This window comes from Macaca fascicularis, chromosome 19 (assembly GCF_037993035.2).
Source record: "Macaca fascicularis isolate 582-1 chromosome 19, T2T-MFA8v1.1".
NCBI classification, from domain to species: Eukaryota; Metazoa; Chordata; class Mammalia; order Primates; family Cercopithecidae; genus Macaca; species Macaca fascicularis.
In genome coordinates this window covers 12928635-13202034 of record NC_088393.1, presented here as the reverse complement: position 1 = coordinate 13202034, position 273400 = coordinate 12928635, and the positions used below count along the sequence as shown (strand labels likewise).

Sequence of the window (273400 nt, the reverse complement as noted above, 5' to 3'; positions counted from 1 at the left end):
CAGGTGTGAGCCACCACGCCCGGCTAACATTTTTTTTTTTTGACATAAGCTCTCACCTTGTCACCCAGGCTGGAGTGCAGTGACATAATCATAGCTCACTGCAGCCTCAAACTCCTGGGCTCAAGCAACCCACCCACCTTAGCCTGCGTAGCTGGGACTGCAGGTGGGCCCCACTATAACTGGCTAATTTTTTAAATTTTTTATAGAGATGGGGATCTCGCTATGTTGCCCAGGTTGGTCTTGAACTCAAGGATTCAAGCGGTTTTCCTACCTCAGTTTCCCAAAGTGCTGTGGTTACAGGCATGAGCCACCACGCCTGGTCCCCTTCCCCTTAACAAAGGGGCAGATGCCCACCGTGGGTCTCAGTTCATCACTGGGGCTCCAGAGAGACAGTAAAGTGGGAAGTGGGGAAGACAGCAGCAATCCTATGGCCTGGAACCCAGCTCCGTCACTCACTGGCTGTGTGGCCATGAACAAATGGCACCACTGTCTAACACTTGGCCTCTTTCGCTGTGGAGTAGGGTGACCAGAACAATTTAGAAAACCTCCAGCCAGGCATAGTAGTTCACACCTGTAATCCTAGCTGTTTGGAAATCCAAGGCAGGAGGATCACTTAAGCCCAGGAGTTCAAGACCAGGCTGGGCAACATAGGGAGATCCCATCTCTTTAAAAAAATAAGGAAAAAAGGGCCAGGGGTGGTGGCTTATGGCTGTAATCCCAGCACTTTGACAGACCAAGGTGGGAGGACTGCCTGACTCCAGGAGTTTGATACCAGCCTGGGCAACATGACAAGACCCCTTTTTTTTTTTTTTTTTTTTTGAGACAGAGTCTCGCTTAGTCGCCCAGGCTGGAGTGCAATGGCGCGATCTCGGCTCACTGCAAGCTCCGCCTCCCGGGTTCACGCCATTCTCCTGCCTCAGCCTCCCGAGTAGCTGGGACTACAGGCGCCCGCCGCCTCGCCCGGCTAATTTTTTGCATTTTTTTTTTAGTAGAGACGGGGTTTCACCATGTTAGCCAGGATGGTTTCGATCTCCTGACCTCGTGATCTGCCCGCCTCGGCCTCCCAAAGTGCTGGGATTACAGGCGTGAGCCACCGTGCCCGGCCAAGACCCCATTTTTATAAAAACAAAAATAGGCTGGGCGCGGTGGCTCACGCCTGTAATCCCAGCACTTTGGGAGGCTGAGTCGGGCAGATCACCTGAGGTCGGGAGTTCAAGACCAGCCTGACCAACCTGGAGAAACCTCGTCTCTACTAAAAATACAAAATTAGCCGGGCGTGGTGGCGCGTGCCTGTAATCCCAGCTACTCGCGAGGCTGACGCAGGAGAATCATTTGAAGCCAGGAGGTGGAGGTTGCGGTGAGATCGCACCATTGCACTCCAGCCTGGGCAGCAAGAGCAAAACTCTGTCTCAAAAAATAAATAAAAATATGGCCGGGCGCGGTGGCTCAAGCCTGTAATCCCAGCACTTTGGGAGGCCGAGGCGGGCGGATCACAAGGTCAGGAGATCGAGACCATCCTGGCTAACATGGTGAAACCCCGTCTCTACTAAAAACACAAAAAACTAGCCGGGCGAGGTGGCGGGCGCCTGTAGTCCCAGCTACTTGGGAGGCTGAGGCAAGAGAATGGCGTAAACCCAGGAGGTGGAGCTTGCAGTGAGCCGAGATCGCGCCACTGCACTCCAGCCTGGGCGACAGAGCAAGACTCCATCTCAAAAAAAAAAAATAAATAAATAAATAAATAAATAAATAAATAAATAAAAATAAAAAATAGAAACAAAAAATAAGCAAAATAAAATGATAAACGACAGAAAGGAAGAAAAGAAAACCTCAGAAGTGTGCTCAGCTCTGGCCATTTCAACATTAGTACCATGGTCACTGTCTGCTCACCATTGGGGTAGCCTGAGCCATAATCAGTATCCGAGTCCTGCAGTTTCTCCACGAACTTCCATTTCTTCACGGCCTGGTCCCGGGCCACCTGTGGGCAAGACAGCCACCTGGAATCTCCCTCCTCCCCCGTGGTGGCCATGCCTGGCCCTTATATAGTGGGATGCTGGAAGCCGGCGATGGCTAGTAGGGTACTGACCTTGGCACAGATGCTGGCAGCACTAACCACTGGGTAGAGGGCATCTGCTTTGGCCTTGACCGTCACCTCAATCCCGGGAAAACTTTGCTGCAGCCGCGCCTGGTATGTCTCTGGCATCCCTACAGTGTCCACAAACACCTGCCACGGCAACAAACACATATTAATTGAACAAACAATGTACCAATGCTCTAGCCTCACAGCCCTGGCACGTTCTTCCTGCTACCCAGAATCCTCTTCTCACAGCCCGTCCCCAGGCTCAATCAATCAGGGATTTCAACTCAAACATCTCCTCCCAGGCCAGGCAACGTTGTTCACGCCTGTGATCCCAGCACTTTGGGAGGTTGAGGCGGGAGGATCGCCCTGGGAGTTTGAGACCAGGCTTGGCAACACAGTGAGACCCCATCTTTACAAAAACATAAAATAAATACAATAAAATAAAACAAAGAAAAAAAAATCACCTCCTGAAGAGGCTTCCTCTGATCATGCTGCATCTGCTCTACACTTATTTAGCACCTACTGCATGCCAGATACTGTTCTAGGAACTGAGGTGGCAGAAAACACTAGAAAAAAAAGTGGTAGAGTGCGTTGGCACACGCCTGTAATCCCAACTTTAGGAAGCCAAAGCGGGAGGATCACTTGAGGGTAGGTGTTCGAGACCAACCTAGACAACATATGGAGACCATGTTTCTACAAAAAATAAAAAATTAGCTAGGTGTAGTGGTGAATAAAGGCTTGAAGGAGGTGAGGAACTAAACCGTGCAGAGATCTGGGGAAGAGGGCTCTAGGTGTAAGAACAGCCAGTACAAAGGCCCTGAGCTGGGACCAGGTCCATGATGCTGGGCCCTTGCACGGGGGTCTATGGCTACAGCACCGAAGAGAGGGGTCAAGAGCTGCTGGGGGAAAGTGGTATCTCCACAGCAGTACTGTTTTCAGAAACCACCTTTATTTTTTGTTTACCAGCTAAACATTTTTCTGCCCAGGCTAGGCCCTGAACCCCCACGGGCAGGTCCCTTGTCTATCTATGCCAGTTACTGCATCGCCAGCTCTGCATTTGGACCTGATCCTCAGGTCCCTCCTCAGCAAGGCCTACCTTGCTATAATTCCTTTCTTTCTTCATCTTGTAGAGATGGGGTCTTGCTATGTTGCCCAGGCTAGTCTGGAACTCCTGGCCTCAACCAATTTGCTCACCTCAGCTTCCCAAAGTGCTGGGATTACAGGCATAAGCCACCACACCCAGCATACAATTCCTACATCGAGGTTATTTTGCCTTGTTATTCTCTCAAAATGGTCCGTTCTTTCACTGAGAGCATTCGAGGCAATGCTGATTTATGTTTTTCTCTGGTAATTTAATGTAATTCTCCCCCACTCGACTGTAAATTTTTCTGATTTAATTTCCACTGTGATCGGAAAACTAAATGTTGAGATGTGCATTTTTTTTTTTTTTTTTTTTGAGACGGAGTCTCGCTCTGTTGCCTAGGCTGGAGTGCAGTGGCGCGATCTCGGCTCACTACAAACTCCACCTCCCAGGTTCACGCCATTCTCCTGCCTCAGCCTCCCGAATAGCTGGGACTACAGGCACCTGCCACCACGCCCAGCTAATTTTTTGTATTTTTAGTAGAGACGGGGTTTCACAGTGTTAGCCAGGATGGTCTCCATCTCCTGACCTCGTGATCCGCCCGTCTGGGCCTCCCAAAGTGCTGAGATTACAGGTGTGAGCCACAGGAGATGTGCATTTCAAAAAGACTACCTTCTGTTGCTGCATGGGGAACAGATTGGAGGGAACAGGAGGGTGGGGGATGAGAGACGATGCTTAGCAGGTGTCCAGGGTGTGGGGGGTGTCCTGGGCTAGGACAGAGGTAGCAGGGAGACACATGTGGGATTTGTTCTGCAGACTGAGCCTTTAGGATGAGGGAGAGATTAGATGGAGATGGGACTAGGGGCTACACTGTGGTCCTCAGTGTGGCACACATTTAGGGCAGAAACAGGAGCACGAAATCAGCAGTAGCAAGGAATATGCCTGAGGCACTCCAGACGTATCTGATGCTGAATCTGCCCACTGCATGTTTTTGCCCACATTTACTTCTTTTATTTTTATTTTTTGCTGTGTCCCCCAGGCTGGAGTGCAATGGCACGATCTCAGCTCACTACAACCTCCGCCTCCTGGGTTCAAGCGATTTCGGTAGAGACAGGGTTTCATCATGTTGGCCAGGATGGTCTTCAACTCCTGACCTTAGGTGATTTGCCTGCCTCAGCCTCCCAAAGCACTGGGATTACAGCCTTGAGCCACCGTGCCTAGCCTCCTATTTTTAGTTTATTTTTATTTATTATTATTTTTTGAGACAGAGTCTCACTCTGTTGCCCAGGTTGGAGTGCAATGGCACAATCTTGGCTCACTGCAACTTCTGCCTCCTGTGTTCAAGCGATTCTCCTGCTTCAGCCTCCTGAGTAGCTAGGATTACAGGCGCCCACCACCACGTCCAGCTAATTTTTGTATTTTTAGTAGAGACGGGGTTTCACCATGTTGGTCAGGCTGGTCTCGAACTCTTGACCTCTAGTGATCTACCCGCTGCGGCCTCCCAAAGTGCTGCGATTATAGGCGTGAGCCACTGGGCCTGGCCTCCATTTTTATTTTTGGGTTGGGGGGGTCTTTCTTTGTCACCCAAGATGGAGTGCTGTGGCATGATCATGGCTCACTGCAGTCTAGAACTCCTGTTTTGTCGCCAGTTTATCCTGCGATGACCAAATGGGGACAACTCAACACTTAACTCACCTGGGTGACGTTCACGCCCTGGTCCAATGCATACTGTATAAGCCCAGTGGCTGTATCATGTGACAGGGAGTTCAGGTTGTACTTGACTCTGTGGTGGGGAACAGAGCCCAGTTAACCTCATTCTAGGAAGAAAGCCCAGTCAGCCCATGCTGGCTGCCCCTCTCCCACAGCCCCCCCCGGGTACCCCTCACCGCCCAAGCATGCTGATAGAGATGAGGTTTGGAGATAGCACGTCCAGCGCCCAGCCGACAAAGTCCCTGTTCTCCTCCATTTTCGCAAAGAGCCTTTCCCGCTCGCTCTCCAATAGGGTCTTTGAGTCTGGAAGGAGGTTTGGAAGAGAAGTGGAACAGCTGCTTCTCCCAGTTCCTGTCCTCCCCTTTCAGTTCTCACCTGCCCCTGCACATACTCGGGAATCCCTTCCCCAGACGCACACCTCGGGCTCACCTGCCACTTTCAGGGCCTCCAGATCTGCCAGGTGGGACAGGGGACAATAACAGATGGCGTAGACCATGGGGCCTGGGGAGAAGGGGTGTCAGTTTTCTCGCAGCCGGGGTCCAATCACTGAGCCCGTGAAAGTTGCCATCCATCCCTGTTCTACCATCACTGCTTCTTTGGGTGCCATCACCACGACCACATCCCCTCCCCTGGTGCGGTGCAATCCCGACTCCCGTTTCCCTCATCCCCCGTACCACGCCCCTCCCCTCCCTGGCCCTAGGTGCGCACCCAGGACGGGGCCCCTGCCCGCCTCATCGACGCCCAGGACGCAAGGCTCCTTGCGGCACGCCGCGGGCACAGGCGAACTCAGGCGACAGCGGCCCGTGTTGTCTCTCTCCAGCTCGCTGAGATCCATGCCGCCTCGGCCGCCGCCACCAGCTGCAAGAACTAACACCGCGGGAGCGGGTCTCGGCGCGCGTTTTCCGCGGGCCTTGCAGTGGCGCCTGTTTCCGGCCAATCCGCGGGCAGAACACGCCCCTGTCGCTCCCACGGCCGTGGGCGCTTACGCAGCCGACGCCGACGCCGCTGCCGTGCGCCCTTCTGGGAATTGTAGTCCCGAAGGACTGTGGCCGAACACTCAGCGTGGGGAATTCGGTGGACCGGGTCACTTTGCAAGCTCTGCTTCACGGTCTCTGGGGCCCCGCCTGCGTTGGCCGGTGGGAAAAAGGGGAAATAAAAGGGAAACTGAGACGCAGCTTCGAAGACCCAACCTAATGGGGAACTAAGGGTCAAATATCACCCCTGTCCCAGGACACGGGTCCCCGCATCACTGCGTCCCCGACTTCCACCTGGATTCAGGCCCTGTACTCGCAGTCCCTTCTTCTTTTTTTTTTTTTTTTTTTGAGACGGAGTCTGGCTGTGTCTCCCAGGCTGGAGTGCAGTGGCGTGATCTCGGCTCACTGCAAGCTCCGCCTCCCGGGTTCACGCCATTCTCCCGCCTCAGCCTCCCAAGTAGCTGAGACTACAGGCGCCCGCCACCACGCCCGGCTAGTTTTTTGTATTTTTAGTAGAGACGGGGTTTCACCATGTTAGCCAGGATAGTCTCGATCTCCTGACCTCGTGATCCACCCGCCTCGGCCTCCCAAAGTGCTGGGATTACAGGCTTGAGCCACCGCGCCCGGCCTGCAGTCCCTTCTTCTGTACACATTCTAAGTCCCCTGAACCAGGTAGCCCCGCTTCCACTAAACTCAGGCTTTTGGATTTGGAGTCCCCAAACTCCCTCTCTTGGTTGCTGCCTTCAGCCCACCCCCACTCCCTGCAGGATCTGTGCTTCCTACCCTCTCTCTCATTCAGGCCAAGCCTTCCCCACCCCCATTGGAGATCACAGACCTCAGTGGACTCCTGCTCAGGGTCTGTGCCCACTATATAGAAGCTCATTCCTCCTAACTTAGAATAAACGTCCCCACCCCCACCCCGACACCCCCCCCTTTTTTTTTTTAGACAGGGTCTCTCTCTGTTGCCCAGGCTGGAGTGCAGTGGTGTGATATTGGCTCACTGCAACCTCCACCTCCTGGGCTGACGCGACCCTCCCACCTCCGTCTCCCAAGCAGCTGGACTACAGGTGCACACCACACCACCATGCCCAACTATTTTTGGTATTTTTTGTAGAGACGGGGTCTCACTATGTTGCCCAGACTGGCTTCAAACTCCTGGGCTCAAGTGATCTGGCCGCCTCCGCCTCCCAAAGTGTTGGGATTACAAGCCTGAGCCACAGTGCCTGGCCTCCACACTTCTTCTATTCCCTGGACTCACTGGGGCTTATGTCCTCTGCCTGTGGGTTCCCGCCCCTTACCAGGCTCATGCCCCTTCCTCAGGGTCCTAGTTCATTGTCTTTTTATCTCCTTTTATTCCTCTGCGCCTCCCCCTCCACTTTTTTTTTTTTTTTTTTTTTTTTAAGACAGGGTGTTACTCTGTTTCCCAGGCTGGATAGCAGTGTAGCGATCTCGGCTCACTGTAACCTTTGCCTCCCAGGCTCAAGCGATCCTCCCTCCCCATCCTACCGAGTAGCTGGGACCACAGGCATGTGCCGCCACGCTCGTCTAATTTTAAAAATTTTCATGGAGAGATGATCTCAACTATATTGCCCAGACTGGTCTTGAACTCCTGGACTCAAGAGATGCGCCTGTCTTGGCCTCCCAAAATGCTGGAATTACAGGGGTGAGTCCTAGCGCCCAGCGCCCCCTCCATATTTCTGCCTTTCTCCCTAGATATCAGCGGGGCTCTCGGCTCCTGACTCAGCTTCCGCCTAACCATATCAGTCTCAAGTCACTCAAGACTTGGAGCCCCAGTTCTCCCTTCCCCAAATTCACTTCATACCCGCCACGCACCGCACGTCCTCCCTCCGCGCCCACCCTGGGCCCCGCGGCTTGCCCCGGCCCGGCGTCCTCTGGGCCCCTCTCTCACTCGGGCTCAGAGCCTCCAGTCGCAGTCGAAGGGCTTGCAGGATGGACAATCCCGTTGCCGGCAGGGTCCTAACTGGATCAGGTTCTCCGGGTCCATGAAAACTGGGCCTGGCGCTGTGCCGACTACCTCGCGGCTGCGCTCCTGCTTGCCCAGGTCGCAGAGACACCGCCACTTTCCCCACGGGCCAAGGATTGAGTCCTCGACTTCTAGAGAAGGAGGGCAGAGGTGAAGACCTACGTGGAGGCGGCCTACTCCCAATCTCCTCCCCCAGAGAGGAAGAAAGATAAAGATACTAACAAATAAGAGAAGCGCATATTCGCTAGACTCTGCCTCTATGCCAGACACTCCCCCGTAGACTATTTCATTTAATTTTTTTTTTTTTTTTTTTTTTTTTGGAGACAGGGTCTCGCTCTGTCGCCCAGGCTGGAGTGCAGTGGCACAGTCACAGCTCACTGCAGCCTCAACTTCCTGGGCTCAAGCAATCCTCCTACCTTAGCCTCCCAAGTAGCTAGGACTACAGGCACATGCCACCATGCCTGGCTAATTTTTTGCAGAGACGGTGCTTCACCATGTTGCCCAGGCTGGTCTGGAACTCCTGGGCTCAAGTGATACTCCCATCTCAGCCTCCCAAAGTGCTGGGATTACAGGTGTGAGCCGGCCACCATGTCTGGCCTCATTTAATCTTTCCATGAGTCTCAGGTGGGAAAACCAAGAGACAGCAAGCCAACCTTCCAAGCTCATACACAGGGTAAGTGGCTCAGAGGAACTACAACCTGACACTTTCAGGCTGTGCCAGCCTGCACAGTTGTGAGTGTCCTATAACATCCTTGGTGCCTGCCATCTGATGCTGACTTCTGTCTTCAGGGGTGTGACCATGGCCCTGAAGCAGGCACAATGCCAATTGACCAGCAGGGCTATCAAGTGATAAATGGCATAATTGACAGAATGAAGGTAAGTAAATCTCCTGGTGCTGCGCTAGCATATACAAACCAAATTTTTATGATCAGGTTTATTTTTTATTTTTTATTTTTATTTTTATTTTTTGAGACAGGATCTCGCTCTGTTACCCAGGTTGGAATGTAAGGGCGTAATCATGGCTCACTGCAGCCTCAAATTCCTTGGCACAAATGGTCCTCCTGTATCAGCCTCTTGAGTAGCTGGGACAGGCTCATGCCACCATGGCAGGCTAATTTATTTTTTGTTTTTATTTATTTATTTATTTTTGTAGAGAAGGGGGTCTCTCCATGTTGCCTAGGCTGGTCTTGAACTCCTGGGCTCAAGCAGTCCTTCGGCCTGGGCCTCCCAAAGTGCTAGGCCATCAGGTCAGGCTAATTTTAAAATCTTTTTTGTAGAGATGGAGTCTTGCTATGTGGGCCAGGCTAGACTGGTCTCTGAGACCAAGGGATCCTCCCACCTCAGCCTCCCAAAGTGCTTGGGTTACAGGTGTGAGCTACCTCGCCGGCCACTATGATCACTTCAAACGGCTCTTTACTGAATCTGCCCCTTTCCCCTATGAGACAGATCTTATCCCAACTCCGATCTTTTTTTTTTTCTTTTTCTTTTTTTTTTTTGAGACGGAGTCTCGCTCTGTCGCCCAGGCTGGAGTGCAGTGGCCAGATCTCAGCTCACTGCAAGCTCCGCCTCCTGGGTTTACGCCATTCTCCCGCCTCAGCCTCCCAAGTAGCTGGGACTACAGGCGCCCGCCACCTCGCCCGGCTAGTTTTTTTGTGTTTTTCAGTAGAGACGGGGTTTCACCATGTTAGCCAGGATGGTCTCGATCTCCTGACCTCGTGATCCGCCCGTCTCGGCCTCCCAAAGTGCTGGGATTACAGGCTTGAGCCATCGCGCCAGGCCTCCAAGTCCGATCTTATCCCAACTCGCGGCTCACCAAGATCTGACACCTGCTACCCTCCCACACCCACTCTGCCACATCTCACCGACCTCTTCCCATTTCTCCTTTAGGCCTTTTCACCTTGGCACTTGCTATTCCCTCTTTCTTGGACATTCTTTCCCCAAATCTTTCCATTTGGGGTTTTCGCTTGTCGTTCTCGCTGCACTGGTCACGGGTCTTCTGCAACCGGACCCTCTCTGACTTCCCAAGCTTGCCCGCCCCCTTCTTGCTCTGCTTCTGCCCTTCCTGGCACCTATCCCCGAGTGACAGCTTCAATGTCCTACCCACACCCTCTTCCCCTGGGAGCTGCTTTAAAGCAGTATCTATTTCAACGTATCCAAGAGTAAACCGAGCCTCAGAGAACAGTAACCAGCCCAAGGGGACGCCTCCAGTGCAGAGCTGGGTGGAGATTTGCAGCCCGCGGAGGAAGGTCCCTTTGCAGCCAGCAGGAGAAGTAGGGCAACGGGGAGCCTATGGACATCGTCACCCCCGCCGCCTGAGGTTACCCTTTAGATGCTGCAGCCTCAGCTGCTCCCAGGTGTCACCTTCGCCCTGCTGGCCGAAGTACTGATAGTCCTGGTAGACCTGGGCAGGGGTCGCCAGCGGCAGGAGTAGCAGAGGCGCCAGCAGCAGCGCCGCCGGGGTCCGGGCCATGCCCGACTCCAACGGCACCCAGCGCGCTCGCAGGGAGAGTTGTGCGCGGAGTCTGCGGCGGCCGCATTACCCCCGCGAGCCGGTGCAGTGGTCCCGGCCGAAGGCAACACGTCTCCCCCCGGCTCCCGCAGGCGCATGGACTCGGCCGCACGCTCCCCCGCACCTGAGGGTGCAGTGGACCCGACCGCTCGGCTCGTTTGCTCCCTCCCCTGCGCAGCGCACATCTTGGTTCGGGCCGGGCATAAAAGGCTTCGCGGCCCAGGGCTCACTTGGCGCTGAGAACGCGGGTCCACACGTGTGATCGTCCGTGCGTCTAGCCCTTGCCCACGCAGGTATAGACACACAGAGTGCACCTGGCGGGAGGACCCCCTTCAAGCTGCTTTGGCCGGATCCTGACCTCAGTGCTGGCCGCCTTTGTTTTCCATCCGCTGTAGTGGCCTCCTTTGTCCTTGCGGGGGAAACCGAGGCCACAGCCTTGCAGTGCAGGCCCGATCGCCCTGTTCCCCGCCCCCTGCTCGAGGGGGCCTCACTGTCTCCTTCTGGACTTGGGGCTTGCGACACCGCGCTCCGGCCCACTCGCTCGTGGGGTGCTAGTGGCAGTGGCTGGGTCACTCGTGCTCTGGTCAGGAGGGCGGGTCTCCGGCAGCCTCTGGGCTTCGCAGACCCGGTACCCGGGAGGGTGAGGGTTGGTGCTGTCGCCTCCGCCGTGCTGACTCAGTCACAGGGCCCAGCACGCAGCGCGACCTTGGGGTGGGAGGACAAAGGGTCTTCCCGGGCGCACTGACCGGACAGGGGTCTCAGCTTTCAGTCATGGCCTCCGGTAACGCGCGCATCGGAAAGCCAGCCCCTGACTTCAAGGCCACAGCAGTGGTTGACGGCGCCTTCAAAGAGGTGAAGCTGTCGGACTACAAAGGTGAGCGCAGCCCGGAGCGGACCCAGGTAGAAGCAGAAGCGGGGCCGTGCATGAGAGAGGCTGGGCCCTAACTCCTCTTGGTCCCTCCTCCCCAGGGAAGTACGTGGTCCTCTTTTTCTACCCTCTGGACTTCACTTTTGTGTGCCCCACGGAGATCATCGCGTTCAGCAACCGTGCCGAGGACTTCCGCAAGCTGGGCTGCGAAGTGCTGGGCGTCTCGGTGGACTCTCAGTTCACCCACCTGGCTTGGTATGAGCAGGGGCCAGAGAAGGAGGTTGCAGCTAAGCTCACACCCTCGGGTCCGAGCTGTGTGGCTTCATGACCATTGCTTAATCTCTGGAACCTGCGTTTCCCCATCTTGAAAATAATGGAAATATTGCCGCCCAAGTTTTTAAGGATGGCAGTAATTAGCATTTGGCAGCTAGTTGAGCTAGTTGTTTGGCACATAGAATTGCAGATGCAACTCAGATGCAACTTTATCTGCTCTATCTACTAGTTCCCAGGAGGGAGGCTGTGCTGCCCTATTTCATAAAGATGGAAACTCGGGTTCACCTAAGTGAAGAGCTGTACCCCATGACACAGCTAGAGGAGGACGGGGACTCTTAACACGGGCTCTCTCCTGGGTGATGCTGCAAGTTACAAGCACATGTGAAGCCACTTAGCTGGAGCGTGGCCTCTCAAGCTTAGTCTTCCCAGCTGTGGGAAGTCCTTGTACCCAACCCAGGGTGGGGTGGGTGAGGCTCCCAGCAGCCTACTTTAAAGCCCCTTATCTTTGGCCTCCAGTGCTTATCACATTGGGCCCACAGGGTGAGGACCCGGCTGTACCAGGCATCCTGAGGCCCCAACTCTATCTCCTCTACTCCCAGGATCAACACCCCCCGGAAGGAAGGAGGCTTGGGCCCCCTGAACATCCCCCTGCTTGCTGACGTGACCAGACGCTTGTCTGAGGATTATGGCGTGCTGAAAACAGATGAAGGCATTGCCTACAGGTACTGTGGGACCCTCAGCCCGGCTCATGGAGACCCCCCATTCCTGTGGAGCTGGAACCACTCCTGTACAATGTCTTCTCTGCCCCCAGCCCTGTGGCTAGCAGCGGGTGGTTGGTAGTCCCTTCCTTGTCTCTGGCAGTGGGAGCTCCCAGCTCCTTACTGGGAACCCTGATGTCTTCAGGGGCCTATTTATCATCGATGGCAAGGGTGTCCTTCGCCAGATCACTGTTAATGATTTGCCTGTGGGACGCTCCGTGGATGAGGCTCTGCGGCTGGTCCAGGCCTTCCAGTACACAGACGAGCATGGAGAAGGTGAGCAGAAACACACATGACACATGGGTACATACTCAGTGCCTCTGTCACTCATGCAAACATTCACTGCCTGTCCTCTGACCTGTCCAGATGGGTGTTAGGGCCCCAAAGAAGATTCAGCTCAGGGGTTTGTCTGCAGGAAGTTTCTAGTGTGGTAGGAGACAAATACTCCTGACATTCAACCAAGGTGGACAAAGGAGCTGGGCTCAGTGGCTCACGCCTGTAATGCCAGCACTTTGGGAGGCTGTGACGGGTGGATCACCTGAGGTCAGGAGTTTGAGACCAGCCTGACCAACATGGTGAAACCCCGTCTCTACTAAAAACACAAAAAAATTGGCCGGGCGCGGTGGCTCAAGCCTGTAATCCCAGCACTTTGGGAGGCCGAGGCGAGTGGATCACGAGGTCAGGAGATCGAGACTATCCTGGCTAACATGGTGAAACCCCGTCTCTACTAAAAATACAAAAAACTAGCCGGGCGTGGTGGCGGGCGCCTGTAGTCTCAGCTACTTGGGAGGCTGAGGCGGGAGAATGGCGTGAACCCGGGAGGCGGAGCTTGCAGTGAGCCGAGATCACGCCACTGCACTCCAGCCTGGGAGACACAGTGAGACTCCGTCTCAAAAAAAAAAAAAAAAAAAAAATTAGCTGGGCATGGTGGCATGTGCGTGTAATCCCAGCTACTTGAGAGACTGAGGCAGGAGTTCTCTTGAATCTGGGAGGCGGAGGTTACAGTGAGCCGAGATCGTACCATTGTACTCCAGCTTGGGCAACAATTAGCCTGGCTTGTGAAGCATACCTATAGTCCCAGCTACTCAGGAGGCTGAGGCCGGAGGATCGCTTGAGCCTGGGAGGTCGAGACTGCAGTGAGCTATGATCGCACCACTGCACTCCAGCCTGGGTGACACAGCAAAACCTTGTCTCAAAAAACAAACAGGCCGGGCACAGTGGCTCACGCCTGTAATCCCAGCAGCATTTTGGGAGGCCAAGGCGGGTGGATCACAGGTCAGGAGTTTGAGACCAGCCTGGTCAACATAGTGAAACCCTGTCTTTACTAAAAATACAAAAAAATTAACTGGGCATGGTGGTGGGTGCCTGTAATCCCAGCTACTTGGGAGGCTGATGCAGGAGGATTGCTTGAACCCGGGAGGGGGTTGCAGTGAGCCGAGATCGCACCACTGCACTCCAGCCCAGGCCCAGTGTGAGACTCCATCTCAAAAAAAAACAAAAAACAAAAAAAACAATAACAAAACCTGTAGGGGTGGGGCAGAGGGACAAAGATGGGGTTAAAGGGGCCGAAAAGACAGGAAGATGCTGTCTCATGCCTGTAGTTCCACCTACTCTGGAGAGTGAGGCAGAAGATTGCTTAAGCCTAGGAGTTTGAGTCCAGCCTAGGCAACATAGGAATAACCCATCTCTTAAAAAAGAAAAGAAAAAGAAAAAAGAGGCCAGATGTCATGGCTCACACCTGTAATCCCAGACTTTGGGAGGCCTAGGAGGGTGCATCACCTGAGGTTGGGAGTTCGAGACCAGCTTGACCAACATGGAGAAACCCCGTCTCTACTAAAAATACAAAATTAGCCGGGCGTGGTGGTACATGCCTGTAATCCCAGCTACTTGGCAGGCTGAGGCAGGAGAATCACTTGAAGCTGAGAGGCTGAAGTTGCAGTGAGCCGAGATCGTGCCATTGTACACCAGCCTGGGCAAGAAGAGTGAAGTGAAAGTCCGTCTCAAAAAAAAAAAAAAAAGAAAAAGGAGAGGTGGGTGGCAAAAAGAAATTTAAGAATTAAGGGTAGGAAACACACCAACTAAAAAATGCTGAACTTGGCTAGGCGCAGTGGCCCACGCCTGTAATCCTAGCACTTTGGGAGGCCAAGGGGGGTGGATCACCTGAGGTCAGGAGTTTGAGATCAGCCTGACCAATATGGTGAAACCCTGTCTCTACTAAAAGTACCAAAAAATTAGCAGGGCGTGGTGGCGGGCACTTGTAGTCCCAGCTACTTAGGAGGCTGAGGCAGAAGAATCGCTTGAACCCAGGAGACAGAGGTTGCAGTGAGCCGAAATCACACCACTGCACTCCAGCCTGGGCGACAGAACAGGACTCTGTCTCAAAAGAAAAAGAAAAGAAAAAGAGAAAATACTGAACTTGGCTGGGCATGGTGGCTCACACCTGTAATCCTAGCACTTTGGGAGGCCAAGATGGGCAGATGACTTGAGGTCAGGAGTTCAAGATAAGCGTGGCTAACGTGGTCTCCACCAAAAATACAAAAATTAGCCAGGCATGGTGGTGCACCCCTGTAATTCCAGCTACTTGGGAGTCTGGGGCACGAGAATCGCTTGAACCCAGGAGGCAGAGGTTGCATGAGCTGAGATCATGCCACTGTACTTCAGCCTGGGCAACAGAGCAAGACTCTGTCTCAAAAAAAAAAAAAAAAAGAGAAAAATACTGAACTGGGCTTGGAGGGCTTCTCTTTTTTTTTTTTTTTTTTTTTGAGACAGAGTCTTGCTCTGTTGCCCAGGCTGGAGTGCAGTGACACCACCTCGGTTCACTGCAAGCTCCGTCTCCCGGGTTCACGCCATTCTCCTGCCTCAGCCTCCTGAGTAGCTGGGACTACAGGCACCCGCCGCCACGCCCGGCTAGTTTTTTTTTTTTGTATTTTTAGTAGAGACAGGGTTTCACTGTGTTAGCCAGGATGGTCTTGGTCTCCTGACCTCGTGATCTGCCCACCAAAGTGCTGGGATTACAGGCGTGAGCCACAGCGCCCGGCTGGAGGGCTTCTCTTAATATCCACATTCCTGGGCCTGAACCACTTACAGCATTTTCTTCTGCAACACAGGCCCTTGTTTGCTTCACCTTGAACCTGGGGCTGTAGCTTTCATGCGCATCCTTGTGTCTTCCCACAGTTTGTCCCGCTGGCTGGAAGCCTGGCAGTGACACGATTAAGCCCAACGTGGATGACAGCAAGGAATATTTCTCCAAACACAATTAGGCTAGCCAACGGATAGTAAGCTTGTGCCCCTACCTAGGTGCCTGTGCTGGGTGTCCACCTGTGCCCCCACCTGGGTGCCCTGTGCTGACCCAAGAAAGGCCAGACCTGCCCCTCCAAACCCTACAGTCTGGGACCCTGGAGGGCTAGGCCAAGGCCTTCTCATGCCTCCACCTAGGAGCTGAATAGTGACGCCCTCCCCCTAGCCCACCTAGCCGCACACAGGCCTAGAGGTGACCAATAAAGTATTAGGGACAGGTGTAAATCTGTGTTGATGTGCTCTCTCCTTTCGTCCTCCCCTGCAACACCCTCCCTTCTCCAGGCTCAGGCTTGGGAAACTGACCCTGTGGTTGCTCATCTTCGCCACACGGTGGCGGTCTTATCACATGCTCAGTGCCTGCTCTTTTCTTCCTTGCGCTCAAGGCGGTTTCCGAGGAGTAGGGCATGCCTCTGTCCCTTGCAAATCCCAGGATGCCCTACATCCAGAAATCTGGCCATACAAGGCAGCGCCCACATTTTGTCACCAGCCAGCCCGGGTTCAAATACCATTTAAGAGCTGTGATCATCTCTGGGTCTCTTAACAGTAAAATAGGACTGCAAACCCAGATCACTATGCACGTGGTAAAAGTTGTAGGTGATGAGTTATGTGAAGCTGGGGGCCGAGACCCCTGTGTGGGGCCCAGTTCCTAGTTCCTAAGATGGCTTCCTCGAGCTGGAAGGAACCCAGCCCAGTCTAGTCTTATGGGGAAGAGGGTGGGGACCCAGTCTTAAGAGCAGAACCAAGAATGAGAGCCTGAGCTACGTGCAGAGTGCAGAGTCCCTGCTGTGAGCTCTGCCCCACCCCAGGCTGGAAAGATTGCCTGTCTGCCCCTGGGGTGGGAGGGTGGCAGTTAGGCTAGGAGGCAGGTATTAGCAGCAAGGCAGGGTTCCCAGGGGTGCAGTTTAATATTGTGTGCGTTCAGGCAAGTAGTTTTGTTACTCTATGCCCCAATTTCCTCCTACAGAACAGGGCTAATATGCTCATTTAATCCATGGATCCACTATTAATGCTGGTACCCACCTAATACCCTCTAATGGTCACTCATCGCCCTTGGAATTTAATCTACACTCCTCCCCAAGGCCCCTGCTCAGTCTCCCTAAATATCTGCCCTGTTGTGGTTCACTCAAATTACAGACACGCTGGCTTCCTGCTGTTCTTTCACAGGCTCACCTGGCTACAAAAATTTTGCCATTTCAGAGCTGCTCTCAGCTGAGCGGGATGGCTCACACTGGTAATCCCAGCACTTTGGGAGACCAAGGCAGGCGGATCACCTGAGGTCAGGGGTTTGAGACCAGCCTGGCCAACATGATTAAACCCTCTCCACTAAAAATATAAAAATAAAAATTAGCCTGGCATGATGATGCACGCCTGTAGACCCAGCTACTTGGGAGGCTGAGGCAGGAGAATTGCTTGAATCCTGTGGGTGGAGGTTGCAGTAAACTGAAATCGAGCCACTGCACTCCAGCCTGGGTGACAGAGGGAGACTCCATCTCAAAAACAAACAAAACCTGTTACCTCTGATGCTGTTATTACCCAGGATTTTCTCAGGACCCCACTTCTTCAAATCTGTTGAAAAGTCACAGCCACGCACGATGGCTCACACCTGTAATCCTAGCACTTTGGAGGCCGAGGCTGGCAGATGACCTCAGGTCAAGAGTTCAAGACCAGCCTGGCAAACGTGCCAAAACCCCGTCTCTACTAAAGATACAAAATTAGCCGGGCATGGTGGCAGGCACCTATAATCCCAGCTACTTGGGAGGCTAAGGTAGGAGAATTGCTTGAACCCAAAAGGCAGAGGTTGCAGTGAGCCAAGAGCACACCACTGCACTCCAGTCTGGGTGACAGAGCAAGAATCTGTCTCAAAAAAAAAAAAAAAAAAAAAAAAAGAAAAGAAAAAGTCACTGAGAGACAAGCCCAGTGGCTCACGCCTGGAATCCCAGTGCTTTGAAAGGCCAAGGCAGGAGGACTGCTTGACCCAGGAGTTCCAGACCAGCCAGGGCAACATAGCAGACCCCATCTCTACAAAAGTAAACAAAATTAGCCAGGCACAGTGGTGTGTGCCTGTACTAGCTAGTTGGGAAGCTGAAGTGGGAGGAACTGCTTGAGCACAGAAGGTCTAGGCTGCAGTTAGCTATGATTGCACCACTGCACTCCAACCTGGGCAACAGGGCAAGACCGGTCTCTAAAACATAAAAAAGAAAAAGTCGCCCCGTTAAAGGTCCATGTTCCCACTCCATTTTACAAAGCAACTTTCCTCTCTGCCCCATCACTGCCACCTTGACCTGTGTGTGTGTGTGTGTGTGTGTGTGGTTTTTTTTTTCCCTCTTACTAGCACTTACCACCACCTCTGAAGAACCATGCTTGCTTGTTTATTTATTGTCTTGTCTGGAGGGGTCCAGGCTGTGTCTCCAGGGTCTAGTTGTTCTAGGTATTGCACAAATGAATTGATGAAGTGTCTGTTCCACTCACCTTACTGCCTGTCTAGTTTCTCTACCTGTTTTTCTCCACTGCTCTGGGGGCTTACAGCCCCGAAGCCGGCCAGACTCCCTCCAGGCGTGCCAGCAGCACCCGCACCGGCACCCCCACCCCCAAGTGTCCCAGCTGCGCGGGAGGGAGCCCAGCGCGAGGGCGGTGGCGGCGCCCAGCGGCCCGAGCAGCCGCCCCGGCAGGACCAGACCTGGCAGTCGCCCCGCTCCTGGCCTGGCACCCGGGAGGGGAAGCTGGCAGGCGGGCGCCGCCCTTCCTGGCGGGGGTGGGGGTAGAGGGGAGGGTGTCGGCAAAGCCGCCGAAGCAGCAGCAACCCTCTGCCCCGGTCAGGTCAGACGGAGGGGGCGTGGGCGCGGCGGGGCCCAGGCGCCAGTGTCTTGAAGGTAGCACAGAGGTGGCTCCCGGGGCCCAGGAGCGCTGCCCGCCCACCGCGGGCCCTCTGGACCCAGGCCTGGGGCTTTCCGTGCCCGGGCAGCCGCCTGCCCGGGAAAATCCCGGCCCCCTTCCCGGCGCTGCGGCCCTGCCCGGCAGAGCGGGGGAGGGGATTCCCGGAATCTGCCCAGAGACCGCGGTCGCGTCACTGGGCAGAATCGGTCCTTGTATGGGCAGCGCTTCCGCTGCGTCAGCGGGGAAAGCCCCGGCGCGCACTGCTGGGCGGGGCCGCGCCTGCGCGCTCCGCGTCTCGCCCCCAGCGCCCTGCCTTCAGCTACTGTGTCCCTGGACTGCGTCCCGCGCCCCAACCATCCAACCCTGGAGATCCGGGGACGCGGGAAGGGTGGGACTCCCGGGTTGGGACCACAAGATGCCTGCGCAGAGCCGACGAGGGGGACACATACAGGACCGAGCCACCAACAGCACTGAGCTGGGGGCACACCAGTGCTTTTTTTTCCCTCCGCCCTCCCAGCTTGGAAAAAAAGACAACAGAAATTAATAAAGAACAAATTTTTTTTTTTTTTACTTAAATAGATTCAATAAAAAGAACAAACACACACACAAACACAAACACGTCTTAAAATAAACTCTTTAGAGACTAAGTGCGTGTTTCTTTTCCACAGTACGTTGCAGAGAGGGGAGGGCAGGGGGCGGGGGTCCCCTTCCCAATGTCCCCGCGGGCTTGAGTACCGGGCGGCGGGGCCAGCTCCGCCGCGATCGCCCCCTCCTCCCCTCCCTGTTAAATACACAAATATATTATATTCAATATGAATCGAGTCTGTTTCCAGCAGAAAAAAAACATACAAAAAAATGTGGAAGGGGGGGCTTGTAAACGTCGAGGTGGAAGGACTGGGCGCAGGGCGGGAGTTCAGTGTGGTTTGCGGCGCCCCCAGGTCCCAGGGTGGGTGCCCACCGCCTGCTCCCTGGACCCCAGTGGGAGACGTGCGCCCAGCCGTCCAAGCGAGGGGGTGTCCGTAAGGGGACAGGGGGCGCTCAGAAGGCGTGTCCCTTGACCCCAAGCAGCAGCTGACAGCCGTTGCTGACGTGGGTCATGACCTTCTGTTTGAGCTGGGCCACCTGCTCCCGGAGGAGGCCGGCGGTACTCGACAGCCCCGCGTTCTCGGCCTTGAGCGTCTTCACCTTGTCCTCCAGGCGCGCGATGCGCTCCAGCTTCCGCTTCCGGCACTTGGTGGCCGCCAGCCGGTTCCGCAGCCGCTTGCGCTCCACTTTGATGCGCTCTTGGTCTTCCATGTTGATGGGGGACACCGGCGGCGTGGCGTCCCGGCTGCGCGCCTCCGGCACGGTCTGCGGTTCCTCCTTAAAGGTGGAGGCGCTGCGGCCCAAGCCCAGCTGCGCCGGGTGGCCACCGGCGAAGGGTGGCGCGTGTGGGAGGTAGCTGATGGTGGCCGTCGGGTATGAGCTCCCGGTCCCGACGGCAGCCCCGGCGCCTCCCGAGGACGCAGAGGCTGGGGAGTAGCTGCTGAGGTTGGTGTAAACGGGAGGTGGCTCCGGGCCGGCGTAGACGCCCCCGGGCCCAGCCGGGGGCCCCCCGCTAGCGCCCAGGGACACGTTGGGGGGTGTCACGTGGTTCATCTTGTGCAGATCGTCCAGGGCTTTGACAAAGCCGTCGGCGAAGCCCTCCTGCTCCTCGGTGACGCCACCCCCTGCGCCCCCCGCACCTCCACCGCTGCCACCCCCGCGGGGGTAAAAGTACTGTCCCGGGGGTGTAGGCGTCGTCGTGATCACGCCGTTGCTGTTGGGGACGATCAGGCGTTCCAGCTCCGAAGAGGCGAGCTTGAGAGACGCGCCGGTGTCCGAGCCCTGACCAGAAAAGTAGCTGCCGCCACCGCCGCCCTCTGGGCCGGGTCCCCGAGCCCCAGGCGCTTTGAGACTCCGGTAGGGGTCGGCCAGGTTGACCGCCAGGCTCGGTTTCAGGAGTTTGTAGTCGTGTAGAGAGAGGCCACCAGGGGCCCGGCCGTATCCCGTAGCTGTGTATGAGTCGTCGTGGTAGAAGGGCTGTTCCATTTTAGTGCACATCCGGGCGGCCCAGGCGGTCTGGGGAGGGTCCCTGCGGGGCCGCCCCGGGCCTCGCTGCAGCGAGCGGCGAGCTCTCCGCTGCGGTGGCCGGACTGGGTGCCTGGTCGCGCGTTCTCGGGGGCTGGCGCGGGCGGGGAGCAGCCAGCCGGCAGCTGTGCGCAAAAGATCTGTCAGGCTTCCCGAGCCCCCGTCGCCCTCTCCGGCGCGATAGCTTTCCTGGCGTCGTTTCCCCCAGCTCCCAGCTCCCTGCTGGCTCCGAAGCTGGCCTGGCCGCTCTCAAGGTCCCAGCCGCTCAGCCTGAGCCACACGCCTTTATACCGCGCTAGTCAGCCACGGAAGTGCGCTCCGATTGGCCGTCGCCGAAGCCGGGCCCCCGCGCCCCCCTCTTCGAGCGTGGGGAAGGGGAGGAGGCGGCTCGCGTCACTGTCAGGAAGCGCGTGTCCTTGTAAACAGCGGCCACGGGCCGGGTGGCTCGGCGGGCCTGCAGGGGGAGGGGCTCAAAGGACCCCGGGGTACGCATGGAAGGAGGCCTGGGGGCCCAGGCACATGAGTGAGGGGTTTCAGGGAGGAGGATGATTTCATTGAAGTCCACTGGGACAAATACCAGGACCTGGTACGCAGCAAGTAGGGTGAGGATCTCAGGGTGTGCGAAGAAACCCCTGAGGTACCCAGAATACGAGAGGGGTAGGACAATTCATTGGGAGACCCCAAAAAGCAGGAATGAGGGTTAAGCACGGTAAATCGGGAGGGGTAAGGAGACATCTGACCCAGGAATTGACTGGGGGTCCCGAGCATAGAAGGATGCGGGGCTGGAATTTTCACAGGATGGAGGAGGGGAGAGATCAAAAGGGGTGAGTGGGCGGAGCTGCACGACCCATTAAATTGAAAGAAATGAGTAGGGTCCAGGAGCCCATGGGAAGGTCTGAGGGCTCTCCCGTAATTGGGAAGGAGGAATTAGGGGAAATCTAGGTATGCAGAAAGCGAGTAAGCGTCCTGCGGTACACTGAGGCAGGTAAAATATGCAGGGTAGAAGATGGAGACAAGTCTGCCAGAAGCTGGTGACCACTGGGGTCATCTGCGAAGCCCGGATGAAGGAGAGAGTCAGAAGGGTCCGGACACATCTTCGGAGCAGAGAAGACAATAAGAGGGTACTCAGTTGACATGCGAGGAGGGGGCTTTGAGGGTCCTGCGCACCAGGACTGCTGGATCTTCCACGACTGGTGCTCCCCCTCGTGGGTAACCTCCTAGGCATCTGTATTCTCTGTCCCCCATCCTAAAACTCTCCCCTATTGACCCTGGGCTTTGCCCGACACCGTGTCGGCTCCTGGAGCCTGGACCCAGCCCGACGGCTGGGGCGCGGTCGCCCAACCCCACTCCCTTCCTTAGAAACAGGCTGGGGAAAGAGCGCCGAGGCAGGAAGTGTGGCAACAGCCCCGGGGGAAGGAGCCCGGCCCTGTCTCCGTCACTTGGATCCTACGGGACCGTGCGCCCCGCCCTGGGTCCCGCCGCATCCTGCGCCTCGGAAGAGGAACCTGGGCGTGCGAGCCCCCGCGGAGGCCCGGGTGCGTGGAGCCTGCCCAGCCGCGGAAGCCTCCAGCCACCATCCTCTCCCCTCAAGCAATGGTTCCGCCCGCGGCGCCTGCAGGGGACCGCGGAGGCAGGCAACATGGGACTGTTCCATTGGCCCGACGGCGGGGGACGCAGTCGAGGAGCGGGGCCTGGTCGCCATGGCAACAGGCGGGAGTCCGCAGGCAGGACTGAGGGCGGGGCGGCCCCCGGAGTGTCTCCCCGCCGCCCATATTAGGGCACAGGAAGAGGTGGGACCAGCGCTGTCCTGGGGCCCAGAGCCAGAAGTGGGGAGCCCGAGTATCTGCCAGGACCCAGGGCGCGCCTGGGCCCCCGGACTGCTAGTCCCGACCAGCCCCGACCGCCGCCCCCGGGGCCCCCACGGCCGCCTGGCCCAGCCCCGCCCCGCCCCGCCGCTCTGGGGCTGCGTCCTGCCAGGCCGGGCCTGGCCCAACCCAGCCCGGCAGGTCCCCGCCTGCCCGCGGGCCTGGGTCGGACTTCGCCCCCGGCCCGACGGGGCGCGGAGAGGGCGGGCCGATGCCTCGAGGCGCCCCCGGCGCCTGGGCGGGCTGGAACGGCGGCTGCCTCCTCCCTCGGGTGGGGTGCCCTTCCCTTCTGCCAGGAGGTCTGGGGCTCCTTCCCCAACACCCCGCACTCACTCATGTGGGTCAGGGGCCCCACTCTCGTTTGAGTCTGCTGGTCCCATCCATCCATCATCCAGAATACCTAGAGGGAGCCCCCACTCCTTCCCTAGAGTGGCTCCTTCATCTGAGGGCTTCCCTCCCCCAGTCAGAGAAGACCTGAAAATCTAAGGGGATAATATAAGGGAACCCAGAGCCCCTTCCCGGGGAAGGGCTGCGGCGAGGTGCAGATGGTGAGGCTTCCAGTTAGACTTAAGGTGGGACTTCCGAGCAGTTTGTGTGTGAACCCACTAGACCAAGAGGTGAGAAGCCTAGTCTCTCTCTCTCTCAGCTTCCCAGGCCTCTGTCTTCTGGAGGATGACGAGAGCCTGTCTCTTCTTTAGGGTAGAAAGAGGCTAAGGGATAGGGGTTAAACAGCCTTTCTGGGGCAGCCTAGATCTCACCAAGTGTGGGAAAGAGAAGGAAAACGAAAGAGGCGAAAAAGAAACTGAGCTATGTGGGGGCAGGGGGAAGTCCAGCAGTGCAGTGGCCTTGCTGGAGGAAGGTCCCAGCAGAAGCTGGGGGCGTCCCGTCCTTGGAGGGTCCCTGTGACCCCTAAATGCCCCCTCCCTTCTTCCCCTTGCTTGAATGGCTCCCCTCCCCCGCCCTAGGCTCAAGGGAGATTCCGGAGGCCTGTGAGTCTGGCAGGCACGCTGCCAGGCCTGTGTCTCCCGCCCAGGCTAATAACTGCAGCTGACATCTGGCTGGGCCTGTGGGGGCACAGTGGGCAGCGTTGGGGGGTTGGGTAGGGCAGGCCAGAGGGCAGCACCTTGGGAAGCTAACCTGCAGGTCCCACAAGACAGGAGGCCACGGTAATTCAGCCCCGGCCAGGGCTGAGGCTGGCCATGCCAGAGGGGAGTTCTAGAGAGAGGTGAGACCATCCCAGAGAGTCCATCCCAGGAGGAGGGCAAGGAAGAGTGGGTGTATGGGGGCAGGGGGTCAGGGCAGGGAGAGATGCCCAGAGAGACAAATGGGTTCAAGGTTAGCGTCATGCAGACAGACAGTAAGACTCAGAGACACTTAAGACAGACAGGCTGAAAATAATAATAATTATTTTAATAGCCAACACTTATAAGGCTCTTACTGTGGGCTAGGCACCCTTCTAAGTGGTTAACATAAAATAAGTCATCGACTGCTTCCAACAATCCAGCAAAATGCATGTTATTTGTATCCCCATTTAACAGATGAGAAACTGAAGCACAGGAGATTAAGGAACTTGTCTGGTGTCCAACAGCTATAAGCACTAGAGTTGAGATGCAATCCAAGCTGTCTAGCTTCAGAGCATTAGCCACTATATTGTGGATAATGACAACCAGAGACGCATGTATGCAGTACCAGCTGCAGGCCATCTCATGAAAGGTCTCTTTTTTTTGGTGTTTTGTTTGTTTTTTGAGACAGAGTCTTGCTCTGTCACCCAGGCTGGAGTGCAATGGCGTGATCTTGGCTCACTGCAACCTCCGCCTCCTGGGTTCAAGCGATTCTCCTGCCTCAGCCTCCTGAGTAGCCGGGATTACAGGCGCATGTCACCATGCCCAGCTAATTTTTGTATCTTTAGTACAGAAGGGGTTTCACCATATTGGTCAGGCTGGTCTCCAACTCCTGATCTTGTGATCTGCCAGCCTGAGCCTCCCAAAGTGCTAAGATTATAGGCGTGAGCCACCACGCCCGGCCCTTTTTTTGTTTTTTTTTTTAAAGAGAACATCACTTTGGCCAAGTGCGGTGGCTCATGTCTATAATCTCAGCACTTTGGGAGGCCAAGGCTGGAGGATCACTTGAGCCCAGGAGTTTTTGTTTGTTTGTTTGTTTTCTTTTGTTTTTTTGAGATGGAATATCACTCTGTCGCCCAGGGTGGAGTGCAGTGGCACAATATCAGCTCACTGCAACCTCCACTTCCCAGGTTCAAGCGATTCTTCCGCCTCAGCCTCCCGAGTAGAGTAGCTGGGATTACAGGCACATGCCACCACGCTCAGCTAATTTTTTGTATTTCTAGTAGAGATGGAGTTTCACCATGTTGGCCAAGCCGGTCTCGAACTCCTGACCTGAAGTTATCTGCCCGCCTCAGCCTCCCAAAGTGCTGGGATTACAGGCATGATCCACCTCGCCCAGCCTTAGCCCAGAAATTTTTAAGGGCAGCCTGGGGAACACAGCAAGACCCCCATCTCTACAAAAAAATGTAAAAATTAGCTGGGGTCAGTGGGGTGTGCCTGTAGTCCTAGCTACTCTGAAGGCTGAGGCAGGAGGATCCCATGAGCCATGATCTTGACACTGGACTCCAACCTGGGCAACAAAGCAAGACCATCTCACTCTGTTGCTCAGGCTAGAGTTCAGCTACATAATCATAACTCACTGCAGCCTTGAACTCCTGGGCAAAAGCGATCCTCCTGCCTCAGCCTCCAGAGTAACTGGGACTACAAGCACAACACACCTGGCTAAGGTTTTTTTTAAAATATATTTTATCGAGACAGGGTCTCATTCTGTTGCCTAGGCTGGTCTGGAACTCCTGGCCTCAAGGGATCCTCCCACCTGGGCCTCCCAAAGTGCTGGGATTACAGGTGTGAGCCACCGCACCCCGCTGAGGGTCTCCTTTTATTGGGGGAGAAATGTGGTCGGGCACAGAGAGAGGGGCACGGGTCTCTGTGGACAGGCCAGCATGTGGGAGTAGGGTCCCTCCAAGCACTCTGCATGGGTGTTTGAGCAGGGGGTGGAGATTGGACCAGACAGGGAGGGCGGGAGCCCAGCCAAGCTGGTACAGCCGGTTCCAGGCCTCTGCCAGTGTCACCCTTGTGGCCTGGGCACCACCCCCTCAAGCCGCCCCACTGGCGCCAGGCCGGCCCCATGAGGAGGGTGGGAGGACAGCCCCCTCCCCCGCCTGGCCTGAGCGCCCAGACTGGCAGCTGGGTACTGCCCAGGCCCTGGGCTCCAGACCAGCACCTGGCTAAGAAGCCCGTGCACAGGCTTCCCCAATGCCCCAGGGCCTGGGGCCTAGGGCACAGGATAAGGAGGAAGTTCACCCACCCCCACCCACAAGTGTCTTCGGGGCTTTTGGTCTTGGCACAAGGGACTTCTCCTTCTTATAAATAGCCTGGTGACCCCCCTCCCTGCTGGCCCCACTGACCGGTGGGGCCCTCACTAGGAAACTGGGCCGGGGGCTGCCTGTGAGTCAGCCAGTGGGCAGGCCAGGGCGAGAACCCACAAGTCGCAGCACACAGCACCCAGCCTCCCTCCCGTGTCCCTGCCCCTGGGTGTGGATCTGAGGCCCAGCAGGAACCCTCCCCGAGGAACTCCTGGCCTACCAGCAGCCTCCCTCTCCCACCTCTGTGGTTTGGGGGGTCCCTCAACCCCTCTCCTGGAGAGGAAGCTGCTGGATTTTCTTGGAAGCAGGAAGAAGAGTCTCTCTCTTTCTCCCAGGCTGACATGGTTGGGCATGAGGGGAGTTTCCTAGGAAGCTGCTTCCGTCCCTGCCACTGCTGGTGAAGCCTTGGGGGACCTGGGCATCACCAAGACCCTGGGTGACCTCTTTATAGCAGGCCCCCACCCCAGCAGAAGCAGAGGCTGCTGCGCTAGGCCTCCTAGGGGAAGTGGCAAAAGCAAAGAGGGAGGGAAGTGGGGGTGATGTTTGGAGAGAGGAAGTGCCAGGATCTCTGTGGGGCAGAGACAGACTGGGGTGTCCAGTGCCCCCACAGAACCTTGGCAAGGTCCAGGGGGCAAGCATGTGGCTGGCCTATAGGATGCGTGTGAGAGTGTGTGCTGGTCCAACCCTGACACCCCGGCCTGAGAGACAGGAGGAGCCCTCTGCCTGCTTCTGTGCCCAGCCCTGGATGCAAACGTCTATGTGGGACCTAGCTGTGTAGAGGTCTATTCTGCTCTGTGTGTGTGTGAACTCTATGGGATGGGTTGCACGTAGCCTAGATGTATGTAAGTGTAGATTGCTTCAGAGTTCCTATGGCTAACCTGTGTCTGTGTGTATGTGTGTGTGTGTGGTCTGTGGCTGGTCTGTATGTGTGTACACAATCTGTAGTGTGTGTGTGTGAGTGAGTGTGTAAAAGAGGTCTGTGGCTGGTCTGTATATATGTGTGTATATGACCTGTAACTGGTGTGTATGTGTGTGTGTGTCTGTGAAAAAGACGTCTATGGCTGGTATGTGTGTATACGATCTGTAATGTGCGTGTGTGTGTGTGTGTATGTGTGAAAAAGAGGTCTGTGGTTGGTTTGTGTTTGGTTGGTGCGTGTGTGGTCTCTGTGTGTGAGGTCTGTGGCTTGTTTCCATGTGTGTGTTCCATGGCTGATCTGTATCTTGTCTGTTACTGATCTCCATGTGTATGCGTGCGCATGTGTGTGTGCAAGCAGGTTTTGTCAGGGTCTCTCTGTGCCGATGTGTTTATGAATGTCCCACTGTGGCCTGTCTGTGCCTCTCTGCACTGGGTGTGACTGTCTGGCCAGACCATGTCTGTGAATGTGTCAGTCTGTCTGCCCAAATCTGCCCAATCTGTTGCCAGGTTCCACATGTGTGTGTTCCTGGTGAGATGGTGTGTACCTCTAAGGCTTCGGCTTTGTGTCCCTAGGAGCATCTCTGATGTGTGTGCAACAGTAGTGGGCCAGGGTGCCAGGGACTCTCTGCCATACTATGAACACATCTTCTCTGTCCCTAGGTTTGTTTGTCTCTCGTCTTGTCTCTGTCTTCTGAGTTGGGGATCTGGGGTGTGTGTGTGTGTGTTGCCTTCTCTTGCGTGTCAGAATCTGACAGTGCATGCCTGTGTCTGTATTCTTCTCTCGTGTGGCTCTCGGGGTGCTGCTGCCAAAGGTAATTGTCTCTCCTATCAGCATGCACATGTTGCCTGCTTATCTCACATATACTTCACTCTGTGTCTGTCTTGCTCCTGTGTTTCTAGCCTGTCGTGTTTGTTTGCATGTGTGTCACACACCATTGTGTCTGCCTTGCTGTGTGCCTCTCACCTGAATGTCAGTCTGTGTGTGTGTCAATCATGCTTATGTGCTGGATTGATTTATCCCCACCACATATGGCCTGCCTGCATATTTTTGACCTGTGGATGCGTTCACGTGTTTGACGGTGTGCATCTCTTGCTTGAGGGTCTTGTCTGTCACTGTGTCCGTGTGTGACAGTCATTGCTGGATCATCTTGCCCAGCTGTATGTCTGACCCTGTCTGTGTGTCCCTGGCTGGCAGTCTCTCTGTGGCCAAGGTGACAGGGGTTTGTGTGTCTGGACTGGCTCTCCTGGGGTGACTGTGTCTGTGTACATTCCTACAGCCCCCCACCCGCCCCCTGTCTGGTAACCCTGGGCCATGTTTACTCTGCCCCCAGTCGATGTCTGCCCTGCCCCGGGAGGGGCTGACCCTCCTCCGTCTGTCCAGCCAGCAGTCCACAGGATGTTCCCGAGACACAGTCTCCATCCGACGTCCCCTCCCTCGGGCCACCCGCGGGTCAGGACCCAGGCGTCCAGGGCGGCGGGGGTGGGGCTGCAGCGTGGGGGGGCCCTGTCAGGGCACTGGAATGAGGGTGGGGGGTGGGGAGGTGACGGGCCCAACAGGTTGTGCCTCATTCCTGCCCCGCCTCTCACTTCCTGGGTGCCTGCCTCGGGCAGGGGGTGGACAAGATGAACCCCATGGCCTTAGAGTGCCTGGGTGGGGCATGGCCTGCCTGGCAAGGGCTCGCTTCTGCTGGGCACCCTGACACCCAGACCTGAGAAACAGGAGGAGCCCTCTCCTGGCTCCTGTGCCCAACCCTGGATGCAGAGTGTCCCATCTATTATTCACCTAATCCCCACAACAACCCAATAAGCTGGACATAATGATCCCTCATTTTCAGATGGGGAAACTGAGGTCCAGGCAGCAATGAGAGCAGAGACAGGATTTGAACCCAGCTCTATATGCTACCCAAGACCCCCAGCCAGCTCACCAAGCGCCTTCCTCCCCTTTCTAAAATGGTACATGTGGGGTAGAGTATGCACCCAGGCCCCCAGGAGGCCAGGCTCGAGGGGGGCGCCGCTTGCTCTGAGTCAAAATGGGCCCCTGGATGAAATGAATAAGAAAACGGCTTTAACCGTTTCATCGCCGCGACGGGCTCTGCCAAAACTTCCTGTGGGCTGGGAGGAGGGGTTGGGGGCTGGGTTCCCGGAGGTTTGCAGGGGTGGGGGTGGGGGGTCTACCTATTCAGAGGCGGGGTGAGGGGGGAGCGCCTCTGGCCTGCTAAGGGGAGTAGCTGTCACTTGGATGCTCGCTGGTGGGGGAGGCCTTCCCCGCGGAGAGTGAAGTCCCCAGAACTTGGTTCTTGGCCCCCCTGTCTGGAGGGGTACCAGACTCCGCAGCCCCCTCCCCAGGGGCCTGAGTCACACACGGGGAAAGCCAGGAGGGGTGAGTCACGGGGGCGGAGAAGCCGGAGCGAGGCCAGCTGCGGCCAGGGGACCCCCGGGCTGGCCTGAGTCACGCACGCCCGGGCCACGCTGACCCCAGCCCCCTTCTCCCGGGATCACGAGCGGGAAACGAATTGTCGGTAGACTAGGCAGCTGGAGGAAAAGCAGGATGGCTGGGCGGGGAGAGGAAACACGCGCCTGGCTGCGCGGGAAGCTCTGGTTCCCATGGCAACTGGAGGGGTCTCAGCTCCATGGGAAGGGTCCCTCCCCCAACAGGGACTGCCCTCCCGTCGGGCGCTGGGGAAGCCCCCGCGCCCTTGGTCGAGGGGCCAGAAGTTTCGGATCGGGCAGGAAGGGGTTAACGGCGGCCCCCTCCCGAGTTTCACCGGCGCCCCACAGTCCCTGCCGGGGCGGGGCTGGTACTGCCCCGCGCGCCTCCGCTCGCCCAGCCCACGCCACCGCCCACGCACGCGCGCACGCAGCCAGTGCAGAGCTCCCGCCCTCCCCCCTCCCCGTGCTCGCACGCACGACCGCGTCGGGTTCCACGCACGCAGCGACCCCCGTCGTGTCTCACGTCACGCACGACGCACGCGCCCCCGCAACGCGGGGAGGGCGCCCTCCCGGAGGAGAACGGCGCGGGCGGGAGGCCCCCTGCGCACATCACTGCGTCCGCGCAGCCTGCTGTCCTTTGTGACTTTGACTCCCACTTCCCGCCCCCTACACACAAGGTCACAAACAAACTCCCCGACCCACAGTGTCACACGGACGCAGGATACACCTGCCACATCTTGGCACCAACCCTCTCTAGTCCAGCCAGCCTCACAGCGAACACGGACACACGTGGATGGAGACGCAGACAATCACGCAGGCACGTCAGTCACATAGCGTTTGTGATAGGGACGCAAAACAGAGCCATATTCATACACAGGCAGGTGGCAGATACATCCTGATAAAGCAACTCCATCCAGCAAAGTAGGACGGGCGCAGTGCCTCAGGCCTGTAATCTCAGCATTTTGGAAGGCCAAGGCCAGAGGATTGCTTGAGGCCAGGAGTTCAAGAACAGCCTGGGCAACATAGCAAGACCCCTGTCTCCACAAAAAGATTTTTTCTTAATTAACTGGGCATGGTGGTGCATGCCTATAGTCGTGTCTATAGTCCCAAGTATGTGGGGGTTGAGGTAAGAGGATCACTTGAGGCCAGGAATTCAACTCTGCACTGAGCCATGATGGTGCCACTGCACTCCAGCCTGGGCAACAGAGGAGACCCTGTCTCAAAAACAAAGAAAGAAAAACAGGAACAGGGAGGGACATAGTCTTGGACACCAGGGCTTAGTTTGTCACACAGCCACACCTCTTCCATGGAGATTGTGGTGGCACAGAGATACATATAGACACATAGGGTGGTCATGCCATCACGTGACCCTTGTTATCACAAGTAGGGGGCACCAAATGGGATACAGTCACAGAGACAAGGCCACGTACAGGGACACTCAGAATATCAAGTGGACATGGACAAACCAAGGACACTCATGACAGGGTCACACAATCTCAGACTACGAAGACAAAAGTAGGACATGGTCACAGACACACAAGGTAAAGCTATATTGAGGCACTGATTGTCTTACTTTGATGTCTTATTTTCATGACCTCACTTCTCACACAAAGAATGACACAGATATAGACCCAAAGTGAGGTCCCATATAGACGTATATAGTAGACACAGACACACAACACATGAAGATGCAATTGGAGTGAGAGAGCCCTACCCAAACTGCCTGGACCATACAGAGATACACAGGGGCACACACTAGAGGTTCCCTAGTCACCCTAAAATCTGGATGGGTTTTTCTGGTTGTTGTTGTTGTTTTTGAGACGGAGTCTTGCTTTGTCACCCAGGCTAGAGTGTAATGGTGCGATCTCAGCTAACTGCAACCTCCACCTCCCAGGTTCAAGCGATTCTCTTGCCTCAGCCTCCCGAGTAGCTAGGATTACAGGCACTCACCACCATGCCTGGCTGATTATTGTATTATTAGTAGAGACAGGGTTTCACTATGCTGGCCAAGCTGGTTTTGAACTCCTGATCTCAAGTGATCTGCCTGCCTTGGCCTCCCAAAGTGCTGGGATTACTGCCGTGAGCCAACAAGCCGGGCCCCAACCTGGATGTTACAGACAAGGATGTTACAAATTTCCCCTCCCCCAGTCCCTGAAAGCAAATCCCCGCCCCTCCACATCAAATCAGGCACAGCCTGTTGCACAAACTCCAAGGCCTTATGACACAATGGATGCAGGATACATGCCCGTGTACACACAGTCACAGATCCTCCATCTCACACCTACAAAGACCAGCACATCTGGCCGGGCGCGGTGGCTCACACCTGAAATCCCAACACTTTAGGAGGCAGAGGCAGAGGGATTATTTGAAGTCAGGAGGTCGAGACCATCCTGGGCAACATAGCAAAACCCTTTCTCTCCAAAACAACAAACAAACAAACAAACAAAAAACCCAGCACATTTCACATGGACTCAGGCGCAGACAGACACAGGGAGGGGGGACTAGCTAGGAGTTCCTGGCAGGATGTCAATATCTGGGCTGTAGGGGTCCTGCCAGAGTCCTCCATGGTAATGATGCATGGAGTCCACCCAGTGGCTGTGGTCAGCCAGGGGAGTGCCAGAGGGGCACTGTTCTCCAGTTGTGGGACTGAGGGTCCCCTTCTCAGCCCTGATGAAGACTGGGTCCCTGCCCAGATGTGAAAGCTGGAGGGGGCAGGCCGGGGTCCAGCTGTGGCCACAGGGAGGGGTTGAGTCAGCCACTTCCCAGCAGTACAACCCAGGCTGGGCCCAGCTGTTCCTGGAAACCAGTAGGAGGGGGTGGGCTTCCCAATCCAGCTGGGGGCTGCTGGCCCAGACCTGCACACCAGGGTTCTGTGTCCCTACAAATGGCGGCCTTCAGACCATCCCCTAAAACGTTGGGGGCTCTCTTTACCTAAAACGGGTTTGGATCCTTCTTCCAAAATACGGAAGGTTTTCAGCCCCTCTTGCTGAACTAAAGGTGCCTGGATCTCTGCACAGCAGGGTCCCTGTGTTTCAAAACAGAGATTGCTGCTCTCTTCCCTGCTGACATAGAAGCTCACTGCTTTTCCCCAAATGTGGGACTCCCTGCCGCCCCAAAATGGAGGGTTGTGCTCCTCCCCCAAATTGAGCACACCCAGACTTTTCCGTAAGTCTGGGGACTCCTGGCTCCCGGAACATCTGGGACGCCCACAACATCACGCCAACATTAGGACAATTTAAGTCAATTTCCCTAAATATTTGGATTTCCAGATTTCTCCTGAACATCAAAATCCCTGCGACCCCCGCCCTAATGTGGTGATCTCAGCATGTCCAGTCACCCATGCTTGTAACAGCTGTGGTTCCTGGCTCACCTCCAGCTGCTACCTGGGAACGGGGTGGCCCTGTTTCCCTGTATTGGCAGCACCCTCGCCTCTGGTGAATGCGAGGTGGGGGAGCCAACAGCAGCTGTTCCCACGACCGCCGGAAGACAGCCCAGTCCGGAAGCCAGCGCTGCCGGCCCTTGTCCCCATCCCCCACTATCCTCTCCACCCGCTCCCAGGGGCTGGAGTCTGGAAAACCACGCGGGAGGAGGTTGTGGGGACGTGGACGAGCATCCAAGGTCCCCGGCTGCGCATGAGTAGGCTGTAATCGGGTGTCTGGGGGTGAGTGACTGCGTTCGTGCGATGCGCGCGGGGAGCAGCTGTCACTTTGCCCACCCTGCTCCGGGGCAAGGTAGCTGGCGCCAGGATCTTCTGGGTGGATGGGAGCAGCGCCCCTCCCCTCCCATCTGGGCCCGCCCCCAATGCAGAGCCCGCCCCTCCCTCCGGGTACAGCTAATAACCTCTAATTAGCGCACATTACGCCTCTCGCCTATGGGGGAGGGGTTGCCCAGGGACCCTGGGGTCATAGGGCGCGAGCCTGGGCTTCACCCTTCCCCTCAAAACCGGGTCCACTCGGAACCTCTGTTTTCTCGCCGGCAAAACAAGGATTTAAAACAGCACTTGCCATCTAGTAGTCTACGTATTTAAATCGCTTAGCGCAGGGACTGCATACAGTAAGCACTCCATACATGGTGACTGCAATTTTATTGTTAACTATAATTGCCATCACTTTCCATTGAGCCCCCTCCACCGCCCCAGCGGGGGTCTCACGGCGGGCACAGTCTTCCCCCTAGGCCTAGTTCTGCGGTCTCCGCGCCCCCTGGTGGGCGCGGGCGTCGCGGCAGCTTCAGCCAAATCCTGGGTTCTGAGGTGCGGGGGGATGCCGAGCGCGCATCTGGGGAGGGGAAGGCGTGGGGGGAATATCGTGGAAGACGGATCCAGGCTGGGCAAGGGTGCCTGTCCATCAGCCAGGATATGTGTCTAGCTGACCTTTCCTCGACCTAGGACCATACCCGTGTCCCCTTATCTACTCCTGGCGTCAATAATGCGGGGAGGATCCCTTCATTTATTTATTTATTGAGACAGAGTCTCCCCTCCTGACGTCCAGGCTGGAGTGCAGTGGCGCGACCACGGCTCACTGCAGCGTTGACCTCCCGGGCTCAAGCGATCCTCCCACCCCAGCCTCTGGAGTAGCTGGGAATAGGCGCATGCCACCACGCCCAGCTACATTTATTTTTTATTTTATTTTTGTAGAGACGGAGTCTCGCTGTGTTGCCAGGGCTATTCTCAAACTCCTAGATTCAAGCAGTCCTCCCTCCTCGACCTCCCAAAGTGCTGGGATTACAGATGTGAACCATCGCGCCAGGCCTTTTTTTTTTTTTTTTTTTTTTGAGACGAAGTCTCGCTCTGTCACCCAGGCTGGAGTGCAGTGGCGCGATCTCGGCTCACTGCAAGCTCCGCCCCCCGGGTTCAAGCTCTTCTCCTGCCTCAGCCTCCCGAGTAGCTGGGACTACAGGTGTCACCACGCCTGGCTAATTTTTTGTATTTTTAATAGAGACGGGGTTTCACCGTGTTAGCCAGGATGGTCTGGATCTCCTGACCTCGTGATCTGCCCGCCTCAGCCTCCTAAAGTGCTGGGATTACAGGCGTGAGCCACCGCGCCTGGTCCTATTTTTAAACTTTTATCTTTTTTTATTTTTATTTTTTTTTGAGACAGGGTCTTGCTCTGTCACCCAGACTGGAGTGCAGTGGCTCTATCACGGCTCACAGCAGTCTCGACCTCCTGGGCTCAAGCCATCCTCCCACCTCAACCTTTGTAGAGCTAGGACGACAGAAACACGCCAACATGCCTGGGTTTTTTTTTTTTTTTTTTTTTTTTTTTTTTTTTTGAGAAGGAGTCTTGCACTGTTGCCCCACTGGAGTGCAGTGGCACGATCTTGGCTGACTGCAACATCCGCCTCCTGGGTTCAAGCGATTCTCCTGCCTCAGCCTCCGGAGTAGCTGAGATTACAGGCGTGCGCCACCACGCCCAGTCAATTTTTGGTTTTTTTTTTTTTTTTTTTTTTTGAGACGGAGTCTTGCTCTGTCACCCAGGCTGGAGTGCTGTGGCCGGATCTCAGCTCACTGCAAGCTCCGCCTCCCGGGTTCCCACCATTCTCCTGCCTCAGCCTCCCGAGTAGCTGGGACTACAGGCGCCCGCCACCTCGCCCGGCTAGTTTTTTTTTTGTATTTTTTAGTAGAGACGGAGTTTCACCGTGTTAGCCAGGATGGTCTCGATCTCCTGACCTTGTGATCCGCCCGTCTCGGCCTCCCAAAGTGCTGGGATTACAGGCTTGAGCCACCGCGCCCGGCCAATTTTTGGTATTTTTAATAGAGACGGGTGTTTCACCACGTTGGCCAGGCTGGTCTCGAACTCCTGACCTCGTGATCCGCCCGCCTCTGCCTCCCAAAGTGCTGGGATTACGGGCGTGAACCACCGCTACCTGGCTAATTTTTAAATGTTTTGAAGAGAGGCTGGTCTCGAACTTCTGGCCAAACTAATTATCTCTCCTAGGCCTCCCAAAGTACTGGGATTACAGTCGAGAGCCACGGCGTCCGGCCGGAAAACCCCTTTAGCATCCCCTCTCCGAGTCCATAGAAAATGCCAGGGCTCGCCCCGCCCAGCACAAAGGCTCCGATCATAAAGTGGTTAGACGCATTAATTTATTTAAGTTGCAGAGAAAATATGTGAATGCGCTTGCGTAACAGGGTGGAGCACCTCGTCTCAACAGGATCTTGAGGACCTCCCACCCCAAAAAGGACCAGGGGGAGGAGGGAAGGTGGGACCACCCTCGGATGCACAAGGCTGTGCCAGGCTGACCCCTAGCGGCAGGGTGGGCGCCCGAACGCTGCCCGGATCCAAGATGGCGGGGCTGGAGGCAAGAGCGGGCGTGGGGAGGAGATTACGTTACCGAGGTGGAGCCTGGGCTTGGGGGCGGGGCGGGGCCTGCGCCTAGGGGGCGGGGCGGGGCGGCGCTCTAGGCCGAGCGGGAGGTCGGGGCTGCGGGCGCTCGCTGGTGGCGGACCCGGAGGCGGCCGCGGCGCTGGGGCTCCGTGGCTTGGATTGAATCCTATCAGGAGCCATGAGCGTGGACAAGGCCGAGCTATGCGGGTCTCTGCTCACCTGGGTAGGTCGTGGGGCGGGGCTAGGGGAAGGTGAGCGCCCACTCCTCTTGCCCGGGATCCCTGGTCCTGGTGCGGTCAGTCCCTTGGTACTGGGGCGGGGAGGTGCAGGGGTCGTCGGCTTGCTGGACCGTTGGACTCTGGCCCGAGCACCCGCCCCCGTCACGTGGCAAGTCTGAGTAGAAAGGACAGGTGAGGCCCCGCCCCTCTGTGGCTGGTTCACGTGGGGCGAGGGCGCAGGTGAATTGGCCTGGTCACGTGGTGCCTGTGGGGCCCAGGTGACTCGTGATACCGCCCTGGCCTGGACGCGCAGGGTTTGTTGGGCAGAGGTGAAGTGAGGCCACGCCCCCTCTGGGCTCAGGTGAGCAGAAGCCACTCCCTTGCAGAGCTGCTGTGGCGGAGCAGCGCCCGCCCCACCATATGAGGTTCCCTGACTGGCAAAGTCTGCAAAAGGGGAGTGGTCCCGCTCTCCCAGGCCCTAACTCTCTCCATTGTCTTTTCCTTGACCCCTCAGTTACAGACGTTCCATGTTCCGTCTTCCTGTGCCAGCCCTCAGGACCTGAGCAGCGGCCTTGCCATAGCCTATGTGCTGAACCAGATGTGAGTGGAGCTGAGGGGGAGGATCCCAAAAGTGTCCCCCAGTCTTCTCATCCCACCTTCTCGCCCCCAGAGACCCCTCCTGGTTCAACGAGGCATGGCTCCAGGGCATCTCAGAAGATCCAGGTCCCAATTGGAAGCTGAAGGTGACAATTGGACTCCTGATTAGAGGACAGACTGGTGAAGAGATGACCAGGGACGGACCAGCTAGGCACATGTCCTGGGTGATGGGCAGAAAGAGGGACAGATGTCTGATGATCAACCATTTGTTCATCCATTCATCTATTGAGTACTCACCCTGTGCCAGGCCTGGGCATTCAGCAAGGAATAACACAGACAAAAACCTGTCCCACACAGCCATCATTCTAGTGACAAGCAACACATAAAACACAACCATAAAAATTAACTTCCAGGCTGGGCACAGTGGCTCATGCCTGTAATCCCAACACTTTGAGAGGCTAAAGTGGGTGGATCACTTGGGGCCAAGAGTTTGAGATCAGCCTGCCCAGCATGGTGAAACCCTGTCTCTACTAAAAATACAAAAGTTAGCTGGCTGTGGTGATGCGCACCTGTTATCCCAGTTACTTGGGAGGCTGAGACATGAGAATCACTTGAACCTGGGAGGTAGAGGTTGCAGTGAGCCAAGATCGAGCCATTGCACTCCAGCCTGGGCAACAGAGCGAGACTCTGTCTCAAGAAGAAATAAAAAAGAAAGAAAGAAAAAACTTTTGATGCCAATAGTTCTATGAAGACAAGAAAAAAGCAGCGCTTTGAGAAAGAGCAATGAGGGCATGGGTGGGTGATTACATCAGATGGGTTAATCTCCAAGTGAGACTTGAGGGAATGGTGTTCCAGGCACAGCGAATAGCAGATGCAAAGGCCCTGAGTTGGGGATAAACTTGGTGTGATGGAGGAATGGCAAAGAGGGCAGAACAGAGCAAGAGGGCAAGATTTGTAGGAGATGAGGTCATCAGGGGCCTGGCAGGCCATGATGAGGGTGTGAATTCTATTTTTAAGTGCTGTGGAAACTCAAGGCAGGGTTTTAGTAGAGCAAAGATGCACCCTGGCTTAGGCTTTATAAAGCTCCCCCGGGCTGCATGGAAAGAAATAAAATGTAGGCAGCAAAAGCGGAAGAGGAGAGGCAGCTGGTGCATTAATCCAGGTGAGAGGTGAGGATGGATGGGCAGGGCTAAAGGATGGTGGGGCAGGTGGTGAGAAGTGACTGGGTTCTGGAGACATATGAAGAAAGACGGTCAGGCAGGCCGGGCACTGTGGCTCATGTCTGTATTCCCAGCACTTTTGGAGGCTGAGATGGGAGGATTGCTTGAGCTCAGGAGCTTCAGAGCAGCCTGGGCTACATAGCAAAACCTCCTCTCTACAAATAAAAAGTAGTCAGGTGTGGTGGCATATGCCTGTAGTCCCAGCTACTAGGGAGGCAGAGATAGGAGGATTGCTTGACCCCAGGAGGTCGAGGCTGCAGTGAGCCAAGATTGCACTACTACACTCCAGCCTGGGTGACAGCGAGACCCTGTCTCAAAAAACTAAAGCAAAAAATAAATAAAAACGAAACAAAGATGGTCAGGTAGACAAAAGGGGCAGACAGCCAAAGAGGTCACCCCTAGAGGAAGGCACATGCAGACAGAATAGGATGAGATGAGCAGGAAAGGAGAAGTGAGGTGGAGAAAGGATGGGATGTACAGATTTAGAGTCGGGGACCTCTGAACTTGTCCACAGCTCCTTGTTTCTCCCTAGGTCAGCAATCTGAAGATGGTCTTACGGAGCCTGGTAGAGTACTCCCAGGATGTGAGTAACTGTAAAGGGATTCAGGGGGTTGAGTTGGGAGAAGGGTGGACCCATGAGCCCCTGACACCCCCTTCTCCCCAGGTCCTGGCGCATCCTGTGTCAGAAGAGCACCTCCCAGATGTGAGCCTCATTGGAGAGTTCTCAGACCCAGCGGAGCTCGGCAAGCTGCTTCAGCTGGTGCTGGGCTGTGCCATCAGTTGCGAGAAAAAGCAGGGTATGGGGAGCTTAGGAGGTCCCCAGGGGCTGGCCTGAGGAAATCCTCCTTCCTCCCCACCTCACCCCTGGGTCTCAGCCTCCCCCACCTTGATCCCCAGAGCACATCCAGAGAATCATGACGCTGGAAGAATCGGTTCAGCATGTGGTGATGGAAGCCATCCAGGAGGTGGGTAGGGGCACTCAGGGTGCAATTGAAAAATGTCAGCAGAGGGGACATCGCTAGGGCAGAGGCAACTGGGCACAGGCCCTGCCCTGGTAAGCTCTGGACTCTGCCTGGAACTCAGCTGGCCAGACATCTCCGTCTCATGTGTCTGCCAGCTCCTCCCAGCTCTAAGTCGCAATATAGCAGGCTCAAGGGATCTGGCTTCCCTCTATGCTGGAGGCAGGAGGGCAACCTCTGGGCTGGGGTTATTGGGCAGAACTGGCCTTGACGATGGGAAGATGGAGAGGTTCTCAGTTGGGATAGTAGATGCTTTGAAGTCTGCCCTCAGATATCCAGTTCATTACAATGCCCCTTCCCACTCCCCAGCTCATGACCAAAGACAGTCCTGACTCCCTGTCACCAGAGACATATGGCAACTTTGATAGCCAGGTAAGAGATTTGGGGGAAAGGTGTTCTGGGCACAGGGATCAGCAAATCCAAAGGCCCGGGGTTGGGAATAGGTTTGCTGTGATTAACCTTGGGACTGAACCTTGTTAAAGTTCCAGACCCCATTACAGATGCTCAGGGCTCCCTAAGGGGGAGGGGCTTGTCCTTAAGCCTGTAAGCCACGCCCATCTCCCAGGGTGCTAGTCACTTCCTGTGCCAGGTCTCCAGTGTTCTGGAGTCGCTCTTCCTTCAGTCTCCAACCCCAGCCCTGTTTTCTTTTCTTTTTCTTTTTCTTTTTTTTTTGAGATGGAGTCTCACTCTGTCACCCAGGCTGGAGTGTAGTGGCGCAATCTCGGCTCACTGCAACCCCCGCCTCCAGGGTTCAAGCGATTCTCCTGCCTCAGCCTCCCAAGCAGCCAGCACTACTGGTGCGCACCACCACACCCGGCTAATTTTTGTATTTTTAGTAGAGACGGGGTTCACCACGTTGGCCAGGCTGGTCTGGAACTCCTGATCTCAGGTGACCCACCTGCCTCAGCCTCCCAAAGTGCTGGGATTACAGGCGTGAGCCACCGCACCCGGCACCAGCCCTCTTTTCAATCCTGAGGGTTTCTTGTTCCCCTCCACTGGCCTCTAGAGATCTCAGCCTCCCTCCCCTCGTCCTTCTCCTGAATTCCTGAGTTCCTCTTCCCCCTCATCTCCGCAGTCCCGCAGGTACTATTTCCTAAGTGAGGAGGCTGAGGAGGGGGATGAGTTACAGCAGCGCTGTCTGGACCTGGAGCGGCAGGTAGGGCCCGAGGTGGGGCAGGGACATTTGAATAGCCCCTCTCCAAGCCCCAGCTCATCTTCCTACCCTGCCCGCAGCTGATGCTCCTGTCAGAGGAGAAGCAGAGCCTGGCACAAGAGAATGCAGCGCTGCGGGAGCGGGTGGGCCGGCCTGAAGGCGAGGGTACCCCAGGTCTCACTGCCAAGAAGCTGCTGCTGCTGCAATCCCAGCTGGAGCAGTTGCAGGAGGAGAACTTCAGGTGCGGTCATCTGGGGACTGGGCCAGGCAAGCCAGGGGACGGGGGGAGGGCAGCTCCCTCATGTGCCCTTTCCCCACCACCACCCCCAGGTTGGAGAGTGGCAGAGAGGATGAGCGCCTGCGCTGTGCTGAGCTGGAGCGGGAGGTTGCGGAGCTGCAGCACCGGAACCAGGCGCTGACCAGCCTGGCCCAGGAGGCACAGGCCCTGAAGGATGAGATGGATGAGCTGCGGTGAGTGTTGGGTTCCTGGGTCCCCATCACAGGGGGCTGGGGGTAAACTTGTTGCCAGAGTTCCCCTCTGATGCCATGCAACTCTGTAATTTCTATATGCCCAGTGAACCCCCAATATGCCCCCTGGACTCCACAGTGCCACCCTGAGCCCTACAGAACGCCCAAGGCCACATTGCGCTATCCTGAACTCCACCATAACCCCTGGACCCCACACTGCCCCCTCTTATTCCACAGTATGCTTCCAAGACCCCATAGCATCCCTTTGGCCCCACAAAACACAAGAACCTCCCCCACAATGGTCTGCAGATCCCACTGCACATTTTGGACTTCATAATGCTCCTGGATCCCATGGTACCTTCTAGGACTTTGCAACCCCTTTTGACTCTACTGTGCCTTCTGTAACCACAAAGGGCTCTACTGGGCCCCTATAGCACCTCTGTAATGCAAAAGTACTAGTGCACCCCCCCATTGCACTTCTTTTTTTATTTTTTATTTTTTATTTTTTGAGACGGAGTCTCGCTGTGTCGCCCAGGCTGGAGTGCAGTGGCGCCATCTCGGCTCACTGCAAGCTCCGCCTTCCGGGTTCACGCCATTCTCCTGCCTCAGCCTCCCGAGTAGCTAGGACCACAGGCACACGCCACCATGCCTGGCTTTTTTGTATTTTTAGTAGAGACAGGGTTTCGCCCTGTTAGCCAGGATGGCCTCGATCTCCTGACCTTGTGATCCGCCCGCCTCGGCCTCCCAGAGTGCTGGGATTACAGGCGTGAGCCACCGCGCCCGGCCCCCATTGCACTTCTAAGGACCCCACAGTGCTCTTGTCCCATAGCTCCCCCAATGACCCCAAGGTGTCCTTGGCAGATGCTCAGACCTCTCTAGGCCCCCCATCACTCCCCCTATAACCCCACAACCCTCTGTGTCCCCACAATTCCACCCCAGAGGATCCCTGATTATAACCCTGGGCTAACTATTGCTGTAATGACTCTCAACAGCACCAGGCCCGGGTTGACCCTGACCCTCGACTTTCATGACCCCTTCACCTTGAACCCAAAAGCCTCAGGCTGAACAACACCCTCCTCTGCTCCAAGGGCCACTCCGCATCCCAGCTGAACCCTGATCAGAGCTCTCAGTCCTCCCCCCTCCCTCTCCACTCCCCTAGGCAGTCCTCGGAGCGTGCTGGGCAGCTGGAGGCCACGCTGAACAGTTGCCAGCGCCGCTTGGGAGAGCTGAGAGAGCTGCGGCGGCAGGTGCGGCAGCTGGAGGAACGCAATGCTGGCCACGCCGAGCGCACGCGGCAGCTGGAGGATGAGCTGCGCCGAGCTGGCTCCCTGCGCGCCCAGCTGGAGGCGCAGCGGCGGCAGGTGCGGCGGGGTCGGGGTTAGGGCCGGGGCCCCGCCCCTGGCAGCGTGTCCCTTACTGTTGGCCCGCCCTCCCCTGAGTCCCTGCCTCACTTGCCCTTAGGCCACGCCTTCCAGGCCTCTTCCCTCCACCCAGGCTGTTCCTCTGTCTGGGTTAGTAAGCCCAGCCCTTCCCTTAAGTACCGCTCCTCTAAATTCTTTGATGCCCGCCCCTTCACCTTGCTGCTTGATTTACTTGGGGCTACCTACCCATGTAACAAAACTCGTGGTAAATTGAAAATATCCTAAAATGCGTTTAAAGGCCAGGCCTAGTATCCCAGCGCTTTCGGAGACTGAACCGGATCACTTGAGGCTGGGATTTTGAGGTTGTAGTGAGCTGTGGCTGCATCACTGCATTCCAGCCTGAGTGACAAGGCGAGATCCTGCCTCAAACAAAAGAAAAAGACTGGGTGCGGTGACTCGCGCCTGTAATCCCAGTGCTTTGGGAGGCCAAGGCGGGCACCCCATAACGCCTTCTGTAACCCCACATCACTTGAGGCAGGAGTTTGAGACCATCCTGGCCAACATAGCGAAACCCTAAAATACTAAAAATACAAAAATTAGCTGGGCATGGTGGCATGCGCCTGTAATTCCAGCTACCCAGGAAGCTGAGGCACCAGAATCGCTTGAACCTGGGAGGTGAAGTTGCAGTAGGCCAAGATCGCATCACTGCACTCCAGCCTGGTTGAGAGAGGGAGACTCTGTCTCAAAAGAAAAAAAGAAAAATATATTTAAAAAGAAAAAAAAAGAAAAAGAGGGCTGGGCGTGGTGACTCATGCCTATAATCCCAGCACTTTGGGAGGCTGAGATAGGAGATCGCTTGAGGCCAGCATTTCAAGAACAGTCTGGTCAACATAGTGAGATCCCATCTGTTTTTAAAAAATAATTTTTAAAAAATTTTTTAAGAAATAAGAAAGAAAATCCATTGAACATACCTTACCTATCGAACATCACAGCTTAGTCTAGCCTACCTTAATCATGCTTTCCTTAGCCTAGTTTGGCAAAATCATCTACCATAAAGCCTATTTTATAATAAAGCATTGACTATATCATGCAATTTATTGAAGACTACTTCACTGAAATTGAAAAACAGAATGGTTATATGGCTTCTTACTATTAACATTCACAGTTGGCTGGGTGCAATGGCTCACACCTGTAATCCCAGTGCTTTGGGAGGCTGAAGTGGGAGGATCGCTTGAGGCCAGGAGTTTGAGACCAGCCAGGGCAACAGAGCGAGACCCTGTCTCTTAAAAAGCCAAGCAAAAGGCTGGGCGCGGTGGCTCACACCTGTAATCCCAGCACTTTGGGAGGCCGAGGCGGGCGGATCACAAGATCAGGAGATCGAGACCAAGGTGAAACCCCGTCTCTACTAAAAATACAAAAAATTAGCCGGGCGCGGTGGCGGGCGCCTGTAGTCCCAGCTACTCAGGAGGCTGAGGCAGGAGAATGGCGTAAACCCAGGAGGCGGAGCTTGCAGTGAGCCGAGATCGCGCCACTGCACTCCAGCCTGGGTGACAGAGCGAGACTCCGTCTCAAAAAACAAAAAACAAAAACAAAACAAAAAAAAGCCAAGCAAAAAACATACACAGCTGAAAGCACCATAGTAAAGTCAAAAAAATCATAAGTCAAACCATCCTGGATTGGGAACCATCTGTACTCAGCCCCTGCCCCTGCTTCCACCCCTGCAGTCCTTATTCTTCCCCTCTCTGTGTTCAGGTGCAGGAACTGCAGGGCCAGCGGCAGGAGGAGGCCATGAAGGCCGAGAAATGGCTATTTGAATACCGCAACCTGGAGGAAAAGTATGAGTCGGTGACAAAGGAGAAGGAGGTGAGGCTGAGGTCCCACAGCCCAAGCCCCACCCTGCCAATTCTGGGGTAGCCTATTTCCCGGGGAGCCGAGCCTGACCCGTGTGGTATCTTGTACCCTGTCCCTGCAGCGGCTGTTGGCGGAGCGGGACTCCTTGCGGGAGGCCAATGAGGAGCTGCGCTGCGCCCAGCTGCAGCCGCGGGGATTGACCCAGGCCGGTGAGATGAAGCCCCATGCTGGGGCCTTACCTGTCCTGGTGTACTGTTTGGGCAGAACAGGTTGTGTCCCAGTGCATGTCTAGGCTGGGGAGAGAGCTAGGCCAGGCTGGAGGTGACCAGAAAGATGTGACATGGTCATATTGAAGAGAGAGGCTCAGGGTTTCAGGGTGGAGCAAAGGCTAAAAAGCCAGGCCAACCCTCCTGGTTCTCTATCAAGCTGGGGATGGAGCTTGTGTCAAGCCAGGCTGTTGGCTGAACTTGAGCCCCAAAAGATGATCTTTGGGAAGAAGACCCTAGGGGTGGGGACAGGGAATTCGAAGAGACCTGAAGACTTTTCTTGCATTCTTCAGACCCCTCATTGGATCCCACCTCCCCACCCATGGATAACTTAGCCGCGGAGATCCTGCCTGCGGAGCTCAGGTATCCTGGGGTCACTCAAAACTCTGGCTCCACCCAGGCCTGCCAAGGCCCGCCCTCAGCCCCACCCCCGCCCTCCCACCTACTAGCACGGGTTGCTTGGTCTCAGCTCCAGGTCCTAGCCGGGCTCCTAGGCCCACTTACTGCTGATTTGGCTCCTTTCAGCCCTACCAGATGACTTTGCCTCTCCAGGGTCTATCCTTAGTACACACATTATGTCCAACACCTGGCTCCACTTCCCGCACAAAAATCCTATGCCCTAGCCCCGCCGACTTTGATCCTTTCCCCCAGGGTCCACCCCTGTCAGTGTAGCCTCTGTGAGTTTCAGTCCCCTGTGCCCTGCTGGCATTAACTCTCCCAGGCCAGGCATGGTGGATCACACCTCTAAATCCCAGCACTTTGGAAGGCCGGAGCTGCAGGATCACTTGAGCCCAGGAGTTTGAGAGCAGCTTGGGCAACACAGTGGCCCTCTATACAAAATAAAAATGATTTTAAAACCCCCAAAACGGCCGGGCTCAGTGGCTCACGCCTGTAATCCCAGCACTTTGGGAGGCCAAGGCAGGCGGATCACAAGGTCAGGAGATCGAGACTATCCTGGCTAACACGGTGAAACCTCGTCTCTACTAAAAATACAAAAAATTATAGCCGGGCGTGCTGGCGTGCGCCTGTAGTCCCAGCTACTCGGGAGGTTGAGGCAGGAGAATCGCTTGAACCTGGGAGGCGGAGGTTGCAGTGAGTCGAGATCGCGCCACTGTATTCCAGCCTAGGCGACAGAGCGAAACTCCATCTCAAACAAACAAAAAAAACAAAACTAACCAAACAAAAAAACCCCAAAAAACTCTCCCATCCTAATTCTTCCCATTTCTGCTTCCGGCTTTCCAGCAGCCGCATCCCAGCTGTTCGAATCCACTCTTGTAGCTCCGCCCCTGCCTAGCTCCACCCCCTACCCCAGCTTAGGGCTCCGTCCACTTTAACCCTAGTTAGGTCTTCGGTGTTCCAACCCCATGGTCTGGCTGAGCTCTTCCCCAGGGCTCTGTCCCGCCCCTAGCTCCACCCGCCCTGAGCCCCAGCGAGCCTGCGGGGTGACCCGACCCTGGCCCTGCTTTCTCCAACCGGGTCTGCAGGGAGACGCTCCTGCGGCTTCAGCTGGAGAACAAGCGGCTGTGCCGGCAGGAGGCGGCCGACCGCGAGCGGCAGGAGGAGCTGCAGCGCCACCTGGAGGAGGCGAACCGCGCTCGCCACGGGTTGGAGACGCAGCACCGGTGAGCGCCTGGGGACCTACCTGCGCAGAGCAGGGACAGAGGGGGCCGAAAGTGGGCGAAGGCACTAAGCGGCCCCCCACCCTTGCAGGCTGAACCAGCAGCAGCTATCTGAGCTGTGGGCCCAGGTGGAGGACCTTCAGAAAGCCCTGCAGGAGCAGGGGGGCAAGACTGAAGACGTGAGTGTCACCCACCACCTCCCTGCCTGGCCCTCCCTCATGCCCCGAAGTAACCCTCCTCTCTCTCCCATGCTGCCCGATGCCCCATACAGGCCATTGTAAGTACCATGGGCCCAGGGTGGCACCCCCTACCCTCACCCTGGGAAGGAGGAATTAGGTCCTCTCTGGACCCCCCACTCACCTTGCCTCTTCTCTCCCCCAGTCCGTCTTGCTGAAAAGAAAGCTGGAGGAACATTTGTAAGTCGCAGAAAGAGGGCACTCTTGGTGGGGGCATGGATTTGACAGTAGTGGGGAGTTTCTTAGGCGTGTGCCACCATGCCTGATTAATTTTTTATATTTTTAGTAGAGACGGGGTTTCACCATGTTGGCCAGGCTGGTCTTGGACTCCTGACCCCAGATGATTCACCCGCTTTGGCCTCCCAAAGTACTGGGATTACAGGCATGAGCCACTGCGCCTGGCCTTCTTTCTTTTCTTTTACCTGTCTGCTATTGAAGAGATTCGTATTCTAGAAAGATCCCTGGTTGCTAGATGGAGTGGTTGAGAGTAGAAGAAGCTAGCAAGGGACGATGGTGTCTGGACCAACTTGGGAGCTTTGGGATGGGCGAAGTGGACAGCAGGGGGCTGTTCCACAGGATACCTGCTAAGGGTGCGAAGGGTTGTGACTGATGGCTGAGGAGATGGTGGGACCAGGGCACACAGCCCCCAGGCATGAGGGGCAGGCAGAGAGGGCTCTGTGGCCATGTAGGGGCATTTCTGGCTGGCGGGGAGGTCTGTGGCTACCGCTGGGACGAAACAGAAGCCAGCTCGGAGGTCAGCCCACTGCTGCTCATCCCTGCCCACAGGCAGAAGCTTCATGAGGCAGATCTGGAGTTGCAGAGGAAGCGGGAGTACATTGAGGAGCTGGAGCCACCCACTGACAGCAGCAGTAAGTGGGACCTGGTGACCAGGGGTTGGGGAGATCGCAAAGCCCAGCAGCGTGAAGCTGATGGGCCACCTCTTCCACCAGCAACCCGACGGATCGAGGAGCTGCAGCATAACCTGCAGAAGAAGGACGCGGACTTGCGGGCCATGGAGGAGCGATACCGCCGCTACGTGGACAAGGCCCGCATGGTGAGGACACTGGGTGTTCCCACAAGTTGCCTGCCCTGGCTCCCGCCTTTTTGTGCCTCCTATTGAGCCAAACCTCCTGCTTGCACATCTGTGCCCCAGTTCACACCTGTCATACCCCACCATGTGACAGACTTCTGCAATGATTCCCCACTGCTACTGATTGTCACATTAAAGTACTGCACAGCCGGCCGGGCGCCGTGGCTCACACCTGTAATTCCAACACTTTGGGAGGCCAAGGCAGGCAGAACACAAGGTCAGGAGTTCGAAACCAGCCTGGTCAACGTGGTGAAACCCCGTCTTCACTAAAAATACAAAAATTGGGCCGGGCGCGGTGGCTCAAGCCTGTAATCCCAGCACTTTGGGAGACCGAGACGGGTGGATCACGAGGTCAGGAGATCGAGACCATCCTGGCTAACACGGTGAAACCCCGTCTCTACTAAAAAATACAAAAAACTAGCCGGGCGAGGTGGCGGGCGCCTGTAGTCCCAGCTACTCGAGAGGCTGAGGCAGGAGAATGGCGGGAACCCGGGAGGCGGAGCTTGCAGTGAGCCGAGATCTGGTCACTGCGCTCCAGCCTGGGCGACAGAGCAAGACTCCGTCTCAAAAAAAAAAAAAAAAAAAAAAAAAATTAGCTGGGCATGGTGGTGGGCACCTGTAATCCCAGCTACTCAGGAGGCTGAGGCAGGAGAATCGTTTGAACCTGGGAGGTGGAGGTTGCAGTTAGCTAAGATTGTGCCATTGTACTCCTGCCTAGGCAACAGGGTGAGAGTCCATCTGAAAAAAAAAAAGTACTGCACAGCCAGGCGCAGTGGCTCACGCCTGTAATCCCAGCACTTTGGGAGGCTGAGGCAGCTGATCCCTTGAGGTCAGGAGTTCGAGATCAGCCTGGCCAACATGGCGAAACCCCATCTCTACTAAAAATAGAAAAATTAGCTGGGAGTGGTAGCACACGCCTGTAATCCCAGCTATTTGGGAGGCTGAGGCAGGAGAATAACTTGAACCTGGGAGGCAAAGGTTGAAGTGAGCTGAGATTGTGCCACTTCACTCCATCCTGGGCAATAGAGCCAGACTCCATCACAAAAATAAAAATAAAGTACTGCATGGATGGGCACAATGGCTCATGCCTGTAATCTCAATACTTTGGGAGGCTAAGGCAGGAGAATTGCTTGATGCCAGGAGTTCAAGACCATCCTGGGCAACATTCTATAATGAATGAATGAATACACACACCCCAGTATGTCCCATTGGGTTTCAAGGCCAAAGTCACCTGGCTGTGACTTCCTCAACCTGTAGGTCATGCAGACCATGGAACCCAAGCAGCGGCCGGCTGCAGGGGGACCTCCAGAACTCCGTTCCCTAAGGACACAGCTCCGAGAACGCGATGTCCGCATCCGGCACCTGGAGGTGGGTATCCTCATGCCTTTACGCGGCCTCCAGCGTATCTAGGCCCCTGACACTTGCCTTCTTGACAGATGGACTTTGAGAAAAGCCGAAGTCAGAGGGAGCAGGAAGAAAAGCTGCTCATCAGTGCCTGGTATAATATGGTAAGTGTGGGGTCTGGGCTCTAAGATCTCATGGGTAGAGTATTGGTGGAGGGGGTCCTGTGAGCTCACCTGACCCCAACCACACCTCCTTCTGAAGGGCATGGCCTTGCAGCAGCGAGCTGGGGAAGAGCGGGCGCCTGCCCATGCCCAGTCATTCCTGGCACAGCAGCGGCTGGCAACCAATGCTCGCCGTGGACCCCTGGGACGCCTGGCATCTCTAAACCTTCGCCCCACTGACAAGCACTGACCTCAGGATCCAGCCAGCCTGGGCTCCACCCACCCTGGCTTCCTCCAACTCACATGGCGCCCAGCATTGGGCTTCAGCCAGCTGCTCAAGAACTTTGAGGCCAAGATCTCTGCCCTACCCTCTCCCAGATTGGTGGGGAGGGAGAGTGGGAGGTAGGTATAGGCCTGTTCTTTTTAGCAATGTGATTCTTATCGTTGATTCTCTCTCTGGAGTTCATGTGCTGCCTGGGGAGACTCTGATTTTATATTTGAGAAAAATAAAGACTTTCAATCTGCCCTGGCTATGCTCTGGGCACCAAGGTGAGGGAGAGAAAATGGGCCAGAGGCTTAGCCCATTGCTTTTAAGAAAAGCTTAGCGGCCAGGTATGGTGGCTGATGCCTGTAATCCTAGCACTTTGGGAGGTTTAGATGGGTGGATCACCTGAGGTCAGGAGTTCGAGACCAGCCTGGCCAACATGGCAAAACCCCTCCTCTACTAAAAATAGAAAAATTAGCAGGGCATGGTAGTACATGCCTGTAATCCCAGCTACTCGGGAGGCTGAGGTGGGAGGATTGCTTGGATCCGGGAAACAGAGGTTGCAGTGAGCTGAGGTCATGCCATTGCACTCCAGCCTGGGTGACAAAGCGAGACTCCGTCTCAAACAAAAAAAGAAAGCAGAAGGCTGGGAGCGATGGCTCCCACCCAACACTTTGGGAGGCCGAGGCAGGCAGATCATGAGGTCAGCAGATCGAGACCATCCTGGCTAAAACGGTGAAACCCTGTGACTACTAAAAATACAAAAAAATGCGGCCGGGCGCGGTGGCTCACGCCTGTAATCCCAGCACTTTGGGAAGCTGAGACGGGAGGATCACCTGAGGTCAGAAGTTTGAGACCAGCCTTACCAACATGGAGAAACCCCGTCTCTACTAAAAAAAAAAACACAGAAAATTAGCCGGATGTGGTGGCACACACCTGTAATCCCAGCTACTCAGGAGGCTGAGGCATGAGAATCGCTTGAACCCGGCAGGCGGATGTTGTGGTGAGCCGAGATCACGCCATTGCACTCCAGCCTGGGCAACAAGAGCAAAACTACGTCTCAAAAAAATAATAATAATAAATAAAAATACAAAAAAATTAGCCGGGCATGGTGGCAGGTGCCTGTAGTCCCAGCCACTCGGGAGGCTGAGGCAGGAGAATGGCGTGAACCTGCGAGGCGGAGCTTGCTTGCCACGGTGAGCCAAGATGGCGCCACTGGCACTCCAGCCTGGGAGACAAAGCAAGACTCCGTCTCAAAAAAATATAAAAGTAAAAATGAAAGAAAGCAGACGAGGGTGGGGAGATTATTCAGGTTCTTGTGGGCTGCAGAGAATACTTTAACTTTTATTCTAAGTGAGGTGGGAGCCATGGAAGAGTCTAAGCAAAGGAGGGATGTGACCTGGCCCTGGTGTTCATAGGCGCCCTCTGGTGGCCACTCTGGGAGAAACAGGCTTAGGAGGCCAGGGCCAGAGCTGGAAGACCAGGTTGGTAGTCCGGGTGGGTGGGTGATAGTGAGGCTCTGGCCAGGCTGGGGGCCCTGGAGGAGTGAGAAATGGTTGGATTCTAGATACGATTTACAGGCAAAGCTGGCAGGGCACGGTGACTCACGCCTGTGATCTCAGCACTTTGGCTGGCCAACATGATGAAACCCTGTCTCTAAAAATACAAAAATTAATTGGGTGTACTGGGCGCCTGTAATTCAAGCTACTTGGGAGGCTGAGGCAGGAGAATCACTTGAACCCGGGAGGTGAAGGTTTCAGTGAGCAAAAATCGTGCCATTGCAATACAGCCTGGTGACAAGAGCGAAATTATGTCTCAAAAATAAAAAATAAAAATAAAAATAAAGGCAAAGCTGGTAAGATTTGCTGCTGGGTTGGTGTGGCCGCTGGGTTGATGTGATGGCCTGTGGTGGGAAGAGGAATCCACATGACTTCTTTTGGCCTCAGTACCTGGAAGGACAAAGCTAACACACAGGGTGGGGCAGATTGGGGGGCTGATTAGGAGCTGGATTTCAGGTGTGTTATGTTTGAAGCGTCTGTGAGATCTCTGCAAGGAGACATCTAAGAGGCAGTTGGCTTTCTGGGTCTACAGTTAGAGAAGGGATCCTGGCTGAATTTCTGTTTTCTTTCTTCCTTCTTCTTTTTCTTTCCTTTTCTTTCTTTTCTATTTTAGATGGGGTTTCACTCTGTAGCCGCCCAGGCTTGAGTGCAGTGGCACAATCTCACTGCAACCTCTGTCTCTCAGGTTCAAGCGATTCTCCTGCCTCAGCCTCTGAGTGGCTGAGATTACTGGTGCCCACCACCTCGCCTGGCTAATTTTTGTTTTTAGTAGAGACGGGCTTTTAACATGTTGGCCAGGCCTGTCTTGAGCTCCTGACCTCAAATGATCCACCTACCTCTGCCTCCCAGCTGAGATTACAGGCATGAGCCCCGCCATGTCAGGCCTTTTTTTTTTTTTTTTTTTTTTTTGAGACAGGGTCTGACTGTGTTGCCCAGGCTGGAGTGCAGTGGTGTGATCATAGCTCACGGCCTTGGCTGGACTTTTATATTCAGGACTCATCAGGAGTCTGTGTGATTAAATTAGTAAAACCTGAAGCCCAGAGGGCCTGAGAATGCTGTGACTTGAGGGAAGAAGAACCCATGATCCTGGGACAGTGGCTGCCTCATTAATAAGTAATGCCAGGGCACTGATGTGGGTATTTCAGAGAGCAGAGTTTGGGAAGAAGTAAGCAGGGCACCATCATAAAACCTGGAAGAGGTGAAACCCTGTCTCTGCTAAAAATACAAAAAATTAGCCAAGTGTGGTGGTGTGCACCTGTAATCCCAGTTACTTGGGAGGCTGAGGCACGAGACTCCCTTGAACCAGGGAGGTGGAGGTTGCACTGATCCAAGATGGTGCCACTGCACTCCAGCCTGGGTAATGAAGTGAGACTCTGTCTCAAAGAAAAAAACAACCAAACCTGGAATAAGCTGGGCATGGTGGTTGTGGTGGAGGAGGAGGAGGAAGAGGAGAAGGAGGAGAAGGAAGAAGAAGAAATCTGTGGCCGGGCTTGATGGCTCACACCTGTAATCCCAGCACTTTGGGAGGCAGAAGCAGGTGGATCAGCTGACGTCAAGAGTTCAAGACCAGCCTGGCCAACATGGTGAAACCCCCTCGCTACTAAAAATACAAAAAAATAGCTGGGCGTGGTGGTGCATGCCTGTAATCCCAGATACTTGGGAGGCCGAGGCAGGAGAATTGCTTGGGCCCTGGAGGCAGAGGTTGCAGTGAGCAGAGATCACACCATTGTACTCCAGGCTGGGTGACAGAGGGAGACTCCATCTCAAAAATAAATAAATAAATAAATAAATAAATAAATAAATAAATAAGAAACCTGCAAGAACTCCCACATTTTACTTAGGATAATGGATAATGCCTGGCAGGAGAAATCAGACTAGCAACGTTTGAATAAAAACCACTAGCAATTTATTGAGCACCTACTGTATACCAAATGCTTTAATGCCATTCTTTCATCCTCATGACAACTCGATGAGATAGTCAGTCACATCTTCACTTGAAGGAAAGAATTCAGGCAGGACATTGATGACCTCTCAGGCAGTGGGGGTTGGGAAGTAGAGATGGTGGTACAGGCGGGCTGGTCCAAGAGTCTGGAAGAACTCTTGCCCCTAGCACAGCGCCAAACCCAGGCAGGCAGCGAGAGCTGGTCAAAAGTGTAGGTGGACTTTACAAAGGCACACGAGGCTTATGCAGACCGGGACACCTGCCTGTGTGCCGTGCAGGGACCTGGTTCCCTGTCCTTAGGCGGCTGGGCTCTAAGATCTTAGGCCAGATTCTCCTCCTCCTCGCCAATAGGGCTGGGCAGCCAGGGTGGCGCCGGACCCCGGGATCCGGGCATGGTCACGATGCTGAAGGGCTCGACAGGCCCAGGGATGAGGGCAACCGGTTCAGGACCTGCAGGGGGCGGAGGCTCGGGCTCCGGCAGGCCAGGATCGAGCAGCGGGTCCCCGCAGCTGCACTCCGGGGCCGCGCCTTCGGGGACAACCGCGCATGAGCAGCTGGCCCCGGTAGACGCCTCCGACACCCAGCTGTTCTTGCGGAGTAGAAAGGACAGGCGCCGGCCCAGGGGACCTCCCGCGGCCATGCCCGCGCCCGCCGGCAGGAGGCGCTGCAGGAAGTCGCCGGGCGCCTCGCCCATCGGCCCATCCAAGCCGTCCAGCCGCTGGAACTGCATGTCTTCTTTGGCCAGCCTGCGGGACCAACATTGGGCCAGCGCTGCGGCCTCGCTTCTTGTTGACAGAGCGGGGTCCCAGGCATTTCCCTGACTCCACCCATTCTTTTGTCCCACTTATCCCCAAAGAACTTTTCCCCAAAGACCTTAGCTCCTAAACCCAGAGCCTGGCCTCACCCTCTGTTGCCACTTCAACTTGGATCTCAAACCTCAGCTGTGGCTCAGCCCCATTTCCTTTTTAATTTTAATTTAATTTAATTTAATTATTTTTTTAGATGGAGTCTCGCTCTGTTGCCCAGGCTAGAGTGCAGTGGCGTGATCTCGGCTCACCACAACCTTCGCCTCCTGGGTTCCTGCCTCAGCCTCCCGAGTACCTGAGACCACAGGCACGTGCCACCACACTGGCTAATTTTTGTATTTTTAGTAGAGACGGGGTTTCACTATGTCGGCCAGGCTAGTCTTGAACTCCTGACTTCGTGATCTGCCCACCTTGGCCTCCCAAAATGCTAGGATTACAGGCGTGAGCTACTGCACCCGGCCTATTTTTATTTTTTGAAATGGCGTTTTACTCTTTTTGCCCAGGCTAGAGAGCAATGGTATAATCTCGGCTCACTGCAACCTCTGCCTCCTGGGTTTAAGTGATTTTCCTGCCTCAGCCTCCCGAGTAGCTGGGATTACAGGCGTGAGTCACCAAGCCCGGCCAGTTTTGTATTTTTAGTAAAAACAGGGTTTCACTATGTTGGCCAGGCTGGTCTGAAACTCCTGACCTCAAGTGATCCACCTGCCTTGGCCTCCCAAAGTGCTGGGATTGAAGGCATTAGCCACCACGCCTGGCCTTTATTTTTATTTTTTTAGAGACAGGCTCTTGCTCTGTTGCCCGGGCTGGAGTGCAGTGGTGTCATTATGGCTCACTGTAGCCTTGAACTCCAGGACTCAAGCGATCCTCCCACCTCAGCCTCCTGAATAACTGGGACTACAGACATGCACCACCATGCTTGGCTAATTTTTTATTTTTAGTAGAGACAGGGGTCTCACTATGTTGCCCAGGCTGGGCTGGACTCCTAGGCTTGCTCAAAGGATCCTCCCGCCTCAGCCTCCCAAAGTACTGGGATTATAGGCGTGAGCCACTGCTCCTGGCCTCAGCCCTCATCGCCTTTGGAATCACCTCTGACCTGTCTGATCCTCACTGACCTCAGCCCTTAGCTCCGTCCCCAGTCAGTGGCCTGGTCTCAGACCTTGACCTTGCCCCCTGACTCCTATCTTAGCTTCTTCCCTTATCACAGTCCTGAGACTTTCAATCTTATCCCCATCTCTAGAATTGAGTCCCCTTAACCTTTTCAAGCCATAAGCCCTGCCCACCCAACTGGCTCACGTGATGTCGAAGGTGGAGCCCTGGAAGGAAGGTTGCCGCAGCTGGAAGACAGTAGCTGCTGTGTAAGGGGCGCGAGCCTCCGCCGCATCCCAGTACAAGTCCTTCTCCAGCACAGCCAGGTCATCATACATCTCGTCCACTGCCAGCATGGACACCTACAGGTGCAAACACACAGGGTAAAGTGGGGGCAGGGCAATCCGCCAGGACCACAGAGGGAAGTATGGTTTGGGTCGAGACCCGGCAAGACTTGGCAGGGGTGGGACCAGAACCCTGTTGGGCACCCCGGAATGGTCGCTACCTGGAAGTCTCACCTGGAATCTGAGTCTTACCTGGAAGTTTCGATCGATCAGAAAGTTGGTCTCAAAGTCATCGTCGTCCTCTCCGAAGGGGTTGATGAGCTGCTCAGCTACCTGAGAGGAGAGGGAGGAGTTAGGTGGAAACTTGGGAACCCCATGTCCGCCCCACCCACGAAATTCCAGGCTGGATCACCCACCTACCTTGAGCCAGCCAGCGTAGAAGAAGAACTGCAAGAGGGTGAAGATGGGCACACACAGGTCTAGGTCATGGTCTTTGTAACCCTGAGCCGGGTCCAGGAACTGGCGACCAATGAGGCAAGCCAGGAAGTAGCTGTACAGTGCGATGGTCACCACCTGGGCAGGGCGGGGCAGGGCTCAAGGGGGTCATTGAGGGCCAAGGCTAGGATTGGGCATCATTATGATGGGGGTCTTAGCTAGTTCTCAGTTTCCCCTTGGAAACCATGCATCAGGGCCACTGACACCGAATATAAACAGAGGCACGATGAGGTTACCTGCGTGTAGACAAGGGGTACACTAATCCAGTCATAGTGAAAGAGCATTCCACATTTGCCCCGAAACGCATTCAGCTCCTGGGGGTGGATACAGGTCATGAGGAGGCCTGAACCGTGAGCTCACACAGGGATATTAAGTGTGGGTACCTGGGATGGAGGTGGGTGGGAATTGGGAGTGTGCTTTGGGGGTTTCAGGGAGGGCATTTGGTGGTGAGTGTGCACCTGGATGTGGGACCATGCACCCAGGGGTTGTACATCAAGGGCGTTGGAATCTGCCCCATGGAGGTAAGTGTGCACGTGGTTAGGGTGTTTGAAATCGGTCTCGTGGGGGATGCATGGCGGGCCGCCGTTGACACAGCTCCAGGGGTACAATTTCCCTGGTATTCTATATGAATGACCTCCTGGTGGGCCCACCTCGAGCAGCAGCTTAAGGGCGCTGTTGTCGCGGATGCGGCCCTCGCGCCGTGCCTGCGCCGCCAGGTTGGAGAACCAGACGCAGGGGACCCAGTACTTGTTGTAGGACGAGTTCAGGTTTTCGAACTTCTTGCGCTCCTCGCGGGTCATAAACCCTGGAGGAAAGAGGTCAGAGATAGCTAGCCCCTTGCCCCCCTCCACCGGGTCCTTGCCCGGTCTCTGCCCTGCCTCTGGCTGAGTACTCACCAGCCTCCACCACGTGGTCTATGGTGGGAAAGCGCTTGAACACCGCGGTGCTGACAGAGCGCAGGATGAGCACGGCCGAGAGCCCTGCGTAGCGCATGAGTGTACGCCGGTAGAGGCGGCCGCGGTCGTCGCGTCCGTGCACGGTGCCCGCCACCACGCACATGAGCGCGTCGGGCAGCGGCATGCATAGGTACTGGCTCCACCAGCGGTTCACCACCAGCGTCACATAGAAGCCTGCGGGAGAGCGGAATGGGGGCTCAGTGGGGACACCAGGGCCAGGGGTTTGGGGGCCCAGGTTGTGGGAGAAGGGACAACATAAGGTCTGCATCAGGGAAACCCAAGCATGCTGGCCAACCTCACTACGCTTGGGCTGGGAAGTTGGGGGTCCAGCCCTGAGGTCAGAAAGGCCAGTTGCCGGGCGCGGTGGCTCACGCCTGTAATCCCAGCTCCTTGGGAGGCCGAGGAGGGCGTATCACGAGGTCAGGAGTTCGAGACCAGCCTGGCCAGCATGGTGAAACTCCGTCTCTACTAAAAATACAAAAATTAGCCGGGTATGGTGGTGCACCTGTAGTCTCAGCTATTCGGGAGGCTGAGGCAGGAGAATCACTTGAACCCGGGAGGTAGAGGTTGCAGTGAGCTGAGATCGCACCATTGCACTCCAGCCTGGGCAACAGAGCGAGACTCCGTCTCAAAAAAAAAAAAAAAAAAAAAGAAGGCAGAAAGGCAGAGCAGCCCTTTAGGTCACTGGCTACTTGGGAGTCACCTCAGATGTGACACTGGGATCCCAGTATGGGGACAGAGGCACAGAGCCGATGTTAGGGGCATGTGGGCAGACTGTCGCTTGTTGTGAATGCATAGGGAGCTAAAACAAGGGGAGAGGGGTCTGGTTTGTGGGGGTGTACATCAGGGACACCTGGTCAAGCTTGTTGCAATAGCCATACCCAGCTCCTGAACCAGGAACTTCTGAAGGGGTTGGGGACAGGGTCTACATCAGGGAGCCTTGGGTAGGCTTGGGTCACATGTGGTTCCTGGGGGGCCAGGACTTGTCAGAGAAATGCCCCCAGGCTGGAATCGAGAGGATGAAGTCCTATAGGGTCCCTGGAGGGTTAGGGGTTTGTCCCCACTAGTAACACAACAGACACTGGTGAGAATCCCCAGGGTGACCAGGAATAAGCCCTGTGGGCGAGATGGAGCTCTCTTGGGGGCACCTCAGGAGGCACTGTGACCCCAGGTGACACCCCAGGTCTCAGAGTGTAGGGTCACATCTGGCATCTTCATCATATGGATCCAAAAATGGGGGGGGGTACTGTGGGGGTTGGATTTGAGGCAGGAGTCTCAGAGGGGCAGGAATAGGGGCTCCTCAAAAGGCATGAAGGGATATGGGTTTCTCAGGGACATGGGAACAGGGGATTTGGGGGCTGGACCGCACCAAGCACGAAGGAGACAGGGATGAGGCTGGCATACTGGTCACAGTAAATGACAAGCTTCTCGAAGTAGCGCTTCTGCCCTTCGGTCAGCACAAAGCTGCGGGATAGAGATGAGGGGTCACAGGTCACAGGGGTGACTCCATCCCCAGCTTCAGATCTCTCTTGCTGTGCCCCTCACCCTGGCTTCTTTTATAATAGCTGCCCCCGGCTGGGTGCTGTGGGTCACGCCTGTAATTCCAGCACTTTGGGAGGCCGAGGCAGGAGGATCACTTGAGGTCAGAAGTTTGAGACCAGCCTGGCCAACATGGTGAAACCCCGTCTCTACCAAAAGTACAAAAAAATTAGTCAGGCGTGGTGGCTGGCACCCGTAATCCTAGCTACTGGGGAGGCTGAGGCAGGAGAATCTCTTGAACCTGGGAGGTGGAGGTGGCAGTGAGACGAGATTATGCCACTGCACTCCAGCCTGGGTGACAGAGCGAGACTCCATCTCAATTAAAAAAAATTTATATGTATATATATAGTATATAAAAATTATATATTATATTATATTGTATATTATATATAGTATATATTATACATATAGATATATACCAGCCGGGCGCGGTGGCTCACGCCTGTAATCCCAGCACTTTGGGAGGCCGAGGTGGGCGGATCACAAGGTCAGGAGATCGAGACCACGGTGAAACCCCGTCTCTACTAAAAATACAAAAAATTAGCCGGGCGTGGTGGCGGGCGCCTGTAGTCCCAGCTACTCAGGAGGCTGAGGCAGGAGAATGGCGTGAACCTGGGAGGCGGAGCTTGCAGTGAGCCGAGGTCGCGCCACTGCACTCCAGCCTGGGCGACAGAGCGAGACTCCGTCTCAAAAAAAACAACAAAAAAACCCAATATAGATATATACCTATATATGTATATATTATATATGTGTATATATATGTGTGTGTATATATGTGTGTATATATCTATATTATATATATAAAATAGCTGCCCCCCTCCCCTAGCACATGAGCACCCCGGGGCAGCCTCACCGGTAGGCAGCACTCAGCGCCATGTAGAACCCGAGGAAGCAGAGCAGCTCTCGCCACAGGAGTTTGTAGATGCTCCCACGCCACAGCAGCAGCAGCTGGGAGAAGCCACCGAAGCGGGCATTCGCCACTCGGGCTGTGTAGGTGACGGTCATTGTGGCACCCGGCAGGTGTGGCCAAGGGAGAGGGGGTGGCCCGGGTGGGGGCTGCGGGTGGGGGTGAAGAGGTGCGGGGATAACTGAGCACAGGGATTCCACCCATGTTCCGGCCGGCCACCCCTTCAGTCCTGACCCTTGCCTGAGTTGCCTTCTCCTCCCAGCTTTACTCAGTCTAGTCCAGCCCCCAGTGCCACTCCCTGAGTGGCAGAGAGTGTGTGTCTCAGGCTGTCCCCTTCCCTAGACTCCTGGCCCCAGGCGCTGGTACCTGCCGTCCCCCACCACCAAGACCCTTGAGTCCCTGCAGTCAGCTCCTGAGTCACCCTTTCCCCGATCCCTTTCACTTAGAGGCCACCTGTAGCATCCCCCACTCCGCGAGTCCCCAGCGCCTGAGTTTCTAGGTTCTCAAGGCTCCACCTCCCCCAAATTCTCTCCCTCAGCCCCTATTTCTGTCTCCCCCTTTTCCACTTCCCCAGCTCCAAGTCTTGACCCATTCCACTCCCTGCACTCCCTCTGAAGCCCTGTCCCTAAGCCTCCGGGTCCCCTAGCCCCCCTGCCCCAGCCTGTCCACCTTCCGCTTAATGGCCCTGGCTCCCCCTACTCCCTTTTCCTCCCGGATCCTCCTTGACCTTTCCTCTCTCCATTCCCCTCCAGCCTTCCAAGCCCTCCACTCCCCACCCCGGGAGGACTCCGGATGCATTCCTGCCCGCAGGTTCCCTATTCCCTCAGGGCCCCCTATTTCCCCAAGCCTGGGCTCATCTCACCTGTGTTGAAGGTGGCCGGTGCAGGGACCCACAGGGACAGGGATGGAATGGGCGGGTGGCTTTGGCGTTGGGTGGGGCTGGGGAGTGGGTGTGCCCCCCTTTCCTGGTTCTCCTCCCTCGGCTGGGCTGCAGCTTCAGAACTTTGTTTGGAGTCCCACAAGTTTGTTACCTGGCACTGGGGGAGAAATCCGCCTTGTCCTCCTTTGCCCCTCCCTATTCCCCTCCCAGTCACTCAGTGGCAGGTCGTAAGGATCTGGAACCCAGAGGCTGGGGGAGGAAGCAGGGATGGTGGACACACACACACTGCTCAGTGAGGCTGGGTCACTCCACAGTCACCTGTAATCACAGTGTCACAGAGATGCATGCAGAAACACACATCATAATTCCAGACACAAATCCAGCTGCTCTTAAGACAGCCTCAGCCAGGCACAATGGCTCACGCTTGTAATTTTAGCACTTTGGGAGGCTTAGGTGGGAGGATCACTTGAGCCACGAGTTCAAGACCAGCCTGGGCAACATAGTGAGATCCCCATCTCTATTGAAAAAATGAAAAGACAGTCTCACATAACTATGGTGACTCAGAGGGGCAGTACACACTGTCACAGAACCTTCCAGAGTCACACAAGGTACACCTACCTCAACCCCCCTGCCCCCATCATGCATATATAAGGCAGGTGGACCCTGACATACTAGGCTCTCCCCTCTCACACACACAGTGCTACCAACGGTCTGGATTCCCTCATGATCATACCGTGTAACAAAGACACTCACACAACCAGCCAAGCACAGACCCCACCCAGCCCTCAGAATGCCTTCACACACACAGTTATACACCACTGCAAGGAGGTTTTATTCCTGATCTCCTCTGTGCAAAGATACACTCATGATCACACACCAAATGAAAAACCCTTTCCTCAGTGTGGTGGCACACAACCCCAGGCTCAGAGAGGGGCCTGAGGTTCACCAATCTTGCAAAGACACACACAACAGCCACCCCTGTCTCAAGGGTACCCTAGCTATCACCGCTGTTGAAACTCACCACCATTTGCACACCAATATGTGAAGGCAACCCCCTTTCCAACGCTCCCTCCCGGCGGCATGCCCATACCCACACACACAGGTCTCAGATACTCTCAGCATTGCCACGGACACACAAGCTTAGGGACACAAAACTTTGTCCTGCATTTGGCATGGATTCTGGGCAGATGTTCATTCTTCACAGACACACCTGTAAAGGGGACACTCCCAGGCTGTTACAGAGAGTACCCACTCCCCCTCCATTGTCCAGCTTGGAGGACATTAACACACAGATTGGTGTGGGAGGGGCAGACGCTTGGGGGTAAAACCCTGGGACGGGCATCCTAGAGTGCTCAGGAGCCCCTCGTGCATTCTGCATAGCCCCGCCCGAGGTTCCAAGCCTGGCAGGCTGGGACACCGTGTTCCCAGACTGGCAGATGTTCACCCTGCCCGGGGTAATTAGGAACCCGCCTGGGCTGGCCACCCTGTGACCCATGCCTTCGCTGTCCAGCTGCCGGACAGCCCATAAATGGGGGCGAGGGGGCAGCTGGGGCGGTGTCGTCAGCTGCGGAACCTGGCAAGGCGGTGGCAGGCTCGGTGCTGACGAGCTCAGTTCTCGACCAGCAGCCCCCACTCCCTAGGAAGTGTCCTTGCACTCACTGAAGCCGGCTCCTCCTTTTCATCCTCCCTCCCCCAGCTCACCCGCATCCCCACACACTTCCGACTGCTGAATTCCCGCAGGGGCTGGGCGCAGGCTTCCTGGGCTAGTTGATATGCTTACTAATTGTGACAACGAAAAATAACAAACATTTCTTGGGATTTCCTGTCTGGTGCTGGTATAAATGCCTTGTGCGTTTCATCTCATGGAATCCTTACAGGCATGCTAAGTTGGTCAGCTTACTATCCAAGTAGGGAAACTGAGGCTCCGATGTCACATCTCATCTTGTTCGTAGCACAGCTGGGATTTGGAACCTGGAAGTTTGGCGCGGAACCGGCTGTACCATCGTGTTTGTTTACACATGCCATCCCAACAGGCCCACACCTGTTTGTGCACACCCCAGGGAGTTGGAGTGACAAGTCTAGGCTCCTGGTGGGGTTCCCCTTATACACACACCCTGGCACACCCAGGCTCTGGGTGTGCACGGTCTGAACACTTTTTTTTTTGAGACAGAGTCTCACTCTGTTGCCCAGGCCAGAGTGCAATGGCGCAATCTTGGCTCAGTGCAACTTCCGCCTCCCAGGTTCAAGTGATTCTCTTGCCTCAGCCTCCCAAGTAGCAGGGATTATAGGCGGGCACCACCAAGCCTGGCTAATTTTTGTGTTTTTAGTACAAAGTAGTTGGAGGCTGGCCTCCAACTCCTGACCTCGTGATCCGCCTGCCTCGGCCTCCCAAAGTGCTGGGATTACACGCGTGAGCCATCACGCCCAGACCTGAACACCACTTTCTTTTTTTTTTTTTTTGAGACAGTATCTTACTCTGTCTTGGCTCACTGCAACCTCTGCCTCCGGGGTTCAAGCGATTCTCCCACCTCAGCCTCCAGAGCAGCTGGGACTACAGGCACCCCAACATCATGCCCGACTAATTTTTGTATTTTAAGTAGAGATGAGGTTTCGCCATGTTGGCCAGGCTGGTGTTGAACTTCTGGCGTCAAGTGATGCACCCACTTCAGCCTCCCAAAGTGCTGGGATTACAGGTGTAAGGCACTGTGCCCGGCCTGAACACCACTTTGACTCGTGTGTGTCCTCAGGAACCCCTTTTCTGTCCCCCCTTGCCAGCTCTGGCTTGGAACTTGCAAACTCTCAAGGTCATGCCCCATTCTGAGTCTCCCAAGTGGGGACAATAGCAGTGCAGGCAGCGGCAGAGGGAGAAGTGAAGGGCAGGGGATAAGGGGGTCCACTAGGTGCCTTCCAGGCTTGTGTGCCCACAGCCTGAGACCACTCTGGAGTCAGGATGAGACTTCAGGAGCCCCTCCAGCCCAAGTCCTCTGTCACCCTGCCCAGTAACCAGCCCCCTTGCTGCAGCCCTTTGCTGGGAGGGGCTGATGCCATCCCATGGGGGCAGGAATTGGGGGGTGGAGACTGTTAATCCCCAGTCTGGCAGGCCTGGCCTCTCCCCAGGACGCCCACTAATTCCCAAACCAAACAGCAGGCAGCGCTGGGCCCACTGCCGGCCTAATCCGCTCCCCACCAGCCTGGGGCTGGCCAAGGGGCCTCCCAGTTCCCACACTCTGAGCCTCCAAGGAAGTGGGCAAATGCCTCTGCGTTCCATTCCAGGCCTCACAGCCCCAGCAGGGACACCTAGGGATACCTTAACCCATACAGAACGAGACAAAGGTATCTCTCACCCAAGACACCCTCCTTCCAAAGTTGCCACAATGAACATGCATCTCTATTAGGTCTCTGTTGTGAATGGGCCCCTGTAGATGTGACACTTCTTTGCAGCGCACAATCTGTGCAACTGTACATAAAGGTGCTTACCTTCACCTCCCAATGTCAACAAATATAGCAGTTTAAGATCATTTTATTGAAGAGCAAGAGGTGGGAGAGGTAGGAGGCAACTACAGCTCCCCACCAGCCCCACCAGGGGGAATGGACCCCTCCCTGCCTCCTGCCCAAGTGGCTCCCCCTGTATTATAGGGGGGACTTTGTGCAAACTCTGCCCCGAGGGGGTGGGGAGGGTAGAGGGTGAGTGTGAAATGGCAGCGGTTGGGGCTGGCAGCTGTGCTACTGGGCACTGGGGGGCTTATAGGGCTCCAGGAGGAGGGCTGAGAAGGTGTTGACCTTGTCTGCCCCCCGCACCTCATGGGGTAACAGCGGCAGCTTCACGATGTGGAAGTCTTCATACAGGTCCTCCATCTGCAGCCAGGGCAGAGGGTAGAAGGCAGTGGTCAGGGGGCAGGAAGGCAGAGACAGTGTGGATCAACAGAAGGGGTTAAGCTAGGAAGCTTCCAGGGTCAGGGAGAGAATATAGGGCAGGAGCTTAAGGTGTCATAAGTGGGAGTTGGGTTAGTATAGCCAGAGATCACTGGGCTAGACCACCTGCTCTCCAGGGTCACAGGGATCTAGGCCAGGCCAGCCACAGTCCTCTATGGCCAGAATAAGGGTGAAGGATCTGAAATGTGGGGGCAAAGGGCAGGAGGCTAGGCCAGAGGGCCAGAAGGTGGAGCAAAAGGTCAGAGAATAAAGGGGCAGAGGTGCCTCTGCTGAGCCAGTGCTGGGTGGGTGGGCACACCTGGTCCAGATACTTGGCCTGGATCTTGTGGCGGGCCTCACACATCTTGCAGGGCTTCTCGGGGTCAGGGAAGACGAGCTGGTTGACAATGATATTGTGCGTGTCGATCTTGCACTTGGCCAGCTCCTGGATCAGCCTCTCTGTCTCATACAGGGACAGGAACTCGGCAATGCATACGCAGATGAAAGTTGTCTGCTCCTACAGGGCACAAGAGAGGACAGTGAGGGGCGGGTTCTGCCACGGTCCTCAGCCCCCGGGCCTCTCACTGCCAGCCAGACCACCACTCACAGGGTCCTTGAACTGCTCGCTGACTGAGCGGATGACGGGCAGAGTCTCCTCTAGCTTGGAGGCCAGCTGGTCTGCGTTCATGTCCCCCAGGCCCAGCATGTTGCACATCTGCAGGGGGGATGTGGGAGGACTCATAGCTTACCTGGGGCTCATTAAACCTCCTGGGTTGGGGGTTCACTAAACACCAGAGGGATGACTCCTGATACCTCCCAGCGGTTAAAGGCTCAGGCCCGTGAGCAGATTCCTGGGGTTGGTCAAATACCAGCTTTGCCATTTCTTTCTTCTTTTCTTGGAATGGAGTCTCGCTCTGTTGCCCAGGCTGGAGTGCAGTGGCGTGATCTTGGCTCTCTGCAACCTCCGCCTCCCGGGTTCAAGCGATTCTCCTGCCTCAGCCTCCCAAGTAGCTGGGATTACAGGCACGGGCCACCATGCCCGGCTAATTTTTGTATTTTTAGTACAGGTGGGGTTTCACCATTTTTGGCCAGGCTGGTCTTGAACTCCTGACCTCAGGCGATCCACCCGCCTTGGCCTTGCGAAGTGTTAGGATTACAGGCGTGAGCCAACGCCACCGGCCTCAGCCTTGCCATTTCTAGGGAACTATGGCTAAGGGGCTTGACCTTCTGGGGCCTCAGTTTCCCCATCTCTAAACTTTACATCCCAGACCTGTTGTACCAGATGAGCTGATGCATATAATGTGTTCAGAACAGTGTCTGGCACACAGTAAGTGCCCAGTGTTACCACCTGAGGCACAGGTCCTCACAGGGTACACACATGCACATATACCATGGTGGCTGGTGCTGGTGGTGTGAAGCACTGTGGGGGCTTTGGGGTTGTCATCGTAATAATAAGCCACGGGGGTTGGGCACAGTGGCTCATGCCTGTAATCCCAGCACTTTGGGAGGTCGAGGTGGGTGTACTGCTTGAGGCTAGGAGTTCAAGACCAGCTTGGGCAACATGGCAAAACCCTGTCTCTACAAAAAATACAAAAATTAGCTGGGCATGGTGGTACACATCTGCTAAGTACACGTCTGCTAAGTACCCCCAGCTACTTGGGAGGCTGTGGCACGAGAATCACTTGAACCCAGGAGGTGGAGGTTGCAATGAGCCGAGATTGCACCACTGCACTCCAGCCTGGGTGACAGAGCAAGACTCTGTCTCAAAAAAAAAAAAAAAAAAAGTAATAATAATAATAATAATAACAACCCATGGGGCACTCTCATGATCTCCATTTGCAAGACAAGGAAGTTGAGGCCCAGAGAGGTGAAGTGATTTGCTTGAGGTCACACAGCAGTTGGGTCACATGGTGAGTGCAGAGGGTTTGAAGGCAGGTTGCCTGGTTCTGAAATGTGCTTTCTGGCTCTGTCTAGGGTATTTAGTGGGCAGGGGCAGGGACACTGAGTCCTGCCTGCGGGGGAGGAAAGACAGCTCCCTCCCATGCCCTCCAGGGAGAATTCCAGAGAGAGAAGGGGTGGGAAGGAAAGGGAATTGTTAGTAGGTGTCTGAGGGTCTAGGGGCCTGGGCCTACTCCCACTCCCGGCTGCCTGGATGGTGCAGGTGGGGGCCCCCGCCGCCTGCCTGTGAGATGAAAGGGCTGATCTGGTTCTTGATCTGCATAAGTCGGCCCAGGCCCCGCTCCACGATGGTGGGGAAGTTGAGCAGCCTCAGTGTGTGGCCCGTGGGTGCCGTGTCAAACACCACCACCGAGAAGTTCATGCCCTTCACCAGCCTGAGGGGAGACAGGGGTCAGGCCCTCTGTGTCCACTCTTCCCCTTCCCCAGGCAGCCCCCACCCCTGCTGGCTGGGCCTGACCTCATGACCTCGGCATAGCTCATGGCCTCATCGATGCCGGGAAATGCGCTCATGGCCTCCTGCATCATCTTCTTGCCCATGCTCAGCATGTTGTCTTCCTCGAAGAACTCGTCAGGCAGCTCCGCCACGCCCAGGCTGGGGTCAATCTCCTGGGGGCCAAAGGGATGAGACAGAGGTTGCTGCTACTGCTGGGGGAGCCTTCCTACCTGGGCACAGGGCCAGGGGAAGCCTTCTTACCTGGGCACAGGGCCAGAGGGAGCCTGTGGCGGGCTCTGACCACAGGCGTTTCATTAGGTCACAGCTGGGGGGACCCTGAGGTAGCACTTAGGGTTTTGTATGGTTGCATAAAGGGTGAAAAACAACGGGAAAATTGCAAGCTGTGGCCAGGGCCCTCGAAGGGAAGCCAAAACCCACTGCGGGCCATTTACATTGCTACTCCCCACTTGTAACCGGCCACTTGCGACCCCAGATACTCCCGTGAATGGGCCATGACCTCTTCCAGATCATCCATCCCTCCACTGAGAGATTCCTTGACCACCCTAAATAACAGCACAGATCCACTGACATCCCCTGCCCTGCCTTCCTTTCTCCTTAAGGTTTAGTCCTTAGGAGCTGGGCAGGATAGCTCACGCCTATAGTCCCAGGCACTCAGGATAATGAGATGGGAGGATCGCTTGAACCCAGGAGTTGGACACCAGCCTGGGCAATATAACAAGACACATCTGAAAAAAGAAAAATTAGCCCTTCCTCACATCCCTCATGATTCCCTTATCATGTTTATCATCTGTCTCCAGAGCAGATGGAGGGGCATCCCCTCAAGGGCAAGGGTTTTACCATCTAGCTCACTGCTGTGTCCTCAGCACTTAGCATGAACAGTGCCTGGCACAGAGGTCGTCAATATGTATGCAGAATCCGGCCAGGCACAGTAGCTCACGCCTGTAATTCCAGTCCTTTGGGAGGTGGAGACGGACAGATCACCTGAGGTCGGGAGTTGGAGACCAGCTTGGTCAACATGGTGAAACCCTGTCTCTACTAAAAATACAAAAATTAGCCAGGCATAGTGGCGGACGCCTATAATCTTAGCTACTCTGGAGATTGAGGCAAGGGAATCGCTTGAACCCGGCAGACGGAGGTTACAGTGGGCCGAGGTCACACCATTGCACTCCAGCCTGGGTGACAGAGTGAGACTCTGTGTCAAAAAACAAACAACAAAACAAAACACAAACATGTATGTAGAATCTATAAAGGGATAACCACGGCTGGGGTCTCTGGCCAGTCTCAGACTCAATGCCTCCCTCTTTTTTTTTTTTTCTGAGATGGAGTTTTGTTCTGGTTGCCTAGGCTGGAGTGTAGTGGCATGATCTTGGCTCACCGCAACCTCCGCCTTGTGGATTCAAGTGATTCTCCTGCCTCAGCCTCCCAAGTAGCTCAGACTACAGGCATGCCCCACCATGCCGGGCTAATTTTTTGTATATATATATATTTTTTGAGATGGAGTTTCACTCTTGTTGTCCAGGCTGGACAATGGTAAAATCTCAGCTCACGGCGACCTCCGCCTTCTGGGTTCAAGCGATTCTCCTGCCTCAGCCTCCTAAGTAGCTGGGATTACAGGCATGCGCCACCACCCCAGCTAATTTTGTATTTTTAGTAGAGACGGGGTTTCTCCATGTTGGTCAGGCTGGTCTTGAACACCCAGCCTCAGGTGATCCGCCCACCTCAGCCTCCTAAAGTGCTGGGATTACAGGTGGGGCCACCATGGCCGGCCAATGCCTCCCTCTTTTTTTTTTTTTTTTTTTGAGACGGAGTCTCGCTTTGTCGCCCAGGCTGGAGTGCAGTGGCCGGATCTCAGCTCACTGCAAGCTCCGCCTCCCGGGTTTACGCCATTCTCCTGCCTCAGCCTCCCGAGTAGCTGGGACCACAGGCGCCGCCACCTCGCCCGGCTAGTTTTTTTTTTGTATTTTTAGTAGAGACGGGGTTTCACCATATTAGCCAGGATGGTCTCGATCTCCTGACCTCGTGATCCGCCCGTCTCGGCCTCCCAAAGTGCTGGGATTACAGGCGTGAGCCACCGCGCCCGGCCAATGCCTCCCTCTTCATCCTCCTCCTTTGTCACCTCTTCTTGGTGACTTCATGGGTCCCATGGGGAAGGACCCAACTCGCTGGCCTTAGGGGTCATTCCCTCTTGGGGAGCTTGCCCACTCATCACTACACCCTAGTACCACTCTCTGACCGCAACCTCCTCTTATGCCTCACGTATTCTAAGCCTCTTTGGGCCACTTTATCCCCTCACCTGGCCCCTGTAAATTGTCAGTGTTCCTCTTGGCTGGCACCCTTATCCAGCCCAGCTTCCATAGGTTCCCTCTGCAAACACTCCCTTTCCCCCTGCTGTTGGCAAAATCCCCCCACTCTGGTTACTTGCAGCGTTTTTTTTTCTTTCTTTTAGAGATAGCGTCTTGGCTGGGCGTGGTAGCTCACATGTGTAATCCCAGCATATTAGGAGGCCAAGCTGGGCAGATCATTTGAGGTCAGGAAATTGAAAACAGCACGGCCAACATCGTGAAACCCCATCTCTACTAAAAAGAAATACAGGCCAGGTGCGGTGGTTCACGCCTGTAATCCCAACACTTTGGGAGGCCGAGGTGGGCGGATCACGAGGTCAGGAGATCGAGACCATCCTGGCTGACACAGTGAAACATGAACAGTGTCTGGCACAGAAGTCGTCAACATGTATGCAGAATCCGGCCAGGCACGGTAGCTCACGCCTGTAATTCCAGTCCTTTGGGAGGTGGAGACGGACAGATCACCTGAGGTTGGGAGTTCAAGACCAGCTTGGCCAACATGGTGAAACCCTGTCTCTACTAAAAATACAAAAAATTAGCCGGGCGTGGTGGCGGGCACCTGTAGTCCCAGCTACTTAGGAGGCTGAGGCAGGAGAATCACTTGAAATCGGGAGGGAGAGGTTGCAGTGAACCGAGATTGCGCCACTGCACTGCAGCCTGGGCAACAGAGTAAGACTGTCTCAAAAAACAAAAAACAAAGCAAAAAAAAAAAAAAACCCCCCCAAAAAAACACAAAACAACAACAATAAAAAAATTAGCTGGATGTGGTGGCGGGCACCTGTAATCACAGCTACTTGGGAGGCTGAGGCAGAAGAATCGCTTAAACTCAGGAGGCAGGGGTTGCAGTGAGCTGAGATCACACCACTGCATTCCAGCGTGGGTGACAGAGTGAAACTCAGTCTCAAAAAAAAAAAAAAAAAGAGATAGCATCTCACACATATCTCATTGCAGCCTCAAACTCCTAGGCTCAAACGATCCTCCTGCCTCAACCTACTGACTTACTGGGACTATAGGCACACGCCACCATGCCCAGCTAATTTTGTTTAACTCCTGGCCTCCCTCAAGTGATCCTCCTGTCTCAGTCTCTGCAAGCACTGAAATTATAAGTGTGGCTTTCTAGCTCTTTAGTATCACTGCACTTGAGGGTCTGAACACTCCTGAAGAGTATTTCCATCTTGCTCCCTACCCTTTTTTCTTTTTTTGGAAATGGAATCTCACTCTGTCGCCCAGGCTGGAGTGCAGTGGTGCAATCTCGACTCACTGCAACCTCTGCCTCCCGGGTTCAAGCAATTCTTTGCCTCAGCCTCCCAAGTTTCTGGGATTATAAGCGTCTGACACCAGGCCTGGCTAATTTTTGTATTTTTAGTACAGACGGAGTTTCACCACCTTGGCCAGGCTGGTCTTTTAACTCCTGACCTCGTGATCCACCCTCCTCAGCCTCCCAAAGTGCTGGGATTACAGGCGTGAGCCACCGCGCCCGGCCCTTGCTCCTCTCTTCTGAACACAAATCTCCAATGGACACTTGGTGATCCAGACAATTCTGGTTCCCTCTGCTACCTTAAGAAGCGTTTATGTGGCATTTTCTCCCTCCTCAAACTTCTATCCCATTCACTGCTGAGGCCCTTGCCCGTTCCTTGGTGAGAAAGAGAAGCCATTGGCTGCCAACACCCTCATCTCTGCTGAGGAAGTGCCCCAATTCCTCCTGTTTCCCTCCCAGTCCTTGACCCTGGCAGCACCCAAGTCCTGGGTCTGTATACTGGATGGAGCTCATCCCACCTGAGGACTGTCCTCTGCCAGCATCCTCACTCTGCAGCAGCTCTTTATTTTATTTTTTATTTCTTTATTTTTTTTGAGATGGAGTCTTGCTCTGTCGTTCAGGCTGTAATGCAGTGGTGCCATCTCAGCTCACTGCAAGCTCTATGTCCCGGGTTCACGCCATTCTCCTGCCTCAGCCTCCCAAGTAGCCGGGACTACAGGTGCCTGCCACCATGCCTGGCTAGTTTATTTATTTATTTATTTTTGAGATGGAATCTCACTGTCGCCCAGGCTGGAATGCAGTGGCACGATCTCGGCTCATTGCAACCTCTGCCCCTCCGAGTTCAAGCGATTCTTCTGCCTCAGCCTCCCAAGTAGCTGGGATTACAGGCGCCTGCCACTGTGCCCGGCTAACACCTGGCTAATTTTTGTACTTTTTTTTCTTTTTTTGTGAGACTGAGTCTTGCTCTGCTGCCCAGGCTGGAGCGCAGTGGTGCGATCTCGGCTCACTGCAAGCTCTGCCTCCCAGGTTCACGCCATTCTCCTGCCTCAGCCTCCTGAGTAGCTGGGACTACAGGTGCCCGCCACCGCACCCGGCTATTTTTTTGTATTTTCACTAGAGATGGGGTTTCACTGCGTTAGCCAAGATGGTCTCGATCTCCTGACCTCGTGATCCACCTGTCTCGGCCTCCCAAAGTGCTGGGATTACAGGCATGAGCCACCGCGTCCGGCCTTTATTTTGTTTTTTGAGACAGATTCTCCCTCTGTCACCCAGGCTGGAGTACAGTGGCGCGATTTCAGCTCTCTGCAAGCTCCGCCTCCCAGGTTCATGTCGTTCTCCTGACTCAGCCTCCGGAGCAGCTGGGACTATAGATGCCTGCCACCATGCCCAGGCAATTTTTTTTGTATTTTTAGTAAAGATGGGGTTTCACCGTGTTAGCCAGGATGGTCTGGATGTCCTGACCTTGTGATCCACCCGCCTGGGACTCCCAAAGTGCTGGGATGACAGGAGTGAGCCACCGTGCCCAGCATTTTTTTTTTTTTTTTGAGACGTGGTAAAACCTCGTCTCTACTAAAAATACAGAAATACAAAAATTAGCCGGGCATGGTGGTAGGCACCTATAATCCCAGTTACTCTGGAGGCTGACGCAGGAGAATCTCTGTCTCCTGGGTTCAAGTGATTTTCCTGCCTTAGCCTCATGAGTAGTTGGTATTACAGGCACCTGCCATCGTGCCCAGCTAACTGTTTTATTTTTTTATTTTTTTGAGACAGAGTCTCGCCCTGTAGCCCAGGCTGGAGTGCAGTGGCCGGATCTCAGCTCACTGCAAGCTCCGCCTCCCAGGTTTACGCCATTCTCCTGCCTCAGCCTCCCGAGTAGCTGGGACTACAGGCGCCCGCCACCTTGCCCGGCTAGTTTTTTGTATTTTTTAGTAGAGACGGGGTTTCATGGTGTTCGCCAGGATGGTCTCGATCTCCCGACCTCGTCATCCACCCGTCTCGGCCTCCCAAAGTGCTGGGATTACAGGCTTGAGCCACCGCGCCCGGCCCTGTTTTATATTTTTAGTAGAGACAGGGTTTCACCATATTGGCCAGGCTGGTCTCGAACTCCTAACCTCAAGTGATCCGCCCACCTTGGCTTCTCAAAGTGCTAGGATTACAGGCGTGAGCCACGATGCCCAGCCCTCACACAGCTTTAAATGCCAACCTTGGGACAGTGACTTCCAAATGAATGCCAACCTCCTCTGGGCTCCAGACTCACATAAACAAGCTATTGTCATGATGTTTCCACTTGGATTTCCAGTGGGCACCTCAGATTCACTGCGGAGAAAATGAAATTCTTGATTTGTCCATTCTACACCTACTCCTTTCCTAGTTTTCCCCATCCTAGCTGCTTAGAGAGACAAGAAAGACATGTAATCAATTCATTTCTTTCTCTCACCCATTACAACCAAGTAATCTCACTGGCTTACTTCCAAAATACATCCCTAGTGCGATGTGGTGGCTCATGCCTGTAATCTCAGCACTGTGGGAGGCCGAGGCGGTCAGATCATTTGAGGTCAGGACTTCAAGCCCAGCCTGGCCAACATGGTGAAAATCTGTCTCTACTAAAAATACAAAATTAACAGGCAGTGGTGGGGCATGCCTGTAATGCCAGCTACTCAATAGGTTGAGGCATGAGAATTGCTTGAACCTGGGAGGTGGAGGTTGCAGTGAGCCTAGATCGGGTCACTGCACTCCAGCCTGGGAGACACAGGATTCCTGAGTGTTTAAAAAAAAAGAAAAAAATCTCAAATCTGACTATTTCTCCCCCAGCATTCTGCCTCCACCAGAGTCCAGGATGTTGTCATCTCTCAACTGGTTACATCCCCAATCTCCTTGTTAGTTTCCCTGCTTCTACACTGACTGACAATTAAATCTCCACCTGGCCATCAGAGGGTACTTTTCAAACATGAATTTGGCCACGACACTGCCCTGCTTAAAACAAACAGCTTTCCATTGAACCTGGAGTCAATGCCAAACTTCTTACCGTGGCCCATAAGGTACCACACTTTGTGGCTCTGATTGGTCTCTCCAACTTCTTCTTCCCCTACCCTGGCTCAATAAGCTTTAGGCACTCTGGTGTGCTTCCCGCTCTGCAATTCCTCATTGGTTCTCTTGTGAGTATGTTGAGGAAGGGGTGAAACAGGAGAGACACAGGATAAAGAGTGGATAGGACATGGTGGCTGCTGGTGTGTGCACACAGGAAAGGCTGGAAGAGGCCTTTCCCAGAAGTGGGGGCTAAGCCCTGCTCCACTCACCATAGCAAAGAGGTTGTCATAGCCTTTGACCTTAGTAGGCACCTTTGAGAACTTCTGGTCAAAAGCATCTGAGATGTTGTGAGCTGGGTCTGTGGAGATGATCAGCACACTCTCACGCCCCTTGGAGAGCTGGACTGCCAGACTGCAGCTGGGTAAAGGAAAAGTAAAAAGACAGGGGATGAGGGGTTGGGCTCTGTTCCCTGGGTCTGCAAGGATAGTGGTAGTTTCCCTGGAGCAGGTGACCCGGATCAGCAGGGGCCTTGAGAGGAGAGTATGGGTTACGGTGGGATTGAGCCTCAATCCCTACAAAGGAACCCTCTCTGATTTATCTACTGACCCTTCTATGTGGACTAGAGAGATAAGGTTCAAATGACTGAGTATGTCTGGCCTAGTGCCCGATGCTTCTTTGCTGGGCACACAGTGGCATGGCCCAGCTGTCCAGCCAGCATAGCTTGACTCCGTGCTCCCTTCTTTAATAAGCTAAGGGATCCCTTGCACTCCCTGGTAAGCACAGGATGGTTCGGTCCACTTGTCCAGGATAATCTGCCGCATGGACACCTCCTGCCTGTAGCTGCCTGGGACAGTCTGATCATGTGCCCTCTCCCTCGCTTTCCACCCTCACTCTCGCCTTGGACATAAAACACCAAGGTTTACCAAACTACGATTGCTTGTTCTGGTGCCGCCCCTACCCACAACTCTGGATTCACTCAGGTACGGTCCAGCTGATGGGGACATCTAAGTGCTTCCCCGTCCCCCGGGCGCTGCACTTGAGCCCCAACATGGATGGTCCAATTCAGAGGGTGCTAGGGCTGCATTGAAGAGGTCTTTCTCATGTGCTCCAGGTAACTTCCAGAGAGTGAAACCCAAAGACCCCCGCCAGCCCCCTTGCCCGGGTCGTGGTGGAAAAGCCGGTCCTTGGCCTCCCCTTCGCCCAGTAGTATATCCTACACGCCTCCTGGCCCCCGCCGCAGCCTCCTTACCTGCAGGTGGTCTTGCCCACTCCACCCTTGCCCCCGACGAAGATCCACTTCAGGCTGCGCTGCTCGATGATGTTGCTAAGCGTAGGCTCCAGCGGCTCCACATCAGGCGCATCTTCGAACTCCTCTGCCTCAACCCCCCACCCGGCCACCCCTGCCGCCATCTTGGAACTGGCTCACGTGATCCAGCGGAGCGCACCATACGAAGCACCTACAGGGGAAATTCTCTATCACATTCCTATCGAGGCTAGAAGCATAAGTTAATTTCCTCATTACTTCCATTTTAGGAGAAATATAAATTACATTTTCACTATTCTTTGCTTCCAGGGTTCACCTTGTCAACCTCTGGTCTATAATTTTCCAAGGGCTCCCCCTACCTAATGAACACATCGGTACGGTCCAGGCTACTCCCCTTCACTGATTGGGCCCTAAGTCTCGCAGCTCTCCTTTCATTGGCTACATCTTTTCTTACGTCCACCAATCACTCTCATGCTCCGGTAGCGCCAACCTCTCCTTAGCAACCAGCCAAACACCCAGTCCATGCCCTTTCGGTGAAGTTAGATTCCCGGTCCGCCTTGGCCTCCATAGGCTCAACTTTATGTCCATCATTTTCCCTCTATTATTCACGTTAGGTCCCAACCTCGCCTCAGGTCCGCCTCCTCTATTATTCAATAGGCTGTGAGCCACTTGGCTCTTGCCGCAAACCAATCATAGACAAATTGACTCAGTTGGCTGGCTATAGGTCCCCGGGCTGACAGTGGGTTAGAGTGGGCGAGTCCAGAGTTTTGTCCTGGACGCCCTGATCTCCCATGCCTAGCAGGCACCATGCCTGTAATTGCGCTCCGTTTGGTAGAAGGGACCCTAATTCCTAAAAGCCGCCTTGTATTTCAAGAGAAGACTCCAGTATACCATATTTCATGTTTGAACCTCTGTCCTGGAGCAGGAACACAAGCTGGGTTCCAGGCCCTTGATGGAGACCCCAGCCCATGACACTCTTAACTTTAGAGGGAGATTAGAGCCTAGAAATAACCCCAACTTCATCTGAATACTACAGCTCATAAACTAATCTGATTCTCTGGCCGGGCGCGGTGGCTCACGCCTGTAATCCTACCACTTTGGGAGGCCGAGGCGGGTGGATCACCTGAGGTCAAGAGTTCAGGACCAGCCTGGCTAAGATGGTGAAATCCCGTCTCTACTGAAAATACAAAAATTAGCCGGGCGTGGTGGCACGCACCTGTAATCCCAGCTACTCAGGAGGCTGAGGCAGGAGAATCGCTTGAATCCGGAGGGCAGAGGTTGCAGCGAGCCGAGATTGCGCCACTTCACTCCAGCCTCGGTGAAAGAGTGAAATTCTGTCTCAAAAAAAATATTTAATTAATTAAAAATAAATAAATAAATAAAATAGGCCGGGCGCGTTGGCTCACGCCTGTAATCCCAGCACTTTGGGAGGCCGAGGCAGGCAGATCACGAGGTCAGGAATTCAAGACCAGGCCGAGGCAGAAGAATTGCTTGAACTCGGGAGGCGGAAGCTGCAGTGAGCTGAGATGACACCACTGCACTCCAGCCTGGGCGACAGAGCGAGACTCAGTCTCAAAAAATAAAATAAAATAATAATAACAATAACAAAATTAAAAAAAAAAAGCTGATTCTCAGACGGGGACCTCAGCTCCACAGAGCCCCTATGTCCCCCAAAAATGTGAGCTTTATCCAGAGATGAGTACCCAACCCAAAGATACCCCTATTTTTACTTGGGGGGCCCAGGCTACACATGCTCTCTATTCCCTAGTTAGGGACTCAAGTTCCCAGGTGTCAGCTGAGTACACAACCCCAAATGAGGTCCTTCCCCTCACAGAGATTATTATTGGTGTCAGACGGGGATTCTAGCCCTGGAAAACGAATCTGTTCCCAGCCCCAAGTGAAACCAACTCCAGAGAGCAAGCTACAGCCCCAGTCTCAGACGACAGTCTCATTCCCCGGGAGCCCCAGTCTGGGAAACACCAGCCCGAGTACCGCTGAATTTTGAGCACCCGAGAGGCAGGGCTCGGTGGCTCATGTCTGGAATCCCAGCACTTTGGGAGGCTGAGGTGAGAGGATTGCTGGAGCCTAGGAGTTTGAGAACAGCTTGGGCAACATGACAAAACCCTGTCTCCACAAAAATAAATAAGTAAATAAATAAATAAACCAGGCATAGTGGCGCATGCCTGTTTTCCCAGCTACTCGGGAGGCTTTGGTGGGAGGCTCACCTCAGCCGTGAGAGGTCGAGGCTGAAGTGAGCCGTGATCAGGCCTTTGCACTACAGCCTCGGAAACGGAGTGTGACTCTGTCTCCAAAATAAAACAAAACAAAGCAAAAAACCAAAAAACCAAAACAAAAAAAACAGCAAGACTTATCCCGATGGCTCACACCTGTAATCCCAACACTTTGGGAGGGGAGGCCAAGGCAGGAGGATCGCTTGAGGCCAGGAGTTCGAGACCAGCCTGGGTAATATAGCCAGGCGCCCGTCTCTAATTTTTAAAAAACAAGGCCGGGCGCGGTGGCTCATGTCTGTATTCCCAGCACTTTGGGAGGCCGAGGCGGGCGGATCACCTGAGGTCGGGAGTTCGAGACCAGCCTGACCAACATGGAGAAATCCCGTCTCTACTAAAAATACAAAATTAGCTGGGCGTGGTGGTGCATGTCTGTAATCCCAGCTACTCGGGAGGCTGAGACAGGAGAATCGCTTGAACCTGGGAGGTGGAGGTTGCGGTTAGCCGAGATCGCGCCATTGCACTCCAGCCTGGGCACCAAGAGCGAAACTCCGTCTCAAAAAAAAAAGAAAAAAACAAACAAAAAAAAACCCGCGAGACGGGGGCCCCTCCCCCTAGCCCCGCCCCTTTGGGTTGATTCCCTCATTCACCCCGCCCCGCTGCAGACGCTAAAGGGCCGGACCGCTCTTCCCGGCATGCATTGCTCCGGACGAGGCGAGTCGGGCGCCAAGCGCGGGGCCGGAGCGGCCTTCCCGGAGTCCTTTGCGCGGCACCTGGCGACAAAATGGCTGCCCGAGGGAGACGGGCGGAGCCTCCGGGCCGGGAGGCGCCGGGCCCCGCGGGTGGTGGCGGTGGCGGGAGCCGTTGGGCTGAGTCGGGACCGGGGACGTCGCCCGAGAGCGGGGACGAGGAGGTGTCGGGCGCGGGTTCGAGCCCCGTATCGGGCGGCGTGAACTTGTTCGCCAACGACGGCAGCTTCCTGGAGCTGTTCAAGCGGAAGATGGAGGAGGAGCAGCGGCAGCGGCAGGAGGAGCCGCCCCCGGGTCCGCAGCGACCCGACCAGTCGGCCGCCGCCGCTGGCCCCGGGGATCCGAAGAGGAAGGGCGGTCCGGGCTCCACACTTAGCTTCGTAAGGAGCCGTGGGGGTGGGGGCGGGCGCCACGGCCTGTCCTGGCAGCGGGAGTAGGGGCCCGTGAAGGGGGATCGGGACCGAGGTCCACTTTCCTTTCTGAATGAGGGGCCCGTCCGGGTCACCCACTGAGGATGAGGAACTTGGGGTCTGGGGGCGGGAGTGGGGACTCCAGGAGCCTGCCCGTGGGAACTGGAAGCTGAGGAATTCCCTTGGAATCAGCACTGTGGAGAGTGAGGAAACGTGGATATCGGGATTCCTGTTTGAATGGTACCCGGACCTTGGGTCATGGGACCACCACTAATTGTGAGGAAAGGGGGTAAATTAAGTCTGGACTCTGAGCTATATGCATTAGACTCAGACCAGTTACTGTGTAAGGACAATTACTTACCTAGGACAATTACTTGACTTCCTTGTATCTTATTCGACCAACCTCCATTTATTGAGCACTTTACCTCGTGCTAGGCATTGTGCTAGATGCTGGTATGCAGTGGTGAGCTTACAGACAAGATCGCTGCTTTCCTGGAGCCTCTGGGCTGGCCTACCCTCATTTTCCCTAGTTGCAAAAATAGACATCATCGCATCTCTTGATGTGGTGAGGGTTTTATGAGGTGATCCTGGAAAAGTGGTTAGCATAGAGCCTGTCTTCCAGGAAGGGCTAAACTGGTGGTTGTCAATTGGGGCAGTTCCCTCCACCCCCACATTTGGCAAAGTCTGGAGACATTTTTGGTTGTCAGAACTGCGGGAGGGGGTGCTAGTGACATCTATGGGTAGAGGCCAGGGATGCTGCTCAACTTCTTACCATGCGTTTGGCAGCGCCCTCCCACCCCCAAACAAAGAATAATCCAGCTCAAAATGTTATTAGTGCCAGGTTGAGAAACTCTGGGCTAAGTAAATAGGGCGTATATTGATTTTTGGCTCTGAGCTTGCCATGTCTGTAGTGTTAAGATCAAGTCCCTGCAGTGTGGAGGAAAAAGTGTTGACTTGAGACTAACAGATTGGGGGCTCTAGTTCTGGATGCTGCATGTGATTTTGGGCGAGTGATGTAACTCCTCCAAGCCTCAGTTTCTTCATTTGTTAAAAATGAGTGTGGATTGGGTGCAGTGGCTCACACCTGTAATTCCAACATTTTGGGAGGTTGAGGTGGGTGGATTGCTTAAGCCCAGGAGTTGGAGAGCAGCCTGGACAATATGGCAAAAACCCATCTCTACGAAAAAAATTTAAAAATTAGCTGGGCATGGTGCCACACATGCCTGGAGCTCCAGCTCCCCAGGAGGCTGAGACAGGAGGATCGCTTGAGCGCAGGAGATTCAGGCTGCAGTGAGCCATGATTGCACCACTGCACTCTAGCCTGGATGACAGAACAAGAGACTATCTTAAAAAAAAAAAAAAAAATCAGTGTGAAATAGTCCCAGCAGGACGGGCGCTGTGGCTCATGCCCGTAATCCCAGCACTTTGGGGGCCGAGGCGGGCAGATCACCTGAGGTCAGGGATTCGAGACCAGCCTGGCCAACATGGTGAAACCCCCGACTCTACTAAAAAAAAATACAAAAGTTAGCCAGGCATGGTGGTGCATACCTGTAATCCCAGCTACTCGGGAGGCTGAGGCAGGAGAATCACTTGAACCTGGGAGGTGGAGGTTGCAGTGAGCTGAGATCGTGCCACTGCACTCCAGCCTGGACAGTGAGACTCTGTCTCCAAACAAAACAAAACAAACAAACAAAAAGAAAATAGTCCCAGGTTACTGAATGCCTGGTTGTCTGTGAAGCCTGTTGGAGCCCCCGGAGCGCAGGAGCCCTCAATCAATGGGAGAAGGTGGGATACAGGATGAAAGGCTAGAGGAAGACAATCTTTGAGGAAAGGGTAAGGAAGGAAAAACGTCAGGACCAGGGTTGGCGTGAACCTGCGAGTGGAGGCTGAGTATCCCTTCATGAATGGGTGTAGCAGTTGTTGCATCTGTTTCATTTGTTCATTGAGGGTCTATTTTGGCTGCACCCTCAAAGAGGCCATGCCAGGCTAGGCACAGAGAAGGCAATGTTGCTTGATGTCTAAGGATGCTGTCCAGAGGCTTTGACCCACCTGACCCTGAATCAGCTCCATTGTTTGTTGTTAGCATGACTTCTCCTTCTGAAAGACTTTCCTCATCTAGGAAAAGGGGGTGGTTCCTTTTTTTTTTTTTTTTTTTTTTTTTTGAGACAGAGTCTCGCTCTTGCCCAGGCTGGAGTGCAGTGGTGGAGCCTTGGCTCACTGCAACCTCCTCCTCCCAGGTTCAAGCAATTCTGCCTCAGCCTCCCGAGTAGCTGGGATTACTAATTTTTTGTGTTTTTAGTAGAGATAGGGTTTCACCATGTTGGCCAGGCTGGTCTTAAACTCCTGACCTCAGGTGATCCCCCCTTTTCCACCTCCAAAAGTGCTGGGATTACAGGCCTGAGCCACCGCGCCTGGTCAAAAAGGGGGTGGTTCTAACTTTCATCTTAGGGTAGCTGTGAAAATGGAAGGAGATGATACATCTGCAGCACTTGGCACAGGGCTTGGCATACAGTACATGCTCAATAAAGGGAGCTATTGCCACCTCTTGTGGTCCCTGCTAGAGAGGGTGAGGCTTTGGCATGGAAAGTGAGGACAAAGCTGGTCCCTACTGAGGTGGGCACTCTTCTTGCTCCCTGGGAGGGCACCGCGGGCCCAGGGCAGGCGCTGAGTCGCGTGTGCTCCTCTCTGATTGCTGCGCAGGTCGGCCGGCTGGCGGAGCTGGGCGCGGCGTCAGGACGGGCCACCAGGCCGGGCTAGGAAGGTGTAGTGGGCCTCAGCGCCGCCAAGGGCGGTCCCGGCTCCTGTAACCGTTGCAGTCTTCTGTCCCTTCACCCAGGTGGGCAAACGCAGAGGCGGGAACAAACTAGCCCTCAAGACGGGAATAGTAGCCAAGAAGCAGAAGACGGAGGATGAGGTGAGCCGGCTGGGTGCAGGAGGGCCACCCACATTGCCTTTTCCTTCCAGCTTTTGTGCCCAGCCTTCTCCCTCCCTGTCTGGTATCCAGGCCTTTGCTGAGTGTACCTGGCAGGATAGGAGGGTCCCCAGATAACTTGACTTTACAATCTTTAGCTCAAACCCAGAGTCTTCCGCTGGGTGACACTGGGAATGGGTCACCTGTCTCAGGGCAGTCCTGACCCTGGTTCCTGGCACCCCCCCCTCCAAACCCATATCCCCCTTCCACAGGTATTAACAAGTAAAGGTGATGCGTGGGCCAAGTACATGGCAGAAGTGAAAAAGTACAAAGCCCACCAGTGCGGTGACGATGATAAAACTCGGCCCCTGGTGAAATGACGCCCCTCCCCCGCCTGCCCATGGCCTGGGACTCTCTGCGATGTACATAACTATTTAATGCAGTGGCAGCGGTGGCAGCCTTCCCCGAGAGGACTTAAAAGCAGAAGCAAACCGAGATGCTTCCCGCAGCCGTGGACGATTCTCCAGGACTCTTTTTTTACCTTGAGCACTTGCCTCGTGAGACTTCATAGAACAGTGGTTTACTGTCCCCCCTTCTCACCTCCTCATTCTCTCTGGCTCTTTCTCTCTTCCTCTTCTCACCCTCCTCCCTTCCCTTAGCCATCACTTCTGGGAAGTAAAGAACTTGACTTAGTGCCGGAGCTGTGTGCTTGGTTTGTCTTCTTTGCGCTGTCGGACCTAAGCCTTCCCCTGGTAGCCGGCATTGTACCTGTCAAAGCCTGGGTCTGGCCTGGTAAGGAGCAGGATATGGAGGGGGTAGGAAGGACAGGGGCACATCCCCTCATGTAGGCCTGGACTTTCCCCAAGACCCATCTCCCCTCACTGCTGCATCCCCACCATGCCACCTTAGGCTCACTTTCTCTTCACAGTTCCATTTTGGCTGGGCCAAAGCTGTTGCATTGTGCATTCAGCAGACACTTAGGAGCATCTGTTATGTGCCAGGGTTCTGCAAGGCTCCAGGGCGACAGCTGGGAACACAGCAGACCACACCCTCCCTGCCCTTACAGAAGGAGACAGACACAAACAAAAAGGGGAAGCCCTTTTGCAGCTAGGGAGGAAGGGGGTATGTCTTTTAGGTGACATTTGATTAGAGTCCTGAGGGGATGAGACAGAGCCCCAGGCAGAGGAATAGCCAGGTCGGAGAGGGCTTGGGCCTGATGAAGTGAGGAGGAGGACGGAGGGATTATAAGGGGAGAATTCAGGATTTTGTTCTTTTTTTTTTTTTTTTGGAGATGGTCTTGCTCTGTCGCTCAGGCTAGAGTGCAGTGCTACAATCACAGCTCACTGCCTCACTGCAACCTCGACTTCCCGGCCTCCTCCCACCTCAGTCCCGCGAGTAGCAGGGACCACAGGTTCACACCACCACGCTCTGCTAGTTGTTTTTTTTTCTAGAGATGGGGCCTCCCTATGTTGCTCAGGCTGGTCTCCAACTCCTGGGCTTAAGCAGCCTTCTCACCTCAGCCTCCTAAAGTGCAAGGATTACCAGTATGAGCCATTCTCGGCCCAGGATTTTATTCTTTTTTTTTTTTTTTTTGAGACGGAGTCTTGTCTCTGTCACCCAGGCTGGAGTGCAGTGACGTGATCTCGGCTCACTGCAACGTCCGCCTCCTGTGTTCAAGCAATTCTCCTGCCTCAGCCTCCCGAGTAGCTGGAATTACAGGCGCTGGCCACCATGCCTGGCTAATTTTTGTATTGTTAGTAGAGACAGGGTTTCACCATGTTGGCCAGGCTGGTCTCGAACTTCCGACCTCAGGTGATCCACCTCAGCCAAAGTGCTGGGATTACAGGCTTGAGCCACCATGTCATGCCCGGGATTTTAAGTGAGGAGAAGGCTTTGGAGGGTATTTGAGGTAGCAACATCGTACGTTTTATATCTTCAGGGGATCCCTCTGGCTCCTGTGGGGAGTAGACTGAAGGGGGCTGAGGGTAGAACCTGGGAGACTGGGGAGGGGAGTGGAGGGGACTGTATCTTGGTAGCAGAGGAGGTGAGGAATGCTGAGAGCTGGATTCCGTGGGGCTGTGTGCTCTGCTGGGGGAAAGGCCACTCAGTCCTCCAGCTACTTGAAGCCCTTCCAGGGAGGCTGGAGTCTGTCCCTTCCATATGCATACACCCTCAAGAGAAGGAGGGCGCGGGGGTTCTCTGTCCAACCTTGCAGAACATGATCATTGACACAGACCTCCCAGCCCTTCCATGCCCTCCTCCTGGCTCCATTGTGCATCCTGTTGGAGCCAGAAGCTGCCTGGCTCCACCTGTTCTCCAAACCCACACGAGTTTTAAGATGCCCTTGCTTCCCATCTCAAACCTGCTGAACCTGGAGCAATGTTGGGGGCCCCCTAGCTATAGGCTCACCCCAGTCTTCCCAGGCAGGAATGGCAGCAGCTAAGCAGCCTTGGCACTCCTACCCAGCTTAGGGCTGGGCCCTCTTCCACTTTCTTTTTTTTTCTTTTTTGAGATAAGGTCTCCCTCTGTCACCTAGGCTGGAGTGCAGTGGTGAAATTACAGCTCGCTGCAGCCTCAACCTCCTGGGCCGAAGTGATCCTCCCACCTCAGCCTCCTGGGTGAGGTCTACAGGCATGTGCCATCAGACACGGCTCATTTTTTTGTTTTTTTTTTGTAGAGACGAAGTCTTGCCACGTTGCTCAGGCTGGTTGGGAACTCCTGGGCTCAAACCATCTTCCCGCCTTGGCCTCCCGAAGTGCTGGGATTACAGGTGTGAGCCACTGCACCCAGCCCCCTCCTTCCACTTTTTTATTTTTATTTTTTGAGATAGGCTCACTCTGCGCCCAGGCTGGAGTGCAATGGCATGATTTCGGCTCACTGCAACCTCCGCCTCCCAGGTTCAAGCAATCATCCTGCCTCAGCTTCCCAAGTAGCTGGGACTACATGAGTGTGCCACCACACCAAGCTAATTTTTATCTTTTTGGTAGAGCCGGGGTTTCCTGACTTCAAGTGATCTGCCGCCTTAAGGATTACTGGTATGAGCCACCGTGCCTGGCCCCTCCTTCCACTTTCAATCAAAAGAGGACCAAGACTCAGAGAAACACGGCCTCAGCAAGTAGAGGGCTGTGGTCCTGGAAGTGGGCTGAGGTGGGCCCATCCCGGTACACCACAGGCTCTCAGATTTTGCCAGATGCAGTCTGTGGAGGTTGGGGTGGGGCATTTACTCTTGTAACACATGATGAGCATCTGTTATGTGAAGTCATTTAACCAAACAGACAAAAATCCGCCTAGCCCAGAATGGTGGCTTACATCTGTAATCCCAGTGACCGGGGAGGCTGAGACACAGGTGGATCACTTGAGCCTAGGAGTTCAAGACCAGTCTGGATAATATAGCAAGACCTTTCTTGCTAGAAAAAATAAAAGCTGGCTGGGTGCGGTGGCTCACGCCTGTAATCGCAGCACTTTGGGAGGCCACGGTGGGCAGATCACTTGAGGCCAGGAGTTTGAAACCAGCCTGGCCAACGTGGTACAACCCCGTCTCTACTAAAATTACAAAACATTAGCCGGGCGTGGTGGCACACACCTGTAATAGCAGCTATTCGCTATTCGGGAACCTGAGGCAGGAGAATCTCTTGAATCTGGGAAGGCAAAGGTTGCAGTTAGCTGAGATCATGCCACTGTACTTCAGCCTGGGCAACAGAGTGATTCCATCTCAAAAAAGTTAAAAAAAAAAAAAAAAAAGGCCGGGTGCAGCGGCTCACGCCTGTAATCCCAGCACTTTGGGAGGCCGAAGCGGGCGAATCACGAGGTCAGGAGATCCAGACCATCCCGGCTAACACAGTGAAACCCCGTCTCTACTAAAAATACAAAAAAAAATTAGCCAGGCGTGGTGGCGGGCGCCTGTAGTCCCAGCTACTGGGGAGGCTGAGGCAGGAGAATGGCGGGAACCCAGGAGGCGGAGCTTGCAGTGAGCCGGGATCGTGCCAATGTACTTCAGCCTGGGCAACAAAGTGAGATTCTGTCAAAAAAAAAAAAAAAAAAAAAACCTAGCTGTCATGGTGGCACCTAAAATCCCAGCACTTTGGGAGGCTGAGGTGGGTAGGTGGGCGGATCACAAGGTCAGGAGTTTAAGACCAACCTGACCAACATGATGAAACCCCATCTCTACTAAAAATACAAAAATTAGCTGGGGGTGGTGGCGCACGCCTGTAATCCCAGCTACTTGGGAGGCTGAGGCAGGAGAATCACTTGAACCGGAGAGGTGGAGGTTACGGTGACTATACTCCAGCCTGGGCAACAGACTGAGACTCTGTCTCAAAAAAAAAAAAAAAAAAAAAAAAAAAAAGAATAGGATACCTTTCCTGTTTCACTTCCTGCTAACATACAATAAGGTTTTTCTACTTTAGTTTGCACATGGGCTGAAAGGTCTCTCCCATGGCCGGGCGCTGTGGCTCACGCCTGTAATCCCAGCACTTTTGGAGGCCAAGGCGGGCGGATCACGAGGTCAGGAGATCCGAGACCATCCTGGCTAACACGGTGAAACCCCGTCTCTATAAAAATACAAAAAATTAGCCAGGTGTGGCGGCGGGCGCTTGTAGTCCCAGCTACTTGGGAGGCTGAGGCAGGAGACTGGCGTGACCCCGGGAAGCTGAGCTTGCAGTGAGCTGAGATGGCGCTACTGCACTCCAGCCTGGGTGACTAGAGAGATTCTGTCTCAAAAAAAAAAAAGGTCTCTCCCTCCTACTTTGGGGAGCTAGCTCAGGTGTGACTTTGGCCTTGGGGATGGACTATGGGGGGAAGGAACACAGGAAGGTAATGGAGCCATCCCTGCCTCCTCCTCCCCCAAAGCCACCAGCAGAGACTGGATCTTTAAAAAGCAACAGAAGCCTGGGAAGTAGGTCGCCCTGCAGCATCTCAGCCTCTATTCTAGTGTCAAGAGGCAGGAGAGGCTGAAAGCCCAGGCACATCCCTTTACAGTACTTACCCGCTTTGACCTTAGAAAAGTCTGAAGAGGGAGGAGAATGAAATCCAGGTTTTGGTGAGTCACACAGCCCTGGCTTCAAACTATTCTAGAGCCTGTTGACTGTGTGATCTTGGGTAAGTCACTTAGACTTTCTGTACTTCAGGTTCTTCATCTATCAAATAGGGATAAAATACAGAAGCATCTCTAGAGTCAAGTTCTAAAGTAAGGGCAATATTCATGGAATCTAACCCTGCTATTGTTGAAAACAGCTAGTGCTTCCCAGGGTGAAGAAGTTGGCTTGCGTTTGGGAACTGTGTTAAGTCAGTTAAGTGCTGACCTTTGAACTCGGGGGACAGTGTGATGAGAGGCTCGAGCAGGGAGGCTATTGTAAATTGAGAACGTGTTTGTCTCGCATTTCAGATTCGTGGTTGGACACCAATTCTTCTTCTTCTTTTTTTTTTTGAGACGGAGTCTTGCTCTGTCGCCCAGGCTGGAGTGCAGTGGCGCGATCTCGGCTCACTGCAAGCTCCGCCTCCCGGGTTCACGCCATTCTCCTGCCTCAGCCTCCCGAGTAGCTGGGACTACAGGCGCCCACAACCGCGCCCGGCTAATTTTTTGTATTTTTAGTAGAGACGGGGTTTCACCGTGGTCTCGATCTCCTGACCTTGTGATCCGCCCGCCTCGGCCTCCCAAAGTGCTGGGATTACAGGCGTGAGCCACCGCGCCCGGCTCTTTTTTTTTTTTTGAGATGGAGTCTCGCTCTGTCGCCCAGGCTGGAGTGCAGTGGCGCGATCTCAGCTCACTGCAAGCTCTGCCGCCTCCCGGGTTCACACCATTCTCCTGCCTCAGCCTCCCGAGAAGCTGGGACTACAGGCACCCACCACCACACCCGGCTAATTTTTTTGTATTTTTAGTAGAGACGGGGGTTTCACCGTGTTAGCCAGGATGGTCTCGATCTCCTGACCTCCTGATCCGCCCGCTTCAGCCTCCCAAAGTGCTGGGATTACAGGCGTGAGCCACCATGCCCGGCCCCAATTCTTTTCTTTTTGAGACGGAGTCTCACTGTATCACCTAGGCTGGAGTGCAGTGGCATGATCTCGGCTCACTGCAAGCTGCGCCTCCCGGGTTCACGCCATTCTCCTGCCTCAGCCTCCCAAGTAGCTGGGATTACAGGCGCCTGCCACCATGCCTGGCTATTTTTTTTTGTATTTTTAGTAGAGACGGGGTTTCACCGTGTTAGCCAGGATGGTCTGGATCTCCTGACCTGGTGATCTGCCCACCTCGGCCTCCCAAAGTGCTAGGATAACAGGTGTAAGCCACCGCGCCCGGCCGGTTGGACACCAATTCTGTGAGTTTCTTTTGGCATGGAGTGCTTCTAATTGAGCTGAGGTAAGTTTGCCAGGCATAGGGCTCTTGTGAGATTTGCATGAGATAACATTTGGCCTTTTTTCTTTTTTTTTTTTTTTGAGACAGAGTCTCACTCTGTCACCTAGGCTGGAGTGAAGTGGCATGATCTTGGCTCACTGCAACCTCCGCCACCCATGTTCAAGCAATTCTCCTGCCTCAGCCTCCTGAGTAGCTGGGATTGTAAGCGCAGGCCACCACTCCTGGCTAATTTTTTTTGTATTTTTAATAGAGACAGAGTTTCACCATGTTAGCCAGGATGGTCTCAATCTCCTGACCTCGTGATCTGCCCTCGGCCTCTCGAAGTGCTGGGATTACAGGTGTGAGCCACTGCACCTGGTGTTAATGAGATAACATTTGGAAACTGCTTGATATGCAGTAGGTGCTTAAGAAATAGGAAAAAAGGGCCGGGCGCGGTGGCTCAAGTCTAATCCCAGCACTTCGGGAGGCCGAGACGGGCGGATCACAAGGTCAGGTGATCGAGACCATCCTGGCTAACACAGTGAAACCCCGTCTCTACTAAAAAACATACAAAAAACTAGCCAGATGAGGTGGCAGGCGCCTGTAGTCCCAGCTACTCGGGAGGCTGAGGCAGGAGAATGGCATAAACCCAGGAGGCGGAGCTTGCAGTGAGTTGGGATCAGGCCACTGCACTCCAGCCTGGGCAACAGAGGGAGACTCTGTCTCAAAAAAAAAAAAAGAAAAAGAAAGAAATAGGAAAAAAGGCCGGGCGTGGTAGTTCACGCCTGTAATACCAGCACTTCGGGAGGCCAAGGCGGGTGGATCACCTGAGGTCGGGAGTTCGAGACAGCCTGACCAACATGGAGAAACCCTATCTCTACTAAAAATACAAAAATTAGCCGGGCGTGGTTGTGGGCGCCTGTAGTCCCAGGTACTCGGGAGGCTGAGACAGGAGAATAGCTTGAACCCTGGAAGCACAGGTTGCAGTGAGCTGAGATCCCACCATTGCACTCCAGCCTGGGCAACAGAGCACAACTCCGTCTCAGAAATAAAGAAATAGGAAAACACTGGGCCGGGCACAGTGGCTCACACCTGTAATCCCAGCACTTTGCGAGGTCGAGACCGGTGGACCACCAGAGGTCAGGAGTTCAAGACCAGCCTGGCCAATATAGTAAAACCCCATCTCTTCTAAATATACAAAAAATTAGCCTGGCGTGGTGGCAGACGCCTGTAATTCCAGCTACTCGGAAGGCTGAGGCAGGAGAATCGCTTGAACCCGGAGGCGGAGGTTGCAGTGAGCCATTGCACTCCAGCCGGGACAATGAGGGCGAGACACTGTCTCAAAGAAAAACCGCCAGGTGCGGTGGCTCCCGCCTGTAATCCTAACACTTTGGGAGGCCGAGGCGGGCGGATCATGAGGTCAAGAAATCAAGACCATCCTGGTCAACATTGTGAAACCCCATTTCTACTAAAAAAAAAAAAAAAAAAAAAAAAAAAAGCCGGGCGTGGCTAATTAGCAGAGCGTGGTGGCACATGCCTGTAATCCCAGCTACTCGGGAGGCTGAGGCAGGAGAATCGCTTGAACCCGGGAGGCGGAGTTTACAATAAGCTGAGATCGCGCCATTGCACTTCAGCCTGGCAACAGAGCGAGACTCCGTCTCAAAAACAAAACAAAACAAACAAAAAGAGACAGAAAAACAAAAACAACAAAAACAACAAAACCCCACAACCTTGTCCTGATTCAGCACTCAAATTCATCAGCTGGAGAGGAAGAAAAAATTCCGTGACCTCACGAGGGCCAACAATGTGGACTATACATGCAGCAGCGGCTACTTTCTTCTGCCCCAAGGCTTGCGCAGGGCCGCTGGAAATTTGCCATATTATATGAAGGGGGTGAACCTTAACAAATTGTCTCCTGCATCCCAAACTCGCTCCCCATCTGATCGTTATCTGGGGCAGCCCCCAGATTTGACCAGAAAGCTCTTATCATTCACACCCGCCCCAGGAACCCCCAATCCAGCCGCAGCTCCCCAGTCTCACTCTTCTGTTCCCCATGCACCTCGGTTGGTCTAGAGACCCTCCTCCCAATTTGATTCTCAGCTAAAACCCCAATGCGCGGCGACCCTGGCGCATGGCAGGACGGGATTTGTAGTTCCAGGGTTTATCGGAGGGTGGGGGAAGGGAGGCCTTTACGCATGCGTTTGTGGCGGCTTTCTGCACGTGTTTCTCAGCCCAGGTTTCAGTCCAGCGCAACTGGCTACCTCGGAATCCCAACTGCTCCTTTAGGGTGTCTTCCTCGATTCTTCGAGTGGAGTTAGGCGCCTGCCGACACTTCCCTAACCTTGGAGGCCCAGTACTTGCTTTTCATGAATGAACGGAGCCGGGACTGACTTTGCCTACGGCGAGTGGGTTGAGATAGCGGTTCCCCTCCTTCAGGCAGGGGCAGAAATTGACCTGTGCCTCTCGAGGGTCAAAAAGTTCCTCAGATCAGGGCTGGGTTGTTCTTTGGGATTAGCGCCGGTGAATTCATTAAATATCGGCTTAGGGAGGGGCTGAATACAGTAAAAGAACAGCCTTGAACCTTGGAGGGTAAAGCTACGTTTTTAAGGAACAAGTTAGAGCTGGCCAGGTCATGCTTAACTTGGATGATCTCTAATCGCGCGAACTGCTCTTTAACCCATTTGACAAGTGGGGAAACTGAGGCTTCAAGTGGCAGGAGGTCTCCCACTTTGTTATCGGCAGGGCAGGGAGGGGAAACCAGGACGTTCCAGGGTCTCCAGCTCTTTACCATCTGCTCCTCTCTCGAGAAGGAAAAACGGTGTCCTACTGTCTTCAGACGTCGCAAGGATCGCGAAGATTTCTTTCTTCATGACCCTGCTCTTGCCAGAATTTCCTGCGCTGTTCCACCTCATTCAACTTCAGGTAGGGAAAGGGATGAGGCCTGGTTCAAAGTTTATTAGTTCATTTCGTTTTATTCAAAAATGTATATCCTTGTGGCTTTTTTATCTCCTTGTAAAAACTGCCCAACAGTACGGGAAAATAATGCAAAAATTGGTGGAGGCTTCTGTAGGAACCCGGCTTGTCTCAGGCACTTACTTTGTCCTGCTTTCTTTCCTTTGTCTCTGGGCTGTAAAGACCATGCTCAACTCTTTCCTTACGCGCACACAGCGTACTCCTCCCAAGTACCTCTGGATGGGGGAAGGGAGGCATATTTCAATTTTTAGTGGAGGAAGGTGACAAGGAGGTCGCTGGCTCTGGCCGAGGGGTTCCTGGATCCATCACACACAGAAAGTCCCCACGCGCTACCAAACTCCTGGTTGCAACTAAAGAGCTTGCGGTCAGGTCAGTGTAAAATGCTGGGAAAACGAGACACTGGGAGGACCGGCCGGCTAGAGAGGCCAAAGAAACGGCAACTCTTTCGTCACGTGACCGGGCCTCGTCTCAGCCCGGGTTTCCCAAGTGCCAGGGCACGTGTGAAGGTTGAACCTTCCGATTGGCTCGGCGGGACCAGTTTGAACAGAGTACGGGAGCCGCGGCGGCTCACCTACGGCCGCGTTTTTCTTTTTTTTCTTTCTTTTTTTTTTTTTTTTTTTTTTTAATTCTCTCTCTTTGGCTCCCTCCTTCCGCGCGAGTCTCTGGAGAAGCCGCAGCGCGAGTTGCCGCCGCTGCTGCCCGGGGCCGGGTAAGTGGGCCTCACTCAGCCCGACCCTCTTGGCCCCGGCTTGCGTCGACCCCCGCCGGGCACCGGGCCTGCGCCGCGCGCGGCCGGGGCGTCGGGGCCGCGCCCGACCGGGAAAGGCCGGGAACCCGGTTGGGCCAGATCCTCCTGGCTGCTAGAACGGGTCGGGCGGGGGAGGGGGGGAACTGAGCAGAGCTTAGGGGGTGGGGCCTCGAAGCCAGGCCATGTCGGGGCTCAGCAAGAAGAGGGCCAGTGGGACTGCTGGGGTCGGGCTGGAGGGGATCTGATTGGGGGAAGCGTCTGGGGACTGCTTGGGGCCTGATTGGGGGACGTCGCGAGGATCGGGTGTGTGTAGGGGCCTGTTTCGGTGGGGCTTGGTTGGGTCTGATTGGGGGAGGCCGCACTGAAAAGTTGAGCGGGGAGGGGGGAGGGGAGCTTGTTGGGCCCTGACAGGGAGGGGCGTCAGACTTCGGCCTAGAGGGTTTTCCTGGATCTGACTTCGAGGCGTCCCTGGGATCCGTTGAGGGGAATGCCCCGGGGGGTGTTCACCCAGGCCGAACTGGGGGAGGCTGCAAGGATCGGGCCAGGGGGTTACCGACACGAGGTGGTGGGGGACTCGGCCGAACTTGACTGGGAGAGGCAACAGAGATCCGTCAGCAGGGGTTACTGCTGACTGGGTTGGAGGGGATTTCAGGGAGAGCCTTGGCCAGACCTGATTGGGAAAGGCGACTGGGATCTGTCCAGGGGGCTCCTATAGTGGGTTGGTCGGGCTTGGCTGGCTCTCATTCGAAGAGGCAACAGAGACCTATCTGGGGACTGCTTTGGGCCTGATTAAGGGGAATTCTTAGAATTTGGCTAGGCCACAGAGAGGGATATCTGGCATCTGCTGAGCTTGAAGGGCAGGAACAGGGGACAGGAGAGATCAGGACGATCGTCTTGGGACGGTGCATCTGGGGAAGCTCAGAAATTGGACTAGGGCAGGAGGCCTCTGGGATTTGGCAGAGGTTAAGGGCCGAGTGTCGGGGGAAGGGGACTCTTCAGGGACTGTGCCTGCACGGAAGAGACCACGGGGGCCGGGGCGCTATCACGGTCTGGGGCGGGGCCCCTGGATGTGGAGGCGGCTGGGCCCTCGCCCAGCCGCTGCGAGGGAGGTAGAAGCCTTCGGGCTCGGAGCCGGGGTCGGCGGCATGGGCCACCCTGGGACGAGGGCTCTTCGCTGGGTCCCGTGAGGATCCGCCGGGCCCCGCCGCCGCCGCCTGTGGCCCGCTTCCACATCCCCCCTCCCGCGCTCCCGAGCCCGCGACTGCGCGGCCGAGGATGGCGCAGCTGGCGGGGACCCCGCACTTGGGCGGGCGTGGATCGGAGGCCTCCGCCTGTCCGCCGAGGGCGTTCCCGTCGTCATGCGGCCACCGCGGCCTCAGGGGCTCCACCTGGGTCTCACACGGAGCCCCAGAGACCCAGCGCTGACCCCGGCCCCTACCCCCGCAGCTTGCCTTGCGCCATGGACTGGCAGCCAGACGAGCAGGGCCTGCAGCAGGTCCTGCAGCTGCTCAAAGACTCACAGTCGCCCAACACAGCCACTCAGCGCATCGTGCAGGATGTATCCTTCCTTCCTTCTGGGGCTGGGGGAACCGGGTAGATGTATGCAGTTTCCAAAGGCCAGGGAGAGAAAGAAAGGGACTGACTCCCCCAGTCCCCAGATTTTTTCTGCTGTGAGGAGGATCTGCCCTGGACAGAGAAGGATTAGAATTCCTGGGTCCCATTTCCAGAGCTGTGGGGATTGTTATGGAAAATGATGAAAATTCCTAATGTTCATTGAACGCCAGCATCTACTCCATTAGCTGTTAAAGTAGGCCCTGGCCCTCACAGGGTGGCTCATGCCTGTAATCAGAGCACTTTGGTAGGCCGAGGCAGGTAGATTGCTTGAGCCCAGGAGTTTGAGACCAGCCTGGGCAATATAGGGAGACTCCCCCATCTCTACAAAAAATAGAAAAAATAGCTGGGTGTGGTGGCATGCACATGTAGTCCCAGCTACTTGGGAGGATGAAGTGAGAGGATGGCTAGAGCCCAGGAGGTAGAGGTTGAGGTGAGTTGAGATTGTGCTACTGTACTCCAGCCATCCTGGGCGACAGAGCCAGACCACGTCTCAAAAAAAAGATATAGGCCAGGCGCGGTGGCTCATGCCTGTAATCCCAGCACTTTGGGAGGCCGAGGTGGATGGATCGCCTGAGGTCAGGAGTTTTGAGACCAGCCTGGCCAACATGGAGAAACCCTGTCTCTACTAAAAATACAAAAATCAAGCCAGATGTGGTGGCAGAAGCCTGTAATCTCAGCTAGTCAGGAGGCTGAGGCAGGAGAATCACTTGAACCTGGGAGGTGGAGGTTGTAGTGAGCCAAGATCGCGCCACTGCACTCCAGCCTAAGTGACAAGAGTGAGAGTCTGTCTCAAAATAAATAAATACATAAATGTTTAAACCATGAGCATGACTCATTCCAAAATCTGGATTCCCTCTTTTTTTTTTTTTTTTTTTTTGAGATGGAGTCTCACGCTGTTGCCCAGGCTGGAGTGCACTGACGCGATCTCGGCTCACTGCAAGCTCTGCCTCCCGGGTTCCCGCCATTCTCCTGCCTCAGCCTCCTGAGTAGCTGGGACTACAGGCGCCCGCCACCGCGCCCGGCTAATTTTTTGTATTTTTAGTAGAGACGGGGTTTCACTGTGGTCTCGATCTCCTGACCTTGTGATCCGCCCGCCTCGGCCTCCCAAAGTGCTGGGATTACAGGCTTGAGCCACCGCGCCCCGCCTTTTTTTTTTTTTTTTTTTTTTTTAAAAAAAAGGTACCATGGCCTGTTACTGGGGAGAGCTGACTAGTAGCTGTCACTTTTTTTTTTTTTTTTTTTGAGACGGAGTCTTGCTCTGTCGCCCAGGCTGGAGTGCAGTGGCCGGATCTCAGCTCACTGCAAGCTCCGCCTCCCGGGTTCACGCCATCCTCCTGCCTCAGCCTCCCGAGTAGCTGGGACTACAGGCGTACGCCACCTCGCCCGGCTAGTTTTTTGTATTTTTTAGTAGAGACGGGGTTTCACCGGGTTAGCCAGGATGGTCTCGATCTCCTGACCTTGTGATCCGCCCATCTCAGCCTCCCAAAGTGCTGGGATTACAGGCTTGAGCCACCGCGCCCGGCGTAGCTGCCACTTTAAGAGGAGTGGGATTCTCCTTCCCTCTTCTGCTCTGGCTGGGTCTTCAGGAATAGATGGGAAACTCAGACATTTCTACCCAACTCCTTGTATGATTTTTTTTTTTTGAGATGGAGTCTTGTTCTGTCGCCCAGACTGGATTGCAGTGGCGTGATCTTGGCTCATTGCAACCTTCACCTGCTGGGTTCAAGCAATTCTTCTGCCTCAGCCTCCCAAGTATGTGGGAATAGAGGCACGCACACATCATGCCCGGCTAATTTTTTTGTATGTTTAGTAGAGATGCGTTTCACCATGCTGGCCAGGGCTAGTCTTGACCTTGTGATCCGCCCACCTCAGCCTCCCAAAAAGTGCTGGGATTACAGATGTGAGCCACCGCGCCCAGCCCCTTGTATGAATTTGACGTGTCTGAGATGCTCTGTGTCATTGTGGGCTTATTACGGAGTGGTGTCATTGTGGGCTTATTAGGGAGTGGGATCCCCCAGGAGCTAGCAGCCGGGTCCCAGTGGTCAGAGATAGTGTCAGGTACATAGTGAGGGGGCCTGGCCGGGGGAAGGCCTCTGTCTTCCAAGTCCCTTAACAGCCTGGCAGAAACTCAAACAACTCAATCAGTTTCCTGACTTCAACAACTACCTGATTTTCGTCCTGACCAGACTCAAGTCAGAAGGTACGCCCTCTGCTCCCTTCCATGCGATCGGGACCCTGCTTTCTCCCCCGTGGGCCCCTGAACCTCAGCCTTCCTCCTCCCAGATGAGCCAACGCGCTCTCTTAGCGGCCTCATCCTCAAGAACAATGTGAAGGCGCACTATCAGAGCTTCCCACCCCCTGTGGCAGACTTCATCAAACAGGAGTGTCTCAACAACATTGGCGACGCCTCCTCGCTCATCCGAGCCACGATTGGTGAGAGGGGCAGCGGGGGTTGGCCTCTGAGAACACACTGAACTCTCACTCTCAGACAAGAGGCTTCTCAGCATGTTAAGTGTAGTGCTTCATGGAATGCTCCAGCACCTTCTGTGGTAGTACTATTACTATTGCCATTTGATAGATGAGGAAGCTGAGGCACTGAGCTATTAAGAGACCTGTCTGAGTAAGCAGCAGAAGTCAGAAACAGCTGAGGCAGCACAGGGCCACGCTCTGGAACCACTCCCTCCTGAAACAGTCCTTCTTGCCTCTGAGACAGTCATGCAACATCTAGAACTTTGTATTAGGCCTTGGGCTGAGTGCTAAGGGTATAGCAGTTAAAATACGCAGGTATTCATGTTTCAGGTGCAACGTGAATTAGGTTTTCAGCAGACCCTTTTCTGACTCTTGGAAGGTGGCCTGAGGAAGTTACAGAAAGATGACTAAGAATTGGCCGGGCGCGGTGGCTCACACCTGTAATCCCAGCACCTTTGGGAGGCTGGGGTAGGCAAAACACCTGAGGTTGAGTTCAAGACCAGCCTAGCCAACATGGTGAAACCCTGTCTCTACTTAAAAATACAAAAAACTGGCCGGGCGCGGTGGCTCAAGCTTGTAATCCCAGCACTTTGGGAGGCCGAGACGGGCGGATCACGAGGTCAGGAGATCGAGACCATCCTGGCTAACACGGTGAAACCCCGTCTCTACTAAAAAAATACAAAAAACTAGCCGGGCACGGTGGCGGGCGCCTGTAGTCCCAACTACTTGGGAGGCTGAGGCAGGAGAATGGCGTGAACCCGGGAGGCGGAGCTTGCAGTGAGCTGAGATCCGGCCACTGCACTCCAGCCTGGGCGGCAGAGTGAGACTCCGTCTCAAAACGAAAAAAACAAAAAAAACCAAAAAAACCAAAAAAACTTAGCTGGCCAGGCACAGTGGCTCACGCCTGTAATTCCAGCACTTTGGGAGGCCGAGGTGGGCAGATCATGAGGTCAGGAAATCGAGACCATCCTGGCCAAGATGGTGAAACCCTGTCTCTACTAAAAATACAAAAAATTAGCTGGGCATGGTGGTGGGCGCCTGTAGTCCCAGCTACTCGGGAGGCTGAGGCAGGAGAATTGCTTGAACCCAGGAGTTGGAGGTTACAGTGAGACGAGATGGTGCCACCGCACTCCTGCCTGGCAATAGAGCAAGACTCCATCTCAAAAAAAAAAAACAACAAATTAGCTGGGCATGGTGGTGAACATCTATAATCCCAGCTACTCAGGAGGCTGAGGCAGAAGAATCGCTTGAACCCAGGAGGCAGAGGTTGTAGTGAGCCGAGGTTGCGGCACTACACTCCAGCCTGGGCGACGGAGCAAGACTCCGTCTCAAAAAAAAAAAAAAAAGACTTTTGGCTGGGCGTGGTAATTCACGCCTATAGTCCTAGCACTTTGGGAGGCCGAGGCAGGTGGATCACTTGAGGTCAGGAGTTGGAGACCAGCCTGGCCTACATGGTGAAACTCCATTTCTACTAAAAATACAAAAAATTAGCTGGGAATTGTAGCTTGGTGGGGTACCTGTAATCCCAGCTACTTGGGGGGCTGAGGCAGGAGAATGGCGTGAGCCCGGGAGGCGGAGGTTGCAGTGAGCCTAGATCACACCACTGTACTCTATCCTGGGCAATGGAGTGAGATTCCATCTGAAAAATAAAAAGTGACTTTTAGTCCCGCAAAAACCCCCAGACCAGTAGTATAGGATCTGGACTTCCTGAGCTCATTCTATGTGCCAGGCTCTTCTCTAAGTCATTGAAACTTACTGATAACCAGGCTGAGCGCGGTGCCTCACGCCTCTAATCCCAGCACTTCAGGTGGATCACCTGAGGTCAGGAGTTTGAGACCAGCCTGGCCAACATGGCGAAACTCTATCTCTACTAAAAATATGAAAATTTGCTGGGTGTGGCAATGGGCACCTGTAATCCCAACTGCTTCAGAGGCTGAGGCAGGAGAATTACATGAACCTGGGAGGTGGAGGCTGCAGTGAGCTAAGATTGCGCCACTGCACTCCAGCCTGGACTACAGAGTGAGACTCCATCTCAAAAAAAAAAAGAGAAAAATAAACCTACTGATAACCTTAGTTAGGAGGCTGGTTTTCTTTTTTTTTTTTTTGAGATGGAGTCTCGCTCTGTTGCCCAGGCTGGAGTGCAGTGGCGCGATCTCGGCTCACTGCAAGCTCCGCCTCTGGGGTTCATGCCATTCTCCTGCCTCGACCTCCCGAGTAGCTGGGACTACAGGCGCCCGCCACCGCATCCGGCTAGTTTTTTGTATTTTTAGTAGAGACAGGGTTTCACCGTGTTAGCCAGGGTGGTCTCGATCTCCTGACCTCGTGATCCGCCCGTCTCGGCCTCCCAAAGTGCTGGGATTACAGGCGTGAGCCACCGCGCGTGTCCGAGGCTGGTTTTCTTTATCTCTTCTGAGGGCTGGAAGCGCTGAGGTGCAGAGAGTGAGGAGATGTGGCTAAGGTTCCACGGTCCTCACTATACCTACCCACTGCAGGGAGCACCTTTCTGTCATGGACAGTTTCCACCCTTGGGAAACAGTGCCATCTTGTGGCAGTAAATAACCATCTCTGCACTTAACAGAACCCATATCCAGCTCTGTCACCAGATACGTGCACTGTCCTGGCACCTCAGATGCCTGCTGTATGTGACTCCTGGATGTCTAATAGGCAGTACAAGCATCCCTGCCACCTTCCTGCCTTACCTCCTTTCCCTCTCTCCCCTCCCACTCTCTGCCCAGCCCCAGTGGCTCCTTACCTATCTGTTAGCACATCATGCCTGTCCTTACGCCAGGCCTTCGCACCATAGAGTCCTCTGCCTGAGATGCCCTTTTCCCAGAGACCTGGATGATTCCTCCCTTGCCTGCTTCACCTCCTTCAGGTCTTGCCTCGATATCAAGATGTCACCTCAATGAGGCCTGCTCTGGCCACCCAATTTAAAGTTGCTAGCTTCACCTACAGCCCTTTCTCACCATCTTTTCTGCTATATTTCTCCCCTTTAGTCCTTGGCATGTGGCCCCTCCCAGTTGTTTGTTTTTGTTTTTGGTTTTTGAAATGGAGTCTTGCTCCGTCCCGGGCTGGAGTGCCGTGGCGCGATCTCCGCTCACTGCAACCTCCGCCTCCCAAGTTCAAGCAGTTCTCCTGCCTCAGCCTCCCGAGTAGCTGGGATTACTGGTGCCCCCCACCACAGCCAGCTAATTTTTGTATTTTTAGTAGAGACGGGGTTTTGCCATGTTGGCCAGGCTGGTGTCGAACTCCTGACCTCAAGTGATCCACCCACCTAGATCCCCTAAAATGCTGGGATTACAGGCATGAGCCAGCTATGCACGGCCCGTCCCAGTTTTTTTGCTAATTTATCTTTACTTCGTAGCTTACTTCCAGCTCCCAAGGGTGACGATTTTGTGTTTTGCTCTGTGCTGTGCTTTAGGGCCTGGAACAGAGTTGACTCACAGTAAGGTTCAGGGTGCTTACTGAGTCAAGGAGTACCCTTCTACCTATGTCAAGGCCAGGAGCGGTGGCTCACGCCTGTAATCTCAGTGCTTTTGGAGGCCGAGGCAGGAGGATTGCTTGAGGCCACGAGTTTCAGGCCAGCCTGGGCAACATAGTGAGATCCCATCTCTACAAAAAATGTTAAAAATTAGTTGGGCATGGTGGCATGTGCCTGCAGTCCCAGCGACTCAGGAGGCTGAGGCGGGAAGATGGCTTGAGGCCAGGAGTTCGAGGCTGCTGGGAACTATGATTGTGCCACAGCAGTCCAGCCTGGGCAGCAGAGCAAACTCTATCTCTTAAAAAAAAAAAAAAAAAAACAGGCCGGGCGCGGTGGCTCAAGCCTGTAATTCCAGCACTTTGGGAGGCCGAGACGGGCGGATCACGAGGTCAGGAGATCGAGACCATCCTGGCTAACATGGTGAAACCCCGTCTCTACTAAAAAATACAAAAAACTAGCTGGGCGAGGTGGCGGGCGCCTGTAGTCCCAGCTACTCGGGAGGCTGAGGCAGGAGAATGGCATGAACCCAGGAGGCGGAGCTTGCAGTGAGCTGAGATCCGGCCGCTGCACTCCAACCTGGGCGACAGAGTGAGACTCCGTCTCAAAAAAAAAAAAAAAAGGGGGGGGATGTGGAGGGCATACATGGGCTAGGGGACAGAAAGGCAGCACTGGGGGTGCCCAGTGGGAGGGGAGGTGCTGGGCAGCCCCCGCCCGGCCTCAGGCAGCGTCCTTTCCTGGCCGCCCCAGGCATTCTCATCACCACCATCGCTTCCAAGGGTGAGCTGCAGATGTGGCCCGAGCTGCTGCCCCAGCTCTGCAACCTGCTCAACTCGGAGGATTACAACACTTGTGAGGTAGGCGAGAAGCCATAGATGGCCGGAGCGGGTATGGGGGGCTGGGACCACCACCCACCACCCACCTTTGTCTCTCTGCCCCTCTGCACTCAGGGAGCCTTTGGAGCCCTGCAGAAGATCTGCGAAGACTCATCAGAGCTTCTGGACAGTGACGCGCTCAACAGGCCCCTCAACATCATGATCCCCAAGTTCCTGCAGTTCTTCAAGCACTGCAGTCCCAAGATCCGGTGGGTGCAGCTCTCTGGGGGCTTCAGGGAGCCTGGAGTGGGCAGGTTCAGGGTGACCCGTGTGTCTGCTCCCCGCCAGGTCCCACGCCATCGCCTGCGTGAACCAGTTCATCATGGACCGGGCTCAGGCGCTGATGGACAATATTGACACCTTCATTGAGGTGGGACGCTGGGCTGGGGGTGGACAGGGTGAGGACCAAGGGCCCCTACAGCTGACCCTTTTCCTCCCTGCAGCACCTATTTGCCCTGGCCGTGGATGATGACCCCGAGGTGCGGAAGAATGTGTGCCGCGCCCTGGTGATGCTTCTGGAAGTGCGGATCGACAGGCTCATCCCCCACATGCACAGCATCATCCAGGTGTGCATGGTCGAGGCCAGCCCAGGAAGGCAGGCAAGGGGCCGGTGGCAAGGGTCAGGGAGCCACCCCTACCCAGGCCAGGCCTCAGCTTCTCCCCGCTATCACAGTACATGCTGCAGAGGACCCAGGACCATGACGAGAACGTTGCCCTTGAGGCCTGTGAGTTCTGGCTGACGCTGGCCGAGCAGCCCATCTGCAAGGAAGTCCTGGCCTCCCATCTGGTCCAGTGAGTACTGCTGCTGTCTACTGTCCCACCCCAGCTTCGACCCCTTTCTATGCCTCTGCCTTCCCTTCTGGTCACCTGCTATGCTTCTCTCAGTCCACATCCTTGTCAGTTTATATTCAGTGTATATTTATGTGTAAGTGGCAAGAATGCCACTTTTTAAAGACTTCAAAATTAGGTAACTGTTAGGTGGAAAGAAACGAAAAATCAATGGCCGTGCACGGTGGCCGACGCATGTAATCCCAGCATTTTGGGAGGCTGAGGCATGGCGGTCACGAGGTCGGGAGATCGAGACCAGCCTGGCTAACATGGTGAAACCCCATTTCTACTAAAAATACGAAAAATTAGCTGGGTGTGGTGGCCCACGCCTGTAGTCCCAGCCACTCAGGAGGGTGAGGCAGGAGAATCGCTTGAACCCGGGAGGCTGAGGTTGCAGTGAGCCAAGGTCACACCACTGCACTCCAGCCTGGGCGATAGAGCAAGACTCCGTCTCAAAAAAAAAAAAAAAAAAATCAACAAAGGCTTCAGGTGTGGCTGTATCCAGGAGCTCAAAGGATATGAAAGGCATCTATGTGGTCTCAGATCTGCTTCCCTTGTGTTGTCTTCATTCTTAGGCACATAGGTACAACCTTTCCTCTGGGTAGTGCTGTAGCCTTCTGTGCCCTTGCAGCTTAGGAACTTCCGAGTAAAGCAATTTTTGACCAGTGCTTCCAACAAAAGTCCTAAAACTAACCCTCCTTGACAAACTTGGATTGCTTGCCTCTCTCCAAATAATTTTTTTTCCTTTTTATTTCGAGACAAAGTTTTGCTCTGTCATCCAGGCTGGAGTGGAGTGGCATACTTATGGCTCACTGCAGCCTTGACCTCCCAGCTGAAGCAATCCTCCTACCTCAGCCTCCCAAGTAGCTGGGATTACAGGCACATCCCACCACACCCAGCTAATCTTTTCTAAGTTTTAGTAGAGATGAGGTCTTGCTAAGTTGCCCAGGCTGGTCTCGAACCCCTGGCCTCAAGCAATCCTGTCTTGGTCTCCTAAAGTGTTGAGATTACAGGCGCGAGTCACTGCACCCAGCCCCCAAGTCATTGTTATTACTATTTTTTAATTTTTGTTTTTGAGGTGAAGTCTCGCTCTGCTGCCCAGGCTGGAGTGCAGTGGCACGATCTCGGCTCACTGCAACCTCTGCCTCCCAGTTTCAAGAGATTCTTCTGCCTCAGCCTCCTGAGTAGCTGGGATTACAGGTGCCTGCTACCATGGTCAGCTAATTTTTGTATTTTTAGTAGAGATGGGGTTTCACCATATTGGTCAGGCTGGTCTCGAACTCCTGAGCTCGTGATCCGCCCCCCTCGGCCTCCCAAAGTGCTGGGATTACAGTCGTGAACCACTGCGCCTGGCCTTATTTATTTATTTATTTATTTGTTTGTTTGTTTAAAACACAGAGTCTCACTCTGTCTCCCAGGCTGGGGTGTAGTGGCATGATCTTGGCTCACTGTGACCTTCATCTCCCCGGATTCTCCTGCCTCCTGAGTAGCTGAGACTACAGGCGTGTGCCACCAAGCCCGGCTGATTTTATGTATTTTTAGTAGAGACAGGGTTTCACCGTGTTAGCCAGGATGGTTCAAGCGATTCTCTTGCCTCAGCCTCCTTAGTAGCTTGGATTACAGGTGCTTGCCACCATGCTCAGATAATTTTTGTATTTTTAGTAGAGACGGGGTTTCACCATGTTGTTCAGGCTGGTTTCAAACTCCTGAGCTTGTGATCTGCCTGCCTTAGCCTCCCAAAGTGCTGGGATTACAGGCATGAGCCACCGTGCCAGGCCAATTTTTTATTTTTAGTAAAGACTGGTTTTCACCATGTTGGCCAGGCTAGTCTCGAACTCCTGACCTTGCGTTCTGCCCACTTCGGCCTCCCAAAGTGCTAGGATTACAGGCGTGAGTCACTGCTCCCAGCATATTTTTGTATTTTTATTTATTTATTTATTTATCATTCATTAAAGGTGAGGTCTCACTATATTGCCCAGACTGGTCTCAAACTAATGGTCTCAGGCAATCCTCCTGCATTGGTCTCACAAAGTGCTAAAATGACAGGTGTGAGCTCCCATGCCCGGCCCCAAATTATTACTGATAACACTCTAGGGCTGGGTGGACGGCTCCTGGGGAGTGATGAGACCTAGATCAGCAGGTGATGAAGGCTCTGTCACTTCCAACTCTGGGCTGCAACTGAGGGGCTGGCTGCCTAGTCTGTTTGCTCCCCTACCCTGGCTCGTCTCTGCCCTGTCTCAGGAAAGTGGCCAGGAATAGGAGTGCACGTCCCTGCCTTAATGTTGTGCTAGGGACTGGGCACCACACCAAGATTTTCAGTGTATTCAGGGGTCTGTAATTCACTGAGTGGCCAGGCCTGGGTCAAGAGCTTTCCTGCAGGCTGAGTGCCATGGCTCACGCTCTAATCCTAGCACTTTAGGAGGCTGAGGCAGGAGGATTGCATGAACCCAGGAGTGTGAGGCTGTGGTGAGCTGTGATTGCACCAGTGTACTCCAGCCTGGGTGATACGATTAGACCCTGCTTCTTAAAAAAAAAAAAAAAAAAAGCCTTTCTTTGGAGGCAGGAGCGGCATCATTTATATCTTTTTTTTTTTTTTTTTTTTTTTTTGAGACGGAGTCTTGCTCTGTAGCCCGGGCTGGAGTGCAGTGGCCGGATCTCAGCTCGCTGCAAGCTCCGCCTCCCGGGTTTACGCCATTCTCCTGCCTCAGCCTCCGGAGTAGCTGGGACTACAGGCGCCCGCCACCTCGCCTGGCTAGTTTTTTGTATTTTTAGTAGAGACGGGATTTCACGGTGTTAGCCAGGATGGTCTCGATCTCCTGACCTCGTGATCCGCCCGTCTCGGCCTCCCAAAGTGCTGGGATTACAGGCTTGAGCCACCGCGCCCGGCCCTATATCTTAATCATAGAGACAGAGACCAGGTTCTGATAATTCCCCAGAGGGAAATGGATCGATGTGCACCTAGCAGTATCATCATGCTCTGCAGGGTCTGCTCTGTGGCTGATTGGTGGGCTGGTCACCCTGTTGGCACCTGTTTGCCTCCCCCCAACTTTTGCCATGGCCCCTGCATCCCCATAAACAGCCCCTCTCTGTGCAGGTTGATCCCCATCTTGGTGAATGGGATGAAGTACTCGGAAATTGACATCATCCTGCTCAAGGTCAGGCAGGGCCCACCCAGCAAGGGTGGGCGTGGTCATGGGTGTCATGGCTGTGGTCCCCAAAGTACTTAACAGTCTGCCTGTCCCCCAGGGGGATGTGGAGGAGGACGAGGCTGTCCCTGACAGTGAGCAGGACATCAAGCCACGCTTCCACAAATCACGCACGGTGACACTGCCCCACGAGGCTGAGCGGCCTGATGGCTCCGAGGACGCGGAGGATGACGACGATGATGATGCTCTCTCCGACTGGAATTTGAGTGTGTGCCCCTACCTGGGGGTGGGGGTGGGGTGGCAAGCCCAGGACTCCCTCTTGGGAGGTGACTGGAAGCTGAGGCAGAAGCTGATTAGAAGCTGATCGTGAAGATTCTGATCATGATCTCTGATCCTGGGAGTACAGTCAAGGAGGTCGACCACCTGCCTGAGGGGCCGCCCTGAGCCTTCCCGTTGTCTGCCCTTCCCCAGGGAAGTGCTCAGCGGCCGCACTGGACGTCCTCGCCAATGTCTTTCGGGAGGAACTGCTGCCCCACCTACTCCCGCTACTCAAAGGCCTCCTCTTCCACCCCGAGTGGGTGGTCAAGGAATCGGGCATCCTGGTGCTGGGAGCCATTGCCGAGGGTGAGTGCACCTAATCTCTGAGCCCCATGCTGGCATGAGACTGTAGGGCTGGCCCACATTACTAGCCACACCAAAGGCTCAGTTCTTTCTGGAGGCCTACTCACCCCACTCCAGACAGCTCTGAGATCTCTATTCTCCCCTTGGTTTTGGGCCTGAAAGGATCCCCTGGAATCCCACAATGCAAGGCCTCTTGTTCATTCTCAGAGGCAGGCAGTTCTTTCATGTTGTAAGCATAATTACAGCAACAACGATAATAACAGCAGGCACAGCTGCATGCTTGCCCCGTGCACTTATATAGACAAACATCCTTGGCCCTCACCAGCACCTGATGAGGTGGTTGCCGGATCCCAGTTTCAAAGATGGGGAAACTGAGGTACAGAAAGATTGATGCCAGTTCCTTACAGTCACCCAGGGTGCATCTGGGCCTTAAACCTGTTCCTGGCTGCCAGGCTGGCCTGCCAGAATCAGTAGTAAACCGTGGTAGGTGGTGTTTCATCAAATTCAACCCGGTGTCCTGTAATCGGTGGGGTTTTCAGGCTCCCATGGTCCCGATGGGACATAAAACTTGTTACAGGAGGGCTTTGTGAGTCCGTTGGAGGCATGATATGCCATTGCCTTAGCATCCAAACCTGTGCCAAAAATTTCAGGCATGGCAGCAAAAACCCTCAACCTTGTAAGCTTTCAACATTTGTTTAAAATTTGTCTAGTTACTGTGGTGCACGCCTGTAATCCCAGCTACTCAGGAGGCTGAAGCAGGCTAATTGCTTTAGCCCAGGAGTCTGAGACCAGCCTGGGCAACGTAGGGAGACCCTCTTTCTACAAAAATTGTTTTAAAAAGGCCAGGTGTGGTGGCTCATGTCTGTAATCCTTGAACTTTGGAAGGCTGAGGCAGGCAGATCGTTTGAGCCCAGGTGTTCAAGACCAGCCTAGGCAATATAGTGAGACCTCATATCTACCAAAAAAAACCCTTAAAAACCTGATAAAATTAGCCAGCATGGTGGTAAGTTCCTGTAGTCGCAACTAATTGGGAGGCTGAGGTGAGAGGTCAAGGCTGCAGTAAGCCATGATTGCGCCACTGTATTCCAGCATGGGGAACAGAGTGAGACCCTGTCTCCAAAAAAAATTTGTCTAAGGAAATGTTTCGACATGTATTATGTGTTTAATGTATCTGATATCTCATGTTAATAGGGTATATATCACGCAATACGCTTGTATATGTTAATAGATTACATAAGCTGTGTTATCTATTTTTTTGAGACCGAGTCTTGCTCTCTCGCCAGGCTGGAGTTCAGTGGCATGATCTCAGCTTACTGCAACCTCTGCCTCCCAGGTTCAAGTGATTCTCCTGCCTCAGCTTCCCGAGTAGCTGAGACTACAGGTGCATGCCACCATGCCCAGCTAATTTTTTCGTATTTTTAGTAGAGACAGGGTTTCACCACCTTGGCCAGGATGGTCTCGATCTCCTGACCTCATGTTCTACCTGCCTTGGCCTCCCAAAGTGCTGGGATTACAGGTGTGAACCACGTTGCCCAGCCAGCCACTGCGCCTGGCCTCTTTTTTTTCTTTTTTTGAGACAGTGTCTCACTCTTGATCGCCCAGGCTGGAGTGCAATGGCATGATCTCGGCTCACTGCAACAATACTCCTGACCTTGTGTCGCATGAGCTCCTGGGTTTAAGCAGTTCTCCTGCCACAGCCTCCAGAGTAGCTTGGGATTACAGGAATCCTCTACCAAGCCTGGCTAATTTCTTTTTTTTTTTTTTTTTTTTGAGACAGAGTTTCACTCTTACTGTCCAGGCTGGAGTGCAATGGCGCAGTCTTGGCTCACTGCAGCCTCCACCTCCCGGGTTCAAGAGTTTCTCCTGCCTCAGCCTCCCGAGTAGTTGGAATTATAGGCGTCCACCACCATGCCTGGCTGATTTTTTTGTAGTTTTAGCAGAGACAGGGTTTCTTTCACCATGTTGACCAAGCTGGTTTCGAACTCCTGATCTCAGGTGATCCATCCACCTCAGCTTCCCAGAGTGCTGGGATTACAGGTGTGAGCCACCGCACCCAGCCTGTATTACATGTTTATGGTAAAAATATCTATAGGAGTTGAGCTCAAACTGGTAAACATAGATCCTGTGTCTTGGATTGTTGGGGGATGTGCTATTATCTTCATTCTCTTTACATAAAAGAGCAGTGTTCGTGATCTTTTAAAAAAAAAAAAAAAGGCTGGGTGTGGTGGCTCAAGCCTGTAATCTCAGCACTCTGGGAGGCCAAGGTGGGTGGATCACCTGATGTCAGGGTTTCAAGACCAGCATGGCCAACATGGTAACACCCCACCTCTACTAAAAATACAAAAATTAGCCAGGCGTGGTGGCACATACCTGTAGTCCTAGCTATTGGGAGGCTGAGGCACGAGAATCACTTGAACCTGGGAGGCAGAGGTTGCAGTGAGCGGAGATCACACCACTGCACTCCTCCTTGGGGGACACAGCGAGACTCTGTGTCAAATAAAACATTAAAACATTTTTTTTTTTTTTTTTTGAGACGGAGTCTCGCTCTGTCGCCCGGGCTGGAGTGCAGTGGCCAGATCTCAGCGCACTGCAAGCTCCGCCTCCCGGGTTTATGCCATTCTCCTGCCTCAGCCTCCCGAGTAGCTGGGACTACAGGCGCCGCCACCTCGCCCGGCTAGTTTTTTGTATTTTTAGTAGAGACGGGGTTTCACCGTGTTAGCCAGGATGGTCTCGATCTCCTGACCTCGTGATCCGCCCGCCTCAGCCTCCCAAAGTGCTGGGATTACAGGCTTGAGCCACCGCGCCCAGCCAAAACATTTTTTAAAAGGGCTGGGCAGTGGCTCATGTTTGTAATCTCAGCACTTTGGGAGGCCAAGGTGGGTGAATCAACTAAGGTCAGGAGTTCGAGACCAGCCTGGCTAACACGGTGAAACCCCGTCTATACTAAAAATAGGAAAAATTAGCTACGAGTGGTGGCAGGCGCCTGTGGTCCCAGCTACTCGGGAGGTTGAGGCAGGAGAATTGCTTGAACGAGGGAGGTGGAGGTTGCAGTGAGCTGAGATTATGCAACTACACTTCAGCTTGGGCAACAGAGCAAGACTCTGTCTCAAAAAAAAAAAAAATTAAAAAGTTAAACAAAAATAACATGAAATAGAAAAATCACAAACGGGCCGGGCGCGGTGGCTCAAGCCTGTAATCCCAGCACTTTGGGAGGCCGAGACGGGCGGATCACGAGGTCAGGAGATCGAGACCATCCTGGCTAACACGGTGAAACCCCGTCTCTACTAAAAAATACAAAAAACTAGCCGGGCGTGGTGGCGGGCGCCTGTAGTCCCAGCTACTCGGGAGGCTGAGGCAGGAGAATGGCGGGAACCCGGGAGGCGGAGCTTGCAGTGAGCTGAGATCCGGCCACTGCACTCCAGCCTGGGCGACAGAGCGAGACTCCGTCTCAAAAAAAAAAAAAAAAAGAAAAATCACAAACGACCAGGCGCACCTATAATCACAGCACTCTGGGAGGCTGAGGCTGGGGGATCATGTGAGGTCAGGATTTTGAGACCAGTCTGGCCAACATGGTGAAACCCCTCTACTAAACCATCTCTACTAAAAATATAAAAATTGGTTGGGTATGGTGGCAGGTGCCTGTAATCCCAGCTACTTGGGAGGCTGAGGCAGGAAAATCACTTGGGAGGCAGAGACTGCAGTGAGCCGAGATCACGCCGTTGCACTCTAGCCTGGGCAACGGAGCAAGACTCCGTCTCAAAAAAAAGAAAATCACAAACATCTTAAGAACTATTTCAAATGCAAAGTACCTTTATTCCATTTGGGTCACTGCTGCCCCATAAAACCCCACTCACTATGTAAGGGAGCCAATTTTGAATTAATGCATGACCAGATAAACTAACATGGGGCTCTTTGGCTGGGCGCGGTGGCTCACGCCTGTAATCCTAACACTTTGGAAGGCCAAGGCGGGTGGATCACGAGGTCAGGAGACCGAGAGCATCCCAGTCAACATGGTAAAACCCCGTCTCTACTAAAAATACAAAAAATTCCCTGGGCATGGTGTCAGGGGACTGTAATCCCAGCTACTCGGGAGGCTGAGGCAGGAGAATTGTTTGAACCATGAGGTGAAGGTTGTGGTGAGTCAAGATCGCACCACTGCACTCCAGCCTGGGCGACAGAGTGAGACTCTGCCTCAAAAAAAAATAAAGATAACCTGGGGCTTTGGGATGAGAGGCTTCTGCTGTTTCCCCTCCTGCGCCTGCCTTTCCCTGGCTCTGTGAAATGAGTCTGGGTCAGTGATTTAACCTCTAAGCCTCAGTTTCCCTATATGTTGTATGCAGCTGACTCTCTCTCCATAGGGTGGGTGTAGCTGGGCCTAGCTTGCTCCTGGGGCCCAGTCAAACTGCCCCCTCCTGGTTCCCTTTCCTTGTAGGCTGCATGCAGGGCATGGTGCCCTACCTGCCCGAGCTGATCCCGCACCTGATCCAGTGCCTGTCGGATAAGAAGGCCTTGGTCCGCTCCATCGCCTGCTGGACGCTGAGCCGCTATGCCCACTGGGTGGTCAGCCAGCCGCCCGACATGCACCTCAAGCCCCTGATGACAGAGCTGCTCAAACGCATCCTGGATGGCAACAAGAGGGTGCAGGAGGCGGCCTGCAGGTGACCCTGGACCCCTGATCCCACAGCCCCCACTCTCCCCCAGCCACCCCCTGGGAAGTGATGACACCTGTGACTGTTGATGTGTCACTGATTTCTCTCGTATTCGTACTGGCTGATCCTGAGTTGCCCTTCCCCACTGCCCATGGCCCAGTGCTACCTGCCATGGTCCACTGAGCCCCCCGCCTCATCCTCCCTCCTGCCAGTGCTTTCGCCACCCTGGAGGAAGAGGCCTGCACGGAGCTGGTGCCCTACCTCAGCTACATCCTGGACACACTCGTCTTTGCCTTTGGGAAATACCAGCACAAGAACCTGCTCATCCTCTACGATGCCATTGGCACCCTGGCCGACTCTGTAGGCCACCACCTCAACCAGCCGGTGAGACCCCAGAGCGGCTCCTGCCTCCTGATCCCTGTGCCCCTGGGCATCCAGTGACCTGGTGGCAACCCCGTGTTGCATGCCAGGGACGTGGCCATGACCTCGGCAGGCAGACAGACAGACCCGGCCCCGCCCTCGCCCTGCTCCCAGTCTAGTGGGGGAGAAAGACAGTTATGAGACAGCGTGGTAAGTGCTGTGCTTTGGGAACCAGGAGGCGGTGACCCAGGCTCCCAGGGGGGTGGGTTGGGGAGGACAGTGCTTGGACAGGTGAGAAGAATGAAGGCCTCCAGGTCTGGCCAGATGACAGGCCTTTCAGGATTCCATGAGCAAGGCGCTCAGGCCTCATCACTCGGGCAACAGGTGCCTGAGTCACAGTCTGCCACCCCGACCCAGGGAGCGCCAATTTCATGCTCCCTCTCCAGGAATACATCCAGAAGTTGATGCCCCCACTGATCCAGAAGTGGAATGAGCTCAAGGACGAAGACAAGGACCTCTTCCCCCTGCTGGAGGTGAGTGGGCTCCTGCCCCTCTCCCGAAGCCCATCCTGCCCACCCCGCCTGAGTTCTCCCCATCTGCCTTCCTCCCTGCCAGTGTCTGTCATCAGTGGCCACCGCCCTGCAGAGTGGCTTCCTGCCTTACTGTGAGCCCGTTTACCAGCGCTGCGTCACCCTGGTGCAGAAGACGCTGGCTCAGGCCATGGTGAGCACCCCCACGCCCATCACCTATGCTTCTGCATTGGCCTGCCTCGGGCCTGCTCTCCACTCACCCTTGCCCCGTCCCCATCTGTGTCTAGATGTACACCCAGCACCCCGAGCAGTATGAGGCTCCCGACAAGGACTTCATGATCGTAGCGCTGGATCTGCTCAGCGGCCTGGCTGAGGGCCTGGGTGGTCACGTGGAGCAGCTGGTGGCCCGCAGCAACATCATGACACTGCTGTTCCAGTGCATGCAGGTGGGTGGGGACCTGGACAGTGATGACACCCAGCAGCCTGCGTGGGCTGCCCCTGGCGGGGACTCAGGGCCTGGTTGTGCGCAAAGAAAATCAGGGAAAAGGGGCTGTTCTAATTATTTTAAACAGTGATCCGGGAGGCTGAAGCAGGAGGATGGCTTGAGCCCAGGTGTTTGAGACCAGCCTGGGCAACATAATGAGACCCCAGTTCTAAAATTTAAAAATTTTTTTTTTTTTTTTTTTTTTTGAGACGGAGTCTTGCTCTGTTGCCCAGGCTGGAGTGCAGTGGCCGGATCTCAGCTCACTGCAAGCTCCGCCTCCCAGGTTCACGCCATTCTCCTGCCTCAGCCTCCCGAGTTGCTGGGACTACAGGCGCCCACCACCTCGCCCAGCTAGTTTTTTGTATTTTTTAGTAGAGACGGGGTTTCATTGTGTTAGCCAGGATGGTCTCGATCTCCTGACCTCATGATCCGCCCGCCTCGGCCTCCCAAAGTGCTGGGATTATAGGCTTGAGCCACCGCGCCCAGCCCAAAAAACTTTTTTTAAAAAAGCAAACGGTATTGAAAATAGAAAATATGAGGCCAAGCGCTCATGCCTGTAATCCAGCACTTTGGGAGACCGTGGCAGGTGAATCACTTGAGGTCAGGATTTTGAGACTAGCCTGGCCAACATGGTGAAATCCTGTCTCTACTAAACATATAAAAATTAGCCAGGCATAGTGGCAGGTGCCTCTAATCCCAGCTACTTTGGAGGCTGAGGCAGGAGAATTGCTTGAACCCAGGAAGCAGAGGTTGCAGTGAGCTGAGATCATGCCACTGTATTCAAGACTGGACAATAGAGTGAGCCTCCGTCTCTTTCAAAAAAAAAAAAAAAGAAAACATGAAAGCCCAAGTCCCTGCCCCAGCACAGTTGGCTCTCCATATCTGTGGGTTCTACATCCCAAGATTCAAGCAACCTCAGACTGAAAATACTCAGAGGGGGCCGGGCGCGGTGGCTCACGCCTGTAATCCCAGCACTTCGGGAGGCCAAGGTGGGCGGATCACAAGGTCAGGAGATCGAGACCATGGTGAAACCCCGTCTCTACTAAAAATAGAAAAAATTAGCCGGGCGCAGTGGCGGGCGCCTGTAGTCCCAGCTACTCGGGAGGCTGAGGCAGGAGAATGGCGTGAACCCGGGAGGCGGAGCTTGCAGTGAGCCGAGATTGTGCCACTGCACTCCAGCCTGGGCGACAGAGCGAGACTCCGTCTCAAAAAAAAAATAAAAATAAAAAAGAAAATACTCAGAGGGGCCGGGCGCGGTTGCTCAAGCCTGTAATCCCAGCACTTTGGGAGGCCGAGACGGGTGGATCACGAGGTCAGGAGATCGAGGCCATCCTAGCGAACATGGTGAAACGCCGTCTCTACTAAAAAAAATACAAAAAACTAGCCAGGCGAGGTGGTGGGCGCCTGTAGTCCCAGCTGCTCAGGAGGCTGAGGCAGGAGAATGGCGTAAACCCGGGAGGCAGAGCTTGCAGTGAGCTGAGATCGGGCCACTGCACTCCAGCCTGGGCGACAGAGCGAGACTCCGTCTCAAAAAAAAAAAAAAAAAAAGAAAATATTCAGAGGAAAAATTACATCTGTACTGAACACATACAGACGTTTGTTCTTGTTATTATTCCCTAAACAATACAGTATAACAACTATTCCCATATTGTTGACATTGTATTAGATATAAGTGACTTAGAGATGATACTAAGTGTACAGGAGAATGTGCATAGGTGCATATGCAAACAGTATGCCCCCCGCCCGTCCCCCACCTTTTTTTTGAGACAGAGTTTCACTCTGTCACCCAGGCCGGGGTTCAAGCAGTTCTCCTGCCTCAGCCTCTCAAGAAACTGGGACTACAGGCATGTCCCACCATGCCTGGCTAACTTTCTTGTATTTTTAGTAAAGACAGGGTTTTGCCATGTTGGCCAGGCTGGTCTCAAACTCCTGACCTCAAGTGATCTGCCTTCCTTGGCCTCCCAAAGCGCTGGAGATTATAGGCATGAGCCACTGCGCCCGGCCCTAACACTATGCCACTTTATATCAAGGACTTGCACATTCGTGGATTTTGATAGCTGCAGGGACCTGGGAAAGAATCCCCCATGGACACTGAGGGATGACCGTTGGGGCACTGCCATCTCCCATTTGCAGATGTGGACTGGAGGCTAGGGAGGTTAAGGAAAACCTAGGAGCCCTAGAACTGGAAAATGGCAGAGGCTGGACATGCACCAGGGACTGTGCCCCCTCAGCTGTCGTGGTTAGGAGGAGGGGAGCCCAACCACACTGATATTTCTTGAATCCCCAGGACTCGATGCCTGAGGTCCGGCAGAGCTCCTTTGCCCTCCTGGGAGACCTCACCAAAGCCTGCTTCATCCATGTCAAGCCTTGTATTGGTACGACACTCACCTTGTCCCTAACCCATGACCCCAGCCCCGGCCTCAAGTGATGGAGAGCAATACCCAGGGATGACTGTGACATTGGGATGTATTCGTACTGTCTGATGGGGCCTGCTGGGCTAGGTCTGCAGCTTACCCCAGCTGGCCCTCCTGCTCAGCACTCCTGTTTCTCCCCACCAGCCGAGTTCATGCCCATTCTGGGCACCAACCTGAACCCAGAGTTCATCTCGGTCTGCAACAACGCCACCTGGGCCATTGGTGAAATCTGCATGCAGATGGGTGAGTGCCTGCTGCAAGTGGCAACAGGCCCCTCCCCATTAGCCTGTTCTCAACCTGGGGGCGGGAGCCTAGCTCTGACTGACACGGGAAGTCTCTGGGGGCTCGTCATGGGTGGAGCCAAGCAGAAAGGTCATTTGTGATTGGCTTCACCAAAGAGAAGGGATAGGAGGGTTGTTCTGATTGGACCGTTTTGTGTAGTTGGCTAAAAGACTCACTCGGATTAATTGGGTGACTTTGGCCCTCACTCGAATTGATTGGGTGACTTTGGCTTCTTTTCCTTTGACTTGGGCAGCGTATTCTCACCTTAGCGACTCCAGAGAAGTCTCTGATGTTTGAAGGGTGTGGATCTGTTCCTGGTTGACCAGGGATTCTGGGTGGGGATTAGCCGGAGAAGGTCTTTTGTTCCCTCACTGGTAGTGGTTGGCCAGTCTCTGGTTAGAACTGGGGTCAGTGAGTGACGGGGGCAGCCCCGAGCCCCCCCTGTGGGTGAAGGGGGCTGTGCAGGGCTCTGATTGGGTGCTCCCCCAGGGGCAGAGATGCAGCCTTATGTGCAGATGGTCCTCAACAACCTGGTGGAGATCATTAACCGACCCAACACACCCAAGACACTGCTGGAAAACACAGGTGGGCACCCGGCCCCGCTGCTGCCTGCACCCCTGCCCGTCTTCTGGAGGTGGGGTTCTGGGCTTGGAGGGGCATCAGAAAGGGCCTTGTCAAGGAACCAAGGAGGGTGTCTGGAAGTAACTGGAAGGAGGCACTGGGAGAAGCCCCAAGAAAGATGCAGCCTCAGGCTGGGTGCAGTGGCTCACACCTGTAATCTCAGCACTTTGGGAGGCAGATCACCTGAGGTCAGGAGTTCAAGACCAGCCTGGCCAACATGGTGAAACCCCATCTCTATTAAAAAATACAAAAATTAACCGGGGGTGGTGGTGCGTGCCTGCAATTCCAGCTACTCAGGAGGCTGAGGCAGGTGAATCGCTTGAACCTGGGAGATGGAGGTTGTAGTAAGCCAAGATCATGCCACTGCACTCCAGCCTGGGCAATAGAGCAAGACTGTGTCTCAAAAACAAAACAAAACAACCACCAAAGAAACCAAAAAGGAAAGAAAAGGAAAGGGAAAGGAAAGAAAGATATATGCAGAGAGACCTGGGAAGAGACTCAGGTGTGATGGGGAGGACCCCTGGCTGGGCCAAGCTTGGGGGACCAGGGTGGCTGCAATAACCATTCCCTTGGGGCTCATGGGGCGGGGCTTGGTGCCTCGTGCCAGAGGCCCCGCCACGTACCGTCCCGGGGCCGCTCGGGGTTGCAGGTCGTCTGACGAGTCCCTCTGCCATTCCAGCCATCACCATCGGCCGCTTGGGCTATGTGTGCCCCCAGGAGGTGGCACCCATGCTGCAGCAGTTCATCCGGCCTTGGTGTGTGTCCACGTGTCAAGCCTGCTGTGTGGTGGGCGGGACGGGCCCAACTCCCTCCCTCACCTGTGCACTTCCAGCCCCATCTGCCTACTGACTCCCTGCCCTGCCCCACCCCCACAGATGCATGTCCCAGGCCCACTCACTGATCCCCAGTGACCCAGCCCTCCACAGATGCATGCCCTGCCTGCCCTCTGACTTCCAGCTGCTCACCTTCCCACAGGTGCACGTCCCTCAGGAACATCAGGGACAACGAGGAGAAGGACTCAGCCTTCCGCGGCATCTGCATGATGATCGGTGTCAACCCGGGGGGCGTTGTGCAGGTTGGGGCAGCTGGGCTCTGAGGGCAGGCGCGGGCGCTGGGCTCGGGCGGCCCCTCACCTGGGATCCGTCACATTTCAGGACTTTATTTTCTTCTGCGACGCTGTAGCCTCCTGGGTGAGCCCGAAGGATGACCTTCGGGACATGTTTTATAAGGTGAGGCTCTGGGCCCTGATCTAGTTCTGGGAGCAGGCAGGGGTGAGACCATCTGGTAACAACGGGGCCTCGGGTTGGGGGAAGAGGTGCACTCCCCTTGTTCTCCTCCTGCCTACCCCTCACCACCACCCTCCCCACAGATTCTCCATGGCTTCAAAGACCAAGTTGGGGAAGATAACTGGCAGCAGTTCTCTGAGCAATTCCCGCCGCTGCTCAAGGAGAGGCTGGCGGCTTTCTACGGGGTCTAGGTGATCATGGAGACTGCCAGGTGAGGAGGCCGCAGCTGGCGAGCCAGCACTGTCTTGGGGGCCAAAGGATCCCAGACCATGACCTTCCTCCTCCCCCTGCAGGTTTCTGTCTGCGTTGTCGTTGGAGGGATTACTGGGGAGTGCGCTGCATCCAGAAGTCGCTGTGCCCTGGTTGAGGGGGGTTAGGGAGGAGTGAGTGGGACTCAAATCCAGATGCCTTCCCCGTCCGTCCGTCCGTCCGTCCACTTGCCCTCCTGGCAGGTGGGTGGGGCCACCATGCTCATCCTACAAATGGGGAGGTGGGGGGGACTTCTGGTGGGCAAGGGCCCCTGGGCTCTAATAGGGTCATCTCTGGCAGCCCACTTGGGCCAGCTACATGGGAGGGAGGAATCTACACAGCTGACCGAATCCAGCTTCGGATGAGGTGAGGGAGGAGCAGGTCAGGAAGGGGACCCTTGTAGGGACGCGTACACTCACACGGACACACGTGGCCACACGCATGTGCGAGTGCCATAACCGGCGAGGCTGGGCCAGCCGCTCCACCATTTCCCCGACTGCATGGAGACAGTAGAATTAGTGAACCCCTGAGTTAACCCGTAAGGCCTTCCGTGTAACCTGCATCTAGAGTTTAAGAAGCTTCTGCTGTTTTGCCGGAATTGGCGGTGACTGGGGAGGGCTGGGTGGGTGGGGGGCCTCAGGCGGGATCTCGGGGCGGGGGGAGGAGGATGGTGACCTTGGGGGTTGCCCTGTCAGCACGCACATGCTTGGGACCTGCTCCACACACTCCCTGCCAGCTTTGTTGCAGCCTCAGCTGGTGTGTCTCCGTCCTTGTCCTAGCCTAACTCGCAGGGTGAGAACCACTGGAGTGGCTGGGGCTGGCCAGAGGTCACCCTTTCTGCTTCCTGTGTGCTCCAGTGGCTTTTGAAGACACTGGGCTGGGACCTTTTTCCTGAAGAGAGCTGGGTGTAGCCAGAGCTTCTGGCACCTACCCCTAGCATCTCCCTCTGTAAGCAGCTTCAGGGGCAGTCCGTTTCTCTGTGCTTCTGAAAGCCCCCTTCTTACGTTTCAGGCCCGAGTTTTAACTCAAGGGCCAGGGCAGGGGCATTTGATTGATGATGACAGAGGACACAGGTTTATGCTTTGCCAGCAAGAAGGAAAACCGAGGCTTGGCGGAAGGGAAAGGTGGTGTGTCCCCTGTTCCCTACTCCATCTCCCTGGGACTTCCTGCTCATCATAGTACCCAGTGAGCCCAGAGATCCTACTAGACTGGGTCAGCAATTCTAGAGAACCTTCCGGAATAGTCTGGGGACACGGTCAAGGTGGCAGGGGCTCCCCTAGAGAGGGTGGGGGTGTAGTTATTTCCCAGTTGGTCAGAAAACTGGGCCCTTAGCATTTTTTCCCTTTTTTTTCCTTCCTTGCTTTTTACTTCTTTGGGGAGCCCCTTGTGTTTTGGAGTTTGACTGGAGTCTCGCATCCTGGGGCCTGCTCCATCCATTCCTCCTGGGCCCCAGACCCTCCATCCTAGCCCTGTGTCTTTCCAGAGGCAGGGTCAGGCCCCGCCTCTATTCCAAGGGGCACTCAGTACACATTCCATAAATTAGCTGGGTGTCCCTGCCCGCCCACCCCATGAAACTTGAGCAGGTCTCTGGAAGCCATTTGTTTAAAAAAAAAAAAAAAGTTTTAAAAATACCTTTAATTTTCTGGTAATTCCAGTTCTTTGGAGCATCCTCTGCTGGGTCTTGGGGTGTGTGGATGGATTGGCTGTCTGATGGGATTGGTAACCCCTCACTACTCAAGATGCGGGGATACAAACACCTTCAGGGAAGGGGAGCCTGGTTCTTCTCGTTTTCCTTTTTTTTTTTTTTTTTTTTTTAAAAAAACTATTTAATTTTTTAATTTATTTTTGGTTATTTTTTGCACAATGAAGTTTCAGCTTCTCAACCTTCTCCCCTAACCAGGGCTGTGGACCCAGACTGGCCTTGAGCCACAGTCCCTCTTTCCCTCTTCACCCTCTTCCCCCTGCGGGCTCCCGGGTCTGTCCATTTGTTACTGTGCTGTGCTGGAGATTGGCGCCGAGGTGGCGTGATATTCAACTTGTGTAGAACTTTGTTGAGTAAAGATCAGTTTCTTGTGAACTCCTTAGTCTGTGGCTTCGTGTGTCCTTGGCTTTGGTAGTAAAGAAATGTGGGGGGCACCCGGGATACTTGAGAGTGGGAAGATAGATGAATGTGAAAGATGGAAGATTAAATTCATAACATATATGAAATGTGCAGCTCATTCTCTGGGACTTCAACTCACTAAGGGTGAGCCATTAGTATCACAGCCCAGGTTCAAGACGCCCCTCTGCTGTACTCTAAACGGAGTGGTAAGGGCTGAGGCCTTGCCGCACTCTTATCATCAGCTAACCCTGGGTCAAGGTTTTCGTGGAAGGCTCAGCCCAGCCCCAGGCCTGAGGGATATTTATTTATTTATTTATTTATTTATTTATTTTTGAGACGGAGTCTCGCTCTGTCACCCAGGCTGGAGTGCAGTGGCCGGATCTCAGCTCACTGCAAGCTCCGCCTCCCGGGTTCACGCCATTCTCCTGCCTCAGCCTCCCGAGTAGCTGGGACTACAGGCGCCCGCCACCTCGCCCGGCTAAGTTTTTGTATTTTTAGTAGAGACGGAGTTTCACTGTGTTAGCCAGGATGGTCTCGATCTCCTGACCTCGTGATCCGCCCGTCTCGGCCTCCCAAAGTGCTGGGATTACAGGCTTGAGCCACCGCGCCCGGCCGGGAAATTTATTAATATTAGTTACAATTACTCAGGAAAATGAGAAGTAGTTCCAGCTGTGGGGGGGGGGAAACCACAATCTTCAGAATAAAATATATTTTTTTGAGACCGGGTCTTGCTCTGTCACCCAGGCTGGAGTGCAGTGGCTCAAGCAATCCTCCCACCTCAGCCACCCAAGTAGCTGGGACCACAGGCGCATGCCACCATGCTGGCTAATCTTTGTATTTTTTGTAGAGGTGGTTTTCGCTATGTTGCGAAGGCTGGTCTTGAACTCCTGGGCTCAAGCTACCCACCTGCTTTAGCCTCCCAAAGTGCTGGGATTACAGATGTGGGCCACCACCCCCAGCCAGAATAAAATCTTACTGCAACCTTGTTGTGGCCCGAAGATCAACGTGAGAAAATTAAAAAATACACACATCCAATATTCAACAAATAAGGCCGGCATTCTAGTGAGAGGACAGACTATAAAAAGTGGAACTGGCCGGACGCGGTGGCGTACACCTGTAATCCCAGCACTTTGGGAGGCAGAGGCGGGCAGATCACGAGGTCAGGAGATCGAGACCATCCTGGGTAACACAGTGAAACTCCGTCTCTACTAAAAAATACAAAAAAATTAGCCGGGCGTGATGGTGGGTGCCTGTAGTCCCAGCTATTCCGGAGGCTGAGGCAGGAGAATGGCGTGAACCCGGGAGGCGGAGCTTGCAGTGAGCGGAGATCTCACCACTGCACTTCAGCCTGGGCAACAGAGGGAGACTCCGTCTCAAAAAAAAAAATAAAAAGAAGTGGAACTGTGCTAAGTCCTATAGAGAAAAACAGAAAGGCAGAGAATGATGGGGGAAACGGTTAAAATCTTATGTAGGGTGACCTGGAAAGGCCACACAGATGATGTTTGAACAGAGCCACGTAGAGAAGAGTGTCAAGTAGAGGAAACAGCAAGGACTGCTCAGATGATCTATGTGGATTGGTTAGCTGCCTGACCTTGAGCAGCTGAGATTACAGGTGCCTGCCACCACGCCCGGCCAATTCTTTGTAATTTTAGTAGAGATGGGGTTTCACCATGTTGGCCAGGATGGTCTTGACCTCCTGACCTCAGGTGATTCACCCACCTTGGCCTCTCGAAATGGTGGGATTACAGTCATGAGCCACCGCGCCCAGCCAACATGCTGTTTTAAAAAGTGTGGTCAGTTGTTTTAACAAGTGTGATGTTAGGCTGGGCACGGTGGCTCACGACTGTAATCCCAGCACTTCAGGAGGCCAAGGCGGGCGGATCACGAGGTCAGGAGTTGGAGACCAGCCTGGCCAACATGGTGAAACCCCGCGGGCACCTGTAATCCCAGGTACTTGGGAGGCTGAGGCAGGAGAATCGCTTGAACCCGGGAGGCGGGGTTGCAGCCAGCCGAGATCGTTCCACTGCACACCAGCCACAGCGACAGTGTGAGGCTTTGTCTCAAAAAAAAAAAAAGTGATGTTACTGTTGAAAGTAACTTTCTGCCGGGCGCAGTGGCTCACGCCTGTAATCTCAGCACTTTGCGAGACCGAGGTGGGCGGATCACGAGGTCAGGAGATTGAGACCATCCTGGCTAATACGGTGAAACCTGTCCCTGCTAAAAATACAAAAATTAGTTCGGCCGGGTGCGGTGGCTCACGCCTGTAATCCCAGCTCTCAGGGAGGCAGAGGTGGGAGGACAGCTTGAACCCAGGAGTTCGAGACCTGCCTGGGCAATATAGCGATACTGCGTTCTTCACAAAAACGAAGAAGAAAAAAAAAAGCGTAAAGATTAGTTCCACGTTGTGGCACACGCCTGTAGTCCCAGCTACTCGGCAGGCTGAGGGGCAGGAGAATCGCTTGAACCCGGGAGGCTGAGGTTGCGTGAGCCAAGATCGCGCCACTGCACTCCAGCCTGGGCGACAGAGTGAGACTCCATCTCAAAAAAAGAAAAAGGTAACTTTCCACTAGGCGCAGTCCTTCACGCCTGTAATCCTGGTACTTTGGGAGACCGAGTAGGGGGCGGATGACTTGAGCTCTGGAGTTCGAGACCAGCCTGGACAACGTAGTGAAACCCTGTCTTTACAAAAGTATACAAAGATTAGCCGGGTGTGGTGGTGCGCTCCTGTAGACCCAGCTACTTGGGGGGCCGAGGCAGAGGATCACTTGCGCCCAGGAGGCGGAGGTTGCAATGAGCCAAGCACTCCACTTGGAGGACTGCACTGCTGTCCTCCAAGGTTGAGTTGGGGAATGGGGTCCGGAGAGGTAGTTCTGAAGAAAAAAAAAAAAGTAATTTCACTGAGGCCTCTGCAGTGTAACTGCATATTTCTGGCTGTGGGAAAAGAGGCAAGAGTTCCAATCGCTACTCCTTAAACTTGGAAAGGGGCCTTTGGGTTTCTGAGCTCAGTGTCACATATAACAGATGCCTTCGATAAAGCAGTGTTTATTTTTTACAGAGCAGTATTTATGTCTCATTTAAAGAGACAGTGTCTCACTATGTTGCGCAGCCTGGAGTACAGTGGCGCAATCATGGCTCACTGCAGTCTCCTGGGACTCAAGGGATCCTAGCCCCTCACCTTCCTGAGTAGCTGGAACTACAGGCGCGCGCCACCCCGCCTGGCTTGAGTTTCGTTTTTAGCTAGTGTTGGCTGGCTCTCCGTATCGGCACGACAAGACATGCTAGTTTAAAAAGCGCAGAAACGGCCGGGCGCGGTGGCTCAAGCCTGTAATCCCAGCACTTTGGGAGGCCGAGACGGGCGGATCACAAGGTCAGGAGATCAAGACCATCCTGGCTAACACGGTGAAACTCCGTCTCTACTAAAAATACAAAAAAATTAGCCGGGCGTGGTAGCGGGCGCCTGTAGTCCCAGCTACTCGGGAGGCTGAGGCAGAATGGCGTGAACCCAGGAGGCGGAGCTTGTAGTGAGCCTAGATCGCGCCACTGCACTCCAGCCTGGGTGACAGAGCAAAGACTCCGTCTCAAAAAAAAAAAAAAAAAAAAAAAAAAAGCGCAGAAACAGGAACCTGTATTTTCCAGCCTACGGCCAACGCAGTTGCAGAAGATCCTGCAAGCCGCCGGTGTTCTGTACTAAGCCAGTGTCTCACTTCGCTCGCTCGCTTCCGGTGGGCGCAGAAACGTCATCAGACAGCGCCGGAAGTGCCCTCGCGCTGCCTAGGAGACAAGACGCGAGACCGGCAGCGCCCACCCGGTCGCCATGGAGCTTCCCCTAGGGCAGTGCCATGATTCCCGCTCCTGGGACGATGACTCGGACCCAGAGTCAGAGACAGACCCAGACGCGCAGGCCGAGGCCTACGTGGCCCGCGTTCTCAGTCCGCCAAAATCCGGGCTGGCGTTCCCGCGTCCCTCGCAGCTATCCACGCCCGCCGCGTCCCCGAGCGCTTCGGAGCCTCGGGCCGCGTCCAAGGTTTCGGCCGTAAGTGAGCCAGGCCTTCTGAGCCTTCCCCCGGAGCTGCTGCTCGAGATCTGCTCCTACCTGGACGCCCGCCTCGTGCTCCACGTCCTGTCGCGCGTGTGCCACGCGCTGCGCGATCTCGTGTATGACCGTGTCACCTGGAGGCTACGCGCGCTACGCCGCGTACGCGCGCCCTACCCAGTGGTGGAAGGTGCGCGCACCCAGGGACTGGGGGCTCCCAGGTCAGGCTTGGGGCGGGGAAGAGGTGCATGGGGTGTTCTGGACACAGCCTCTGGAGCAGGCTTCGTGGCTGTCCTGGCTCAGGCTGGAGGCTGAGGTAGTTACTGGTGGTGCCGAAGCCCCTGAGGACCTCTGGGTGGACCACGAGGCAGTCAGGCACTTGGCTTCCTGAGACTGTGGTCCCTGGACGACTCAGGATCCAAATATCCTCAGGCTTGGGGTCTTGTGGTACTAAGCCCCTGACTCCTGACTGGGGATTAACACAGGGACTTGAAGCCTTAGGCTCTGGAGTTTATGCTAGGGCTCAAAGTGAGCCTAAGGATCCTCAGGTTCTGAGTCCAGCTTACAAGCTGAGACAGCACCTGTTGATGTCAAAACTTCTGAGCCCTAGAGCCTTGACCCAGTTAGGGGTGAGACAGTGGCTCTTGGCCCTGAGTTGATTGGTTCCTGAGGGAGAACAGCTTGTGACCTTTGAATCGATATTGTTGATCCTGATACAGCTGGAAATTCAGGCCCTTAAGCCAAGATGTATTACAGCTTGGGTGTTTGATATCCTTAACCTGGAAGCTTTGATTCTGCTTCCAGGTCAAGGTAATCAAACACTCAACCTTAGAGAGGAATCAGGATCACTCCGGGATCAGTGATTCTCAAGGTGTTGCCATTCAACCCCCTAGGTCAGACTCTCCCAAACAGCTTAATAAACATAGATGCTTGGACCCTGTCCATACCACTGAATCTGCATCTGGGGTTTGCATTCTGCATATTGACAAGGCTCCCTAGTTTCCAGATACTCTTTGAGGAACAGCCCCCTTGGTCCGGTTCAGATGGCTGAGGCAGGAAGGGTTAGTCATGAGGCCCCAGCTTCTATGCTGAGCCTGAGGTCAGACCTCAACATCCTGAGACCGCTGTCCCCTGAGTTTGGGTTGGGGGATGGGGCCTGGAGAGGTAGTTCTGAGACCCCAGTTCCCAATTTCTGGAAATTGGAGTGAGTAGTAGTCCTAGACCTGCCTGGGAAATGGGCAGGCAGTTGGCCCCAAGACCTGAGCCTGGGTTGGCTTGGGGCGGGAGTAGGGATCTCCATGGGGTTCTGTCCAAGTCTGGTGTAGGGTGGGTTGCCTGGAAGCCAGGGTTGGGCTTGGCCAGCTGGCGTGGGTGCTAGGGTCCCTGCCCACCGGGCACCCTACTCGTGGTAACCCACAGAGAAGAACTTTGACTGGCCGGCAGCCTGCATTGCGCTGGAGGAGCACCTGTCCCGCTGGGCAGAGGATGGGCGCCGGGCCGAATACTTCTGCTTGGCCGATGGGCACCTGGCTGCCGTTGACTCAGTGCTGCTGCTCCAGGTGAGACGGGGTCTGTGGGGGGCCAGGCAGGGGTGGGCCAGGGTGGCCCTGACAACATCACCTTGCTCCCTTTCCAGGGTGGGTCACTCTGTCTGTCGGGCTCCCGAGATCGCACTGTCAACTTGTGGGACCTGCGGCAGCTGGGGACGGAGCCCAGCCAGGTTCTGGTCAAGACCTTGGGTACTAAGCGGAATAGTACCCACGAGGTGAGGGGTCAGGTGGGGATAGGAGGTGTGAGGCCTGAGTACGGTATCTTGGTTAAGGCCCCAGGTTTTGGTACAGGATCACACAGATTTGAATCTGACTTTTCTATCCTTGGTGTGACTTTGGGTGAGATCTGTGTCTTCTCCGTGCCTCAGTTTCTACTTCTGTCCAGTGGGTGATTAGCATGAGGATGAAGGAGATGCATTATGCATTAATGTGGACATACATTAAGCTCAGTCTTTTTTTTTTTTTTTTTTTGAGATGGAGTCCTGCTTTGTCACCCAGGCTGGAGTGCAGTGGTATGATCTCAGCTCACTGCAACCTCTGCCTCCCGGGTTCAAGCGATTCTCCTGCCTCAGCCTCCCAAGTAGCTGAGACTACAGGTGCATGCCACCACACCTGGCTAATTTTTTTTTTTTTTTTTGAGATGGAGTCTCACTTTGTTGCTAGGCTGGAGTGTGGTGGTGCGATCTTGGCTCACTGAAACCTCCGCCTCCCAGGTTCAAGCAATTCTCTTGCCTCAGCCTCCTGAGTAGCTGGGACTACAGGTGCCCCGCCATCATGCCCAGCTAATGTTTGTATTTTTAGTAGAGACGGGGTTTCACCATGTTGGCCAGGATGTTCTCCATCTCCAGACCTCGTGATCTGCCTGCCTCAGCCTCCCAAAGTGCTGGGATTACAGGCATGAGCCACCCGGCCTTTATTTATATAGTTTTTGAGAGAATCTCGCTCTGTCACCCAAGATGGAGTGCAATGGCATGATCTCGGCCCACTGTAACCTCTGCCTCCGGGGTTCAAGTGATTCTCCTGCCTCAGCCTCCCAAGTAGCTGGGATTACAGGTGCCTGCCACCATGCCCAGCTAATTTTTTTTAATGGAATCTCACTCTGTTGCTCAGGCTGTAGTGCAGTGGCACAATCTCAGCTTACTGCAACCTCGCCTCCTGAGCAGCTGGAATTATAGGCATGTGCCACCATGCCCAGCTAATTTTTTGTATGTGTGTGTATATATATATATATGTGTGTGTATATATATATATTTTTTTTAATCTTTAGTAGACACAAGGTTTCGCCATGTTGGCCAGGCTGGTCTCAAACTCCTGGCCTCAAGTTATCTGCCTGCCTTAGCCTCCCAAAGTGCTAGGATTACAGGCATGAGCCACGGTGCCCGGCCAAGCTCAGGCTCTGACACACAGTAGGTGCTCAATAGATGTCAGGTACACCTTGAGAGGCCCAGTGCAGAGCAGTTATGAGACTGCCCTTAGAGATCAGCCGACTCTGAGCATGACTGTCATCTCGTGAGAAGTGACTGTGGAGGAGCATCTCTACCAGTCGCTAAGGTGGTCAGGCCGGTGGCTGAGAGCTCGGGCTTGGGGCCAGGTTGCTGGGTTCAAATTCACACTGTGCTGCTTCCTGGCTGTGTGACCTTGAGTGAGAAACTCAACCTCTCTGGGGCCCAGTTTCCCCATTTGTAAACTGAGATACATGATAGTGCCCTCCTCTGTGGGACTGGTGGGCAGTAAGTCAGCATCCACCACCCTGTGCGTATTAGCTCCTGAGGCAAGGGATGTTTTCTGCCCAATTTGCTGATGAATGAACTGAGGGAGGTGATACGGTTTGCCAGGTCACAAAGTAGAGGCCATACTCTTAATCACTTGTCATGGGGCTTCAAACCACCACTGGTGCTGAGTCTCTGCAAAACTTGACTTAGAAATGTTATTGGGCCAGGGTGCAGTTAGTTGCTCAGGCCTGTAATCCTAACACTTCGGGAGGCTGAGGCAGGAGGACTGCTTGAACCCAGGAGTTTGAGACCAGCCTGGGCAACATGGGAGACTCTGACTCTACAAAAAATACCAAAAAATTATCCGGGTGTGGTGGCCGGCACCTGTAGTCCCAGCTACTCAGGAGGCTGAGGCAGGAGAACGGCGTGACCCTGGGAGGCAGAGCTTGCTGTGAGCCAGGATCACGTCACTGCACTCCAGCCTGGGAGACAGAGCAAGACTCTGTCTCAAAAAAAAAAAAAAAAAAAAAAATTAGCAGAGCATAGTGGCATGCACCTGTAGTTCCAGCTCTTTGGGAAGCTGTGGTACAAGGATCACTTGAGCCTGGGAGGTGGAGGCTGCAGTGAGCCATGATCGCACCACTGCATTCGTGCCTGGGTGACAGAGCAAGACATCATCTCAAAAAAAAAAAAAAAAGTGTTTCTGTGCCAGGCACAGTGGCTCACACCTGTAATCCCAGCACTTTGGGAGGCTGAGGCGGGTGGATCACCTGAGGTTGGGAGTTTGAGACCAGCCTGGCCAACATGGTGAAACCCCGACTCTACTAATAATACAAAAATTAGCCGGGCGTGGTGGCACAAGCATGTAATCCCAGCTACTAGGGAGGCTAAGGCGGGAGAATCACTTAAACCCGGAAGGCGGAGGTTGCAGTGAGCCAAGATCAAGCCACTGCACTCCAGCCTGGATGACAAGAGTGAAATTCCGTCCCTCCCAAAAAAAAAAATGTTTCTGGGTGGGGTGTGAAGTCAGGCTGACCTATGGACACAAACTTTAATCTGTAATCAACTGGAACTTGCTCTGGGTTCTTGCTCTGGGTTCCTTCCTCTGACCCTTGATTTTGTCGTCTGTGCAATGGGGATGATCACCTGGAGCCAAAGTTGGGTATTGTACTTACTGCAGCATCTATCACAGTGGGCATTGGGGAGGAAGAGCTGTGTGGCTTTGGGTGAGTCTCTTGACCTCTCTGAGCCTTACCTGCAAAAACACAACAATCCCAGTCTGGGACCCCCCATGGGCTGTGGCAGGTGTGTGACTGCTGCTCCCATCCCACAGGGCTGGGTGTGGTCACTGGCAGCGCAGGACCACCGCGTGTGCTCTGGCTCCTGGGACAGCACAGTGAAGCTCTGGGACCTGGCAGCAGATGGGCAGCAGTTCGGCGAGATAAAGTGTGAGGGGGTCTGGGCAGGGGATCTGGGGGGATAGGACCCTGCCGGGCCACAGCCAAAGCCCTGTGGTCTGTGTGTCCCCAGGACCAGCTCAGCCGTGCTGTGCCTCTCCTACCTGTCTGACGTCCTGGTGACTGGCACCTATGACAAGAAGGTGGCCATCTATGACCCCAGAGGTGGGCCAAGAATCCTGGGGCCCAGGTTGGGAGATGTCATGTTGGGGAAGGAGACAATGGGGCTTCACAGCCTGGCTGGGGTCATAGTCACATAACCACATACTCACCACTCGGAGTGGCCGTGCTGTGCTGGTACAATATAGGCAACTTGGGCAGCGGGTGCAGATGAAGTTTGGGCAGCCCTGGGGGCCGGTTAGAATCCTGGCTGTCCCACTTCCTACCTGTGTGACCCCCAGACAAGCTTGAAGCTCGGTTTCCCCATCTGTGAAATCCAGATAATAATACCACGCCAGCCCCATGGGTTAATGGGGGAAGATGATAATAGTAACAGTGGTAGATTAAGTACATTTTTTTATGCTGGGTGTGGTGGTGCCCACCTATAGTCCCAGCGACTCCGCAGGCTGAGGCAGGAGGATTGCTTCAGCCTAGGAATTTGAGTTCAACCTGGGCAACATAGTGAGACCCCCATATCTAAATGAAAAGTAATTAAAAATATATAAATAAATTCATTTACATAAGCACCTAGAAGGAACACTGCCTGGAACATAAGTATTTTCTGTTATTTATCCATTCATTTTTTTTTTTCTTTTCTTTTTTTTTTTTTTGAGATGGAGTCTCACTGTTACCCAGGCTGGAGTGCAGTGGCGCGATCTCAGCTCACCGCAACCTCCACCTCCTGGGTTCAAGCGACTCTCCTTCCTCAGCCTCCCGAGTAGCTGGGATTACAGGAGACTGCCACCATGCCTGGCTAATTTTTGAAATTTTAGTAGAGACGAGGTTTCACCATGTTGGCCAGGCTGGTCATGAACTCCTGACCTCAGGTGATCCACCCACCTTGGCTTCCCAAAGTACAGGGATTACAGGCGTGAGCCACTGCGCCTGGCCATTTTTCTTTTTTTTTCAAATAGAGACGGGGTCTTGCCACGTTTCCCAGGCTGATCTTGAACTCCTGAGCTCAGGTGATCTGCCCGTATCAGCCTCCCAAAGTTCCGAGATTACAGGTGTGACCCACTGTGCCCGGCCTATTTATTCATTCTTCGTTAATTGAAGGGCCAGTGTACCTTGTCCAGGCAGAGCTGGAGCAGGGCTGCGGGATAGAGGCATGTTTCATGGCAACCTGAGGGTGGATGCAAAACTGAGACCCCCTTGGTCAGCTCTGTGCTAAGAACAATAGATGGGATCGGAGGAGGGATATGGGATGGGGACCGGGATGGGCAGAAGCCTGGGGCTCCTGTGGAGGCCTGGGTTTAGCTGAGGTGGGAGAGGAGAGAGGGGTCACTCTGTGGGGTAGGGGAATGAGCAGATCGAGGGTTTTGCCGGACAGGATGGAGACACGGGATGCTCCCATGGGCTGGGAGAGGGGGCCTTCAAGGGGCTCTGATATCCCTCCTCCCCGGCCCATCACCCATGAAGCCAGCCCAGCCCTGTTGAAGTGCCAGCAACTACACTCCAGACCCGTGCTGGCCCTGATGGCGGATGACCAGCACATCATCTCAGGCAGCGAGGACCGCACCCTGGTAGTGGTTGACCGCCGAGCCAACAGAGTCCTGCAGCGTCTGCAGGTGGGCCCTCCCCAGGGGCCTGGAGAGATGGGGACTGTCGCAGGCCCAGCATGGCCTGAGCTGTCCTGTCCCTTGTCCCTCTCATAGCTGGACTCTTACCTGCTCTGCATGTCCTACCAGGAACCCCAGCTCTGGGCTGGTGACAACCACGGCCTGCTGCACGTCTTCGTCAACCGCAACGGCTGCTTACAGCTTATCCGGGTCTGCTGGAGCTCCTGCCCCTGCCTGTTCCTCCCCCTGGGCCTCCTTCCTACCCCTGAGCCCCTGGTGGTGTGGGGGAGGGTGGGCCTTGGGAGAGCCTCGCCTGAGTGTTTCCTGATCCCCTTCCCGCAGTCCTTTGACGTGGGCCACAGCTTTCCCATCACTGGGATCCAGTACTCAGTGGGAGCCTTGTACACCACATCCACTGACAGGTCTATCCGGGTGAGGCTCCTGCCCAGTCCCTGCCCCTCCCCCACCTCCCATCAGCCAGGGGCATACCTCTTGACCTTGGCCCATTGCCCCTCACCAGGTGCACGTGCCCACAGACCCACCAAGGACCATCTGCACCCGAAAGTACGACAGTACGCTCAATAGGGTAAGGTCCTGCCCCATGTGCCCTGCCCAGCTGGCCAGAGCGCCATCGTCCCTGACTCCTCATGTCCTTCCCCGGTCCCAGGTCTGTGCTGAGGGCAACCTCGTGGTGGCCGGCTCTGGGGACGTGTCGCTAGAGGTCTGGAGGCTGCCGGCCTGAGCAGGTGGATGTGGATGTGGATACTGCCTACCGGAGGCTGGGCTTCCTCCTCTGTTCTTAGGGGACCATCCCCAATGTTGGTGCTGCCTCCGCCCCCGCCCCGCAGGCCTAGGGCACAAGGAGTCCTGGCCACGTTCGGGTGAGGGTCCTGGCCTGGGCCCTATGCCTGGGGGAAGGGTGAAGTTGGGGTTCAGGCCCACCCAGGGGGCCGCGCCCCGCTCTTGGGCCCTGGTTTTGTTATGATTTGGATGCCCTGCTCTCAGGTGAGAGCAAAGGAGAAATAAACCTGACATGTTGGTGCTTGGGCCTGAAGTGTGAGTGTGGTTAGCCTGCTGGGGCTCTGCCTGCGCCTGCTTGGGGTTGGGGGACTGCGGGCCTTCGTGGGAGTGACTGGGAGAGATAGCAAGTCTGGGCTGGGGGGTGCGTGTCAGCTGTTGCTGTGTGTTTATTTGAAGAGGGAGATTCCTGGGGATCATGGTCACCTGGGTCTATGATGTCACTTGTGTGTGTGTGATGTGTGATGTGTGTGGTGTGTAGATTATGACTCAAATCCTGGCCATTTGAAAGGGTAACTGCTCAGGCTATCCCATGAGTGCTGGGGACGGCAAGGGGGATGGCGTGTTCTCCGTCTGGGGCTCTAGGGTCTGTGTGTGCTGCTGTGGCTGTGACCCTGGGGTCAGGCCGGGGAGGGAGGCTGGGCCAGGTGTGTACCTGGCCCTTGCAAGCCCAAAGTCCCTCTGGTCTCCCATCTCAGCCGGGCTCAGCCATGCCCTGAGAATTATTCACTTCATGTTTATTGAGGTCCCCTGGTTTGCCCAGGCCACAGGGTGGCATTGTCCTGGGTTCATAGGATGGCCCAGGGCTTCTTCTCCTTGAAGGGGTTCGTGGCGGCTGGGATGCCTACAAGGAAGGGGTTGCTCTTGGCCTGCTCTGTGCAGAACTGCAGCAGATCGGCGGCCACCTTGGACACCTGCAGACCAACTGGGTCAGTCAGATCAGACACGGGCATGTACCTGTCCCCTGGCCCATGTGTTTCCACCTCTTCCCACTCTGCACTGGCCCCGACCCTCACCTTCACTCGGTCGATGCCCACCTTTATCCGGAGCTGCTCCACTGCCTGGCAGGCCTGCCCAATGTCACCACTGATGGTCACCTTGCTGGACATCTGGGGAAAGTGGGCAGGGCTGTGGGCAGCAGGCCCAACCTCAGTCCCCTAGGGGGAGCCTAGGGCTGCCCGAGGGTTCCCGCACCTCGTCCTATGTTCCTTGGGGACTGCAGGATGAGGGTGGCTGCTCCTGGACCTGTGAGGCCCACGCACCTCGGCTAAGCCACCTCTGGCTGCCTGGTCCTCTGGCGGCCACCCGGCTCTGGCTCCCTCCCCAATCCGGCCTGTCCTCTCCAAACCTCTTTTCTCCTTCTGCTACCCCTGCAGAGACTTTGAAGCCAGGACTCTCATGGAGTGAAATGTCACCAGCTGCAGCAGCAGCAGCTGCCTCGGCTGAGGGGGTCCCTGTCCCAGGAGGGCCTGTGGCTGCCCTGGTGTCATGTGTCACCTGGGTCCCTGTGGGCTGTGTGCCTTGGCTGGGGGAGCGAGGAGGCCCTGGCCTCCCCTTGACCTGCTGGATCTCCTGCTAACTGTTCCCAACACATCTGCTTTGTCAGACTCTGCCATCTCCGACATGCAGCCTTGCCTCTCCTGCTCTCACCACTGCTCAGGCCCAAATCTCCAATACCTTCATTCTCTTTTTTTTTTTTTTTTTTTTTTTTTTGAGACGGAGTCTCTACGGCCGGGCGCGGTGGCTCAAGCCTGTAATCCCAGCACTTTGGGAGGCCGAGACGGGCGGATCACGAGGTCAGGAGATCGAGACCATCCCGGCTAACACAATGAAACCCCGTCTCTACTAAAAATACAAAAAAATTAGCCGGGCGAGGTGGCGGGCGCCTGTAGTCCCAGCTACTCGGGAGGCTGAGGCAGGAGAATGGCGTAAACCCGGGAGGCGGAGCTTGCAGTGAGCCGAGATAGCGCCACTGCACTCCAGCCTGGGCGACAGAGCGAGACTCCGTCTCAAAAAAAAAAAAAAAAAAAAAAGAGACGGAGTCTCACTCTGTCGCCTGGGCTGGAGTACAGTGGCCGGATCTCAGCTCACTGCAAGCTCCGCCTCCCGGGTTTACGTCATTCTGCCTCAGCCTCCCGAGTAGCTGGGACTACAGGCGCCCGCCACCTCGCCCGGCTAGTTTTTTGTATTTTTTTAGTAAAGACGGGGTTTCACTGTGTTAGCCAGGATGGTCTCGATCTCCTGGCCTCGTGATCCGCCCGTCTCGGCCTCCCAAAGTGCTGGGATTACAGGCTTGAGCCACCGCGTCCGTCCTTTTTTTCTTTTTTTTTTTTTTGAGAGTCTTGCTCTGTTACCCAGGCTGGAGTGCAGTGGTGCGATCTCAGCTCACTTTCAACCTCCATCTCCCGGGCTCAAGTGATTCTCCTGCCTCAGCCTCCTGAGTAGCTGGGATTACAGGCGTATGCCAGCCACCACACCCGGCTAATTTTTTTTTTTTTTTTTTTTTTTGAGATGGTGTTTCGCTCGTTGCCCTGGCTAGAGTACAATGGCGCGATTTCAGCTCACTGCACCCTCCACCTTCTGGGTTCAAGTGATTCTCCTGCCTCAGCCTTTCGAGTAGCTGGGATTACAGGCATGTGCCACCATGCTCAGCTAATTTTTAGCAGTTTTAGTAGAGACGGGGTTTCACCATGTTGGTCAGGCTGGTCTTGAACTCCCGACCTCAGGTGATCCACCTGCTTTGGCCTCCCAAAGTGCTGGGATTACAGGTGTGAGCCATCATGCCTGGCCTTTTTTTGTAAAGCCCAGGTTCTCGCTCTGTCCAGGCTGGAGTGCAATGGTACAATCATAGCTCACTGTAACTTCAAACTCCTGGGCTCAGGTGATCCTCTCACCTCAGCCTCCTGATTAGCTAGAATTATAGGCGTGAGCCACCATGCCCTGCTAATTTATGTTTTTAACTTTTTGTAGAGATGGTTCTTACTATGTTGCCCAGGCTGGTCTTGAACTCCTGACCTCAAACGATCCTTGGCCTTCCAAAGGAATTATAGGCATAAGCCACTGAGCCTTGCCCCACCTGAGATTCTAATATGTGCCCAGCACTGTGCAAAAAACCAAAATGAGCAATGAAACAAGACAAAACCCTGCCCTCATGGAGCTGCCTTTCTAGTCAGGCAGGGATGGACAGCAGAAAATGTACTCAGTGAAAGAGCATACATCTGAAAGAGAATATGAAAGAAGAATAAAATCAAGGTAAAGGGGGGAGGAGTGGTCAGGGCAGGCCTCTCAGAGGAGGTGACATTTTAACTTAGGCCCAAAGGAGAAGGAACTGAGAAATGGGGTGTTCTAGGCAGGGGGACCAGCAAGTACATGGCTACTTGGACAAAAAAGAGCTTGGTGGGTTCCACGAACAGCAAAGAGGTCCATGTAGCTGGATAGGAGAGAGGGAGGGAGGGCCAACATGGTGGGAGGTGGAAGCAGGGAGGTTGAGAGGTGCCCTTTAAGGCCACTGTGAAAAGCTTGGATTTTACTCCCAGGGGGAAGCTACCATTAGGAGGTTTTAATCGTGACGTGTTTGATTTATGGTTAAGGAGCTGTGGCATGTGTCTGTAGTCCCAGCTACTGGGGAGACTGAAGTGGGAGGATGACTTGAGGCCAGGAGGTTGAAGCTGCGGTGAGGTGTGATTGTCCTGTTGCACTCTAGCCCTGATGATAGAGTGAGACCCTGCATCAAAAAAAAAAAAAAAAAAGGAAAAAAAAGCTCTCTGATCTTAGCTGTTAGGTGGGAGATGGATTGAAGAAGACCAAAGCCACCTTGTAGGCTATGAGGATAAAGAAAATACCTGGATTTCGGACCTACTTTATGGGTAGAGGTTGGTAGACATGCTGAGAAGGATGGATGTGGGGTGTGCAAAAAGGGGAGACAGCAAGCTCCACTCCTCATTTTAAATTTTTATTTATTTTTGAGATGGAGTTTTGCTCTGTTGCCCAGACTAGAGTGCAGGGGCACCATCTCGACTCGCTGCAACCTCCACCTCCTGGGTTCAAGTGATTCTCCTGCCTCAGCCTCCTGAGTAGCTGGGATTACAGGTGTGTGCTACCACACCTGGCTAATTTTTGTATTTTTTAGTAGAGACGGGGTTTTGCCATGTTGACCAGGCTGGTCTCTAACTCCTAACCTCAGGTGATCCGCCCGCCTTGGCCTCCCAAAGTGCTGGGATTACAGGTGTGAGCCACCGTGCCCAGCCCCAATCCCTATTTTTCAGTCTAGTGGATGAGTGAAGGGTGGGGCCATTTGCTGAGATGCAGAAAGACCAGGGATAGGTAGAGAGGGAACTGAGGGGGCAACTTTGAGATCCAAGTGAGGATGTCAAGGAGGATGTCTGGCTCCTCCAACAAGGTAGGCTCATTCCAGCCTCAGGGCTTTTGCTGTTCTGTCCACCCACGTGCAGGGAATGGCCTCCCTGCATCTTCACATATGGAGATTTTCTCAGCCTTCTGGCTTTGGCTCAAATCTCACCTCCTTGGCGTTCTTCACCCATCACTCCAACTAAAATACCCAACTCCTCCACCTAAAGACTCAAATCATCCTGTTTAAATCCTGATTGCGCTGGGCGCGGTGGCTCACACCTGTAATCCTAGCACTTTGGGAGGCCGAGGCAGGTGGATCACCTGATGTCAGGAGTTCGAGACCAGCCTGACCAACATAGTGAAACCCTGTCTCTACTAAAAATACAAGAATTAGCCGGGCGTGATGGTGCATGCCTGTAATCCCAGCTACCTGGGAGGCTGAGGCAAGAGAATCACTTGAAAAACCGGGAGGCAGAGGTTACAGTGAGTTGAGATCATGCCATTGCACTCCAGCCTGGGCAACAAGAGTGAAACTCCGTCTCAAAAAAAAAAAAAAAAAAAAAAAGCTGATTGTACTCACCATTGTTGTTAGCTTTCTATCTTCCCAATCAGATTGTGAGCTCCAGTAGGAAAGAGTCCACATCTTGGTCTTGTTCACCACGAAATCCTTAGTGCCTAACACAGAGTCCACCATAGAGAATAGACTGCATGAATTGTACAGTGAGTGAATAATCCTGTTGACCGTATGCACTGTTAGGAGGGTGCGTTTGAGGTGCAGACGACATTGAGGGTCTCACAGTCTTGCTGGTGGGAAAGGCAGCCCTGGGTCCCAGAAGAGGCCACTGACCCAGTGGAAGTTCAGGGAAGGCTTCCCAGAGGAGGTGGAGGTGATAGCTGCAGCTATAAAGGAAGAACAAAACGTTATGCAGCATGTGAAGGCTTTGGAGACTTGTGAGGGCACGAACTGGGCTCACTATCCCATTAGAGAAAAGTGGCCGAGGAAGGCTGGAACTATATCTAACACTGCCTGGTGATGGAAATCCTGTCCATGGGTGACGCTTAAGAAGCGATCCTCATAAAAAAAATTACCTGGGGACGGTGGTACACACCTGTAGTCCCAGCTTGTCGGGATGCTGGGGTGGGAAGATGACCTGAGTTCGGGAGTCGGAGGTTGCAGTGGGCCGAGATCGCGTCACAGCACTCCAGCCTGGCGACAGAGTGAGACCCTATCAAACAACAGCAGACCGGGCGCGGTGGCTCAAGCCTGTAATCCCAGCACTTTGGGAGGCCGAGATGGGTGGATCATGAGGTCAGGAGATCCAGACCATCCTGGCTAACACGGTGAAACCCCGTCTCTACTAAAAAATACAAAAAATTAGCCGGGCGAGGTGGCGGGCGCCTGTAGTCTCAGCTACTTGGGAGGCTGAGGCAGGAGAATGGCGTGAACCCGGGAGGCGGAGCTTGCAGTGAGCTGAGATCCGGCCACTGCACTCCAGCCTGGGCGACAGAGCAAGACTCCGTCTCAAAAAAAAAAAAAAAAAAAAAAGGTAACAACAACAAAACCAGCGTCTCCTCCCGAGGGGACAGAACAGAAACGAATGGGCGAGCGCCGGCAAAGCGGTGGGTCTCCAGCAGGCGGCATTAAAATCTTGGCTGGGGGCAGTGGCTCACGCCTGTAATCCCAGCACTTTGGAAGGCCGAGGCGGACGGATCACGTGAGGTCAGAACCAGCCTTGTCAACATGGTGAAATGCCGTCTCTACTGAAAATACGAAAATTAGCCAGGCGTGGTGGTGGGTGCCTATAATCCCAGCAACTCGGGAGGCTGAGGCAGGAGAATCGCTTGAACTAGGGGAGCAGGGTTTGCCGTGAGCCGAGATTGCAACACTGCACTCCAGCCTGCGTAACAAGAGTATAACTCTGTCTCAAAAATAAATTAAATAAATAATACAAATAAAAAAGAATCTTCATGCGAAGTCGGGAACACATGAAAAGGCGTAAAGGCCTGGCGCGGTGGCTCACGCCTGTAATCCCAGCACTTTGGGAGGCCCGAGGCGGGCGGATCACCTGAGGTCGGAAGTTCGAGACCAGTCTGACCAACAAAGGGAAACCCTGTCTCTACTAAAAATACAAAATTAGCCGCGCGTGGTGGTGTATGCCTGTAGTCCCAGCTACTTGGGAGGCTGAGGAAGGAGAATCGCTTGAACCCGGAAGGTGGAGGTTGCAGTGAGCTGAGATTGCGCAATTGCACTCCAGCCTGGGCGACAAGAGTGAAACCCTGTATCGAATGAAAGAAGAAAGGAAGGAAGGAAGGAGGACGGGAGGGAGGGAGGGAGAGAGGGAAAAGGAAAGAAAGGAAGGAAAGAAAAGGAAGGAAGGAAGGAAAGAAAGAACAAAGAAACGAAAAAAAGAAAGAAATGAAGAAAGAAAGAAAAAAGAAAAAGACAAGACCTAAAGGCTCCTCGCGGCTTCCGTATTACGGAACACATGCGCAAAGATGGCGGCGACCAGGTTTACAGGGCCTAAAAATGGTCACGTGAAAAATCAACTTCCGGTCTTTCTTCCAAAAACGCATTCCCTACTTCCTGTGCTCCTGCGAGACGCGCGCGTCGGGGATTAACGCGTTTCTGGGCCGCCGTAAGCCCGGCTAGGGGCCGCTGTGACTCGAGAGCTGGCTACAGGCGCATGGAAGGTTCCCCGGAACGGGAGGCGCCAGCGGCGGCGCTGGCCGCCGTGCTAAAGCACAGCTCGACGTTGCCGCCCGAAAGCACCCAGGTTCGGGGCTACGACTTCAACCGCGGTGTGGATTACCGCGCGCTGCTGAAAGCCTTCGGCACCACCGGCTTCCAGGCCACCAACTTCGGGCGCGCTGTACAGCAAGTCAATGCCATGGTGAGGACGGGGGCGGGACTTCTAGGGACGCGGAGGGGCGTGGCTTGCAGAACCAGTGCGGTACGGGGCAGGGCTTCCAGTGGAGGGGATGTGTCTTTTATTTGAGCGGCCCAATAGTTGGAGGAAGGCGGGACCTATTCTGGGCGGGAGTTTCTGTCCTGGGAAGGGGATTTTGCACTGTAGTAGTTACAGGGTAGTACGGTAGCCCGAGGAGGCAAGGACTGATTCTCGGTGTGGGAGCGGGTTCCAGGTAAATTTACAGCTTTCTGGAATGGGCGGAGCCTGAGGCTATACAAGTTAAGGGAGGATTTGGGAGGAGGAGCCTAAGTCTGGGCGGTGATTGAATTTAGATTTGCTTTTCCCAGCGGGGAAGGGACCGGATCTGAAAGGAGATGCTCTCTGATTCCTAAAAACGTGGGGGCTGGCTGGGCGCGGTGGCTTATGCCTGTAATCCCAGCATTTTGGGAAGCCGAGGCGGGTGGATCACTAGATCAGGAGTTCGAGACCAGCCTGGCCAACATGGTGAAACCCTGTCTCTACTAAAATTCAAAAAATTAGCCGGGCATGGTGATGCGCGCCTGTAGTCCCAGCTACTCCGGAGGCTGAGGCAGGAGAATCGCTTCAACCCGGAAGGTTGCAGCGAGATCGCGCCACTGCAATCCAGTCTGGTGACAGAGCCATACTCTGTCTCAAAAAAAAAAAAAAAAAAAGGCCGGGCACGGTGGCTCACGCCTGTAATCTCAGCATTTGGGGAGGCTGAGGCGGGCGGATCACCTGAGGTCGAGAGTTCGAGACCAGCCTGACCAACATGGAGAAACCCCGTCTCTACTAAAAAGACATACCTGTAATCTCAGCTACTTGGGAGGCTGAGGCAGGAGAATTGCTTGAACCTGAGAGACGGAGGTTGCGGTGAGCCAAAATTGCGCCATTGCACTCTAGCCTGGGCAACAAGAGTGAAACTCTGTCTAAAAAAAATGGGTGGGGGCAAATCCTTAACACGTGTCCTGAGATCTGGTCTGGGAAGGGGCAGAGTTTGCACAGGAGATGTACCTTGGTCTCCTGTAGAACTGGTCCTGTATCCCTGACTGTGCAGGGCCTGGGGTGAAATCTGTTTCTGGACCCCACCTGGAGTCCTGGGTCTGGGATTTAACGCCAGTGCTTAACTCGACCTGGCTCTTACTCTCAGATCGAGAAGAAGCTGGAACCACTGTCACAGGATGAAGACCAGCATGCAGACCTGACCCAGAGCCGCCGCCCACTTACCGGCTGCACCATTTTCCTGGGATATACATCCAACCTCATCAGTTCAGGCATCCGTGAGACCATTCGCTACCTTGTGCAGCACAACATGGTGGGGACCTGGTGGGGCCGTGGCCTTGGCCTCTGGGTCAATGGGCGATGCAGTTATTGATCGTTTAAGTGAGATGGGGAGATAGGAGTCTGTTACAAGCAGAGGAACAGAATCGAGTTTTGTTTTGTAGCAGAGCTCCCTCGTAGGAGTCACTGGACAAGGATGAGGTTAGAAGTCCTGCCCAGAATGAGGGCCGGGGCTTCCTTCTTGGGCCAACTTCACTGCCCTGTGGCTGCAGGTGGATGTATTGGTGACCACAGCTGGCGGCGTGGAGGAGGACCTCATCAAGTGCCTGGCGCCCACATACTTGGGCGAGTTTAGCCTCAGGGGGAAGGAGCTCCGGGAGAACGGAATCAATAGGTGAGAACCCTGAGTGGTGCTGGGCAGGGGAGCTGGACCAAGGGTCCTGGGGCCTGATGCCCACATGCTTCCCGTCCTCAGGATCGGAAACCTGCTGGTGCCCAATGACAATTACTGCAAGTTTGAGGACTGGCTGATGCCCATTCTGGACCAGATGGTGCTGGAGCAGAACACAGAGGTGGGGCTGGGGCAACCTGGAGGGGCCAGTCCAGTGGGAGTCAGGGGAGGCATGGCCTGAAGCTCACCTCCTCTCCTAGGGTGTAAAGTGGACGCCTTCTAAGATGATCGCCCGGCTGGGCAAGGAGATCAACAACCCAGAGTCCGTGTATTACTGGGCCCAGAAGGTGAGGACCTAAGCGGGGGCAAAGTAGCCAGACTTTGACATGTGTTACTTCATCTTTCCAGCCACCTGGGGATTCACCACTGTTATTCTCAGCATCCTCACGCTTAGATGAGGAGACTCAAACACAGATAGGCATGGTAAATTTTTTTTTTTTTTTTTTTGAGACAGGATCTGGCTCTGTCACCTAGGCTGGAGTGCAGTGATGTGATCACAGCTCACTGCAGCCTCAACCTCCTGGGGCCAAGCAGTCCTCCCACCTCAGCCTCTCGAGTAGCTGGGACCACAGGCACATGCCACCATGACCAGCTAATTTTTTTTTTTTTTTTTTTTTTTTGAGACGGAGTCTCGCTCTGCCGCCCAGGCTGGAGTGCAGTGGCCGGATCTCAGCTCACTGCAAGCTCCGCCTCCCGGGTTCACGCCATTCTCCTGCCTCAGCCTCCCGAGTAGCTCGGACTACAGGCGCCCGCCACCTCGCCCGGCTAGTTTTCTGTATTTTTTTAGTAGAGACGGGGTTTCACCGTGTCGGCCAGGATGGTCTCGATCTCCTGACCTCGTGATCCGCCCGTCTCGGCCTCCCAAAGTGCTGGGATTACAGGCTTGAGCCACCGCGCCCGGCCGACCAGCTAATTTTAAAATTGTTTTGTAGAGATGGGGCGGGGGGGCTCCGTATGTTGCCCAGGCTGGTCTTGAACTCCTGGCCTCAGGCAATCCTCCCACCTTGGCCTCCCAAAGTGCTGGGATTAGAGGCATGAGCCACTGTGCCTGGCCAGGCTAGGTAATTTTGTCCCTAGTCACACAGATAACTAGTGGGGCCTCAGCATCCTTATGTTCCTCCCAGACTATCTCTGGAACAGTAGGGGCAGCACTTAGCGACTCCCCTGGGGCCTGGCTCTGGGTCCCACACTCCCAGAGGCTATAAAATAAGAGATAGCCACTCCCTTTAATTAGATAATCAGAATCTGGAAAAAAAGAAAAAGGCTGCCTACCCTTTTTTTTTTTTTTTTGAGACGGAGTCTCGCTGTGTTGCCCAGGCTGGAGTGCAGTGGCGATCTTGGCTCTCTGCAAGCCTCCCAAAGTGCTGGGATTAAAGGCGTGAGCCACTGTGCCCAGCCCTCTTTTTTTTTTTTTTTTTTTTTGAGACAGAGTCTTACTCTGTCACCCAGGCTGGAGTGCAATGGTATGATTTCAGCTCACTGCAACCTCCGCCTCCCAAGTTAAAGTGATTCTCCCGCCTCAGCCTACTGAGTAGCTGGGATTACATGCGCCCACCATCATGCCCAGCTAATTTTTGTATTTTTGTACAGATGGGGGTTCACCATGTTGGCCAGGCTGGTGTTGAACTCCTGACCTCAAGTGATCCGCCCGCCTTGGCCTCCCAAAGTACTGGGATTACAGATGTGAGCCACCACACCCAGCCTACCTATTCTTTCTTTTTTACGAGACAGGGTCTCACTCTGTTGCCCAGGCAGGAGTGCAATGGCACAATAATGACTCACTGCTGTCTTGAACTTCTGGGCTCAATCGATTCTCCTGCCTCAGCCTGCTGAGTAGCTGGGACTACAGGTGCTTGCCACCATGCCTGGCCAATTTTTTTTGTAGAGATGGGGACTCACCATGTTGTACAAGCTGGCTCTTTTTTTTTTTTTTTTTTAAACAGAGTTTCACTCTTGTTGGCCAGGCTGGAGTTCAATGGTGCGATCTTGGCTCACAGCAACCTCTACCTCCTGGGTTCAAGCATTTCTCTTGCTTCAACCTCCCAAGTTCCCAAGTAGCTGGGATTACAGGCATGTGCCACCATGCCTGGCTAATTTTGCATTTTTTGTAGAGACGGGGTTTCTCCATGTTGGTCAGGCTGGTCTCGAGCTCTCAACCTCAGGCGATCCACCCGCCTCGGCCTCCCAAAGTGCTGGGATTATAGGTGCAAGCCATCGCGCCCGGCCACAAGCTGGCTCTTTAGAAAAGAGATAGAGGGTCGGGCACAGTGGCTCATGCTTGTAATCCCAGTACTTTGGGAGGCCAAAGTGGTGGATCATCTGAAGTCAGGAGTTCAAGACCAGCCCGGCCAACATGGTGAAACCCCATCTCTACTAAAAAAAAAAAAAAAAAGCAAAATTAGCTGAGTGTGGTGGCACATGCCTGTAATCCTAGCTACTCCGGAGGCTGAAGCAGGGGAATCACTGGAACCCAGGAGGCAGAGGTTGCGGTGAGTCAAGATTGTGCTATTGCACTTCAACCAGGGCAACAAGTGAAACTCCATCTCAGAAAAAAAAAAAGAGAAAGAAACAGCTCAGCAAGCTAAGAATAGGCTGGTTCTTTACGTGCCGGGCACTATCCTAAGTATTTTCTGTGGGTTTTCTCATATAGGCCTCATCTGTGAGAGGTGTTACTGTTACGCTTATTTTATAATTGAGGAAACAGTCCTAGATAAATTAGGCACCCCGCCCACAGTCAGAGAGTGATGCAGCCGGCATGGGGACGAGGCTCTGAGCTCCAGCCACTGTCCTGTTATGTTCTCTGCAGAACCACATCCCTGTGTTTAGTCCCGCACTTACAGACGGCTCGCTGGGCGACATGATCTTCTTCCATTCCTACAAGAACCCGGGCCTGGTCCTGGACATCGTTGAGGGTGAGGCGCTGGGGCCACAGAGGAGATGGGAAGGAGGGCCGGCTGAGTCCAAGGCCTGACTCAGACCCTCTTTCCCCAGACCTGAGGCTCATCAACACGCAGGCCATCTTTGCCAAGGGCACTGGGATGATCATTCTGGGCGGGGGCGTGGTCAAGCACCACATCGCCAATGCCAACCTCATGGTGAGTGGGGGTGGTGCTTCGGCCCACTGTGCAGACGTGCTGTGTGCTAGGCCTATGCCATGCGCTGAGGAGACAGCATGAACTAGACAAACCAGGATCCCTGCTCCCCTGGGACTGATGTTCTAGTAGGGGAGATAGCAAACAAGTGACATCCATGTCGGGGCAGTCATTGCTATGGAGAATACTAGATGATGGGATAAGAGAAAGGGGTTCTGTCTAACAAGGGGTTTTGGAAGGAGGCTTCTGGAAGTATGAGCTGGGAGCAGGGGTTTGGGGAGGCATCTCCCAGGAGCCATGTGGTTGTCTCCCGTGCCAGGAGTTGCAGCTGCTGTGGTAGGATTGAGCTTCTGGATTGCAAAGTTCTCAGGAGAGGCAACAGCCAGTGCAAAGGCTCTGGGGTGCCTGAAGTAATCCAGGAACAGCTGGGAACCTGGTGAGGGGAAGTGGAGTGGTGAGGGCCAGGAGGTGATGCAGCGAGGTGCCACAGGCAGTCTGCTGGGCCCTGTGGGCTGAGGCGCGGCTTTGGTCTTTGCCCTGAGGGAGGTGGGAGAGGACTTGACTCGGGTTCCCATGCTCCCCCTGGTGGCCATGTGGTGAACAGATGGTGGCAGGTGAGTGAGAACTCCAGTCCAGGACGGTGGTGACCATGCAGGGATCAGGATGGGCACCATGGAGGCAGGAGGTGGTTGGATTTGGAGGGCTTCTGAGGATACAGTTGCTGGCAGCTCCTGCCTTGCCGATGGGGCAGGTTGTTGACACCTGGCTGCTGGGTCTGGGGAAACACGGGCTGTTGTTGCCCGGCAGCTCTAGTGACCCCAGACATTGACATGGGCCCTGTCTGGGAGCGAGGGCCTGCAAAGGGCTTCCTTCATCTGGGACACACCTCTCAGCCTGTTTGGCTATGGTGTCCTCCCTCTGTGTCTGTCTCCTGTGACTGGCTGGCTGGGCCCACCGTGCCCCTCCTCTCCCCACAGCGGAACGGGGCCGACTATGCTGTCTACATCAACACAGCCCAGGAGTTTGATGGCTCCGACTCGGGTGCCCGACCAGACGAGGCTGTCTCCTGGGGCAAGATCCGGGTAGATGCACAGCCCGTCAAGGTAAGGGCTGACTGGGTGGGGCACAGGGTCTTTGGGACCTTGGGCGTGGGACCCATGGCTTACCCAGGTTCCCCCCTACCCAGGTCTATGCCGACGCTTCCCTGGTCTTCCCCCTGCTCGTGGCTGAAACCTTTGCCCAGAAGATAGATGCCTTCATGCATGAGAAGAACGAGGACTGAGCAGCTGCTGTCCCAAGGTCTTACCCCCTCCTCTATTTATTAATTTGCAGACCCAGCCCCTCCCCTACTTTTTGGTCAGCCACGTCTCTAGAATAAAATGGTCTCTGCAGTCCTTCCGCATCTGTGTCTCGGTCCTTGGTCCTGTTGGTGGGTCCCCTGGCTTCAGCCTGCTCCATCCTCTGCCTCATAGGTCTCTTCCCGCCAGCACTGGACGCTGCCCCCCATGGCGGTCAGCAGGCAGGGCTCTGTGGGGTGGTAGGCCAACGACTGCACCACGCCATGACCCACAGGCAGGGCCAGAGCCAGGGCACCCTGTGGAGCGAGGGGTAGGGAGTGGTTATTTGTGGCTGGGCTGTCCCCTCGTTCCTGAGGTCCCTGGGCACCCCCCATCTCAGTCCTGCCTGAAGCTCTCAGTCACCTCTCACCTGACCTTCAGTCACCTGCCTCTAATTGCCTCCTGGACACTGCAAAATGAACCTACCCCAGACTGAGACCCACAGTAGCTCTGTCCTACCAGGTGTTCAGGCTGCATGTCTTGGGAGCCTCTTTTATTGACTTTTCATTTTTTAAAATAACAGAGATGGGGTCTTACCATGTTGACCAGGCTGGTCTGGAACTCCTGGCCTCAAGTGATCCTCCTGCCTTGGCCTCCCAAAGTGCTGGGATTACAGGTGTGAGCCACCGCGCCTGGCTTTGGGAGCCTTTTTCTTTTTTTTTTTTGAGACAGTCTCGCTCTGTTGACAGGCTGGAGTGCAGTGGTGCAATCTCGGCTCACTGCAACCTCCAACTCCCTGGTTCAAGGGGTTCTCCTGCCTCAGCCTCCTGAGTAGCTGGGATTACAGGCACACACAACCATGCCCAGCTAATTTTTGTATTTTTAGTACAGACGGGGTTTCACCATGTTGGCCAGGATGATCTTTATCTCCTGACCTCATGGATCCACCCCCCTCGGCCTCCCAAAGTGCTGGGATGACAGGTATGAGTCACTGCTCCTGGCCGGGAGTCTTTTTCTTGTACCACACGTTCCTCTATCAGTCATTCCTCTTGGCTCTGCTTCTACACTGTGTCCAGAGACCGCTGATTTTCTGCCACTACCATGCTTGGAGCATGCCTTGCTCGCAGCTTGCGTGTTCCCTGCCACAAGCTGGGCTCCATCCTGTCCACTTGGCAGCACCCATGATCCCCACTTCCCCTGGTCACCACCAATGCAAACAGTTCCTCAAGCAAGCCATGGTTCCTCTTTCCACCTTGAAAATGTCCCTTGATGTGTCTGCCCTCCAGTGCAACTTCTGTTCTACTGGGCCCACAAGAAATAGGTGGAACATTCTTGCTATCTTAGTTCCTAAAGCAACAGCTTGTCTGCCAAGTCCAGGGGCCTCCGGTTCCCTCCATCCTCTTACGGGCCTTAGTTCCCCTGGCCAAGCCCAGCGCTGATGTCTCCTTGGCCAAGATTCCCCCAGTTCTGACCCCACTACACCAGGATGGTCTATTTCTGGCCTAACTCCCCACCAGGCTGGGACATGTCAAGGACAGGGCTCAGGGCTTGAAAACATGCACAGGGATGCTCAGATGTAGCTCCAGTTTCTTGAATGACTACAGCCCTGTCTCACCCAGGGTTAGACATGGCCGTCAGCTCCCCCTTGCCCAGGGGTCAGTGCCAGTTGCTTGGCCTGGCATCTGTGGCCCAGCCTAACCTGGATCTTGCCGCAGCTGCCGCCACCCTGAAGCCTTTGTTTCCTGACTGACGCATGCGCTGGCCACACCTCTATACAACATATGCTGTTCCCTTTGCCTGGAATGCCCTTCCTGCCTCACCTTCTCATCTAGCCCAAGCTGGGCACGGTGGCTCAGGCCTGTAATCTCAGCACTCTGGGAGGCCGAGGCGGGTGGATCACTTGAGGTCAGGAGTTTGAGACCAGCCTGGCCAACATGGTGAAACCCTGTCTGTACTAAAAATACAAAAATTAGCCAGGTGTGGTGGTGGGGGCCTGTAATCCCAGCTACTCGGGAGGCTGAGACATGAGAATCACCTGAACCCTGGGGGGCAGAGGTTGCAGTAAGCTGAGATGGCGCCACCACATTCCAGCCTGGGCAACAGCATGAGACTCCATCTCAAAAAAAGGAAAAAGGGCCAGGCGTGGTGGCTCAGGCCTGTAATCCCAGCACTTTGGAAGGCTGAGGTGGGCAGATCATGAGGTCAGGAGTTCAAGACCAGCCTGACCAACATGGTGAAACCCTGTCTCTACTAAAAATACACAAATTAGCTGGGCATAGTGGCATGCACCTACAATCCCAACTACTCAGAGGCTGAGGCAGAAGAATCGCTTGAATTTGGGAGGCGGAGTTTATAGTGAGCCAAGATCGGGCCACCGCACTCTAGCCTGGGCGACAGAGCAAGACTTGTCTCAAAAAAGAAAAAAGAAGATCCTAGCCTTCAGGTATGAAATAAGGCTGGGGTCACCTCACCTCCACCAGGTCCCAGAAGAACACCTTCCCGTCCTCAGAGCAGCTGACCACATGTGTGTCACGCTCGCTTAGGCAGCAGTCCAGCTTGTACTCCTGGTTCTTATGGCCCTTGTACCTAAGGGTGGACAGGATCGGGGGGCTTGGTCCTCTCCAGAGGTGGGAGAGGAGGGAAGAGATCCCCACCACCACAAGGACTCACTCGCCCAGCAGCTCCCCTGTGTCTTTGTCCAGGAGCCGCAATGTGGAGTCCAGACTGGACACCAGGGTGCACTGCCCATCCCGGCTGAAGCAGGTGCAGGTGATGGGGCCTTGGAGGAGGGACGGATAGGTGAGTGAGGCTGGGGTGCCCCTGGCTGGCCCCCCATCTTCCCTGCCTGTCTCACATCTCCGGCCACACTCACTGCCCACGTAGTCTGAGAAGAGCTGGCCCATCCTCAGGTCATAGCGTCTCATGCGGCCATCCACGGAGCTGCGGGAGAGGGTAGATCCAGCGGGAGCCTTGCCTAGGCTCCATGGCTCCAGGCAGCCCTGTGCCTTCCCAGCCCGCTGGGCCTGCTCTTCCAGTGCACAGGAGTGGAATTCTGAAGCTCTGGCCTTGAGACTCAGGCCCAGGGCCAGTCAGGTCTTACTGCATCGTTTCCAAGACCCACACCCCTTTTCCAAACCCTTGGCGACCTTCCGATTCTCCCTTTTCTTTCTTTTTTTTTTTTTTTTTGAGAGAGTTTTGCTCTTGTTGCCCAGGCTGGAGTGCAATGGCCTGATCTCGGCTCACTGCAACCTCTGCCTCCCAGGTTCAAACGATTCTCCTGCCTCAGCCTCCTGAGTAGAGGGGATTACAGGCATGCACCACCATGCCCTGCTAATTTTGTATTTTTAGTAGAGACAGGGTTTCTCCATGTTGGTCAGGCTGGTGTTGAACTCCCAACCTCAGGTGATCCGCCCACCTTAGCCTCCCAAAGTGCTGGGATTACAGACATGAGCCACCCCACCTGGCCCAATTCCCCCTTCTGTATTCTCCAGCTCCTCCTCCTCAGTACTCAGTCCCACCACTTTCCCCACTACCCAGCACCATCATCTAGACTGCTCTGGTCTCCCTGCACCCCCACAGCCACCAGAGGGAGCACTTTTCAAAGTACAGTTGATCCATGAACAACAGGGTTTGAACTGAAGCAGTCCACTTATATGTGGATTTTCTTCTGCCTCTATCAGCCCTGAGACACCAAGACCAACCCCTCCTCCTCCTTCTCCTCCGCCTTCTCAATGTGAAGATCTTTATGATGATCTCTTCACTTCCACTTAATGAATAGAAAATATATTATTTCGGCCGGGCGCGGTGGCTCACGCCTGTAATTCCAGCACTTTAGGAGGCCGAGGCAGGCGGATCACAAGGTCAAGAGATGGAGACCCTCCTGGCCAACATGGTGAAACCCCGTCTCTACTAAAAATACAAAAATTAGCCAGGCGTGGTGGCGTATGCCTGTAGTCCCAGCTACTCAGGAGGCTGAGGCAGGATAATTGCCTGAACCCGGGAGCTGGAGGTTGCAGTGAGCCAAGATCACGTCGCTGTACTCCAGCCTGGCGACACAGACTCTATCTTAAAAAAAAAAAAAAAAAAAAAAAAAAAAAAAAAAAAAATTTCCTTATGATTATTTTTTTAAATTTGTTTTGTTTATTTATTTTTGAGACGAAGTCTCGCTCTGATGCCCAGGCTGGAGTGTAGCGGTGCAGTCTTGGCTCACAGCAAGCTCTGCCTCCCGGGTTCACGCCATTCTCCTGCCTCAGCATCCCAAGTAGCTGGGACTACAGGCACCTGCCACTACGCCCAGCTAATTTTTTGAATTTTTAGTAGAGACAGGGTTTCAGCGTGTTAGCCAGAATGGTCTCGATCTCCTGACCTCAGGATCCGCCTGCCTCAGCCTCCCGAAGTGCTGGGATTACAGGCGTGAGCCACCACACCCGGTCTATTTTTATTTAACTTTTTAAATCGTTTCATTTTATCTTTTTTTTTTTTTTGAGACGGAGTCTCACTCTGTTGCCCAGGCTGGAGTGCAGTGGCACAATCTCGGCTCATTGCAACCTCCAACTCCCGGGTTCAGGTGATTCTCCTGCCTCAGCCTCCCAAGTAGCTGGGATTACAGGCTCCCATCACCACACCCGGCTAATTTTTTTATTTTTAGTAGAGACGGGATTTCACTATGTTGGCCAGGCTGGTCTCAAACTCCTGACCTCAAGTGATCTGCCCTCCTCGGCCTCCAAAAGTGCTGGGATTATAGGTGTGAGCCACCATGCCCGGCTTGATTATTATTTTATTTTTTAGACAGTCTCACTTTCACCCAGCATGGAGTGCAGTGGTCCCTCAAACTCTTGGGCTCAAGTGATCCTTCCACCTCAGCCTCCCAAGTAGCTGAGACTACAGCTGTGTGCCACTGTGCCCAGCTGAGAGTAGGTTTTAATCTGAGCATGGGGGCAGCTATGATTCCCAGTAGCACCTCGGCTGAGACCAGGTCCTGGCTCCACTCACCCTGTCAGGACCTCGTGGTCTGACACCTTCACACTGGACACGCCATCTCTGGCCTCATCCAGCGTTTGCACTGGCTCAGGCCTCCGTGAGCGGCAATCCCAACAGCGGATACTGGAATCAATAGAGCCTGTGAGGCCAGCATGATGGTGAGGTCAGGTTTGGAGGGGAAGGGCAGCATCCTGGACCCCCCTGCGTAGGTCCCAGACTCACCGGACAGGATAACTGTGGCCTCTTCATTAAACTGCACCGTGTTCACCTTCTGAGAAAGTTATTGCCACTCAGAGGAGGCTGGACTTTGGAGGACTGGGATAAAGGCAGGGTTCCCAGTGTCGGTTAAAGCAAGGGCAAAGGTTAGAAGGGGAGGTGAAAGGTTTTGGGGGAACAGCAAGGACAGGGGTTGGTGACTGCCTAGCCTGGCATGCGGAGCGGGGGATCGTCATCTGGGGAAGGGATCCTTACGGTGTAATGGGGGTGGCTTCATCACCACCTGTGCGCTAATACGGGTCCCCTCCGCTCGAATGAGGGTCTCCAGGCTTTCACTCACCCCTGCATGGCCCCGGAATTTGCGCACGACCTGTCCTGATGCCACATCCCACAGAACCACCGCCTTGTCCCCGCCGCCGGAGCAGAGACTGCTGTTGTCAAAGGAGCTGGAGTAAAGGAGGAAGAAGATCAGCATCGACCTCGGATCCCAGCCTCAGCGCTCCCATCCCAGCCTGGCCCCCGGCTCACCCGGCCGCATCCAGCACCTCGTAGCCGTGGCCGCTGTACGTCCGCAGCAGCGTCCCCCGAAGCGGGTTCCATAGCTTCAGGGTCTTGTCACTGCCGCACGTCAGGCAGTAATTGCCATCCACTGGGGAACACCAGGCGGGGGTTACTGGGCCGCCGACCTCAGGAGGCGGGAGGAGGACCCGGAATGAAGACTAAGGCGCTCACCATTAAATCGTACGGCTCGCACCGCCCCTTGCCCGCAGTCCAGCGTCTTCAACCGTTTCTGCGGCAGCTCCGGAGGCCGCGGCTTTGGCTCAGGGAAAGCCATAGTCCCAGGACCCCTTCCTCGCCGCCTTAAATCGGTCTGTATGGAAGATTCCGCGCCTTCGAAACCCACGCTTGGGTGTAACCTTATTATTGTTCTTCCTGAACTACTTCCTGTTTATCACTTCCGGGTTCATCATTTTGGCATTTGGGTGCTCTTCTTGGAACTATTGAAGCCCGATTTCAGGTTCTTTTCCCCATTTCCCCTTTGCAAGGAAGGCTTCTGGATTCTCCTAAATTTCCGATCTCTGGGTAGGAGGAGTCCAAGCCTCTGTCATGAGGAACGGAAATGTGAGGGCCTCGGGTGTGACTCTAAAATCCGCCCTCAGCTTGCACGCCGGAAGCTGCAATTTCTGCAGCGGAAGAGGCGTGACCTGGCCTTCGACTCGCTATGTCTACTAACAATATGTCGGACCCACGGAGGCCGAACAAAGTGCTTAGGTGAGGACGCCAGCGTCGTGGCCACGGGTTCGGGTTGGGGGTGTGGATCGGGGCCCTGGGAAGCGGCTGTCTATCCCGGGGACAGGACCTGAGCGCCCCTGACCCTCGAGCCTGTCGCAGGTACAAGCCCCCGCCCAGCGAATGTAACCCGGCCTTGGACGACCCGACGCCGGACTACATGAACCTGCTGGGCATGATCTTCAGCATGTGCGGCCTCATGCTTAAGGTGGGCGGGATTGAGCTTCTGTGGGTGTAGTTAGACCTGAGAACGAGGCCCGGGGGCGGGTTTGGAATGAAGCCGGGCGTCTTGTCATTGCTGATGAGGCAGGACCTGAGATCGGCCGGGAGTGGGGCTGGGATGACGCTGGGCCAAGAAAGCCCCAGTCTTTGGTGAAGTCAAGAATTCGGGTCAGGGCGGGGATGTGGCAGATTGGTCTGCGGGTGGGGCCAGGCTTTGAAGCAACTTGGAGGGGACTCGTGGAAAGGGGCAGGGTCTTAAGCATGTGGGATGTCAGAGTCTTGGCCCTGAGAGACGCAGTCCAGGCAGTAGGACTAGAAACCATGTATCTGGAGTATGCCATGAGCAGGTGGGACTGAGGAGTTCCGGGGGGCAAGGTCCCAGCTGCATCAGATGGAATCAGTGGGCAAGATCTGGTGTCTGGAAAGGTGGCTTCGGGACTCATTGTTGTGCCTTTCACTGACCTGCCCACCCACCTACCTTTCCCCAGCTGAAGTGGTGTGCTTGGGTCGCTGTCTACTGCTCCTTCATCAGCTTTGCCAACTCTCGGAGCTCGGAGGACACGAAGCAAATGATGAGTAGCTTCATGTGAGACTTGGCCTAGAGAACGAGTGACTCTTGAGTAAGGGGTGGGGGGACTCCAGCCTGCCCATCCTGGACTGACACCTCTCTCCTGTCTCAGGCTGTCCATCTCTGCCGTGGTGATGTCCTATCTGCAGAATCCTCAGCCCATGACGCCCCCGTGGTGATATCAGCCTAGAAAGGTCACATTTTGGACCCTGTTTATCCACTAGGCCTGGGCTTTGGCTGCTCAACCTGCTGCCCTCAGCTGCCATCCTGGACTTCCCTGAATGAGGCCGTCTCAGTGCCTCCAGCTGGATGGAGGGAACCTGGCCCTTTCCTAGGGAACACCCTAGGCCTACCCCTCCTGCCTCCTTTCCCCTGCCTGCTGCTGGGGGAGATGCTGTCCATGTTCTAAGGGTATTCATTTGCTTTCTTGTTGTCGCCTGTTAATAATAAAGTTTTTCACTCTGGCTGTCAGCCTCTTCTGTTCATTGGGGCGTTCCTTCTAGCTGGGGGAAAGGGCTCTAGCTCCATAGGCCTGGTGTGGAGCCCCAGTCTGGAGACTTCTGGCTGTTCGCTTGCTTACTTCATAAACTTTGTGTCTTAAGTCAGGTGCTAGGAACAAGACAGTGACTTCTGCCCTCTGGCAACTGACCAGATGGCCCTGATGACCTAGATAATCTGGGCTTTGGTTTCCTTTTCTTTTTCTTTTTTTCTTAAAAAAAGATATGCCATGCAGGCTGAGTGCAGTGGCACAATCTCTGGTTACTGCACCCTCAAACTCCTGGGCTCAAGCAATCCTCCCATCTCAGCCTCCCACATAACTGGGACCACACATGCGTGCTACCATGCCCAGTTATTTTTGTTTTTTTGAGACAGAGTTTTGCTCTTGTTGTCCAGGCTGGCGTGCAATGGCATGATCTTGATCTCAGCTCACTGCAACCTCCGCCTCCCAGGTTCAAGCGATTCTCCTGCCTCAGTCTCCCAAGTAGCTGGGATTACAGGCATGTGCCACCATACTCGGCTAATTTTTGTATTTTTGCATTTTGTGTAAAATTACAAATTCTGTGTTTTCAAACCCGTCTCTACAAAACAACGCATGTTGCCCAGGCTGGTCTCAAACTCCCGGACCCAAGCGATCCACCAGCCTGGGCCTCCCAAAGTGCTGGAATTGCAGGCTTGAGCCACTGCCCCTGGCCTGGGCTTTGTTTTCTATCAGAGAATGAACTGGTAGGAATTGGGAAAGGCGTGAAAGACTCGGGGTCTTTCCCCACTTATCAGACCCCCTTTCCTCTCCGGAACACCCAGGGATCCTTCTCAACCAGGCTGGATCCCATCCCCGGTACTCCAAGGGTACTTACCCAACGTCCCAATCCCCACAGTATAGGACTCTTATCAAATCCTCCTCTTAGGCAAGCTAGGTCCTTCCAGGATTCCAAGCATTGTAAGACTCGTTATAGCCCGTGAGACGTCAAAGTCACCTTTAGCCCAACAAGTGCCCTGAGGGTGGCATTTTCCTACCTTCCTATGAGGACCCCCGGGATTGCCGAGTGCTACAGCCTCTGTCCCGTGAGCCGCCAGACCGCGCCCTGGCCCCGCCCCTGCCCCCCGATTGGCCCGGCCGGGTCTCGGGGCGGGGCGTTTGCTCGGCCTTTCCAGGGCCGTGGAACCCCAGGAGGAAGCTGCTGAGCCATGGGTGCCTACGCGCCGGCTGCGGGGGTCAGCGCTCGCGGCTGCCTGGACGCAGCAGGCCCCTGGACCATCTCCCGCGCCCTGCGGCCACCGCTCCCGCCTCTCTGCTTTTTCCTTTTGTTGTTGCTGGCGGCTCCCGGTGCTCGGGCCGGGGGATACGAGGTGAGTGGGGCCTCCGAGCGGAAACGTACAGGAGGCAGAGTGAAACACCAAATACAGTCTAGAGGTGTGGGTGGGTCTGTCCTGCGGGTGTCTAGTGAATGGCTGATGATATGACAGTGTGGTCTTAGTGCGTGCTTTGTGTCACTGCGAGGTCTGGCTGTGCGCATCTGAGTATGGGACTGTGTCTGATTGTACCTGCCTCTGTGTCTCCGGGATGCTTGCCTGGACTTTGCCTGCACTTAACTGTGGGATTGGAGGGGCAGGAGGTGGCAGGAGGTGAGCAGTGTATGTGTGGGGGGAGGTGCGGGCTGAGAGCTGGGACTCTAGAGTCTGCCTGAAATTCCAGCCTAGTTCTTCCACTTCCTAACTGTGTGACGCTGGGCAAGTCACCTATCCTCTCTGAGTCCCAGTGCCTTCATCTGGAAACTGAGGATAACATCACCCCACCTCCCAGGGTGACCGTCTGCTGTTGGCAAGTGCTGAACAAACGTCAGCTACTTCTATTATTGTTTTCCCAGAGTGTGAATGAGAGCTGCCCTATGGGTTTGTGCAAAGTGGGGGTTGTATCTGTGAGCACAACTATGTATGTGTGTGTCCTGCCTGGGAGGGCCTGGCCTCCTCGGCACAAAGGCGAGATCAGGCCTCTCTGAGTCCCTCACCTCTAGATCAAGACTTACTTTGCAGCCCCTGACATCCAGGGTTATTGACAAGGTATGTGTGTTTGGGGTCCCTGTGCAGACATGCCCCACAGTGCAGCCGAACATGCTGAACGTGCACCTGGTGCCTCACACACATGATGACGTAGGCTGGCTCAAAACCGTGGACCAGTACTTTTATGGAAGTGAGTAGAGGATGGGGACTGGTCCCTGGGATCCCCATGGTCCGTGTAATCCCTTCTGGGTCCTGGACATTAGGGTGGAGCCAGTGTCACCCTAAGATCCAGGACTTGGGCTCCTGTGTCTAGGAATAACCCCCTTGGCTCTGCTGTGCCCTGAGAGCCTTATCCCTGTTATCCACAGTCAAGAATGACATCCAGCACGCCGGTGTGCAGTACATCCTGGACTCAGTCATCTCTGCCTTGCTGGCAGATTCCACCCGTCGCTTCATTTACGTGGAGATTGCCTTCTTCTCCCGTTGGTGGCACCAGCAGACAAATGCCATGCGGGAAGTCGTGCGAGACCTTGTGCGCCAGGGTGAGTCTGCCCCAAGGAAGTGAAAAGAGGAAGCCCAGTCCAGCTTCTGCTTCTGCATTTCTGGTTTCTTAGATTTTATCATGCCATGTGCAAGTTGTGCAACATGCATATCGCTCCGCCTGCCTGGACTCTCCATTTGGGGAACTCTTTTTTTTTTTGAGACGGAGTCTCGCTCTGTCGCTCAGGCTGGAGTGCAGTGGTGCGATCTCCGCTCACTGCAAGCTCCGCCTCCCAGGTTCACGCCATTCTCCTGCCTCAGCCTCCCGTGTAGCTGGGACTACAGGCGCCCGCCAACACGCCCGGCTAATTTTTTGTATTTTAGTAGAGACGGGGTTTCACCGTGTTCGCCAGGATAGTCTCGATCTCCCGACCTCATGATCTACCCGCCTCGGCCTCCCAAAGTGCTGGGATTACAGGCGTGAGCCACCACGCCCGGCCGAGAACTCTTATACATCCCACAAGGCCCCATCTGCCATGCATCCTCTGGGAAGCCTGCCATGCAGGGGGGCCTCTTTCCCTTATCTGGGAACTATGGCCTGGGGGCGACCCCTCTTCTCCTTCCGCCAGAAATGAGTGCACAGGCAGGCTTTCACATTCCCAGTATCACCCACCCTGGTCCCACTCCTGGCTGTGACCACTGACCCCGACCTTGCCTGTCCTGGCACAGGGCGCCTGGAGTTCGCCAACGGTGGCTGGGTGATGAACGATGAGGCAGCCACCCACTACGGTGCCATCGTGGACCAGATGACACTCGGGCTGCGCTTTCTGGAGGACACATTTGGCAGTGACGGGCGACCCCGTGTGGCCTGGCACATTGACCCCTTCGGCCACTCTCGGGAGCAGGCCTCGCTGTTTGCGCAGGTGCGACCCGGGACCTCTCTTGGGCCCACCTCTTCACTCACTCTGGCTCCTCCCTCGCCCACTCAAACCCCGCCCTCTCCCTGCAATCTCACAAGGACCAGGCCCAAGCCTGTTGAAGCCCTGCCCCTTGAGTGAGGCCATAAGGCCAGTGACTTTTGAGCTCTGGCCTCAGCCGGCTATGCCCAGCTCCAGGCGGACCCAGCTCCGGCTGACTCCACCCTCTCCCCTAATAGGCCCCCCTTCGTGTTCTGGCCCCACCCACTAGCTAGGATCATGGCTCCTCCCTAAACTGGGTGGCAAGTGGATGCCTAGGCTGCCTTAAAAACAGCTTCATTACCTGTGCTCAGACCCCATCCATCCTCAGGTTGTGGAAGGGGGAACCTCATTCCTGGAGTCAGGCCTGCTCTGAGCTTTGACAGCGCTGGGGAGGTGAACCTGGTTTCTGATGTTGGACCCGCCCTCTCCCTGCTAGCCCAGGGTAGTGAGTTCTGAAACTTCCCCAAGCTTGGAAATAAGCTGGAGGCCGCTCTGTTTCAGCCCTACGTTTTTTTGTTTTGTTTTGTTGATACATCCCTATCATCCTGCTGGAGTGCAGTGGTGCAATCCTAGCTCACTGTAGCCTCAGTCTCCGGATTTAAGCCATTCTCCTGTCTCAGCCTCCGTAGTAGATGAGACTACAAGAGCGCACCACCACGCCTGGCTAATTTTTAAGTTTTTTGTAGAGACAGTCTGTCTGTGTTGTGCAGGCTGGTCTCAAAAACTCCTGGGTATAAGTGATCCTCTTGCTTTGGCCTCCCGGAAGGCTGGGATCACAGGCAAGAGCCATCACACTGACTTAGCTCTGCTTTTTAACCTGTGCTCTGACCTGTCCCTCCCAAGCAAAGGGGAGTTTGGTGGTGAGAGGGCTGGGCGCTAATTCACACTGCCTTTTCCTCCCCCATCCCCAGATGGGCTTTGACGGCTTCTTCTTCGGGCGCCTTGATTATCAAGATAAGCGGGTACGGATGCAGAAGCTAGAGATGGAGCAGGTGTGGCGGGCCAGTGCCAGCCTGAAGCCCCCGACCGCGGACCTCTTCACTGGTGAGGGGGCTTGGTGAGGGCAGGGCCAGCCATGGTGCCACACACTCAGAAGGGCCCTGGGCTTAATATCTGCTCTGCTGTCACTGTCCTGGAATTTCTATATTCTGGGAACAAAGTCTCTGCATTTCCTTTTGCACTGGGATGCAAATTCTGAAGCCCATCCTGGGTGGGACATGGCAGGCTTTGAAACCACGGCAGGTCTGGGTGATGGGCCACCCCTTGAACCTGGTGTGACCTGCAGGTGTACTTCCCAACGGTTACAACCCGCCAATGAATCTGTGCTGGGATGTGCTGTGTGTCGATCAGCCAGTGGTAGAGGACCCCCGCAGCCCCGAGTACAACGCCAAGGAGCTGGTCGATTACTTCCTAAATGTGGCCACTGCCCAGGTAACCCTGGTGTCCAGAACCTTCAAGTCCGGTATATACAAAGCAATGAGCCCTTCCCATGGTACAGGCATCGCCCTAACACGTTATCTTTATTTTTAATTTTTTTGAGACAGAGTCTTACTCTGTCTCAAGGAGTGCAGTGGTGCGATCTCGGCTCACTGCAACCTCCGCCTCCTGGGTTCAAACAAGCACATCCAGCTAATTTTTGTATTTTTGCACTGGGGTCTCATCATGTTGGCCAGACTGGTCTTGAACTCCTGACCTCAAGTGATCCACCTGCCTTGGCCTCCCAAAGTGCTGGGATTACAGGCGTGAGCCACCATGCCTCTTTACTTTTAATTTATTTTTAATTAATTAATTTTTTTAAGCTGGAATCTTGCTCTGTCACTCAGGCTGGAGAGCAGTGGCACGATCTCGGCTCACTGCAACCTCCACCTCCTACAATCAAGCGATTCTCCCACCTCAGCCTCCCAAGTAGCTGGGACTCCAGACGCACACCACCACATCCAGCTAATTTTTTGTATTTTTAGTAGAGATGGTGTTTCACCATGTTGTCCAGGCTGGTCTCAAACTCCTGAGCTCAAGTGATCTGCCTGCCTCGGACTCCCAAAGTGCTGGGATTACAGGTGTGAGCCACCACACCTGGCCTCTATTTTTAACATTCTTATTTATTTATTATTTATTATTATTTTTTTGAGACAGAGTCTTGCTCTTGTCACCCAGGCTGGAGTACAGTGGCGTGATCTCAGCTCACTGCAACCTCTGCCTCCCAGGTTCAAGCAATTCTCCTGCTACAGCCTCCTGAGAAGCTGGAATTACAGGCACCCGCCACCACGCCCAGCTAATTTTTGTAGTTTTAGTAGAGACAGGGTTTTGTCATGTTGCCCAGGCTGGTCTTGAACTCCTGACTTCAGGTGATCTGCCCACCGCAGCCTCCCAAAGTGCTGGGATTATAGGCGTGAGCCACTGTGCCCAGTCTATTTTTAACATTTTTATTGAGAATTCCTTTTTTATTTTTTTGAGACTCACTCTGTCGCCCAGGCTGGAGTGCAGTGGCACAATCTCAGCTCACTGCAACCTCCACCTACTGGGTTCAAGCAATTCTCCTGCCTCAGCCTCCCGAGTAGTTGGGATTACAGGTGCCCACCACCACGCCCGGCTAAGTTTTATGTCTTTTTAGTAGAAAGGGGGTTTCACCATATTGGCCAGGCTGGTCTCGAACTTCTAACCTTGTGATCCACCAGCCTCAGCCTCCCAAAGTTCTGGAATTACAGGCATGAGCCACCGCGCCCAGCCTTTAACACTTTTTTTTTGTTTGTTTTTGAGACGGAGTCTCGCTGTGTCTCCCAGGCTGGAGTGCAGTGGCGTGATCTCGGCTCGCTGCAAGCTCCGCCTCCCGGGTTCACGCCATTCTCCCGCCTCAGCCTCCCAAGTAGCTGAGACTACAGGCGCCCGCCACCACGCCCGGCTAGTTTTTTTTTGTATTTTTAGTAGAGACGGGGTTTCACCATGTTAGCCAGGATAGTCTTGATCTCCTGACCTCGTGATCCACCCGCCTTGGCCTCCCAAAGTGCTGGGATTACAGGCTTGAGCCACCGCACTCGGCCTGCCTTTAACACTTTTATAAGTAAAAAAAATTATTTTTTCACAGAGACAACATCTTACCATGTGGCCCAGGCTGGTCTCAAATTCCTGAGCTCAAGTGATCCTCCTGCCTTGGCCTCCCAAAGTGCTAGGATTATAGGTGTGAGCCACCATGCCTGGCATAACATGGTCTCCTAAAAAATTTTTTTTTCCCTTTTTTTAAAAAATTGATGGCCAGATGCAGTGGCTCATGCCTGTAATCCCAGCACTTTGAGAGGCCGAGACGGGCAGATCATCTGGTCAGGAGTTCGAGACCAGCCTAGCCAACATGACGAAACCCTGTCTCCACTAAAAATATAAAAATTAGCTGGGTGTGGTGGTGCATGCCTATAATCCCAGCTACTTGGGAGGCTGAGGCAAGAGAGTCGCTTGAACCTGGGAGGTGGAGGTTTCAGTGAGCCGAGATCACATCACTGCACTCCAGCTTGGGCAGCAGAGTGAAACTCTGTCTCAAAAAAAAAAAGAACGGCCGGGCGCGGTGGCTCAAGCCTGTAATCCCAGCACTTTGGGAGGCCGAGACGGGTGGATCACGAGGTCAGGAGATCGAGACCATCCTGGCTAACACGGTGAAACCCCGTCTCCACTAAAAAATACAAAAAACTAGCCGGGCGAAGTGGCGGGCGCCTGTAGTCCCAGCTACTCGGGAGGCTGAGGCGGGAGAATGGCGTGAACCTGGGAGGCGGAGCTTGCAGTGAGCTGAGATCCGGTCATGGCACTCCAGCCTGGGCGACAGAGCGAGACTCCGTCTCAAAAAAAAAAAAAAAAAGAAAAAAAAAAGAAAAAAAATTGTTTCAGATTAATATTTTTTTTCTTGAGACAGGGTATTACTATGTGGCCCAGACTGGTCTTAAATTCCTAGACTCAAGCGATCCTCCTGCCTCAGTCTCCTGAGCAGCTGGGATTACAAGTGTGAGCCCCTGTAATTATGTTCTCATGCCCCTTGGAGGAAGATGCTATTCTCTTCACCATCACCATGCCCCCCTCCTGGATTTTTTTTTTTTTTTTTTTTTGAGGCAGAGTCTCTCTCTGTCGCCCAGGCTGGAGTGCAGTGGCGCGATCTCGGCTCACTGCAAGCTCCACCTCCCGGGTTCCCGCCATTCTCCTGCCTCAGCCTCCCGAGTAGCTGGGACTACAGGCGCCGCCACCACGCCCGGCTAATTTTTTTGTATTTTTAGTGGAGACGGGGTTTCATTGTGTTAGCCAGGATGGTCTCGATCTCCTGACCTCGTGATCCGCCCGTCTCGGCCTCCCAAAGTGCTGGGATTACAGGCTTGAGCCACCGCGCCCGGCCCTCCTCCTGGATTTATGTGCATTCCTCATTAGAAGAGATAGCATAGGCTGGGCAAGAGATAACATGGCATGGTGCTTGGATGCCCTCTTCTAGGTAGTGGGTCCAAGAGAGCTGCTCAACAACCGGTGGCTACTTTTATCTGTGTCCCCACGCTCCCATGTGCCATACCTCCACCCATGCCTGTATGTGCACCCAACATCCTTGACCCCATATACATCAAAACACAGCCATACACAGGGATGGCCCAGGATCCTCTGGCCTCAGGACTCCCCTCTTGCCTGCAGGGCCGGCATTACCGCACCAACCACATTGTGATGACCATGGGCTCGGACTTCCAGTATGAGAACGCCAACATGTGGTTCAAGAACCTTGACAAGCTCATCCGGCTGGTAAACGCGCAGGTCAGTGTGCCTACCCTGTGGTACCCTTGTGCACATGTGCACTTGCATCCGGGGGCCTTGTGTCATGTGCATAGCTCTCAGTGCTGTCTTTGTTTTCTATTGTTCTATTGTGGTCATTCTATAACAAATGACCACACACGTAGCAGCTCAAAACAATGGAAATACATCGTTTTACAGTTCTGTAGGTAAGAAGTCCAGCATGAGGCTGGGCGTGATGGCTCACACCTGTAATCCCAGCACTTTGGGAGGCTGAGCCGGGCAGATCACGAGGTCAAGAGTTCAAGACCAGCCTGACCAACATGGTGAAACCCTGTCTCTACTAAAAATACAAAAATTAGCCAGCTGTGATGGTGCACGCCTGTAATCCCAGCTACTTGGGAGCCTGAGGCAGAGGAATTGCTTGAATCCGGGAGGCAGATGTTGCAGTGAGCCGAGATCACACCCCTGCACTCCAGCCTGGGCCACAGAGAAAGACTCTGTCTCAAAAAAAAAAAAAAAAAAAAAATTCCAGCCTGAGTCTCACCAGGCTATAATCAAGGTGTTGGCAAGGCTGTGTTCTTTCTGCAGTCTCTAGGAGAGAATACAATTTCCTTGCTTTTTCCAACATCTAGAAGTTGCCCACATTCAAAGTCTCTTCTTGGCTCCATCTTCGAAGCCAGCCACACAGCATCTTTCTGACCCTGTTTCTGTAATCACATCCCTTTCTCTCATTCTCACCTCTTCTGCCTCCCTCTTCCACATTTTAATTTATTTATTTATTCAGAGACGGAGTGTTGCTCTGTCGCCCAGGCTGGAGTGCAGTGGCGTGCTCTCAGCTCACTGCAACCTCTGCCTCCCAGGTTCAAGTGATTCTTCTGCCTCAGCCGCCCAAGTAGCTGGGACTACAGTCGCGTGCCACCACTCACAGCTAATTTTTGTATTTTTAGTAGACAGGGTTTCACCATGTTGGCCAGGACGGTCTCGATCTCTTGACCTCGTGATCCACCCCGCTCGGCCTCTCAAGGTGCTGGGATTACAGATTTGAGCCACTGTATGGCCTAATTTCCCTACTTTAAGTTTAGCTGATGAACAACCTCAATTACATCTGTAATCTTAATCCCCCTTTTGCCATGTAATCTAACGTAGTAATAGCTTCTGGGGATCAGGACATGGACACTTTTGGGCAGTTATCATTTTACCCAATACAGATGTGTTAGTGTTTCGCACTAAGTGGCCTGTGGCTGTGGCTGTGTGCACAGTCACTCTCATCAGCACAGAAACTTGTCTCCCCTCTCCCATCTCAGGCACCCCTTCCCGTCAATCTTGTCCTCACTGCAGTGCAATCTCCATCCCCACCTTCCACTCGCTCCCTGCACTGCTATTTCACCAAAACAGCTCTTTTATGTCATTTATTTTTATTTATTTTTTCTTTTTAAAAGTTTATTTATTTATTTATTTGTTTGTTTATTGAGCTAGAGGCTTGCTTTGTCACCCAGGCTGGAGTGCAGTGGTACAATCTTGGCTCACTGCAACCTCTGCCTCCTGGGTTCTAGCGATTCTCCTGCCTCAGCCTCCCAAGTAGTTGGGACTACAGGCATGTGCCACCAACCCTGGCTAATTTTTGTATTTTCAATAGACGCAGGGTTTCCCTATGTTGGCCAGGTTGGTCTCAAACTCCTGTCCTCAAGTGATCTGCCTACCTTGGTCTCCCAAAGTGCTGGGATTGTAATCTGAAGTGGGCGGATCACTTGAGGACAGAAGTTCGAGACCAGCCTGGCTAACACGGTGAAACCTTGTCTGTACTAAAAATACGACAAATTAGCTGGGCGTGGTGGCACTTATCTATAAGACCAGCTACTCAGCAGGCTGAAGCAGGAGAATCGGTGGAACCTGGGAGGCAGAGGTTGCAGCAAGCTGAGACCGTGCCACTGCACTCCAGCCTGGGCGACAGAGTGAGACTCAGTCTCAAAAAAAAAAAAAAAAGTTTATTGAGTACCTACTGTATACACTGGGGACACAGCACGTGCAAAACAAACATCCTTTTCCTCATATAGGTCACTTTCTTCTTCCTCCACCTCGCTCAGGTGAAAGTGCACCTCCATTCATTATAAAAATTGTGTCTAGGCCGGGCGCGGTGGCTCAAGCCTGTAATCCCAGCACTTTGGGAGGCCGAGACGGGCGGATCACGAGGTCAGGAGATCAAGACCATCCTGGCTAACACGGTGAAACCCCGTCTCTACTAAAAAGTACAAAAAACTAGCCGGGCGAGGTGGCGGGCGCCTGTAGTCCCAGCTACTCAGGAGGCTGAGGCAGGAGAATGGCGGGAACCCGGGAGGCGGAGCTTGCAGTGAGCTGAGATCTGGCCACTGCACCCCAGCCTGGGCGACAGAGCGAGACTCCGTCTCAAAAAAAAAAAAAAAAAAAAAAAATTTGTGTCTAGGCCGGGCATAGTGGTTCGCGTCTGTAATCCCAGCACTTTGGGAGGCTGAGGCGGGCGGATCACAAAGTCAGATCGAGACCATCCTGGCTAACACGGTGAAACCCCGTCTCTACTAAAAAATACAAAAAATTAGCCGGGCGTGGTGGCGGGTGCCTGTAGTCCCAGCTACTCAGGAGTTGAGGCTGGAGAATGGCATGAACCCGGGAGGTGGAGCTTGCAGTAAGCCTAGATTGGGCCACTGCACTCCAGCCTGGGTGACAGAGCGAGACTCCGCCTCAAAAAAAAAAAAAAATTTGTGTCTTTTGATAATAATCTGATTGTCCTGCAAAACGATTATTCCTGCCCTATAATGTCACACTTAGTTTTTCCACAAAAGTTTTTAATAATAAAGTTGGAATTATTGTAAAAGTTTAGTAAAATTTCAGGTTTATTCTTGCATCTCCGAAATCCTTTTTAAAAAGGCTAGTGGTTGGCCGGGCGCGGTGGCTCAAGCCTGTAATCCCAGCACTTTGGGAGGCCGAGGCGGGCGGATCACAAGGTCAGGAGATCGAGACCACAGTGAAACCCCGTCTCTACTAAAAATACAAAAAATTAGTCGGGCGCGGTGGCGGGTGCCTGTAGTCCTAGCTACTCAGGAGGCTGAGGCAGGAGAATGGCGTGAACCCAGGAGGCGGAGCTTGCAGTGAGCCGAGATCGCGCCACTGCCCTCCAGCCTGGGAAACAGCGTGAGACTCCGTCTCAAAAAAAAAAAAAAAAAGGCTAGTGGTCATGTTTGACTTCAGCCAAAATTCATTTTCACATCCGACCATTGGCTTGGCCACCAAATGTGTATTTAGAGAAACTGAACCTATGGGATGCATGAATGTGCACACATGTGTGGAAGTGTGGGCCCCCGGGAAGGTGCGGACTCCCGAGGGCTCACTCCATCGCCTCCCCCAGCAGCAGGCAAAAGGAAGCAGTGTCCATGTTCTCTACTCCACCCCCGCTTGTTACCTCTGGGAGCTGAACAAGGCCAACCTCACCTGGTATTTGGGGAAACTGGGGAGCTTGGGGGGGTTGGCATGCCCCGTGGGTCATGACCCTGCCCTCAATGCCCCTGCCGCTGTAGGTCAGTGAAACATGACGACTTCTTCCCTTACGCCGATGGCCCCCACCAGTTCTGGACCGGTTACTTTTCTAGTCGGCCGGCCCTCAAACGCTACGAGCGCCTCAGCTACAACTTCTTGCAGGTGGGTAGGAGCCGGGCTAGAGGGGGCACACAGCCCCGAGGCCCGACCTGGGCACCCCAACATACCCCTCTGCCTCCAGGTGTGCAACCAGCTGGAGGCGCTGGTGGGCCTGGCGGCCAACGTGGGACCCTATGGCTCAGGAGACAGTGCACCTCTCAGTAAGCATTGGGCCCAAGAGAGGAAGAGGTTTGCGGCTGAAGCTGGAAACCACCCCAGGCCGCCCCTTCTCGAGTTCCTTCTTTTTTTTTTTTTTTTTTTTTTTTGAGACGGAGTTTCGCTCTGTCGCCCAGGCTGGGGTTCAGTGGCGCCCACGCCACCCAGGTTCACGCCATTTCGTTCTGTCGCCCAGGCTGGGGTGCGGTGGCAAGCCCCGCATCCCAGGTTCACGCCATTCTCCTGGCTCAGCCTCCCGAGTAGCTGGGATTACAAGTGCCCGCCACCACGCCCAGCTATTTTCAGTAGAGATGGGGTTTCACCGTGTTAGCCAGGATGGTCTTGATCTCCTGACCTCGTGATCCGCCCGCCTCTGCCTCCCAAAGTGCTGGGATTACAGGCGTGAGCCACCGCGCCCGGCCGTCCTCGAGTTCCTTCTTAAAGCCTCTAAGAACCCTGCCCACCAGCACCGGACCTTTTGCTTCCCCTTGGGGTCCGAGCTGAGTCCTCCAGAACCTCACCGGACTCATTGTCTATGAGCAGATAAGGCGATGGCCGTGCTCCAGCATCACGACGCTGTCAGTGGCACCTCCCGCCAGCACGTGGCAGACGACTACGCACGCCAGCTTGCTGCAGGCTGGGGGTCTTGCGAGGTGCGCGGAACGGGACTTGGGAGACATGGGGGTGGAGACACGAAGGGGCGGGGCCGGGGCCTGGGAAAGAAGGGACAGGGACAGGTGTGACGTGTAACCGAGAGCGGTGTGGCGGGCTACAAGGGCTCGTGGGGGCGGGGCTTGTAGGAGGCAGGGAAAGATTCAGTAACGGGGCGGGGCCTTGGAGGGGAAAAGGAGGCGGGGCGTGGGCAAGAGGAGGCGGAGACAGCTATGGGGCATAGTCAAGGGCAGCAGGGCTGGGCTAGAAGGGCTTGTGGGGCGAGTCTTGAGGGAGGCGGGACACAGACCGGAACGGGGCGGAGCCGGAGAGGAGAGGGAAGGAGTCAGATAGGCCAGGCGTCCAGAACCCACTGGTCCCTTTGCGCTCTTCCGCAGGTTCTCCTGAGCAACGCGTTGGCGCGGCTCAGAGGCTTCAAAGATCACTTAACCTTCTGCCGACAGCTAAACATCAGCATCTGCCCGCTCAGCCAGACGGCGGCGCGCGTGAGCCGGGACGGGAGGGGTGGATCTTGGGCAGATGGGCTTTAGAGGAGGTAGTTGGAAAATGTTTTTGGAGGACTATACTGGAGTGAAATTACGTGGGCTGCGACGCTGGGTCAGGACAGAGACCAACGCATCTCGAGGGGGCTTGGCGTGATGGGCTGTGACCGTACCAGGACCACCCAGGGGCATTTCTGTGCAAAGTGGGTGGGTTTGGAGAAGGCCTGCTGTGACCCGTGCCCTCTCTGACCGCCCCCCCAGTTCCAGGTCATCGTTTATAATCCCCTGGGGCGGAAGGTGAATTGGATGGTACGGCTGCCGGTCAGCGAAGGCGTTTTCGTTGTGAAGGACCCCAATGGCAGGACAGTACCCAGCGATGTGAGCCCAGACAACGAATATTCCCCCGCTGGAACCCCTCCCACATGGGCATTTCCTCGTCGCCCTCATGGATACCGCCTGCCTCCATGAATACCTCCCACTCATACATATCTCTTCCCCGCTCTTGTATCTTCTCCCTCTGCCCCTTAATATCAGTCTCCCCTTGGGAACATCTGCCTCCTGTGAGTGGTCCTCCCTTTTTTTTTTTGAGACAGAGTCTCGCTCTGTCACCAAGGCTGGAGTGCAGTGGCGTGATCTCGTCTCACTTCAGCCTCCGACTCCCGGGTTCAAGTGAGTCTCATGCCTCAGCCTCCCGAGTAGCTGGGATTACAGGCATGCGCCACCACGCCCGGCTAATTTTTGTATTTTTAGTAGAGACAAGGTTTCACAATGTTGGTCAGGGTGGTCTCGAACTCCTGACCTCATGATCTAACCTCCTCGGCCTCCCAAAGTGCTGGGATTACAGGCATGAGCCACCATGCCTGGCTGGTCCCCCATTTTAATACCCTGCTCCCCCAGGAAAATTTATTGCTGTTTATGGACATCTCCTTCATTCCAGAAAACGTCCTCCCCCAAACCTCTTCCTCTCCTGAGAACCTGCCTCGAGGGTTTCTTCCCCTACTTCCTCCTTCACTCCCCTACTTCACTCCTTCACTCCATAGTCTCTCTGCCCTCCCAGTGGGTTTTTTTCCACCTGGTGAATCTTCTCTGCAATCATTTCCTTGGAATCTGACTGTCCCCCTACTACCACACACACCTCCATTTCCTTTCCCCATCTCAGGACTCTTTTCCTTCCTTGAGTTTGTTGTCTCCATGCATGTATGGCTTTCCGTGGGTACTCTTGACTCAGTTTCCCTCCTCCTTTATCCAAGGTGGTGATATATCCCAGCTCAGACAGTCAGGCGCACCCTCCGGAGCTGCTGTTCTCAGCCTCACTGCCTGCCCTGGGCTTCAGCACCTATTCAGTAGCCCAGGTGCCTCGTTGGAAGCCCCAGGCCCGCACACCCCAGCCCATCCCCAGGAGATCCTGGTCCCCTGCTTTAACCATCGAAAATGAGGTGAGACCCCATTTCAATCCCCTTTCCTGTGACAAATTTGAAGTGTCATGGTAAGCTGTGTGGACTCTGGGTCAGCAGGTTCCTAGGCTCATGACCTCCTGTCACCACTCCAATCATTGTGTGTCCTTGAGCAAGTGACCTTTGTCGGAGCCTCAGTGTCCTTTCCTGGGATTGTTATGAGGACCCAGTGTGATCATGGGTGACACTTGACAGATAGGTCAGAGCTGGAGGCAGGTGGTGGTTTGCAGTTTTCAGGGAATGTGTTCCTGATAAAGGTGACATTTAAGATATGACCTGAGGGAAGGAGTCATGTGGCTGTTTGGAGGAAGAGAGATCCAGGTGGGGAGAGAATAACAGGCGCAAAAGCCCTCAGGCAGGAGAGTGTGCAGAATCCCAGGAGCCACAAGGAACCCAGTGTGGCTGAAGCAGGGTGAACGGGTGACAGGTCAGACCTTGAGGACCAAAAGGAAGACTTTGGCTTTTGCCAGTCATTGTTGCTCATGTGTCTAAGCCTAGCTCTTTGGGAGGCTGAAGCAGGAGGATCACTTGAGCCCAGGAGTTGTCCCAGCTAATTTGGAGGCCCAGATGGGAGGTTTGAGCTGGGGAGTTTGAGGTTGCAGTGAGCTGTGACTATCCCACTGTACTCCATCCTGGCAACAGAGCGAAACCCTGTCTGAAAAGAATAATAATAAAATAGGCCGGGCATGGTGGCTTATACCTGTAATTCTAGCACCGTGGGAGGCCGAGGTGAGTGGATCTACTGAGCTCAGGAGTTTGAGACCAGCTTGGGCAACATGGTGAAACCCAGTCTCTACAAAAAATACAAAAAATTAGCTGGGCGTGGTGGTAATGTCTGTAATCCCAGCCACTTGGGGGCTGAAGAAGGAGGATTGCTTGAGCCCAGGTGGCAGAGGTTGCAGTGAGCTGAGATCATGCCACTGCACTCCAGCCTGGGTGACAAAGTGAGACCCTGTCTCAAAAAATAAAATAAAAGAAGTTTTGTAGTTGGACTGTTCATGTTAGGAAGAAAACATCTTTTTTATATTTTTATTAAAATGAAAGAAAAGAGGCTGGGCACAGTGACTCATGCCTGTAATCCCAACATTTTGGGAGGCCGAGGCGGGTGGATCACAAGGTCAGGAGATCGAGACCATCCTGGCGAACACGGTGAAACCCCGTCTCTACTAAAAATACAAAAAGATTAGCTGGGCGTGGTGGCAGGCGCCTGTAGTCCCAGCTACTCAGGAGGCTGAGGCAGGAAAACGTCGTGAACCTGAGAGGCGGAGCTTGCAGTGAGCCGAGATTGCACCACTGTACTCCACAGCCTGGGCAACAGAGCCAGACCCCGTCTGAAAAAAAAAAAAAAAGGAAAGAAAAGAAGTTAAAACATTCCCACAGGCCTCTAAAAGTCTTGTGAGTTCTGGCATTGTGGTTCACACATCAGATGCCCAAGCCCTGGTCTGCAGCAGAGGAGGGCTTTGATGGGACTTAGGGTATCACAGGTGTGCTCTGGCTGTTGTGGGGAACAGATTGTAGGCAGCCAGTGTGGAAGTGCCGGCACCTGGAAGGGGTTGACTGCCCTAGCCCTGGAAGGCCACGGAGGTGGTAAGAGGTGGTGAGATGGAAAATAAGGTTGGGGTGGGCCTGGTGGCTCATGCCTGTAATCCCAGGACTTTGGGAGGCTGAGGTGGGCAGGTGACCTGAGGTCAGGAGTTTGAGACCAGCCTGGCCAACATAGTGAAACCTGGTCTCTACCAAAAATACAAAAATTAGCTGGGCGTGGTGGTGTATGTTTGTAGTCCCAGCTACTCTGGAGGGAGAGGCAGGAGAATCGTTTGAACCCAGGACGGGGAGGTTGCAGTGATCATGCCACTGCACTCCAGCCTGGGGGACAGAGCAAGACTCTGTGTCAAAAACAAACAAAAAAGAGAAAATCAGGTTGAATGGCTGGGTATGGTGGGCTGCTTGAGCCCAGGGCTTGGAGACTAGCCCCAGGCAACACAGTGGGACCCCATCTCTAGAAAACAAATTTAATTTAATTTTTTTTTTTAATTTAGTAGAGAGAGAGTTTCACTGTGTTGGCCAGGCTGGTATCAAACTCCTGACCTCAGGTTATCCACCCAACTCGGTCTCCCAAAGTTCTGGCCCTAAAAAAACTTTAAATTGAAAAAAAAGGGGCCGGCGCGTTAGCTCATGCCTGTGATCCCAGCACTTTGGGAGGCTGAGGCAGGTGTATCACAAGGTCAGAAGTTCGAGACCAGCCTGGCCAATATGGTGAAACCCCGTCTCTAGTGAAAATACAAAAATTAGCCAGGCATGGTGGCATGTGCCTGTAGTCCCAGCTATTCGGGAGGCTGAGGCAGGAGAATTGCTTGAACCCGGGAAGCAGAGGTTGCAGTGAGCCAAGATCACACCACTGCACTCCAGCCTGGGCGATAGAGCAAGACTCAGTCTCAAAACAAAACAAAACAAAACAAAAAAACCCAGTCCGGGTGCAGTGGCTTACGCCTGTAATCCCAGCCCTTTGGGAGGCCAAGGCGGATGGATGACCTGAGGTCAGGAGTTCGAGACCAGCCTGACCAACATTGCAAAACCCCGTCTCTACCAAAAATACAAAAATTAGCCAGGCATGGTGGCTTGCACCTGTAATCCCAGCCACCCAGGAGGGTGAGGCAGGAGAATTGCTGGAACCCAGGGAGCTGAGGCTGTAGTGAGCTGAGATTGCGCCACTGCACTCCAGCCTGGGCGTCTTAAAAAAAAAAAAAAAAAAGGTCCAGCTGGGCGTGGTGGCTTATGCCTGTAATCCTAGTACTTTGGGAGGCCAAGGCGAGCAGATCACTTGAGGTCAGGGGTTCGAGACCAGCCTGGCCAACATCGTGAAACGCCTTCTCTACTAAAAATCCAAAAATTAGCCAGGGAGGGTGGCGGGCGCCTGTAATCCCAGCTACTCAGGAAGCTGAGGCACGAGAATCACTTGAGCCCGGGAGGTGGAGGTTGCAGTGAGCCAAGATTGCACCACTGTACTCTAGCCTGGGCGACAGAGTGAGACTCAGTGTCAAAAAACAAACGAACAAAAAAAAAACAAAACACACAAACACACACACACAAACCCATCTGTGGACCCTTCTCTGCCCAGCACATCCGGGCAACGTTTGATCCTGACACAGGGCTGTTGATGGAGATTATGAACATGAATCAGCGACTCCTACTGCCTGTTCGCCAGACCTTCTTCTGGTAAGGGAGGATCACCAGGCCTGAGGGTGGGGTGGTGATGCTCAGCTTGGAGCTAGGGCCCCTTACCTGACTCTCACCTCCCCCATCCCCAGGTACAACGCCAGTGTAGGTGACAACGAAAGTGACCAGGCCTCAGGTGCCTACATCTTCAGACCCAACCAACAGAAACCACTGCCTGTGAGCCGCTGGGCTCAGATCCGCCTGGTGAAGGTCAGGGACTAGGAATGATGAGTGGGCAGTTGGGAATGGGGGAGTTAGGGAGCCCAGGAGGGTGGTGGGCCATGTGTAGCGTGAGGGTAGGGGAGGATTTACTTTTCCTTCAGATCAGTGGACTAAGACCCACAGATCAGCGGGGGGAATATTTGAAGGTCCTCCCATAGAGTTGATATTCATGGCTGGTTGTATGAGAGTCTCCCCGTAGGACACATACAAAGCCATTCTCATCCGCTGTGGACATTTACATACTTAGTTTTAGAAATCGGGGGTGGGGCATTCCCACTTGGCCTGTGAATCAGGAGAGCCAAATATCACTGCTTGAAGAATTCACCAAAGTCTGTAGTAAGAGGAGCTTATATCTGGAGTGGATATTTGAGAGTCCACCCTTGGATTGATTGGGTTTGCGTGAGTCTCAGGGTGAATGATTGTGGGTGCATCTGGCTAGGGACAGGGGGTTCCCAGGGCCTCTCATTGATGTTTGACTTTCATAGATGGCAAAACTCACATTTGTTCACATTCAAGAGCCTCGAATTTCATGTGAGTCCCTTTTAAATGAATGTCTGCATATCTGGGTCACTGTATTAGGATATACAGTTGTGCCTGTTCTAACAGAGTTACCCAAATTAACTGTGAGTAGAATAAGATAGAAGATTCTTTTCTTCTAACAAACAGTCTGGCTGTTAGTCCAGAGAAGGTGGGGTAGTTCCATAATCACCCAGGACTTCCTCTTCTATCTCATTGCTCTGCCTTCTCCAGTATTCAGTTTCCACCTCATGGTCCAAGATGGCTGCTAAAGCTCCAACCGCCACATCTGTATTTGAGTCAGTAGCAGAGGGACAGGAGCAAGGAACATTGTTGACACCACTTGGATCACTTTCTATGGGGCAAACTGTGGTCACTCAGCTACTGATAGCCTCAGGGAAGACTGGACAATGTAGTCTTTATCCTAGGTAGCCATGTGCCACGCTAGAATCCTATTCTATGGGGCAATGGTGAACAGGAGGCATTTATGCCACACTCAAGAGTGATGTGGCAAGCCAGGTGCAGTGGCTCATGCCTGTACTCCCAGCACATTGGGAGACTGAAGCAGGAGGATCGCTTGAGTGCAGGAGTTCAAGACCAGGTGGGAGCATTTGCTGATCAGGTGCCTACATAGTGATGCCCTGTCTCAAAAAAAGCAAAAAAAGAAAAAAAAAGAGGCCGGGTGCGGTGGCTCATGCCTGTAATCCCACCACTTTGCGAGGCCGAGGCAGGCGGATCATCTGAGGTCAGGAGTTCGAGACAAGTCTGGCCAACATGGATAGAAACCCCATCTCTACTAAAAATACAAAAATTAGCCGGGGATGGAGGCGGAGCTTGCAGTGAGCTGAGATCCGGCCACTGCACTCCAGCCTGGGTGACAGAGCGAGACTCCGTCTCAAAAAAAAAAAAAAAAAAAAAAAAATTAGCCGGGGATAGTGGCAGGTGCCTGTAATCCCTCTACTCGGGAGGCTGAGACGGGAGAATTGCTTGAACCCAGGAGGCGGAGGTTGCAGTGAGCCGAGATCGTGCCACTGCACTCCATCCTGGGCAAGAGAGCAAAACTCTGTCTCAAAAGAAAAAAGAATTATGTGGCAGTGACTAAAGGTTGACCCTGATGTAGGCTTTAATGCGGTTTATGGCCAGGGTGAGGGGACATTTGTAGGACTCACCTCTGCTAAGGTACAGGCTGACACCCACCTCACCCGTGTGCCTGCAGACGCCCTTGGTGCAGGAGGTGCACCAGAACTTCTCAGCCTGGTGTTCCCAGGTGGTTCGCCTGTACCCAGGACAGCGGCATCTGGAGTTGGAGTGGTCGGTGGGGCCGATACCTGTGGGGTGAGTGGCACAGGCTGGGAGAGGGGTGTGGAAGCAAGGGCAGAGTGGGGTTTATCCAAGGCTCACAACTTTGCCATCCCATTGGGTACAGTGACACCTGGGGGAAGGAGGTCATTAGCCGTTTTGACACACCGCTGGAGACAAAGGGACGCTTCTACACAGACAGCAATGGCCGGGAGATCCTGGAGAGGAGGTAGGGGGTGACTGAGAGCACTGAGGGGGTTGTTTGTGGTGTGTTGGGGCCCAGGGTTGATGGGGGAGTTTGCTGATTACATGAGCATTGGAGACAGAGGATGAAGGGAGAGTGAAGAGTGGGGGAGCCAGGCCGGGTACGGTGGCTCATGCCTGTAATCCCAACACTTTGGGAGGCTAAGGTGGGCGGATCACGAGGTCAGGAGATCGAGACCATCCTGGCTAACACGGTGAAACCTCATCTCTACTAAAAATACAAAAAGTTAGCCAGGTGTGGTGGCGGGCGCCTGCAGTCCCAGCTACTCGAGAGGCTGAGGCAGGAGAATGGCGTGAACCCAGGAGGCAGAGCTTGCAATGAGCCGAGATCACGCCACTGCACTCCAGCCTGGGCAACAGAGCGAGACTCCATCTCAAAAATAATAATAATAATATAAAAAAGAGCGGGGGAGCCAGACCCCAAGCCTGACCAGCTCACCCCCAACCGCAGGCGGGATTATCGACCCACCTGGAAACTGAACCAGACGGAGCCCGTGGCAGGAAACTACTATCCAGTCAACACCCGGATTTACATTACGGTAGCTCTCCCCGACCCTGCACCTCCCCACCTCGATAGAAAGGGAATCACCCCTTATCTGCAGCATCTCAAGGCTGTCTGGGGTTGGGGTTGACTGCCCTCCACTCTCACCCTTCAACCCCCAGGATGGAAAGATGCAGCTGACTGTGCTGACTGACCGCTCCCAGGGGGGAAGCAGCCTGAGAGATGGCTCGCTGGAGCTCATGGTGAGTGGGTCAGAGCCCCATCCGAGCCAGGGTCCTCCCAACCTGGCCCCCTGCTGGACCTTGAAGGCTGTTTCTGGCCCAGTTCTCTGCTTTCAGGCCCCACTAAGCTGAGGACTCCGTTTCTTTCTTTTCTTTTTTTCTTTTCTTTTCTTTTCTTTGAGATGGAGTTTTGCTCTTGTTGTCCAAACTGGAGTGCAATGGTGCTATCTCAGCTCACTGCAACCTCTGCCTCCCAGGTTCAAGCGATTCCCCTGCCTCAGCCTTCCGAGTAGCTGGGATTACAGGCACACACCATCACGCCTGGCTAATTTTGATATTTTTAGTAGAGATGGGGTTTCACCATGTTGGCCAGGCTGGTCTGGAACTCCTGACGTCAGGTGATCCACCCACCTCGGCCTTCCAAAGTGCTGGGATTACAGGCGTGAACCACCGCACCCGGCCGAGGACTCCATTTCTATGTGCGACTTTTCCTCTCCGTTTTTCTCCATTTCCTACCCAGGCTCCCTCCAGGCTCTGACATGCCATATCCAGGCCCCCCTGTTAGGCACTTACCTCCCTCCGGCCTGGTTCCCATGCCTACTTGGATCCTGCCTCTGCTGGGGTTGCCCTACCAGACCCTCACCTCATCATCTGTTCCTCCCACCCTTTAATTTCTCTTGACATTCCCACACGCCCTTACCCAGTTTCTAGCCCAAGGACACCCACAAACCCACGACTCTCACCCCCTCCTGGCCACTCTCCCCCCAGGTGCACCGAAGGCTGCTGAAGGACGATGAACGCGGAGTTTCGGAGCCACTAATGGAGAACGGGTCGGGGGCGTGGGTGCGAGGGCGCCACCTGGTGCTGCTGGACACAGCCCAGGCTGCAGCTGCCGGGCACCGGCTCCTGGCCGAGCAGGAGGTCCTGGCCCCGCAGGTGGTGCTGGCCCCGGGTGGCGGCGCCGCCTACAATCTCGGGGCTCCTCCGCGCACGCAGGTGAGGGGCAGCGGGGTGGGCAGAGAGGACCGGAATGAAGTCTACCAGGGAGCCGGGTTTGGTTGCAGATTTTCCTAATTAGCCCCAAACCCTCGGGCCAGCCCCATCCCCAGGACAGTCCCCGCCCAGTGCCCGCCCCTCCCAACCCGCCTGGACTGTGGTAGAGGCACAGCTGTAGCTCAGGCCCCTAAACCACCTCCTCACCTCCGGCCCCGTCCATTCACTTTAACCCCGCTCCCGCCCTCACCTTCTCACCTCCCCCAGGCTCTGTCCCGCCTCACCCCGCCCCGCGGCTTCAGCCCCGCCATAACTCCCAGAGTCTCAAGTCACATCAGTTCTACTCCGTCGGAACTCGAACCCTAAGCTTAGGACCGACCCATCTCCCCATTGGCTCAGCCCTCCCTGTCACGGCCCTGGCCTCTCCTCTCGGCTGAGCCTACCCCTCTCCGGCGAAACCCCGCCCCTACAACCTAGCCCTGCCTCCTGACCTGGCTCAGCCCCGCCCTTCTCCATCCAGGCCCCGCCCCCTCAAACTCAGCCCCGCCGTCTCTCCCGCAGTTCTCCGGGTTGCGCAGGGAGCTGCCGCCCTCGGTGCACCTGCTCACACTGGCTAGCTGGGGCCCCGAGATGTTGCTGCTGCGCTTGGAGCACCAGTTTGCCGTGGGAGAGGATTCCGGACGTAACCTGAGCGCCCCCGTTACCTTGAACTTGAGGGTGAGAAGGGCAGAATTGAGAAGGAGATCGGAGAGAGGCAAGAAAGAGGGAGAGAAGGGAAACCTGGCTTTGCTCCAACTCATCTGGGCCCATCCCCTTCCCCGCAGGACCTGTTCTCCACCTTCACCATCACCCGCCTGCAGGAGACCACGCTGGTGGCCAACCAGCTCCGTGAGGCAGCCTCCAGGCTCAAGTGGACAACAAACACAGGTGGGGCCCTGGTCAGGGGTAGGGAAGGGTGGAGTCTTACCTGGGGCCGGCAGGTGGGGGCAATGTGTGAGGCATGCGATGTTGGCCAGGACCCAAAAGGATCATGAGGGTATGGGGGCAGAGTCCAGATCCAGGTTAGGGCTTAACGGATCTGAAATGGGTACGGCAAACTGGGAATGGGTCTTGAGGTTTGTGGGTGGTGTTTATTCCCTAGAACAAGATTTGAAAATCCCCATTCGTGTCTAGTTCTGGGAGGGTGTCCATCACCCCTGGGGTCAGATTGAGGGTATGAGGACAGTGGCCAGGCATTGGACCTGGGAGTGTATTCAGGGCTGGGGAAGCAGGTTAGGAGTCTGGGATTGAGGCCCTGGAGACAGATTCGGGGATGTGCAGCTGTGTCCAGAACCAGGGGAGGAAGCATAGTGGGGTAAGTCAGAGGAAGTCTGCACCCCCTCACTCCTCCTTCCCCCACACCTCTCCAGGCCCCACACCCCACCAAACTCCCTACCAGCTGGACCCGGCCAACATCACGCTGGAACCCATGGAAATCCGCACTTTCCTGGCCTCAGTTCAGTGGAAGGAGGTGGATGGTTAGGTCTGCTGGGATGGCCCCTCCAAGCCCAAGCCCCCTGCTCCGGGGGCAGAGCAGACTCTCACTCTCCTCTTGGGGCTGCTGCCATTAAAATGCTACTACTAAGACTCAGGTCACTCTGTGACTGAGTGTGGGTTTTTTTTGTTTGTTTGTTATTTGCTTGTTGGAGGGGGACAGAATTTATAACCCACAGCCGGGTGTGGTGGCTTGCTCTTATAATCCTAACAACTCTGGAGACTGAGAAGGGAGAATCACTTGAGCCCAGGAGATCTAGACTAGCCTGGGCCACAAAATGAGGCCCTGTCTGTACAAAAAATTTAAAAAATTAGCCGAGTGTGGTGACAGGTGTCTGTATTCCCAACTACTTGGGAGAATTGCTTGAGCACAGGAGGTCAAGGCTGCAGTAAGTGATAATCACACCGCTGCACTCCAGCCTGGGGAAGAGAGCCAGATCCTATCTCTTTGTGTGTGTGTGGTGGCGGGGGTGGGGGACGGAGTCTTTCTCTGTTGCCTAGGCCGGAGTGCAGTGGCCCGATCTTGGCTCACTGCAACCTCCGCCTCCCGGGTTCTAGCGATTCTCTTGCCTCAGCCTTACAAGTAGCTGGGACTACAGGCGCCCCCCCACCATGCCTGGCTCCTTTTTGTAATTTTAGTAGAGATGGGGTTTCACCATGTTGGCCAGGCTGGCCTCAAACTCCTGACCTCAAGTGATCTGCCTGCCTCGGCCTCCCAAAGTGCTGGGATTACAGGCATGAGCCACCACAACCAGCCTGGATCCTATCTCTTGAAAAAAAAATTAAAAATTAGAAAATTATCCAGGTAGGATGGCATGCAGTTATAATCCCCAGCTACTAGTCGGGAGGCTGAGGTGGAAGGATTGCTTGAGCCCAGAAGTTTGAGGCTGCAGTGAACCATGATGGCTCCACTGCACTCCAGCCTGCGTGATAGAGCGGATCCTGTCTCTAGAAAAAAAAAAAAAAAAAAAAAGTAGGCAGGGCGCGGTGGCTCACACCTGTAATCCCAGCACTTTGGGAGGCCAAGTCATGTGGATCACAAGGTCAAGAGATCGAGACCATCCTGGCCAACATGGTAAAACCCTTTCTCTACTAAAAATTCAAAAATTAGCCGGGCATGGTGGCGCTCACCTGTAGTCCCAGCTACTCAGGAGGCTGAGGCAGGAGAATCACTTGAATCCAGGAGGTGGAGATTGCAGTGAGGCGAGATTGTGCTACTGCACTCCAGCCTGGTAACAGAACGAGATTCCGTCTCAAAAAAATAAATAAATAAAAATAAAAAGTTCTTAAGTGTTCTAGGGGTCAGTTTGCAAGCACCAACAGCATATGTTTCTTAGGCCCCCTCTGATGACAAGGACTGGCCCAGGGTGGACAGGGAAGCCCAGTGAGGGTGGTATCATGTTGGCCCTCTAATGTTTCCTCTGAGAACCCCTCCAATGGGCCAGTTAGCATGGGCCACCTAGGGATGCCAGGGTGGGATGGCAGGGGACACTCTTCTGTGGTCCCACTTGGGGCATGGTCACCAGATGTGTGCTTTTCAAGTTTCCTTCTTGGCCGGGCGCGGTGGCTCACGCCTGTAATCCCAGCACTTTGGGAGGCCGAGGCGGGCAGATCACAAGGTCAGGAGATCGAGACCACGGTGAAACCCCGTCTCTACTAAAAATACAAAAAATTAGCCGGGCGCGGTGGCGGGCGCCTGTAGTCCCAGCTACTCAGGAGGCTGAGGCAGGAGAATGGCGTAAACCCAGGAGGCGGAGCTTGCAGTGAGCCGAGATCGCGCCACTGCACTCCAGCCTGGGCGACAGAGCGAGACTCCGTCTCAAAAACCAAAAAAAAAAACAAGTTTCCTTCTTGACAGAGGGCTGGGCCAGCTTGTGAGGCCTAAAAAGGGCTCCCTGCACCCATCTGCCATATTGGACCTGTTATTGGAGGTATCACCCCCACCAAAAGTATTTCTAAGTCCCCCTCCTATGGTAGTGACTGGCCTGGGTTGAGTAAGGACTGTGGAGTACTTTCCAGGCTCAGCCCTGGTCCCACATGCATCCCTGTTTTAACATGTGACCTCCCGCCCCAAACTTTTATAAGTCCCCCTCCAGGAAGAGAGATTGGACCTGGCCAACGAGAGGCCTGGAGAGGGTGACCTGAGTTTGCCCACAGCCCCGTGTGGGCTCCTTCATAGGAGGCTCTGAGTGCAAAGATTCCTGTGTCCCAGCCAGTGGTAGGGACTGGTTGCAACCAAATAAAGAGGCCAGCAGAAGGACCACAGGTGAGCTGCCATCCCGCAGAGGCCTCTGACTGTGGGATGTGCCTCCAGGAAATATTTGTAGGTCCTTGGGGATGGCGTGGGGATAAGGAAACAGCTTAGGTGAGCTAGGAACCCTAGAGCAGAGCACCCCAGGCCTAGTTTTGGTCACGCATGGGGCCTGGTTCCTGGATATGCTCCTTGAAAATTTGTCTAAGTCACCCTCTAAAGACAGGGATTATTACAGGTGAGCCAGAGAAGCCTGAGAAGGGCACCCCGGCATAGTTGTCCTGCTCCATAGAGTCTGGCCACAGGATGAATCCCCTGAAAACTTTAAAAAGTCTCCTTCTGATTGAGACTATCCTGGCTAACATGGTGAAACCCCATCTCTACTAAAAATACAAAAAAATTAGCTGGGCGTGGTGGCGGGTGCCTGTAGTCCCAGCTACTATGGAGGCTGAGGCAGGAGAATTGAATGAACCTGGGACAGGGAGGTTGCAGTGAGCCGAGATTGTGTCACTGCACTCCAACCTGGTCAACAGAGCGAGACTCTGTCTCAGAAAAAAAAAAAAAAAAAGTCTCCTTCTAGGGCCAGGCACAGGAGCTCACATCTGTAATCTCAGTGCTTTGGGAGGCCAAGGCTGGCTGATCACTTGAGGCCAGGAGTTCAAGACAAGCCTGACCAACATGGTGAAATCCCATCTCTACCAAAAAAAACCCAAAAAATTGACTTGGTGTGGTGGTGCATGCCTGTAATCCCAGCTACTCAGGAGGCTGAGGCACCAGAATCGCTAGAACCCCGGAGGTGGAGGTTGCAGTGAGCTGAGATGGCGCCACTGCACTCCAGCCTGGGTGACAGAGCAAGATGCTGTCTCAAAAAACAAAAAAATAAAGTCTTCTAGAAGGAGAAAGCAGTGAAATGTGCCAAGGTAGTCTGGGGAGAGCACCCCAGGGCTGTCTACCCTTCTGCGTGGGGCCCCATGGTAGGAAGTGCCAACCAAAATTGTTTGTTTTTTGAGACATAGTCTCACTGTGTCACCCAACCTGGCGTGCAATGGCACGATCACGGCTCACTGCAACCTCCACCTCCCAGGTTCAAGCGATTCTCCTGCCTCAGCTACCTGAGAAGCTGGGATTACAGGTGCCCGCCACCACACCCGGCTAACTTTTGTTTTTCTTTGTAGAGACAGGATTTCACCATGTTGGCCAGCCTGGTCTCAAACTCCCAACCTCAGGTGATCCGCCTGCCTCAGCCTCCCAAAGTGCTGGGATTACAGGTGTGAGCCACTGCACCCAGCCTCAAAATTGTTTATTTCTTCTGAGTTATCTTTTTGGAGACTGAGTCTCCCTCTGTCACCCACGCTGGAGTGTGCTGGCCTGATCAGAACACATTGCAACCTCAGAATCCTGGACTAAAGTGATCCTCCCACCTCAGCTTCCCAAAGTGTTGGGATGACTTGCTTGAGCTGCCATGCCCAGCCTCTCCCAAATTTTTCTTTATTTTTTTTTTTAAGACGGAGTTTTGCTCCTATTGCCCAGGCTGGAGTGCAATGGCATGATCTCAGCTCACCGCAATGTCTGCCTTCCAGGTTCAAGCGATTCTCCTACCTCAGCCTCCCTAGTAGCTGGGATTACAGGCATGTGCCACCACGCCCGGCTAATTTTGTATTTGTAGTATAGACGGTGTTTCTCCATGTTGGTCAGCCTGGTCTGGAACTCCCGACCTCAAGCGATCCGCCTGCCTCAGCCTCCCAAAGTGCTGGGATTACAGGCATGAGCCACTGCACCCAGCTGGACTCTCCCAAATTTTTCTAAGCCTGCCTGTACAGGCTGGGAATCAGCCCTAGCCATTCAGGAAATCCGTGGAGGGTGGCCCGGGCCCAGCAGGCTACCCTCTGACTGCTTTGGGCCGAGATACAGGTTGGAGTGAGACCTTGATCAGGTGGCATCTGATGGGGTAGGGGAAGGTCCAGGTCTGGCGCAGTCGCACCAGTGGTCGGGCCCCACTTGGTGATCACTCTGATATCGTCCCCTGAGCTTGGTTGTCGCGTGTGAGGGACAAGATCCGGCCGGAGAGCCCAACACAGTGTTCCAGGAGACTGAGGGAGATGGCAAGGTCTTCTCGGTCGCCACAGGCGGTGCTGCATAACGGACTTTCCTGAGATAGTTACTGCGGCATCTGGGGGAGCCTAAGATTGTTACTGTGGGATGGGGGTCCGCGGTCTTTGAGAATCGTGGAAGATGACTGGCGTATGAAGTTCCCTTCTGCCCTTGGGGACCTACTGGTGCCGTCGCAGGTGAATGGGGTAGGGCAACCTGGGCTCAGCCGCTTTCCCATCTGGTGCCGGCTTGTTCACATCATCACTGGGTAAGTTTTCGTTTTTTTTTTTTTTGAGACAGAGTCTCGCTCTGTCGCCGAGACTGGAGTGCAGTGGCGCGATCTCGGCTCACTGCAAGCTCTGCCTCCGGGTTCACGCCATTCTCCTGCCTCGGCCTCCGGAGTAGCTGGGACTACAGGCTCCCGCCACCACTCCTGGCTATTTTTTTTTTTGTATTTTTAGTTGAGATGGGGTTTCCACTGTGTTAGCCAGGATGGTCTCAATCTCCTGACCTCGTGATCCACCCGCATCGGCCTCCCAAAGTGCTGGGATTACAGGCGTAAACCACTGCATCTGGCAAGAAATTTATTACGTTTTATTTTTTTTTTGATGTGTAGTCTCGTTCTGGAGTGCAGTGGCGTGATCTCGGCTCACTGCAACCTCTGCCTTCCAGGTTCAGGGAACTCTCCTGCCTCAGCCTCCCGAGTAGCTGAGATTACAGGCACCCTCCAACATGCCCGGCTAACTTTGGTTATTTTTAGTAGAGAATGGGGTTTCACCATGTTAGCCAGGCTGGTCTTGAACTCCGGACCTCAAGTGATCTGTTTGCCTTGGTTTTCCAAAGTGCTGGGATTACAAAGGAGTGAGCCACCGTGTCTGGCCAAGAAATTTAAAAAGTAGTTTCTCGGGCCGGGCGCGGTGGCTCAAGCCTGTAATCCCAGCACTTTGGGAGGCCGAGACGGGCGGATCACGAGGTCAGGAGATCGAGACCATCCTGGGTAACACAGTGAAACCCCGTCTCTACTAAAAAAAAAAATACAAAAAACTTAGCCGGGCGAGGTGGCGGGCGCCTATAGTCCCAGCTACTCGGGAGGCTGAGGCAGGAGAATGGCGTAAACCCGGGAGGCGGAGCTTGCAGTGAGCTGAGATCCCGCCACTGCACTCCAGCCTGGGTGACAGAGCGAGACTCCGTCTCAAAAAAAAAAAAAAAAAAAAAGTAGTTTCTCGCAAAAGAAAGGTGAAATAAATATATAATGGATAATATACGCACCACCTTCCACAAGGCCAGTGAGAAAAGTACTACAGTTACCAATGTGTCAGTATTCAACAATCTCTTTATTCAGAGAACTGAAAAACCATATACAAATTAAAATTAATTGTATATTAAAAATACACTTCTACTAACACTGGTCTTTAAAAAAAAATACACTTCAGGCTGCCACGGTGGCTCAAGCCTGTCATCCCAGCACTTTGGGAGGACGAGGCAGGTGGATCATGAGGTCAGCAGATCGAGACCATCCTGGCTAACATGGCGAAACCCCGTCTCTACTAAAAATACAAAGAAAGCCGGGTGTGGTGGCAGGCACCTGTAGTCCCAGCTACGGGAGGCTGAGGCAGGAGAATGGTGTGAACCCGGGAGGTGGAGCTTGCAGTGAGCCGAGATCGCGCCACTGCACTCCAGCCTGGGCGACAGAGCGAGACTCGTCTCAAAAAAAAAACAAAACACTTCAATTTACTCGTGAATCAAGACATCAAAAGAGAAAAGTTTTACTAACTGATTTAATGAGAAAACACAACCTTTTAAACTTTTGACTACTGCTTAAAGAGTACTTACAGAATTATCTCACCTCCAGGATTTCTTGGAAAAGTAATGTTACAATTGATGTCCAGAGATGTACTTGAAGAATAAGCCAGTGATAAAAAATTTTTTTTTAAGTTTTTGGTGTGTGGGATGGAGTCTTGCTCTGTTGCCAAGGCTGCAGTGTAGTGGCACAATCTCAGCTTACTGTAGTCTCCGCCTCCCAGGTTCAAATGATTCTCCTGCCTCAGCCTCCCAAGTAGCTGGAATTACAGGTGCACGCCACCACACCCAGCTAATTTTTGTATTTTCAGTAGAGATGGGGTTTCACCATCTTGGCCAGGCTGGTCTCGAACACCTGACCTCAGGTGATCTGCCTGCCTTGGTCTCCCAAAGTGTTGGGATTACAGGCATAAGCCACCATACCTAGCCTTAACCTTTTTTTTTTTTTTTTTTTTTTTTGAGACGGAGTCTCGCTCTGCCGCCCAGGCTGGAGTGCAGTGGCCGGATCTCAGCTCACTGCAAGCTCCGCCTCCCGGGTTCACGCCATTCTCCTGCCTCAGCCTCCCAAGTAGCTGGGACTACAGGCGCCCGCCACCGCGCCCGGCTAGTTTTTTGTATTTTTTAGTAGAGACGGGGTTTCACGTGTTAGCCAGGATGGTCTCGATCTCCTGACCTCGTGATCCGCCCGTCTCGGCCTCCCAAAGTGCTGGGATTACAGGCTTGAGCCACCGCGCCCGGCCACCTAGCCTTAACTTTTATATCATGTGTGATGAATTTATATCATGGTGTGAATTTTCTGGAGCATTATACAGTCAGAAGTTGCTTAATCATGGGTATATGTTCTGAGAAACGTGTTGTTAGGTGATTTCCTTATGGTACAAACATCACAAAGTGAACTTACACAAATCTAGATGGTATAGCTACAACACATATAGACTATATGGTACAGTCTGTTGCTACTGGGCTATAAACCATACAGCGTATTATTGTACTGAACACTGCAGAAAATTGTAACACAATGTTAAGTATTTATGAGTCTAAACATAGAAAATACACACAGTAAACATGCAGTATAAAAGATAAAAAAGGATGCACCTGCATAGGATGCTTGCCATGAACACAGCTTGCAGGACTAGAAGTTACCCTGGATGAGTCAGTGAGTGGTGAGTGAATGGGAAGGCCTAGGATGTTACTGTACACTAATGGAGAATTTATAAACACTGTACACTTAGATTACACTACATTCATAAAAACATTTTTTCCTCAATAATAAATAAACCTTAACTTACTGTACATTATTTTCTTTATAAACTTATTTTTAAAACCTTTGATGTAATAATTTAGCTTAAAACACATTGTACAGCTGTACAAAAATATTTTATGTCCATATTCTATAAGCTTTTTCTATTAATTCTTTACTTTTAATATTATTTTTGTTAAAGACTAAGACACAAACACACATTAGTGTAGGACTACCCGGGGTGAGGATCATCAATATTGTCTTCCGCCTTCACGTTTTGTCCCGCTGGAATACGTTCAGGGGCAGTCCTGCACATGGAGCCGTCATCGCCTATCATAACAATGCCTTTTTTCTGGAGTATCTCCTTAAGGACCTGCCTGAGACTGTCTTACTGTTAAAAAAATAAATACGAATACATTTTAAAACAGTATTGTAGATATATAAACCAGTAATGTAGCCATTTATTATCAAGTATATATTGCACATAATTATATGTGCTGTAATTTTTTTTTTTTTTTTTTTTGAGACAGTCTCTCACTCTGTCACCCAGGCTGGACCGTAGTGGCAGATCTCGGCTCACTGCAACCTCCACCTCCCAGGTTCAAGCGAGTCTCCTGTCTCAGCCTCTCAAGTTGTTGGGACTACAGGCGCACCACCACACCCAGCTAACTTTTGTATTTCTTTTTTTTTTTTTTTTTTTTTTTTTTGAGACGGAGTCTGGCTCTGTCACCCAGGCTGGAGTGCAGTGGCGCGATCTCGGCTCACTGCAAGCTCCGCCTCCCGGGTTCACGCCATTCTCCTGCCTCAGCCTCCCGAGTAGCTGGGACTACAGGTGCCCGCCACCTCGCCTGGCTAGTTTTTTGTATTTTTTAGTAGAGACGGGGTTTCACCGTGTTAGCCAGGATGGTCTCGATCTCCTGACCTCGTGATCCGCCCGTCTCGGCCTCCCAAAGTGCTGGGATTACAGGCTTGAGCCACCGCGCCCGGCCTAACTTTTGTATTTCTAATGGAGACAGGGTTTCATCATGTTAACCAGGCCGGTCTTGAACTCCTGACCTCAACTGATCCTCCCACCTCAGCCTCCCAAAGTGCTGGGATGACAGGTATGAGCCACTGTGCCCAGCCAATTTACTTTTTTTAATCTTTGATACAGAGTATCACTCTGTCACCCATGCTGGGCTGCCATTGCTTGATCTTGGTTCACTGTAGCCTTGAACTCCCGTGCTCAGGCAATCCTCCTGCCTCAGCCTCCCATGTAGATGGGACTACAGGGTGTAATTCCACACTTAGAAAATGTTTTTAGTTTTTGTAGAGATGGTGTCTCACTATGTTGACCAGAGTAGTCACAAACTCCTGGCATCAAGCAATCCTACCGCCTTAGTCTCCCAGTGTTGGGATTACAGGTGTGAGCCAACATGCCCAGCTTGTACTTTTATACAACTGTGCAATAGGTTTACACCAGCACCATAAACCCTTAAATAATGTGCTGCACTGTGGTGTTTCTGCCGCTACTAAATTGCAGTTGATAGAAATGTTTTAGGTATTATATAATCTTACGGGGCCACCAACCTGTATATGGTCCATTGCTCAATGAAACATGATTACATGGTACCTGACTATACACGAATTATCTTGCATCTCGCTTTCTATATTACACTGGTAGGATTTCTCTCTTCACTGGGAAGTTTCACAACTTTGAAAGTATCTGTTAGAACTGAAAACTTTCCCGTTTCTCCCATTTATAGAGTTTCTATCGAGTGTGCATTCTCATATGCTTTTGTAAGGATGTGGACAAACTGAAGGCTTTTCCACATTGCTTACATTCAAGAGGTTTCTCACAACTGTGAATTCTTTCATGTCTTTGAAAGGAACTGTGAAGACTAAAGGCCTTCCCACATTCTTTACATTTATAGGGTTTCTCTCCAGTATGCATTCTCATGTGTCCTTGAAAGCTTGTGGGATAAATAAAGGCCTTCCCGCATTCCTTACATTCATAAGGTTTCTCCCCAGTGTGAGTTCTTTCATGTATCTGAATGTAACTAGAACAACTAAAGGCTTTTCCACATTGTTTACATTCATAGGGTTTCTCTCCAGTGTGAGTCCGCTCATGTGTTCGTAACGCACTAGGAAAAATGAAGGCCTTCCCACAGTCCCTACATTTATAAGGTCCGTCTCCAGTGTGGGTGATCATGTGTCTTCGAAAGTTCTCAAGAGAAATGAAGGCTTTTGCACATTCCTTACACTCATAGGGTTTTTCTCCAGTGTGATTTCTCTCGTGGATTTGCAAATCTAGAGGATAATTGAAGGTTTTCCCACATTTTTTACATTCGTAGGGTTTTTCTCCAGTGTGAGTCCTTTCATGTATTCGAAAGTAACTGGTCCGACTGAAGGCTTTCCCACATTCTTTACACTTATAGGGTTTCTCTCCAGTGTGCACTCTCAGGTGTACTCGAAAGGCTGGGCGTGCACTGAAAGACTTCCCACATTCTTTACATTTATAGGGCTTCTCTCCAGTATGAGTTCTTTCATGAATTTGAATGGAAGTGGAACATCTGAAGGCTTTACCACATTGTTTACATTTATAGGGTTTCTCTCCAGTGTGAATTCTTTCGTGTACTCGTAAAAAACTGGGAAAAATGAATGCCTTCCCACATTCCTTGCATTTATAAGGTCTATCGCCGTTGTGTGTTATCATGTGTGTTAGAACACTTGTGTGGGAAATGAAGGCTTTCCCACATTCCTTACATGCGTAGGGTTTCTCTCCAGTGTGAGTTCTTTCGTGTATTCGAATAGAACTGGGACAACTGAAGGCTTTCCCACATTTTTTACATTCATAGGGCTTTTCTCCAGTGTGAATCCTTTCATGAATTCGAAGTGAACTGGGACAACTAAGAGCTTTTCCACATTGCTTACATTCATAGGGTTTTTCTCCAATGTGTGTCCGCTCATGTGTTTGAAAGGGTTGGTGATATATGAAGGTTTTTCCACATTGTTTACATTTATAGGGTTTTTCTCCAGTGTGACTCCTTTCATGTCTTTGAAAGGATTTGAGATAACTAAAGGCTTTCCCACATTCCTTACATTTATATGGCTTCTCAAATAGCTCATATCCAGTGTGAGACCTCATGTGTCTAGTAAGGGATGAACGACGCATGAAGACTTTTCCACAGACAGTACATTCATATGGTTTTACTCCAGCAGTGTTCTTCCTCACACTTAGATTGGGACTGACGGTTTCTGCACATTGACTACTTTCTTTACCTTCACAGAGTCTCTCTCCCATATGGCTTCTGTAAAAAATTAGAAGCACAGTAATACTGGTTGTGTATTAATGATTTTATATTTATCATCAGGTAGCAGAACTAAATTTCTTTTTTTTTTTTGAGATGGAGTTTCGCTCTTGTTCCCCAGGCTGGAGTGCAATGGCGCGATCTCAGCTCACTGCAACCTCCACCTCCCAGCTTTAAGCGATTCTCCTACCTCAGCCTCCCAAGTAGCTGGGATTACAGGCATGCACCATCACACCCTGCTAATTTTGTATTTTTAGTAGAGATAGGGTTTCGCCATGTTGGTTAGGCTGGTCTTGAACTCCTGACCTCAAGTGATCTGCCCGCCTTGGCCTCCCAAAGTGCTGGGATTACAGGCGTGAGCCACTGCATCCGGCAGCAGAACTAAATTTTTATCATTTTCAGGGAAATAGTTTTCTGCCCTGTCTCACTTGTTTAAAAATGAATATACTCAATGTTCAGCAAGAGGGCCTGTGTCACTGATAGCTATTATCGGAACAATAATATTGATGTATGGGGTTTTTTTTTTTTGGTTTGGTTTTGAGACAGAGTCTCACTCTGTTGCCCAGACTGGAGTACAGTAATGCCCATAATCATGGCTTACTTCAGCCTTTACCTCCCGGGTTCAATCAATCCTCCCACCTCAGCCTCCCATGTAGGTGGGACTACAGGCGTGCACCCCCACGACTGACTGAATTTTCTATTTCTTGTAGAGATAGGGTCTCGTCTTGTTGCCCAGGCTGGTTTCGAACTCCTGAGTTCAAATGATCTGCTCGCCTTGGCTTCCTGAAGTTGTATGTGAGGCTTTAAAATACTGTTTCCAAGGCTGGGCATGGTGGCTCATGCCTGTAATCCCAGCACTTTGGGAAGCCGAGGTGGGTGGATCACTTGGGGTCAGGAGTTTGAGACCAGCCTGGCCAACATGGTGAAACCCCATCTCTACTAAAAAAATACAAAAATCACCTGGTGTGGTGGTACGTGCCTATAATCCCAGCTACTTGGGGGGCTGAGGCAGAAGAACTGCTTGAACCCAGGGGGTGGAGGTTGCAGTGAGCCAAGATCATACTACTGCACTCCAGCCTGGGTGACAGAGTGAGAGACTGTCTCACAAAACAAACAAACAAAAAAAATCGTTCCCAAGTACAATATTTTTCTTTCTTTCTTTCTTTCTTTTTTTTTTTTTTTGAGATAGAGGATGGAGTCTCACTCTCTTGCCCAGGCTGGAGTGTGTGGTGTGATCTGGGCTCACTGCAACCTCTGCCTCCTAGATTCAAGTGATTCTCCTGCCTCAGCCTCCTGAGTAGCTGGGATTACAGGTGTGCACCATCAAGTCTGGCTAGTTTTTGTATTTCTAGTAGAGACAGGTTTTCACTATGTTGGCCAGGCTGGTCTTGATCTCTTCACCTCTGCTGATCCGCCCACCTCACCTTCCCAAAGTTTTGGGATTATAAGAGTGAGGCACAGTGCCTGGCCCAAGTATAATATTCTTCAACCAGTGGACATCTGTGTCACTTAAGAAAACATTTCTGGTAAACATTTTCTGATAATAAATAAATTTGGGCCCAGTGGCTCATGCCTGTAATCCCAGCACTTTGGAAGGCTGAGGTGGGTAGATCATCTGAGGTCAGGAGTTTGAGACCAGCCCGGCCAACATGGCGAAACCCTGTCTCTACTAAAAACCCAAAAATTAGGCTGGGCGCAGTGGCTCATGCCTGTAATCCCAGCACTTTGGGAGGCCGAGGTGGGCAGATCACGAGGTCAGGAGATCGAGACCATCCTGGCTAACATGGTGAAACCCCGTCTCTACTAAAAATACAAAAAATTAGCCAGGCATGGTAGTGGGTGCCTGTAGTCCCAGCTACTTTGGAGGCTGAGGCAGGAGAATGGCGTGAACCTGGGAGGCAGAGCTTGCAGTGAGCCGAAATCGCGCCACTGCACTCCAGCCTGGGAGACAGCGAGACTCCGTCTCAAAACAAAACAAAACGAGAAAACAAAAATTAGCTGAGTGTGGTGGCACGTGCTTGTAATCCCAGCTACTCAGGAGGCTGAGGCAGGAAAATCACTTGATCCTGGGAGGCGGAGGTTGCAGTGAGCAAAGATCATGCCACTGCACTCCAGCCTGAGTGACAGAGCAAAACCTCATTTCGAGAAAAAAATTTAAAAAATAAATAAATAAATAAATTTGGAGCTGCACTTCTTTCTTGCTTTAAAAGTGTCACAACTTTTTTTTTTTTTTTCTTGAGATGGAGTATCACTCTGTTGCCCAGGCTGGAGTGCAGTGGCGTGATCTCGGCTCGCCGCATCCTCCACCTCCTGGGTTCAGGTAATTCTCTGCCTCAGCCTCCCGAGTAGCTGGGATTACAGGCACCCACCACCACAACTGGCTAACTTTTTTGTATTTTTAGTAGAGACAGGGTTTCACCATGTTGACCAGGCTGGTCTTGAACTCCTGACCTCGTGATCTACCCACTGCAGCCTCTCAAAGTGCTGAGATTACAGGCGTGAGCCACGGTGCCTGGCCATAATATTTTTAAGATTCTTTCAAGGAACACTGCTATTTCTTGTCAGTACAACTCACCTTAGATTTCTCCCCTGGTTTTTGTGTTGATCTTCAACATTCTGGTCTTCCCATTTTTCCCCTAAAATGTAGATCAAGAATAATCATGATAAATTATTAAAAATTATACAAATATTAGTATAGGTTCACAATGAGCTGTAACCATGCTTGGTTATTTACAGAAGTATTCCCTTTTCAGATTCCAAACCTCAGAACAGTGATTATGAGCAAGAAATGCTAGTTCTCTAATTGACTATATGAAAAAATGATGTCGGCCGGGCGCGGTGGCTCACGCCTGTAATCCCAGCACTTTGGGAGGCTGAGGTGGGTGGATCACGAGATCAGGAGATCGAGACCATCCTGGCTAACACAGTGAAACCCCGTCTCTACTAAAAATACAAAAAATTAGTCGGGCGTGGCGGCGGGCGCCTGTAGTCCCAGCTAGTTGGGAGGCTGACGCAGGAGAATGGCGTGAACCTGGGAGGCGGAGCTTGCAGTGAGGAGAGACCGTGCCACTGCACTCCAGCCTGGGCAACAGAGTGAGGCTCTGTCTCGGAAAAAAGAAAACAAAAGAAAAAATGATGTCACTGGGGTGCAGTGGCTCATGCCTGTAATCTCCACAGTTTGGGAGGCTGAGGTGGGAGGATCACTTGAGGTCAGCAGTTGGAGACCAGCCTGGCCAATACGGTGAAACCCTGTCTCTACTAAAAATACAAAAATTAGCTGGGCATGGTGGTAGGCACCTGTAATCCCAGGTACTTGAGAGGCTGAGGCAGGAGAATCGCCTGAACCCGGGAAGCAGAGGTTGCAGTGAGCCAAGATCCCGCCACTGTACTCCACCCTGGGGAACAGGAGGAGACTCGGTCTCAAAAAAAAAAAAAAAAAAAAAAGGCCAGGCACAGTGGCTCACGCCTGTAATCCCAGCACTTTGGGAGGCTAAGGCGGGCAGATTACCTGCGGTCAGGAGTTCAAGATCAGCCTGACCAACATGGTGAAATCCCGTCTCTACTAAAAAGAGAAAAATTAGCCAGGTGTGGTGGCACATGCCTGTAATCCCAGCTACTCGGGAGGCTGAGGCAGGAGAATTGCCTGAAGCTGGGAGATGGAGGTTGTGGTGAGCTGAGATAGCGCCATTGCTCTCCAGCCTGGGAAACAAGAGTGAAACTCTGTCTTAAAAAAAAAAAAAGAAAAGAAAAAATGATGTCATCCTTACCTATAGATGCCAGGTTCTTGAATGTTTCCTGCATCACATCTCTGTAGAGTTTCTTCTGTGAAGGAGCCAGCAGAGCCCACTCCTCCTGGCTAAAGCTCACAGAAACATCCTCAAAAGCCACTGAGTCCTGAAACATCCAATATAAGTAGAGGAGAATAGGTGAGATTGACAAGGATGAGAGGTATACTCGATTCATAAGAATTTCACACACGATTTTGTGGTCTCCAGACATTTAGTGTATGACTCGATTGTTAGAAATTTAACAGCACATTGAACACATAAACTTACAGCTACATCTTTACTGTGGTCACTGTAAGTCTTATTGCTCTCTAATGGTAGTATCTAGTTCAACTTGGAAAAATGAAAGAAATCCTACACAAATGAGACAAACTTTAAGATCAATTTTTTTTCCTTCCTTTTTGAGACACAGATGGTCTCGCTCTGCTACCTAGGCTGGAGTACAGTGGTACAATCACAGCTCATTGGAGCCTAGACCTCTCAGGCTCAAGCAATCCTCCAACCTCAGCCTCCTGAGTAACTGGGACTACAGGAACACACCACTACACCTGGCTAAGTATTTTGTGTGTATTTTTTGTAGAGATGGGATTTTGCCATGTTACACAGGCTGGTCTCAAACTCCTCAGCTTAAGCGATTCACCAGTCTTGGTCTCTCAAATTGCTGGGATTACAGGCAAGATCTTCAATTCTTTATGAGATAAATTCTTATTTCTTGTGTGTTTGTTGTTTTCTAAGAGACAGGGTCTTGCTCTGTCACCCAGGCTCAAGTGCAGCAATCATAACTCACTGTAGCCTCAGATCCCTAGGCCCCTTCTGCCTCAGCTTCACGAGTAGTTAGGACTACAGATGTGCAACACCACACCCAGCTAATTTTTAATTTTTTTTTTTTTGTTAGAAATGGGGTTTTGTTATGTTGTCCGGGTTGATCTTGAACTCTCGGCCTCAAGTGATCCTCCTGCCTCGGCCTCCCAAAGTGTGATTTCAGGTATGAATAACCACACCCAGCCCACAGCGTAATTTCTTATTACCCAAATCATTCAGCATTCCTGAAAGATGTGGGATTAAATGAGGTGGAGGTTTTAATAAGTAAATACACATTGAGAATCTTCTATCCCCTTTGTTATATATGAGAGGACAGGAGGCTTGTGGAAATCCAACTTGTAACAAGGTCTAGCTGCCCATATTGTCCTGAAGTATTTGAGGCCATTAGAAGCACTCAGATTCTGCTGATTGAATGGAAATACTCTTTTAGAGACATATTAATTTCAACTTGTTTCTGATATATATATGTCCCCACGTGGTGGCATGAGTCACCGCGCCCGGCTGTGAGCGTAATATTTATCATAGACTCAGTTTTTCCTTTTACTTTCTGTCCCATTTCATGAGGCTAGGAAGTTACTGGGAACACAGAGCTCAGGCACAAAGAAGGGGCCCTTACAACTGAGACCTTCACAAAATCCTTATACCCATGAGCCTCAGAACTGCTTCCAACCAATTTGTAGCACAAATACATATACACATGGAGATAAAATGTCAGAAGAGCACTTTCTGGAATCCATAATCATGTCATCTGGGCTTTGCTGACCTTGAAGAATAGATTGACAGTATCAATTTTCTTTTTTTTTTTTTTTGAGACGGAGTCTGGCTCTGTCGCCCAGGCTGGAGTACAGTGGCCGGATCTCAGCTCACTGCAAGCTCCGCCTCCCGGGTTTATGCCATTCTCCCGCCTCAGCCTCCCGAGTAGCTGGGACTACAGGCGCCCGCCACCTTGCCCGGCTAGTTTTTTGTATTTTTTAGTAGAGACGGGGTTTCACCGTGTTAGCCAGGATGGTCTCGATCTCCTGACCTCGTGATCCGCCCGTCTTGGCCTCCCAAAATGCTGGGATTACAGGCTTGAGCCACCGCGCCCGGCCGACAGTATCAATTTTCAAGGGACTTCACTGACATCCACGATGGTCTGATGGTGAATTTGCCCATGATTATATAAAATTAACAGATAATTTCATACCTCCAAAGGAACATAAAATCTGCGTCGGGATGGCTCATGCCTGTAATCCCAGCACTTTGGGAGGCCGAGGCAGGTGGATCACCTGAGGTCAGGAGTTCGAGACCACCCTGACCAACATGGTGAAACCCCGTCTCTACTAAAAATACAAAAATTAGTTGGGCATGGTGGTGCATGCATGTAATCCCAGCTACTTGGGAGGCAGAGGCAGGAGAATCGCTTGCACCTGGGAGGCAGAGGTTGCAGTGAGTTGAGATTGCACCACTGCAGTCCAGCCTGGGCAACAGAGCGAGACTCCATCTCAAATAAAAAAGGGCTGGGCGCCGCGGCTCATGCCTGTAATCCCAGCACTTTGGGAGGCTGAGGCAGGCAGATCACAAGGTCAGGAGATCGAGACCATCCTGGCTAATACAGTGAAACCCCATCTCTACTAAAAAAACACACAAAAAAAATTAGCCGGGCGTGGTGGCAGGTGCCTGTAGTCCCAGCTACTTGGGAGGCTGAGGCAGGAGAATGGCGTGTAACTGGGAGGCGGAGCTTGCAGTGAGCCCAGATCGCGCCACTGCACTCCAGCCTGGGTGACAGAGCTAGACTCCGTCTCAAAAAAAAAAAACAAAAAAAACTGTAAAATCTCCTTTCTCCAGTTTCAGGAGAAAGTGATTCCCAGACAGACACTCTAGGGGCTGTTGTCCCAGGTTCTCTCATTTCCATGCACTCATGTGTGCCATACATGAAAAGATCCACACAGTTAGAAGGGGTTTTCTTAAGTCATTAGGACAAGGGTCTGAGCAGGAAGAAATTTGGCTCCAGGCAACTCTCCCGCTTGACAAGTTCATCTGCATGCCTGGGTGCTCTCTGTAAGGTTTATTTACATATTATTTACATATAAAAGAAAATAAATATTTTGGCCAGGCGTGATGGCTCATGTCTATAATCCCAGCACTTTGGGAGGCTGAGGTGGGCGGATCGTTTGAGCCCAGGAGTTTGAGACCAGCCTGGGCAACATGGTGAAACACTGTCTCTACAAAATATACAAAATTTGGCCAGGCATGGTGGTGCACACCTGTGGTCTCAGCTACTTGGAAGGCTGAGGTGGGAGGATTGCTTGAGCCCGCTAAGTCAAGGGTGCAGTGAGCCAAAACTATACCACTGCACTCCAGCCAAAAATAACTAAAGATTTCATGTATAGCATTTTACTAAAAAATAAAAAGAAAACAGAAAAAAAAGTATCATATCCTTGATAATTAGGAAATGTCAAATAGTTCCCACTTCAAACTGAGTAGGAAGACAAAACTAGCCTATTAAGATAACAATAGTGTTGATGACTACAGAGAACAATTATGTACAAATGAAGGATCAATTGATACACTTCACCACTTTTTTTAAGTTTGTAAATTTAAACTTGACCAAGATCTAGTAATTTTTATCCAGCCACCAGAGAATTTATTGTACGTTTGCACTTGCAGACTGAAACAAAAATAGTAGGAGCATTATTTTCCACAAAGCAAACAAAAACAAAACCATGAAAAATACTAAACACCACAACCCTTGGAATGGGTAGCTTGCAGTGAAAAATATACTGAGAGGTGGCTGGGCATGGTGGCTTACGCTTGTAATCCCCAGCACTTTGGGAGACTTAGGTAGATGGATCACGAGGTAAAGAGATTGAGACCATCCTGACCAACATGGTGAAACCCCATCGCTACTAAAAATACAAAAATTAGCTGGGCATGGTGGCTCGTGGCTCATGCCTGTAGCCCCAGCTACTCGGGAGGCTGAGGCGGGAGAATTGCTTGAACCTGGGAGGCGGAGGGTGCAGTGAGCTGAGATCACACCCCTGCACTCCAGCCTGGCAACAGAGCAAGACTCCATCTCAAAAAAAAAAAAAAAAAAAAAAAAGGCCAGGCACGGTGGTTCACGCCTGTAATCCAGCACTCTGGGAAGCCAAGGTGGGTGGATCACAAGGTCAGGAGATCAAGACCATCCTGGCTAACATGGTGAAACCCCGTCTCTACTAAAAATACAAAAATTAGCCGGGCATGCTGGTGTGCACCTGTAATCCCAGCTACTTGGGAAGCTGAGGCAGGAGAATCACTTGAACCTGGGGGGTGGAGGTTGCAGTGTGCTGAGATCTTGCCACTGCACTCCCGCCTGGGCGACAAGGGCGAAATTCTGTGTCAAAAAACAAACAAAAAAGGCAGAATTTAGCCCTGCATGTGGCACACATCTGTAGTTCCAGCTATTCAGGAGGCTGAGGTGGTGGTTGCAGTAGGCTGAGATCATGCCACTGCATTCCAGCCTGGGTGACAGGGTATACCCAATCTCAAAAAAAAAAAGACTTCCAGCAGGTAGAAAGTCAGAAAGGACATAGTTTAGTTGAAAGGCAACAACTAGGTTTAATTAAAATCCATGGAATGCTTCATCCAACAGAACAACACACATTCTTCTCAAATTCATGTGGAACATTCACCATTATAAACCATGTGTGGACAAAAACACAACTTACCAATTTTCTTTTTTTTTTTTTCCTTTTTTTTTTTTTGAGACGGAGTCTCGCTTTGTGGCCCAGGCTGGAGGGCAGTGGCCGGATCTCGGCTCACCGCAAGCTCCGCCTCCCGGGTTCACGCCATTCCCCTGCCTCAGCCTCCTGAGTAGCTGGGACTACAGGCGCCCTCCACCTCGCCCGGCTAGTTGTTGTTGTTGTTTTTTTTTTTTTTGAGACGGAGTCTGGCTCTGTCGCCCAGGCCGGAGTGCAGTGGCCAGATCTCAGCTCACTGCAAGCTCTGCCTCCCGGGTTCAAGCGATTCTCCTGCCTCAGCCTCCCGAGTAGCTGGGACTACAGGCGCCCGCCACCGCGCCCGGCTAGTTTTTTGTATTTTTTTTTAGTAGAGACGGGGTTTCACCATGTTAGCCAGGATGGTCTCGATCTCCTGACCTCATGATCCGCCCGTCTCGGCCTCCCCAAGTGCAAGGATTACAGGCTTGAGCCACCGCGCCCGGCCTAGTTTTTTGTATTTTTTAGTAGAGATGGGGTTTCACCGTGTTAGCCAGGATGGTCTTGATCTCCTGACCTCGTGATCCGCCCGTCTCGGCCTCCCAAAGTGCTGGGATTACAGGCTTGAGCCACCGCGCCCGGCCACCAATTTTCAAAGAATATACATTATATAAAACATGCTCTCAGACCACCATGGTATTAATCTAGAAATCAGTAACAGAAGAATAGTTAGAAAACCATCAAACATTTGGAAATAAAACCCCACACAGTTCTAAACATGAATCAAAAAAGTTTCAAGAAAAATTAAATTTGGGCCAGGTGCATCTCTACTAAAAATACAAAAATTAGCCAGGCGTGGTGGCACATGCCTGTAATTCCAGCTACTTGGGAGGCTGAGGCAGGAGAATGGCTTGAACTCGGGAGGAGGAGGATGCAGTGAGCTGAAATTGCACCACTGCACCCCAGACTGAGTGACACAGCGAGACTCCATCTCAAAAAAAAAAAAAAAAAGAAGAAGAAAAAAGAAAATTAAATTTGAATTAAATGAAAATAGAACTTATCAAAATTGGTGGAATGTGACAAAAACAGTGCCTAAGTGAAATTTATACTATTAAACTCTCACACACCCACAAAAAATTTATACATGAATCTTAAACCTTTCACAAAAATTAAGCCCAAATCAATCATAGATGTAAATGTAACATGCAAAACTATCCACTTGGCTTTGGTGATGAATTTTTAGATAAACCACTAAAAGCACAACCTATGAAAGGAAAAAATAAGTTTCACTTCATTACAATGAAAAGCTCCCGGTCGGGTGCGGTGGCTCATGCCTGTAATCCCAGCACTTTGGGAGGCCGAGGTGGGCGGATCGCGAGGTCAGGAGATCGAGACCATCCTGGCTAACACGGTGAAACCCCGTCTCTACTAAATTACAGAAAAATTAGCCGGGCGTTGTGGTGGGTGCTTGTAGTCCCAGCTACTCTGCAGGCTGAGGCAGGAGAATGGCGTGAACTCGGGAGGCGGAGTTTGCAGTGAGCCAAGATGGCGCCACTGCACTCCAGCCTGGGTGACAGAGCAAGACTCTGTCTCCAAAAAAAAAAAAAAAAGAAAAACTCCTACTCTGTGAAAGAAAGTGTTTAAAGAATAAAAATAAAAGGCACAGATTTTTGCAAATCTTCACAAAAGCACTTATCTGATTAAGGACTAGTATCTGAAATATCCAAAGAACTCTTTTTTTTTCTTTTTCGAGACAGTCTTACTTTGTCGCCCAGGCTGGAGAGCAGTGGTGTGATCTCAGCTCACTGCAACCTCCACCACTTAGGCTCAAGGGATTCTCATGCCTCAGCCTCCCAAATAGCTGGGACTATAGGGGTGCACCACCACATTGGGCTAATTTTTTCTTTCCGATCCCATGGCAGCTCCAGCCCTAGCCTTGGCCCCACCACTCCTCAGCCCTGCTCCCCAGCAGCCTGGGTGGCCCCACATGAGCCTCCATGCCTAGCATCCTTTTTGTTTTTTGAGACAGGATCCATTATGTTGCCCATGCTGGGCTTATAATCCTGGGTGCAGGCAATCCTCCCGCTTTAGCCTCTGGAGTAGCTAGGATGACAAGCGTGTGCCACCATGGCTGCCTCCAATTCCAACTCTTAAATCTCAACAACAGTAAGACAAACAAACCAGTGAAAAATGGACAAAAGACCTGAACACACACCTCACCAGTGAAAGATATACAGATGGCAAATATACATATGAAGAGATGCTCAACATTATATGTCATTAGGGAGCTGCAAATAAAACTGAAGAGAGATCACTTTACACTGATTAGAATGTACAAAGTTCAAAATGCTAAGAACGGCAATGGAAAGCAAAGATGTAGACAACAGGAATCCTCATTCCTTGCCAATGGGAATGGAAAATGGTATGTCTACTTTGGAAGACAGGCAGTTTCTAACAAAACATCCTCTTACCAGTGGACCGTGCAATCACATTCCTTGCTATTTACTCACGTGAGTTGAAAACTACTGTTCACACAAAAACCTGCCCATGAATATTTACGGGAGGTTTCTTCATAACTGCAAATTTAAGACTTAACCGACTGGGCGTGGTGGCTCACGCCTGTAATCCTAGCGCTTTGGGAGGCTGAGGGTGGCGGATCACAAGGTTAGGAGATCGAGACCATCCTGGCTAACACAGCAAAACCCCATCTCTACTAAAAATACAAAAAATTAGCCAGGCGTGGTGGCACACGCCTGTAGTCCCAGTTACTTGGGAGGCTGAGGCAGGAGAATTGCTTGAACTTGGGAGGTGGAGGTTGCAGTGAGCTGAGATCATGCCACTGCACTCCAGCCTGGGTGACAGAGTGAGACTCCATTTCAAAAAAAAAAAAAAAAAAAAAAAGACTTAACCAAGACATCATGCAACAGGTTTATGGATAAACAATCTGTGGTACAATCTTTTTTTTTTTTTTTTTTTTTTTTTTTTGAGACAGAGTCTTGCTCTTGTTTTCCAGGCTGGAGTGCAATGGCACTATCTTGGCTCACTGCAACCTCCACTTTCCAGGTTCAAGCAATTCTCCTGCCTCAGCCTCCTGAGTAGCTGAGATTACATGTGTGTGCTACCACGCCAGGCTAATTTTTGTATTTTTAGTAGAGACGGGGTTTCGTCATGTTGGCCAGGCTCGTCTCAAACTCCTTACCTTGTGATCCACCCGCCTGGGCCTCCCAAAGTGCTGGCATTACAGGCATGAGCCAGCGCGCCCGGCTGGTACAATCTTACGATGAAATATTGTTCATTGATAAGAGAAATCAGGTATCAAGCCATGAAGACACAGAAGAACCTTAAAAGTATATGGCTCAGTGAAGGAAGCCAATCTGAGAAGGCTATATCCTGAATAACTCCAAGTGGATTACATTCAGGAAAATATAAAACCTTAAGACAGCAAAAGTATCTTTGGATGTCAAGAAATTGTGGGAGGCCCGGGTGGGAGAACTGTTTGAGCCCAGGAGTTCCAGACCAGCCTGGGCATTATGGCGAAACCCTACCTCTATAGAAAATACAAAAATTAGATGGGGATGGTGGTGCACGCATGTAGTCCCAGCTACTCAGAGGAGGCAGGAGTATCACTTGAGCCCAGGAGGTGGAGGTTGCAGTGAGCCATGATCACACCACTGCACTCCAACCTGGACGGCGGAGTGGGAACCTGTCTCAAAAAAAAAAAAAGTTAAACATGGGAGACTGAGGTGGGAGGATGGCTTGAGGCCAGGAGTTCCAGACCAGCTTGGGCAACAGAGTGAGACACTGTATCAAAAAAAGAAAAAAAAAAAGGCCAGGCGCAGTGGCTCACACCTGTAATCCCAGCACTTTGGGAGGCCGAGGTGGGCAGATCGCCTAGGTTGCGAGTTCAAGACCGGCCTGACCAACATGGAGAAACCCCATCTCTACTAAAAATACAAAATTAGCTGGGTGTTGTGGCGCATGCCTGTAATCCCAGCTACTCGGAGGCTGAGGCAAAAGAATCGCTTGAACCCGGGAAGCAGAGGTTGTGGTGAGCCAAGATTGTGCCACTGCACTCCAGCCTGCGCAACAAGAGCAAAACTCTGTCTCAAAAAAAAAAAAAAAAAGTTAAACATATTCCCCAGCTTGGACCCAGACTCTCGCAGCTTGAAAAATGTAACCTAGGCCGGGCGCGGTGGCTCAAGCCTGTAATCCCAGCACTTTGGGAGGCCGAGACGGGCGGATCACGAGGTCAGGAGATCGAGACCATCCTGGCTGACACAGTGAAACCCCGTCTCTACTAAAAAATACAAAAAAACTAGCCGGGCGAGGTGGCGGGCGCCTGTAGTCCCAGCTACTCGGGAGGCTGAGGCAGGAGAATGGCGTGAACCCGGGAGGCGGAGCTTGCAGTGAGCCAAGATCACGCCACTGCACTCCAGCCTGGGCGGCAGAGCGAGACTCTGTCTCAAAAAAAAAAAAAAATGTAACCTAGGCCCAGCGTGGTGGTTCACACCTGTAATCCCAGCACTTTGGGAGGCCGAGGCAGGCAGATCACCTGAGGTCAGGAGTTCGAGACCAGCCTGGTCAACATGGTAAAACCCTGTCTCTACTAAAAATACAAAATGAATTGGCCAGGCATGGTGGCACACGCCTGTAATCCCAGCTACTTGGGAGGCTGAGGCAGGAGAACTGCTTGAACCCAGGAGGCAGAGGTTGCAGTGAGCCGACATCGTGCCACTGCACTCCAGCCTGGGCAATAGAGTGAGACTTGGTCTAAAAAAAAAATAAAAATAAGAAAAATGTAACCCCTAGAGTGTGTCAGTACCTGGTAATGGAGGATAGGAGCACCTGATCAGCAAGGAACTATGGGAGCTCCACACCTCTTTCTCTCCTATGGCAGCAAAGAAACATTAGATTCCCCAGGTTTCCATTTTCCCAAGTGAGGAAACTCTCAACCAGATTGAGATTGAGGTTCTGATGCAAATGAGCTCCTCAATTCATTAACCCTGTCTCTAGAAACATAAGTCCTGACCTTCACAGACACTGTCAATACGCATCAATTACACTCAGTACACCTACATTACAGATGTGAAACTCAAACGTAATGTCTAAAAACACACCCAAGGAAACCACAGTTAAAACCTCAGACATCCTTCCCTCTTCCCCTAACAGCATCTGCCTGTGGATCCTCAACTTCCAAGTGCTCTGCAGTTTCTCTGAGTACAAAGGGATCCTTCCATGGCGGGCATGAGTAGCTGGCAGACCTGTAGGGGAGACTCCCCAGGAAGAACCAATTGGGCCTTCAATGATCTTTCTTTGCAGGCTCAAGGGTGGACTTAGCTTGGAAACATCTCAGGCCTCTGGTCCCCAGTTGCAAGGCTCTGGAATACTACTAGTAATTTTAAATGAGACAATTTAATTAAAATCTTAAGGATTGTTCCTTAAACATCCAGCAGAGGGCCTGGCACAATGGCTCACGCCTGTAATCGCAGCACTTTGGGAGGCCGAGGCGGGTGGATCACCTGAGGTCAGGAGTTTGAGACCAGACTAGCCAACTTGGTGAAACCCCGTCTCTACTAAAAATACAAAAAAATTAGCTGGGCATGGTGGCACGTGCCTGTAATCCCAGCTACTCAGGAGGCTAAGGCAGGAGAATCGCTGTCAATATGCACCCATTACACTCAGTGCACCTATATTACAGATGTGAAACTCAAATGTAATGTCTAAAAACACACCCAAGGAAACCACAATTAAAACCTCTGACATCCTCCCCTCTTCCCCTAACAGCATCTGCCTGTGGATCCTCAGCTTCCAAGTACAGAGGTTGTAGTAAGCCAAAATTGTGCCACTGCACTCCAGCCTGGGCAACAGAGTGAGACTTGGGCTTTAAAAAAAAAAATCCAGCAAAATTACTTAAACACAGTGTTTATGTATAAAGGAAGCAAGAGGCCGGGCGTGGTGGCTCATGCCTGTAATCCCAGCACTTTGGGAGGCCGAGGCGGGTGGATCACGAGGTCAGGAGATCGAGACCATCCTGGGTAACATAGTGAAACACCATCTCTACTAAAAAAAAAAAAAAAAAAAAAAAAAAAATTAGCTGGGCGTGGTAGCACGTGCCTGTAATTCCAGCTACTCAGGAGGCTGAGGCAGGAGAATCACTTGAACCTGGTAGGCGGAGGTTGCAGTGAACTGAGATCGTGTCACTGCACTCCAGCCTGGTGACAAAGCTAAACTCTGTCTCTAAATAAATAAATAAAGGAATGAAGGAAGGAAGAAAATTTTAGGGCATTTAACAAGAAAACCCACTATTGCTTTCAGAAAATGAGAATGTCGGGCAGGGCATAGTGGCTCATGCCTGGAATCCTAGCACTTTGGGATGCTGAGGCTGGAGAATCGCTTGAGCCCAGGAGTTCAAGACCAGCCTGAGCAACAGCCAGACCCCATCTGTTAAAAAAGAAAGAAAGAAAATGATAATGTCAGTCAATTATTTCCATGGCAAGAAATAGTTTACTAAAGTATTACTCATATCTGAGTGCTTCTAGGCGTTGCAAGTTTAAGTCCTGGAATACCATCTGAAATTATCAAACTAAAAGAACAGACCTCAGAAACATATTCCACGTTCTTCAGGGGAAGAACAAAGAATTTTTAATAAATGTAATACTGAGATTTTTTTGTTTCCTGAGATTCATTTACTTTTTGCCTCTTTGGAAATATTTGGTACTGTCTCTCAAGTTCTTCTGATAACATATATTTTATATTTATTGGAAAAATGACATTCAAATGAATAAATCTTTTCAAGGTCATAAACCCAAGGCAGGACAGTGCCAATCTGAAACTGTGCTGAAAACATAGATCACCCACGAAAGTTTACGAAAAGGAACCTCAACCCAAAGGAGTTCCCATAGGATGTCTGTGCCCTGGAAAGATACCAGAATGAGGGGCACAGCATTTTATGCAGAGTAGTTCCAAGTGAATAATTTTTCTGATTTTTTTTCTCTGATATAAAATATCCACAAACAAGAAATCTTTTAAAAGAGGCATCAATTGGAAAAAAGATTATTAAAATACTGAGTGTGTTTGAAATGCACCAGACAGGCCAAAGAGTTGGTGACGATGTTTTCCATTGGAGAGGAGAAGTAGGCGTTTGGGAATACGGGGGGGGGATCTGGAAATCTAGGGATTAATGGCCCTCCGTGGGAGGAGCTAGGCTGGGGGACAAGGTAGTGGATTTGAGACTCTGCTTCCAACATCTTTGGAAGACTCATGGGGAAACCACCTTTGGGAATAAAGAATGGACTGCGGACCCTACAGACTGCAGCTCCTCCCACTCAAATCAAACACACAAGGCGGGATTCTCCCCATGACCCTTCCGTGGTCCCTGCACAATCTGGGAAAGACTTGGGGCTGCGGGCGCGGAGGTGCCCAGCGAGGGCTCCGGGGCTGGGACCGCAGTCGCCGCGCAGGGACGGGACCGGACTCTTGGCGTCCCAGCTGCCAGCCCAGCCCCACACTGCGGCCAGAGGTGACTGTGGGGAGGCCCGGGTCTGGCGACCACGGCCGGTTCCAACTAGGCCGGCCCTGCACACTCACCATTTTCCGGCCTCGGGGGTGGCCCGGTGTTGTCCCTACGGTTCACGGAGCCAGCGCACGGTACAGCGCATCCGATGCAGGGGCACAGCAACTCGACGCGTCAAGGTGCCAGGAGACCCCAAGCTGAGCACAACCCGATCGCATAGTGACGTAACACGCATTTGCGAGGGGTAGTCGTACCCTCTTTCCGGCGGCGCCCCTGATTGGACAATTAATACAGTCCCGCCCCCTTTTGTCCGAATGACAGCTAGGTGGCTGGTCTAGTAGCTAGGCAGATCTCGCTTCCGCCGGTGGGACGGAACTGGTGCCCTCCGTGGACAATTGTGTTGAAGCAGAAATTGTTCCGGATCTCGGGTCGGACACGGAAGTCTTCCTGCAGTGTTTCTGGATGCGGGGACAGGGATGCGCAGGAATTCCAGTCTCAGTTTCCAGATGGAGCGACCCCTCGAGGAGCAAGTCCAGAGCAAGTGGTCGTCTAGTCAAGGCCGCACAGGAACAGGAGGGTCTGATGTCCTCCAGGTACCAGGGGCTTGGCATAATGTTGTAAGGCCTCTCGTGGAATAGTGACCCTTGTTTATAAACAGACGGTTACTCCATCATGTGTAAGAAAAAGTGTGGGTGCATTTTAATCTTTGACTATAACAGCGTTAAGGCGTCCACCTTTCTTTTCCCCACCTCCACACATTTGGCACTTTAGAAAAGGAACCCCAAGCCAGGGCTTGGTGGCGCACACCTGTAGTCCCAGCTACTGCGTGGTGGGGGTGGTGGGGGAAGTTGGGGGGTGGGTGGGCTGAGGCGGGTGGATCATGTGTCTTCAGGAGTTTGAGTTCAGTCTGGGCAACATGGCCAGAACTCATCCCAAGAAAAAAAAAAAAGGAAAGAAAGAAAGAAAAAATAAACCGTAGGACGCCCGAGCACTTGGCTCTGGTGGTAAATTGCAACCGTAACCTGGGCACAGGGACTCTTTTCAGACCAATCACGATCTATGAGACATGTTCAGTAAATGGCATTTTACTGTGGAAGGAAATGGTTTCTTTTTGTTTTTTGTTTGTTTTTAGTTTAAGCATGTTTTTATTGCTTTTTATTTTCATTTTTATTTTTGTAGATTTATGGTTACAAATGCACTTGTGTTACATGGATATATTTCATAGTGGCGAAGTCTGGCTTTTAGTGCACCCATCACCCAGAGTGTATATTGTATCCAATAGGTAATATTTCATCCCTCATCCCGTCTCTCTCTCCAACCTATTGGCATCTCCAGTGTCTATTATTCCACTCTATATGTCCATGTTTACCCATTGTTTAGCTCCCCCTTATATGTAAGAAGATGCAGTTTTTGACTTTCTGTTTTTGTTATCGCACTTAAGATAATGCCGGGCGCGGTGGCTCACGCCTGTAATCCCAGCACTTTGGGAGGCCGAGGCGGGCGGATCACAAGGTCAGGAGATCGAGACCACGGTGAAACCGTCTCTACTAAAAAGAAAAAATACAAAAATTAGCCGGGCGCGGTGGCGGGCGCCTGTAGTCCCAGCTACTCAGGAGGCTGAGGCAGGAGAATGGCGTGAACCCGGGAGGCGGAGCTTGCAGTGAGCCGAGATTGCGCCACTGCACTCCAGCCTGGGCGACAGAGCGAGACTCTGTCTCAAAAAAAAAAAAGGCTAATGGCCTCCAGTTCCATCCGTGCTGCTGTAAAGTGGAAGGAAATTTATCTCAAATAAGTGTTCTAGAGTGTCCCTACAGAACTTTGAAAGGCCAAGAGTCCAAGACCAGCCTGGGCAACATAGGGAGATCCCATTTCTAAAAATTTTTTTTTTAATTAGCTAAGCGTGGTGTTCACCTGTAGTCCTAGCTACTTCAGAGGCTGAGGCAGGAAGATCTCAAGGCTAAGAGTTTGAGGTTACAGTAGATGAAGGGGGAGCAATGCTTCCAAGATTGTCCCATGTGATGTTTGGTTCTAAATTGCTGAAACTCACAAAATGCATCCTCTTGTTTCTAATTAGATGCAGAACAGTGAGCACCATGGACAAAGCATCAAGACTCAAACTGTAAGTGAGATCGCTACCTGTCAGTGTGGCAACCTTCCTGGTTTATAATGACCATTTGGGCCTGTGCTTCTGTGACCTTTTTGTGGGGGGTCTTTGGGGTCTTTGTGAAGCATCAAGACACTCCCATAGTCAAGGCCAATAACCAGACTCTCAGGTGTGTCCTGTTCATTGCCCTCAACCTGTACTTCCATTGTCCCTTACCTTCATTGGTTATCCCAACATAGCCACCTGCATCCTTTGGAATATCACATTTGAGCTGGGTGCAGTGGTTCATACCTGTAATCCTGGCACTTTGGGAGACTGAGGTGGGAGGATTGCTTGAGTCCAGGAATTGGAGACCGGTGTGGGCAATGTAGTGAGACTCTGTCTCTTCAGAAAATAAAAAAAATTGGCTGGGTGCAGTAGCTCATGCCCGTAATCTCAGCACTTTAGGAGGTAAGGTGGGTGGATCACTTGAGGCCAGGAGTTGGAAACCAACCTGGCCAACATGGTGAAACCTCATCTCTATTAAAAATATTTTTTAAATTAGCTGGGTGTGGGGGTGGGGGGCACACCTGTAATCCCAGCTACTTGGGTGGCTGAGGCACGAGAATTGCTTGAATCTGGGAGGAGGAGGTTGCAGTGAGCTGAGATCGCGTCACTGTACTCCAGCCTGGGCAACAGAGTGAAACTCTGTTTCAAAAATAAATAAATAAATAAAGATAAAAAATTAGCTGGACATGGTGACATAGTCCCAGCTTCTTGGGAAGCTGAGGCAAGAGGATGGCTTCAACCTGAGACTGCGGTGACCTGTGATGGTGCCACTGCACTCTAGCCTGGGCAACAGAGCTAGACCCTATCTCCAAAAAACACAAAAACCACACATTTGGAGTTATGTTTACTTGTTTGCATAGTTTGGACAAAACGATCACTGTAGTTCTGACCTTCCAGGTAACCACGCAAGAGACGGATATGGCACTGGTTAGTATCAGGGGTACCTAATTCCGTCATTGCTGTCAGTTCCCTGATCGAAGTGACTCTGTAATCCCAACGCTTTGGGAGGCTGAAGTGGGAGGAATTTCATGGGGAATGACTACAGCCTTCATGCATGTAGATACATCTGAGCCTGAATATGTCATCTTCACATAAAACTACGATTTGGTTATTGACTGTTCTGTGAATCCTGGGTTCCTTGGCTCATGGGAGCTTCAGTGTGGCTTTTCTGGCCAGGAGCTTGCCTGACATTTTCAACAATCCAATCCTTAAGTTCAGCATGCTGGTATTTTTTAGTGTCTGGGTCACCGTCCTTCTTGTCTACCAAAACCCCAAACGGGGAAGGTCTCAATCCTGGCCTCCACTGACTTGCTGCTGCTTCTCTGTCTGTCTGTAGATGCTATGCTGTTCCTGTTCCTGTTCGTTACTTTTTTTTTTTTTTTTTTTGGAGACAGTGTTCTTGCTGTGTTGTGCAGGCTGGTCTCAAGCTCCTGGCTTCAAGCAGTCCTCCTGCCTCAGCCTCCCAAAGTGCAGGGATTACAGGTGTGAGTCACCACACCTGGCCTGAGTTTTCAGTTTTTGACAGTTCTCAGTATATGTGGTGGCAAGCATTTGGACTTTAATACTGAGAAGTTCCATTATTATTATTGTTATTATTATACTGTATTACTGTTACTATTATGTGCTGTCGCCCAGGCTGGAGTGCAGTAGCAAGATCACAGCTCACTGTAGACTCAACTTCACAGGCTCAAGCAATCCCCCTGCCTCAGCCTCCCTAGTAGCTGGGACTAGTAGCTAGGACTAGGACTAGGTGTGCGCCACCATGCTTGGCTAATTTAAATTTTTTTTTTTTTTTTTTTTTTTTTTTTTTTTTTTTTTTGAGACGGAGTCTCGCTCTGTCGCCCAGGCTGGAGTGCAGTGGCGCGATCTCTGCTCACTGCAAGCTCCGCCTCCCGGGTTCACGCCATTCTCCTGCCTCAGCCTCCCGAGTAGCTGGGACTACAGGCGCCCACAACCGCGCCCGGCTAATTTTTTGTATTTTTAGTAGAGACGGGGTTTCACCGTGGTCTCGATCTCCTGACCTTGTGATCCGCCCGCCTCGGCCTCCCAAAGTGCTGGGATTACAGGCGTGAGCCACCGCGCCCGGCCTTTTTTTTTTTTTTAGTTGGGCGTGGTGGTGCACATCTGTAATCCCAGCTATTTGGGGAGGCTGAGGCAGGAAAATTGCTTGAACCCAGAAAGTGGAGATTGCAGTGAGCCGAGATTGTGTGACTGCACTCTAGCCTGGGTGACAGAGCGAGACTCCATCTCAAAAAAAAAAAAAAATTAAAAATTTTTAAATTTTAGAGACAGGATCCCCCTATGTTGCCTAGGTTGATCTTGAACTCCTGGACTCAAGTGATCCTTCCACATCAGCCTCCCAAAGTGTTGGGATTATAGGCGTGAGCTAGTGCACCCGGCCAATTTCATTATTACTTATGAGCCATATGAGTTTAGACAAGACTTTGTGCTCTCCATACTTAACTTTTTTCATTTGCAGGATGGGAGGTATGATTGGGTGGGGCTAATCAAATGAAATACTAGTGATTATGAAATCACATTAGTCACCAAAGTGATATGCAAACATAAATTATTGAAATATTGAATAAAAATAGGATTTTATTTGTTCTTTGGTAAAACACAAAGCTGTTCATTGTTTTTTCTTTCCTAACATGTGCTGGAAATCTACCATATGGAAATGACACTTGTGAATGGTCATGGACTTTTAGGCCTTTGCTGATCATTAAAATAAAAATCTTCCTGGCCAGGCGTGGTGGCTCATGCCTGTAATCCCAGCATTTTGGGAGGCTGAGGCAGGTGGATCACCTGAGGTCGGGAGTTCAAGACCAGCCTGACCAACATGGAGAAACCCTGTCTTTTTTTTTTTTTTTTTTTTTTGAGACGGAGTCTTGCTCTGTCACCCAGGCTGGAGTGCAGTGGCCGGATCTCAGCTCACTGCAAGCTCCGCCTTCCGGGTTTACGCCATTCTCCTGCCTCAGCCTCCCGAGTAGCTGGGACTACAGGCGCCTGCCACCTCGCCCGGCTAAGTTTTTTTTTGTATTTTTAGTAGAGACGGGGTTTCACTGTGTTAGCCAGGATGGTCTCGATCTCCTGACCTCGTGATCCGCCCATCTCGGCCTCCCAAAGTGCTGGGATTACAGGCTTGAGCCACTGCGCCCGGCCGAGAAACCCTGTCTTTACTAAAAATACAAAATTGGCCGGGCGTGGTGGCACATGCCTATAATCCCAGCTACTAGGGAGGCTGAGGCAGGAGAATTGCCTGAACCTGGGAGGTGGAGGTTGCGGTGAGCTGAGATCATGCCATTGCACTCCAGCCTGGGCAACAAGAGCAAAACTCTGTCTCAAAAAAACTAAAAAAATTAAATTAAATTAAATTAAATTTTAAAAATCCTATTCGAGGGTCTCAAATACACTTTTCTTAAAGACATAGGAAAACCATTAACAAAATATTTAGCAGAATACTTCACTTCTGGTCCACCAATAACCACTTCTCAAGCAGACACCAGCTGTGTTTGCTATATACTTCAATTTAATTGTGACAGTATCTACCTGGAGACAGAGTCCGATACCAGAAACTAACAGCTCACAAGAATGTCCCTCACTTCAAATGTCAGTTGTAAGTCCCAGGATGTGACCTATGCTTCTGACCAACCAGCTGTAAATCAGGGTTTTCATGACCCACTCTTTGGGTTTGATTAATTTGCTATATAGCAGCCTAAAGAACTCACAGAAACACTACTTACATTTACCCATTTATTACAAAGGATTTTTTTCCCTTTTTTTTTGAGACAGAGTCTCTCGCTCTGTCGCCCAGGCTGGAGTGCAGTGGCGTGATCTCGGCTCACTGCAAGCTCCGCCTCCCGGGTTCACGCCATTCTCCTGCCTCAGCCTCCCAAGAAGCTGGGACTACAGGAGCCCAGTTGGGAGGATTTATTGTTTTAATAGAGCAGGGTTTCACTCTGTCTTCCAGGCTGGAGTGCAGTGGCAGGATCATGGCTCATTGCAGCCTTCAACTCTTGGGATCAAGCGATCCTCCCTCATCAGTCCTGTAAGTAGCTAGGAATACAGGCATATGCCACTGCACTCAAGTAATTATTTATTTTTTGTAAAGTTAGGGTCTCGATCTGTTGTCCAGGCTAGTCTCAACCTCCAAGTCTCAAGAGATCCTCCCACCTCGCTCCTTTCAAAGCACTGAGATTATAGGAGTGAGTCACCGTGCCTAGTCTTACAAAGGATGTTTTATTATGTATTTATTTACTCTTATTTTGAGGGTCTCATTCTGTTGCCAGGCTGGAGTGCAGTGGCACAATCTTGGCTCACTGCAACCTCCATCTCCTGGGTTCAAATGATTCTCGTGTTTCAGCCTCCCGAGTAGCTGGAATGACAGGCATGCTCCACCAAGCCCAGCTATTTTTGTATTTTTAGTAGAGAAGGGGTTTCACCATGTTGGCCAGGCTGGTCTCGAACTCCTGACCTCAAGTGATCCATCCGCCTTGGCCTCCCAAAGTGCTGGCATTACAGGTGTGAACCACTGCGCCCAGTCTACAAAGGATATTTTATTTTATTTATTATTATTTTTTTTTTTGAGATGGAGTTTCACTCTTGTTGCCCAGGCTGGAGTGCAATGGTGCAATCTCAGCTCACTGCAACCTCTGCCTCCCGGGTTCAAGCGATTCTCCTGCCTCAGCCTTCCAAGTAGCTGGGATTACAGGCGCCCACCACCATGCCTGGCTAATTATTTTTATTATTATTATTTTAAGATAGAGTCTCTTTTGCCCAGGCTGGAGTGCAGTGGTACGATCTCGACTCACTGCAGCCCCCGCCTACTGGGGTCAAGTGATTCTCCCACCTCAGCCTCCCAAGTAGCTGGATTACAGGCCTGCGCCACCATGCCCAGCTAATTTTTTTTTTTGTATTTTTAGTAGAGACGGGGTTTCACCATGCTGGCCAGGCTGGTCTCAAACTCCTGACCTCATGATCCACCCACCTTGTCCTCCCAAAGTGCTGGGATTATAGGCATGAGCCACTGCACCAGGCCTAATTTTTGTATTTTAAGTAGAGATGGGATTTCACCATGTTGGTCAGGCTGGTCTTGAACTCCTGACCTCAAGTAATCCGCCTGCCTCAGCCTCCCAAAGTGCTGGGATTACAGGTGTGAGCCACCGCACCTGGCCCTACAAAGGATATTTTAAATGATACAAATGAACAGCCAGATGAAGAGATACCTCCAGGCATAGGGTTACGTTCTTATTTACCAACCGGAAGGCTCTCTGAGCCCTGTTTTTGGGTTTTTATGGTGGCTTTATTATGGTGACGTGATTAATCACATCATTCACTATTGGTGATCAACTCAACCTTCAGTTTTCTCTTCCCTCCCTGGAGGTGGGGACAGAGCTGAAAGTTTCAAAGCTCCAATCACGTGGTTGGTTCCCCTGGTAACTAGCCTCCCATCCTGTGGTTTGTAGGAGCTTTCCAAAAATCACCTCATTAACATAAACTTAGCTGTGGCGGAAAGAGGATGGTTGTAACTAAAGACATTTCTTTCACCTTTCACTCAAACTCTTCTAGAGCTATTTTTAAGAACTGAATACAAAAGGCCATTTTTTGTTTTGTTTTTTTAAATAGGGTCTCCTTCACTCTGTCACCCGGACTGGAGTGCAGTGGCACAATCTTGGCTCAGTGCAGCCACCACCCCTGGGTTCAAGCAATCCTCCCACCTCAGCCTCCTGAGTAGCTGGGACTACAGGTGCATACCACCATGTCTGACTATTTTTTTGTATTTTTAGTAGAGATGGATTTTCGCCATGTTGCCCAGACTGGTCTCAAACACCTGAGCTCAAGCCATCTACCTACCGTGGCCTCTCAAAGTACTGGGATTATAGGTGTGAGCCCCAGTGCCCAGCCTTTTTCATTTTTTTGAGACAGAGTCTTACTCTGTCACCTAGGCTGGAGTGCAGTGGTGTCATCACAGCTCACTGCAGCCATGACTTCCCTGATCTCAGGTGATCCTCCCACCTCAGCCTCTCGAGTAGCTGAGACTATAGGCACACGCCCCTATGCCTGGCTAATTTTTGTATTTTTTGTAGAGATGGGGGTCTCACTGTGTTGCCCAGGCTGGTGTTGAACTCCTGGGCTCAAGCATCCTGCCTGCCTTAGCCTCCCAACGTGGTGGGATTGCAGGCAGGCCAAATACTTTAACGAAAGATACTCCGTTTGCTCTAGTCACTTGGGAAATTACAAGGTTTTTAGCAACTGGGAGCCAGAAACCCTGTACAAAACCCAAATTATATATTTCACATTATCACAACTTTCTTTTCCACCAAACTGGGGGGTGGTACTCAAAATGATACCCTCTCTCTGCAGTTTGACTCAATTATAACTTGGATATTCTCTTTTTTTTTTTTTTTGAGACGGAGTCTTGCTCTGTTGCCCAGGCTGGAGTGCAGTGGCGTAATCTCGGCTCACTGCCACCTCCACCTCCTGGGTTCACGCCATTCTCCTGCCTCAGCCTCCCGAGTAGCTGGGACTATAGGCGCTCGCCACTACGCCCGGCTAATTTTTTGTATTCTTTAGTAGAGACAGGGTTTCACTGTGTTAGCCAGGATGGTCTCCATCTCCTGACCTCGGGATCCGCCCGCCTCGGCCTCCTAAAGTGCTGGGATTACAGGCGTGAGCCACTGTGCCCGGTCATAACTTGGATATTCTCTAAAAATCCGTAGTTCTTGTCTGTGTGTCAACTGGGAAATCACTGTGGATTTGAATAAGTACTCTGCACATAAGAAAAACCCGTGATGGGGCCAGGTGCAGTGGCTCACACCTATAATCCCAGCACTCTGAGAGGCTGAGGCAGGTGGATTGCGTGAGCCCAGGAGTTCGAGACCAGCCTGGCCAACATGGCGAAACCTTGTCTCTACTAAAAATACAAAAAACTAGCCGGGCGTGGTGGCACGCACCTATAGGCCCAGCTTCTTGGGAGGCTGAGGTGAGAGAATCATCTGAGCCTGGGAGGTCAAGGCTGCGGTGGGCCGAGATCACACCACTGTACTCCAACCTGGGTAACCATAGTTAAACCTTGTCTTGACAAAAAAAAAAAAGAAAGAAAAATACATGATGGGCTGCACTGTGCAGATGATCATTACCCTCTGGGAAGACCTCAGTGGTTTTCTTTTTTTGAGACAGAGTCTTGCTCTATTGCGCAGGTTGGAGTCCAGTGGCATGATTTCGGCTCACTGCAACCTCTGTCTCCTGGGTTTAAGTGATTCTGCTGCCTAAGCTTCCCACATAGTTGGGACTACAGGTGCCCACCACCACGCCCAGCTAATTATTTTTATTTTTTTGTAGAAATGGGGTTTCACCATGTTGGCCAGGCTGGTCTCAAACTCCTGACCTCAGGTAATCTTCCCGCCTCGGCCTCCCACAGTGCTGGGATTACAGGCGGGAGCTACTGTGCTAGCCAGAAGTTTTCTGATGTACAATTTATGTCACCCAGTCTCCAGTAGCAGCAAAATTTTCATGTCGAATACATGAGGCAATTCAGACATAGAGATCAATGGCATAAAATTGAAGTTCCAGAAATAAGCCTATATATATAGAGTCAACTGAGTTTCAAAAACAGTGCCAGGAATCAGGAAAGAATATTATTTTCATAAATTAGTGTTTCATAAATTGGATAGACATACAAAAAATAATAAAATTGGGCCGAGCACAGTGGCATGATCGTTTGAGGCCTGGAGTTCAAGACCAGCCTGGGCAATATAGTACAACCTCATATCTTATAAAAAAAAAAATTAACCAGGTTTGTGGCACACACCTGTAGTCCCAGCTGCTCGGTGGCTGAGGGGGGAGGATTGCTGGAGCCTGGCAGTTTGTGGCTGCAGTGAGCTAACCACTCTAGTCTAGCCTGGATGACAGAGTGAGATCCCAATTCTTTTTTTTTTTTTTGTTCAGACGGAGTCTTGCTCTGTCGCGCAGGCTAGAGTGCAGTGACGCGATATCGGCTCACTGCAACCTCCGCCTCCTGGGTTCACGCCATTCTTCTGCCTCAGCTTCCCAAGTAGATGGGACTACAGGCACCCACCACCACGCCTAATTTTTTGTATTTGCAGTAGAGACAGGGTTTCACTGTGTTAACCAGGATGGTCTCCATCTCTTGACCTCGTGATCTGCCCACCTCGGCCTCCCAAAGTGCTGAGATTTCAGGTGTGAGCCACTGCACCTGGCCTTTTTTTTTTTTTTCTTTTTTCTTTTGAGACAGGATCTCACTCTGTCTCCCTGAATGGAATGCTGTGAGCCTTGGCTCACTGCAGCCTCCGCCTTCCAGGCTCAAACGATCCTCCCACCTCAGCCTCCCAAGTAGCTGGGGCTACAGGCGTGCACCACCACACGTGGCTAACCTTTGTGTTTTTTGGAGAGACAGGTTGTGTCAAGTTGGCCAGGCTGGTCTGGAACTCCTGGGCTCAAGTGATCCACCTGCCTCGGCCTCCCAAAGTGTTGGGATTACAGGTGCGAGCTACTGTGCCCGGCCCATTTATGGTATTTTCTTTTTTTTTTTTTTTTTTTTTTTTTTTTTTTTTGAGACGGAGTCTCGCTCTGTCGCCCAGGCTGGAGTGCACTGGCCGGATCTCAGCTCACTGCAAGCTCCGCCTCCCGGGTTTACGCCATTCTCCTGCCTCAGCCTCCCGAGTAGCTGGGACTACAGGCGCCCGCCACCTCGCCCGGCTAAGTTTTTGTATTTTTTTTAGTAGAGACGGGGTTTCACCGTGTTAGCCAGAATGGTCTCGATCTCCTGACCTCGTGATCCGCCCGTCTCGGCCTCCCAAAGTGCTGGGATTACAGGCTTGAGCCACCGCGCCCGGCCATTTATGGTATTTTCTTATGGCAGCCTGTGATGTTTATTCTGTGTTATCAACTTAACTAAGGGACCAAAGGACAAGAGTCCTGAACATTTTTTCTCTAGTCTGACGTCACAATCTCCAAAGTTATCAAAAACTTGCATTCAAGAGCACCTGTTAGAGCTTTATAGCTGATTATAAAACCACCTTCTAAAGAGGACCAAGAGAAGACAACAGTTGTTTATGGATGTCAAAGTTTTAGGGTAGCCATAGTTAAAGACACAATTGACAAGGAAATCTGTTACCTCTGTGGCACACAATAATTTAACATAACAATTATAATTATTACTGATAACATACACTGAGATATATCAGAATTACAGGAGTTTTCCTTCATTTTGGAACACATGCCAATAACATATATATATGGATATAGTCTAAAGAAATCCAAACCCCATTTTATATTTGACATTGCTTCCTGTGTGATTTTTGTACCAAATAAGCCAAATTTCACCTTTACATTAGTATACTATTAATATCAAACCCAATTCTTTTTTTTTTTTTTTTTTTTCTTTTGAGATGGAGTCTCACTCTGTAGCCCAGGCTGCAGTGCAGTGGCGCAATCTCGGCTCACTGCAAGCTCCACCTCCCAGGTTCACGCCATTCTTCTGCCTCAGCTTCCGGAGTAGCTGGGACGACAGGCGCCCGCCACCACACATGGCTAATTTTTTTGAATTTTTAATAGAGACAGGGTTTCACCATGTTGGCCAGGATGGTCTCGATCTACTGACCTCGTCATCCGCCCGCCTCGGCCTCCCAAAGTGCTGGGATTACACGTGTGAGCCACCGCACCCGGCCAGAATCTATATTTTTTAATTTTTTAATTTTATTTTTGTAGAGGCAGGTTCTTACTATGTTGCCCAGGCTGGTGTGAAAATCCTGGCCTCAAGGGATCCTCCCGAAGTGCTGAGATTACAGGCTTGAGCCAACGTGCCTGGCCTTTAATTGTCTTAAAAGGAAGTAAATTCTGACACATGCTACAACATGATGAAGATTGAGGACGTTATGCTAAGTGAAATAAGCCAGTTGGAAAAGGATAAATACAGAATAATTCTAGTTATATAAGGTACCCAATGAAATTCATACAATCAAAAAGTCGAATAGTGGGTGTCAGGGACTGAGGGGAAGCGGTAAATGGGATGTTATTCAATGGATAGTGTCAAATTTGCAAGATTAAATCAGTTCTAGAGATTGGTTTCACAATGTAACTACACTTAACACTACTGAATAGGCCACTTAAAAATGGACCTCGGGCAAAGAACAAATTCAGCTGACATGGAACTACACCGCTGGGAGCCGGGACAACCCACTCTGGGAAGCTAGCTCGGCTCAGCCTCTGCTCTCCTGCATGACTGTCACTCGGGGATGAGGGGGCGGGGCCACACAAACTGTCCAATCAGCATCGGTGTTGAAAAGGCCCGTGGACCCCCCCCCCATCCTTGAATGCGCATGTGAACCTCCTTATTCTAGCGGTTCGCTAGTATTGCGTCTCAGCCAGGGCTGAAGGCTGTCTGGGGCTCTGCATGTGCTTTGTCGCACCGGGACCTGCAGGTACTGAGGGATCTGTAGGGAGGACTCCTGGAGCCTCCCTAAGCGGAGAAATGGTGAGTTTGCGGGACCGGGAGTCCGGAGACCTGAGGAGGGGACTTGTCGGAACCGACTGTGGGAAGACCTGAGTCCTCCTGGCGCAGCTCTCGGGCCAGGAGACCCGAGGGTCTCCCAGCAGGGTGGGGCTGGGCCGGCAGCTGGGACCTCAGGCGTCTTGTCCCATCCCTGCGACTGCGGTCCTGGCCCGGAGCCCTTTCCGGGCAGCTGGGCATCCGCAGCCCCGCGTCTCCCAAGATCTCGTGCTTTTGAGAATCCATTTGGGTCAGAACATTAAGGTGAATCCACCTGTGAGAACTGAAGCCTGGAGGAGGGAGCATTTTTTTTTTTTGCAGCTGGGGGAGCGGAGGGCGCGTGGAGCTCCCCGAGTTCGTTCCTGTGGCTGCTCCGATACCTCTGCTGTCTTCACCAGGCACTGACCCACTGTCTGGGTTACCGCTCCCACATTTGGGAATTTGTTTTGAGACGGTCTCGCAATGTTGTCCAGGCTGAAGTGCAGTAGCGCCATCAAACCTCATTGCATCTTAAGCGATCCTCCCGCCTCAGCCTCCTAAGTAGCTGGGGGTACAGGCATCTGCCACTACTGGCTAATTTCAAATTTTTATTTATAGATATGGGGTCTTGCTGTGTTGCTCATGCTAGTCTTGAACGCCTAGCTTTAAGGGATCCTCTTGCCTTGGCCTCCCAAAATGTTGGTATTATAGGCGTGACCATACCTGGCCTTTGTGAATGTATTTGCCTTTCGATTGTGGGTTTTCCATTTTAACCGTGGAGAAGCAATTCCTTATCTAAACAGATTAAAACATTTGCGTTTCTTTGCCTTGGATTCCTTGATTAAAGCATCTTTTTTTTTTTTTTGACACAGAGCCTTGCTCTGTTGCCCAGGCAGGAATGCAGTGACACCATCTCGGCTCACTGCAACCACTGCCTCCCAGGTTGAAGCAATTCTCATGCCTCAGCCTCCTAAGTAGCTGGTATTACAAGCGTAGGCCACCACGCCCAGCCCATTTTTGTATTTTTAGTAGAGATGGGATTGCATCTCAATGACCAGGCTGTTCTCAAACTCCTGGCCGCAAGTGATCTGCCTGCCTCAGCCTTCTATATTTCACTTCTCAAAATAGAGAGTGATGGGCTTTTGAACAAGGCATTCTATGGAACTTCCATCGCCTTTACCAGTCTCTGGCTCAGAAAGCACCATAAAGGCTTACTAAAATAAAATTCATGAATTGAGTGAAAGGTTGTATGTTTCATTCATCAACAAGTTAGGGGTGAACTGTCATTAGCCTGTCTTCATCATTTTTATTTTTCTAATAGACTTTATTTCTGTAGAGCTATTTCAGACTTAAAGAAAAATTTATGAGAAAGTATAGTGTTCCCACTTGATCCCTCTGCCTCCACATAGTTTATCCTTTTTATATTTTATATTACTTTAATACATCTGTTATAATTGATGTACCAATATTGATGCCTCGAAGTCCACAGTTTACGTTAGAGCTGACTCTGTTATACAATCTATGGGTTTTGGCAAATGTATAATAACTGCTATTCATCATACCTGCATCATGTAGGATGCTTTCCCTCACCTAAATATCTCCTGTGCTTCCCCTATTCATTAATCCCTCCCTCTTTCCAAATTCTTGACAATCAAAAGCCTTTTTACTCTGTCATAATTTTGTCTTTTCCTGAATGTCATCTTTGAAACTACATAGTATATAACCATTTAGATTGGCTTCTTTCACTTATTTTCAAGTCAAGGTTCCTCCATGTCTTTTCTTTTTTGTTGAGATAGGGTCTTGTCACATCACCCATGCTGGTCTTGAACTCCCGGACTCAAGTGATCCTCCTGCCTCAGTCCCCTGAGTAGCTGGTACTACAGGTGGGAGCCACCATACCTAGCCTCCATGTCATTTCATGGCTTGATACCTGATTCTCCTGCCTCAGCCTCCTGAATAGCTGAGATTACAGGCAAGTGCCACCACACTCAGCTAATTTTCGTATTTTCAGTAGAAACGGGGTTTCACCATGTTGGCCAGGATAGTCGAGATCTCCTGACCTCATGATCCACGCTCCTTGGCCTCCCAAAGTGCTGGGATTACAGGCGTGAGCCACCACGCCCAGCCGATACTTGATTTCTTTTTATCATTCTATGGGTGAACCAGATGGTTTATCCATATGTCTGTTGAGAGATACCTTGGTTCACTCTAAGGGTTGCAAGGTTTTGAATGAAGGTATAAGCCTTCATGTGCAGGTTGTGGCATGAACGTAAGTTTTCAGCTCATTTGAGTAAATACCTAGGAGCATGATGACTAGATTACAATTTAAGAGTGTGTTTTGTTTTTTAACTGTCTGCTTTTCAAAGTGGGAGTACCATTTTCCATTGCCAACAGCAAATAATGATGATACCTATTGTTCTCCATCTTCACCATCATTTGGTGTTTCCAGTGTTTTAAAATTTAGCCATTTAGTGAGTATGGTAATATCTTACTCAGTTTTATTTATCTTAGTTTTATTGACTCCCTAATGCTATGTGATATTGAGCATGTTTTCATGTACTTGTTTACCATCTCTAATTCTTCTTTGGTGATGTATATGTTCATATCTTTTGCCCATTTTTAATTGGATTGTCTTCCTGTTACTGAGTTTTAATAGTTCTTTTAGTAGTTTCAATACCAGTCCTTTATCAGATAGGTGTTTTGCAAAGAATTTCTCTCTGTCTGTAGCTTGTCTTTTCATTTTCTTAACATGGTCTTTCCCAGCACAGGACTGGGTTTTGGGGGGCGGCGGGGATGGAGTCTCGCTCTGTCACTCAGGCTGGAGTGCAGTGGCGTGATCTCGGCTCATTGCAACATCAGCCTCTCAGGTTCAAGCGATTTCTCCTACCTCAGCCTCCCAAGTAGCTGGACTATAGGCATGCACCACCACGCCTGGCTAATTTTTGTATTTTAGAGTACATTAGAGGGTATTTTTGTTATTTGTATTTGTAGAGATGAGGTTTCGCCATGTTGGCCAGCCTGGTCTCAAAGTCCTGACCTCAGGTGATCTGCCTGACTTAGCCTCCCAAAGCACTGGGATTATAGGTGTGAGCCACCATGCCTGGCCTGTTTTTAGTTTTTTAAGTTAGATACTGAGATTATTGATTACAGATCATTCTTTGGTGGTATATGTGTTTAATAGTATAAATTGCAGCCAGGCACTCCTTTTGCTGCATTTTACATGTTTTGATACGTTCTATTTTTATTTAATTCAAAATAATTTTTAATATCTCTTGAGAGACTTATCCATGCATTGTTTAGAAGTTCAGTATTTAATCTCCAAATATTTGTGGGTTTTCAAGCTATCTTTCTGTTAGTAATTCTGAATCTGAGAAATTCTCTTTTTTTTTTTTTTTTTTTCTTTTTTTGGGGACGGAGTCTTGCTCTGTCACCCAGGCTGGAGTGCAGTGGTGCAATCTCATCTCACTGCAAGGCTCCGACTCCCGGGTTCACGCCATTCTCCTGCCTCAACCTCCCGAGTAGCTGGGACAACAGGCGCCCGCCACCACGTCTGGCTAGTTTTTTGTATTTTTAGTACAGATAGGGTTTCACCGTGCTAGCCAGGATGGTCTCGATCTCCTGACGTCGTGATCCGCCCGCCTCGGCCTCCCAAAGTGCTGGGATTACAGGCGTGAGCCACCGCGCCCAGCCTGTATTCTCTAGTCTTTTAAATTTGCTAGGAAGTATTTTATTTACCAGAATGTGAGGTATCTTGGTGAATATTCCATGTGAACTTGAGAAGAATGTATATTCTGCTGTTAATGAATTATTGTGGTTTTCAATTAAGTCCAGTTGTTTTGCTGGTGCTGTTCAATTTAGTTATGTCCTTCCTGATTTCTGCCTGCTGGATCTCTAAATGAACGATGGGGGTTGTTGAAGTATACAGCTGTACCGGTGCGTTCCTGTGTTTTTTCCTGCAGTTGCATTAGTTTTCCCCTCATGTATTTTGCCACTCTGTGGTTTATGTACATACACAGTAAGGGTTGCCTTGTCTTCTTGGTGAATTGATCCTTTCGTCAGTATGTAATGCCCTTCTATCACTGATATTTTCATGCTATGAAGTCAGCTTTTTCTGAAATTAATAAGGCTATGCCAGCTTTTTAAAAATTAGTGTTGACCAGGTGTGGTGGTTCACGTTTGTAATCCCAGCACTTTGGGAGGCCAAGGCAAGCACATCACGAGGTCAGGAGTTTAAGACCAGCCTAACCAACATGGTGACACCCCGTCTCTACTAAAAATACAAAAATTGACCAGGCACGGTGGCTCATGCTTGAATCCCAGCACTTTGGGGGGCCGAGGCAGGCGGATCGCCTGAAGTCAGGAGTTTGAGACCAGCCTGGCCAACATGGTGAAACCCCGTCTCTACTAAAAATACAAAAAATTAGCTGGGTATGGTGGCAGGCACCTGCAATCCCAGCTACTCAGGAGGCTGAGGCAGGAGAATCGCTTGAACCTGCGAGGTGGAGATTGTAGTGAGCTGAGATTGCGCCATTGCACTCCAGCCTGGGCGACAAGAGTGAAACCTCGTCTCAAAAAGAAAAAAAAATTAGCCGGGCGTGGTGGTGCATGCCTGTAATCCCAGATACACGGGACTGAGGCAGGAGAATCACTTGAACCCGGGAGGTGGAGGTTGCAGCTAAGATTGTACCACTGCACTCCAGCCTGGGCAACAGAGTGAGACTCTGTCTCAAAATAATAATAATAATAATTAGTGTTAGCATGGTATATCTTTCTCTATTCATTTATTTTTAATGTATCTGTGATATATTTAAAGTGGATTTGTTGGCCTAGGCATGGTGGCTCGCACCTGCAATCCCAGCGCTTTGGGAGGCTGAGGCAGGATGATTGCTTGAGGCCAGGAGTTTGAGACAAGCCTGGGCAACATAGTGAGACCTCATCTCTATAAAAAGAAACAACAAAATTATCCAGGGATGGTAGTGCACACCTGTGGTTCCAGCTACTCAGAGGCTGAGGTGAGAGAATCCTTTGAGCCCAGGAGTTTGAGATTACAGTTATCTGTCATCCCACAACTGCGCTCCAGCCTGGGTGACAGAGCATGACCCTGTCTCTAAAAAACAAAAGAAAGTTAAAAAAAAAAAAAGTGGATTTCTTGCAGACAACATATAGTAGGTATTCTTTTTTCTTTTTTTTTTTTTCTTTTCTTTTTTTTGAGATGGAGTTTTACTCTTGTCGCCCAGGCTGGAGAGCAATGGCATGATCTCGCCTCATTGCAACCTCTGCCTCCCGAGTTCAAGTGATTCTCCTGTCTCGTGAGTAGCTGGGATTACAGGCATGTGCCACCACGCCTGGCTAATTTTGTATTTTTAGTAGAGACGGGGTTTCTCCATTTTGGTCAGGCTGGTCTCAAACTCCTGACCTCAAGAGGTCCTCCTGCCTCAGCCTTCCAAAGTGCTGGGATTACGGGCACGAGCCACACCTGGCCAGGTACTCTCTTTTATCCACTATGACAGTATCAGTGAGCTGAGATTGTGTCACTGCAATCCAGCCTAGGCAACAGAGTAAAAAAAGGAAAAATGAAAAAGAAAAGAAAGAAATTTCTGGTCTGATAATTCCAGCATCTCTTTTATATCTCAGTCTGGTTCTGGTGCCTGCACTGTCTCTTCAAACCGTCTACGTCTTTTAATATATCTTGTAATGTCTGTTGAAATCTGGGCATGGTGTTGAAAAGGAACTGAGGTAAACAGGCTTTAAATGTGAGGGTTTAGGTTTATCCTGTTGATTTGAGGCTGTGTTTACTATTTTCAGTAGCTGTAGGTGTCAATAGATAAAATTGCCTTTGTTGTTGTTGTCCCTGGTTTTCTGTGTTCTGTCATTTTTGGGGTTCTCTAGATATTTAATTGTGAAACATGCAGAAAGAAATAGTAAAATATTGTTTCATTGTATTCTACTGTTTTATTTTAAATTTTATTTTATTTTTTGAGATGGAGTCTGGCTCTGTCACCTAGGCTGGAGTTCAGGGACGCAATATTGGCTCATTGCAACCTCTGCCTCCCGGGTTTAAGTGATTCTCCTCCCTCAGCTTCCCAAGTAGCTGGGATTACAGGTGCCCACCACACCCAGTGAATTTGTGTATTTTTTTTTTTTCAATTTTATAACTTTATTTGATGTATTTGATGATCAGCGATTAGTTCTCATCCACATTGACTGTCTGTAGATTTTTGAAAGTGGTAACAGGTACATAGGTAACCAAAGTATAGAGCTTATTTGGTGAATCTTCATCCTCATTACGTTTTCTGGACAGCCGCACACGGATTCGGTATGGGACATTCCTTATTCCTTTGGCCCAGACAGCTTTGTTGAGCCTGGTATCAATGCGCACATCTGGAGTTCCCATCTCCTTCATGGCAAATTTCCGAATCTCTTTGAGTGCCCGAGGGGCACGCTTCTTGAAGCCCACTCCATGGATGCGCTTGTGAATGTTGATGGTGTATTCTCGGGTCACCACCTCGTTGATGGCAGAACGGCCCTTTTTCTTCTCGCCACCCTTCTTTGCGGGAGCCATTCTGCCGGGTCCAAGCTGGAAAGGAAGGAATTTGTGTATTTTTAGTAGAGATGGAGTTTTGCTATGTTGGCTAGGCTGGTCTCAAACTCCTGACCTCAAGTGATCTGCCTGCCTCCCGCCTCCCAAAGTGCTGGGATTGTGAGCCACCACACCCGGCCTGGTCTACTGTTTTAAAATAAAAACCCAGGCCAGGAGTGGTGTAATCCTAGCACTTTGGGAGGCCGAGGTGGGCGGATTACTTGAGGTAGGAGTTTGAGACCAGCCTGGCCAACAGAAGAAACACCTTGTCTCTACTAAAAATACAAAAATTAGCTGGGTGTGGTTGCGCATGCCTGTAATCCCAGCTACTCGGTTGGCTGAGGCAGGAGAACTGCTTGAACACCGAAGGCAGACGTTGCAGTGAACCAAGATTGGGCCACTGCACTCCAGCCTGGGTGACAGAGTGAGACTGGGACTCAAACTAAAAAACAAAACTCTAATGACACACTGTTACCAGTGACTGGAGTGGAAACATGATATAATCCTATGAATCATCTGTCTTCTGGTGAGCCTGTGCCCCTGAGCCATGGTGTTCTATGATAAAAAAGACATTTGGTCTTTTGTGTGTGGTTCCTAGTACAGAGTTCCTAAATCTCTTGGAATTTCATGAGTGATAAGGGTAATAGGAGCCTCTTTTGTTGTAAATAAATGACTACTGGAACGCCTACCTAACTTCAGGGTGGGGATTGATGTCCAGAAAGACACCCAGTCTTGATCGTCCTTTAGCCCTAGCCCCCAAAGTCGGGAGAGAGAAAAGGGGCCGGAGGTGTAGTGTTTGGACTCCTGACGTCAAGTGATCCGCCCGCCTCTGCCTCCCAAAGTGCCGGGATTACAGGCGTGAGCCGTCCCGCCCGGCCTTTGACTGCTCACAGCTTTAAAACCTCATTCCGGCCGGGCGCGGTGGCTCACGCCTGTAATCCCAGCACTTTGGGAGGCCGAGGCGGGCGGATCACAAGGTCAGGAGATCGAGACCATGGTGAAACCCCGTCTCTACTAAAAATAGAAAAAAATTAGCCGGGCGCAGTGGCGGGCGCCTGTAGTCCCAGCTACTCGGGAGGCTGAGGCAGGAGAATGGTGTGAACCCGGGAGGCGGAGCTTGCAGTGAGCCGAGATTGCGCCACTGCACTCCAGCCTGGGCGACACAGCAAGACTCCGTCTCAAAAAAAAAAAAAGAAAAAGAAAAAAAAAAAAAAAAACCTCATTCCTCAGTTTCCACTGTGTACCCCACATATAGATGTGGTAGGAAGAACGCCTGGGTCACCCTCATTTGGTGCTGGTGACAGAGCCAATTCACATCAGCCTCTACTTGTATGCTTGAACTCACACTAGTCCACTCCCTAATGTCAGTAAAAATCCCCAGCCAGGCTCCTTTTCTTGCTCTCTGAAGCCATTTCACAAGTGCTTGAAAGCCTACACAGCTTTGCCTGAGATCTCAAGCATGTGAGTAATAAACCCTTTCATGAGTACAGGGGTTTTACAGAGGTCCCAGTTGCCGTGCTTTCTTTCCAATAACCTCCTAGACCCATGAAATGAGACAGAAAGGAAAAACTGAACGTATGACAAATGTTACACAAACACGTTGAAATTAATACTTCTACAAAAGAATATTTTCATTCAGCCAGCTGGATTTGCATGGTTCTAATGTCCTGGGGTCCTTCAGGGCAACATGGCCAGTGACTTCTGGCTTTCCACAGACTTCCTGATGTCTCATGTTGTTTATGAAAAATAAAAATGGCCGGGCGCGGTGGCTCAAGCCTGTAATCTTAGCACTTTGGGAGGCCGAGGAGGCGGATCACGAGGTCAGGAGATCAAGACCAGCCTGGCTAACAGGGTGAAACCCCATCTCTACTAAAAATACAAAAATTAGCCAGGCGTGGTGGCAGTCGCCTATAGTCCCAGCTACTCGGGAGGCTGAGGCAGCAGAATGGCGTGAACCCGGGAGGCGGAGCTTGCAGTGAGCCGAGATTGTGCCACTGCACTCCAGCCTGGGCTACAGAGCGAGACTCTGTCTAAAAAAAAATAAAAATAGTTAATTTTAAAAAAAGAAAAAAGTATACAGTTTTTAATCCTCAATGGGAGATGTGCAACTTATAGTCTAAAGGGTGTATTCATTTACAAAAATCTCATCCAGATTTGACACCAAGTTTCATGAAATGTTGAGTGATATGGTGTGTAATAAGGTAGAAAATGAAAGAGTTTTTCTCACAAGGAATTGATGATCTTACAATTTGTTTCATTTGTATAGCATTTTTCTCATATCTCTAAGGTGGTCTTGGGTCTGCATTTAAAGAACAATAAGGTGGCCGGGCATGGTGGCTCATGCCTGTAATCCCAGAACTTTAGGAGGCTGAGGGGGCGAATCAAGAGGTCAGGAGATCAAGACCATCCTGGTTAACATGGTGAAACCCCATCTCTACTAAAAATACAAAATACTAGCCGGGCATGATGGCACACCCCTGTAGTCCCAGCTACTCGGGAGGCTGGGACAGGATAATCACTTGAACCCAGGAGGCAGAGGTTGCAGTGAGATTGCGCCACTGCACTCCAGCCTGAGCGAAAGCGAGACTCCATCTCAAAAAAAAAAAAAAAAAAAAAAAAAGGCAGGGCGCGGTGGCTCAAGCCTGTAATCCCAGCACTTTGGGAGGCCGAGACGGGCGGATCATGAGGTCAGGAGATCGAGACCATCCTGGCTAACATGGTGAAACCCCGTCTCTACTAAAAATACAAAAAACTAGCCGGGCGAGGTGGCGGGCGCCTATAGTCCCAGCTACTCGGGAGGCTGAGGCAGGAGAATGGCATAAACCTGGGAGACGGAGCTTGCAGTGAGCTGAGATCCGGCCACTGTACTCCAGCCTGGGTGACAGAGTGAGACTCTGTCTCAAAGAAAAAAAAAAATGGCCGAGCGCAGTGGCTCAAGCCTGTAATTCCAGCACTTTGGGAGGCCGAGACGGGCGGATCACGAGGTCAGGAGATCGAGACCATCCTGGCTGACACGGCGAAACCCCGTCTCTACTAAAAAATACAAAAAACTAGCCAGGCGAGGTGGCAGGCGCCTGTAGTTCCAGCTACTCAGGAGGCGGAGCTTGCAGTGAGCCGAGATCGCGCCACTGCACTCCAGCCTGGGCGACAGAGCGAGACTCCGTCTCAAAAAAAAAAAAAAAAAGGCTTCAAGTGATCACAGTTAAAATATAGAAATAATTTTTGTATGTTCATGATAGTGTTAAATTTATGAGGAAGTGTGAGTGTGGAAAGAGAGTTCTGACAACAAAGTCATACCACTGAACCGAGACTACAGGATTATATGGAATTTCTCAGGAATTCTGAGAATGGATCCTCACTACTGCCAATCTCACCCCTCCTCCTATACACATGGGGGATGTTTTAGGACTCCATCTCCCTTGAGGATGTGGCTGTGAACTTCACCCTGGAGGAGTGGGCTTTGCTGGATCCTGGCCAGAGGAATATCTACAGAGATGTGATGCGGGCAACCTTCAAGAACCTGGCCTGCATAGGTAAGGGTGACATAATTTCTCTACTTAATTAAGGAGAGAACAAGTGTTTCTTGCACAACAACTGTGTTCCAAGATTTAAAATGTGGGAAAGGGCTGGGCACGGTGGCTCGCACCTGTAATCCCAGCTCTTTGGGAGGCCAAGGTGGGCAGATTATGAGGTCAGGAGTCTGAGACCAGCCTGACCAACATGGTGAAACCCCGTCTCTACTAAAAGTATAAAAAATTAGCCAGGCGTGGTGGCAGGTGCCTGTAATTCTGGCTACTCAGCAGGTTGAGGCAAAAGAATTGCTTGAACCCGGAAGGCAGAGGTTGCAGTGAGCTGAGACTGCACCATTGCACTCCAGCCTGGGCAACAGAGCAAGATTCTGTCTCAAAAGAAAAAAAAAATGTGGGTAGAGAATAGTTTAGTAAGTAAACCAGACACAGTCATAGCTAATCATGGATCTTAGAGTGTTATAATTTTATTAAATTTCTAATAATTTATAGTGGGTTCTCTGGGCTTGTATTTTAGGGGAAAAATGGAAAGACCAAGATGTTGAAGATGACCCCAAAAACCAAGGAAGAAAACCAAGGTGAGTTGCATTCATGAGTAATTGGCCCCTGAGAAAATCTTACTGTTTCATAAATTTCAAAAGCCAAGCAAGCAAAACAATAAGCACAGTTTCAAATTTATTCGTTCTTAGAACATTTTTACTGAAGACGTTTCATTGAAACTGTCATGGGCTGGGCAAGGTACCTAATACCTCTAATCCCAGCCTTTGGGAGGTGAAGGCTGGAGAATTGCTTGATGTCAGGAGTTCAACATCAGCCTGGTCAACATAGAGAAAACCTGTCTCTACAGAAAAAAAAAAAAAGTCATAGATGTTCAGGGTGTGAAAAGAAATCACTATGAAACAGTATGTAAAAATCCTGGCCGGACATGGTGTCTCATGCATGTAATCCCAGCACTTTGGGAGGCCGAGGCGGGTGGAACACCTGAGGTCAGGAGTTCAAGACCAGCCTGACCAACATGGAGAAACCCTGTCTCTACTTAAAAAAAAAATACAAAATTAGCGGGGTGTGGTGGTACATGCCTGTAATCCCAGCTACTTGGGAGGCTAAGGCAGGAGAATCACTTTAACCCAGGAGGCGGACGTCACGGTGAGCTGAGATCACACCATTGCACTCCAGCCTGGGCAGCAAGAGCAAAACTCCATCTTTTTTTTTTTTAAAAAAAAAAGGCCAGGTGCAGTGGCTCACGCCTGTAATCCCAGCACTTTGGGAGGCTGAGGCAGGCGGATCACGAGGTCGGGAGATCGAGACCAGCCTGGCTAACATGGTGAAACCCCATCTCTACTAAAAAAAACAAAAAAATTAGTTGGGTGTGGTGATGGGCGCCTGTAGTCCCAGCTACTCGGGAGGGTGAGGCAGGAGGATGGTGTGAACCTGGGAGGCAGAGCTTGCAGTGAGCCAAGATCGCGCCACTGCACTCCAGCCTGGGCAACAGAGCGAGACTCTGTCTCAAAAAAAAAAAAAAAAAAAATTCTTGACTATTTTGATAATAGCTATGGTCACCGCCTATTCTAGAGTATTGAGTATATTAGCTTTCAAACAATTTAGACAGGGAAGATAACAGAGTTTCTCTGAAAATATTTAAAATGTAATTCTGGTACTTGCTAATAAATATAAGATCATTAGTACAAAACTATTAATAATATGGTACTCATTTTCTACAGCAGTCCTATGGTTGAAACACTCTGTGAAAATAAAGAGGATCGTCTGTGTGGAAAAAGCAGTAGCCCGATTCCTGATCTTCATACGAACCTGGAAACTCCTACTGGATTAAAACCATGTGACTGCAGTGTGTGTGGGGAAGTCTTCATGCATCAGGTCTCCCTTAATAGACACATGCGGTCTCACACGGAACAGAAACCAAATGAGTATCACGAATATGGAGAGAAGCCACATAAATGTAAAGAATGTGGGAAAACCTTCACTCGCAGCTCCAGTATCCGAACCCATGAAAGAATTCATACTGGAGAGAAACCATACGAATGTAAAGAATGTGGCAAGGCCTTCGCATTTCTCTTTTCCTTTCGAAACCATATAAGAATTCATACTGGAGAGACACCCTATGAATGTAAGGAATGTGGGAAGGCGTTCAGATATCTTACCGCTCTTCGGCGCCATGAAAAAAATCACACTGGAGAGAAACCCTACAAATGTAAACAGTGTGGAAAAGCCTTTATCTATTACCAGCCTTTTCTAACCCACGAAAGGACTCACACCGGAGAGAAACCTTATGAATGTAAGCAGTGTGGGAAAGCCTTCAGTTGTCCCACGTACTTACGGAGTCATGAGAAAACTCATACTGGAGAGAAACCTTTTGTATGTAGGGAATGTGGGAGAGCCTTCTTTTCTCACTCAAGCCTTCGAAAACATGTGAAAACCCACACCGGAGTTCAACCTTATACATGTAAGAAATGTGGGGAAGCCTTCAAGTCGTCTAGTTCCTGTCAAGTGCACGAAAGAACTCATTTTGGAGAAAAACCCTATGAGTGTAAACAATGTGGTAAAGCCTTCAATTCTTCAAGTTACCTTCAATTGCACGAAAGAGTTCACACTGGCGAGAAAACTTATGAATGTAAAGAATGTGGTAAAGCCTTTCTTTATTCCACTCACTTTCGAATCCATGAAAGAACCCATACTAGAGAGAAACCCTATGAATGCAAACAGTGTGGTCGGGTCTTCATTTACTTCAGTCACCTTCGAAGGCATGAAAGAAGTCACACTGGAGTGAAACCATGTGAGTGTAAGCAGTGTGGCAAAGCTTTCACTTGTTTAAATTCCCTGAAAGTACACAAAAGAATTCATACTGGAGAAAGACCCTTTCAATGTAGACAATGTGGTAAAGCCTTCAGTTACTCAAAGTCTCTGCACGTGCATGAAAGGACTCATACTAGACAGAAGCCCTAAGAAAGTAAACAGCGTGGCAATGCTGTCAGCTGTATTAGTTCCTTTTGGATATATGAGAGTACTTATGCTGGAGAGAAATTCAAGGAATGTAAACGGTGTGATTAAGCCTTCAGTTGTCCTAATTCACTTTGAAGACATGACTCATGCGGCAATTAAATATTTGACAAATATGGGAGGCACTTCCACTCTCCTGTAGGATTGCAAATATGCGAATGGACTCCATGGACAGAAACCATATGAATGTAAGGAGTGTGGGAAAGCCTTCACTTCACAGAATCTTTTAAAGACACCTGAGAATATATACTGAGAGAAACTGTAAGGAGAATTCTTTTTTTTTTTTTTTTTTTTTTTTTTTTTGAGACGGAGTCTTGCTCTGTCGCCCAGGCTGGAGTGCAGTGGCCGGATCTCAGCTCACTGCAAGCTCCGCCTCCCGGGTCTACGCCATTCTCCTGCCTCAGCCTCCCGAGTAGCTGGGACTATAGGCGCCCGCCACCTCGCCCGGCTAGTTTTTTGTATTTTTTTTTTTAGTAGAGACGGGGTTTCACCGTGTTAGCCAGGATGGTCTCGATCTCCTGACCTTGTGATCCGCCCGTCTCGGCCTCCCAAAGTGCTGGGATTACAGGCTTGAGCCACCGCGCCCGGCCCCGAGGAGAATTCTTTATCCATCCCATCTTTTGTGGTTTTTTTTTTTTTTTGAGATGGAGTTTTGCTCTTGTTGCCCAGGCTGGAGTGCAGTGGCGTGATCTCAGCTCACTGCAACCTCTGTCCCCGGGTTCAAGTGATTCTCCTGCCTCAGCCTCCTGAGAAGCTGGGATTACAGGCATGCGTCACCACGCCTGTCTAATTTTGTGATTTTAGTAGATGTGGGGTTTCTCCATGTTGGTCAGGCTGGTTTCGAACCCCCAACTTCAGGTGATCTGCCCGCCTTGGCCTCCCAAAGTGCTGTGATTATAGGTGTGAGCCACAGCTCCCAGCCTTTTTTTGTCTGTTTTTTGAGATGGAGTCTCACTCTGTCGCCCCAGGCTGGAGTGCAGTGGTGTGATCCTGGCTCACTGCAACCTTTGCCTCTTGGGTTCAAGCAATTCTTCTGCCTCAGCCTTCCAAGTAGCTGGGATTACAGGTGCCCACCACCATGCCCAGCTAATTTTTATATTTTTAGTAGAGACAGTGTTTCACCATGTTGACCAGGCTGATCTTAAACTCTTGACCTCAAATGATCCATCCACCTTGGCCTCCCAAAGTGTTGGGATTACAGGTATGAGCCACCACGCCCAGCCCCAGTTCATTTTACTTTTTTTTTTTTTTCTTTTGAGATGGAGTCTCACTCTGTTGCCCAGGCTGGAGTGCAGTGGCATGATTTCAGCTCACTGCAACCTCTGCCTCCCAAGTCAAAACACTCTTCCTGCCTCAGGCCCCCCCAGTAGCTGGGATTACAGGCACATGCCACCACGCCCAATGAATTTTTATATTTTTAGTAGAGATGGGATTTTACCGTGTTGGCCAGGCTGGTCTTGAACTCCTGACCTCAGGTAATTCACCCACCTTGGCCTCCCAAAGTGCTGGGATTACAGGCATGAGCCACCGCACCTGGCCCCCAGTTCATTTTAAAACCATGAAACCACCCACGCTGGAGAGCAGCCTTCTTTAATGTAAGCAATATGGGAACATCTTCAATTACACGTGCAGCCATTGTCGAGATTCTTCGTAGGGAGAATTAAAGGAATGGGGAAGAAGGACTTGGGTCCCAGCAGGCCTTTTGTGGCATCCAGTCAGAAGTTAGGAAACACCCTCTAGGGCAGTGGCTGCCCTCAGCTCACACACATGACTGGATAGAAGTGAGAAGACTCCCAGAATCTGCCTTTAAGTTTCCATCAGTGTCCTTGGGTCAGACTGTAGGAGTGCTGTGCTTCTAACCTTACAGTTCTCCTCAAGTGGGATATGCCTATGGACATCCTAATTCACAGACATTGTCAGCATCGCATTATTCCAGGGCTGTTTTGAGGTCATCTCCAGCTCCATTTCCCATCTCAAACCTACACTTTGGATACTTACTGGGAAACATGTTTAGAAATTCACATGTAAATTTCTCTGTGGCAACCCCAGGTGGCTCTGAGGTGAGAGGGCTGAAGAAGCAGAACCTGTGTCATGGGACACGTGCCCCTTGACCACACAGCATGCACTCTCCTGCAGTTACCAGCCCTGTACCAACCACCACAGTCAGAATAATCTCAAAACTGCTAGTGGAGTCACAGAGACACACTCTGCCATGTCTTAGCTGTAGGACACTCAAACTGCTTACCTCCCCTAACTTGCTTTCCCCATTTTCTGGCACGTTCTATCCTGAGATATTCCGCAGCATATGCACGGATGGTGCTCCGGCCTTCTCACGTCAGTGCATGTCATGTGCATCCTGCTCCAGGACTGGTTTCCTAGCCTCCCACTAAGAGTAGCACCTGGCTGTTTTTGGAAAAGGACGCACGCTGCAGAGCTCCAGCTCTGTTGTGTATGGGAGGCGCTGGCGTCAGGGTTCACAAGCCATGGAACTACCTTGCTTCACATCATATGGCAAGGTGAACTCAACTCCCAATAAACTGCTTGCTGGAGCCACCGAATTCTCCCTTTTCTGAATTGCACAGGCATGATAGGTGTCGGGTCTGTCCTTTGTTGGGGTCAGTCCACCCTTTTCTTAGAGAGCAAGTCAGTGTGTTCTAGAAGGGAGGTGGCAGCATTGAGGGAAACCAGGTCACCATCTACCCTCATAACAACTTACGGTCTCCCTGGGTCCCAGAAGTGATCTTTCTGTCGCTTGGAGACCTGTAGTCGGAACTCTCTAGGCCTCTGGCCTCCACCCTCCTCCAACAGCAGGGATGGGTCAGGTGGCAGCATCCAACACCACGGTGAAGATACTAGGGTCCAGAGGCTGACTGGAGCAAGGTTTGCTGGCAGCTGAGGCCTCAGTGGAAGTGATGGCTACCGTGGAGATGCAGTGGAGGACCCGGTGGCTGAACCAGGAGATACACACCTTTGCTTCTCTCACCAGGAACATTTATGGTAGTTTGAGGGGTTGGAACATTATTACTCAACCCATTTCAGGTCCTTATTTTCGCATTCTTGGGCTGTCGTGTTCTGCTTTTGTAGAGACATGATTATTGTACTGTGGGAGGTCGGAAAGTTTGAGATTCCTTCACTGTCAGAATGGGCTCAAGGAGCCATCTTTTGTGATAGGTGTTGGGGAGCTAAGGGGTATCTCTGCTACATGGAATGGGAGTGAGAACATTCACTTTTTGAAGGACAAGTATATGTGGGTCTGTAATGACGTTTGTGTAAAATCCATTTGTGTATGTGTCTGTGTGAGTCCTAATATTCAGTAAATATTTTCCTCTGTGTAACACTCTCTAATAGGTATAGTTAACAAAGCTGTGCTAATATCTCTGTCCCCTTGATCCTGACATTCTGGAAGACAAGAAAGCAAGCAAGAATATATATGGCACTGTGGTGGTTATTCCTGAGGAGCCAGAGAAACCTGGAGAAGAGATCAGAACATCTGGGGTCCTTCTGTCTGGGAGCATCTTTTAGTATCTGGGCTGTTACATCTGTGGGTTTGTGAGTTTGTGTTTGTCCACCTGTATGTACAGTGACAAAGTGTGTGGTTTTTGTATATTTGTCCAGAGGGCTGTGTGTATATATATATTTTCAAATATGGAATGCTTTTTTTTTTTTTCTTTTTTGAGATGGAATCTGTTGCCAGGCTGGAGTGCAGTGGCGTGATATCAGCTCACTGCAACCTCCACTTCTCGGGTTCAAGCGATTCTCCTGCCTCAGCGTCCCAAGTAGCTGGGACTATAAGTGTGTGCCACCACACCCAGCTAAATTTTTTTGTATTTTTAGTAGAGATGGGGTTTCACCATATTGGCCAGGATGGTCTCAATCTCCTGAACTTGTGATCCATCCGCCTCAGTCTCCCAAAGTGCTGGGATTACAGGTGTGAGCCACTGCACCTGGCTGGGTTTTTTTTGGAGGGGGGGTTGTTTGTTGGTTAGTTGTTTGAGACGGAGTCTCACTCTGTCACCAAGCTGGACTGCAGTGGCATGATCTCAGCTCACTGCAATCTCCGCCTCCCAGGTTCAAGCAATTCTCCTGTTTCAGCCTCCTGAGTAGCTGGGATTACAGGCGTGTGCCACCACACTCAGCTAGTTTTTTTATTTTTAGTAGAGATGAGGTTTCACCATGTTGGCCAGGATGGTCTCAATCTCCTGACCTTGTGATCTGCTCACCTCGGCCTCCCAAAATGCTGGGATTACAGGCTTGAGCCACCAGGCCCGGCTGGAATGCTTGTATTTTCTTGCCTGATTTCCCTGGGAACACCCCCCCTTAACATTGAATGGAGCTGGTGAGAGCAAACATCCTTGTTTCTGATGTTAGATATTAAAAATATGGTTTTTCACCATCAAAGATTTTGTTGAGTTTTTCATATATGCTTTGTAGCAAGCTGAGTAAATTCTATTCCTAGTTTATTGTGGGTTTTTAATCATAAATGGGTATTATGTCAGATGCTTTTTTGCATTGATCAAGACTGTCATTTTTCCATCATTTCCTAATGTGGTGTATTCCACTGATCAGTTTCCATATGGTGAACCATGCTTACATTCCAGGGATAAATCTCACTTGGTTATATTGCATAATGCTTTGAATATATTGCTTTATATGCTTCGCTGACATTTATTTCAAGATTTTTGTATCAGTACTCATAAGGGACAGGAATGCCATCTTCCTTGCTCTCACACCATGTCACATTTGCTTGAGAGCCCTGCATTGTTCTCCCTGAGACCTCATTTTTGTAATAAGCCTTTTCATATTCTCGGTGTGTATGTGCACCACATAGCCATCAGTGTCAACATCCAAAGCACACCTTTGGCCGGGCGCGGTGGCTCAAGCCTGTAATCCCAGCACTTTGGGAGGCCGAGACAGGCGGATCACAAGGTCAGGAGATCGAGACCAGCCTGGCTAATACGGTGAAACCCCGTCTCTACTAAAAAATACAAAAAAAACTAGCCGGGTGAGGTGGCGGGCGCCTGTAGTCCCAGCTACTCGGGAGGCTGAGGCAGGAGAATGGCGTAGACCCGGGAGGCGGAGCTTGCAGTGAGCTGAGATCCGGCCACTGCACTCCAGCCTGGGCGACAGAGCGACACTCCGTCTCAAAAAAAAAAAAAAAAAAGCACACCTTTTCAGGCAACCATAACAGCTGGCACTGTCAGCAGGATGTCTATATGTTGGTCACCACGCAATGTTTCAGCCTTCCCTTTCTCTCAGGTGCTAACCTGCTCTGCTATCTGGTGGCCAGCATGCTCCTTTGAGCTGCTGCTAGTTGCTGCTCTGTGTTCCATTGTTGAGGCCGAACAAACTTCTGTTCCAGATTTAGCCAACCAAAGATGGCAGTTTCTATGTCTTTTTTTTTTTTTTTTTTTTTTTTTTTTTTTTTTTTTTGAGACGGAGTCTCGCTCTGTCGCCCAGGCTGGAGTGCAGTGGCCGGATCTCAGCTCACGGCAAGCTCCGCCTCCCGGGTTTATGCCATTCTCCTGCCTCAGCCTCCCGAGTAGCTGGGACTACAGGCGCCCGCCACCTTGCCTGGCTAGTTTTTTGTATTTTTTAGCAGAGACGGGGTCTCACCGTGTTAGCCAGGATGGTCTCGATCTCCTGACCTCGTGATCCGCCTGTCTCGGCCTCCCAAAGTGCTGGGATTGCAGGCTTGAGCCACTGCGCTTGGCCCAGTTTCTATGTCTTTGGCATTTAGGAGCAGGAGTATCGGATTTGGGTCCTCCTTAAAATGGTCTGGGGCTAGGAGTTTTCAGTTTGCCTTTCTATGTAGAATGAAGCTGGGACTGATGCTAGGTGTTGGCCTTGTCCTGTAGGTCTGGTGGTGGGGGCTGGTGGTGAGATTTTATCTTGTGCATGTTGGGGCCCCATTGGTGGTCATTCCTGAAAGAGCAGTCATTTGAAAATGAGAAAGAGCCAGGCGTGGTGGCGGTGGCTTATGCTTGTAATCTCACCACTTTGGGAGGCCAAGGCGAACAGATCACCTCAGGTGAGGAGTTTGAGACCAGCCTGGCCATTATGGTGAAACCCCATCTCTACTAAAAATACAAAAATTAGCCAGGCATAGTGGTGGACGCCTGTAATTCCAGCTACTGGGGAGGCTGAGGCAGTAGAATCTCTTGAACCTGAGAGGCGGAGGTTGCAGTGAGCTGAGATGGCTCCACTGCACTCCAGCCTGAGTGACAGAGTAAGACTTGGTCTCAAAAAAAAAAAAAAAGTGACAAAGAAGGCTGGGCGTGGTGGCTCACACCTGTAATCCCAGCTACTTAGGAGGCTGAGGCAGAAGTATCACTTGAACCTGGGAAGTGAAGCTTGCAGTGATCTAAGATTGCCCCACTGCACTTCAGCCTGGGCAGCAGAGCGAGACTCCATCTCAAAAAAAAAAAAAGAGATTCTGAGCAGAGGAAAGACTGATCTGATTTAGGTTTTGTGTAATTATCCTCCAACTACGGGCTGCAGGGTGTGGGTTGCTGGGTGGTTGGGTTAGGTGGACAAAACTGGATCCTAGTGCCTCACACCCCTTTAAAACGGATAAAAAGACGTAGTTCACGATCAGGGACGTCCTCAGTGATGCTCTGCTGGTCCCACAACCTGAGCGCTTTTTCCAGATGCTTTGACTTTGCACTTCTGCTCCCACGCAGCCAACGCCTGAACTGCAGCAACGTCCTGCAGAGCCAGTTTCCTTTTTTGGTACCAGGCGTATGCAGGGCGTGGATAAATCCTACAATGAAACCAGTCAGAGACTGCCCTAGAGAAACTCATATGCCGGGATTTAGATGTTTGTAAGATAACATCATAAGTAGCAGCTTTGCAGGAAATTGCAAACCACACGTGTTCCAGGGCGATTCTCAGAGGAGGGATCTTTGGGCAGTGTCTCCAAGGACCAGTAAGAATATTTCAGAAAGACACAATGAAAAAAACATTCTAGGCAAAGTGAAAACTGACATTGATACCCCGACCCCAACCCCTCTTAACTGCTACTTCCGACCTGGGTCATGGAGTTACCATTCAAGCCCTATACCCAATACTCATCCTGAACTACTTAACTACTTATTTATATATGTATTTATTTATTATTATTTTTTTGAGACGGAGCCTCACTCTGTCACCTACGCTGGAGTGCAGTGGCGCGATCTCGGCTCACTGCAACCTCCACATCGTGGGTTCACGTGATTCTCCTGCCTCAGCCTCCTGGGCAGCTGTGATTACAGGCGTCTGCCACCATGCCTGGATAATTTTTTTTTCTTTTTCTTTTTTTTTTTTTTTTTGGAAACTGAGTCTTGCTCTGTCGCCCAGGCTGGAGTGCAGTGGCCGGATCTGAGCTCATGGCAAGCTCCGGCTCCTGGGTTTACGCCATTCTCCTGCCTCAGCCTCCCAAGTAGCTGGGACTACAGGCGCCTGCCACCTCGCCTGGCTGGTTTTTTGTGTTTTTTAGTAGAGATGGGGTTTTACCGTGTTAGCCAGGATGGTCTCGATCTCCTGACCTCGTGATCCGCCCATCTTGGCCTCCCAAAGTGCTGGGATTACAGGCTTGAGTCACCGCACCTGGCCTTTTTTTCTTTTTTTGAGACAGAGTCTCGCTCTTGTTGCCCAGGCTAGAGTACACTAGCATGATCTCGGCTCACTGCAACCTCCACCTCCCGGATTGAAACAATTCTCCTGCTTCGGCCTCCCGAGTAGCTGGGATTACAGATACGCACCACCACGCCTGGCTAAGTTTTGTATTTTTAGTAGAGATAGAGTTTCATTATGTCAGCCAGCCTGGGCTCGAACTCCTGACCTCGTGATCTGCCCGCCTTGGCCTCCCAAAGTGCTGGGACTACAGGCGTGAGCCACAGTGCCCAGCCCCACCTGGGTAATTTTTGTATTTTTTTTTTTTTTTTTTTTTGAGACGGAGTCTCGCTCTGTCGCCCAGGCTGGAGTGTAGTGGCCAGATCTCAGCTCACTGCAAGCTCCGCCTCCCGGGTTTACGCCATTCTCCCGCCTCAGCCTCCCAAGTAGCTGAGACTACAGGTGCCCGCCACCTCGCCCGGCTAAGTTTTTGTATTTTTTAGTAGAGACGGGGTTTCACCGTGTCAGCCAGGATGGTCTCGATCTCCTGACCTCGTGATCCGCCCGTCTCGGCCTCCCAAAGTGCTGGGATTACAGGCTTGAGCCACCGCGCCCGGCCAATTTTTGTATTTTTAGCAGAGACGTGGTTTCACCATGTTGGCCAGGCTGGTCTTGAACTCCTGACTGCAGGTGATCTACCCACCTTGGCCTCCCAAAGTGCTGGGATTACAGGCATGAGCCACCAAGCCCAGCCTACTTATTTCTTCTCACTCCCATCATCCCGATTGCCACCACCCAGGTCTAGACACTCACCTGGGTACCTGTCAAAGTGTCCTCCTTGGTCTCCCAAACTTGAATTCCTAGTCATTCACCCCAGCACCAAAGGGACATTTTTCTGTCTCTCCCCTGCTCACACACCTCCCATCGCTCCCTAGTGCTCTCAAGTGCAAGTCCAAGCTCCTCAGCCTGGCACCTGAAGTCTTGAAGACCCAGTTCTGCCTGTCCCACTGTATCATTAGCATGAATAACTAGAAAGACATTAATAAAAAGAATAGCACTACTGCTGTTTATTGAGTGCCTACCTGGTGCTTAGACATGTGTCTTGCAGTTTCAAGGTGCATTCACAACAGCTTTATTATCTTCGTTTTATAGAAGGGGCTATTGAGGTTCAGAGAACTCAAGGGACTTGTCCAAGGTCCCCAGCCTAGGTGTGAACTCAATTCTTTCCAACTCCAAAGCTCAAGCCTAAACCCAACACTCTGTCCCCTGCATGACAAACCTCTACTGGGATAGGTTTAACTTTCTTGCCATTTCTGTCTTTTACTCTTCTTGAGCCACTATAACAAAATACCATACGATTACAAAATAACAAAATATAATATGATAACAAAATACGATTCTTGACACCACAAAGTCCAAAGTCAAAATGACAGTAGATTCTGTTCTTGGTGAGGGCTTTCTTCCTGGCTCAAAGATGGCTACTTTCTGGTTGTGTCCTCAAGCTGGGGAGAGGGCATGGGGGTGACAGAAAGAGAGGTCTCTGGTGTCTTTTCATTATTATTATTTAGTAGTAGTAGTAGTATTTGAGATGGAGTCTCACCCTGTCGCTCAGGATAAAGTGCAGTGGCACGATCTTGGCTCACTGCAACCTCTGCCTCCTGGGTTCAAGTGATTCTCCTGCCTCAGCCTCCAAAGTAGCTGGGATTACAGGTGCTCGCCACCACGCCCGGCTAATTTTTGTATTTTTAGTAGAGATGGAGTTTCACCATTTTGGCCAGACTGGTCTCGAACTCCTGATCTCAAGTGATTCGCCCACCTGTAATCCAAGCACTTTGGGAGACCAAAGCCCTCATGGATGAGGTGGTGAAAGCAACTTCTAGGGGCTGCATTACCATCATAGGTGGTGGAGACACTGCCACTTGCTGTGCAAAATGGAACACGGAGGATAAAGTCAGCCATGTGAGCACTGGGGGTGGTGCCAGTTTAGAGCTCCTGCAAGGTAAAGTCCATCCTGGGGATGGACGCTCTCGGCAATATTTAGTACTTTCCTGCCTTTTAGTTCCTGTGCACAGCCCCTAAGTCAACTTAGCATTTTCTGCATCTCCACTTGGCGTTAGCTAAAAGCTTCCATGTCAAGATTCAGCTAGTGGTCGAGAGATGCAGTGCCACGAGCCCTTAAACAGTGACGCGGCATCTCAGCTCATCTTTACTGCACCCTGGATTTGCCTACATTCTTCAAGATCCCGTTTGAATTTCTTTTCTTTTTTTTTTTTTTGAGACGGAGTCTCACGCTGTTGCCCAGGCTGGAGTGCAGTGGCGCGATCTCGGCTCACTGCAAGCTCCGCCTCCCGGGTTCCCGCCATTCTCCTGCCTCAGCCTCCTGAGTAGCTGGGACTACAGGCGCCCGCCACCGCGCCCGGCTAATTTTTTGTATTTTTAGTAGAGACGGGGTTTCACTGTGGTCTCGATCTCCTGACTTTGTGATCCGCCCGCCTCGGCCTCCCAAAGTGCTGGGATTATAGGCTTGAGCCACCGCGCCCGGCCTTTTTTTTTTTTTTTTTTTTTTTTGAGACGGAGTCTCGCTCTGCCACCCAGGCTGGAGTGCAGTGGCCGGATCTCAGCTCACTGCAAGCTCCACCTCCCGGGTTCACGCCATTCTCCTGCCTCAGCCTCCCTAGTAGCTGGGACTACAGGCGCCTGCCACCTCGCCCGGCTAGTTTTTTGTAGTTTTTAGTAGAGACGGGGTTTCACAGTGTCAGGTCTCGATCTCCTGACCTCGTGATCCGCCCGTCTCGGCCTCCCAAAGTGCTGGGATTACAGGCTTGAGCCACCGCGCCCGGCCCCCGTTTGAATTTCTTAGTGACTAAACCACTGTGCATTCTAGAGCGCATATATTTATATTTTGCCTGTTAAAAAAAAGTGAGCCGTGTTAGCTTAGTTCTCTTTTGATGTAGCTTATTCTGATTAGCTTTGTCACCGTTTTACTACTTAGCATGGAAACAAGATGAAATTCCAGGCTGGGCATGGTGGCTCACGCCTGTAATCCCCCACTTTGGGAGGCTGAGGTGGGCGGATCGCGAGGTCAGGAGTTTGAGACCAGCCTGGCCAACATGGTGAAACCCCAGTCTCTACTAAAAATACAAAAATTAGTCGGGTGTGGTGGCACAAGCCAGTAGTCCCAGCTACTCGGGAGGCTGAGGCAGGAGAATCACTTGAATCAGGGAGGCAGAGGTTGCAGTGAGCCAAGACCACGCCATTGCACTCCAGCCTGGGTGACATGGTGAGACTCCATCTCAAAGTAAACAAACAACCCCCCCAAACCCCAAAAACCCCCATAGGACCATTCCACACAATCTGCTTAGCCCAAGTGACAGCCTCAGCATACTTCTTGCTGCTTTCAGGACCACAGTCCAAGCCCATCCTGCCAGCAGATATGCCAGAAGCCACAGTGGCTTGGCCGGTCTTGGCATTCTCATCAAACTTGCCAGCAGCGACAAAGTCAACAGGCAAGATAATCTTCACACCATTCTTCTCAGCTTTAGACATTAGGTATTTGACAATCTTGGCTCCCTCTTCATCAAACAGAGAAGTGCCAATCTCCATGTTGTTGAGCACCTTAAGGAAGGTAAAAGCCATTCCACCACCAATAATCATCTCATTGACTTTGTCCAGCATATTCTTGATCAGCTGGATCTTGTCTGCAACTTTAGCTCTGCCCAGGATGGCCAGAAAGTGTTGCTCTGGGCTCTCCAAGTCCTTGGCAAAGTAGTTCAGCTCCTTCTTCATTAAAAAAAAAACAAAAAACAAAAACAAAAAAACAAAAATACCACCAGCCTTCTGTGGCAGATTGACTTCTGCCATGGAGCTGTGGGCTCTGTGAGCAGTGCCAAAAGCATCACTGACATAGACATCCCCTAACTTGGGAAGTGAAGCTTGGAAAGCTTCTAATTTGGCTGGCTCAGCTTTAGCCTTGTTTCCAGAAGCATCTTTTCCTTTCCCTCTTCCTCCACCTGAAAGCGGAGGTTCTCCTGCAGGATGACAGACCCAGCAGCTGGGTTGGTACAGGTTTTCTCCACTTCTGGGCCTACACAGTCCTTCAAGAACAGAACATCTTTGCCCAGCAGAGATTTGAGTTCTGCAGCAACTGGCTCTAAGGAGTACTTGTCAGACATAGGGACACCATCAGGCCGGCCTAGGTGTCTTGTAAGAACTACTGACTTGGATCCCTTGTCCAAGCAGAATTTGATGCTTGGGACAGCAGCCTTAATCCTCTGGTTGTTTGTTATCTGGTTGTTCTTCATAGGAACATTGAAGTCGACTCTCATAATGACTGGCTTCCCTTTCACATCCAGCTTGTCCAGGGTCAGCTTGTTAGAAACCGACATTTTGGAAATACAGCTGGAGAGAGAACTCGGTGATTCAGTGAGGGGAGCTGGCTACCGACGTGCTCGGGAGGCTTGCAGAATCCAGTGGTGTACTTTTTTTTTTTTTTTTTTTTTTTTTTGAGACGGAGTCTCGCTCTGCCGCCCAGGCTGGAGTGCAGTGGCCGGATCTCAGCTCACTGCAAGCTCCGCCTCCCGGGTTCACGCCATTCTCCTGCCTCAGCCTCCCGAGTAGCTGGGACTACAGGCGCCCGCCATCGCGCCCGGCTAGTTTTTTGTATTTTTTAGTAGAGACGGGGTTTCACAGTGGTGTACTTTTTAACAAAAATGTATTTTGAGGTCATTGCAGATACACATGTAGGAAATAACACAGCCATTTTCTCTCAGTGGTAACATGTTGCATAGCTGTAGTACAATGTCCCAATCAGGAAATTTCATCCCGCCCACCTCCCTCAACTGAATGAACAAGTACAGAGAGTCCACTGTTCACAGAGGTGGTTCAACAATTCTACTTCCAAACAGTATTTCCTACCAGTTTTTTTCTTTTTTCTTTTCTTTTTTGAGACAGAGTCACTTTTTCACCTAGGTTGGAGTGCAGTGGCACGATCTCAGCTCACTGCAGTCTCTGCCTCCCGGGTTCAAGCGATTCTCATGCCTCAGCCTCCTGAGTAGCTGGGATTACAGGCGCTCACCATCAAGTCCAGCTAATTTTTGTGTTTTTAGTAGAGACGGGGTGGGGTTTTGCCATGCTGGCCAGGCTGTTCTGGAACTCCTGACCTCAAATGATTTACCAGCCTCAGCCTCCCATAGTGTTGGGATTACAGGCGTGAGCCACTGTGCCCAGCCCGAACAGTTATTAAAAGTTATTTACAAAAAGTATTATTCGCCAGGCGCAGTGGCTCATGAATGTAATCCAAGCCTAGGTGAGTGGATTGCCTGAGGTCAGGAGTTCAAGACCAGCCTGGCCAACATGGTAAAACCCTGTCTCTACTAAAAATACAAAAATTAGCTGGGCATGGTGGTGCGTCCCTGTAATCCCAGCTACTCAGGAGGCTGAGGCAGGAGAATCACTTGAACCCAGGAAGCAGAGGTTGCAGTGAACCGATATCGTGCCACTGCACTCCAGCCTGGGCGACAGAGTGAGACTCTGTCTCAAACAAAAACAAAAACAAGCAAAAAACAAAAACAAAACAAAAAAACAGTGTTATTCTACTACTACTTTTAAATACATGAAGCACTTCCAAATATCTAGAAAGACTAGATATTTCATATAACTTGTCCACCATGTACACAGCACTGTTCAGTAAAGTTCCACACATGTAACCATGGTTATCATCTAAGGTATCTCCTAAATATGACCATTTTGGGCCAGGCGCAGTGGCTCACACCTGTAATCCCAGCACTTTGGGCGGCCGAGGCGGGTGGATCACGAGGTCAGGAGATGGAGACCATCCTGGCTAACACGGTGAAACCCCATCTCTACTAAAAATACAAAAAAATTAGCTGGGCGTGGTGGTGGGCACCTGTAGTCCCAGCTACTTGGGAGGCTGAGGCAGGAGAATGGCGTGAACCTGGGAGGTGGAGCTTGCAGTGAGCCGAGATTGCGCCACTGCACTCCAGCCTGGGTGACAGAGCGAGATTCCGTCTCAAAAAAAATTAAAAAAAAAAAATGACCACTTTGGCCTTGAACAATTCCCTCCTTACTTCTTTCTCTCTGCTTTCAATCCAGTGGACAAGTACAGGCATGTGTAATGCTTAGAGATGGTTGAACAAATTCCTATCCAAAAGTCATTCACAGAAGACAAGTTTCCTATGAATTTCAACACAAAGTGTACAAAATATGCTAAATTTACTAAGTACTTTATCATACACTGGCAACCTCTTTAACATCTAGCAATTAGATGTTGCAAAATTAGGATGCATTTGCCCATTATATATGCTATATAGAGAGCAAAACAAAGTGCACAAAACATATAGAAAAATAGTGTCTGAAAATGTCCAAGTATGAACACACTGATCTTTTGAGATTTCTTCCCTCCCACCTCCTCTAAACTATCCAACAAGTATAGACAGTACTACACTGCTCACGAAGGTGGTTAAACAATTCAATTTCCAAAAGGCAGTGTTTCCTATAAATTTTAACAAAAAGATATTTACAAAGTGATATTTCACTACCTCTACATTTAATATACATGGGACACTTCCAAACATCTAGGTAGACTAGATATTTGAAGTAAGGAGTTAATTTGTCCACTGTGTAACAGCAGTCTTGAATAAACTGCAAACATGTAACAATAGTTATAATTTGAAAGTGTTCGAAATATGAACATTCTGGCCTAGAACCCTTTCTGTTTCCATCAACCCAGTGGGCAAAAATGCCTAAATTTTCGGAAGACAATATTTTCTAGGAATTTTATTATTTATTTATTTATTTATTTTTGAGATGGAGTTTCGTTCTTGTTGCCCAGGATGGAGTGCAATGACACATGTAGAGTTAGTAAACTAATATATTTTGTACCTTTTGTTTTAAAATTCCTAGGAAAGGCCAGGCGCCTTGGCTCGCGCCTGTAATCCCAGCATTTTGGGAGACTGAGGCCAGCGGATCACCTGAGGTCTGGAGTTTGAGACCAACCAGGCAAACGTGGTAAAATCCCATTTCTACAAAAATACAAAAAAATTTAGCAGGGCATGGTGGTGGGTACCTGTAATTCCAGCTGCCCGGGAGGCTGAGGCAGGAGAATCGCTTGAACCCACAAGGTGGAGGTTTCAGTGAGCTGAAATCCCATCATTGCACTCCAGCCTGAGTGACAGAGTGAGAAGCTGTCTAAAAATAAAATAAAACAAAAACCCAGGCGTGGTTGCTCACGCCTGTAAACCCAGCACTTTGGGAGGCCAAGGCGGGTGGATCACGAGGTCAGGGGGTCGAGACTAGCCTGACCAACATGGTGTTGTATTTTTAGTATGTATTTTTAGTCTCTACTAAAAATACAAAAATTAGCCGGTCGTGGTGGTGTGCGCCTGCAGTACCAGCTACTCGGGAGGCCGAGGCAGGAGAATTGCTTGAACCTGGGAGGCGGAGGTTGCAGTGAGCCAAGATTGCTGAGACAGTAGAGGAGTTCTTGAACCCTTGGGGAAGCCAGGTCCAAGTGTACTGAGTAGTGACACCTGACTCCCGATCTTCCCACTGAAAGACAAACAGCTTCTGGCTCTCAGGAGCTATTCTGATGCTAAAGAAAGCATCTTTTAAGTCCAGACAGGTAGCGGCAGCAGCACTAACAATGTGTAAGGGTTAGGAACTGTTGGGTACAGAGTCACTGTAGCTTGGTTGACCAAGCGCAAGTCCTGTACTGGTGGGTAGACCTTGGTCCCTGGCTTAGGGACAGGCAGGAGCGGGGTGTTCCATGGAGACTGGCAAGGAACTATAATTCCATAGGCTTTCAAGCGCCTGAGATGAACCTGGATTCCCAGCTTCTCTGGGAACCCGATACTGCTTTTGTCTAATTGGTTGGGCCCCAGGCTTAACTTCTATGAATACAGGGGCTTGGTTGACCGCCAGTCCCAGAGGGTTATCCTCTGCCCATACTCGGGGCCATCACTTAGCTAGAGCTGGTTTTATCTCTTGAGCTGGCTTGGTTAGAAAAAGTCTCCATTCTTCTTCCTGGGGGACCGTAAGGGCCATGATAACTCCTGTTCCCGGTAACTTTCGCTGTAAAGAGCCCTGTTTTGTAAAGGAGATGGTGGCTCTCAGTTTGCTAAGTAAGTCTCTTCCCAGCAAGGGCAAGGGACAGCCAGGCATGTACAAGAACTGGTGAACTATCTCAGGTCCCACCACCGAGCAGGTCTGTGATAGACAGAAAGCCTGCTTAGTGGAAACTCCTGTTGCTCCGATTATATCAATGGTTTTCTTGGAGAAGGGGGCACCCGGGGTGGCCACTACTGAATGTTCAGCACCAGTATCGACCAAAAACTTAATGTCCTTGCCCCCAGTTGTAATCCTGACTGTGGGCTCCTTGGGGGCACTTGAGCCCGGTCCCCTTTAGTTCAACAGCCCTTCAGCCAGATTGAAAAAAGCTCCCTCGTCTTTATCTGAGGTCTTTTGTTCCAAACCATCTTGCTTTTCCTTCAGTTGGGGACACTTATCTTTCCAATGTCCTATTTCCTTACAATAGGCTCACTGGTTACATCGCAAGCGTGGGCGATTAGACTGGGTGTTCTTCCTGGAACCCCCCTTTCCCTCTCCTTTCGGGAGAATTCCCTTAATGGCCGCAGCCAGTAAGTCGGCGTTTTGCCTAGTCTAGCATTCATCTTCCTTACGGCTTTCTCTGCAACTTGTTGCATCTCTATTCATAACACTTTATTGGCTATTTCCAGTAACTGTGAGATATTCATACCTGCAAACCCAGCCTGTTTCTGCAGTTTTCTCCTGATATCTTCCGTGCTTTGGCTAACTAAGGCCATGTTAATCATGCGCTGATTTTCAGGGCTATCTGGATCAAAAGGAGTGTATATACGGTAAGTCTCACACAGTCTTTCATAGAATTGCACTGGACTCACCTCTTTTCCTTGGATGACCTCAGAGACTTTATTTACATTTGTAGCCTTTTGAACCCCTTTCTTTAGACCTTCTATTAATGCCTCACAGTACTGTCTTAGCCTCTCCATGTCTGGTCCCTCGTTCGGGTCCCATTGGGGGTCTGTTCCCGGCAGTTGAACTCTTTTTTTTTGAGACGGAGTCTCGCTGTGTCTGCCAGACTGGAGTGCAGTGGTGCAATCTCGGCTCACTGCAAGCTCCACCTCCCGGGTTCACACCATTCTCCTGCCTCAGCCTCCCGAGTAGTTGGGACTACAGGTGCCCACCACCACGCCCGGCTAATTTTTTGTATTTTTAGTAGAGACAGGGTTTCACCATGTTAGCCAGGATGGTCTCGATCTCCTGACCTCGTGATCCACCCACCTCGGCCTCCCAAAGTGCTGGGATTACAGGCATGAGCCACCACGCCCGGCCTGAACTCTTATATATTCTTAGGGGTTTTGGTAATCGACTGGGATGTGCTCCTCTAGCCACTTAGTTGCCGCCTGGAGCGCCCTTTGCCTTCATGTGTATTAAAGAGGTACATGAGCAGCTGGTGGCAATCAGCCCAAGTAGGATTATGAGTCTGTATAAATAGTTTGGAGCAAGTCAATTAAAACTTGAGGCTTTTCAGTGTAAGATGGAGTATTATTTTTCCAATTGAGGAGGTCAGCGGAGGTGAAAGGTTCATACACAAAGGCATGCCTTTCCACCATGTGTCCATCCTCATCTACCCCAGTATATCACTGCTCTCTCGGGGGCATTTGGATTCCAGTCTTGGGCCATAAACGAGCTGCCAAGGGAGGAGTTTCTCCTGTGGCTTCACTTCCTCTCTTGTCTACTCTGGGTGGCTAGATAACTACTCTGGGTGTGGTTATCTGGTGGAGGTGGAGGTGCTGTGGGCTCAGGGGTGGGGAGCCCTTCCTCCCGATAAGGAGGGGGTATTGCTGGTACCAATTCCTGCCACGATTCTCCTGGTGTTGGGTTGGACAGGACTTTTGGTGCCGACTTCCCTCGGCAGGTGGAGCGAGAACTTTCCTTAACTAACTGTCCCTTTGCTACTAGTACTGCTGCTGCCTGTCCTCTTAACCACTGTGGGGGGTCCAAAACTAGCTGTAACCAAGAATCTATATATGGGAACTGATCTGGGTACCCTGACTTACAGGTTATCCTGTGCCATACCTTCGAGATAAGGGACCTGTCCAGGCTTCCTTCTGATGGCCAACCCACCTCTAATGCTGGCCAGTCTATCTCACACAAAGTTCTAAGTTTTCCTGGTGTCATGGTGACTCCATAGTCTCCCTTAAATCCCTTTTTGAAATTTTTCAACATAGTTCCTAGTGGGGTGGATTTACTTTGTGACCCACATTTCCTCGAGACAAAACACCACACTTACACCACACGCACACCATAAAACAAAGAACGGGTAAAAAGGGCACACACACACTTTTACAGTTTATGCCAAACCAGAATCAAAACCAAAATCAGAGTATCCAGAAATCTAAGCCACGTCAAAACCAAAACCAAAGTATCAAGCAATCCAAGTCAAGTCAAAAACAAAAACCAAAGTGTCGGTACAGGCGCACGGTGGGTGATCAGGCCATGCTTCCACTCAAATGGAGTAGGCAAGTTCCCAAGACCAATCCTGTCAAGCAATTCAAACCAAGTCAAAACCAAAACCAAAGTGTGGATAAAGGCACGCTGTGGGTGATCAGGCCACGCTTCCACTCAAATGGAGTGGGCAAGTTCCCAAGACTGGTCCTGTCATGTAATTTAAACCAAGTCAAAACCAAAACCGAAACCGAAGTGCCCATAAAGGCACGCCATGGATGATTAGGCCACGCTTCCACTCAAACGGAGGGGGCAAGTTTCAAAGACTAGTGTTACCAAGTTTTAGATGTCCAGACTCCAAGTGCCTGTTCCTTCCCGGTGTTCAGCCACGGGGGCCTGCCACACACTGCTCTGGCGAGGCATCCCACCGGGTCAAATGCCTACCTGGGAGGGCTCTCAGGGTCCGCATCACTCGGGCTGGTCGGAGTCCCCCCCAGGGATGTTCCACAGGGCAGGCTTAAGCCGCCTAAGGAGCTGCCTTGACCATCCACCAATCACCTCACTTCCCGGTCAGGGAACCAAGAAATGTAGCAGGATGAGCCGCAGACAAAACTCCTCAGACACCGAGTTAAAGAAGGAAGGGGTTTATTTGGCCGAGGGCATCGGCGAGACTCCTGTCTCAAGAGCCGAGCTCTCTGAGTGAGCAAGTCCTGTCCATTTTAAGGGCTCAAAACTCTAAGGGAGTGTGTGTGAGAGGGTCGTGATTGAGCAAGCGGCGGGTACGGGACTGGGGGCTGCATGCACCGGTAATTAGGTCGGAACAAAACAGGATAGGGATTTTCACAGTGCATTTCTATACAATGTCTGTAATCTATAGATAACTGATTAGGTCAGGGTGGCCCAGGGTGCGGCGCCGGGCTGTCTGCCTGTGGATTTCATTTCTGCCCTTAGTTTTTACTTCTTCTGTCTTTGGAAGCAGAAATTGGGCGTAAGACGATATGAGGGGTGGTCTCCTCCCTTGGTTTCACCATTTGGCCAGGTTGGTCTCGAACTCCTGACCTCAGGTGATTCACCCACCTCGGCCTCTCAAAGTGCTGGCGTGAGCCATCGCACCTGGCCAGGAATGTGGATTCTGAGAAGCTGCAGAGCTGTGAAAAGCAGGAGACCCATCTGCAGATGTGGTTGGGTGGGGGCAGAGGGTTCTGTCTTTTCTGAGGTTGTACCTTTGGCGCCTGGGGCCATTTTCTGGGCAGTGTTTTGGTTTTAGCATCCATGGGGTCGCTGGGGTCAGGCTGTAATTTGTATACACGAATTAAAGCTGTGAAGGTCAGGTTTAGTGAAAGACTGGTTTGCCTTGTCCCCCGGAGAAAAGGTTTGGGAACGTGACAGTTTATTTAGGTCACAACTTTACAATGACTGCAGGTGAGAGTTTCCTGCTGGTACAAATGAAGGGTTTTGAAGGAAGGAGTGTTTCCACATTGTGAGGAGGGGACTGGAGGGCACCTTGAGCTCCTGGAGTTGAATTCTTAAGTGTCCCTGTCTCATCACCAGGTTCTGATCCACACTGGGGTTCCATTTCAGCAGTTAGAGTCGGCTCCCAAGGTTGGGAATTTTTTTTTTTTTTTTAATCTTGCTCTGTCGCCCAGGCTGGAGTGCAATGGCACTATCTCGGATCACTGCAACCTCCCATTCCCGGGTTCAAGCGATTCTCCTACCTCAGCTTCCCAAGTTGCTGGGACTACAGGCGCCTGCTACTACGCCTGGCTAATTTTTGTATTTTTAGTAGAGATGGGGTTTCACCATGTTAGTTAGGCTGGTCTTGAACTCCTGACCTTAAGCAATCTTCTTGCCTCCGCCTCCCAAAGTGCCGGGATTACAGGCATGAGCCATTGCACCTGGCGCTTGGGAATTATTTTTAACCTTATGATTGTGGGTTTTCCTTGTGAACTGCGGGTGAAGCAGGCTGCTTGTCTGAGGTAGTTCAAGTGTTTGCTTTACTTCTCTTGGTTTCTCTCTCTCTCTTTTTTTTTTTTTGAGACGGAGTCTCGCTCTGTCGCCCAGGCTGGAGTGCAGTGGCCAGATCTCAGCTCACTGCAAGCTCTGCCTCCCAGGTTTACGCCATTCTCCTGCCTCAGCCTCCCGAGTAGCTGGGACTACAGGCGCCTGCCACCTCGCCCGGCTAGTTTTTTTGTATTTTTTAGTAGAGACGGGGTTTCACCGTGTTAGTCAGGATGGTCTCGATCTCCTGACCTCGTGATCCGCCCGCCTCGGCCTCCCAAAGTGCTGGGATTACAGGCGTGAGCCACCGCGCCTGGCCTTCTCTTGGTTTCTTTACTGATGATCGCTGTCATAAAAACTCCAGTTTTTCGCCGGGCGCGGTGGCTCAAGCCTGTAATCCCAGCACTTTGGGAGGCCGAGGCGGGCGGATCACGAGGTCAGGAGATCGAGACCATCCTGACTAACACGGTGAAACCCCGTCTCTACTAAAAAATACAAAAAAACTAGCCGGGCGAGGTGGCAGGCGCCTGTAGTCCCAGCTACTCGGGAGGCTGAGGCAGGAGAATGGCGTAAACCTGGGAGGCAGAGCTTGCAGTGAGCTGAGATCCGGCCACTGCACTCCAGCCTGGGCGACAGAGCGAGACTCCGTCTCAAAAACAAAACAAAAAAAAATTAAAAAAACTCCAGTTTTTCCTATGCATTTAATAATTTTATTTCTTTGTCGGTTTTAATTTTCTTGCCTGAAAGAAGCAAGCCCTCCTCCCTCCTGTTACACTGTGGTCCGGCCTGGCCTGGGCGGGCCTCCTACTCTGAGGCCAGCGGATGGCTCCACTGGACGCCGAGTCTGTCATTCCCTGTGCACACTTGCGACTCTGTGTCCGGGAGGAAAAAGCAGGAAGGGTACCGTGAGTGCAGAAACACGCCAGCGTCAGTTCTGCAGAGTCTGGAACACTTTCTGCTTAAACGCAAATATTCTCCCCGGCACAGAAGGTTACAGAGGGAGGAAGCCCCGCCTACGAAGGGCAGTGGCCAAGACCCTGTCAATCTGTCTTTACTCAGCCACATATCGCATTGCTTCTCCTGTCACTCAGTGCCAAGGGGGCAGGACTTGGATCATCACCCAATCAGGGGCTCTGGGGCGGGGACCTTCAAACCATCCAATCAGGAACTCTGCAAGGGGGGACGGGGGGCAACGTTCAACAACTCCGCGGGGTCTTCCTGTTTCGCGTCCGCTGCGTTTGGGTTCCGGTCTCCGCTTCTCCAGTGGCCCGGGTGGCTCCACCGCAGCGTCTGGCGTGCTGGGACCTGCACAGGCCGGAGAGAGCCGTAGGCAGGACCCCGGGACACCCTGGAAGCCAGGAAATGGTGCGTGTGCGGGGCCGGGCGTCTGGAGACTGGGGGAGGGGCTTGTGGGAACCGGCCGGAACCGGCTGTGGAAGGTCCCTGGCCTCCCTGCAGCGACTCCAGGGTCTGGGACTCGAGTTCCCGGGCGCAGCTCGGCCCTCTGTCCCCTCGGCCACAAGGTGGGGCTGGCCAGCCGGCACCCCAGGCGTCCTGTCCCGTCCCTGCGCGGCGACTGCGGCCCTGGCCCGGGATCCCTTCCTGGGCAGCTCAGCGCCGGCAGCCCCGCCTCTACCCCGATTTTGCTGGGACACGGGAGGGTCACAAGGAGGAATCCCGTCTCGAGTGTAGGGTTCGTGCATGGGAGGAGCTGTGGGCTGTGGGCTTCCCAGTCCATCCTCTTTTTTTCCGGGGGACTGTCTCCCTCTGAGTCTTCCAAACGTACTGGAAAAAGAGTCTCAAACCTACGACTCCAGTTTTTTTAAGCCTAGCTTTTTCTAGGGCTGGGAATAAATGCCTAAATTTCAGGTTCCTTCCCCGCATTCCCAAAGGTGACCCCTCCCCAAATCACAACATTATCAACTGGTTTTTGTTCTACATTTCAGACACTGTATTTTAGTTGTTTATAGTTTCTTTCACCATCCTATTTTGAAAGGATTTGTTTTCTGTTTGTGGATTATTTATTTATTTTGAGACAAGAGTTTCACTCTGTCGCCCAAACTGGAGTGCAGTGGGAAGATCTCAGCTTACTGCAACCTCCGCCTCCCGGGTTCAAGCAATTCTCCTGCCTCAGCCTCCCGAGTAGCTGGGATTACAGGCATGCGCCACCAAGACCGGCTACTTTTTGTATTTTTAGTAGAGACTGGGTTTCGCCATGTTGGCCAGGGTGGTTTCAAACTCCAGACCTCAGGTGATCCGCTCGCCTCGGCCTCCCAAAGTGCTGGGATTACAGGCGTGAGCCACTGCGCTTGGCCTCTTGTTTGTGTACTTGTAACCTGAGAGGGAAGCGGAGAATAAGAACCTGACACTCTGCGGTAGAACATTTTTGTGCTGTCCCTCCTTTTATCTTTCCTGAGCCCCCATGCCTAATCAGAATGTCTTTGGGTGGAGTTTCCCCTTTGGAAACTTTACACGGTGATGTGGCCCTTTATCTTTTTCTGGTCCTGATTTTCAGAACTGCCTGGACCTGACCCAAGATACCCACAGCTGCCACTTCTCTTGGAGGATCTAGTGATTATCAATGCCTGTGTCACTCCTCCCAGAGGACAGCTTAAGGTGTAGGGGTGGGCCTCTCACGGGAGCAGCTGGATGCCCTGAGGTGGGAGGTGTCTCCCGGTATCCCCTTCCTCTGAAAAGTTTACCCTTTGGGACACTCAGCTTTTCTTCCTCAGCCTCAGTTTCCATTCCTTAGGGACACATTGATGGTTAGCCAATCTTAGGCTGTTACTGAGAGGAAAAGACACAAATGATTCCTGACCTCTGGATTATTTTAGTCTCGTGAAGGGAGAAAAACTATCTCAAAGGAGAAGGAAAACCCACTCCATTGAAATGGTGCAAGAACCTGAAAGTTAAAATGCGCTTGGGGCAGACTGAGCAGGGCACAATTCACTGTCTTCAGGGAGGTTGGTCACTGAGCACTCAGTGAGCCAGGATGGGGCTGGGGAGATGTCCTAGGTGATAGGGTGACCTCACCTGACACTGGAATCAGATAAATGTCTGTATTCCAGGTCGGCTTTGCCTCTCCCTGGGTTTGTAAACCCTTACAAAGATTTGTTCGCTTATTTGATCCTGTTTTTCATTAAATGTAAAATGTATTTCATCAGTAGTGCTTGAAAGACAAGATAAAATATTTACAAACAGGCAGAAAGTAGATTTGAGGAAAAACAATGATCTAGTCTTACATTCAAGTTGTTAAAAATTCTTATTTATGTGTAGTCCCAGCTACTGGGGAGGCTGAGGCAGGAGAATGGTGTGAACCCGGGAGGCGGAGCTTGCAGTGAGCCGAGATGGCGCCACTGCACTCCAGCGTGGGCGACAGAACGAGGCTCCGTCTCAAAAAAAAAAAAAAAAAATTCTTATTTATGTAGTTTCTTCCCCCACAACATGTGTGGTAGGTTTCTCAGGTCTCTTTTGGGTGATTTCAGATCAATCCCAGGACTTAGCCTTGAGAATGCTACTGGGGATAAGAATCTCGGAGAAATAGGGAAATTCAGTCTTCCATTATGGCTACAGAGAAATGAATACATTTCCACAAAAAAGTGTAGTAGATAAATTGGTGAAATACAGAGATTCTCTAAAATGTCATCTTTGCAAGGTATTATGTCGTAATAGATAACTGTTCTGTATCTTTTCATCTGGACTTTGGTGATTGATGCTAAGTCCTATCGGACTTTTAAATATTAGAGAAGTTGTCATGGAAGTAATAGTAATGTGACATCTCTGTTATCTGAAAGGGATAAATACTTGTGCTTTTCATGTTTAAGCTATAGAATACAAATGTCTTACAGTTTCTTTTCCTCCTACATACATAAACAGTGAGTTTGAGTGATTTTGCTGCATTTTTCAAACACAGGATATTTTCTTTTTTTTTTTTGACAGAGTCTCGCTCTGTCGCCCAGGCTGGAGTGCAGTGGCGCAAACTCAGCTCACTGCAAGCTCCACCTCCTGGGTTTACACCATTCTCCTGCCTCAGCCTCCCGAATAGTTGGGACTACAGGCGCCTGCCTCCACACCCGGCTAATTTTTGTATTTTTGTTAACACCAGGATGGTCTCCATCTCCTGACCTTGTGATCCGCCCTCCTCGGCCTCCCAAAGTGCTGGGATTACAGGCGTGAGCCACCTTGCTCGGCCCTGATATTTTCTTCTTTAAAAGTAAGTGAAGCTGGGCATGATGGTGGCATGCCTGTAATCCAAGCTTCTCGGGAGGCTGAGGCAGGAGAATTGCTTGAACGTGGGAGGTGGAAGTTGTGGTGAGCCAAGATCGCGCCTCAAAAAAAAAAAAAAGTAAGTGAATAGTCTTGTCTGACAAAGCAGAGGTGTGAGGCCAAGTGTGCCTCAGAGTGACTCCAAACTTAGAGCCTGCAAAGGGAGGTCATTGAAGTCCCAGTTAGTTGGTTCTTCCTGGGTAGAACTTGTAGGCATCCCAGCCTGATCACTCCAACCAGGGGAGGAGTCCTTTATGCTGAGAGAAGCTACAGACCTCTGGAAAGCAGAGGATACACACATAGGTATAATTGGGAGGGTGACACCCTGTCTGAGGTTGTAATTGTTATTGTTCAGATAATAACAATAAACCATGGGCTCTCATGATTTGAGAGAGCTGTTTCTAGACATCCTCAAATTCAAGAGATCTGGAGTTAGGTAAAAAGTGACTTTATGTGAAAGGAGTATAACGAAAGGGGGAAAGCAGTAGATACAAGATCTGCAAGCATCATAGAGGTTAGGCAGAAAAAGGCTTTTCTGGTGGAAGTGGTGGCTTACATCTGTAATCCCAGCACTTTGGGAGGCCGAAACAGGAGGATTGCTTGAGGTCAGAAGTTTGAGACTAACCTGGACAACATAATAAGACCACCTCTCTACAAAACTAAAAAAAAATATTAGCTGGGCGTGGTGGTGCACCCTTGTAGTCCCAGCTGAGGCTTAGGTGGGAGGATCCCTTGAGCCCAGGAGATCAAGGCTCCAGTGAACAATGATTCTGGCACTGTACCCTAGCCTGGACAACAGAGCAAGACCCTGTCTCTCCTCCTCCTCTTCCCCTAAAAAAGTTTTTCATTCATAAGGAGGGAACAAATAAGATTAGGAATAGGTGGGAGGAGAGGGCAGAGTGGAAAGTGCAAAATCGGATCCTAGATCAGAGAATATTTTTCCTGAGGTTAGTCTGTTCTTAGGATGATTCATAAAGGAGGGGTTGGGTGGATGCTTCCTTAGGCTGTGGAGGGTGGGTCAAAGTTCAGGGCCTGAAAGGAGAGAAACTTAACCAAAGTTTGGATTACAGATATTTTGTTTTGACTGATCAGTGAAGACAAAACTGTCCAGCCTATTATTTATGAAGTAAACAATGGGAATTTGGAGAGTCTGTCTGGCTTTTTTTTTTTTTTTTTTTTTTTTGAGACAGAGTCTTGCTCTGTCGCCCAGGCTGGAGTGCAGTGGTGTGATCTCAGCTCACTGCAAACTCCACCTCCCAGGTTCAGGCCATTCTCCTGCCTCCGCCTCGCGAATAGCCGGGACTACAGGCGCCGGCCACTACACCCAACTAATTTTTTTTGTATTTTTAGTGGAGACAGGGTTTCACCGTGTTAGCCGGGATGGTCTCGGTCTCCTGACCTCATGATCCACCCGCCTTGGCCTCCCAAAGTGCTGGGATTACAGGCGTGAACCACTGTGGCCAGCTGCCTGTCTGGCTTTCATACAGGTAAAGTAAAGGATATCTAAATTAGTAATAGGAAGGGTTTTTCCCCCCCCCAGTATCCTGCTTCTCTGGAACACCAAGGGCTGCGGTCATGGAGAGTGTTTTAATCATAGCTATTCTGTAGGATTATAGAGCTTGGGTAAAATTCAACATTGTCAGCAGTTTGGTTTTGTATCCACAGAGTTGGTTTAGTCAGAGTGTAATTTCTGCAAATATCTGTGAGCGTCAGACTTAGAGAAAGACACCTTTGATTTCTTTCTGCTGGAGAAAAGGTTTATGAATTTAAGAGTGTATTTGCTTCTGTGGTGTAATAAATATATTTGGTGTTTGTCTGCAGTTCCTGGGACAGGGATCTTAAAAACCCTTGGAATTTCCTAAGTGATAGGTAGAGTGTGTTTTGTTATTCACAGCAAGCCCCTTTCAGACCATACTTGAGTTTTTTTTTTTTTGAGACGGAGTCTTGCTCTGTCGCCCAGGCTGGAGTGCAGTGGCCGGATCTCAGCTCACTGCAAGGTCCACCTCCCGGGTTTGTGCCATTCTCCTGCCTCAGCCTCCTGAGTAGCTGGGACTACAGGCGCCCGCCACCTCGCCCAGCTAGTTTTTTGTATTTTTTAGTAGAGATGGGGTTTCACCGTGTTAGCCAGGATGGTTTTGATCTCCTGACCTCGTGATCCACCCGTCTCAGCCTCCCAAAGTGCTGGGATTACAGGCTTGAGCCACTGCGCCCGGCCCATACTTGAGTTTTAAGCTAATGAGGCGACTGTGGAACCCCTGGATACTTTCAGAGTGGAGACTGGTCACCAGAAAGACCAAACCCATGGCTAGAGGGTTGTCACTTTTAGCTCCAGTCCCTACCTCAGGAAAGAGTGGAGACTGGAGATTGAGTTATGTAAAAATGTTTGAGCAAAGACATTCGGAGAGTACTTCCAGGTTGATGAGGACATTGATGTGCTGGAAGGGTGGTGCACTCCAAGATGAGGAGCGTAGCCTGTCCACTCCCCTTTCCCTGCCATTTTTCAGCTCTTATTTGCCTGTTCCCGAGTTACACTTAAGTTTTGTATAACTTAAGTATAGCATGTTTTGTTGAGTTCTTTGAATAGTTTTAGCAAATTGTTGAACCCGAGGAGGAGATTATGGGAGCTCATGATTTGTACACAGTTGTTCAGAAGTGTGGGTGGCCCTGTGGCTTGTGACTGGCATGTGAACTGGCATGTTGGGAGACTGAGCCCTGAACTTGTAGGGTCCGTCCTAATTCTGAGTGGTGTCAGAACTGAACTATTAGACACCTAGCTAGTGTTAAAACTGATCAGTGTTTACACTTTTGGTGTCACAGAAGACACCAGAGGTCAGAACTTTAAACTGACTCCAGGTAAACATCTGGTCACTGGTGAGAATTGAGACCATGAATCACATCATGAGGAGAGGAGAGTAGGGTGTGTGGAGCTCCCAGAATGTTTCCCTCACTCATTTCTTTCTTTCTTTCTTTTTTTTTTTTGAGATGGAATTTCACTCTCGTTGCCCAGGCTGGAGTGCAGTGGTGCGATCTTGGCTCACCGCAACCTCTGCCTACCAGATTCAAGCGATTCTCCTACCTCAACCTCCCGAGTAGCTGGGATTACAGACATGCGCCACCACGTCTGGCTAATTTTTTGTGTTTTTAGTAGAGACGGGGGTTTTCTCCATGTTGGCCAGGCTGGTCTCGAACTTGGTGATTCGCCTGCCTTGGCCTCCCAAATTACTGGGATTACATGCATGAGCCACCGCACCCGGCTCCCTCACTCATTTCTTAGGAGTGGGCCACATCTTCACATGAATGGTCCTCAGGCTTGTTGAACCTTCTGAATGTGGGTTTCCTTGTGAACTGTGGGTGAAACAGGCTGCTAGGTAATAGATCCCAGAGAGAAAGGATAGTTCTCCTTGTAGGCCAATAGGAAGAGGGTGGCTGTTTAGGACCTGACATACACAACTAACCAGGAAACAAGACAGAGGAATCTGGACAGATGCCTTTATTGGAGACTCTGGGAGTTCTTGTTGGTGAGTTTAGAGCAAGCAGATGGGAATTCCGTGGAGTCACATGGTGACTGAGAGGTGGTCCCTGCAGCCTCTCTGTGCATTCCTTGTGTGGGGTCAGTTGGATGATTTGTAGCAGTTTGTATCTAGCCGTCTCATGGGGTGGTGGTCACAGGGAGGTGGCTGTGTAAGGCAGGTAACTGGATTGACCACATGGAGGAAATGGGAGGAGGCGTAGAACTGGAAACTGTATTAAGGGTGACTAAGCTCTGCTTCTAGTATGAGAAAGTTAATACCATATTCACAGTGGCTTCTGAGGTAACATACAATTTTAAGAATTCACTGCAATAGACAGCTCTACACTGAATTCACAACATTGTGTGGGGATGATGGACAGAAGATGGATTATCCCTGCGCCTGGGGTTTAACCATCCATCGTTTCTATCCCTGACTGACCATATCTGCTCTGTCATAGGTTCACATACCTTACCTAGATGTCCTGGTTTCAGAATTTCCCATATTTCTTTGGTCTATCTCTCTGCTACTGCCATAATGTCCTAATTATTTCAACCCTGATGTATGGTTGAGAAAGTGCTATACTGTCTTAGTCACCTGGGCCTGCTGTAATACATTGCCATAGGCTGGGTGGCGTAAACAACACACATTGAGTTTTTGCAGTTCTGGAGGCTGGGAAGTCCAAGTCCAAGGTGCTGGCAGATGTAGTATCTGGTAAGGCCCTGCTTTGAGGTTTTCAGATCATCATCTCTCATTGTATCCTCACAAGGCAGAGGAGAGAGGAAGCAAGCTGTCTCTCGTCATTTCTTTTTTTTTTTTTTTTTTTTTGAGACGGAGTCTGGCTCTGTCGCCCAGGCTGGAGTGCAGTGGTGCGATCTCGGCTCACTGCAAGCTCCGCCTCCCGGGTTCACGCCATTCTCCTGCCTCAGCCTCCCGAGTAGCTGGGACTACAGGCGCCCACAACCGCGCCCGGCTAATTTTTTGTATTTTTAGTAGAGACGGGGTTTCACCGTGGTCTCGATCTCCTGACCTTGTGATCCGTCCGCCTCGGCCTCCCAAAGTGCTGGGATTACAGGCGTGAGCCACCGCGCCCGGCCGTCTCTCGTCATTTCTAAGGTTGCTAATCCCGTTTATGAAGGCACCACCCTCATGATCTCGAATCCCGATAACCTCCCAAAGATGCCACCTCCTAATACAGCGACATTAGGAGTTAGAATTTCAGTATATGAATTTTGGGAGGGACACACAGATTCAGGCTGTAGCATTTCCTAACTGTGTACTGTACAAAGTCTTTGCTGTTTTTAGATATTTGAGTTCTATTTCAGTTTTTTTTTTTTTTTTTTTTTTTTATTGTTTTGAGACAGAGTCTCACTTTGTTGTCCAGTCTGGAGGGCAGTGGTGCAATCTTGGTTCACCACAACCTCTACCTCCTGGGTTCAAGGGATTCTCTTGCCTCAGCCTCCCGAGTAGCTGGTACTACAGGTGTGCCACCATACCTGGCTAATTTTTTGTATTTTTAGTAGAGACGGGGTTTCACTGTGTTGGCCAGGCTGGGCTCGAACTCCTGACTTTGTTTTTGTTTTTGTTTTTGTTTTTTTTGAGACGGAGTCTCGCTCTGTAGCCCAGGGGAGTGCAGTGGCCGGATCTCAGCTCACTACAAGCTCCGCCTCCCGGGTTCACGCCATTCTCCTGCCTCAGCCTCCCAAGTAGCTGGGACTACAGGCGCCCGCCACCTCGCCCGGCTATTTTTTTTTGTATTTTTTAGTAGAGATGGGGTTTCACCGTGTTAGCCAGGATGGTCTCAATCTCCTGACCTCGTGATCCACCCGTCTCGGCCTCCCAAAGTGCTGGGATTACAGGCTTGAGCCACCGCGCCTGGCCAACTCCTGACCTTGTGATCCACCTGCCTTGGCCTCCCAAAGTGCTGGGATTACAGGCATGAGCCACCGCACCCAGCTATTTCAGTTTTTTAGAAGTGGCCTTCTTTTCTCCTCTCCTCTCCTCTCCCCTCTCCTCCCCTCCCCTCCCCTCTCCTCCTTTCCCCTCCCCTCCCTTTTCTTTTCTTCTTGCCTCCCTCCCTCCCTTCCTTCCTTCTTTTTTTTCTTTTTTTTTTTTTTTTTCTAAGGTGAAGTTTCACTCAGTCACTCAGGCTGGAGTGCAGTGGTGTGATCTCAGTTCACTGCAACCTCCGCCTCCTGGGTTCAAGCAATTCTCCTGCCTCAGTCTCCCGAGTAGCTGGGATTACAGGCACACCCCACCACGCCTGACTAATTTTTTGTATTTTTAGTAGAGACGGGATTTCACCATTTAGGCCAGGCTGGTCTTGAGTTCCTGACCTTGGGTGATCCGCCCGCCTCAGCCTCCCAAAATGCTGGGATTACAGGCATGAACCACCGCGCCCGGCCCCTTCTTTTCTTTTAGAGGCAGAGTTTCCCTCTTGTTGCCCAGGCTGGAGTGTAATGGCATGATATTGGCTCACTGCAACCTCTGCCTCCAGGGTTCAAGTGATTCTCCTGCCTCAGACTCCCAAGTAACTGGGATTACAGGATGTGCTACCATGCCCTGCTAATTTTGTATTTTTAGTAGCGACAGGGTTTCACCATGTTGGTCAGGCTGGTGTCAAACTCCTGACCTCAGGTGATCCACCCACCTTGGCCTCCCAAAGTGCTGGGATTACAGGTGGGAGCTGCTGCACCTGGCCCTTTTTTCTTTCTTTTCCTTCCTTTCTTTCCTTTTTTCTTTTATTTATTTATTTCTTCCTTTCCCTTTCTTTCCCTCCTTTCTTCCTTGAGATGGTCTCTCTCTGTCACCAGGCGTGATCTGCACTTTCGTGATCATGGCACACTGCAGCCTATAACTCTTGGGTTCAAGCGATCCTCCTGCCTCAACCTCCTGAGTAGCTGGGACTACAGACATATGCCATCACACCCAGCTAATTTTTAATTTTCAGTAGAGTTGAGGTCTCATTATGTTGCCTAGGCTGATCTTGAACTCCTGGCTTCAAGTAATCCTACTACCTTGGCCTCCCAGAATGCTGAGATTCCATGTGTGTGCGCCTGGCCTAGAAGTAGTTCTTAAACCATTTTTTTTTTTTTTTTTTTGAGACAGAGTCTCACTCTGTTAACCAGGCTGGAATGTAGTGCCTTGATCTTCGCTCACTGCAACCTCTGCCTACCTGGTTCAAGCCATTCTTGTGCCTCAGCCTCCCAAGTAGCTGGGACTACAGGTGCCCGCCACCATGCCTGGCTAATTTTTATATTTTTAGTAGAGACGGGATTTCACCGTGTTAGCCAGGCTGGTCTCAAACACCTGACCTCAGGTGATCTACCTGCCTTAGCCTCCCAAAGTGCTGGAATTACAGGCATGAGCCACCGTGCCCGGCAAGAAATAGCATTTCTTAAGTTTAATAACATACCAAGCAAACCTGGTTGTGAATTTTATGGAATTTAATAAAGCACTGTATTTGGGAGAGCTCAAGCATAAATCATGGTAATATTCAGCCTCTTTTCTAAGGATGTATGCCATTTCTCCATGTAGTGCTTCCTAATTTGATGTGTCTTTTCTGTTTTTTTGAGACAGTCTCACCCTGTCCCCCAGGCTAGAGTCCAATGGCGCAATTTTGGCTCACTGCAACCTCCGCCTCCTGGGTTCAAGCAATTCTCCTGCCTTAGCCTCCCAAGTAGCTGGGATTACAGGTGCATTCTATCACGCTAAGCTAATTTTTTTTGTATTTTTAACGGACACGGGCTTTTGCCATGTTGGCCAGGCTGGTCTCGAACTCCTGATCTCAGGTAATCCGCCCATCTCAGCCTCCCAAAGTGCTGGGATTACAGGCGTGAACCACTGTGCCCAGCTATTTTTGTTTTTTTGAGGCAGGGTCTCACCCCCGTCACCCAGGGTGGAGTGCAGTGGTGCAATTGTGGCTCACTGCAGCCTAGACTTCCTGGGCTCACGTGATCCTCCTACCTCGAGCCTCTTCAGTAGCTGAAACTACAGGTGCACACCACCATGCCGAGCTAATTTTTGTGTTTCTTTTTTTTGTAGAGACAGGGTTTTGCCACATTGCCGAGGCTGGGGCTATGCTATTTTCCTTCCTTCCTTCCTTCCTTCCTTCCTCCCTCCCTCCCTCCCTCCCTCCCTCCCTCCCTCCCTCCCTCGCTCCCTCCCTCCCTCCCTCCCTCCCTCCGTCTCTGTTGCCCAGGCTGGAGTGTGGTGGCATGATCTCTGCTCACTGCAACCTCCACTCCTGAGTTCAAGCGATTCTCCTACCTCAGCCTCTCGAGTAGCTGGGACTACAGGTGCCCGCCACCAGACCTGGCTGACATTTTAAAAAATTTTATTTATTTATTTATTTATTTATTTTGAGACAGAGTCTCACTCTGTCACCGAGGCTGGAGTGCAGTGGCGTGATCTCGGCTCACTGCAAGCTCCCCCTCCTGAGTTCACGCCAGTCTTCTGCCTCAGCCTCGGAAGTAACTGGAACTACAGGTGCCTGCCACCACGCCTGGCTAATTTTTTTGTATTTTTAGGAGAGACGGGGTTTCACTGTGTTAGCCAGGTTGGTTGCAATCTCCTGACCTCGTGATCCACCCGCCTCGGCCTCCCAAATTGCTGGGATTACAGGAGTGAGCCACCGCACCTGGCCGATTTTTGTATTTTTTTTTTTTTTTTTTTTTGAGATGGAGTCTCGCTCTGTCGCCCAGGCTAGAGTGCAGTGGCCGGATCTCAGCTCACTGCAAGCTCCGCCTCCCGGGTTTACGCCATTCTCCTGCCTCAGCCTCCCGAGTAGCTGGGACTACAGGCGCCCACTACCTCGCCCGGCTAGTTTTTTTGTATTTTTTAGTAGAGACGGGGTTTCACCAGGTTAGCCAGGATGGTCTCGATCTCCTGACCTTGTGATCCGCCCGTCTCGGCCTCCCAAAGTGCTGGGATTACAGGCTTGAGCCACCGCGCCCGGCCAGATTTTTGTATTTTTAATAGAGACGGGGTTTCACCATGTTGGCCAGACTGGTCTTGAGCTCCTGATGTCAATTGATCTGCCCGCCTCGGCCTCCCAAAGTGTTGGGATTACAGGTGTGAGCCACCACACTGGCCCTATGCTATCTTTTAAATGTTTACTTCAGTGGCTTGATGCTCACAATTCGGAGTACACTGAGATTTATTTGTGTTTTGAGTTTCCATTGTGGAAACTTACTAAACATCTTGCATTTGAGGAAACTACATAAAACAGTTGCACAGTCAGCTGAAACATTGTAAAGGGGGCCCGGCTCATGCCTGTAATACCAGCACTTTGGGAGGTTAAGGCAGGCGGATCACAAGGTCAGGAGATCGAGACCATCCTGGCTAACACAGTGAAACCCCACCCGTCTCTACTAAAAATACAAAAAAATTAGCGAGGTGTGGTGGCGGCTGCCTGTAGTCAGAGCTACTCGGGAGGCTGAGGCAAGAGAATGGCCTGAACCCAGGAGGTGGAGCTTGCAGTGAGCCAAGATTGGGCCACTGCACTCCAGCCTGGGTGACAGAGCAAGACTCCATTTCAAAAAAAAGAAAAAAAAAATTGTAAAGGGAATGTCAATCTAATGACAGCCAGGCCACTACTTTGAAGTCTTCTCATCATGTGCCCCACTTGAAATGATTCCTAGAAGCCAAATCATCCAGTCTCTTTCCAGATGGGACCAGTGTTAAGGATTATAATTTCCTTGCTTTTCTTAACCTGTGTATTTAACCTTACTTATGTCAATATATTTTATTTTAAGCCAGTCAATTATGTATTTTATTTTCGAATGAATCTTATTCAAGTGCTGTTATATTGTTATATTGTATGTACTATGGAATGTCAGGTTTGTTTCGTTTAGTTTCTTTTTTTTTTTTTTGAGACAGATTCTCGCTCTATCTTCCAGGCTGGAGTGCAGTGGCGCGATCTTGGCTCACTGCAACCTTTGCCTCCCAGGTTCAAGAGATTCTCCTGCCTCAGCCTCCCAAGTAGCTGGCACTACAAGTGTGTGCCACCTTGCCTGGCTCTTTTTTTTTTTTTTTTTGTATTCTTAGTAGAGATGGGGTTTCTTTTTTTTTTTTTTTTTTTTTGAGATGGAATCTTGCACTGTCACCCAGACTGGAGTACAGTGGCGCAGTCTCGGCTCACTGCAAGCTCCGCCTTCTGGGTTCATGCCATTCTCTTGCCTCAGCCTTCCAAGTAGCTGGGACTACAGGCATGTGCCACCTTGCCCAGCTCTTTTTTTTTTTTTTTTGTATTTTTAGTAGAGATGGGTTTCTTTTTTTGATTGTTTTTTCTTTTTGAGACGGAGTCTCGCTCTGTCGCCCAGGCTGGAGTGCAGTGGCCGGATCTCAGCTCACTGCAAGCTCCATCTCCCGGGTTTACGCCATTCTCCTGCCTCAGCCTCCTGAGTAGCTGGGACTACAGGCGCCCGCCACCTCGCCCGGCTAGTTTTTTGTATTTTTTAGTAGAGACGGGGTTTCACCGTGTTAGCCAGGATGGTCTTGACCTCCTGACCTCGTGATCCGCCCGTCTCGGCCTCCCAAAGTGCTGGGATTACAGGCTTGAGCCACCACACCCGGCCTGATTGTTTTTTTTGAGATGGAATCTCTCACTGTCACCCAGGCTGGAGTACAGTGGTGCGATCTCAGCTCGCTGCAAGCTCCGCCTCCCGGGTTCACGCCATTCTCCTGCCTCAGCCTCTCGATTAACTGGGACTACAGGCACCCGCCACGACGCCCGGCTATTTTAAAAAATATTTTTAGTAGAGACAGGGTTTCACAGTGTTAGCCAGGATGGTCTCGATCTCCTGACCTTGTGATCTACCCGCCTCAGTCTCCCAAAGTGCTGGGATTACAAGCGTGAGCCACTGTGCCCAGCCAGCTTTCTGTTTTACACAATCATGAATCTTCCCTGAAATGTTAATTTATTTGCTTTTTTAGTTCATAGTTTACAGAAAAATTTAGGAGCTATTACAGAGCCCCTTCTCCTTACTTCCCCTGTTTTTTTTTGTTTGTTTTTTTGTTTTTTTTAAACAGAGTCTCGCTCTGTCACCCAGGCTGGAGTGTGGTGGTGCGATCTCAGCTCACTGCAATGTCTGCCTCCTGGATTCGAGGGATTCTCCTGCTTCAGCCTCCAGCGTAGCTGGGATTACAGGCGCCACCGCATCCAGCTAATTTTTTTGTATTTTTTTAGCAGAGACGGGGTTTTGCCACATTGACCAGGCTGGTCTTGAACTCCTGACCTCAAGTGATCCAACTGCCTCAACCTCCCAAAGTGCTGGAATTACAGGCGTGAGCCACCACGCCTGGCCTACCTCCCCTATTTTTTAACATACTGCCTTAGTGTGGTGTATTAGTTGTGATTATGAACCAGCATTACATCTCATGATGATAAAAATTGATGAACCAACAACATTATTATTAACTAAAGTCAATACTTTTTAATTTTTTTTAGAGACAAGGTCTTGCTCTGTTGCCCAGGCTAGAGTGTAGTGGCACAATCATAGCTCACTGTAGCCTTGATCTCTTGTACTCAAGCATCCTTCTGTGTCAGCCTCCCAAGTAGCTGGGATTACAGGCTTGTGCCACCATACCTGACTAGTTAATTTTTTTTTTTTTGAGACAGTGTCTTGCTCTGTTGCCCAGTGCAGTGGTGCAGTCTCGGCTCACTGCAACCTCCACCTCCTGGGTTTAAGCAATTCTGTGCCTCAGCCTCCCAAGTAGCTGGGATTGCAGGCATCTACCACCATGCCTGGCCAATTTTTTTGTGTTTTTAGTAGAGATGGGGTTTCACCATCTTGGCCAGGCTGGTGTTTAACTCCTGACCTCGTGATCCACCCACGTTGGCCTCCTGAGGTGCTGGAATTACAGGCGTCAGCCACTGTGCCTGGCCAAATTTTTTTTTTTTTAATAGAGACAGGATTTCACTATGTTGCCCAGGCTGGCCATGAATTCCTGGGCATTAAGCAGTCCTCCTGTCTTTGCCTTGTAAAGTGTTAGGATTACAGGTATGAGCCACTGCACCCAGCTAATACTATTTTATATTTTACTTTATGTATTAACAGTGTAAATGTATAGTCATATGTTAAGTGTGTATTATACAGTAATTTTATATTTTAACTTAGGATTTTTTTTATTCTATTTTTTTTTTTTTTTGAGATGGAATCTCGCTTCGCTCTGTCGCCCAGGCTGGAGTGCAGTGGTGCGATCTCAGCTCACTACAAGCTCCACTTCCTGGGTTCACGCCATTCTCCTGCCTCAGCCTCCTGAGTAGCTGGGACTACAGGCGCCCGCCACCTCGCCCGGCTAATTTTTTTGTATTTTTAGTAGAGACGGGGTTTCACTGTGTTAGCCAGAATGGTCTCAATCACCTGTCCTTGTGATCCACCCGCCTCGGCCTCCCAAAGTGCTGGGATTACAGGCGTGAGCCACCACCCCCCAGCCTTTTTATTCTATTTTAAAAAATCTGTTGAGACTTAGTTAACTTTCAGCACTGCTATTCAACATAGTACTGGGTGTTCTAGTTAGAGTAATTAGACAAGAAAAAGAAAAGATATCAAAATTAGACAGGAAGAAGGAAGTTTTTTCCTCTTCGTAGATTATACGACCTTACATGTAGAACATGGAAGAAATTTCCCCCACCCCGCACACACACTTAGAAGTAGTAAATGGGCCGGGTGTGGTGGTTCACGCCTGTAATCCCAGCACTGTGGGAGGCTGAGGTGGGCAGATCACGAGGTCAGGAGTTCGAGACCAGCTGGCCAACACGGTGAAACCCCATCTCTACTAAAAAAAAAAATACAAAAATTAGCTGGGCTCTGATGGTACATGCCTATAATCAGGAGGCTAAGGCAAGAGAATTGCCAGACTCCAGGAGGTGGAGGTTGCAGTGAGCTGAGATCACACCACTGTACTCCAGCCTGGGCGACAGAGCAAGACTCAGTCTCAAAAAAAAAAAAAGGAAGTAATAAATGAATTAAGCTGATTGGTAGGATATAAATGGAATCTGTAAAAATCTGTTATTTCTATACATTGTCACTGAACAACCCAAAATGGAAATTAAGAAAACATTTTCTTTTTTTTTTTTAAGACGGAGTTTCACTATTATTGCCCAGGCTGGAGTGCAGTGGTGAAATCTCGGCTCACCGCAACCTCCGTCTCCCGGGTTCAAGTGATTCTGCTGCCTCAGTCTCCTGAGTAACTGGGATTACAGGCATGCACCACCATGCCTGGCTAATTTTGTATTTTTAGTAGAGATGGGGTTTCTCCTTGGTCAGGCTGCTCTCCTTGAAGGTCTTGAACTCCCAACCTCAGGTGATCTGCCTGCCTCAGCCTCCCAAAGTGCTGGGATTACAGGCGTGAACCACCGCACCTGGCCTAGATAACATTTCTTCCGTATACTTTAAATCATCTTTAGCTCACTTATAATTCCTAATACACCATAAATTTTAGGTAAATAGTTGTTATATTGTGTTGTTTAGGGAATAATGACAAGAAGAAAAAATCCATACATGTTCAGTATGTACCTAACCATCATAGACCTAACTACGTAGTACTTGTTTAGAGGGTGGTTGAATCTGAGGATGCAGAAACTCCAAGTATGGAGGGCTGACTGTAATACATCATTGGATGATAGATAAACAAAACATGTGATATCCATACAGTGGAATATAATTCTACCATAAATACAAAGTGGGGATGCATGCTACAGCACGGATGTGACTCGAGAAACCTATAATGAAACTAGTCACAAATACTACATGACATGATTCTGATTGTATGAAAGTCCATAATAGGAAAATCTACAGAGACCGAAAGATTGCTGGTTATCAAGGGCTGGGGATTGGCGGAGGAAGATGGGAAGGTAGGAGATTGACAGGTAAAAGGTACATGGGCTTATGTTTGAGGTGATGAAAATTGTGATCATGATTGCATGTATCTCTGAATATACTAAAAACCATCTATTAAAAGTATTAGGAGTTTCCAGGTTCATTCCAGATCTATATAATCTGTTACTGTTTTTCTTGTATTTACCAATGAGAATAAGACTTCAGGGCTGGATGCGATGGCTCACGCCTGTAATCCACCACTGTGGGAGGCCAAGGCAGGAGGATCGCTTGAGCCCAGGTGGTCGAGACCAGCCTGGGCAACATGGCAAGACCCCGTCTCTACAAAACAAACAAGTAAATAAATAAGTGGGCCTTGTGGCTTGTGCCGGTAGTCCCAGCTACTCCAGAGGCTGAGGCGGGAGGATCCACTTGAACCTAGGTGCTCCAGGCTGCAGTGAGCTATTGCACCACTGTACAATCCTAGCTTAGTCAGTGTTGCCTGGGCGACAGAGCTAGACCCTGTCTCTTAAAAAAAAAAAAAAAAGGCAGTTGCCTTAAAGATATCATGCTCTCACACATTTCAAAGGTCTCCAGGGACACGTGCAAAGACTGATTGGAAAGAAATACCCTTCTGGTATAAAGTGTACACTTGACAGTTTTAATTTTAGATGACTTCCTGCCAGCAAATTCTGGTCTACTGTAGTCCTCTTGGTCCAGCCACCCCCAAATAACCACTTTTGATCATTTTTTGTGCATCCTGTGACTGTTTACATAAAAACAAGTGACTGGGAATGTATATTTTTCTTTCCTGCCTTTGTTATAGTAATGAGTAGTCAGACTCCAGTGTTTAATGGTTGTCTGCTGAGAGCTAAAACCTCCCCCTCCCCTTCTACCCTTGTGCCCACACCTGGACCAGCTTTCAAGGAAGCCTGGGGTTCTGTCTTCTGGTGTCTGTCCATGGAACTGTCATCCAGCCCCAACCCCAACACAGTAAATACCCAGGCCAGGCAGCTTCCCCTGTTCTCAAACCATTTCACACCTGCCTGATGGGCCTGCCCTACTCTCCCCAGACACCTCAATCACATGAGAGTAATAAGCCTTTTTATGCCCTCTCAGCCTGTGTGAGACACTCCGTCATCAGTGTCAACGTCAGAACCACATCTCTGCAGTCGGTGCTGTGAAGATGTCTGGACATTGACCACCACACGGAGGGGTCTGTCTCCGCTGGCTCCTCTGCTCTGCTGCCTGACATTGGGCACGCACTTTGAGCTGCTGCTTCTTAGGGAACTCCTGCTTCGAACTGTCCTGCTCTGTTTTTATTGTATTGTTGAGATACAGCAAGTCTGGGTCTGTAATCAGCCCGAGTTGGCAGTTTGATAATTCCTTGACATTTAGGAAGGGAATATAGGATTGGGGCCTTCTTTAAGGTGGTCGTAGATTGTGTGTCTTGGTCTGGACCCGTGTCTTTTAGGACGAAGATGTGAGTGCTGCTGTATTCTGGTGCCCTCTACAGGGTGCTGACTCTTATCTGAAAGAACAGTTATTATTTTAATTAAAAAATTTTTTTGGTAACCAGGCCTCACTCTGTTGCTCAGACTGGAGTGCGGTGGCACCATCATAGCCCACTGTAACCTGAAACTTGCGGGCTCATGCAGTCCTCCTGCCTTGGCCTCCCAAAGTGCAGGGATTATAGGTGTGAACCACTACACACGGCAGAAGAGTCATTTGAAAAGAAGAGAAAGAAGACAAGGGGAAAGGCAGCCATTACGTAGTAGGCTGAGTCCATACTATAGTATCAGAGGCCGTTGGGCACGATGGCTCATGCCTGTAATCCTTGCACTGAGGCGGGCGGATCATGAGGTCAGGAGATTGAGATCATCCTGGCTAACACGGTGAAACCTCATCTCTACTAAAAATACAAAAATTAGCTGGGTGTGGTGGCGGGCACCTGTAGTCCCAGCTACTTGGGAGGCTGAGGCAGGAGGATGGCGTGAACCCGGGAGGCAGAGCTTGCAGTGAGCTGAGATTGCGCCACTGCACTGTAGCCTGGGTGACAGAGCAAGACTCCGTCTCAAAACAAAATAATAATATCAGAGGGCTGCCAGCACCCTTAAGTGCTGCTGCTGCCACTGCCTGTGCCTCTGTCACCACAAGGATCCTTACTCTTGGTGTTATAGGGGACAACATCCAGATATACCCCTGTGGCACAGGAAAGGGAGTAGTTCAAACCCAAGTTAATCCTGGAGTCCTTTAAACTTTGTAAAACCATCGCTGCCTTGGAGGAGGTCCATGACCCTGAGGATACAGATGTAAGGCTCGGTGCGGGGGGAAAACATGCAAATACTAGGGTAGACAGGACAGCTCCTTTCGCCATCCCTGATGTATATCTAAAGATAAACAAAACCAACGACCAAAGAGGGAAGCAAAGGGAAAAATGAATACTGAAACAAAGGTTCACAATTTTACCCAATTGGAAATCCAAATACACTAAAAATATTTACACAGCTAAAAAGATAAAAGGGGACTCCCTCCCTCAGCAGGGTAGGTTTTTTTTTTTTTTTTTTTTTTTTTTTTGAGAAAACTCTGTACCCAGGTTGGAGTGCAGTGGCGCGATCTCGGCTCTCTCCACAACCTCCCATCTCCCGAGTTCAAGCAGTCCTCCTGCCTCAGCCCCCCGAGTAGCTGGGATTGCAGCCACCTGCCACCATGCCTAGCTAATTTTTGCATTTTTAGTAGAGACGGGGTGTCACCATGTTGGCCAGGCTGGTCTCGAACTCCTGACCTCAAGTGATCCACCTGCCTTGGCTTCCCAAAGTGCTGGGATTACAGGGGTGAACCATCACACCTGGCCCACAAGGTAGGTTCTGAATTAATACCTGCTGTAATGTGCTCATTAATCTTTCAAGCTGTTAATCAACGTAAAGTGCAAATTACACTTATACCTGGTGATCCCACTAAATTTAAGCAAGGTAAACCCTGTAATCTGAGTAATGAATATAAAATAGAGGATAAACAGATATGCCTTGTCTTAACCATCGGAGTTATTGCCTTGTTTCAATTAACCATGGTCAAAGTACCCATTGTCCTAAGATACCCTGTACTAAGCAGGGTTACTCTAAAATGATAAAAAATAAATCAAGTCTTTGACTGTTACAAAGTGGCTTGCCAAGATAGAATTTCGTGGACCTTTATCCCCAGTTAAACAAGTTACTGTGGCCCAGTATAAATTAGATGATTGAAAATAATTATTAGAGTAATTGAGTGAACAGCAGTAGGGAGTTTGCATGGATGACATTACCACACGCGTACCCGAGGGAGCCAGTGGAGAGTTGCTGCTTTTCATCACTTAACTGGGAAGTCTGTGATATACAGATCCAAGGGTTAGCCTGCTTGACCAAACATGAGGCAGTCATCTTAACACTGGCCAAAAATGGGTTCCATCTGCTCTAAGGTTTACACACTGTAGCGGTTGTGTAAGACTTTCCTGTTTATGGTAAGATACCTTTGAGTGTCTCTAATGCCAGATACCTAAAATAGAAATCAAGGTATACATGTCTTTTTTTTTTTTTGAGACACAGTTTTGCTCTTGTTGCCCAGGCTGGAGTGCGATGGCGCGATCTCAGCTCACCACAACCTCTGCCTCCTGGGTTCAAGCTATTCTCCTGCCTCAGCCTCCCAAATAGCTGGGATTATAGGCATGTGCTGCCATGCCCAGCTAATTTTATATTTTTAGTAGAGACAGGGTTTCATCATGTTGGTCAGGCTGGTCTCGAACTCCTGACCTCAGGTGATCCACCCGCCTCAGCCTCCCAAAGTGTTGGGATTACAGGCGTGAGCCACCGCGCCCGGCCAATAAATGTCTTATATGAAGTCCACAATACAAGGATACTCATCTATGTCCGAGTTCCAGACAGCACTGATGGTAACCAAGGCCCTAGTTTAACTTCTCAGAATATACAGTGCTGGGCTCCTAAACAAGGCATTGGATGGAACTTTCTGTTCTCTTCCCAATCTCCTGCTGAAGACCTCATTCATCACCATAACAGCTTACTGAAATAAGTTCAAGTCAGTTGCATGAGTTATGATATGGGCCAGGCGTTGTGCAAACACACACTACGGGTTGTCAGGTCTTCTTGGCATGTTGAGTCCTTTATCATTATGTGATGCTCACTTATATCTCTTTATTTTTATTTATTTTAAAATTTTAATTTTTTTTAGAGACAGAGTCTCACTCTGTCACCCAGGCTGGAGTGCAGTGGTGTGATCATACAGCTCTTTGCAGCCTTGAACTCCTGGGCTCCAGCAATCCTCCTCCCTCAGCTTCCCAAGTAGCTGACTACACATGTGATACCACAACTGGTTAATTAAAAAAATTTTTTAAAAAAATGTTTTTGTGTAGATGAAGGTCTCACTGTTTCCCAAGCTGGAGTGCAGTGTCTATTCACAATAAATTATAGCGCATTATATCCTTGAACTGCTGGGCTCAGGCAATCCTCCATCTCAGCCTTCTAAGTAGCTGGGACCATAGGCATACCCCACTGCATCTGGCTTATCTCTGTGTTTTTTCCTTTCTCTGAAGTGTACTTTGTGATATTAAGATAGCTATGCCATGTTTCTTTTAATTAATGTTAGCATTTTATATGTTTCTCTATCCTTTTACTTTTAATATGTGTGTCTTTGAATTTAAAGTGGTTTCCTTTTAGCCAACATACTATGTTTTTAAAATCCACTATAACAATATCTGTCTTCTAATTATATTTGGACCGTTGACATTCGGAGTGATTATCAGTAGTTGTATTAATATCTACCGCATTTTTTACTTTTTTCTATCAGTTGCCCTTGCTTTTTTTTTTTTTTGTCTTTGACCTTCCTTCTTGGGCTTTAATTGAGCATTTTACCTGGAGGTGACATATTCTGTAATCATATGATTTGTTAGTGAGCCTTTGGTCCTGGCTGGGGTTGTGGCCTTCTGTGGTATTGTAAGATATGTGGTCTTTTCTCCCCAGTGCCTACCATGGCTCTCCTATGTTCTTTTCTTTCTTTTTTTTTTTTTTGAGACAGAGTCTTGCTCTGTCACCCAGGCTGGAGTGCAGTAGCACGATCTTGGCTCCCTGCATCTTCCACTTCCTGAGTTCAAGTGATTCTCCTGCCTCAGCCTCCCAGGTAGCTGGGGTAACAGATACGCATTACCGTGCCTGGCTAATTTTTGTATTTTTAGTAGAGATGAGGTTTTACCATGTTTCCCAGGCCAGACTCAAACTCCTGACTCAAATGATCTAACTCAAATGAACTCAAGTGATCTTCCCGCCTCAGCCTCCCAAAGTGTTGGGATTACAGGCATGAGCCACTGTGCCAGGCCAGTATTCAGAATTCTTGTTAAAGGTTAGGGAACCTGGCCGGGCACGGTGGCTTAAGCCTGTAATCCTAGCACTTTGGGAGGCCAAGACGGGCGGATCACGAGGTCAGGAGATTGAGACCATCCTGGCTAACACGGTGAAACCCCGTCTCTACTAAAAAATACAAAAAACTAGCTGGGTGAGGTGGCGGGCGCCTCTAGTCCCAGCTACACGGGAGGCTGAGGCAGGAGAATGGGGTAAACCTGGGAGGCGGAGCTTGCAGTGAGCTGAGATCCGGCCACTGCACTCCAGCCCGGGCAACAGAGCAAGACTCCGCCTCAAAAAAAAAAAAAGGTTAGGGAAGCTATCATGTTGTTGTTCAGAAGACTTTGACCATTGTCAGATATTCATTATTCCTGCTACATTTAGAGAAGGACTTTTTGTTGACTTTTCAACAGTCTTTAGGGGATTTATAGAATTTAAAAAATATTTTGTAAGAGGTTATCTTGAGGACGTTTCATTCTTCTGAGAACCCATCTTTCCAGTCAGGTATGGTGGATCAAACCTGTAATCCTAGAACTTTGGGAGGCTGAGGCAGGAATCTGAGATCAGTTTGAGCAACAAAGTAAGACCCCATCTTTACAAAAAATTTAAAAATTAGCTAGGCGTGGTGTCTTGTGACTATAGTTCTAGCTACTTGGGAGGCTCGGGAGAGAGGATCACATGAGCCCAGGAGATGAAGGCTTCAGTGAGCTATGATCATGCCACTGCACTCCAGTGTGGATGACAGAGCAAGTTCCCATTTCTAAGAAAACCAGAAGAACCCATCTTTCTCCTTATTTGATTTTGCCTTGACATTACACAATGTAATATCACACAGTGACTGGTCAGGAATCATTTCCTCTTGAAATTTGAGAAAGAGGATTTTATGTTCTTTTGGAGAAAAGCACTGCTGATCCCTTCATGTGTTTTATAATCATGGTCAAATTCACCATCAAACCATCTGGACTTGAATGAAATCCCTCAGAAATTGCAACTCTTAACCTGTTCCTCAAGGTTAGCAAGGCATAGGGTACCTTGTTATATATCTGCCAGAAAAAACTCCTCTGCCATTTTGTCTTCTTAGTATGTGTGCATATATAAGGTAAAAATAGGTGGGAAACTGCCCTTGACGTTCATGACTATGGGGATTTTGCTGGGTGAGGGGGTGCTGCCTAAGTTGCCATACCTTCTTCCTCATACCTGAGTCGTATCTTCCCAATAGCTTCCTAGCCTAGTGAAATGGGATAGAGTCAAAGGAATCAGTAAGTCTATAACAAATATTATACATGCAGGTTAAAATGAATACTTTTACAGAGGAATATTTTCATTCAGCCAACTTGATCTGTTATGTCTAATGGCTTGGAATCCTTCAGGAAAGTATGATCAGCTGGATTTTGTCAGAAGGTGGATTTCTATGGGCCTTCTGGCCTCTCTTGTTTGATGAAGGGAACAGAAGAAAATTGTTCCACTTCTTCAGTGTGTATGTATTTATTCATGGGAACCTTTTTCAGATTTTATCCTGTGTTTCTTTTTCTTTTTCTTTTTTTTTTTTTAGACAGAGTTTTGCTCTTGTCACCCAGACTGGAGTGCAGTTGTGGCTCACTGCAACCTCCACCTCCTGGGCTCAAGCGATTCTCCTTCCTCAGCCTCCCAAGTTGCTGGTATTACAGGCGCCCACCACCATGCCTGGGGGACTTTTTGTATTTTTAGTAGAGACAGGGTTTTACCATGTTGGGTTGCTGGTTTCAAACTCCTGATCTCAGGCAATCCACCTGCCTCTGCCTCCTAAAGTGCTGGGATTACAGGCGTGAGCCACTGCACCTAGCCTACCCTGTGTTTCATGGAATGCTGATTGGTGTGAGACATGAAAGGAAATGGAAGTTTTTCCCAGAAGGAATGATGATCTTAAAATTTTTTTTGAGACAGAGTCTCTCTCTGTCCTCCAGGCTGGAGTGCAATGGCACAATCTCGGCTCACTGCAACCTCTGTCTCCCGGGTTCATGCTATTCTCCTGCCTCAGCCCCCTAGTAGCTGGGATTACAGGCGTGCGCCACCACGCCTGGCTAATTTTTTTGTATTTTTAGTAGAGATGGGGTTTCACCATGTTGGTCAGGCTGGCCTCAAACTCCTGACCTCGTGATCTGCTTGCTTGGGCCTCCCAAAGTGCTGGGAATACAGGCGTGAGCCACCGGGCCCAGCCAAAATTTATTTTCTTTGTATAGCATTTTATTTGTTTCTCCAAGGTGAACTGGATCCTACCATTAGAGACCAATAAAACTTGTAGTGACTACAGTAAAAATGTAGAGCTCAGTTGCATATTTTCATGGGGCAATTAAATTTATGAGAAAGTGAATGTAGACAGAATTCTGACAACCATATTTATTTATCATAAAATAAATGTTTGGAGACCGCCACATCATTTGTCAACTTGTTTTTTTTGTTTTTGTTTTTGTTTTTGTTTTTTGTTTTTTGTTTGAGATGGGGTCTCTCTCTGTCACCCAGGCTGAAGTGCAGTGACGTGATCTCGGTTCACTGCAACCTCCGCCTCCCTCGTTTAAGCAATTCCCCTGCCTCAGCCTCCTAAGTAGCTGGGATTACAGGTATACGCCACCATGCCCAGCTAATTAAATGTATTTTTAGTAGAGATGGGGTTTCACCATGTTGACCAGGCTGGCCTCAAGCTCCTGACCTCAGGTGATCTGCCTTGGCCTCCCAAAGTGCTGGGATTGCAGGCATGAGCCACTGCACCTAGCCGTTTGTGAACTTTTATGAATTGGGTTTACACCCCTGTACTGTCATCTCATTCTTTCTCCTGCGTTGCATATTTGGGATGTTTTAGGACTCAGTGGCCTCCGAGGATGTGGCTGTGAACTTCACGCTTGAGGAGTGGGCTTTGCTGGATCCTTCCCAGAAGAAACTCTACAGAGATGTGATGCGGGAAACCTTTAGAAACCTGGCCTGTGTAGGTAAGGATGTCATCATTCCTTCTCTTAGTCAATTAGAGAAGAAGTATTTCTTGCTCTTTAACGCTGTTTCATGATGTCAGATGTGGAAAAGGAAATACTTGGGTGAATAAATCAGGGTTGTTTGCACCTGATCATGAACTTAGAATCTAGTCATTTTTCTGTAATGTCTATCCGTTCATAAGGATTTTTTTCTGACTATATTTTAGGAAAAAAATGGGAAGACCAGAGCATTGAAGATTGGTACAAAAATCAGGGGAGAATTTTAAGGTAATTTGCACTGACAAGAGAAAGCAATGTCCCCTTCTTAGTATGTCATGAAATTTTAAAAATAAGGAAACAAACCAGTAAGCCCAGCTTCAAATTTATTTATTCCTACAACTTTTTCACCAGAAAAAGAAAAAGTGTGACATAGATGTTTAGTGTTGCAAAATCATTCACTTGGAAATAGTATTAAGAAACTGTATATATGAATATCACTTTTTTGATAATAGCCACTGTCAAGCCCTCTTGCAGAGCATTCCATCTCTTCACTTTCAAACAATTCATACAGGCCTGAAAACCTAACCCTTTCCCCGATTATGGTAAAAATGTAAGTCGAAAAACTATTAATAAATATAAAGTCACAAGCCATTAAATCATACTTTCTGTTTTTTCCAGCAATCATACGGAAGAGGGACTCAGTGAAAGTAAAGAATATGATCAATGTGGAGAAGCCTTCAGTCAGATTCTCAATCTTAATCTGAACAAGAAAATTCCTACTATAGTAAGACCATGTGAATGTAGTTTGTGTGGGAAAGTCTTCATGCATCATTCATCCCTTAGTAGACACATCAGATCTCACCTTGGACACAAACCTTATGACTATCAGGAATATGGAGAGAAACCATACCAATGTAAGCAGTGTGGGAAAGCCTTCAGTTCTTGTCAATCCTTTCGAAGACATGAAAGAACTCACACTGGTGAGAAACCCTATGCATGTCCGGAATGCGGGAAAGCCTTCATTTCTCTCCCAAGTGTTCGAAGGCACATGATTAAGCACACTGGAGATGGACCATATAAATGTCAGGAATGTGGGAAAGCCTTTGACCGCCCCAGTTTATTTCAAATACATGAAAGAACGCACACTGGAGAGAAACCCTATGAATGTCAGGAATGTGCAAAAGCTTTCATTTCTCTCCCAAGTTTTCAAAGACATATGATTAGGCACACTGGAGATGGACCTTATAAATGTCAGGAATGTGGAAAAGCCTTTGACCGCCCCAGTTTATTTCGAATACATGAAAGAACTCATACTGGAGAGAAACCCCATGAATGTAAACAGTGTGGGAAGGCCTTCATTTCTTTCACAAATTTTCAAAGTCATATGATTAGGCACACTGGGGATGGACCTTATAAATGTAAAGTATGTGGGAGAGCCTTTATTTTTCCCAGTTACGTTCGAAAGCATGAAAGAACTCATACTGGGGAGAAACCCTATGAATGTAATAAATGTGGTAAAACCTTCAGTTCTTCCAGTAATGTTCGAACACATGAAAGGACTCACACTGGAGAGAAGCCCTATGAATGTAAGGAATGCGGGAAAGCCTTCATTTCTCTCCCGAGCGTTCGAAGACACATGATAAAGCACACTGGAGATGGACCTTATAAATGTCAGGTATGCGGTAGAGCCTTTGACTGTCCCAGTTCATTTCAAATACATGAAAGAACTCACACTGGAGAGAAACCCTATGAATGTCAGGTATGTGGGAAAGCCTTCATTTCTCTTAAAAGGATTAGAAAACATATGATACTGCACACTGGAGATGGACCTTATAAATGTCAGGTATGTGGTAAAGCCTTTGACTGTCCTAGTTCTGTCCGAACACATGAAAGAACTCATACTGGAGAAAAACCCTATGAATGTAAAGAATGTGGGAAAGCCTTCAATTATGCCAGTTCCATTAGAATACATGAAAGAACTCATACTGGAGAAAAACCCTATGAATGTAAGCAGTGTGGGAAAACGTTCAGTTATTCCAGTTCCTTTCAAAGACATGAAAGAGCTCATAATGGAGATAAACCTTATGTAAGGAATGTGGGAAAGCTTTCATTTATCACAGAACCTTCGAATACCTGTGAAAATGCATAGTGGAGGACAGTTCTACAAGTATCTACATATCCAAAGAATATGGAAAGTCTTCAGTTTGCTTTCTGGGTTTCGGACTTGTTTGGGAGCTCACCCCTTTCTCCTGTTTCTCACTTTTGGAATAGGAATGTCTATCCTATGCCTGTCTCGTATTTTGGAAATACACAACTAGTTTGGTTTTCACAGGTTCGGAGCTGAAGAAGGATTTTGCCTCAGCATGAACTGAATCTCATCCATATCTGAGTTTTGTGATATTGAGATGACACTTTGGAGTTTGAGTTTAAACATTAGGCTTCATGCTGGAATTAACTGAGACACTTGAGGCCTTTAGGATGAGATGAATATGTTTTACATGTGATGACATGGATTTTGGGGGCCGGAGGTGTAATGTTTTGGCTGAGAGCGTATGCCCCCTCAGATTAATATGTTGAAACCTTACCCCCACCCCCATCCCCGTATTGTGATGGTATTTGGAGGCCCTGTCTCTGGTGGTTTTTAGGACTGGAGGACATCATGAAGATGGAGGCCTCGTAATTGGGATTAGTTTCCTGATACGAGTCCCTAGAGAGCTAGCTTTGCCCTTCACCATGAGAGGGTGCAATGAGAAGATAGCTATCTTTGAACCAGGAAGCAGGCCCTTACCAGACACGGGCTCTGCCAGTGCCTTGATATTGGACTTCCCAGCCTCCCAAACCATGAGAAATAAATGTTGATGAATTAAGCTTTCCAATTTATGGTATTTTGTTTTAGCAACCCAAGCTAAGACACAATCCAATTTTAAAATGGAGGAAAGGACTCGAATAGACATTTCTCCAAAGAAGATATCCAGATGGCCAAGAAGCACGTAACAATGCTCAACATCATTGGTTGTTAGGGAAATACAAATCAAACTCAAGACATACATACCATCTCATTAGGATTAGTAGTATCAAAGATGGAAAACAATACTGACAAGGATGTGGAATGTTTGAGAACCTTGTGCACTATCACGGGGAATGTACAATGGTATAAGCCTGCTAAAAACAGTATGGCAGATCCCCAGATTAAAATGTAGAAATGACATATCAGCATTTCCATTTCTGGGAAAATAAAAAGATTGAAAGCAAAGTCTCAAATAGGTTTTGTGCACCTGTGTACATAGCATCATTCACAATAGGTAAACTCTGGAAACTACTCAGGTTTTCATCAACAGATGAATAAACAAGAGGAAGTTGCCGGGCGCGGTGGCTCACGCCTGTAATCCCAGCACTTTGGGAGGCCGAGGCGGGCGGATCACAAGGTCAGGAGATCAAGACCACGGTGAAACCCCGTCTCTACTAAAAATACAAAAAATTAGCCGGGCACGGTTGTGGGCGCCTGTAGTCCCAGCTACTCGGGAGGCTGAGGCAGGAGAATGGCGTGAACCCGGGAGGCGGAGCTTGCAGTGAGCCGAGATCGCGCCACTGCACTCCAGCCTGGGCGACAGAGCGAGACTCCGTCTCAAAAAAAAAAAAAAAAAAAAAAACAAACGGAAGTTTATACATACAAGAGAATATTGCTGAACCTTAGGAAGGACGTTTTCACATATGCTGCAAGATGAATCTTGACATGCTAAGTGAAATGGGCCATTCATACAAAGACAATACTGTTATGATTCTACTTATATCAGGTATCTAGAGTAGTCATATTGATAGAAAAAGTACAATACCATTTGCCATGGGTTAGGGAAATTGGATGATGGATATTTAATGGGCATAGAGTTTCAATTTTGCAAAATAAAAAGGGTTCTAGAGATGGATGGTGGTGATGGTTGCACACTAGTATGAATGTTCTTAATGGCACTGAACTGCACACTTAATTA

At 51.6% G+C, this 273400-nt stretch overlaps 20 protein-coding genes, 1 long non-coding RNA gene and 3 other non-coding genes across 59 annotated transcripts in view; 12 read left to right on the top strand and 12 right to left on the bottom strand.

Moving 5' to 3' along the window:
• The window catches only part of RNASEH2A (ribonuclease H2 subunit A), a 7999-nt gene extending 2178 nt beyond the window's left edge, over positions 1-5821 (bottom strand). The window contains exons 1-6 of one of the 2 annotated variants that reach the window (XM_005588148.5): positions 5577-5821; positions 5298-5369; positions 5045-5171; positions 4854-4941; positions 2084-2221; positions 1888-1975 (exon numbers count right to left, since the gene is read on the bottom strand). In XM_005588148.5, the coding sequence (XP_005588205.2) occupies positions 1888-1975; positions 2084-2221; positions 4854-4941; positions 5045-5171; positions 5298-5369; positions 5577-5703 (640 nt within the window). In that variant the 5' untranslated portion in view covers positions 5704-5821. The remainder of the gene's footprint in view (positions 1-1887; positions 1976-2083; positions 2222-4853; positions 4942-5044; positions 5172-5297; positions 5370-5576) is intronic. The other variant, XM_045380210.3, reaches the window with a different exon arrangement.
• On the bottom strand, positions 5577-10370 carry THSD8 (thrombospondin type 1 domain containing 8). The gene is made up of 3 exons (XM_045380212.3): positions 10149-10370; positions 7752-7957; positions 5577-5992 (listed from the first exon to the last, which is right to left on the bottom strand). Exons 1-2 carry the CDS (start codon positions 10294-10296, stop codon positions 7758-7760), a joined length of 348 nt encoding a protein of 115 aa, XP_045236147.1. The 5' UTR covers positions 10297-10370; the 3' UTR covers positions 5577-5992; positions 7752-7757.
• Positions 10371-10567: 197 nt separating this feature from the next.
• PRDX2 (peroxiredoxin 2) lies at positions 10568-15756 on the top strand. Its single transcript, XM_045380211.2, has 6 exons — positions 10568-10628; positions 11098-11209; positions 11305-11458; positions 12076-12198; positions 12380-12510; positions 15409-15756. The coding sequence occupies exons 2-6, from the start codon at positions 11107-11109 to the stop codon at positions 15492-15494; spliced, it is 597 nt and encodes a 198-aa protein (XP_045236146.1). The 5' UTR covers positions 10568-10628; positions 11098-11106; the 3' UTR covers positions 15495-15756.
• Positions 15757-18945: 3189 nt separating this feature from the next.
• On the bottom strand, positions 18946-20773 carry JUNB (JunB proto-oncogene, AP-1 transcription factor subunit). Its single transcript, XM_005588146.5, has one exon. It carries the CDS (start codon positions 20485-20487, stop codon positions 19444-19446), a length of 1044 nt encoding a protein of 347 aa, XP_005588203.1. The 5' UTR covers positions 20488-20773; the 3' UTR covers positions 18946-19443.
• Positions 20774-32689: 11916 nt separating this feature from the next.
• HOOK2 (hook microtubule tethering protein 2) lies at positions 32690-48603 on the top strand. 2 transcript variants are annotated; one of them, XM_065534486.1, is made up of 22 exons: positions 32690-32813; positions 36208-36293; positions 36364-36436; positions 38043-38093; positions 38175-38307; positions 38408-38475; positions 38839-38901; positions 39605-39685; positions 39763-39923; positions 40013-40153; positions 41310-41511; positions 43264-43374; positions 43484-43571; positions 43922-43991; positions 45113-45250; positions 45339-45426; positions 45629-45663; positions 46270-46352; positions 46434-46537; positions 47831-47941; positions 48010-48081; positions 48179-48603. In XM_065534486.1, the coding sequence occupies exons 4-22, from the start codon at positions 38058-38060 to the stop codon at positions 48326-48328; spliced, it is 1935 nt and encodes a 644-aa protein (XP_065390558.1). In that variant the 5' UTR covers positions 32690-32813; positions 36208-36293; positions 36364-36436; positions 38043-38057; the 3' UTR covers positions 48329-48603. The 2 variants fall into 2 exon arrangements, with proteins under 2 accessions (XP_065390558.1, XP_005588200.3); XM_005588143.4 differs by lacking the exon at positions 32690-32813 and adding an exon at positions 35551-35698.
• A 3420-nt stretch (positions 48604-52023) lies between these two features.
• Positions 52024-58828, bottom strand: BEST2 (bestrophin 2). The gene is made up of 10 exons (XM_015440908.4): positions 58780-58828; positions 57864-58066; positions 56841-56935; positions 55412-55645; positions 55166-55320; positions 54752-54829; positions 54441-54593; positions 54273-54353; positions 53944-54098; positions 52024-52590 (listed from the first exon to the last, which is right to left on the bottom strand). The coding sequence occupies exons 2-10, from the start codon at positions 58013-58015 to the stop codon at positions 52164-52166; spliced, it is 1530 nt and encodes a 509-aa protein (XP_015296394.3). The 5' UTR covers positions 58016-58066; positions 58780-58828; the 3' UTR covers positions 52024-52163.
• Positions 58829-62301: 3473 nt separating this feature from the next.
• GET3 (guided entry of tail-anchored proteins factor 3, ATPase) lies at positions 62302-73168 on the bottom strand. Its single transcript, XM_005588139.4, has 7 exons — positions 72999-73168; positions 72019-72166; positions 65126-65274; positions 64892-65042; positions 63317-63424; positions 63029-63226; positions 62302-62652 (listed from the first exon to the last, which is right to left on the bottom strand). The coding sequence occupies exons 1-7, from the start codon at positions 73157-73159 to the stop codon at positions 62521-62523; spliced, it is 1047 nt and encodes a 348-aa protein (XP_005588196.1). The 5' UTR covers positions 73160-73168; the 3' UTR covers positions 62302-62520.
• Positions 73169-75998: 2830 nt separating this feature from the next.
• TRIR (telomerase RNA component interacting RNase) lies at positions 75999-80011 on the top strand. 2 transcript variants are annotated; one of them, XR_012428442.1, is made up of 3 exons: positions 75999-76370; positions 79101-79314; positions 79584-80011. XR_012428442.1 is itself a non-coding variant. In XM_005588138.4 (3 exons), the coding sequence occupies exons 1-3, from the start codon at positions 76026-76028 to the stop codon at positions 79689-79691; spliced, it is 531 nt and encodes a 176-aa protein (XP_005588195.3). In that variant the 5' UTR covers positions 75999-76025; the 3' UTR covers positions 79692-80011. The 2 variants fall into 2 exon arrangements, 1 of the variants encoding a protein (XP_005588195.3); XM_005588138.4 differs by having other exon boundaries at positions 79237-79314.
• Positions 80012-87880: 7869 nt separating this feature from the next.
• TNPO2 (transportin 2) lies at positions 87881-115343 on the top strand. Of its 10 annotated transcripts, none has more exons than XM_045379895.2 (26): positions 87881-88044; positions 88450-88561; positions 90807-90918; positions 93099-93174; positions 93258-93407; positions 97672-97778; positions 97872-98005; positions 98085-98166; positions 98240-98362; positions 98470-98588; positions 101719-101779; positions 101871-102036; positions 102242-102394; positions 106824-107049; positions 107253-107424; positions 107847-107933; positions 108016-108123; positions 108218-108376; positions 110702-110789; positions 110973-111071; positions 111600-111695; positions 112411-112486; positions 112707-112806; positions 112886-112960; positions 113101-113228; positions 113311-115343. In XM_045379895.2, the coding sequence occupies exons 3-25, from the start codon at positions 90820-90822 to the stop codon at positions 113206-113208; spliced, it is 2664 nt and encodes an 887-aa protein (XP_045235830.1). In that variant the 5' UTR covers positions 87881-88044; positions 88450-88561; positions 90807-90819; the 3' UTR covers positions 113209-113228; positions 113311-115343. The 10 variants fall into 10 exon arrangements, with proteins under 10 accessions (XP_045235830.1, XP_005588189.3, XP_073882132.1 ...); XM_005588132.4 differs by having other exon boundaries at positions 112381-112486; XM_074026031.1 differs by having other exon boundaries at positions 88447-88561.
• Positions 107101-107170, top strand: LOC123570430 (small nucleolar RNA SNORD41). The gene has a single exon (XR_006694609.1). It is a non-coding gene; the product is annotated as a small nucleolar RNA SNORD41 (small nucleolar RNA).
• Positions 110831-110904, top strand: LOC135968702 (small nucleolar RNA ZL2). Its single transcript, XR_010583641.1, has one exon. It is a non-coding gene; the product is annotated as a small nucleolar RNA ZL2 (small nucleolar RNA).
• Positions 115344-119174: 3831 nt separating the features above from the next.
• FBXW9 (F-box and WD repeat domain containing 9) lies at positions 119175-126885 on the top strand. 11 transcript variants are annotated; one of them, XM_045379901.3, is made up of 10 exons: positions 119175-119590; positions 120820-120959; positions 121037-121165; positions 123996-124108; positions 124193-124284; positions 125698-125846; positions 125967-126047; positions 126180-126269; positions 126358-126423; positions 126505-126885. In XM_045379901.3, exons 1-10 carry the CDS (start codon positions 119182-119184, stop codon positions 126577-126579), a joined length of 1344 nt encoding a protein of 447 aa, XP_045235836.1. In that variant the 5' UTR covers positions 119175-119181; the 3' UTR covers positions 126580-126885. The 11 variants fall into 11 exon arrangements, 10 of the variants coding, with proteins under 10 accessions (XP_045235836.1, XP_005588186.1, XP_073882139.1 ...); XM_005588129.5 differs by having other exon boundaries at positions 125934-126047; XR_012428440.1 differs by lacking the exon at positions 123996-124108.
• A 470-nt stretch (positions 126886-127355) lies between these two features.
• GNG14 (G protein subunit gamma 14) lies at positions 127356-133895 on the bottom strand. The gene is made up of 4 exons (XM_065535622.1): positions 133436-133895; positions 132095-132192; positions 131566-131885; positions 127356-127744 (listed from the first exon to the last, which is right to left on the bottom strand). Exons 3-4 carry the CDS (start codon positions 131677-131679, stop codon positions 127424-127426), a joined length of 435 nt encoding a protein of 144 aa, XP_065391694.1. The 5' UTR covers positions 131680-131885; positions 132095-132192; positions 133436-133895; the 3' UTR covers positions 127356-127423.
• On the top strand, positions 133556-140130 carry DHPS (deoxyhypusine synthase). 3 transcript variants are annotated; one of them, XM_005588124.4, is made up of 9 exons: positions 133556-133876; positions 135063-135227; positions 135466-135587; positions 135669-135765; positions 135845-135931; positions 138451-138556; positions 138636-138739; positions 139714-139839; positions 139923-140130. In XM_005588124.4, exons 1-9 carry the CDS (start codon positions 133670-133672, stop codon positions 140016-140018), a joined length of 1110 nt encoding a protein of 369 aa, XP_005588181.3. In that variant the 5' UTR covers positions 133556-133669; the 3' UTR covers positions 140019-140130. The 3 variants fall into 3 exon arrangements, with proteins under 3 accessions (XP_005588181.3, XP_073882143.1, XP_045235828.1); XM_045379893.2 differs by lacking the exon at positions 133556-133876 and adding an exon at positions 134038-134126; XM_074026042.1 differs by lacking the exons at positions 135063-135227; positions 135466-135587; positions 135669-135765; positions 135845-135931.
• LOC101866327 (uncharacterized) lies at positions 138305-139526 on the bottom strand. Its single transcript, XR_006694377.3, has one exon. It is a non-coding gene; the product is annotated as an uncharacterized protein (transcript).
• WDR83 (WD repeat domain 83) lies at positions 140024-146111 on the bottom strand. 5 transcript variants are annotated; one of them, XM_005588127.4, is made up of 9 exons: positions 145942-146111; positions 145738-145858; positions 145550-145655; positions 145216-145264; positions 145006-145132; positions 142886-142953; positions 142684-142792; positions 142485-142599; positions 140024-140330 (listed from the first exon to the last, which is right to left on the bottom strand). In XM_005588127.4, the coding sequence occupies exons 1-9, from the start codon at positions 146042-146044 to the stop codon at positions 140181-140183; spliced, it is 948 nt and encodes a 315-aa protein (XP_005588184.1). In that variant the 5' UTR covers positions 146045-146111; the 3' UTR covers positions 140024-140180. The 5 variants fall into 5 exon arrangements, with proteins under 5 accessions (XP_005588184.1, XP_073882146.1, XP_073882144.1 ...); XM_074026045.1 differs by lacking the exons at positions 145006-145132; positions 145216-145264; XM_074026043.1 differs by lacking the exons at positions 145006-145132; positions 145216-145264 and having other exon boundaries at positions 145755-145858.
• Positions 146112-146419: 308 nt separating this feature from the next.
• WDR83OS (WD repeat domain 83 opposite strand) lies at positions 146420-147755 on the top strand. The gene is made up of 4 exons (XM_005588128.4): positions 146420-146481; positions 146602-146707; positions 147210-147307; positions 147402-147755. Exons 1-4 carry the CDS (start codon positions 146432-146434, stop codon positions 147466-147468), a joined length of 321 nt encoding a protein of 106 aa, XP_005588185.1. The 5' UTR covers positions 146420-146431; the 3' UTR covers positions 147469-147755.
• A 1179-nt stretch (positions 147756-148934) lies between these two features.
• MAN2B1 (mannosidase alpha class 2B member 1) lies at positions 148935-171271 on the top strand. Of its 3 annotated transcripts, none has more exons than XM_045379891.3 (24): positions 148935-149137; positions 149876-149978; positions 150157-150330; positions 150998-151191; positions 152139-152271; positions 152513-152658; positions 155878-155994; positions 159356-159438; positions 159522-159642; positions 159722-159800; positions 160339-160448; positions 160845-160952; positions 161211-161327; positions 162200-162385; positions 165522-165619; positions 165712-165829; positions 167574-167692; positions 167784-167885; positions 168372-168459; positions 168584-168664; positions 169412-169639; positions 170198-170353; positions 170461-170563; positions 171046-171271. In XM_045379891.3, exons 1-24 carry the CDS (start codon positions 148976-148978, stop codon positions 171156-171158), a joined length of 3039 nt encoding a protein of 1012 aa, XP_045235826.2. In that variant the 5' UTR covers positions 148935-148975; the 3' UTR covers positions 171159-171271. The 3 variants fall into 3 exon arrangements, with proteins under 3 accessions (XP_045235826.2, XP_005588178.3, XP_073882130.1); XM_005588121.5 differs by having other exon boundaries at positions 159353-159438; XM_074026029.1 differs by lacking the exon at positions 152513-152658.
• A 6336-nt stretch (positions 171272-177607) lies between these two features.
• LOC141409210 (uncharacterized) lies at positions 177608-178194 on the bottom strand. Its single transcript, XR_012428444.1, has 2 exons — positions 178065-178194; positions 177608-177745 (listed from the first exon to the last, which is right to left on the bottom strand). It is a non-coding gene; the product is annotated as an uncharacterized lncRNA (long non-coding RNA).
• Positions 178195-178626: 432 nt separating this feature from the next.
• Positions 178627-197877, bottom strand: ZNF791 (zinc finger protein 791). Of its 3 annotated transcripts, XR_010583389.2 has the most exons (5): positions 197713-197877; positions 185609-185735; positions 184417-184477; positions 179540-181841; positions 178627-179216 (listed from the first exon to the last, which is right to left on the bottom strand). XR_010583389.2 is itself a non-coding variant. In XM_005588120.5 (4 exons), the coding sequence occupies exons 1-4, from the start codon at positions 197713-197715 to the stop codon at positions 180302-180304; spliced, it is 1731 nt and encodes a 576-aa protein (XP_005588177.1). In that variant the 5' UTR covers positions 197716-197877; the 3' UTR covers positions 178627-180301. The 3 variants fall into 3 exon arrangements, 2 of the variants coding, with proteins under 2 accessions (XP_005588177.1, XP_073882135.1); XM_005588120.5 differs by having other exon boundaries at positions 178627-181841; XM_074026034.1 differs by lacking the exon at positions 184417-184477 and having other exon boundaries at positions 178627-181841.
• A 192-nt stretch (positions 197878-198069) lies between these two features.
• Positions 198070-227799, top strand: ZNF490 (zinc finger protein 490). Of its 3 annotated transcripts, none has more exons than XM_074026035.1 (5): positions 198070-198231; positions 199713-199757; positions 220266-220392; positions 220904-220964; positions 222111-227799. In XM_074026035.1, exons 1-5 carry the CDS (start codon positions 198115-198117, stop codon positions 223345-223347), a joined length of 1587 nt encoding a protein of 528 aa, XP_073882136.1. In that variant the 5' UTR covers positions 198070-198114; the 3' UTR covers positions 223348-227799. The 3 variants fall into 3 exon arrangements, with proteins under 3 accessions (XP_073882136.1, XP_005588175.3, XP_073882137.1); XM_005588118.4 differs by having other exon boundaries at positions 222108-227799; XM_074026036.1 differs by lacking the exons at positions 198070-198231; positions 199713-199757 and having other exon boundaries at positions 220311-220392; positions 220879-220964; positions 222108-227799.
• Positions 216410-216865, bottom strand: LOC135968537 (large ribosomal subunit protein eL31). The gene has a single exon (XM_065535623.2). It carries the CDS (start codon positions 216839-216841, stop codon positions 216464-216466), a length of 378 nt encoding a protein of 125 aa, XP_065391695.1. The 5' UTR covers positions 216842-216865; the 3' UTR covers positions 216410-216463.
• Positions 227800-233969: 6170 nt separating the features above from the next.
• Positions 233970-235790, bottom strand: LOC102116859 (phosphoglycerate kinase 1-like). The gene is given in 2 exon segments (XM_065534458.1): positions 233970-234992; positions 234995-235790. Coding segments are annotated over 2 exon segments (1395 nt in total). The 5' UTR covers positions 235377-235790; the 3' UTR covers positions 233970-233979.
• Positions 235791-244676: 8886 nt separating this feature from the next.
• ZNF564 (zinc finger protein 564) lies at positions 244677-272281 on the top strand. Of its 2 annotated transcripts, XM_005588117.4 has the most exons (4): positions 244677-244857; positions 269309-269435; positions 269642-269702; positions 270093-272281. In XM_005588117.4, exons 1-4 carry the CDS (start codon positions 244855-244857, stop codon positions 271561-271563), a joined length of 1662 nt encoding a protein of 553 aa, XP_005588174.3. In that variant the 5' UTR covers positions 244677-244854; the 3' UTR covers positions 271564-272281. The 2 variants fall into 2 exon arrangements, with proteins under 2 accessions (XP_005588174.3, XP_073882129.1); XM_074026028.1 differs by lacking the exon at positions 269642-269702.
• Positions 272282-273400: the final 1119 nt, after the last annotated feature.

Coding starts and splice junctions, on each gene's coding strand:
- THSD8 (XM_045380212.3), bottom strand. CDS start 10,296: ATGGCCCGGACCCCGGCGGCGCTGCTGCTGGCGCCTCTGCTACTCCTG. Junction 7,958..10,148: donor GAGGCTGCAGCATCTAAAGG/GTAACCTCAGGC, acceptor CTCCTTCTCTAG/AAGTCGAGGACTCAATCCTT.
- PRDX2 (XM_045380211.2), top strand. CDS start 11,107: ATGGCCTCCGGTAACGCGCGCATCGGAAAGCCAGCCCCTGACTTCAAG. Junction 11,459..12,075: donor CAGTTCACCCACCTGGCTTG/GTATGAGCAGGG, acceptor CTCTACTCCCAG/GATCAACACCCCCCGGAAGG. Junction 12,199..12,379: donor GATGAAGGCATTGCCTACAG/GTACTGTGGGAC, acceptor TGATGTCTTCAG/GGGCCTATTTATCATCGATG.
- JUNB (XM_005588146.5), bottom strand. CDS start 20,487: ATGTGCACTAAAATGGAACAGCCCTTCTACCACGACGACTCATACACA.
- HOOK2 (XM_005588143.4), top strand. CDS start 35,654: ATGAGCGTGGACAAGGCCGAGCTATGCGGGTCTCTGCTCACCTGG. Junction 45,251..45,338: donor GGGTTGGAGACGCAGCACCG/GTGAGCGCCTGG, acceptor CCACCCTTGCAG/GCTGAACCAGCAGCAGCTAT. Junction 46,353..46,433: donor GCCACCCACTGACAGCAGCA/GTAAGTGGGACC, acceptor CTCTTCCACCAG/CAACCCGACGGATCGAGGAG.
- BEST2 (XM_015440908.4), bottom strand. CDS start 58,015: ATGACCGTCACCTACACAGCCCGAGTGGCGAATGCCCGCTTCGGTGGC. Junction 55,646..56,840: donor CCCTGTCTCCTTCGTGCTTG/GTGCGGTCCAGC, acceptor GCTCTCCCGCAG/GCTTCTATGTGACGCTGGTG. Junction 54,830..55,165: donor CCCTTAAGCTGCTGCTCGAG/GTGGGCCCACCA, acceptor ATCCACCCCCAG/GAGCTGAATGCGTTTCGGGG.
- GET3 (XM_005588139.4), bottom strand. CDS start 73,159: ATGGCGGCAGGGGTGGCCGGGTGGGGGGTTGAGGCAGAGGAGTTCGAA. Junction 65,275..72,018: donor ATGACAACCTCTTTGCTATG/GTGAGTGGAGCA, acceptor TTTGGCCCCCAG/GAGATTGACCCCAGCCTGGG. Junction 63,227..63,316: donor GCGAGCAGTTCAAGGACCCT/GTGAGTGGTGGT, acceptor TGTGCCCTGTAG/GAGCAGACAACTTTCATCTG.
- TRIR (XM_005588138.4), top strand. CDS start 76,026: ATGGCTGCCCGAGGGAGACGGGCGGAGCCTCCGGGCCGGGAGGCGCCG. Junction 76,371..79,236: donor CGGGCTCCACACTTAGCTTC/GTAAGGAGCCGT, acceptor CCCTTCACCCAG/GTGGGCAAACGCAGAGGCGG. Junction 79,315..79,583: donor AGCAGAAGACGGAGGATGAG/GTGAGCCGGCTG, acceptor CCCCTTCCACAG/GTATTAACAAGTAAAGGTGA.
- TNPO2 (XM_074026032.1), top strand. CDS start 90,820: ATGGACTGGCAGCCAGACGAGCAGGGCCTGCAGCAGGTCCTGCAGCTG. Junction 97,779..97,871: donor AGGATTACAACACTTGTGAG/GTAGGCGAGAAG, acceptor CTCTGCACTCAG/GGAGCCTTTGGAGCCCTGCA. Junction 113,203..113,310: donor GGCTGGCGGCTTTCTACGGG/GTCTAGGTGATC, acceptor CTCCCCCTGCAG/GTTTCTGTCTGCGTTGTCGT.
- FBXW9 (XM_005588129.5), top strand. CDS start 119,182: ATGGAGCTTCCCCTAGGGCAGTGCCATGATTCCCGCTCCTGGGACGAT. Junction 121,166..123,995: donor AGCGGAATAGTACCCACGAG/GTGAGGGGTCAG, acceptor CCCATCCCACAG/GGCTGGGTGTGGTCACTGGC. Junction 126,424..126,504: donor ACGACAGTACGCTCAATAGG/GTAAGGTCCTGC, acceptor CCCCGGTCCCAG/GTCTGTGCTGAGGGCAACCT.
- GNG14 (XM_065535622.1), bottom strand. CDS start 131,679: ATGGTGGACTCTGTGTTAGGCACTAAGGATTTCGTGGTGAACAAGACC. Junction 127,745..131,565: donor ATAGAAAGCTAACAACAATG/GTGAGTACAATC, acceptor CACTTTCCCCAG/ATGTCCAGCAAGGTGACCAT.
- DHPS (XM_005588124.4), top strand. CDS start 133,670: ATGGAAGGTTCCCCGGAACGGGAGGCGCCAGCGGCGGCGCTGGCCGCC. Junction 135,766..135,844: donor TGCTGGAGCAGAACACAGAG/GTGGGGCTGGGG, acceptor CTCCTCTCCTAG/GGTGTAAAGTGGACGCCTTC. Junction 135,932..138,450: donor TGTATTACTGGGCCCAGAAG/GTGAGGACCTAA, acceptor TGTTCTCTGCAG/AACCACATCCCTGTGTTTAG.
- WDR83 (XM_005588127.4), bottom strand. CDS start 146,044: ATGGCTTTCCCTGAGCCAAAGCCGCGGCCTCCGGAGCTGCCGCAGAAA. Junction 145,656..145,737: donor GAGGTGCTGGATGCGGCCGG/GTGAGCCGGGGG, acceptor CCTTTACTCCAG/CTCCTTTGACAACAGCAGTC. Junction 145,133..145,215: donor GGCCACAGTTATCCTGTCCG/GTGAGTCTGGGA, acceptor CTGGCCTCACAG/GCTCTATTGATTCCAGTATC.
- WDR83OS (XM_005588128.4), top strand. CDS start 146,432: ATGTCTACTAACAATATGTCGGACCCACGGAGGCCGAACAAAGTGCTT. Junction 146,482..146,601: donor AGGCCGAACAAAGTGCTTAG/GTGAGGACGCCA, acceptor AGCCTGTCGCAG/GTACAAGCCCCCGCCCAGCG. Junction 146,708..147,209: donor TGTGCGGCCTCATGCTTAAG/GTGGGCGGGATT, acceptor ACCTTTCCCCAG/CTGAAGTGGTGTGCTTGGGT.
- MAN2B1 (XM_005588121.5), top strand. CDS start 148,976: ATGGGTGCCTACGCGCCGGCTGCGGGGGTCAGCGCTCGCGGCTGCCTG. Junction 155,995..159,352: donor TCCGGCTGGTAAACGCGCAG/GTCAGTGTGCCT, acceptor CGCCTCCCCCAG/CAGCAGGCAAAAGGAAGCAG. Junction 165,830..167,573: donor CTCAGATCCGCCTGGTGAAG/GTCAGGGACTAG, acceptor GTGTGCCTGCAG/ACGCCCTTGGTGCAGGAGGT.
- ZNF791 (XM_005588120.5), bottom strand. Junction 184,478..185,608: donor CAAGAACCTGGCATCTATAG/GTAAGGATGACA, acceptor TCTACATTTTAG/GGGAAAAATGGGAAGACCAG. Junction 181,842..184,416: donor AACCAGGGGAGAAATCTAAG/GTGAGTTGTACT, acceptor AATTTTTTACAG/AAGCCATATGGGAGAGAGAC.
- ZNF490 (XM_005588118.4), top strand. CDS start 198,115: ATGCGCAGGAATTCCAGTCTCAGTTTCCAGATGGAGCGACCCCTCGAG. Junction 199,758..220,265: donor AAAGCATCAAGACTCAAACT/GTAAGTGAGATC, acceptor GGGATGTTTTAG/GACTCCATCTCCCTTGAGGA. Junction 220,965..222,107: donor AACCAAGGAAGAAAACCAAG/GTGAGTTGCATT, acceptor CATTTTCTACAG/CAGTCCTATGGTTGAAACAC.
- LOC135968537 (XM_065535623.2), bottom strand. CDS start 216,841: ATGGCTCCCGCAAAGAAGGGTGGCGAGAAGAAAAAGGGCCGTTCTGCC.
- ZNF564 (XM_005588117.4), top strand. Junction 269,436..269,641: donor TAGAAACCTGGCCTGTGTAG/GTAAGGATGTCA, acceptor ACTATATTTTAG/GAAAAAAATGGGAAGACCAG. Junction 269,703..270,092: donor AATCAGGGGAGAATTTTAAG/GTAATTTGCACT, acceptor TGTTTTTTCCAG/CAATCATACGGAAGAGGGAC.